Raw genomic sequence first — 288,358 nt, forward strand, 5'->3', positions numbered from 1 at the left:
CTGATAAGAAGAAGATGGCTGGCAGTAAATCCACCAACCATAGTAGAATGGGAAGGGGTGGTTAATAAGAATGGAAAGACCCATTTATAATAAAAGGGAATGCCAAAATGGTTAAGAAAATATGGGAAAGTTCGATGAGAAGATAAGGGAAAGAAATGTCACAGAATTAAGGGAAAAAGTGGTTCCCTCTCCCGCGAATACCAAGATTTGTTTTTTGTATTTTTTGTTTTCTTCCTTTCTTTTTTTACTGTCTGAAATGTGATACATGGATATACTATGCTAATTGTGAGATAAAAGTGAAGGGTGAACTGAAATGTATTATGTAAATTTAGGGGTTAGTGTTTGTTAAATGTTGGTGGGTTGGGTGCAAATTGTAAATGTGGAATGTATAAATGTATATTTGTTCTTTGTCTTTTTATATGAATAAAAATTACCTTAATTCAAAAAAAAGAATACATTTGGAAGACAAAACATTGATCCTTAGGACTTTTTACTGAAACTTTTTGTTTCAAATGTTGCAGCAAAGCTACTTTGAATACGTTACTATCTTAAATAAACACGACCAAGAAATCTCTGGTTATTCATTTCAAACATATCAAAAAGAAGGCAAGAGAGCTGGTGTTGACGTCAAGATTACAGCGTAGAAGGAAATATGTTTCACAGTATTCCGTTCAATTATTAAAATATCCAACATTTCCTGGGTGATTAGCATAGTAGCATCTTTATATGCTCCTGCATGAGTGTTCTTTGACTGTACTTGAGAAGTACTTGGAAGGAAGGTGATCCTGCAGGAAAAAATAGTAAGTGGTCAGTGACAGACTCCACAAGGTAAGGATATTTACTGCTTCCAATTCGCCACATCAGCAAACCTGGAAATAATTTATTGTTACATGCTATGAATATTAAAACATTTAATGAATTTTTGTAGTATTTGTAGTATAGCAATTTGATAGATTAGATAATAACTGGGGTTACAGTATATTTTATCATTATTTTACTATAGAAAGATTTTCTTTATCTTCACTATAATCCCTTGTACACACGGTCAGAACTTCCGACCACAAAATCCTTCGGATTTTTTCCAACCGGATTTTGTCCGAAACTGGTGTTGCATACACACGGTTGGGCAAAATTGTCGGAAAATCCGATCGTTCGGAACGTGATGACATTTGTTCATTACGACGGGACTACGTTCAGGCTAGTAGCCAATAGCTTTGGTCTCGTAATTTGATCTGAGCATGCTTGGCACTTTGTCCGATCGGAATTCTCTACAAATGATCGGACGAAGTCCAATCGGATCATGTTGTCGGAAAATTTTACATACAGCTCTTAAACTTTGTTGGTTGGACATTCCGACGGAAAAAGTCCAATGAAGCCCACACACACGATCGGATTATCCATCAACGCAGTCCGATCGGACATTTTCCGTCAGAATTTCCGACCGTGTGTACAAGGGCTAAGTGTGTTTTTTTTTTCTCTTTTTTTTCTATTTTTTGGGGGTGGGGGCAGAGAGGGGCTTATTTGTTTTTGTTTTTTTTGTTCTTGCTTTCTGTTTTTCTGTTTTGTGTGTATTTGTTCTGGAATTAATTTCATTGTTCCATACATGAGTTATACATTTTCATATTTGTATCATGTATTTGTTTGTTTGCAGTACAGCAATTAGCTAGTAGTTGGGGTTTTATTACATTTTATCAAAATAAATTTTCTACTAGAGTTTCTATTTTTCTTTATTAAAGCGGAAGTAAACCCATCCATAAAACAGTTTAATTTCAGGTACGTGCCAAAAATGTAACACCCCCATTGGTTGTGCTCTCAACCAAACTTTCAAACGATCCAATGGCTGGTGTCATAACTGTGCACTTGTAGATTAAATAGAGGCAAAGATGGCAGCTTCCTTGGCTAAAAACGATAGGGGTGTTATCTTTTCTTTTTTTAGGAACAGGGACTATTTAGGGCAGTGATGGCAAACCTTGGCACCCCAGATGTTTTGGAACTACATTTCCCATGATGCTTAGCTACACTGCAGAGTGCATGAGCATCATGGCAAATGTAGTTCCAAAACATCTGGGGTGCCAAGGTTCGCCATCACTGATTTAGGGTATTTATCTGCTCTTTGTATTTGTAAAAATATGTTTATAAAAATATAATATTTAAGGTATAGAAATATATGTCAAATATCATTGTATATTTATTTAACTAGCTAGATTCTCAGTATCTCAGTGGGGGGGTTAAGGTTTTATATTTGTTCCTTGTATTTGTTTCCTTTATTGTGTATTTAATCATTATTTGTGTCTTGCCACATTAAATATATTCACAGAAAAAGTACAGACAGATAAAAAGTTAATTAAAATAAAATAATGAGGCTAATTGGAGGCCATATTCATGTAGGATAGTTAAAGAAGCTTATATGATCCTTAGGCGCCATTAAAAGCTTATTGCATCCATTTTGCATTGCAAAATACCTTAATTTCACCTATTCTGTTGACTCCTATTTATTTTGCTAAATGGGAGAATTTCAATAAAACATTACTTTTCTTGGTCTGAAATTACATTTAATTGTCACTTGTCTCTTAATAAAAGTAACATATGTCTCTCTCAGAATTGATGACTATATAAACTGGAGCTCAACAGAGAAATCTTATCATGACTTTACAGAGTTTTTGAACTTGCTGAAAGGCTTATTTTGTGCAAGAAGTAAAGACTCCATGAGCTGTTAGGATATTTTAATTGGGGATTAAGGAAGCAGATTTTTTTTATTTCTGCAAAATGTGAGTAAAAATGAGAAACGTGCAGAGAAAATACATTGGAGGCAATGGAGAAGTCAGTGTGGAGGGGGAAATTGGCACCCAAGATGGACCAGATATGCTAGGTGCTATGTTGATGTTACAATATTTTAGGAAAAATATATCTTTCCACATTATAGATTTGCTTTTCTCTCTAGGGATACATTGACTTTTAGGGGTGCTTCTATCCCTCGCAATGACTACTGTAATGCCGCAAGTTCATCCAGCAAGTTTTAAGGAAGAATTTACCAAAGGGAAACCAAAAACACATGGGGTAAGAACCTGACCAATTAAAATGCACCTGCCAAAGGTTATAATTAATTTTGAGGCTAGGAATCATCTTAAAGGAAGCCCATTATGAATGATGTCTGTAAAGATTTTTACTGGGGCTATTCCAATGTGCAATGGGGCCCCACTGCTAAATACTTACAGCATATGTATAGCTAAAACAAGTTTATTACATTTTGTATAAAATAGGGGATGGTAAAACTCCTGTTAGTTTATTTTATGCTGTCTGTCCAATTGGGGAGATTTATTTACAGTCCTTGACCCTGGGGTGCAAAAGGAAGTGGGAAGAATATTCCAAAGGTTAGGGAAAGTGCCCTTGTGGACAGTTGGCACCTGAACAAACATTCTTAATGGAAGATTTACTCTCACCTGTTGTTCTGGTGACAATATCGATCACTTTCTGCCCCAGGTCACCAGGACAAAATGAGCAGTTAAATCTACTTTTGCTAACCAGCCCCCATCTCATCCAGAAATACAAAAAATGTTTGCCTTTACACCTTACAGGGCCCTCTGCCATTGTGATCTCCATGGCCATTAAACTATATATATATATATATATATATATATATATATATATATATATATATATATATATATATATATATATATATATATATATACACGTGCGCACACACACACACACACACACACACAGAGTATCACAGTGAGTACACCCCTTGCATTTTTGTAAATATTTTATTATATGTTTTCATGTGACAACACTAAAGAAAATATACTTTACTACAATGTAAAGTAGTGAGTGTACAGCTTGCATAATGGTGTCAATTTGCTTGCTGTCCCTTCAAAAAAACTCAACACACAGCCATTAATGTCTAAACCGCTGACAACAAAAATGAGTAAACGCCTAAGTCAAAATGTTCAAATTGGGCCCAAAGTGTCAATATTTTGTGTGGCCACCATTATATTCCAGCACTGCCTTAACCCTCTTGGGCATGGAGTTCAGTGGCAACCTGTGAAGCTCTGGTGGAGTCCTCTTTCTCTCCTCCATGACGACATCACAGAGCTCATGGATGTTAGAGACCTTGCACTCCTCTACCTTCAGTTTGAGGATTTAAATGAAGAAGTGGAGGCTCAAATGGTGGTAACTCCTAAAGCCCCATACACACTATCAGATTATCTGCTGAGTTTTTCCTTCAGATTTACCAAAACCATATAATATGAGGACAAACCTTAGGAGTTTCAATGTGTATGCAATCAGGCAGGCCCTTCTACTACATGGTTTTGGTAAATCTGAAGGAAAAACTCAGCAGATAATCTGATAGTGTGTATGGGGCTTAAGGGTACCTTTGAGCAACAGGGAAAAGGGGACTATTCCGGTACCAATAAATAGTAAATCAGCTTTGAAAAAAATATTAAAATATATATAATTATTTATTAAAGATATTAATGACAATGACATCAAAACAAAACGTCAGAAAAAAAAAATCACATACTGAAAGACATTACATTATCTTTACATAGGGTTTAGACATTACAATAATGTATAGTACCCCTCCATAGAGTCGGGGGTCGTAGGATAGAGGGTTTGGACGTTTTCTTTGACTAGTTTCGTGACAGAAAAGTCGTTTTCTCAAGAGGCGTCACCTGTGAAATCTAGCAAAATATAACAATTATTTATTAGGAAATCCATAAAATTAAATGTATACAAAAAAACAAAATAGCATTGTCACTAAACAGCATTAGAGAAATAATTTACATTATGATAACATAGGAGTATTATAGAGATCCAATGACTCACCCACATTCAGAAGTAATTCCAAAAAACAGAGAAGGCAATTGCTAAGGTGCCCTAACCCTAACCGTCTTCCCAGCTGATGCCGCTCTATCAAGACGCCGGATCAGCGCCATAAAAACCCCCAACCCGGAAGTCAGGGAGCATCATCATTGTGCTCCCTGACCATCGCATCATGGCTACAGTGCGCATGCGCCAAAGAAACTGTGCGCGCATACAACCGCCGGACAGTGCCGACAACATCAGCTGTCACTGAGAGGAGGAAGGGGATCAGCTGACGTTGTCGGCACTGTCCAGCAGTTGTATGCGCGCGCAGTTTCTTTGGCGCATGCGCACTGTAGCCACGATGCGACGGTCAGGGAGCACAGTGATGACGCTCCCTGACTTCCGGGTTGGGGGCTTTTATGGCGCCGATCCGGCGTCTTGATAGAGCGGCATCAGCTGGGAAGACGCCTCCACACATCTATGCTAGGTATGTTTTGGCATCATGATTATATATATCTCTGGCTTATACATCCCTCTCTAGTCGACCTCAATGTATTTTGCAGGCTCAGATCGTAAAAATGTTGGTATCAAACAGGCTGTACCTACATTGCCCATTTACAAGACAGCTTCCCTGTACATTTTATTCCCTTGAATATTATTCCATTCTTAGATTCTTGGTCAATCTTATTTTTACAAACTTTATCTTAGATCCAGTTTGGACAAATCTGAACCCCTGGTTTTGATACCTTGCACATATTTGGTCTCTGAGGATTTACTCTGCCCTGGCTGTAAGGTGTCCTTTGAATTTTGCGGGGTATGTAATTATACTCACAGACCACTTCTTAAGTTACACAAATCATCCAATCTATACCACTTTGGTGTCTCTAATCGGAAGGATCCGTCCTGGATTTGGGCTAATTTTCTAAACTTTTCTTATTTTCTTATCTGTCTTCCCCCTTTCTGCTTGTCTTTTTTCCCCTTTTTTTTCTTCCTTTCTTTTCTTTTTTTCTCTAGTGTGGTTATGAGATTTGGAAGTGACTTTAGATATCGCTACATTTTATTTCCAGCTGACTTTTGCCGTTGCCGCTTTTATCTAACCCCCCTTGTCCGCCCCCCAGGGGGGTGCCCCATTTGGTTAGGGCACCTTAGCAATTGCCTTCTCTGTTTTTTGGAATTACTTCTGTATGTGGGTGAGTCATTGGATCTCTATAATACTCCTTTGTTATCATAATGTAAATTATTTCTCTAATGCTTTTTAGTGACAATGCTATTTTGTTTTTTGTATACATTTAATTTTATGGATTTCCTAATAAATAATTGTTATATTTTGCTAGATTTCACGGGTGACGCCTCTTGAGAAAGTGACTTTTCTGTCATGAAACTAGTCGAGGAAAACGTCCAAACCCTCTATCCTACGACCCCCGACTCTATGGAGGGGCACTATACATTATTGTAATGTCTAAGCCAGGGAACCTCAAACTACGGCCCTCCAGCTGTTGCGAAACTACACATCCCATGAGGCATTGTACAACTCTGACATTCACAGACATAACCAGGCATGATGGGAATTGTAGTTCCTGAACAACTGGAGGGCCGTAGTTTGAGGACCCCTGGTCTAAACCCTATGTAAAGATAATGTAATGTCTTTCAGTATGTGATTTTTTTTGTGACGTTTTGTTTTGATGTCATTGTCATTAATATCTTTAATAAATAATTATATATATTTTAATATTTTTTCAAAGCTGATTTACTATTTATTGGTACCGGAATAGTCCCCTTTTCCCCTGTTGCTCAAAGGTACCCTTAGGAGTTACCACCATTTGAGCCTCCACTTCTTCATTTAAATCTTTATAGGATGATGGTACCCCTTATAATAATTTTCCTATAAGGCAATACCTTATTTGAATTCAGTTTGAGGATGCCCCACAGATGCTTAATAGGATTTTGGTCTGGAGACATGCTTGGTCAATCCATCACCTTGCCTTGGAAGTGTGTTTGGGGTCGTTATCATGTTTTAATACTGCCCAGCAGCCCAGTCTCTGAAGGGAGGGGATCATGCTCTGCTTCAGTATATGACAGTACATGTTGGCATTCATGGTTGCCTCAAAAAACTGTAGCTCCCCAGTGCTTGCAGCACTCTGCAGCCTCATACCATGACACTCCCACCACCATGCTTGACTGTAGGGAAGACACACTTGTCTTTGTACTCCTCTCCTGGTTGCCAGACCACAGGACATGGTTCCAGTAATCCATGCCCTTAGTCTGCTTGTCTTCAGAAAACTGTTTGCGGGCTTTCTCTTGTATCATCTTTAGAAGAAACTTTCTTCTGGGATGACAGCAATGCAGACCAATGTGATGCAGTGTGTGGCGTATGGTCTGAGCACTGACAGGATGACCCCCACCCCTCTGCAGCAATGCTGACAGAACTCATACGTCTATTTTCCAAAGACAACCTCTGCATATGACGCTGAACATGTGCACTCAACTTCTTTGTTCAACCATGGCAAGGCCTGCGAGTGCTAAACTGCTGTATGGTCTTGAACACCATGCTGCAGCTCAGTTTCAGGGTCTTGGCAATCTTCTTATAGCCTAGGCCATCTTTATGTAGAGCAACAATTCTTTTTTTCAGATCCTCAGAGAGTTCTTTGCCATGAGGTCCCATGTTAAAATTCCAGTAACCAGTATAAGAGAGTGAGAGCGATAACACCAAATTTAACACACTTAGAACCTTGTAACACTAACAAGTCTCATGACACCGTGGAGGGAAAATGGCTAATTGGGCCCAATTTGGACATTTTCACTTTTGGTGGTGGCCTCACTTTTGTTGCTAGCGGTTTAGACATTGATGGCTGTGTGTCGAGTTTTTTTGAGGGGAAGGCAAATTTACACTGTTATACAAGCTGTACACTCCTTGTACTAAAGTGTAATTTCTTCAGTGTTGTCACAAAAAAATATTTACAAAAAAGAGAGGTATACACACTTTTGTGAGATACTTGGAGGTTATCTATGAAAGGCAAATCCACTTTGCACTACAAGTGCACTGTAAGTGCACTTGGGAGTGCAGTTGCTCTAAATTTAAGGGGTAGATCTGAAATGAGGGGAAGCTCTGCTGATTTTATCATCCAATCATGTGCTAACTAAAAAGCTTTTTTTTTTTATTCTCCTTGCATGTCCCCCTTGGATCTACAGCAACTTTATTTGCAGGTGCACCTGCAGTGCAAAGTGGATTTGACCTTAGTAAATAACCCCCACTGTGTATATACACAGTATCTCACAAAAGTGATTACACATCTCACATTTTTGTATATATAAATCATGTGATTGAGCAAGTTTGAGGTGGAGGAACTTGACTGGCCTGCACAGAGTCCTGACTTCAACCTGATAGAACACCTTTGGGATGCATTAGAGCATTCCTTCAGCATTACTGATTTGCTCAGTGGTCCACATTACAGCTGACTTTGGCAGAAAGGTGGAGGCTTATTCACTTTCTTTTAAGGTAGGATTTGCTTAAGCTTCTAACTCTGGTAGCTAGTTATTGGTCTACCACATGTATGCTACCATGTTGGCGCCAGGAAAATGGAAAACTGTATTAAATACTTACCAAAGTTTTCTATTCCTGGCACCAACCCATGGCAGCATATTAAAACCATCCAGTTCGCTCCTAGCATTTTACAGGGAAAGGACTGTTTGGGGGGTCAAACCTTTATAGCTTTACACTGGTCCTATGCGCGAAAGTTGACGTGTCAGATGCGATGGAATGGTGCCAGGTAATGAAAATAATAATACAATTTTGTAACAATTCCTATTTTTTCTTATTTAGCATAGTTGTTAAAAGTTAGATGTTCAAACTGTTTTTTATTTATGAAAATTTGGGTCATTTTTGTAAGGATTAAATTTGTGATTCAGCAGAATAGATGAAAATACTTAATACTTTATAATCCTTTAAATCTATAGTTTTTTGTATTTTAATAGGATCTAATAAAGGATTAGGTGTAGTATCTCTTATTATTAACATGAAATGGCTAAAGCTGAACTCTAGTCTTACTTTCAGTCTTGCACAGTTGTACAGGCTCCTCTCCAGTACTGAGATTGCTTTTAAAGCACACTCAGAGTTTTTTATGGTGTGTCTTGTCCATGTCTTTGCTGTAAAGATTTCCACTGAGATGAATTAAGGGAAACCTGCACAACGAGGCCAAAGACAGGAATTAAAACCCACAGAGTCTCTAACCGTTATCTATAATAAAATGAAACGTTTTGACATAATTTGTACTTTAAAGAAGATTAGGAGTTGATACAAAAGTGCACATGAATGAATTAGGATGCTGTTTTTGTGGATAACTGATAAGAGTTTTATTTTTTTCTTTAGGTTGTGATAATACTTGCAGCCATCTTGCAGGTTGTTCTGGAAATTGTATTAATAGTTATTGAAAGCTATACATTGCAAATTTATATCTCATTTTGGGTACCAGCCTTTGTAAGTAGAAAAATAAAAATGTCCCAAATGTTTCCTGTGATTTTAGTGTCAGTGTGCTCAGTGACATACAGAAAAGCCCTGGGGCCATTCAAAAATGTATTAAACAAAATTCCGACTTTTAAAGTCAGAATTCTTAGTCTATACATGCAGTAACCTCTATTTAACTTTTAATTTAACCTATTTAACCTCTATTGTAACTTTTAATTTGTAAGATTTTAGGACCAATGAGCAACAATGTAGTACCACCTGCATTGTACATTGACCATCATTCTGTACACATGTAAAAACTTTGTAAAAGCTTTGACTTCTGACTTTGCAACTCATTATTCTGGCTTTGAAATCCAGAACTCTGACTTTAAAGATCAGAATTTTGTTAGAACCCCTTGCCAAAGCCTTCTATTATGATATTCATGGAGTATTTTTGCAACAGAGGGTATACCAAGTACCCCTCTTTACCAACAACATCCTCCTGACACTGACTAATCCACACATCTCCCTCCCCAACCTCCATGGTTTATTTGCATTTTTGGTTCACTTTAGGGTTATAAGGTCAATACAACCACAACAGAGGCCCTACCACTCCATAAATCCCCCTCCCTACTCGCAACCCTACCATTGGTGTCCCTACTCCCTTAAATACTTAGGTATACACATGACTTCCTCTTATTCCACCCTCTATCAAGCAAACTATCCCTCTGTGAGATAATTACTCCCTCTCACTCTTAGTGATGATCAGTGTTCTCCAGATGTCATTATTTCAAAAACTTTTGTACCTTTTTGAAACTCTGTCAGTCCCTATCCCATTAGCGTAGCTTAAAGGGGTTGTAAAGGTAAATTTTTTATTTTCTACATAGCTTGCTTTAAGCTAGTGCATTGTTGGTTCACTTATCTTTTCCTTCGATTTCCCTTCGAAATATTTTTTTTCTTTGTTTTCTTTGTCTGAATTTCTCACTTCCTGTTCCTCCTCAGTAAGCTGTTCAGTAAGCTGTTCTGGCTGACTAACCACCAGCTCGAATGATGGTGAGAAGTTTACTGAGGAGAAACAGGAAGTGAGATATTCAGACAAAGCAAAAAAACATTTAGAAGGGAAATCAAAGGAAAAGGTAAGTGAACCAACAATGCACTAGCTCAAAGGAACCTATGTAGAAAATAAAAAAATTACCTTTACAACCCCTTTAAATACCTCCAGAAATACTTTCTTAACTTTATTTGTCATAATCATTGCATTGCTAGTTCTGTGGTAGTTGCTCTACGATCCCAAGGAAGTTTGGGGTGTTTCAGATATGATCAAATATTATTATGCTACACACCTTAGGGCTGTTACCTCATGGTCATCCCAAATTAATATATCCCCAACCGATGGTCAGAAAAAAATGGTAATTACTTGCCCCGTACATTCTTGTTCTATGATATGGTCAAATCTCTGTACATATATTACTTAGCTTAAGGGTTTATGCTTTGCTCCGATATTGTTCACCCTTTCCATTTAGAATTTTTTTTTCAAGAAGTACTCTGTCTCTTACCCATGCCCGCTTCTACTAAATGTGCTTTTTAATCCAGATGTCCGTGAAATTTATCATATAGTCGAATGCATCCTTGGGCACAAGCAGGTGTTTTTTTGCTGACATACATAGAAAATTTCAGGCCCAAAAAGAATTATTCTTTTAATTTCTTCAAATTACATACTTTTTCTCCTCTAAGTTTCCTTTCTTACCTTTGAACAAACCTACTACATTTGAACTTAAAAGATATTCTATGTGACCAAGGCCAGCCACATCTATCTATAAAATTCTTCATGAAGCTACCCTACTTGCTGAATCTACCATTCCTACTGTATATGCGTAAGTGGGCATATATCCTCCAACACCCCTTTTCTCTTCCGCAATGGGAGAAAATATGGGACTTTATCTCTAAAGCTTTGAGATATGTGGTGCAGAGAGAAAATGTAACTTTTCTGGTACAAAACTCTGGAGGTTCCTCACAACCGGAACTCTTTAATGATCTCACAGCTGTGTTGGAGAGCTCTGAGCCTGCCCCTGCAGAGCTGACAGAATTGGTTCATACCATGCCAGCTTCAGTCAGGAATGGTTGTATGCGACAATGGCACCAACCTTCTCTCCGCCCTCCGACAGGGACACTTGACCCATGTTCCATGTTTGGCACACTTCCTGAATTTGGTGGTGCAGCAGATCTTGAGCAGGTACCCAGGCTTACAGATCTCCTGAGGCAGGCCAGAAAAGTCTGTGGTTATTTCTCCCAGTCTTACAATTCCAGTGCTCGGCTGGCTGACATTGAAAGGGAATGAAACCTGCCCAAAATTGTGACATGCCTACCAGGTCAAACTCAGTGTTTGCTGTGTGTGCAGTTGCTGCAGCTTTGCCGAGAGCCATCAATGAGTACCTGTGCAAGTATGACACAAGGACAGGGGAGCTTGACTTCTTTTCGCCACACCAGTGGCTACTGATCAAGGGTGCATGCACTGTCCTGTCACCATTTGAGGAGGCCACAAGGATGGTGAGCAGCTACAATGCTATGCTACGACTAAGGCTATTGCTGAAATGCGTCAGTTTATTGCTTTACTGTCACTCTGATGTACCAATAAACGACACTTCAAGGATTACAGTGTTGCCGGCTCGTCTTACTACTGTTGCATTTGAGTGCGTTGGGACACATTGAGCCTCGGCATCTGTGAGGGGACCTGGTGTATGGATTGAGTTGTCCGTGCAGAGAGCGCTGTTACTTTTCTTCTTTTCCAGCTACAATGCATGCATCAGTGACACTGTCCCTCTAGTCCTCCTGTTGGAGCACAAGCTTCATGGAATCATGGACAGGGAACTTGAGGCAGAACAGTGGGAGTAAAGGGGAGTATTTCCTTACCTATCAAGGGACCTATCAAGGCCCCCTTTATTCAGATAGCATTCCTGTGGGCCCGCCAAACACACAGCAAGAAGAGGAGGAGGATTGTTTCAGCATGGATGTAGAGAATAACATTCAGCAGCAGTCTTCAAGGGATAGTTTTCAGTCCCCAGGAACCCAAGAAGTTGTACATGGCTGGGAGAAGATAGTTACGAATAATGTGATCCTTAGTGACCCAGAGGACTCAGAATCAAATGCCTCTGCATGGCCTCCCTGATTCTGCATAGCCTGAGGAAGAACCCTAAGATTTGTGGTATCAAGGAGAAGGATCATTACTGGCTGGCCACCCTTCTTGATCCACGTTGCAAAGGTAAGGTTGCAGAACTTATCCTGCCTTTGCAGAGGATGAAACATCTTCAAGACCTTGAAGAAAGGTTTGTGCAATGCATTTCCAGACCCTGGGAGGTTACAATTTCTCGGTGCTGGACAACATGTTGCTGAGGCTTCGTTCAGTCAGAGGAAGAGCGGTGGAGAAGGTGGCCGGCTGACCTATGCCTTTAAACAAGTTTTCAGTCCTCAGCGCCAAGGCCAGATCGATTCAAGCAATTGTTGCCAGTGTCTGCATTACATAGTGCAGGAATATCTAGGGACAAGAGCAGACTTGGAGATCATTCCAAAAGAGCATCCACTGGTTAACTGGGTCTTGAGGATGGACCACTGGCTAGAGCTTGCTCAATGTGAAATGTGTCTAGCATCCAGCATTCTTTCTGAAAGCACATTCAGTGCTGCTGGAGAGTTTGTAATGGATCAAAGAGTGTGCCTGTCTGCAGACTCCGTTGATAGGCTCACATTCATAAAAATGAATCAGCCTTGGATCAGTATCTATCAAGCACCTGATGTTGATGTAACTGATTGAATTTGCTATGGATGTTGGGATCCCTTGAAGACGGCCTATGTTGATTATCCTATTCCTCCTCAATCTTGATGCTAGCTTCCAACAATATTTTTGATTTAGAGCACGACCACCACCACCCAAGGCCCAATTTTTCTGCCCCTGTTCAACAGGGACATGTAATTACAATTTTTTTAATTATTTTTCAAAGCAGAATATCTGTGAGGGCTTACAGTGGTCTGGTACCACCAACACCTAAGGCCCAATTAGTATATAGGGCAGGCTGTATTGTATATATACTGCTATTCAGAGTATATAGTGCCTGGGGGACCCCCACGGCATTTAAAAAAAAATTGGTGCAGGGTTCCCCTTAATATCCATACCAGACCTGAAGGGCCTGGTATGGATTTTGGGGGTGACATCCACCCCCTTTTTTGTGGTATTTTTTTTTTTTCTATCTGTATTGCCGGGTCCGACAATATATTACAGCCACAAGCAGTTTTGCATTAAATGTTTTCCTTTAGAAATGAAATTTTTTGTGGCACTGTTATAAACATGGGGATGATGCGCTACTTTATAGGCATGCTAAGGACACCCCACATTATTAAAATCACTGCTCTTGAAAAAAAAGCCATTTTTAAAACTTTTTTTTGCATTGATACATGTCCCCTCGGGCAAGACCCGGGTCCCCAAACACTTTTTATGGCAATAACGTGCATATAAGCCTTTAAAATTAGCACTTTTGATTTTTCTCATTCGTGTCCCATAGACTTTAACGGTGTTCGTGTGTTCGAACAAATTGTTTTGCCTGCTGTTCGGTTTGGTTTGCAGCAGAACATGCGATCGGTGTTCGGCTCATCCCTAGTTTTGGGATAAGTAATGGAATGAGACATATGAATACCTCCTAGTCAGGTCAATATGAAATAGTCCACATGGTTTACCAGCTATCCTTAAAGTATAACTAAAAGCAAAAATCTCCAATTTTCCCGATTACCAATGTCACTGGGAATGGTAAGAGATGGGTAAATCCAAAATTTTGATTTGCTACCAAAAGTATAAGTAGAGGTGAAATCTTCCAATGGGGACATTTGGTCCTTCGACAACTGTCTAAGCCCCTGTACACACGGTCGGAGATTTCCACAACCAAATCCGTCGGATTTTGTCCGTCAGATTTAGTCTGACGGATTGTGTCCGAAACTGTTGCATACACACGGACTAAGTTGTCGAAAAATCCGATCTTTCAGAACGTGATGACGTAATTTCGTTATGATGGGACTAGATTCAGGCTAGTATCCAATAGCTTTGATGTAGGAATTTGATCTCAGCATGCGTGGCACTTGGTCCGATCAAAATTCTCTACACATGATCGGATTACGTCTGACCGGCCCAGTTGGTCGGGAAATATTTTCCAATATGTTGGAAAATTGGGTCAGACGGAGATTCGGACGGAATCAGTCCGGTGCATATCTGACGACACGGTCCGATAAGACACATTCCGACGGATTCTCCGACCGTGTGTACGCGGCATAAGAGGGTCTTTCCCTCACATGTTATATGACTTCCTTTTCAATCTACAGTCTACTTTTTCTCCCAATAAAAAAATTCTAAATAAATTGCTGCAATTGCAAAGTCATGTTATTAGAAATACCGCATTCCCCTACTGTGCTGTCTTCTTAGATAATACATTGGGCTCTAATATCATTTGTGATTTGGTTTATAGCTTAGCCTTTCATTCTACTATAAATCATTTTTGTGATTGAGTAAATGTTGACTCTGCAGTGCTCCTTATTGTCCCTCATACATTTCCTAATAAACCTGCATAAAAAAATTAAAAGCAATAAAATGTATGCTGAGCAATGGGGAGGACTGCTGAGGCAACATTTTAGAGTTAGTTTATGGTTTAGTCTTTCATTCTGTTTTAACGTTTAAATGTAATGTTGTAATGCACAACAATATTTTTTTTTTGCAAATAAAAAAAAGGTATAAAACAGCAGTTTTGAAATGTAAAAAACAAAAAGCTGACCCAAAACCATTATGGCGTCCCTTTAGGCTGGCCTACGTACCAGACTATTCTGGCCAGAGAGCATCATTGTCATGGTTATGCAATAGAGTTTATCTGCTTACCTGTCTCCATGTGTTCATCTCTAGAGACCAGCCGACCCTCACCTGATTGCTTTTGTAATCCATCCTCTGGCATGGCTCCACCCTAGCTCCTATCAGAGAACCCTATATTAACCTGTGCACTGCAGGCCAACCCTGCTGATCAACCTTTGTGTGTTTGGCTTCCTGTTAACTGCAGTGTGCTCTTCTGTTGTTCTGTTACCGACTTTGGCGTGTCCTTGACTATCCCTGTTTGCCTGTGATCCTGACCTTTTGGCGTGTCCCTGACTATTCCTGTCTGCTTGTGGCCCCGACCTTGGCTTTATTCCTATCCTCCTGTTGCCTACTGTGGGTGTGAGCTGGGGGACCCTGGGGGTCGCGACCTGGAGCCAGTTACATCCCAGTCCATCCTCACCACTAGAGGCTCTAGTGAACACCTGCTGGCTCTTAGACTCCACGCCCCAGGGAATCTTACGCTCTAATCCTGGTGGGATCTGTCTTGGTGTTCTGGTGGCCCTGCCTTCCTTATCACCTTGACTCCCATCCGCAGCAGTAAGCCGTAGGGTCCACAACCTTGCGGGGCATTCCTGATCCCTACGGTGTGCATCTGTCACCTGGTCACCATGACCTGGCAATCATCTATGGAGTCTGTGGGTTTCTACGATTTGACGTAAAATATTAGCCACCTTTCAGTCTTTTGTTATGTGCTGTTGGGTAGCCATAGAAGTCCCTTGAAATGTATTTCTAAACCATTCCCGATAAACTATCTCCTTTGTGTATAAAATACTATTGACAATGTATAATAGAATAATTATCGTTTCTATTTTTAGTACATCATCGCAGGATCACTGTCAATTGCTGGCAGCAATAAACAAAATGTTGGTCTGGTAAGTAAGATCTTATTTTAAGTAGGTATGAGCAAAATTAAGAGTTTTCAATTCCTCCAAATTTTGGTGAAAATTGTGAGATTTGGGCCAAATACATTGGGGATAGTGAAGACAGCAATATTAGGGTAACCCTAAAGGGTGCATTGGGTTTAAATTTCTGTTGAGCATTACAGAAGCTCCTTCTACCTATCTTGGATATCTTCTTATGCCAAAAAATTGACCTTCATTTGCCTTACTACTTTGTTTTTTTTCTATTTGTATACCAAATATAGACAATAAAATAAAGTGCTAAAAAAAGTTTAAGTGGAAGATGTCAGTAACGCACGCAAAACTATATGGTGTTAAAATGGCAGTAACGCACACAGAACTATATGTCATTAAACTGGCAGTAACGCAATCAAATAGACAGTGTTCAACCGTCACTACACTGACGATATCTGAACTGTCCCTACTCTAGCTATACACTAATGTAAAGATTACTGACATGGTCTCACTACACTACAACTATCTGAGCTGTCCCTACTCTACATGAATGTATGTATGAATGACACGGTCTCACTACACTACAGTGAAACTATCTGTGCTGTCCCTATTCTAGCTGCACACTATGCAAAGCTGAATGATGATCCTCCGCACTACACTCACACTATCCCTAGACTGACACTAAACTAATATTCTACACTGACAATTGAAGCAAAATAGAACAGGGCTCCGTTCAGTGCTATTAGTTAGTGTGCTATACTGTGCTATCACACTGAAAATGGCTGCCATTGAAAGAATACTTTTATACTGTGGGGAGCGAATGAGCAATGATTGGATAAAGTCATGATGACAGTGTCCAATCATGACTCTGACCGTGCTCTGTGCCCTGGTTGGCTGAAGCTTTCACTGCTTCAGCCAATCAGGGCTTGCAATGCATTGTTCAGCACTGCAATGCATTGTGGTCAGTTTGGGGGAGAGGGGCACAGCATGCACAATCTCCTAACACTGACTGAAAGCTCTATTTAAAACGAGCAAGATATTTAGCTATATAGGTGGATATAGCGGTGTATACTGAGTTCAGAGCACGCAGACAGCATGCACAATCTCCTAACACTGACTGAAAGCTCTATTTAAAACGAGCAAGATATTTAGCTATATAGGTGGATATTGCGGTGTATACTGCGTTCAGAGCACGCAGACAGCACGCACAATCTCCTAACACTGACTGACAGCTCTATTATAAAAGATAGATATATCGTTAGATATATAGGTGAATATAGCGGTGTATACTGCGGTCAGGGCACGCAGACAACAACCACTACAGAAGAGCAAGAACGAAAAATCGGCCGATAACGATCGGTGTATACTGTGTTGAAGGTACACAGAACACTCACTAACTGCTACAGATGCCAACACACTACACAAGGCCGCCGCGTGGGGGGCGTGTACTACGCATCCTGCCTGTGGCCAATCATGGCTCTCCTCGCTGCCGGGCTGTGATTGGCCAAGCATGTGGGGTCACAGTGCATGCTTGGCCAATTATGAGCCAGCAATGCACTGCGCCATCGCAGTGGATTGTGGGCCGTGAGCGCCACACGAATTTGGTGCGAACGGTCCATAACGTTCAGAATTCGCCGAACAGGCGAACAGCCGATGTTCGAGTCGAACGTATGTTCGACTCGAACAGGAAGCTCATCCCTAATGGTAGAAATACATTTTTATAATACTGTATGGTGAATCCGTCGGGCCCTGGTGCCTTCCCTGGCTTAACCTTTTTTATCACCATATTTAATTATTCGATGGAGATGGGTGCTTCCAAGCTACGGCAGACCAAAGATGGCAGCCGGGGGAGATGTGCTGAAGAAAGATAGTCCTTCAGAGTGGATGGGGGTAAAGACGCTGGTGACAAATTATATAAGGAGCAATAATATTCCTTCCCCAGAGAGGGCTCCTGTGTCTGCTTATGTTGTGATTCTAGAACCTGAATGTCTTCTAACAATTTTGTTATCTGTGCTTCTTGCGCTTTCTTCAGTCGGGACCCATGTTTAATCAAGATCCCCCGTATTACCACCCATATGTGCCTCCCATACCATGCCGGTTCACTCTTCAGAGTGTCGTTTAACTGGAAGCATGCTGTAATTTCTTTAGCAGCGTCGTCCCAAATTTCAAGATTCTGTAGCAAACTCTCATTTAAGTGCCAGCACCACTCAGGAAAGCAAGCCGTGCTGGACAGGAATATACAGAGCATAACTCTCTAGGCTTCAAGGGAGGGACAGGGAGGGAGAGAGAGGGAAAAAAAAAGGACCAAATTCCCCTTTACTAAATAACCCCTAAGGGAGCTTTAAAGTATTGCACAAACACAATCAATTGCACTTTTCTACATCTGCTTTTTCTACTTCTAACATTACTTTTCGTCTTCTCAGGTGAAAGCTGCCATGGCCTTTAATATCATTACCTCCATCTTCAGTGGTATTGCTTTAATACTATCAATTGCAAGTATTGCAATAGTTTCGTTTGATATACAGCGTTTGTGCAACCTTGAAGAAAAATACTGCTGGATAGATGTAAGTGTTTTTTTTCTCTAGTAGAGCAGCTGTCTCAAAATATTTACAAGCATATATTGTATTTTGCAAGGGGGAACAAATTCACATATGTGTATACTTGTAAAAGCCTTCTTCTGACTGTAGCTCATTGACCACTGATTTCATAAGAAGAAGATGCTAGGTCATGGCTTCTTCCCATCAAGGTAACATTACCACTAGGGATGAGCAGGGTTTGGTTAGAGTAGGGTTCAACTGTCTTCATAACTTCAGGTGCCAAATCAGAACCATACTGAAATCAATGGGAGCCTAATCTGTCAAAGTACATATATCAATATGTTGGGCTAATAGGCAATGGGTTGTTAACAAATAGCATGGGGATGGGTACTGCCTTGAACAACATGTACCAATGCAATTATTATTTTTTTATTATTCTTAAAGGGAAACCATTAAAAATGCCCAAATCCCTTAAATAACATGCCTGGGGTTGTCCCAATTCTGCCTGTGAATTGTTGCATCTCTGTACAGAAAGTGCTGTAGCGGAACTCACATTTACAAAAGACATTTCATTGCCAGCTTCTTTTTTTCTTAAAGAGGAGCTGCACCTAAAAAAAAAAATATTAAAAGCCAGCAGCTACTAATATTGCAGCTGCTGGGTGGCCGGATGTGGAAGGTGTGGGAGGTGTGGAGACGGCGAGGTGATGTGAGGTGAATGGCGTGCCGACGGGTTCTCTCTCTGTGCTCCGACGTCTAGTGCACCCTGGCTGGGAAGGCAGAACGGCGAGGCGGCCGTATATACGAACGCTTGAGGAGCTTCGGAGAATTTACTGAGGTCGGAGATTTCCGAAGGCACCTGCATGCATCCGGAAAACAGCCGGAGATCGCCGAGGCACGCCGAAGATCGCCGAGAGAAGCCGAGGACTGTCGGAGAGCAGCGCAAAGACCGCGAGAACACAGCGAGAAGCGGCACAGACGAATATCGTTCTGAGAGACGCCCCAGCAGCTGAGCCCGGAGGAAACTAGAAGGCTCCCGAGGTATGTGAAGTGGAGGTGGGGGAGGCCTGACAGAACGCAGAAGCGCTGAGCAGCTGGGACCAGGACTGGAGTAAGCACTCACTCTCCCTCCTGGTAGGAAAACTTTTGCTTTTACTTGTGGAAATAAGCTGTCTATTTGAGGAGACTCTTAAAGGATATCCCAGGCTGGTTAATATCTTTGTAATTCTGACTGGGAGGTATAATGACTGTGTGAATATCAGCGCTTTGATACCTGGGCAAAAAGAATTCTGAAAGGACAGCTGCTTAAAGGTCAAATGTTATAAGCCCTCCGCAGGTGCGGTCCTATAAACAAGATACTTGACGCACGCTCTCGCTGAAGGGAAAAACTGACTGGTCTATATACATTTGGCTGACTCAGTACAGGGACTCACCCCTCCCCCCCCCCCCCTCTTGTTATATTTTTTAGCTGTTTTGAGCTGCTTTGAGCTATTGCTCTACTACTATTATTACCCCCCATTTTTTTTTTTTTTTTTTTTTTTTTTGTTATTTTGTTTTTTTTTTTTTTTTTTGCCTTTTTTCTGGGGTTAGGCCTAGATTCTTTGCACCATACCTGAATATTAAAGATGTCAAGGAGAAGAGGAGAGGATCAGGCACTGGAGGAGAACGAAGGGGCACAACACCTCCGCTCCTCAAAGGAAAAAAACGCCCAGGTTGCACGATCAGCTGCAGCAAAACTAGAGCGATATACCCGTACATCGGGTCAGTCTCCAATGAAGGGGGAGCAAACGGAACAACAAGCCCAGCCTATTCAAGTAAAAATTCAACAGGGGGGATCAGTGGATAGAAAAAGCCAAGGTCCTTCAGGCTCAAAAATTGTAGCAGCACCCAGCTCAAAGAATGCAAGCAAACATCAAGGGATAACCCATAATGAGACCGAATTAGGTACCAAAAGTAACCCCCCTATTGAAGAGGAACCAACATTAAGAGAGGTCCTTCAAGCTGTTAATGCATGCAAAAACTCGCTGGGAGATCTATGCGGCCAATTTAAAAATATGAAGGAAGAGCTACTATTGATTAGACAGGACATACATAACGCAGCGGAAAGAACGGCAGCACTAGAAATAAGGATAAGCCAAATGGAAGATGTTCTACACCCATTACATCAGGAGGTTAACAGTTTGAGAAAACAATTAACCAGCCAAACTGCCAGAATGGATGAAGTAGAAAATAGACTTCGAAGAGACAATATTAGGGTGCTAGGATTGCCTGAGAGATGTGAAGGCTCTGACCCTATAAAATTTTTAGAGACATGGTTCATAGAACTATTTGGCAGAGAAAAATTTTCACCTTTCTTTTCAATAGAAAGGGCCCATCGGGTCCCTTTTAAAGCCCCGCCTCCTGGAGGCCGTCCTAGACCAATGATTTTGAAATTTTTTAATTACAATGACAAAGTGACATTGATGCGTAAGGCTAGAGACATGGGGAGTGTTATGTATGATGGTGTAAAGATTTCTTTTTATTCAGATTATTCACCAGAACTGCAGAGGCGAAGGGCCGATTTCTTAGAGGTTAAACGTACCTTAAGAACCCATAAGATTACATATGCCCTCTTATACCCAGCACGCTTGCGAATAGCGACACTGGGGGGAATACGGGTGTTTGACGCCCCGGGAGATGTAACCTTATGGATCGAGGCTAACAAGGAGTCATTACAGACGCATTAAGGGGGTGGGGGAGGGGAATAGGGGTCTCTTCTTTTTGAACAATTCTTTTTTAGGAGTACAGGGAGAGAGCTGTGGGAGACTTAAATGAGGTATGAAACAATGATAATAGGGGAGATAGGGATTAAGGTTTTATTTCTTTTTTTTCTTTATATCTGTTTTACTTTTGTGGTGTCTGTCTCCCCTAGGGTGGAAGTAGAGTGTAATAAGTGTGGGGATGCAAAGGGAGGGAAGGATGGAAGGGAGGAGTGTGTAAGGGCCATGTATACCCCCTTAAGGGAGTACCTAGATAGGTGGTGGTGGGCTGGGGGGATGGGGAGGGAGGGGGCGGGTTGGAGGGATGGGGTGGGAGGGGGGGGAGCTGGGAGGGACTGCAAAAGGAGAAAGGGTAGAAGGGATCAAAAAAAAAATTTGAACACAGAAGATCACAGAAGGTTGAAAGCTATATATTGTATATTTTGTACACAAATAGTGGCTCAATTGGAAGCTACCATTATAAAGATGATACACCGGTATAGATTTTGTAAATTAGGTGGATATGGGGGGAATATGGGTAGAATGAGATACTATAGGATATTTTTCACAAAGTTTGAAGCTCCACCCCCTTTTTGCTTATTTATTTTAATTTTGTTTCGGTATATGTTGAATAATGTCGGATAAGGTACTTAATGTTGCCTCTTGGAATGTAAGAGGCTTGGGGAGCCCGATTAAACGAGCAGCAGTGTTTTCGATGCTGGATAGACATGCGATCGGCCTGGCCTGTCTGCAGGAGACACATTTAACAAAATTAACTATTCCCCAATTTAAAAATAGGAGGTATCAAAATCAATACCACTCCACCCACACATCCTACTCGAGGGGAGTGTGTGTGATGATAGGAACAGGGGTTAGATTCATCTGCAGACAGGCCAGTTTAGATGAACTGGGCCGTTATATTTTCTTATATTGTGTTTTGGAGGACAGGCCATGTGTTCTGGCGTGTGTCTATGTGCCACCCCCGTTTAAGATGGAGGTGGTGTATAGACTAATGGACTTTTTGGCAGATAAAGAGGAGGTACCGGTAATAGTTCTGGGGGACTTCAACGAAGTGCTTGATAGAGGGGCTGACAGGCTCCCCAGTAAACTTCAATCAGGAGAAACGGGGTTAACAAGATTAAGTCACTTCCTGAAGGAAGTAGGACTACTGGATATGTGGAGGGTGAGGAATATGAATGTAAGGCAATACTCCTGCTTTTCAAGTTCTCACTCAACACTATCCAGAATAGACCTAGCCCTGGGTAATGAGGAAGCGTTGCAAGATGTAAGAAATATAGAGTATCTACCTAGGGGAATATCTGACCACTCATTTTTGAAAATAGTACTGAGAACAGGGGAAAAAAGAAAAACACCGGGGGATTGGAGAATAAGCCCGTTCTGGCTTGAATTAATGAAAGATGTAGAAGAAATTCCAAAAAGATTAAAAGAGTTTATAGTATTCAATATAGACACTGCCCCAACTAACACAATATGGGATACATTAAAAGCATACACTAGAGGTATTCTGATTCACCAGGTGACTAAAATTTAACAAAAATCTAGGAGCTGGGAGGAAAAAATTAGGAAGGAAGTAATAGAGGCAGAGGAGAACTATGTCCAGGATCCCACCTATGAAAAACAAAGAATATGGTTAAACAAACAGCATGGGTATAGGTCGGTAATCATAAAAAGGGAAGAAAATAAGCGATTATTTCAGAAGCAACGCTATTTTGGGGAGGGAGAGAGCGTCGGGAGAACATTAGCCCAGCTAGTAAAAACTAATTCCCCCTCAGCTACAATCCCAGCGATTAAATCCATGAACGGGACAGTTCTTACAAGTGAAAAGGAGATAGTAGAGGCCTTCAGGGTCTTCTATGAGGAACTATACAGAACTCGAGGCCAGAGGAATGAAGAAGGCATGAGCGCATTTTTGGAAAAAGTGAAATTTCCAACCCTCACTCAAGAGGAGAGGGATGATCTGGAAGCCCCTATAACCCTTAGCGAGATACAGCAGGCAGTGACTGGTATGGCTAACCAAAAGTCCCCTGGGCCAGATGGCCTACCGGTGGAACTATACAAGAAATACAGTGAAATTTTACTTCCAGAACTACTTAGGACTTTGAAAGGGGCAAAGGTAGAGGGGAAGCTGCCAGTATCCATGTTGGAGGCGACCATTATTGTAATACCTAAAGAAGGGAAAGACCCTCAAGAGGTAGCCTCATATAGGCCGATATCACTTTTATGTTCTGATGCTAAAATTTTGGCGAAGGTATTGTCAAATAGGCTAAATAAAGTCATTAATAGACTGATACACATAGATCAGACAGGTTTTATTGCCGGACGATCAACCAGTATGAATATAAGAAGGGCATTTTTAAATATTCAGACCCCCCCGATGAACGCGGGCTCGAGGGCCATCCTATCTCTGGACATGACAAAGGCTTTTGACAGTCTAGAATGGGGATACCTGTGGCGTGTCCTGGAGGGGTGTGGGGTCGGCCCCGCGTTCATCGGATGGATTAAAATGATGTACAGTGACCCCAGTGCAAAAGTAAGAATAAATAAAGAACAATCTGAAAGAATAGAGATGAGCAGGGGGACAAGGCAGGGGTGCCCTCTCTCCCCTCTGCTCTTCGCTATTGCAATGGAGCCGTTGGCGATTGCTATTAGGTCAGACCCTGAGATATCTGGTTTTCAAAGGGAAGAGGATAGAGAGGAGAGGATTGCACTTTATGCAGATGATGTTCTTCTCTTTATAGGAGACACTGGTCATTCTCTGGTAAAGGCAATTAAACTTGTTGAGGACTTTGGAGGCTTCACAGGTTTGACAATAAATTGGGGGAAGTCAGAACTGCTCCAAGTGGATACCCCAGCCGCAGTGATTGCGACTGGGATACCGCAATTGAAAATGGTAGACTCAATGAAATATCTAGGTATATATTTAACAGTAAACTTAGAGCAATACGTTGATAAAAATATGCTTCCGCTATTGGGAAAATTCAAGCGAAGCTGTGACGTCTGGAGTCGACTTCCCTTGTCGGTGGCGGGTCGTTGCAGCTTGATAAAAATGATATGGCTGCCACAATTGTTGTATGTTCTGCACAACGCCCCGGTGTGGATAGGAAAAAAGTGGTTTAAAAAATTTGAAACTCTCTTTCGGGAGCTAATTTGGAAAAAGGGACAAGCGAGAATTCGACTCCAGGCGTTACAGCAGCCAATGGATAAGGGGGGACTAGCCGTGCCCAACCCTAGGAATTATTACTTAGCAGCGCAATTGCAACATCTGGTGGGATGTAATCAGGAGGGGGAGGGTAACCCAAATGGCAGAGCAATGCTGATTGGAGCTCCACATGAAAAATTGGTAGATGCACTGGAAGCAAGTTCCATTCAGCGTAAGGACCCCATAATAAATATGCTAAACAAAGTATGGAGAACAGTAAAAAAGATGCTGGGATGTACAGGCTGGTCAGAACATACGCCCCTGTGGGATAATAAGAACTTGCAGGAAATATTGTTAATGGGGAGAATTAATATATGGGAGAAGAAAGGAATAGTCAAGTTGGGTCAAATTTATGAGGGTACAATACTGAAAACATTTACGGATTTAAAAAAGGAATATGATTTACCGCAACAAACATTCTTTCAATATCTACAGCTCCGGCATGCTCTGAAAGCGCAGTTTGGACCACAGATCCCTGAGTGGGATAAGATATCCCTATCCCAGGAGATAATTAAGATAGATAAATCTAGGGGAGTTATATCCACCCTCTATGGGCTATTAGGTAGGGGACTAAAAATAGAACCTGGCTTAGCCAAGCAAAGAAAGAAGTGGGAAGAGGACATAGGAGAGATCACGGAGGAACAGTGGAAGAGAATATTAGAACTGGGGCCTCTATTATCAGTTTCTCCGTCACAGAAAGTGTCACACTTGATGCTACTATACAGGGCCTACTATACTCCTAAGAGATTGTTTCTGTTCGGAAGGAGGACGGACGCCAATTGTCCTAGATGCCGAGGCTGCGGGGACCTTCTACATATGATGTGGAAGTGCCCAAAGCTGTTTCGATACTGGGAAGGAATAGCAGAAACTATAAATAAAACATTCGGGATTAATCTGGATCTCGATCCTAAAACCTGTATACTAGGACATAGGAAAGCACCGGGCGAACAGAAAAGCACTACGCTCGCAGTTATACGCTGCTTATATCAAGCACGGAAACTGATAGCACAGAAATGGCAGTCCGAGAGCGCACCTCTTGTGAGTGAGTGGTCCCGAGTTATCAATGACCTAATCTGGAAGGAGAAAACTGTATATATACGTAGAGGAAACCTCATAGGGTTTGAGAAAATCTGGAGGCCGTGGCTGAATGAAATAGGGTACCCACCTAACCAACAATAGTGGTAGAAAGAAAAGAAGGAAGGAAGAAAAGGAAGGAAGGAAAAGAAGAAGGATAAGGGTAAATGAGGTACAAAGTAGCTTGAAAACCACGAAATACAGGCTTAAAAATAAGTACAGAGATAACAAGATAGATCTAGATAAGAGGGACACTGGGAGAGGGAGGGTGAGGGGGAGGATGGGGTAGGGAAGGCAGGACGGGAGGAAAAGAGGGGGGGGGGGGGGTAATAGAATGTGGGATAAATTGACACCAAAGGAAGTGTGAATACATATAGTGGATAAGCTTAATTGATGTGTATATAAGCTGTTTGTTATGATATTTTGTACAATGAGGAAAAAAAAAAAAAATAAATAAAGAAGTTAAAAAAAATATTGCAGCTGCTGACTTTTAATAAAATCACACTTACCTGTCCCAGGTTCCAGCGATGTCGGCGGCAGATGACGAGCGATCGCTCGTCTCGCTGCTGCCACCACCGCCATCCTCTGTCAGGGAATCGGGAAGTGAAGCATGACGGCTTCACTGCCCGGTTCCCTACTGCGCATGCGCGAGTCGCGCTGCGCGTCTCTTATGGTCCCCCGCTGTGTCTCTGGGAACTGTGTGTTTCCCAGAACACAACGGGGGGGGGGGGGGGGCGGGGCATCTGCGGGGGTTCTGCGGCGGTCTGGCCGGAAGTGTGTGCAGTTACCTGGATTATCCAGGTAACTGCACCCCCCTCCCCCCTGAAAGGTGGCGATTGTGGCACCGGAGGGGAGGAGGGATCAGAATAGCGGAACTTCCCCTTTAGTGTGAAGAACCGCTTTAAAAAGCAGTGCACAGACCTCTACATGGATCTGCTAGGTAATTTGGGGACCATTGGGGGGGTTCTGTTTTTTCTAACTCTGGTATGGATTTTAAGGGAAAAAATGTGTGTGGTCCCCCAGGAGATCAAAACAAAGCCCTCTCGGTCTGGTATGAATTTTAAGGGGGACGTCAATAATAAAAAAAAAAGTGTGAGGTCCCCTTAAAAATCTGTACCAGACACTTATTCTGAGAATGTAGCCTGGCTATCCAGAAAAGGCTGGGGATAAGTGTGTGGCCTTCCACCTGTACAATAAAAGCCACATGCCCTCAACATGAGGGGGGGATACCTTGTTAGGAGAGTCCCCTAAGCACATTGTTCAACAGAGCTAGTGGAAGACAGCTGTTATATACAGCACAAAGGTGCAGGGTATCCCATCCATATCATGTCCATATATGGTCAATAATGTTACTTGGGAAGACCCCGTCCCCTTGTATATGACAGCAGTCCCCTGCTCACCTTTTTAATTGGTTGATGGCCAGGTAAAAGACCAGCTGTGTCTCAGCAGCAGCCTTTTTTTATATTTCGTTTGGTCGGTGGACATTGTGATTGATGTGAATCTACGTTCCTTAATCTACAATGGATACTTAGTGGAATCTTCAAAAAAATATTAGTTTAGCCTTACCCCATCTTGCCTAAGGCCGCGTACACACGCGGGGACTGTTCGCCCAACTTTGTCCGCTGACAGCGAACAGTCCGCTGAACAAGGTTTTTCGGAAATTCCGAAAAACTGTCCGCTGAAACTTTGTTTCAGCGAACAGTCCCCTCGTGTGTAGGCTTGTTCGTCAAACTAAGTTCCGCGCATGCTCAGAAAGGATTTACACGCCGAAAGTTATAATGCAGTGTATAGGACGTCGTATTTTTCGTCCCGTCGTACGTGCCGTTCACGTCATCGCGCACGGTTTCAGCAAACTGTTCGTTCGTCGTGTGTGGCCATGTCCGTCCATGCTAATTTTGAGCGGACTGTTTGCTGAAACTGTTTGACGGACAAAGTTGGGCGAACAGTCCCCGCGTGTGTACGCGGCCTAACTGTTCATCCTCTAAGGCCAAAGTGACTAGTTTACCAGTTCTCTGTAAAGAACAATTGCCCATTTGTTTATACTCATCTTCAAGGCACGTATGTGGAGCATGTGACCTCTCTCCAAATACATTGCTTAGGCCTGAGCATTCAATTATCATGTCTTAGCACTGTCACAAATCAAAATAAAGCTTATATAGAGATTGGACTAATTAATGAAGTGGCAGATGAGTTAGAGGAAGGTATCAGCACATGAAGAGTTGCACTTTCAGCCTAGGTTCACACTGACAGCTGGATTTAAATCATTTGAGATTAGCTGAACTCGCATGATTTCATACCTGCATGTCAGTCCAACTTCGGGGGCGATTTCAGAGACATCTGTGTGGGTTGCTGCACAGATGTCTATACAAATGGCATTCCGAAGTCGCCAAAAGTAGTACAGAAACGACTTTTGGGAATTGGTGCAGCGCAGCAAAGTCGGCGTTGCACCGATTCAGTCGGTGCTGATGCCGGCAATGGCCCCCCCCCCCCCCCCCGACTTTGCATGTGACTTCACATGTCAAATTGCATGCCAAATCACATCAATGTGAACCTAGTCTCAAGAGAATCTTTTTTTTTTAAAGTTACATACTCTTTATTCATTTTCTTCATAAATACAGTCTTTATATCATATTATATCAGAATTTTAACCATATATAAAAAAGAAACAGCTAGATCACCAAAGGTACAATCAATCCTTCATAATTTTAACGGTTATCTGACTTCACAGCATTATTTCCCTTCAAAAAAAATAAAAAATGATTCCTTCCCTCCGTCCCCCTCTCTTCCCACCTCCCTCCCTCTACATTTAATATCCTATCCTGTCCATCCAGGGCTTCCATATTTTTTCAAAGTCCTTCAGATTTCCTCTTTTTATATATACAATCCTTTCCTTCCGTATTGTTTACGTTATTAACCTCGTCCAGTCTCTTACAGAGGGGGGGCTCTCTGCCTGCCACCTCTGTGCTATAAGCTTTCTTGCCTGAAACATACATCTCAGTATTGCTTTAGTTGTACAGGATGAGCCCCCTATTCCCTCAACCAGTCCCAGCACACATAGTCTGGGATCTCTCCCTACTCCCACTCCGAATGTTTCATTCAGAGTGTGGATCATTTCTGACCAGTATCGGAATAGTCTGGGACATCTCCAGAACATGTGCGCTAGGTCCCCAGTATCTTGACATCTTGGACACTTGTCATCCTCTCTTTTCCCGAAACCAAACAGTCTCTTGGGGGTATAGTATGATCTATGCAACAGCATCAAGTGAGAGACTTTCTGTGCAGGCGATATTGAAAGAAAATGTCCTGCCTCTAATAACTTCCTCCATTGCTCATCCGAGAATACCCCAAATTCCTCCTCCCATTTCCCTCTACATTTAAGTTTCTCTCTTAACTTTCTATATTCCCTTCAGATATGTATGGGTATATTTCTGCTATAGTTCCCCCTGCCTTTTCTTGCGCGTTCAGTCTGCCATAAAAAGCGGAGTTATTCCACACTGGCCCTTGTTTATTAAATTGTTTATCCAACGCATGTCGGATCTGCAAGTATTTATAAAATGAATGTTTTGGTATGTCAAACTCTGCCCTCAATGCATTAAATGTTTTCAATATACTTCTTTCATATAATTGGGCCAATTTATCAATCCCCTTTATCTCCCAGGATCTCTATCTACCAATCAATTCCATTTCTGGCTAATTTAAATTGTTCCATAGTGGGGTATGTTTAGTCAGGCCTCCCAGGCCTTTTATTGCCTTTACTGCCTTCCAGACTTTTAAAACCATTTTTATTGTGGGTATCCTATATTGAAATGAGTTTGCCTCCAGAGCTTCCACTATTGTATTATGAGGGGACTCTGCTATCATCAATGCCTCATTTGTTCCTCCAGCCCTACCTTTACTTATCCCCAGATGCTGTAATTGAGCTGCTAAAAAATAGCTCCGTGGATGAGGCACTGCCATTCCTCCTTTCCTAGTTGGTAATTGTAAGGTCTGGAGGCTAATCCTTGACACTCGGCCTTTCCATATGAGTTCTCTAAATAGTTCTTCTATTTTCTTAAACCATTTTTTGTCAACCCATCCCGGGGAATTATGCAGTAAGTACAGCATCTGGGGCAACCACACCATTTTGATCAGGTTACATCTTCCCGCAACTGATAGTGGGAGCTTCTTCCATATTTCAATCTTAGTTCTAAATTTAGTTATTAGTGGGAGTATATTATCACCAATATATTTATCAGGGTCTCTTTTAATAAGTATCCCTAAGTATTTTATTTGGTGAACCACTTCTATCTGTGGGGCTGCCAGCATATTTAGATTCAGTAGTGAATCTACTGGCATTAGGGCTGACTTTTCCCAATTTATAAACAATCCAGTAAAATTACCAAAATCGGCAAGTATATTCATCCCCTGTCTAAGGGTCTGCTCCGTGTCCCCCAAGAAGAGGAGGATATCGTCTGCGTATAGAGCTATTTTCTCCTCCCCCCTCTTTCTTTGGAAGCCTACCATATTTATATTTGATCGTATTGCGATGGCTAATGGCTCCATAGCGAGAGCGAAAATCAGGGGTGACAATGGGCACCCCTGTCTTGTTCCCCTCTCCAGAGAGAACCTATCTGAGTACTCATCATTAATCCTTATTCGTGCACTAGGACCATTGTATAGGGTCTGTACCCAAGCGACAAACATGGGGCCAAAACCAAATGCGCCCAGTGTTCGCCATATATATCCCCATTCTAGACTATCGAAGGCTTTACCCACATCTAAAGCCATAATTGCTCTTTACCCTCATTTTCCGTTGGTATGTGTAGATTTAGGTAAAGCCCCCTGACATTCATATTAGTGGATCTACCGGGGATAAATCCCATTTGATCGGGATGCACGAGTCTCTAAATAATTTTATTCAGTCTGGCTGCCAACACTTTAGCTAATATTTTAGCGTCAGAACAAAGAAGGGATATAGGTCGGTAAGATTTCGTATCCAATGGGTCTTTCCCCTCCTTATGCAAGACAACTATCGTTGTTTCGGTCATTGATTTGGGGAGCTTCCCTTCTTCTTTTGCCCAGTTTAGCACTTTAAGAAGCTTTGGAAGCAATATTTTCCCAAAATGTTTGTACGTTTCCACTGGCAAACTGTCTGGACCTGGGGATTTCTGGTTAGCCATTTCTGCCACCGCTGATTGAATTTCTTCTAGTGTTAGTGGGGCTTCCATTTCCCCCCTCTCCTCCTCAGTAAGGCCGCGTACACACGGGCGGATTGTCTGCCCAACTAAGTTCGTCAGACAATCCGACAGACAGTCCGTTCAAAATTTGCATGAACGGACTTGACCACACACGATGAGCAGACAGTCCGCTGAAAGCGTGCGCGATGACGTCTACAGCACGTACGACGGGACTAGAAAAACGACGTCCTATACACTGCAATGCAACCTTCGGCCGTGTAAATCCTTTCTGAGCATGCGCCATACTTAGTCCGTCCAACTTGCCTACACACGAGCGGACTGTCCTCTGAAACCAAGTTTGGACGGACAAAACCAAGTTTGAACAATTTTAATACTATCAAAAAATATATCCATTTCCCTGTCCTTCGCAGCCCCCTGAGTCATGTACAGTTTCTCATAGTATACTCTAAAAGTTCCTATAATCTCTAAACCCTGTGTTGTAATTTCTCCTTTTTCTGTTCTGATCGCAGGGACAGTGGAGGACAGGGAATTGGTGTTTACCAAGTGTGCCAACATTCTCCCAACTCTTTCCCCCAGGCCGGTTTAACATATCTTCTGGATCACCAATTATTTCCAACCATACTGGGTTCAGCTTCCATACCCTGGCAGTTCTTTTTCCTTCTATATTTATTGATACTGTCAGCAAACAGTGATCAGACACCCCCCTGGGATGGTATACTATATCCCTCACTGCTTGGTTTGCTTCCTCATTCCCCAGAACCAAATCTATTCTGGAGAGTGAGGAATAAGAGCTTGAAAAACATGAATATTGTAACAAGGTTGGATTTCGAACCCTCCACATATCAAACAACCTTCCCTCCTGCAAAAACCGAAACAACCAGGTCTCATCTGCCTTCTGGGTATATCTTCCTGGTGGGAACCTGTCCTGGTTTTTACTAACAACCTCATTGAAGTCCCCCACTGCTATAACCGGGGTCCCAGATTTATCCACTATGAACTCCAGTAAGCAGTAAAGGACCTCCAACCCAAATGGAGGGGGGAATATATATGTTTGCCAGGATATACTCCTGGTTCTCTATTACACAGTGCAAAAAAACATATCTCCCCTCTTTGTCGATGCTGATCTGCCGACACACAAACGCAACTTCTTTCCTTATCAACACAGCCACCCCCTTGAATAGGAGGTGTGGACTGAGTGGAGTTGGAATTGAAACTTCTTACTTCGGAGTTGCAACTTAGTTTCTTCAGTTAGGTGCGTCTCCTGAAGGCAGATCAGCTGAACATCACAGCTTTCCAGAACATCAAAAACTGCTGCTCGTTTGGCAGGTGTACCCATCCCTCTGACATTTCATGACCCAATTTTCAAAACTCTAGTCTGCATTGTTTTGAAAAAAAAAAGAAGAAAAGGAGAGGAAAATACTCATATATACCAAGAACTACCAGAAAAAATGTTGTTGCCAAAGGAAGGAGAAGACCGGTAGGTAGGCTCAAGAGAATCTTTAACTCTAAAGAGACACTGTCAGTTTTCTTCCTGCTCTGGGTTACTTTACAGTGAATAAGCAAATATGTGTATGTGCATTAATTCTACGAGTCACTTAATCATCACTCCTACCACCATATTGATAGCTTCATGCCTTTACTCTCAGAAATGTATAATTTCCAGGCATTTCCAAAATATTTCCCAAAATCCGTGTTTTATAACACCCTGTGACATAGTACACAGGATTATAAGATTTTTGTAGGACAGCTGCTGGAAACTCAGTTCCTACTAATCATGGCATGACCCCACAACTTTATCTCCCAAGAGCATTTTCTCTACACTTGGTAGGCAGGCTCTTGGGAATCAAGACATCAGCTTTGTTTTTCTGGCAAAGAGTCAGAACCACCTCTTCCTCTCATCATACTGGACTACACCAATGATTTTCTCATTACCATGCTGAACAACACCACCTCTTTCCCATTGCCATGCTGGAAACAGCCACCTCTTCCCCATCACCATGCTACTATACAGCCTTATTAACAGGCTGTCCCCTAGTTACAAGCATCCGACTTACAAACAACTTCTACTTACAAACAGAGGAAGACAACAGGAAGTGAGAGGAAATCTACCCCTAGGAAGGGAACTTCACTCCTGTAAGAGTTATTATGGGAAAAGGGTACCTCCACTGATGCTTTATCACCAATCCTTGTTTCCACAACAACCCAAAATTTCCAAAATCCAATTGTCATTGGGACAGAAAGTGAGGTGAAATCTTCTTAACAGGGGCACAGACAGCAAAACAAACCTTACTGGGGTGTTAAAGAGGAAGTAAACCCTGATGGATTTACTTCTTCGTCTCCCTGCAAAGGTAAAGCATAATGGGATACTATGCATCAGACAGCAGTGCCTGTCTTTTAGTAAATATCTCCTAAACCGTGTAAGTTTAGGAGATATTTCTTGGACTACAGGTAAGCCTTAATCTAGGCTTACCTGTAGGTCAAAGTGGTTTGTAAGGGTTTCACAACCACTTTAACACTTACCTATGCTATCTAAAAAGCTTAAACTTTTTTTTTGACTGGAGCTACACTTAAAAAATGTACCTGTTTCGGCTTCAACAGATTCAACTTAAAGTGGGGTACCCCCTAAAAAAAAAAAATTAAAAGTCAGCAGCTACAAATACTGCAGCTGCTGGCTTTTAATAATCGGACACTTACCTGTCCCAGGGTCCAGCGATGCGGGGGAACGAAGCCCCCCCCTCGCTCCCCGCTCCACTCGCGGCGCCGTCATGCATACTGTGGGCACCCGGCTGTGGCTTCACAGCCGGGCACCCACTGCGCATGAGCGAGCGGCGCAGGGCGCCGTGATACGCCGTACAGTCACCTGGGACACATGACAGGTCCCAGGTGAATGTGCGGCGCAAGGGGAAGTGATGTCACCAGCCTGGGCAATGAGGAAGGCAGATTACGAGGGACCCCCTAGCAACCGGTATTTAGAGGTGAGTAAAAATTTTTTTTTTTGCCAATTATTTTTTTTTATTTTTTTTTACGAATTTTAAGCACTTTTAATTTTTTGGTGGCAACACCACTTTAAGAACAAACCTACAGACCTTTTCTTGTTTGTAACTCGGGGACCGCCTGTATTAGTATTTTTATGTTTTATTGTTTTGCGTTGCTATTTATAATTATCACATACAGAAAAAATAATGACATCAACACATGATTACTCTGCACTCAATAGAAATTAATCAGGCCCCTTAGCAGCTAACACAAGTTTTGCTGATCTGCACTTCAGTGTACAGACATTTTCACTTGGAACACACAGCCTCTCATTTGTTTTCTATTCTACTTGCAGATTGTCGGACTTGTCTTTTTTGCCATATTTCTGTTTACTAATGCACTGTTATTTGGCTTATCCATTACCATCTCTGTGTTTGCTAACCGAGCTTTACATCAAGCAGCAACACAAAGTTCACACCAGGTAAGAAAAGATTGCTGAAATAACAGTTCCTGATTAACATTGTCTATTGTAAGAATACTGAACAAGAGAACAGTTAAAATTATGACAGAAATAAAGTTAAAATTCAGACAATAATGTTCATGCAATAGTTGACATATAGGTATGAGAACTATGAGTTATCACTCTGCTGTCTCCTGCCATCTGCATTTCATCTGTGGTTGTGTTCCTCAGGGGTCAAACAGGGTATAACCAATAGAGGAGGGTAGAGACCCAAGGAAACACCCAGTGTGTCCAGCAAAAAAGTAAGAGGAGAGCCCTTATAGTGTAATAAATATATAGACATTTAAAGGATATGTAAAGGTTCGTGTTTTGCACAGAGTGGCCCCTATCCTCCTCTTTTGGGGTCCCTCAGCCACGTTCCTGACTCCTCCTCTTCTCGAGTGCCCCTTTGGAGAGCCACTTTCCATGGGGGCACTCGTGCAGGCAAGCTTCCGTGTCCTGCTGCTGCATCAATTGACACAGACAGCAGGACTCCGCCCCGGCTCCCACATCATTGGATTTGATTGATAACAATGGGAGCCAATGGCTGCGCTGCTATCAATCTATCCAATCATGACCTGAGACACTGGTTGGAGCTGCTTTGCTCATCCCCGTTGCTGGAAAAATTGGGTTCAGGTAAGTAAAAGGAGGGCTCTGGAGGGCTGCTGCATCATAGGAGGTTTTTCGCCTTAATGGATAGAAGCAGTAAGGTGAAAAACCTTGAGGGTTTACAACCCCTTTAACGTTAAAAATAGTACTTTAGATAGAAATACTAAACATAGGCAGATATTTAGTCAAACTAGAGAGTATAAATTGGTGCAGCTCTACATAGTTTTTTGTCAAAGCTTAATTAAACAAGCTGAAATTAGAAGCTGGACAGCTCCTCCAAATGTTGCACTCTCCAGCTTTAGTTAATCAGCATTTCCATGACTTACATTTGGTAAGGTTGCTTTAACAATGGTTGCCACCTCATCCCTTTAAACTGAACACATTTATTACACAGGTTCTGTGGCTGATTAAGGTGGTAATTAAACTCACTTGGTGTCTTATCTGCATTTAATTAGCCTCAGAACCTGTGTAATTCAAAGGTGTTTGGGTTTAAAAGGGATGAGGGGGCAACTCTAGCTGTAACTCTACTGGTTTAGACCTTCTGATTGTGCAAGTCAAGAATACGCCTGTTTCCATGCAGCATAGACTTGGTTTCTATTTATGCTTCAGAGGTCGTGGTCCTAGGTCCTTGAATGGGCCATCAGTTGGCAAAGTTACCAATTTAGATGTGTTGTGTGGCGTGTCTAGAGATGGATCAAAAGCATCATATTTGACAAACATCAAATTTCAATAAAGCAACTTGATTTTCATCAAATAAGATGGTCCATAAAACAGCACACATCCCAATTAGATGTCTCTGCTGTTCAAACAACTGACACAGTTTAAAGTGAAAGTAAACCAATCGATTTAAACAGTTTGAAAAAAACGGCATGCTGGGAATGCTAACTGCACATTGGCTGTGCTCTCAACCAAACTGTCAAACCAACCAATGGCTGGTGTCATAACGGATCACATGTGCAGCACCGTGGCAGCTGAAGATTAAACAGGCAAAGATGGCAGCTTCAGTGGATGAAAACGATAGGGGAGTTTACTTCCACTTTAACTTTTTTCAAACAACTTCAATCTGCATGTTAATTATTGGCACAGCTTTTAAAGCTGTGCTAACTGCTGTTACAGGGAATTACAAAAAACTGGTACCAAGGCTGATATACTTTTCACAATCTTCACTTAATAATCCATAAATACATATGCACCAATTAGTATTTCGTTTATATACCTGGAGTTACGCTTTAATGCTCCTCGCAAAATTTTATCATAGCAAAATATTTGACAAGCTGGCTTACAACCCCCCCAATTTTTGAAGGTTATCTTTAAAGGTTGGTTCCCTCAGTCATTTTACAGAGCACTACCATTCCTATTCTGTGGTTTTATGGAGTCTGGCCACACAACTTGCCTTGACGAAGGTAGTTCACAGTGTCAGTCTTCCCCACAGGCATTTTCCTATGAACAGTAAATTAAGCTGTCAAGTCACAGTGTAGTCAGAGTTGAGAATATGTCAGTCCATGCACATGCTCAGCTTCTTGAAACCCTAACAGAGGCTGTAGTGTCAACCATCTAGGTTTGCTGTGGGTTTCTACCATAAGATTAGTAATGTCTATTTTAAAGGGCAAGCAGCACTGACCTCTGTCACCACTGTGCAGGCACTTCGGTGATACTCTTGTGACTACTTTCTCACATTACTTTTCCCACCATGTGTGCAATAGACTTAGACACCCTGACAATGACTAATGTCTACAGGAGCTCTCTAACCTCACCAGCCAACTGAAATCTAAAGAAATACCGTAGCTCTCCAAGCTGATTTGCCATGTGTGTGTGTGTATCAGCTACCTATGAACAGTTTTATCCCATGGTTGCAGGACTTCCACCTAGGGTTCTCAAGCGCTACTCTTCATATAGCTGACATATGACAGTTCTTTTTTACAAATTATCTTTTGGTTTGCATTTGTCGATAAAATGGTGGGCTCTCAAACACTGAACTTCCCACAATGATAGTTCAAGGAATCCCATTACAAATTCATCACTGGGCCCTTTATTTTCTCCATTATTCTTGAAAATAAACTTGATGGCGATGTGTTTTTATTTTTAACTTAACTATGGAAATATGATGTTGGGATTATTCTGATGGGTTAAAATGTATCTAAAACCAAAACCTTGTTTGTCATCTACCTTTTCCCAACTCTGATCCCCCCCAAAAAATAATGTTTTGGCTTTACAAACAATTTAAGAATAACAGTGGAATATAGTGAATAATAACACATCTACCGTAATAAACAAATAAAAGTAAACACAGTAAATAGTGGCATTATTAGCAATTAGCCTGTGTCATAGACATAAACATCACCTAGTGACTAAAGTTCTAAACATTATGTACTTTTTGGACTTTTAAAGTCCTCAATTAGATAAAAAAAAAAAAAATGTTCAATGAGGATAATTATGAAGTGTAATCCTGCTTAAAGCGGGAGTCCGCCGGGACTCCGCGTTTTTTTTTTTTTTTTAAAGCCAGCAGCTACAAATACTGCAGCTGCTGACTTTTAAAATAGTGACACTTACCTGTCCAGCGCGCCCGCGATGTCGGCACCCGAAGCCGATCTCTAGATCGTTTCTCGGGTACTGCCGCCGCCATCTTGGGTATGGGAATCAGGAAATGGAGCCTTTCGGCTTCATTTCCCGGTTCCCTACTGCGCATGCGCGAGTTGCGCTGCGCAATAAGGACAGTCCCCGCTGCCTCTGGGTTCTGTGTGTTTCCCAGCAGGCAGCGGGGCACTTGCGGAAAGGGGCGGGCATTTGCGGAAAGGGGCGTAATCTACGCCCCTTTCCGCAGAGAGCTATCCCGGAAGTGGGTGCAGATACCTGTACTGTACAGGTATCTGCACCCCCCTCCCCCCTGAAAGGTGCCAATTGTGGCGCCGGAGGGGGGGAGGGTTCCGATGAGCGGAAGGTCCACTTTAGGGTGGACCTCCGCTTTAAGAGCTTTTCCACCACATCACGGTCGTGACACCGCTCCCCTATAATAGTCACCTCAACAGAAATAATTTCCTCACACTCTCATGTTTGGCATATGAGGCATCAACTCATTCACATGGGTCTCCGATCTTCAGTGGTAATCTCACAGGCAATCCATATGTGCAAAAACAAAAATACTCCAATAGTGCAGTACCATTTGACCAAAAGTTTATTCAAAACAAATGAAAAAACTACAAATATTGCACTCATATTATGCATAGTATAAAATGCATGTAACTCGTGCAGCAGCACTTTACTGGCATATCGTGGTCATGGCGAACCCATCGTGTGATAAGCATTGTCTCACCCAAACCGTAATTGACTCAGCTGGAACATTACTTACCGAATATAGTGAATGGTGATAACCATATTGTTGATGAACATGGTTATTGATGGGGATGCATGATGCATTGTGATAATGGTAATGATGTATGATGAGGAGGATGAATATGGATTGTGATGTTTCATGGTGGAAGATAATTGGTAATGGTTTATTGATGATACCCAATGCATGATAGAAATGTAATCATCATGATTATTATTCTTTTTCACTATAGGTGTTTGTGATACACAATACGACAATGGTACCAGAAGCTCAAGGAGCAATTCCCATATATTATCCATCCTATACACAGCCACCATCAGCACCCCCAAGTTAAACTGTAAATTATGAAACAGAAAAATCTGCTGTGTGACATTATATTAACAGTGGAATTGCCTGATATGTTTTTGTGTGAATCTATTGGTGGGGATGATATGACAAGAAGTCACATGGGTGAATATATCTTCTGACTGTACCCTGAAGATGATGTCGCTTCTTTTATTGCACCAAGTTATATCGAGGAACTACCATATTCAGCAAACAGACAGCAAAAATGTTTTTTTCTATATTGAACACTAAGGGCCCCTTCACACCTTTGCCATGTACTGTAGTGCATCACCATATGCATGTTATGTTAAGGCATGCATGTATTTTGATTGGGCTGCCAATGCATACCAGCACTTCAATAATTGGACCTGACTTTTTTTAGAGAGGCAACACACACAAACGTACTGTAGTGTATTGTGTGCTGCAACTCAGGTCAGTTACCATAGTGCATGCAAATGAATGGCACTGCAATGCACTTACACATGCATACTTCAGTACTGCAAAGAAAAAGTGTAAAGCCAGCCTTAAAGTGGAAGTAAACCCATCGATTTAACAGTTTAAAAAAACAGTTACATTTCTGGCACGCGCTGAAAATGTAACTGTCACATCGGTTGTGCTCTCAACCAAACTGTAAACCATCCAATGACTGGTGTCATAACAGACCACATGTGCAGATTCATGGCAGTTGAAGATTAAACAGAAGCCAAGATGGTAGCTTCCTTGGCTGAAAACAATAGGAGGGTTTACTTCCACTTTAAAGGATATTATCTATATTTGTTTGTTGGATGCACCTTTGTATACTTATAAAGCTGTACCACAACATTGCTGTTTTTTACTGTATAGCATTAAAAATTAGAATAATAATAATAAAATAAGATGGTGAAATGAAGTCGACTACGCTTTTGATGCAAATAAATCACAGGGGAGGGAAATGATCCAATGCCTCTATCAGAATTCTTTCACTGGGACACTTGAAAGGCATTGCTTTTTGAGTTGTTGACTCTTACGTGAGTCAGAAAATAATTGTTGACTTTCCATTATTTGCTTATCTCACTTCTACAATACGGAATAAGGGTCACTTTGAACAAATGCTACAAATAGCCCCCGCACTGTTTAAACACCATGCAAAATAGCTAAAAAAGGATCACTGTTCAGTTTTGGACAGTTCAGTCCATACTTGAACTGTAGAATTAACATTGGGACCTGGGGTTTCTATAGTAAAAAAGAAAGAAACCCCAGATTCTAATCTTTATTGTAATATATTGCAACAGGGCTGTTTACACTGCTTGGGCTGCCGCTTTATAGAGGAGCCTACGTTTTTCAAAAATTTTACATCAGAAGCTTCCAATGCTGATGAAGTCACATGTCCAAGTGACGATACGCGTAGGATTGGACTAGGAGGATACTGGAAGTGACGTCCAGAGTACGAACGTGGAGTCCGTTCGTCTGATGCTGCTGTTTTGTTTATATTCTGCCTATATATTGCATTTTAAATGTGAGTACCCAAGACTACCGGTATGTCCCTTTTAGAATAAAGTTTGATTTTATTACATACTTTACTATTGGAGCTCCTTCTTTTTTCCTATGGATATGAGTAGGGATGACCTGAACACCCCCCGGCTCGGTTCGCACCAGAACTTTCGAACGGACCCCAAATTCGTACGAACGTTAGAACCCCATTGAAGTCTATGGGACTCGAACGTTCGAAATTAAAAGTGCTAATTTTAACGGCTAATATGCAAGATACTGTCCTAAAAAGGGTTTGGGGACCTGGCTCCTGCCCCAGGGGACATGGGTCAATGCCTAAAATGTTTTTAAAAATGGCCGTTTTGGCGGGAGCACTGATTTTAATGACGATTAAAGTGAAAAAAAAAGTAAAATATTCCTTTAAATATGGTGCCTGGGGGGTGTCTGTAGTATGTCAGTGAAGTGCCACGTGTTTCCCGTGTTTAGAACAGTCCCTGCACAAAATGACATTTAACGGAAATAACGTCATTTAACCACTTTCAGACCGGACCATTTTGCTGGTAAATGACCAGAGGTCTTTTTACACTTTGGCACTGCGCTGCTTTAACTGGTAATTGCGCGGTCATGCAATGTTGTACCCAAACAAAATTTGCGTCCTTTTCTTCCCACAAATAGAGCTTTCTTTTGATGGTATTTGATTGCCTCTGCGATTTTTATTTTTTGCGATATAAACGTAAAAAGACCGCAAATTTTGAAAAAAAATGAAATTTTCTACTTTTTGTTATTAGAAAAATCCAATAAACTCAATTTTAGTCATACATTTAGGCCAAAATGTATTCAGCCACATGTCTTTGGTAAAAAAAAAGTCAATAATTGTATATTTATTGGTTTGCGCAAAAGTTGTCACATCTACAAACTAAGGTACGTTTTCTGGAATTTACGCAGCTTTTAGTTTACGACTGCCTATCTCATTTCTTGAGGTGCTAAAATGGCAGGGCAGTACAAAACCCCCCCAAATGACCCCATTTTGGAAAGTAGACCCCCTAAGGAAATTGATAAGAGGCATGTTGAGCCCATTGAATATTTTATTTTTTTGCCTCAAGCGATTGAATAATGACAAAAAAAAAAATATTTTTTTTTTTTTTACACAAAGTTGTCACTAAATGATATATTGCTCACACATGCTATGGGCGTATGTGAAATGACACCCCAAAATAAATTCTGCTGCTTCTCCTGAGTACGGGGATACCACATATGTGGGACTTTTTGGGAGCCTAGCCGCGTACGGGGCCCCGAAAACCAAGCACCGCCTTCAGGCTTTCTAAGGGCGTAAATTTTTGAGTTCACTTCTCACTACCTATTACAGTTTTGAAGGCCATAAAATGCCAAGATGGCACAAAACCCCCACAAATGACCCCATTTTAGAAAGTAGACACTCCAAGCTATTTGCTGAGAGGCATGTTGAGTTCATGGAATATTTTATATTTTGCCACAAGTTGCGGGAAAATTACAAACTTTTTTTTTTTTTTTTCACAAAGTTGTCACTAAATGATATATTGCTCATGCATGCCATGGGCATATGTGAAATGACACCCCAAAATAAATTCTGCTGCTTCTCCTGAGTACGGGGATACCACATATGTGGGACTTTTTGGGAGCCTAGCCGCGTACGGGGCCCCGAAAACCAAGCACCGCCTTCAGGCTTTCTAAGGGCGTAAATTTTTGAGTTCACTTCTCACTACCTATTACAGTTTTGAAGGCCATAAAATGCCAAGATGGCACAAAACCCCCACAAATGACCCCATTTTAGAAAGTAGACACCCCAAGCTATTTGCTGAGAGGCATGTTGAGTCCATGGAATATTTTATATTTTGCCACAAGTTGCGGGAAAATTACAAACTTTTTTTTTTTTTTTCACAAAGTTGTCACTAAATGATATATTGCTCACGCATGCCATGGGCATATGTGAAATGACACCCCAAAATAAATTCTGCTGCTTCTCCTGAGTACGGGGATACCACATATGTGGGACTTTTTGGGAGCCTAGCCGCGTACGGGGCCCCGAAAACCAAGCACCGCCTTCAGGCTTTCTAAGGGCGTTACAGTTTTGAAGGCCATAAAATGCCAAGATGGCACAAACCCCCCCCAAATGACCCCATTTTGGAAAGTAGACACCCCTAAATTTAGGGGTACACTAGTGAGACTAGGTAATAAATGGCGGGTGCCCTGAAACTATAAAAAAATAACTAACCAACCAGCGTCACCTGTAACAGTTATATGGTGATCACTGGTGAAAGGGTTAACTAGGGGGCAATCAGGGGGCTTTATGCGGTAGTATATGGGGGTCCCTGGCGCTATAAAAAGCTGCGGCGAACCTAAATACCTACCTGCCTAACTAGCGTCACCTGTGACACTAATACAGCGATCAGAAAAACGATCGCTTATTAGGCTGGGTTCACACTGGAGCGATGCGGGAACGCCACGAATGCGCGGCAGGTTCCCGCATCGCATGCCTCCCGGCGGCAGTTCACACTGCCCTATGCGAACTGCTGGGAGTGTCAGTGAAATGTTACTGACACCCCCAGATCAGTTCGCATATCGCAGTGCGATCTGCAAACTCGGATCGCATGGTGTGAACACCCATGCGATCCGATTCTGCTGCGGGCCAAAAAAAGGGTCCCGTGCGAATTTGCGGCGGGTGCGGCGGGTGTGGCGGGTGCGGCGGGTGCGGCGAATGGCTGAACTCGAATCGCACAGAGATCGGATGTGATTTGCACTGCAGTGCGGTGCGAATCACATCCGTTCTCATAAACCGCTGCAATGTGAACCCAGCCTTAGTGACACTGGCGACGGGGGGTGATCACGGGGTTAAACCTTTATTGGGGGGGTTAGGGGGGTACCTTAGAACTAAAGGGGGCTAACCCTAACTGCCCTAACAGTTATTAGTCACAAATGACACCCGCCGGGTGATCAGGGGGTTAAACCTTTATTAGGTAATAAATGGCGGGTGCCCTGAAACTATAAAAAAATAACTAACCAACCAGCGTCACCTGTAACAGTTATATGGTGATCACAGGTGAAAGAGTTAACTAGGGGGCAATCAGGGGGCTTTATGCGGTAGTATATGGGGGTCCCTGGCGCTATAAAAAGCTGCGGCGAACCTAAATACCTACCTGCCTAACTAGCGTCACCTGTGACACTAATACGGCGATCAGAAAAATGATCGCTTATTAGGCTGGGTTCACACTGGAGCGATGCGGAAACGCCGCGAATCCGCGGCGGGTTCCCGCATCGCATGCCTCCCGGCGGCAGTTCACACTGCCCTATGCGAACTGCTGGGAGTGTCAGTGAAATGTTACTGACACCCCCAGATCAGTTCGCATATCGCAGTGCGATCTGCAAACTCGGATCGCATGGTGTGAACACCCATGCGATCCGATTCTGCTGCGGGCCAAAAAAAGGGTCCCGTGCGAATTTGCGGCGGGTGCGGCGGGTGTGGCGGGTGCGGCGAATGGCTGAACTCGAATCGCACAGAGATCGGATGTGATTTGCACTGCAGTGCGGTGCGAATCACATTAGTTCTCATAAACCGCTGCAATGTGAACCCAGCCTTAGTGACACTGGCGACGGGGGGTGATCACGGGGTTAAACCTTTATTGGGGGGGTTAGGGGGGTACATTAGAACTAAAGGGGGCTAACTCTAACTGCCCTAACAGTTATTACAGTCACAAATGACACCAATGCAAAAAAAAAAAAAAAAATGACATTGGTGTCACTGTGACTGGGGGGCAGGGGTAATTGGGGGGGTGATCGGGGGGTAAAGGGGGGGTGTGAGTGTGCCTGGCATGTTCTACTGTGTGTGTAGAGTGTTGGTGCAACTCACCGATCCGCTCTCCTCCGTGTCGGAACGAAAAATACCGACACGGAGGAGAGAATACATCACTTCCTCTCCTGTGTTTACATTACAGGAGAGGAAGTGATGTCACGGGGGATTTCTATTCGTCGGGAGCGATCGCGAGGGGGTGGCCATGAATGAATGGCCGCCCCCTCATCCCGGATCGCTCTCGAAGGAATGCCGACCGCCGCAGGCACCGGGGGGGGGCCCGATCGGGCCCCCCACCCGCGGGCAGGCAGGGACTTATATATACGCCCATATGCCTGCCCGTGCCATTCTGCCGACGTATATCGTCGTGCGGCGGTCGGCAAGTGGTTAAAGCTGCTTGCGGTTTTAATGTTATATCTGGTTCCTGCAATATGGTTGAAAATCATTGAGAAAAATGGCATGGGTAGCCCTCCCTGCCCATTACCAGCTCCTTTGGGTCTTGTACGCATATTAAGGGGAACCCCGTACCCATATTAAAAAAAGGAAATGCGTGTGGCCCCCAGGCCCTATATACTCAGAACAGCAGTATACAGGCGGTGCAAACAAGACAGGGACTGTGTAGGTTTGTTGTGTTAAGTTGAATCTGTTTGTAAGTGTAGCTCCAGTCAAAAAAACTATTTTTAAGCTTTTTGGAAAACATAGGGAAGGGTTATCACCCCTGTATAATTTGTTTTGTCGTACATCTTTTTTCATCTCACTTGCTGTTGTCTCCTTCCGTTTGCAAGTAGGAGATGTTTGTAAGTTGGATGTTTGAAAGTAGGGGCCTGCCTTATATGCTCTGCAGAAATAGCGGAACAAGGTGTTGGTTTTGCCACAACATTGTAAGCCCTGAAAGTGACTCTTGGTGGGCGCTGGAGCGCCCTGCTGTGAACGATTATATCAAGAATTGTAATTACATGCCATTGTTGAACAGTGGTAGAAAAATTGACCTTTGGTGGTTGTGGTGCTGGTGCCACAACACTATAAGTCCTCACAGTTACTCTGGGTGGGCACAGGAACGGGCCCTCCTGTGAAATATTATATCAAGAATTGTAATTGCATGTCCCTGTTAAACAGGGGCAGAAAAATTGGGCCTTAGGCACTGGTGCTGGTGCCACGACACCTCTCCCATACACTCTAGTTTTATTGCAGGAATTAGCCCTGCTGCAAAGCATTGCATCAAAAATTTTAATTAAACGCCCCTGTTAAACAGGGGCAGAAAAATTGGGCCTTAGGCACTGGTGCTGGTGCCACCACACTGCAACCTCTCCCATATACTCTAGTTTTATTGCAGGAATTAGCCCTGCTGCAAAGCATTGCATCAAAAATTGTAATTAAACGCCCCTGTAAAACAGGGGCAGAAAAATTGGGCTGATGGCATTACCCAGAACCAGAAATGTTCTTCCAACATATCAGCGGAGGAGGAAGAGGATAGATAATCAACATAACAGGACAGTCACTCAGCATCAGCATAGGCAGTCTTGAAGGGATGTGATATTTAAAAAAAAATTATTCGGTTACATCAGCTTCAGGTGCTTGGTAGCTGTGGGTGATCCAAGACTGGTTTCATCTTGATGAAGGTCAGTCGATCAACTGATTCGGTGGACAGGCGCACCCTGTGATCGGTAACAAAGCCACCAGCAGCACTGAAGGTGCGTTCCGAAAGAACGCTGGATGCAGGACAGGCCAGTAGCTCAATTGCATACTGTGCAAGTTCTGGCCAGTGATCCATCCTCAAGACCCAGTAAGCCAGAGGATTTTCGGTGGGAAAGGTGTCCAAGTATGACCTTGCCCCTAGGTATTCCTGCACCATGTAAATCAGACGCTGGCGATGGGTGCTGGAACCGATCATACCTTGGGGCTGCGGACTAAAAAATTGTCTGAAAGCATCAGTCAGACAGCCACCTTCTCCACCGCTCCTTCTGACCGATGCCTCAGCAACACGTTGTCCAGGACCAGGAGTTTGTAACCTCCCAGTCTCTGGGAACGCGTTGCACAGACCTTTCTGCAAGGCCTCCCAGAGATGTATCATCCTCTGCTCCCTCTGCGATGGCAAGATAAGGTCGGCAACCTTACCCTTGTACCGTGGATCAAGGAGAGTGGCCAGCCAGTAATGGTCCCTCTCCTTGATCCGAAGAATACGAGGATGCTTCCGCAGGCTTTGCAGGATCAGGGAGGCCATGCAGCATAGGTTAGCTGAGGCATTCGGTCCGGAGTCCTCTGGGTCACTAAGGACAACATGATCCGCAGCTACCTCCTCCCAGCCACGTACAAGTCCACAGGTTTCTTGGGACTGTAAATCATCCCTACAAGACTGCTGCTGCTGATGCTGAGTGCCAGCTTCCACCTCCATGCTGACACAATCATCATCCTACTCCTCTTCCTCCTCCTCATCCTCTTCCTGTGTGATGAGTGGCACAGCAGGAACACTGTCTGGATAAAGGGGGCCTTGAGAGGCAAGGAAGTCCTCCTCTTCCTGCCTCTGTTCTGCCTCAAGTGCCCTGTCCATTATTCCACGCAGCGTGTGCTCCAAGAGGTGGACAAGAGGTACAGTGTCACTGATGCATGCACTGTCACTGCTCACCATCCTTGTGGCCTCCTCAAACGGTGACAGGACAGTGCATGCCTCCCTGATCATGCCCCACTGGCGTGGTGAGAAAAAACCGAGCTCCCCTGACCCTGTCCTGGTGCCGTAGTCGCACAGGTACTCATTGATGGCCCTCTGCTGCGTGTGCAGCCGCTGCAGCATGGCCAATGTTGAGTTCCATCTGGTGGGCATGTCACATATAAGGCGGTTCTTGGGCAGGTTCAACTCCTTTTGGAGCTCAGCCAGCCGAGCACAGGCATTAAATGATCGGCAGAAATGCACACAGACTTTCCTGGCCTGCTTCAGGACATCCTGTAAGCCGGGGTACCTGCCCAAGAACCGCTGCACCACCAGGTTAAGGACGTGAGCTACACAGGGCACATGGGTCAGTTGTCCCTGTCGGAGGGCGGAGAGGAGGTTGGTGCCATTGTCGCAAACCACCATTCCTGGCTTAAGCTGGCGTGGTGTCAACCACCTCTCGGCCTGCCCCTGCAGAGCTGACAAAACATCCGCCCCAGTGTGGCTCCTGTCCCCCAAACAAACCAGTGCAAGCACGGCATGGCATCGTTTTGCCTGCGTACTTGCGTAGCCCCTGGAACGCCTACGGAGCACCGTTGGTTCTGAGGACAGAGCACTGGGCATGTGGATGGCTGGGAGTTAACTTCTTTTTCGCCGGTCCAGCAGCTGGGGCAGGGACATTTGCCTGCTATAATCGGAAGTGGGTGTACTGCTAGCAGAGTGCCCGGAAGCACTTGGCTGTGACACACCTAATTCTACACCTTCATTCCTCTCAGAGCAGGTTTCAGAGAGGACTGAAGGTCTAGTGGGGTTGGAGATGCCATCTGATGAGGAGCAAGGAGAGGTCCGCTTTGTTCTTTGGTGTGGGTCTTTGAGGTACGCTTGCCAACGAGCTGCATGGCAGGTCAACATATGTCTGGTCAAGCATGTGGCGCCCAAGCGGCTGATGTTTTGGCCACGCGAGATACGCTTGAGACATATGTTGCAAATAGCAGTGGTGCGATCTGATGCACTCGTCTCAAAAAAGGCCCACACCAAAGAACTTTTAGAATAACACGCAGAGGCAGCGCCCTGCACAGGCGGAGCTCTGCGGTTTGATTCAGTCAGTGTGCTGCCCCTAAGCTGGCCCCCAGAGGGCATCCTGCCTCGTTGGACATGTGCCTCCTCCTCCTCCTCCTCCTCTCTCCTACCAGGCACCCACGTGGAGTCAGTGACCTCATCATCCCCCCCTCTTCATCGCTGTAGCAAACCTGGCAATATGCTGCAGCTTGTGGAACATGACTGCCAGATTGCTGTCCTTCTTGAGCATCCCCTCTCTCTGCATTCACGCTACTGCCTTCCTCTAGCTGAGTGTCATCATCAGAGCCTACAAAACACTGGGCATCCTCCTGGAGCATGTACCCAACACTGTGCTCAAAGAGTTCAGGAGACTCCTCAGGAGGACGTGGTGGGTCTAGGGAAGGAGTCACTGATGATGACATTGAGAGGAGGGAAGACGATGCGTTGGCAGCTGCTTTGCTAGTACCCTGAGACTGGGTGAGAGAGGATGAGGAGGATGAAGAGGGCTTGGTCATCCACTCTACCAAGTCGTTGGCATGTTGCGGTTCAACATGTCCAGCTGCCGAAAAGAAGGACAAGCGTGTCCCATGGCCACGTGCTGATGACAATGCACCGCGTCCACGACCAGCACTGTTGTCTCTAGACACAGAGCCTGCTTGCCCTCTTTTATCGGCTCACGCCTGTCTGCCTCTCCTTGCTGGCCTTCCAGACATGGTAATGGCCTGAAGGGAGTTGGGTAAAACAGCAGTTGGGTAGTGTATATTGTGCTGGATGCACACAACACCCACTAACTCCTGCAGATGCCTTTATTATAGAACACCAGAGATAAAGGGGTATACTGTAATGGAGTCACACAACACCCACTAAGCCCTGCAGATGGCTCTATTAGAGAACAGCAATAAAGGGTAGATACAGGTGTATATTGTGCTGGAGGCACACAACACCCACTAACTCCTGCAGATGCCTTTATTATAGAACACCAGAGATAAAGGGGTATATACAGATGTATACTGTGCTGTGCTGGAGGCACACACAACTTCCAATAACTCCTGCAGATGGCAAGTGGGCTCAAATAGAGAACAGCTATGTAGGTGGATATAGCGGTGTGTACTGGGTACAGAGCACGCAGACAGCACGCACAAGCTCCTAACACTACTGACTGCAAGCTCTATTATAAAAGATAGATCACTAGCTAGGTGAGGTGAATATAGCGGTGTATACTGCGGTCAGGGCACGCAGACAACAACCACTACAGAAGAGCAAGATCGAAAATTGGCCGATAACAATCGGTGTATACTGTGTTGAAGGTACACAGAACACCCACTAACTGCTTCAGACACCAACACACTACACAAGGCCACCGCGCTGGTGGCCTTATATAGTGTGGGGCGTGTACTACACAGCCTGAGCTATGATTGGCCCAGGCATCCTGCCTGTGGCCAATCATGGCTCTCCTCGCTGCTGGCGCTGTGATTGGCCAAGCATGCGGGGTCTCAGTGCATGCTTGGCCAATCATGAGCCAGCAATGCACTGCGATGACGTAGTGCATTGTGGGCCGTGAGCGCCACACGAATTTGGCGCGAACGGCCCATAACGTTCGGAATTCGCCGAACGGGCGAAAAGCCAATGTTCGAGTCGAACGTATGTTCGACTCGAACATGAAGCTCATCCCTAGTCCCAAGAAACACATGGACTTATACGTGGCTGGGAGGAGGTAGCTGCGGATCATGTTGTCCTTAGTGACACAGAGGACTCCGGACCGAATGCCTCAGCTAACCTACGCTGCATGGCCTCCCTGATCCTGCAAAGCCTGCGGAAGGATCCTCGTATTCTTCGGATCAAGGAGAGGGACCATTACTGGCTGGCCACTCTCCTTGATCCACGGTACAAGGGTAAGGTTGCCGACCTTATCTTGCCATCGCAGAGGGAGCAGAGGATGAGACATCTCCGGGAGGCCTTGCAGAAAGCTCTGTGCAACGCGTTCCCAGAGACTGGGAGGTTAGAAACTCCTGGTCCTGAACAACGTGTTGCTGAGGTATCGGTCAGAAGGAGCGGTGGAGAAGGTGGCTGTCTGACTGATGCTTTCAGACAATTTTTTAGTCCACAGCCCCAAGGTATGATCGGTTCCAGCAACCATCGCCAGCGTCTGATTTACATGGTGCAGGAATACCTAGGGGCAAGGTCATACTTGGACACCTTTCCCACCGAAAATCCTCTGGCTTACTGGGTCTTGAGGATGGATCACTGGCCAGAACTTGCACAGTATGCAATTGAGCTACTGGCCTGTCCTGCATCCAGCGTTCTTTCGGAACGCACCTTCAGTGCTGCTGGTGGCTTTGTTACCGATCACAGGGTGCGCCTGTCCACCGAATCAGTTGATCGACTGACCTTCATCAAGATGAACCAGTCTTGGATCACCCACAGCTACCAAGCACTTGAAGCTGATGTAACCGAATAATTTTTTTTGAAATATCACATCCCTTCAAGACTGCCTATGCTGATGCTGAGTGACTGTCCTGTTATGTTGATTGTCTATCCTCTTCCTCCTCCGCTGATATGTTGGAAGAACATTTCTGGTTCTGGGTGATGCCTAAGGCCCAATTTTTCTGCCCCTGTTTAACAGGGGCGTTTAATTAAAATTTTTGATGCAATGCTTTGCAGCAGGGCTAATTCCTGCAATAAAACTAGAGTATATGGCACAGGTTGCAGTGTGGTGGCACCAGTGCCTAAGGCCCAATTTTTTTGCCCCTGTTTAACAGGGGCGTTTAATTACAATTTTTGATGCAATGCTTTGCAGCAGGGCTAATTCCTGCAATAAAACTAGAGTGTATGGGAGAGGTGTCGTGGCACCAGCACCAGTGCCTAAGGCCCAATTTTTCTGCCCCTGTTTAACAGGGACATGCAATTACAATTCTTGATATAATATTTCACAGGAGGGCCCGTTCCTGTGCCCACCCAGAGTAACTGTGAGGACTTATATTGTTGTGGCACCAGCACCACAACCACCAAAGGTCAATTTTTCTACCACTGTTCAACAATGGCATGTAATTACAATTCTTGATATAATCGTTCACAGCAGGGCGCTCCAGCGCCCACCAAGAGTCACTTTCAGGGCTTACAATGTTGTGTCAAAACCAACACCTTGTTCCGCCATTTCTGCAGAGCATATAGGGCAGGTCCCTACTTTCAAACATCCAACTTACAAACATCTCCTACTTGCAAACAGAAGGAGACAACAGCAAGTGAGATGAAAAAAGATGTAGGACAAAACAATTTATACAGGGGTGATAACCCTTCCCTATGTTTTCCAAAAAGCTTAAAAATAGTTTTTTTGACTGGAGCTACACTTTAAAAATGTACCAGGGGGCGTGGCTTGGCGCCGGACGTGAATGGCCGCCTGAGGAGAAAGCTCCCGCTCATCGAGGACAAACTCGAGCTCCACGGAGGACATACCCAAGCTAACCATGGGTAAGGGAGACCGGAACACCTCAGCGCCGAGGTCCCGGTCCCCGCGGGGGGGAGAGAGTCAGCATAACAGCGGGATTCCCGCGATCTTCCGGCCGCAACAGCGGGACACACCACCACTCACACAGGCCGCATCACAGACAGCGCGCTCTCGTACTGTCAGCCCAGAGCGCTCGTCTATAAGTCAGTCCTGCCCAGCACACGATACAGTGCACAACACAGCCAGCGCTGCCCAGCCACTGTTCCTACATGATATGCAGTCCATCGCCTCAGATATAAAGAGCACTCTGGCTGCAGCTATTGGTGACCTTAGGCTGGATGTGCAAGCTATGGCCACACGGCTGGACAGGATGGAACAGATCACCAACATGCAAGAAACCGCCATCACGCAAGTGACGCGAACCGCAGACCATCACTCCATACAAATAAGGGAGATGAGTAGGCATTTAGAGGACCTTGAGAACAGAGGACGAAGACACAATATAAGGATTAGAAACCTGCCTGAAAATGTCGACCCCGGCAACCTTCAACAATGCGTTCAAGCAATTTTTAATGGTTTGCTAGATAGACCTCCTGACTCGCCAATAGAATTTGAACGCTTGCACAGGGCTCTGCGTCCCAGGGGAAGAGAAACGGATCCACCACGCGACGTCATTTGCTGTCTTGTGAATTTTCCCCTGAAAGAAGAAATTCTCAGACGCGCAAGGGACAGAAGACAGGTGCTCCATGAAGGCTCTGAAATCAAGCTTTTTCAGGACTTGTCGCCAATTACCCTTCAACATCGGAAAGATCTCCGTCCCTTATTAGATGTTTTGAGAGCGAGAAATATCGCCTACAGGTGGAAGTTCCCCTTTTGCCTATCCGCATCAGCGATGGGTCGCACAGCCCTCCTCCGGGTCCCGGAGGACCTGCGACAATTTTGCAACATATTGAATGTGCCTATCCCACCTCTGCCTGATTGGCACAACGAACATCGCAGCTCAACCCCCCGGATCGCTGACCAGGGAGAGGATGCCATGGAATGGAACGCGCAGCGACATCGTCGCCAGAGGTCGCCTCCGTCCTCACCTCCACCTCAGGCGAGGCTTCCCCGGGCAAACGGTAGCCCTTCAGCATCGCCAGTTCACAGACGGCCTCGACAGGAGGCCTGAGGGGGCATACTCCTACTGATGACAGCTATGGATCCACAGACTGCCTTCGCCCCTTTATGTGTTGCCACAAACTGTAAGTTTACCACTCTATAGTAAAATAGCTATCGGTTAGAAGTGTTCCTTCCGTACTTCGTATCAGTTTCTGGCTACTTGAATATCTTCGGTTACCTCCGCTCTCTATGATTCTTTCACCTTACGGCCTGCACCCACGGGAGTATTTGTTTATCCAGGCTCTCATGTCCTTTACTGATATCACATCCAGCCAGCAAGGATACTGCCTGATGTTTGGGAATTATTCTCGAATCTATGTATTAGGCGCACAAGACTCTACGATTTGGCTTTTTAGTTTATTCATCTATTTACTTGTGATGGCAATTCCATAGCTCTCTTCCAAAAAGTACCTTGTCCACAAAGGGGGTATCATACTTCGTATTGGGCTGACTTAGAGATGGGGTGACTCCGCCCACATGTTCTCTTACTTTCGACCTCTTGGGTAAGCTACTCCATGTATGGAAACACTCATCCGTGCACCAGATCTCTGGAAACGGAGGAGTCTCATCTCTCCCCCATTCATACAGAAGGACATGTTTCCCTTAGGTCTAAGTACGTTTCAGCATCTCAACACACCCCACAGATATAAAGCAGCAGGACTTCCGCCAATCTGTCAACACTTCTGTATGGTACCGGATTCAACTGCACCGACATGGGGTATGGGACAATAACTGAGTTTGCCGCTAGAATATTTGATTAGCTTTGCTACATACCGCAAGTGGAGACATGTTCAGTTCACTAAATATATTTGTGCTTATACTTATTTGTGTATTTCCCTGATTGCGCAGGACAGGGGGGGTCCAGCATTGCATCGTATGCCCTTCCTAATACCCCCTGGGGGGGGTTGAGAGTCCTAGCGGAGGCTTTTCTGGTCCCCATCTGGGCCTTCCCACATCCCAACCAAGGAGGGGGGTTTCCCATCCGCACCCATGCCCAAGCACTAAGCAAGAGCCTCTTCTTGCCTCTGTAACAGTCACTGCAGATAGTCTTGGTTGCTGTACCCCCTCTTGTCCTGCAGATCTTTGTATACTCGCATATGTGTATTGGCGGACCGCTGAGAGACCACATGCATGCATATTCTATTCCCTTAGGGCACATATTTTCTTATATCGCAGAGAGTGGCTGTTCCAACCTTATTTTAGACTCACACCTTGGACGCGTCACTTAAGGTTTCTGACCTCTGCACGCATCCTCGCAGTTACCTGTGCATCACTTTTTCCAATTTCCGAGGAAGTGCACACTATTGGGATACTTCTGGGCCATGCTCCCACTTCCCCTATTGTGGCGACCCGTGTGGGATTTTACATCACCTGTGCAGATCCATAGCTTAATTTGTTTCATTTACATGTATGTGCTCTCTCTCTCTTGGTTCATTTGTTTATTTCTGGTTGAGATTTCCGTTACTTGTTGCGGCTGCTCTCATGATCAATAATTCCGGGCCGCCCTTTTTTTTTTTACTATCATCTTAGGTTTCCTTGGCACACGCATATGTTTTTGCACATAGATAGTCACGATAAAATGGTTCCTCACCTCGACAATGGTTCTGACATGCTCTGATACCCTATCAGGGTGCCCCGCTGATACACTGAATGACTCCCTTTCCACACACTTCACATCACACTTAGCCATCCTCTGACATACACACATTGGTCCTCTGAGACGGGTCGAGGCTTGACACGACCGATCCTAGCAACCCCCACACAGCAGACTCGGTATCTCTGCTGTATTCATCCGGTAACCCTAGACTGTTTCGGGAAGAATAGCAGGCCTATTTCTTCCACCGGTTTAACACTCCCTTCATCCCCACCTCCCCTCCCAGGGAGTTTCCCTCTTCTCCCCCCCCCCCCCTTTTTCTTTTTTTTTTTTTTTTGGCGCTCGGGCACGGTATTTACCAATAATCTATCCTATCTACATCTGACCGTACTCGACATCATGTCTCCCATCAACTCCCAGAATCCTCTCACGTTTAAAATAATATCCCTTAATGCAAAGGGGCTAAACACCCCAGAAAAACGATCGCAGGTTCTCACGATGATGAAAAGCAACAAGGCTGACGTAATTCTACTACAAGAAACGCACTTCAGATCGAATAACATACCAAAATTTGAGAATTATCAGTATCCTACGGCATTCCACGCAACGAACCCCCTGGCTAAGTCGAAAGGTGTATCGATATTGTTAGCGAAAAATTGCCCCTTGGAGGTTACGGACTCATTGTCAGACCCAGAAGGCCGATACCTCTTCGTCAAGGGTCATTTAAATAATAGGCCGGTTACCCTGGTAAACGTATACGCACCCAATGTGAAACACGTCCCTTTCTTTCGCAAACTTACCTCTCTTCTAGCCTCTTTTCAATCTGGTCTAACTATTCTAGGCGGGGACTTCAATGCTCCCCTTAATCCTGTACTCGATTCTTCAACGGGGACCTCTTCGATCCCTTATAGAGCCTTGCGTCAGATCCAATCACAAATACATAGTCTACTCCTACACGACTCTTGGCGTACTCTTAATCCTGATGGAAAAGATTACACATTTTTCTCTCCTCCTCACCAGAGGTATTCCAGAATCGACTACTTATTTATCTCCCAACAGGATCTCCACCTACTAACCAAAGCCACCATTGAACCTATGTATATCTCAGACCATCACCCCATTTCCATTTCACTGACACTACCGGCATCACTGGACAGGTCCAAAATCTGGCGCCTGGACCCTTCACTTCTGACAGACCAGGCCAATCTAGACCACATACAATCATTCCTAGAGTCATTCTTCAGCATAAATAACACACCAGACACACACCCCATCACGCAGTGGGAAGCTCACAAATGTTCAGTTAGGGGGGAATTCCTAAGGCTTTCAGCTAAACGTAAGCGTCTGCAACAGGCACGTATCCGAGAGTTGTTAGCGCAAATTAAATCGCTAGAGGTAGCACATAAAAAAACACAGGCTACATTGGCACTGCAAGATCTCACACACGCACGAGCTCTCCTGCTTGATGAATTGAATCTGAAAATAAGAAAAAAACTTACACTTTCCCGTAAGCTATTTTATGAACATGGTAACAAAAATGGAACACTCTTAGCCAGGGCGCTGCAGGGGAAGAGAGCTTCACAAACGATTCGAAAGATTAGGAACCCTGATGGGTCTCTAGCGACCAATAACAGAGATATAGCAGCGTGCTTCGAACGATATTACCGTACCCTTTACAACATAGCCCACCAGAACCCCCAACAGACTCCTCAGGAACAAAGGACATCTGCTATTAGGGACTTCCTATCTCAGTACGCACCCACTCCAATGTCCCAAGAAACAGCCACCTCTTTGGAAAAACCAATTTCCGGGGAGGAACTTATCCAAGCCCTTAAGCAAATGAAAAATGGCAAGAGCCCAGGCCCAGACGGGTTCACCACCATATATTATAAAACCTTCCTGAACAACCTCAGTGGCCCTCTATTAACCACACTAAATTCAATTACACTAGGAGAAACCCCCTCGCATCGTCTTTTAGAGGCACACATAACTGTGCTTCCGAAGGATGGGAAAGACCATACTTTAGTTACGAATTACCGCCCAATTTCGCTCCTTAATGTGGACACAAAGATTCTGGCCAAAATTCTATCCAATCGCCTTCTCCCGCTGGTCCCGCATCTCATCTCCCCTGATCAGGTAGGCTTCATTCCTGGCCGGGAAGCCAGAGATAACACTATCAAAGTCATTAATATCCATTCCTACCTACAATCTTCCGATCAGAAAGGCTTCTTCTTATCACTAGACGCGGAGAAGGCATTCGACAGAGTGGCCTGGGATTACATGTCTGAGACCCTTAGATCGATAGGTCTAGGGGAAAAGATGCTCAAAATGATTCTCACACTCTACGCTCATCCCACAGCACAAGTGAAAGCCAACGGCCACCTGTCGAATGCCTTCCCGGTCAGGAATGGGACGCGCCAAGGATGCCCCCTATCACCACTCATATATGTACTCACACTAGAGCCGTTTCTCAACCGTCTCCATAGCAACCCTGACATTAAAGGTATTGTTACCCCGAAAGGCGAATTCAAAGTGTCTGCTTTCGCGGACGACATCTTACTTTCCCTCTCGGAACCCCATATTTCCCTCCCCAACCTCTTGATGGATTTTAGGGACTTCCAAGCAATTTCCAATCTTAAAATAAACTTTGATAAATCACATGCCCTAAATGTATCTTTACCAACGGAGACAGTAGCCTTGTGCCAAGCTAACTTTCCCTTCTCATGGAAAGCCAAGGCCATATCATATCTTGGGATCCAACTCCCAACACAACTGACTGACCTGTATTCTCTAAATTTTTTGCCATTGATACGTACAATTAAGAGAGACTTACTTAATTGGGACAACCCTTCATTTTCCTGGTTCGGTAGGGCTGCAGTGCTTAAAATGAATATTTTGCCCAGACTTTTATACGTCATGCAGGCAGTTCCAATCCATATTCCTCCAGCCTTCTTTACTACATTGAAAACCCTGTGGTCCAAATTTCTCTGGCGCAACAAACGCCCCCGCATTAAATTTGAACTCCTGGCAACCCCCGTGTCTAGAGGGGGCATAGGTCTTCCCGACTTGCCAACTTACTACAGGGCATGCCTGCTCACTAGAATAGTGGATTGGAACATCCATGCATCTACTAAAAAATGGGTAGACTTAGAAGACCAGCTAGTGGGAATGCCCCTAGCGACAGCCCCATGGCTACCAGCCAATCATATCCCGCCCACAGCCTCCACACATATTCTTGTAGGCCCCGCTCTGCGTTGCTTCCACAAAGCATGCTCCACATCACACCTAGCCACAATACCAGGACCTATGACACCAATCCGAGCCAACCCGGATTTCCCCCCGGGAATGTCCCCGAAATTTCTGGCCTCTGGGTGGCCACACATTCACATGAGAGTTAAGCACTTTTTCCAGGGCAACTCCCTCATGTCTCGGGAAAGACTAGCTACACAAATGAAGGACAAGAAATTATCCCTATGGCCTTACTTACAAATTCAGCATTTCCTATCTAGCCCCCAACACAGATCACATTGGACCAGAGCGCTGACTCCATTTGAAGCACTATGCTCGGAGTCTGCACCACAAAGACACTTGGTATCATACATATATCAGATCCTCTTTAGTAATCACCCAAGGAAACATAAAAACTGTCACTATTGGGAGAAGGCGCTTGCAATCTCCATCTCAGAAGACCAATGGGAACAAATATTTGAATACACTCTCAAGGGCTCGATAAACGTATCCACACAAGAGAACGGTTACAAAATTCTCAATCGCTGGTATAGAGTCCCAACCCTTATCAACAAATACGCGCAGGCCACCTCAAACCTATGTTGGCGATGCAAAACCGAACCGGGCTCTCACGTCCACATATGGTGGTCGTGCCCCACACTCCAAAAATTCTGGCAGGAAGTTCACAAATTAACTTCGACAATAACTTCCTACTCTCTGGAATTCTCCCCAGCTCAACTATTACTTCATCATACCACTTTATCTAGACGCACTTATTTTAGGTCTTTAATAATGCACCTGCTAAATGCAGCAAAGTTGTGCATCCCTGTTCATTGGGGCACTTCTACGATTCCATCAATCAAGGAATGGTTTATGAGGATTAATAGAAATGCTGAAATGGAAGAACTCATAGCTATTTCCCAGGAGACCATTACGAAACATAATGCACGGTGGGCCTGCTGGTCCCATTTTAAGACGACTCCAGAGTACAAACGCACCATGCAACTTCATGCCAATTGAGCAAACGCATTCCTCATCCCCTATGATATGTGCACATATCTGTAACGTGGGGGGGGTGGGGGAGACTGGTCAAAGTCCGAGGCTAGACTGGCGGCTCGTGCCCCCCCCGGACGGACCCGGTCTCTTCCTCCCCTTCCCCTCCCTCATTTGCTTCCTCCCTCCAAGATTAAATTTTCTTACCCCCATTTTTTTTTTGTTTTTGTTTTTTTTCTGGGAATCCCATTACAAACTCATATGTTTACTGTTATAGACTCCCCCCACACACCACCCTCCTGTCCCTAATCCCCTCTCAACTCCCATTCTCATTTACGCCTCTAGCGGGTACACTTTAAGACACCAGCTGGTCTGGTTACCTAGTAGCCCTTACCGCACATAAGACTCAAAAGACACACATGACGATTGAATGATCTCCAGACAAATATCTACTCACCCTAACTCTCGAAACTCACATTGCTGACTTTCGTGATGCTTGCTTCTAAACAAGACTCTGTATTGGAACCTTGGTGTCACTCACGATTCCATATGTACGGAATTCGAAAATCTCCTTTTGCTATGTGTTTACACCCATTATCTAAGGTTGTTCAAGAAAAGCTTCTCCTGTAAACCTTGTCTTATATTTTCTGCAGCTCACAGTCATTCATGCTAAGGTACTCTTTTGTATTGACTTTCTTTTTGGAACCTGTTTGACTTGTTTGTACTTCCGTCGTTATACCCTTTTGTTTGTATGGTTGTACCCCAACGATATGTATATTCATTTATATCCAATAAAAATCTTGAATGGAAAAAAAAAAAAAAAAAAAAAAAAAAAATGTACCAGTCGAAAATCACAAACAGATTCAACTTAACACAACAAACCTACACAGTCCCTGTCTTGTTTGCACCGCCTGTATACTGCTGTTCTGAGTATATAGGGCCTGGGGGCCACACGCATTTCCTTTTTTTAATATGGGTACAGGGTTCCCCTTAATATGCGTACAAGACCCAAAGGTGCTGGTAATGGGCAGGGAGGGCTACCCATGCCATTTTTCTCAATGATTTTCAACCATATTGCAGGAACCAGATATAACATTAAAACCGCAAGCAGTTTTAAATTATGTTATTTCCGTTTAATGTCATTTTGTGCAGAGACTGTTCTAAACACGGGAAACACGTGGCACTTCACAGGCATACTACAGACACCCCCCAGGCACCATATTTAAAGGAATATTTCACTTTTTTTTTCACTTTAATCGTCATTAAAATCAGTGCTCCCGCCAAAACGGCCATTTTTAAAAACATTTTAGGCATTGACCCATGTCCCCTGGGGCAGGAGCCAGGTCCCCAAACCCTTTTTAGGACAGTATCTTGCATATTAGCCGTTAAAATTAGCACTTTTAATTTCGAACGTTCGAGTCCCATAGACTTCAATGGGGTTCTAAAGTTCGTACGAATTTGGGGTCCGTTCGAAAGTTCTGGTGCGAACCGAACCAGGGGGTGTTCGGCTCATCCCTAACCCCTGCTCTACAGGAAGAAGACAAGCCAGCAGAGGCAGTGATCTGCTACTCATGGCTTGGTGCCAGATACCACAGCATACCTTCAGAGGTCTAGTGAAGTTTATGCCTTGATTGGTCAGGGCTGTTTGAGCACTCACTCAATATTAGATGGGTGCTTGGTTTATATTTCCACCTGTGCAGCCATATTGGGATAATGGGGGTTATTTATGGAAGGCAAATCCACTTTGCACTACTAGTGCACTGCAAGTGCACTTGGAAGTGCAGTCGCTGTAAATCTGAGGGGTAGATCTGAAATGAGGGGTGGGGGAGGATTTTATCATCAATTTTATTTTCCTTGCATGTGCCCCTCAGATCTAGAGCGACTGCACTTCCAAGTGCACTTGTACTTGTACTTCATACAGTATTTGTTACATTCACATAGCAAAATATTTAGGGGCTGGGAATGTATGTTTGCCATAATTTGCTGGAGATGCAACAACTTTCAGCTTAGCCTATTGACTGCAGTTTACAAACAGGACACTAGATGTCGCTAATGCTCAGTGATATGCTATATATTTTCTATGATGCGTTGTATTTCCTGTACATAATGCTGTATTTGGTTGGTTTCTTTTTCCTGTCTGTGTTCCTCTTACCATGTGAGGTGACATATTTGCTAGTGTGGTTATGTTCCAATAAAGAAGCCAGTTCCTGTTACTCCACAATATCTATTCTGAATTAACTCCGCTGCACCTAGCAATATCTGCAACAGATTTCTACAGCATATTTGGCAAATACAGAAACACAGTATATATAAAATAATATGCAAATTGGTTGGAGGGAAGCTTTAGAATGGCAAAGATGTTTTTATTACAAATTATGTGAGCAGACTGCAGCTCCTCTTTAAACACATAAAATCATAATAATTTTTATCACACAAATAGAGTTTTCTTTTGGTGGTATTTGATCACCACTGAGCTTTTCATCTTTGCAATATGAAGAAAAGAACACAATTTTGAAGAAAGAAAAAAATTCTTCATAAAAAGTATTCTGCTGCATGTCTTTGGTAAAAAAATAAGTATATATGCATGCAGGAAGAATAAACAGCCAGATCGCTGTTCTCTGTACAGGGAGTTTCAGCTAAAATCATTGGATGAAATCAGCTGCCAAACTTATCCGGTGTCCAATCGCAGCACGGGTCAGCAGGGGACCGACATCTGCCAGCCTGCAGCTGCCACTAATATGGGCGGACAGCAAGCAGTTAAACACTAGGGATGAGCTTTGTGTTCGAGTGGAACATACGTTCGACTCGAACATCGGCTGTTTGCCCATTCGGCTAATTCCGAACGTTATGGGCCGTTCGCGCCAAATTCGTGTGGCGCTTACGGCCCACAATGCACTGCGTCATCGCAGTGCATTGCTGGCTCATGATTGGCCAAGCATGCACTGTGACCCCGCATGCTTGGCCAATCACAGCGCCAGCAGCAAGGAGAGCCACGATTGGCCACAGGCAGGATGCCTGGGCCAATCATAGCTCAGGCTGTGTAGTACACGCCCCACACTATATAAGGCCGCCAGCGCGGCGGCCTAGTGTAGTGTGTTGGCGTCTGAAGCAGTTAGTGGGTGTTCTGTGTACCTTCAACACAGTACACACCGATCGTTTTCGGCCGATTTTCGATCTTGCTGTTGTGTAGTGGTTGTTGTCTGTGTGCCCTGACCGCAGTATACACCGCTATATTCACCTCACCTATATAGCTAGTGATCTATCTTTTATAATAGAGATTGCAGTCAGTAGTGTTAGGAGCTTGTGCGTGCTGTCTGCGTGCTCTGTACCCAGTACACACCGCTATATCCACCTACATAGCTCTTCTCTATTTGAGCCCACTTGCCATCTGCAGGAGTTATTGGAAGTTGTGTGTGCCTCCAGCACAGCACAGTATACATCTGTATATACCCCTTTATCTCTGGTGTTCTATAAAAAAGGCATCTGCTGGAGTTAGTGGGTTTTTTGTGCCTCCAGCACAATATACACCTGTATCTACCCTTTATTGCTGTTCTCTAATAGAGCCATCTGCAGGGCTTAGTGGGTGTTGTGTGACTCAATTACAGTATACCCCTTTATCTCTGGTGTTCTATAATAAAGGCATCTGCAGGGGTTAGTGGGTGTTGTGTGACTCCAGCACAATATACACCTGTATCTACCGTTTATTGCTGTTCTCTAATAGAGCCATCTGCAGGGCTTAGTGGGTGTTGTGTGACTCCATTACACTGCTGTTTTACCCAACTCCCTTCAGGCCATTACCATGTCTGGAAAGCCAGCAAGGAGAGGCAGACAGGCGCGAGCCGATAAAAGAGGGCAAGCAGGCTCTATGTCTAGAGACAACAGTGCTGGTCGTGGACGTGATGCATTGTCATCAGCACGTGGCCATGGGACACGCTTGTCCTTCTTTTCGGCAGCTGGACATGTTGAAGCGCAACATGCCAACGACTTGGTAGAGTGGATGACCAAGCCCTCTTCATCCTCCTCATCCTCTCTCACCCAGTCTCAGGGTACTAGCAAAGCAGCTGCCAACGCATCGTCTTCCCTCCTCTCAATGTCATCATCAGTGACTCCTTCCCTAGACCCACCACGTCCTCCTGAGGAGTCTCCTGAACTCTTTGAGCACAGTGTTGGGTACATGCTCCAGGAGGATGCCCAGTGTTTTGTGGGCTCTGATGATGACACTCAGCTAGAGGAAGGCAGTAGCGTGAGCGCAGAGAGAGAGGATGCTCAAGAAGAACAGCAATCTGGCAGTCATGTTCCACAAGCTGCAGCATACTGCCAGGTTTGCTACAGCGATTAAGAGGGAGGGGATGATGAGGGCACTGACTCCACGTGGGTGCCTGGAAGGAGAGAGGAGGAAGAGGAGGAGGAGGAGGAGGCACATGTCCAACGAGGCATGATGCCCTCCGGGGGCCAGCTTAGGGGCAGCACACCGACTGAATCACACCGCAGAGCTCCGCCTGTGCAGGGCGCTGCCTCTGCACGTTATTCTAAAAGTTCTTTGGTGTGGGCCTTTTTTGAGACGAGTGCATCAGATCGCACTGCTGCTATTTGCAACATATGTCTCAAGCGTATCTCGCGTGGCCAAAACATCAGCCACTTGGGCACCACATGCTTGACCAGACATATGTTGACCTGCCATGCAGCTCGTTGGCAAGCGTACCTCAAAGACCCACACCAAAGAACAAAGCGGACCTCTCCTTGCTCCTCATCAGCTGGCATCTCCAACCCCACTAGACCTTCAGTCCTCTCTGAAACCTGCTCTGAGAGGAATGAAGGTGTAGAATTAGGTGTGTCACAGCCAAGTGCTTCCGGGAACTCTGCTAGCGGTACACCCACGTCCGATTATAGCAAGCAAAAGTCCCTGCCCCAGCTGCTGGACCGGCGAAAGAAGTTCACTCCCAGCCACCCACATGCCCAGCGGTTGAATGCTAGCTTGGCTAAATTGCTAGCACTTCAACTGCTGCCTTTTCAGTTGGTAGACTCGGCCCCCTTCCGTGAGTTTGTACAATGTGCGGTTCCTCAGTGGCAGGTCCCCAAACGCCACTTTTTCTCATGGAAGGCGATTCCGGCTCTCTACCGGCATGTGGAAGGCAATGTCCTTGCCTCGCTGGACACGGCGGTCAGCGGTAAGGTGCATATTACCGCTGACTCATGGTCCAGCAGGCATGGGCAGGGACGTTACCTGTCTTTCACGGCCCATTGGGTCACTCTTCTGGCAGCTGGGAAGGATGCAGGACAAAGGTGCAGTAGTGTTGGAGGTTGTTCCGCCACCACGCCTCCAAAATGCTACTATTGGTTGTGACACACCTCTCTCCTCCACCCCCTCCTCTTCTTCTTCCTCCATGGCCTCTTCCAGTGCTCTGTCCTCAGAACCAGCGGTGCTGCGTAGGCGTTCCATGGGCTACGCAAGTACGCAGGCAAAACAATGCCATGCCGTGCTTGCGCTGGTTTGTTTGGGGGACAGGAGCCACACTGGGGCGGATGTTTTGTCAGCTCTGCAGGGGCAGGCCGAGAGGTGGTTGACACCACGCCAGCTTAAGCCAGGAATGGTGGTTTGTGACAATGGCACCAACCTCCTCTCCGACCTCCGACAGGGACAACTGACCCATGTGCCCTGTCTAGCTCACGTCCTTAACCTGGTGGTGCAGCGGTTCTTGGGCAGGTACCCCGGCTTACAGGATGTCCTGAAGCAGGCCAGGAAAGTCTGTGTGCATTTCCGCCGATCATTTAATGCCTGTGCTCGGCTGGCTGAGCTCCAAAAGGAGTTGAACCTGCCCAAGAACCGCCTTATATGTGAGATGCCCACCAGGTGGAACTCAACGTTGGCCATGCTGCAGCGGCTGCACACGCAGCAGAGGGCCATCAATGAGTACCTGTGCGACTACGGCACCAGGACAGGGTCAGGGGAGCTCGGTTTTTTCTCACCACGCCAGTGGGGCATGATCAGGGATGCATGCACTGTCCTGTCACCGTTTGAGAAGGCCACAAGGATGGTGAGCAGTGACAGTGCATGCATCAGTGACACTGTACCTCTTGTCCACCTCTTGGAGCATACGCTGCGTGGAATAATGGACAGGGCACTTGAGGCAGAACAGAGGCAGGAAGAGGAGGACTTCCTTGCCTCTCAAGGCCCCCTTTATCCAGACAGTGCTCCTGCTGTGCCACCCATCACACAGGAAGAGGATGAGGAGGAGGAAGAGGAGGAGGAGGATGATTGTGTCAGCATGGAGGTGGAGGCTGGCACTCAGCATCAGCAGCAGCAGCAGCAGCAGTCTTGTAGGGATGATTTACAGTCCCAAGAAACACGTGGACTTGTACGTGGCTGGGAGGAGGTAGCTGCGGATCATGTTGTCCTTAGTGACCCAGAGGACTCCGGACCGAATGCCTCAGCTAACCTACGCTGCATGGCCTCCCTGATCCTGCAAAGCCTGCGGAAGGATCCTCGTATTCTTCGGATCAAGGAGAGGGACCATTACTGGCTGGCCACTCTCCTTGATCCACGGTACAAGGGTAAGGTTGCCGACCTTATCTTGCCATCGCAGAGGGAGCAGAGGATGAGACATCTCCGGGAGGCCTTGCAGAAAGGTCTGTGCAATGCGTTCCCAGAGACTGGGAGGTTACAAACTCCTGGTCCTGGACAACGTGTTGCTGAGGCATCGGTCAGAAGGAGCGGTGGAGAAGGTGGCCGTCTGACTGATGCTTTCAGACAATTTTTTAGTCCGCAGCCCCAAGGTATGATCGGTTCCAGCACCCATCGCCAGCGTCTGATTTACATGGTGCAGGAATACCTAGGGGCAAGGTCAGACTTGGACACCTTTCCCACCGAAAATCCTCTGGCTTACTGGGTCTTGAGGATGGACCACTGGCCAGAGCTTGCACAGTATGCAATTGAGCTACTGGCCTGTCCTGCATCCAGCGTTCTTTCGGAACGCACCTTCAGTGCTGCTGGTGGCTTTGTTACCGATCACAGGGTGCGCCTGTCCACCGAATCAGTTGATCGACTGACCTTCATCAAGATGAATCAGTCTTGGATCACCCAAGGCTACCAAGCACCTGACGCTGATGTAACAGAATAATTTTTTTTTGAAATATCACATCCCTTCAAGACTGCCTATGCTGATGCTCAGTGACTGTCCTGTTATGTTGATTGTCTATCCTCTTCCTCCTCCGCTGATATGTTGGAAGAACATTTCTGGTTCTGGGTGATGCCTAAGGCCCAATCTTTCTGCCCCTGTTTAACAGGGGCGTTTAATTACAATTTTTGATGCAATGCTTTGCAGCAGGGCTAATTCCTGCAATAAAACTAGAGTATATGGCAGAGGTTGCAGTGTGGTGGCACCAGTGCCTAAGGCCACATTTTTCTGCCCCTGTTTAACAGGGACATGTAATTACAATTCTTGATATAATATTTCACAGGAGGGCCCCTTCCTGTGCCCACCCAGAGTAACGGTGAGGACTTATAGTGTTGTGGCACCAGCACCACAACCACCAAAGGTCAATTTTTCTACCACTGTTCAACAATGGCATGTAATTACAATTCTTGATATAATCGTTCACAGCAGGGCGCTCCAGCGCCCACCAAGAGTCACTTTGAGGGCTTACAATGTTGTGTCAAAACCAACACCTTGTTCCGCCATTTCTGCAGAGCATATAGGGCAGGCCCCTACTTTCAAACATCCAACTTACAAACATCTCCTACTTGCAAACGGAGGGAGACAACAGCAAGTGAGATGAAAAAAGATGGACGACAAAACAAATTATACAGGGGTGATAACCCTTCCCTATGTTTTCCAAAAAGCTTAAAAATAGTTTTTTTGACTGGAGCTACACTTGAATCTGTTTGTAATTTTCAACTGGTACATTTTTAAACTTAACACAACAAACCTACACAGTCCCTGTCTTGTTTGCACCGCCTGTATACTGCTGTTCTGAGTATATAGGGCCTGGGGGCCACACACATTTCCTTTTTTTAATATGGGTACAGGGTTCCCCTTAATATGCGTACAAGACCCAAATAGGCTGGTAATGGGCAGGGAGGGCTACCCATGCCATTTTTCTCAATGATTTTCAACCATATTGCAGGAACCAGATATAACATTAAAACCGCAAGCAGTTTTAAATGGTGTTATTTCCGTTTAATGTCATTTTGTGCAGGGACTGTTCTAAACACGGGAAACATGTGCCACTTCACAGGCATACTACAGACACCCCCCAGGCACCATATTTAAAGGAATATTTCACTTTTTTTTTCACTTTAATCGTCATTAAAATCAGTGCTCCCGCCAAAACGGACGTTTTTAAAACTTTTTTTGCATTGACCCATGTCCCCTGGGGCAGGAGCCAGGTCCCCAAACCCTTTTTAGGACAGTATCTTGCATATTAGCCGTTAAAATTAGCACTGTTAATTTCGAACGTTCGAGTCCCATAGACTTCAATGGGGTTCTAAAGTTCGTACGAATTTGGGGTCCATTCGAAAGTTCTGGTGCGAACCGAACCGGGGGGTGTTCGGCTCATCCCTATTAAACACAGGGATCCACAATACATGCCATGCATTGCTCGTTAATGTAATAGTGCTGCTGAAAATGAATGACACCACACCACAGTTCATGATTAACATGCAGTGCAGTAAAACAAGAGATCAGATCAGACTATAGCAAATGCTCTTTGCAAGCAGGGACCATGGGCCCCTTTTGGTGTAGCAAAAGTAGAGGTCTTTAATGCTAGCTGTCCTTTCCTGTCGCTACTGCTCCCAGTACCACCTCTTCAGGTACTGCCAGCCCTGACTGGCTCCAGCTTCCCCTTTCACTAGCCCTCCTAGCTACTTCTCCACAGCATCCCCCCCCCCGACTGACTCTGCATCTATCTCAAATTGCTTTGCCCCCCCCTTCAGGCATGCCTCTTAGTCCTTTGATTGTAACACTCGCCAGCCCTAGTGGCTGTCTTCCTCCATGGAGACTTGCCCGGCAATGCTTACCTGCTGTCCTCTTCTTTCTCCCATGCCTCCTGGTCAGGATCCCTCTGTGTGTCATGAGAAGGGGTCCCTGGCCTGAGTTCACCCCCCCCCCAGACTAGGGAGCTACTCTCAAAGGCCTCCAACAGACTAACACTATCTCCATCTTCCACCCGAACTCTACGCTGCCCCAGCTCGACTGACCCTGAGTATTTGAGGGGCCCACCCCCTGCCATCCCTTCTGTTGGGGATTGGTCAGGGCCCTCAGAAATACTTCAGCTAGCTCCTCCTAGATGTCTCCTAACTACTTCTGGAACCTTCTCCAAGTTACCAGAGAAGCTGCTGCTAAGTCATCCAGCCTGCCAGTCACTGACCTGACCCAGAGAAAACACACAAAGGCTTGCCAGCATCTTTTCTTTTATACAGTGGGCCATGCCTGGTGGGGTAGAGAAGAGAGACATACTGAGAAGTGATCAGGGTTGCTGTTTTACCAAAACTGCATAGGGAATATGTACTGTTAAATCCTACCTCTGACCATCATGCTTCAGTTTTATGAGCAAGCTGTACAATAGGCAATAGCACAGAAGGGGCAGGATCTGTGTTTCATGGTTTTGTACAAAAATCTTTTTTTATCATCCATTGAGGGGCACAACAAGAATGTCTGGACGTTCAAAAGCAGTCCAACTGAGGGGTGGGCAATAGCCACAAAGACATATAATGCCGCGTACACACGATGGGAAAACCATCAGAGCTTTTTCCAACAAGAATTCCAGACGGAATTCCAACGGAATTCGGCTCAAGCTGTCTTGGCTACATGCGGTCACACCAAATTCCGATCGTTTATAACGCGGTGACGTACAGCACATACGACGCGACTAGAAAAAGGAAGTTCAATAGCCAGTAGCCAATAGCTTCTGTCTCTTATTTGAATCTGAGCATGCGTGATTTTTGACGTGTCAGAATTGCATACACACGATCGGAATTACCGATAGAAAGTTTTTTCCGTAGGGAAAATTGAGAACATGCTATCAATTTTTGGCTGGCGGGAATTCGGACAGCTAAATTGCGATGGAGCATACATGATCCGATGAAAAGCTCTCATCTGTCTTTTTCTGGCCGGAATTTCGATTGTGTGTTCGTGGCATAACAGATGTGGAGATCATACTACAAAAAGGATATAAAGGATTCAACGTTTATATGGCCCTTCTTTATATAGATTTCATTCAAATATGCAAAAACCAGAACCAAAGGGAGAGCACCAATGATCAACCTTAGGCTGAAGACCAGGAGAGATGATCACCAATATGGGGAAAACAAAATACCTGAAGGAGCTGATGGGTCTCTGTCAGCAAATTAGAGGTTCCGTCAACCATCCACCAAAATCAGTTAGGACAGCACATTACCTAGATTTCTCCTGCCCAGGTAAAGATGGGTATACACATTGAATGCAAAAAATAAAATAAAAAATCTACCAGGGAATAATGTTTTAAAAGGTTTAAGAGCATGGTTAGAGAATAATTGGCTTTTTAACCACTACAGATCCGCGCTATTGCCAAATGACGGCATCAGCGCGGACCTACATTTCCGGGACTACGTCTATTGACGTTGTCCCGGATACGAGCGGCCTGCGCGCCCCCTGAGGGGCGCGCGCGGCGCGCTCTGTGATCGGCGAGTCCGTGAGACTCGCCTGATCACCGATCCGTGCAAGGGGTCGATCCCGACCCCTTATCACGTGATCAGCTGTCAGCCAATGACAGCTGATCATGTGATAGAACGGAGCCGGTAATCGGCTATTATTCCTCCTCGCGCTGACAGCGCGAGGAGAGAAAAAAAAAGCCGATCACCGGCGGCCGTGATCGGGACATCAGTCCCGATCACGGCCAGCAATACAGCTGACCACCTGCCCCCTGCCAGTGCCCACCTGCCCACCGCCGTGCCATCCTGAATAAAAGTAAGTGCCCCCCATCAGTGCCCCCATCAGTGCCCCCATCAGTGCCCATAGTGCCCACAGTGCCACCTACAGTGCCACCCACAATGCCACCCACAGTGCCATCCAGCAGTGCCACCAACAGTGCCACCCACAGTGCCCACAATCTGCCTCAAAGGTGCTGCGACCCAGTGCCGCCCATCAGTGCCCAGCAGTGCCGCCCATCAGTGCCCAGCAGTGCCACCCTTCAGTGCCCAGCAGTGCCACCTATCAGAGCCACCTATCAGTGCCACCTATCAGTGCCCATCAGTCCCATCTATCAGTGGTACCTATCAGTGCCCATCCGTGCCACCCATCCATGCCACTTATCCGTGCCACCCATCCATGCCATCTTATCTGTGCCCATCTTTGCCCATCAGTGCCGCCTTATCTGTGCCCATCGGTGCCGCCTTATCTGTGCCTATTAGTGCCGCCTTAACTATGCCTATCAGTGCCCACCAGTGCAGCCTATCAGTGCCCACCAATGCAGCCCATCAGTGCCCACCAATGCAGCCCATCAGTGCCCACCAATGCAGCCATCAGTGCCGCCTAATCAGCGCACTTCAATGAAGGAGAAAAATGACCCGTTTGCAAAATTTTATAACAAACTATTAAAACATGATTTATTTATATATTTTTTTTTGCATCTTTTTTTGTTTGTTTAGCAAAAAATAAAACTCCGAGCTGTAACTAAATACCACCAAAAGAAAGCTCTATTTGTGGGGAAAAAATGATAAAAATTTCATTTGGGTACAGTGTTGTATGCCCGCGCAATTGTCATTCAAAGTGCATCAGCGCTGAAAGCTGAAAATTGGTCTGGGACTGAGGGGGGTTTAAGTGCCCAGTAAGCAAGTGGTTAAAGTAAGGCCTTTGGCATTCCAACAGTGAAGGTTTTGGTTAGAGATGAACTGATGTAATATATCAAAAGGGAGATTGCTCCTCTGTAGAGATAGGGAGATAATAAATTGTGACAATGTTTGGGACAAAACTTTATGTGATATAGTAATTACTGAGTTTTCCGATCTAGGGGGAGGTACCGGTAATCCTAGGTTAGTTGCCAGCATTGCGAGTTTGGGGTTTTTATCTATGAAGAAGGAAGACTCCATCCAGGGTCAAGTTTTATATGGTATTGGTTTCCACCAAAAGTGGAGTTGGTCTAAGATGGTACCTTTTATAAGGAATGTTTAGATCTACTGTATGCCCAGGAATGATATTAGGCGTACTTCTGGAAGGTTTATTACCCAATGCATACTCTGTTATGTTAGGAGATGTTGTATTGACATGAAGTATGACAGTAATGCATTTGAAAAGTAGAGCAAATTAGGGTGCTGTATCATTTTCAGAGCTGCTGTAAAACCCACTATAGAATGTTCATGGGATTGCAATTGTTTTAGTTCCTGGGGTAAAGAGGACAAGAATGGTTTGTAATTCAGATCTAGGTAAGAGGTGGAGGCCAAAATGCATATACCTAGAAAGTTAGTTGCGTTTTCTGTCTAGACATATGGGAATTTAGCCTGGTGGTAAAATTTGAGTGTGGGCGGTATGTGAAGACTTCATATTTAGGATTTAGTTTGGTTCCGTTTTTAGTAAGAGGCAGCACTAAACTGGGAGACAGTATATTGTATTTCTTGAAAGGAATTGTTAGGGTTGGACACCATGAGGATGATGGTATTCGCAAATAAGCTCATTTTACGTGCCATTTAATGTAAGGTTATACCAGAGATGCAAACGTTATTTCTTATATGTTCTGCTAAAGACTTCACAATCAAGGCAAATGAGCAGCCACGGCCCACCAGAAATGAACAAGCCCTAGTTGGGACAAGTGGGAAGTCATTACATCAGCACCCACGTGCCAAAACCATCAATATCAAGAGCTTTTGTGTCTGTGCAAAATACTAAGAAGGCACAAGAAGACCTAGGTACACTGAAAAAAAAAAGTTATATGCAGAATACCCACTAGGTGGCACAACCCGATAAGGTTAGAAAAATAATCAGCTAGAATTATGTAGCATTAGAGTCCGCTATCAAATACATAAAAAACTCTCTGCCTATATTGGATTTTTCTCTTTTTGAAGCTGAGGCCAAAGATGAAAGATAAATCAACCGGCCTCATGACGGCCTCTTCGCTTCTCTCTTCTGGGAGAGGGATTGTTCCATATGTGTGAAAAAACCCAAAGAGAGGATTAACGCTGCGCTCAGAATGACAGTAATTAATAATAAAAAGCAGCTAGCACTGGAGTCTAGATACAAAAACTCAAAATACTAAAGTGCAAAGAAGTGCAGCGCTGATAATGAAAATTATCAAACAAAATTAATTGAACTTGTATAAAAAAATAGGCTTAAATGAATAAATAAAAATCACACCAAAATGACAAATTAAAAAATAACACTAATAATAAGCAAAATTAATATGCATAATCAAAAAAATGATCCCACAGGGTGCGTGGCTAACGGCCGTGCAGGATGGACGCCTGAACCTCAGCTGCCGCACCGACCGGAACGAATATCGGAAACATTGCCACTCAAACTACTCCTACCAATTCCTAATTTCACAGAGATACTGCCTCAAGACCCAGCAATGTCTCAGCCGAGCCGCAAATGGAAATTATACACACCACCAGAGAAACTGACAGATTACTTCACCTCAGACACTAGGGTTGCCTCCTTTTGTTCAAGTCAAACCCGAACACTTTAGCGGAGCATGCCAATTTATTTTTTTATAGTATAAACAATACATATATTTTGCTATTAAATGACATTTCTTATCATATGAAGTTAATAACAAGAGTCCCCCTTTACATCAGAGCCCACAGAGTTCCCCTTTTTACATCTGAACTCGCAGAGTTCCCTTTCGCTGTAAGGGGGGACTCTGCAGACTCTGATGTAAGGGAGAACTCTAGGGACTCTAAAGACCCATACACACTATCAGATTATCTGCTGACTTTTTCCTTCAGATTTACCAAAACCATATAATATGAGGACAAACCTTAGGAGTTTTAATGTGTATCCAATCAGGCAGGCCCTTCTACTACATGGTTTTGGTAAATCTGAAGGAAAAATTCAGCAGATAATCTGATAGTGTGTATGGGGCTTAACATAAGGGATGCTCTGGTAAAACTGATGTAAGGGGGAACACTGAGAACTCTGATGTACGGAGAGGACCCTAATGTAAGGGGGAATACTGTGGCCTCTGCTTTAAAGGGGAAATCTGATGTAAGGGGTGCTCTGAGAACCCTGATTTACCTTAGTGTACTCACTCAGAAGCAGGAGAGAGAAGGGGGGAGACTTCAGTCACAGACAGGAATGGATGGTGAGCTTACTCACCCCCTGGCAGTCAGCACCTCTCATCCAGATGTATCTGAGGCTGCTGAATTCAAATTTTTCCAGCCCCAACTTTCCTTTTCTGAGGCACAGCGCCAGGGATTGGAGTGTGGGCAGACCCAGAGGGGTAGGGGTGGGGGGAAGAGGTGCTAATCGAGCCCTCTCTCCTCTCCCGTCTGTGTGTGTGTTTTGGGGGGGGGAAGTTAGTGCTGGCTTTGAGCAGTGTGAAAGAGTGTAACAGACACTTTCAGCTTAGACAACTTCAGCCAGCAACCCTGCTGAGAAGCCATAGTCCAGTCAGGTAGTCTGAAACCCGGAAGCATGATTCCAAACCCGAACTGTCCGGGTGAATCCTGGACAGGTGGCAACCCTATCAGACACAGGAATCCAAGATGATACCCGCAACCCTGATCGAGGGGCATCTGCTTACACAGATCTCCAGGACGATGATGATAATGAAATAACACCCCACCAGCATTCATCAGAGTCCTCCACACACTATACCTCCTCCTCAGCAAGTAACAGCCCGGCAAAAGCGAGTATGCGACTGGATTTAGCGGGATTCGGCGCTGAGGTAAGCCCTGCATCCCTCATTCCACCGCCCCAGCCATCTGCTATAGCAACCTTTCCCACATCAGAACAGCTTGTTCTGGACATTACTATGAAGGAGATGCTCATCTCTTTACAAAACTCCCTGCATACTGAGATAGCATCTATGTTTAACAAATTTTCATCGCATGTTCACTTTCTGGGTAATAAAATCCAGCACATTGAAAATCATATGGGTGACATGACTACAACTGTCAATGATCTCGTAGATGCACAAGACCACACTCGTGACGAACAACAGTGGATAAAAGCCAAAATGGCGGACCTCGAAGACAGGTCCAGACGTAATAACGTCAAAATCAGAGGTATACCCGAAACTATTCTACCACATGACCTCAACTCGTATGCCAGGAAGATAATATCCACTATACTGCCAGATTTGTCGCCAATGGAGACCATAATTGACCATATACACCGCATTCCTAAACTGTCACACCTAGCGGCGGCTATACCCAGGGACTTGTTAATGAGGGTCCATTTCTTCCACACAAAAGACCAACTCTTATTCAAAACCAGACACCTCAGTAAACTACCTGAACCGTTCACCAACCTGCAACTTTTTGCAGACCTGGCTCAGTTCACCAGACAACTACGCAGGCAGCTAAATACCATCACCAAGCCTCTAAATAATCACAAAATTCCTTACCAGTGGGGCTTCCCGACTAAACTCATTGTCACTAAAAATGGTACCAAACACATCATCACTACAATTCAGGAAGGCATAAAATTCCTAAAACAATTGGATATTATCCCAGATGCACCTGAAGCAGCGATCACTGCCCACAAGGGACCTCTGAACAACCTTCCTATCCTAAACATCCACCTACTGCACGCTGAACAGTCAGGTGGGCGATGTCAGTTTAACTATGTACGCAACACCATCGGGTTGGATGCCTTGCTCATTGAAGCTTTACCACAAACTCTTACCCCGCTCAGTTAACACAGCCTAGTGTCACCAGGCTGGTAGAAAACTTTCAAAAAATAGCTGAGCCCTACTGTGCCAATTGCCATTTTACCGACGTCTATAAATCTTCAGGCCCAACAAAGAAAAATGGGGTCATGATAGCAATTAGAAATACTACCACTTTCACCCTACACGATAGCATCACTGATGATGACGGAAGATAACTTGCACTGGACTGCACCCTAGATAACACCAGATAAACCATTGTTAATGTGTATACCCCCAACACTGGCTAAATCAAATTTCTATCCAAACTAATGAAAAAACGTGAAAATTTTTGCCATGGATGTTTTATCATCTGCGGGGACTTAAACATAGTACCTAATAATGAGGTGGACACTTCCTCCCACTCCTCCAGATTCGTATCTCCTATGATCTCCTTCATCAGGAACAACAATCTCTGAGACATCTGGAGATGTCATCATACCACAGAGCGTGACTACTCTTTTTTCCCACAGGCATAATTCATACACACAGATTGATTATTTCCTCGTTGACAAATGGGCACTAACTAAATTGACAAACTCTGACATCGGCACAATAACTTGGTCCGATCACGCCCCGGTCTCACTTAATGTATCTGACTGCCCACATCCCTCCACCCACAGGGTATGGACTCGGAGGGCAAATGCATCCATCATCCAATCCCCTGAACATTCTGCATACATTCGCAACCACCTTGAGGAGTTCTTTGAATTGAACAAAGGTTCAACCTCCAACAACACGGTCCTTTGGAATGCGCATAACGTGTTTGTTAGAGGAATCATAATTCAGCTTAGTGCTAGGGAGAAGAGGAGGAGATCACAGCATCTAGACATCGTAATAGCCACTATTCAGGACTTAGACACTAAAAACCAATCCAATCCTGATCCTAAAGATAAATTAGTTCTCCTCATACAAGAACTCAGAAACATACTTTTAGAATCACACTCCAAAACCCAAACAAAATGTAAGGCATATTACTACTCCACAGACAACAAAAGCAGGGAGAGCACTTGCACTTAGCATCAAACCACGCTAAATCCAGAATCCCACACCTTTCACTCGACCAAACAAAAGAAACTATTTGACCCTCAAGCTATTGCTGATGCCTTCAGCCACTATTATCAACCATTATACAACTTGAAAGATGACTCTAACACCACACAACCATCTATCACAGATATCAATTCATTCCTACAGGAAGTTAAACTACTAACATTATCGGAAACAGAACCTAACTGAACTAAACGCACCCTTTACCCATTTGGAGATCAAAAATATCATCTCTACTATGCCAACAAATAAATCCCCAGGACCGGATGGTCTAACCAGTGAAAATTACAAAAACTTCACACAACACTAGCCTTTCCCAAGTGTGCAATGACGCTGCCTCCTCCTCTTCTCTCCCAAATGAAATGCTTACTGCTTTGATAATTACCTTACCGAAGCCGGGGAAGGAGCCTACTACACCTCTAAATTTTAGACCGATCTCACTCCTCAATATAGACACAAAAATATTTGCCAAACTCATAGCAACTAGACTAGTCCAAATAACACCTACTCTGATACACCAGACCAATCTGGTTTCACAAAAGGAAGGCAGACTTATGACGCAACCAGGAGACTTGTAAACATAATTCATCATGCTGAGACCAATAGAATGCCTTCTCTACTCCTATCTTTGGATGCAGAGAATGCGTTTGACAGAGTCCACTGGGCCTACCTAAAAGCAGCACCCCGAAAATTTGGATTCAGAGGACATATACTTTCAGCAATACTGGCCCTGTACTCATCCCCCTCAGCCCAAGTGTACACTGATGGGATGATCTCACGACCATTCCTTATCACAAATGGAACCCACCAGGGGTGTCCCCTTTCCCCTCTTATCTTTAACCTAATAATGGAACCCCTGACGGAACACATCAGAATGAGAAAATACATCTCTGGCTTCAAAATTGGACTCTTCCCTGGCTTCGGTACAAAATGTCCTAATGAAATTTAGTTCTATTTCATATTATAAAGTCAACCAAACCAAGTCCTATATTTTAGACCTGGGTCTTGATGCAATTACCAGCAATATTCTACGCAACCAATATGTATATCCATGGGCAGATATTGGTATATCCTACTTAGGTATAACGATTACTAAATCGGTATCAGATTTGTTCAGACATAACTATTGGACACTAAGCAAATGCTAACTAAAGAAACTGCTAAGCGGGCTAAATTTGAACTGTCCTGGTAAGGAAGGCTAGCAGTTTTCAAAATGCTCACACTACATAGACTGCTCTACACTTTTCACGCACTTCCCATCCCGTTATCCAACTCTTACCTCAAATCGTTACAAACTATACTTAATCACTTTGTATGGCAAGGGAAAAAAACAAGAAGTAATCGCTCATTAGACATAGATTGGCAGGAGGAATGGGATACGCTGACATCAAAGACTACTTCCTTGCCACCATCCTATCCCAACTGCAAGAATGGACAAAAGCACATCACTCCACACTATGGGGTGACATTGAAAACGTCACCACACCGGGTCCTGATCTCAGGTGCTGGCTATTCAGCATCCCTATCTCAGTACCAAACATTAATTTATACTTAGAAAAAAAGGGGGAGCAACGGGCGGGAGTTTGTATGAGGCACACGGAAGCAGAAAAATACATTTAGGTAAAAAACAGGTTTTAATAAATTCGAATAGTCATATAGTTACATATTATTGCACATAACCATACATTAATATTTTCAATTTCATCAAACTATACATTCCAACAAGGGCTTAATAGTAAATAAATGAGAAACTTCACATTCAGTAAGCACCAGTTATATATGGGTGTGTGACACACTGAAGTGTCACTTAGGAAAAAATAAAAACAAAAAAAGGGATAAATTAAAACAGAACGTCCATTCTTTTTTAAAAATTGTGTACACAACACGGAAGTTGACAGCTCTACGTGTTTCGTGACCTTTTTATCACTCGTTAGGAGTAAGACCATGATGGTAACCTATGAATAGAGAGAACAACCATATTTGGGATGGTCTGGGAAAAAGTGGACAATACAATATGAAGAAACCCATATGTACACTTGACCCATAAATTTACATATATACCTGCGCAGAGGTGGTGCAGCACATTGGTTGTCAGGCCGGCCAAAAATGCCATAGACCGGGGTTGAGGGGACAAAACCCAAGAAACACACGAAAAGCACAAATGACACCCCAAGCAGGTCAAAATGTAGAATGTCGCACAAATTCAGTGTTGAAGATGGAGTGGCTCGTAATGAAGGGACATCTAAAAAATAAAACAGTCAAAAAATCTGAGTGTAACAAGTGAATGTGAAAGTGAAGTATAATACTGAGAAACGGAAAAAGGGAAAAAGGTGAAGAGTGCAAGAAAAAGTTAAAAAGCAATAAAAATTGGTGAAGGAAGTAAAAAATGGAAAGACTTGAGAAGTAAAGAATCAGAAAACAAAATCAAGTGGTGAAAAAAACTGCAAAAAAAAAAAAGGGGGGGGAATTCAATCTTAAACAAAAAATAGGAAAAGGAGATGCAAATGTGTGAGTACCTAAGAATACATGGATGGAGGTAAGGAAACCATTGTACATGTGATTGCAAAAAGAAGTGATTAAAAAAGACCTGGGTATGAGAACCTACAGAGTAATTTATACTCTCCAACCATACAAGCCTCAATTAAAGCCTGGAAGACCGTACACAACAGTAAGTGGCCATCGTGCACCACAAAACACTTAGTGCCACCCTTACAAATGCTCCAACTCCTATCTCCTGACCTAATCATCCCTAATTGGCTTATACCACATACATCATCAACTGCAGAACTCAGATCCCTAATCAAACAAAAGCCTTTCTTATTGATCCAGCCCATATACAAAGCACCCTTATCAGACTTCCTTATCTATCACAGGATTTAATCATGCCTATCTACACATACAAACATAGAAGGTTCACTACCTATCAAGCTGTGGAACTTCTATTTCCATCAAGAATCCTCCCCAAAATGTATTTTACTTATATACGCCACGCTGCAGGGCAAAAATATCTTCTACAAATCCAAATTCTTTAAAGATTTGGAAATAGACACTCAACTACAATATTCAGATGAACAATGGCAACAGGCTTTAAAAATGATATATAAAGCCACGTGTTGCACCTTCTTATGGGAGCTGACAAATAAAATTACACTCAGGTGGTACTTAACCCCACACAGACTAGCTAAATTCCAACCCAATACCACATCAATGTGCTGAAGAAACTGTAATCACACAGGCACTCTAATTTACATTATTTCGTACTGCCCAAAGGTAGCTACCCTATGGACAGCTGCTACAAGATATAGGCCACATCACTATCACCCTCACACCACAACTAGCTGTTCTCAACATAATCCCAGAAACCGTCCCACACACATTTAAAACCATCCTCACTCATGTCCTACTAGCAACCAGATTACTTATAACCAGAAACTGGAAACCACCAAACATTCCAACTGTTTTTGACATAATCACTCCATTCGCACTACCCTTATGAACTCATATGATCTAGAGGCTTAGCCTCACACTCCACTATCCAGTCTAGGTGGTTTCAATGGCATACCTGGTTACGAAAATAGGATTATATAACTTTCCTTCTAAAATATGTATTTACCTGACTTGGCATCACAATACAACCACAATCAGCATATGCTCTCGGGTCCCCCCTCCCCCCCCCATACCCCTACCCTCCATCCTCCTCATTAATACTCTGAGATACACACTACTGTTACACAAGTTTATTACCTGCTTTCTATAGGATATATCTGTACTACTGTCATCAGCTGACTATGTCATGATATAATGTACCTAGATATACTGGTAATGTATTCTACATTGTTGTTGAAATGTAAAACTCAATAAAAATCGATTTGGAAAAAAAAAAGAAATTATCCCATCAAAATGACGTGAAATAATAAATATACTGAAGTGTAAATAATTAAGATCAAAGAGTAATGGTGAAAAATACTTAAAATAAAAACTAAAGCAGACACCATCAAGAATTCATAACCAACCTAACAAGTGTTAAAAAACCCTTTTTAGTGGCAGACAACACTGCATAAACTATACAAATCATTTATATAAATAAATGCTAATAAAAAATAAAATAAATCAAAAAGTCCAATATAACGTGAAATGATATATTTATGTGGACTTTTTCTCTTTAGTGCACTTTAAGTGCTGAAACACACAATCCAATCTCAGGTAAGTGAAGACAGATTCCTTTATCCCAATTGGTGACTGTATCCAAACAGGTGGCACACCGTAAGTGAGTAATGATAACCCTTACCGACTCCAAATGACCACACTGCAATGGTCACTCCAAGCATGGGGAGAAATTCTCAGGTAGCTCTCACAGTGGATATGGCAATAGTGCCGTTTTGATCTCAGCAAGCTGGGCCTCTCTGGCTATCTCTTCCTCTCACAGGCCGTCTTCAGCTGAGCGCATGGTCTCTCCCGGAATCCAGATGTCTCTTAAAATTATAAGCTTGCTTGGGCAAAGCCCTCTTCTTCTCCCTCTGGCTGATTTTAGGTAGGCTTTCTAACGCTTCCCTCTACGTTGATCAGGCTACCAAAGCCGGTCCTCCTCACTTCCATCATCCCTTCCAATGCTTGACACCATGCTCCTCCCACTGCTCAGACAACGGGGTGCTCAAAAAAAATCACCCCTATTCCCAGCTCAGCAGGGGCAGGAGGTGCTGCCCCTGCTGAGCTGGGAATAGGGGTGATTTTTTTTTGAGCACCCCCCGGTTGTCTGAGCGGTCACCAGGAGAACTTTGGCATGGCTAAAGATGGCGCCTCAAACCCTCCTTCTCCACATCACCTCAGCCTTTACTATAGCCGAAGCCAGACCCTGCTTCTACTGCAGCTGATTGTGAGCACTCTGATCCCCTTACAAAAGATAATCTCATCAGCAGTCTGGATTCCATGGTCATTGGCCAAGTTTCAATCTGAGCTCCATAAGACAACTAACACCCTTTCCCAAGAGCTGGCTGCACTGGGTACACGCACAGACCAACTTGAATTGAAGCAGTTTCCATGGCTTTTGTATTGCTCCAAGCACAAGTGATTTAGAACAGTGATCTCCAAACTGCATCCCGGGGGCCAGATGCGGACCTTTTCTTGCTTTTATCCAGCCCTTCAGCACTATTTCATCCACTGATGCTAACAACGGGGCTTAATCCCCCCGTCCCCCCACTGACACCAATGAAGGGGTAATATGTTCTCCCACTGACACCAGAAATGGGGCCCAGTGACATCACTAATGAAGCACAATTTCTCCTAATGTCACCAATGATGGGGTACAATTCCTCCCACTTACATCAATAATGGGGTACAATTACTCTCACTGAAACAAACAATGGGGCATTATTCTTTCCTGCCAACATCAGGACCTTTTCTGCTCTCACTCACCACAGTCCAGCCCTCCTAAAGTCTGAAGTAAACTGGCCCTTTGCTTTGAAAGTCAATAGATCCCTGATTTACATAATTGGAACAGGCACAACAACTTGTGGATCAGATGGGTCCCGGAAAACATAATTGAATTGACCCCAGCCAAGCACAAGCTGTTTTCCTCTCTATTGCCTGACCATGACACTTCAGCCTTTACATGTGATTGAATTTATAGGGCCCTACACCACCTCCGGATAACCCCCAAGAGACATCATATTATATATGAAGGATTTTTTGGTGAAAGAAGAAATCCTGAGGGATGTCTCAATTCCCTTCAATCCCCCTGGAGGGTCTTGTTCTGCAGATTTTCCCTGATATCTCTCCAGACACACTGGACCACAGCCATAAAATGAAAGAAGCCACTTACGTGTTAGCAGCAGCATGTATTCAATAAGGCAAGGGGTTCCCTTTTAAGTTGGCGATTCCCCCACTAATTCAGCTACTACATTACAGGAGGGGAAATACATTCTTGTTAAACTGGGCCTTTTGGAAGCAGACGTGGCCCCTCACCCTCCTCCCTCTTCACGTTGTCTATCACCCATACGGAACAAAAGTGCAAAGAAGTGCAGTGCTGATAATGAAAATTATCAAACAAAATTAATTGAATTGTATAAAAAAATAGGCTTAAATGAATAAATAAAAATCACACCAAAATGACATAAATTAAAAAATAACTGCAATATCAAATAAAATTAAATAAATAATAAGCAAAATTAATATGCATAATCAAAGAAATTATCCCACCAAAATGACGTGAAATAATAAGTACACTGAAGTGTAAATAATTAAGTTCAAAGAGTAATGGTGAAAAATACTTAAAAAATAAAACTAAAGCAGACACCATCAAGAATTCATAACCAACCGAAGAATTCACCTTCTTGCAGGTGGAAAGCATATACAGGTTCTCTGCTGTGGGAGTGAGTAGAATTTTAGATGATAGTAGTGATTGCTGGCCTCACAATAGCGTGAGAAAGCCTGGGAAGGAACAGAGCTACTGAGAGAAGCGGCTGGTCTGAAGCATGCCACGCATGCGCCCCCCAAAATGACCTGGTTTCTTTGCCTGATTAGACCCTATTTTTGTTCAGTGCCATGACAAGCAGATCTATCTGTGTCTGCTTTAACCAGTCTAAAGTAGCATGTATGCAAACATTAGATTATGAGTTTAAACCCCAGTGCAACCATAAAGTCATGAATTCAAAACTATAATGCCTCGTACACACAATCGGACATTCCGACAACAAAATAGATTTTTTCCGACGAATGTTGGTTTAAACTTGTCTTGCATACACACGGTTACACAAATCTTGTCGGAAATTCCGAATGTCAAGAACACGGTGACGTACAACACGTGCGACAAGCCAAGAAAATTGAAGTTCAATAGCTAGTGCGGCTCGTCTTCTGCTTGATTCTGAGCATGCGTGGAATTATGTGCATCAGAATTGTGTACACACGATCAGATTTTGTTGTCGGAAAATTTGAGATCCAGATCTCAAATTTTATTTGTCGAAAATTCCGACAGAAAATGTCCGATGGAGCCTACACATGGTCGGAATTTCTGACAACAAGCTCCCATCGAACAATTACCGACCGTGTGTACGAGGCATAAAAAGAACAAGAAGTCTCTCTTTCTAGCGTTAGACTGACTTTTGTCGCAAAAAGTGATCATGATGGTCCCCATGGAAGAGCAGGGATTGGGGTTTTATTCAAACCTTTTCATGGTGCCAAAACCAAATGGAGATGTCAAACCCTAATGGCTCAGACGTAGTTAACATGTAGGGTAGGCAGGTGACACTTCCCTCACTTCTTCTCCTCATTCAGCGCTATGTGTGGGTCACATATGAGGCCTACCCCAGAGTGGGTTATTCTGGGCTACTGGGAACTTTTACTTGTGCCATGCACCATGTACAGTTGAGCAGTAAACTGACCCCCAGTTACCTCTCTAATCTCTGTGTCAATTTACACCTTACTGTCTGTTGTATATATGAGGGACATACTGAGCCTATGCCCTCTCCACATATCGAGTGCATCTCCACTACCTCACTACCAGTAATGGAATATTGTCCTGCAGAGCACCTAGTGCATACTCTATATGTGCTCTGCATTATTTCTTCCTCTTCCATACCCATGCACAAGCAGAGAATCTCAGCAGTGCTGATCTGCTCCCGTTGCTATGGAAGATGGACTGCTAAAAAAGAAAGTGTCAGCAACAACTCACTCCTTTAGTAACTTCAAACCAGGTAAGGACATAATTTCAAAAGCTTTACTGAAAACGCTAAGCAAAGTGCACAGTCCTTTCCTAACTTGCCTAATCCCAAACACAGGCTTGTGGCTGCCCCAGTGTTCCTGCACAGCAAAGCGTCTATAACTGGTTGAGTCCATCTTAATAGTATCCAGCAGCTGGTGTTCTTCAGGGTGGACTGTAGGACCCAGCAATGTCTCTCCTTGGGCCACAGCTGCCCATTAGGGGAATGTTTTATTTATAGAGTGTATTGGGAAAGTCTTGGAAAGGACTTTGCAGCTGTAAGAACCAAAAGTCCCAAAACCTAGAACAACAGGTGATCCTCCAAAAATGCAGGGTAGAACATACTGGTCAATCAGGTTAAAAACAACTTAGTAAATCTAAGCCATATACATTTTCGCAAATACAGTCTTTTTAGGACTACACTGTGAGGACTCTAAATCTGAATCCAAGGTGTCAAGAAATCTCAGGAACAATTAGTGATAGTAGCCCCAATAGGGTCAGAATTAGACTGTTGTAGACAGCATCTGAACATTCCTGTGTTCATATTGCTCCAATAAACCAGCAAATAAATTGTAATTTGTCACTAGGGGCCTTGCGAACACAGGGAATGACTCGGAAGAGCTATAGAAGACTCAAATGAGGGTGATCCTATAATAACAGGTGTCCCAGGATTGAGCTTACAGACATCATTTCCTTCTAGGGATACCAATAAATCTCCCCTAGAAGCAGTAGGGAGTATGAGCTGAGGTCACTCTATTCTGTGTGTCAAGTTGGACCACGTAGCAAAGAAAACAGCCAGGCCCAAAGTGAGGCAAGACCTCTTGTGTGCAGAAGCCCATGCAGCTGGTGCTGATGTGTGTTGATGTGGTACATCATTGAATAAATATTTGGTCAATGATGTTACCCAGGAGACCCAGATTCTTTGTTTACTTTAGCAGTCATTGATATGTAACTATGTACCTCTGAATTTTTCACATGGAGGGGGTGTGGGCTATTTGTTAAAGAGGGTTTCTAGATTTCACCCGCAGACATCAACAACCTCCAGGGCTTTGGCAGGGGGGTTATTCTAGAAAATACATATTTCGATATCTCAGTACAAGAGTAATAAAATAATTTTAGGAATAATAATAAACCAATAAGGAATGTGGCATGTTTAGTTTATTCAACAACCACCCCATAAAAAGAAATGAAATAATTTAAACAGTTTAGCCAAAATCAAACTAGACAGTGAAACTGTATTGTTTTCCTGGTAGCCAGTGAAAAAATGCCCCTACATTATTGATCAGTGGAAAAGTGTCCCTCTACATTGATGGTTATGGAATAAATATTTGGAAATTCTGGTCTCCGGCCAGAAACATCAAAAGAGAATGCGAGCAAGGGGACTTTTTTTCTCCCTTGTTTTTTCAATGTCTATAAATGTGTAATGTGCACCGCAATAGTCCCCTTGCTCGCATTCTCTTTTGATGTTTCTGGCCGGAGACCAGAATTTCCAAATATTATTTATTCCATATATAATTGGGATGATGGTGCATCATGAAAATTAATATTCCTAATTTACTACTTTATGAGGCCATATCTAATTTACATTGATGGTTAGTAAAGTGTCCCCTACATAGGTGGTTACTGAAGTATCGCCTAAGACCGGTGGTCTGTGAAGTATATTTTTACAGCAGTGGTCGTGAAGTGTCCTCTTTATTGGAGATATATTCCCTTATATTGGTGATCAGTGAAGTATCCCTTAAAATTGGTGGTCAGTGAAGAAACCTCTTACAGTGGCAGTCAGTGAAGTGTCCCATAACAATGCTGGTCAATGAAGTGTCCCCTAACATTATTGGTCAGTGAAGTATTTCCTAACATTATTGGACAGTGACATATCCCATAACATTATTGGTCAGCAAAGTGTTCTCTTTCATTGATGGTCAGTGAAGGAGGTCCCCTGTAGTTTGATAGCCAGTAGGATATGGATCACCTTACATTGCTGGTCATTGGGAGAAGGGTCCACGTTTGCATTGATGGTCAATGAAAAAAAACTCTCCTTGCTCTAGTGGTGAATGCGCTTTATATTGGTGGTAGTGGGAAGAATGCAGTGCCTATAGATAGCTGAAAAGAGCATCAATGTCAGTGGTAAGGCAAAAATTGTTAATTGCTCAAGGAACCCATAGAAACCTTGGGGCTCCACAGAACCCTGGTTAGGAAAGGCTGCTTTATCAAAGCACAAATGCAAAAGGCAGGAGTAATGGCTTGCTTCAATTCCAACCATCCCTTGCTGATGTTCCCTGAAGATCTAAAGGCTAAAGCTCTGGTGGATACAAAGCTGGAAGGCTGGGAAAGCACAGGAATTTATTGAGAGGCGGGGTAGTGATCATCAGAAGAAATAACCGTACCTTGAGCCTTCAATTATTCATAATTATGGATCTAATTTCCTGCTCGTCACTTGAAAAGGAACTGATCTGATATAATTCTTCCAATGGCAGAAAATGAAAGTTAAGTATGCAGGTTAAATAGTTATAGCTGAGAATAAAAATTCATAAGCTGAACGAAGTTCAGACTCAACAACCACTGACAGAAGCACTAAAGGTACAGTGATTAAGAACTATCTAATTTTCTTTTTGTTAAAATGATAAATGATCAGTTTCTTACTGATATTTCTAAAATATGAGTGTTTTTTATTTATTTATTTTTTTAATAGGTGCCCTTTTTAATCCTGCATTGTTACAATGACGTTCTTCTGTCTTATTAAACACGTAATGTACAATTAGATTTTTTGTGCATGGGCTATTAGCATTATGGTTGCTCAGGAGGGGGGAATAGAAAAAGGATCTTGTACATAAACACATAGGTAGATATAGGCAGTTGTGCAAAGTCTCAGTGTTTTTAGATCTTTTTTTCCGGTATTTTACTATGGTATACTGAAGTATAATTACAAGCATTTCATAAGTGTCAAAGGCTTTTATTGACAATTACATTAAGTTTATGCAAGGAGTCAATATTTGCAGTTTTGACCCTTCTTTTTCCAAGAAGTCTGCAGTTCACTCTGGTAAGCGGTCAATCAACTTCTGGGCCATAACCTGATTAAGGGCAGTCCATTCTGGCATAATCAATGCTTGGAGTTTGTCAAAATGTATGTTTTTTTTGTTGTTCACCCGCCTCTTGAGAATTGACCACAAGTTCTCAATGGTATTAAGGTCTGGGGTGTTTCCTGACCATGCACCCAAAATTTCAATGTTTTGTTCCCCAAGCCACTTAATCAACACTTTTGCCTTATGACAAGGTGCTCCATCAAAGGCATTGTTCATCACCAAACTGTTCTTGGATGGTTGAGAGAAGTTGCTCCCGGAGGATGTTTTTGTACCATTCTTTATTCATGGCTGAGTTCTTATGCCGTGTACACACAACCAGACTTTCCGTCAGAATAAACTCTGACAGTCTTTCCTATGGAGTTCCACTGAAACAGACTTGTCTACATACGATCACACCAAAGTCCATTCGTTTAGAACGCAATGACGTATGATGGGACTAGAAAAGGAAGTTCAATAGCCGGTAGCCAATAGCTGCCCTTGCATCATTTTTAGTCCATCGGAATAGCATACAGAAGAATGGTTTTCCCGATAGGAATTGATTCCGTCAGAAAGATTTAAAACATCTATTTCTAGGTCCGTCAGAATTTTTGAAAAAAAAAAGTCTGATGAAGCCCACACATGATTGGAATATCCAATGAAATGATTCCGTCTGACCTTTTCTGCCAGAAAGTCCAGTCGTGTGTACGCGGCATTATGGAAAACTGAGTGATCCCACTGCCTTGGCTGAGAAGCAACCCACCACAATGATTTACTGTTGGCATGACACAAGACTGATGGTAATGCTCACCTTTACTTCTCCGGACAAGGTTTTTTCCAGATGCTCCAAACAATCAGAAAGGGGATTCACCAGAGAAACCCTAGTCCTCAGCAGTCCAATCCCTGTACCTTTTGCAGAATATCAGTCTGTCCCTGATGTTTTCCTGGAGAGAAGTAGCTTCTTTTCTGCCCTTTTAGACACCAGGTCATCCTCTAAAAGTCTTCTCCTCACTGTGCATGCAGATGCACCTGCACCTGCCTGCTGCCATTCCTGAGTAAGCTCTGCACTGGTGGTGCCTCAATCCCACAGCTAAATCACCTGTAGAAGATGGTCCTGGTGCTTTTCTGGACTTTCTTGGGTGCCCCGAAGCCTTTTTCACAAATGCGGTGGAAATGTTTTTATGGGATTGGGATTAAGTTAATTTGCATGGCAAAGAGGGACTTTCATATACTCCAGAACGTTATGAAGAGTGATCAGATTGCAATTACCTGCAAATTGTCATCATAAAAACTGAGGCAACAAACTTTGTGTACATTTTTATTTGTGTCATTCTCAACACTTTTGGCCACGGCTGTATATTCTCTCTGTATTTGTGTGGGGTAGAATTCTGTTTTGTGATTGGTGGTAAGTGGGTTCCTCCAACCTGAAGGAAGAGTGGCCAGGGAACCCCGAGGCATTTTGCGATGGTATGGAAAGAGAAAAATACACTTGGTAGGTTGGAGAGTCAAAAGTTTTGTGGCAGCATTCCCTATTCCAGGGGGTGCCCAACACCAGATGACACTTCCACCGGAGCCCAGTAGGACCTCTATTGGATACGTGACTGCTAAAGGACAAAGCTGACTTTAACCCACAAGTCTGAGAGTCTGGTACCTTTCTGATCAAAATGAATACTAATCGTTTAGTGAACGTTCCCATACATCCAGTGGGCTGCAGTGGTGGCCTGCCCATAGGGGGCGCAGGGGCGCAGGGGTGCCCCCCCAAAGCTACTCATCAAAAAAAAAATACTGGCAGAATGCCAGATGCAGGATGCTAAAGACATGGGTGTTTGGGAAGCATGACATGCTGCAATCACCAAAAAATACTGGCCTTTTAAGTGTGTGCAGGGTGCTGAACATACAGAGTTTGCATCACGTGATTCTAAAGGAAGCTAATAGAGCTTCTTGTTTGCAAAGTCCTTGGGGCTATAAGCTCTGCTCCCTGAACACTCCCTCTATAGCATTGTTCCCCGCTGGGGTGTGTGATTGGCGGGTCCCACGCTGTTACTTCCGGTTTCTCAGACTCATCTCGGTTGGTCAGAAGGTGGATGGAAGGCAACTTGTGTGAGAGCTGTGAGTACGAGGGGGGGGGGGCATCTAATGTAAAGGGGGACTCTGATGGTGACATCTAATGTAAAGGAGGACTCTGATCTGATGGTGACATCTAATGTAAAGGAGGACTCTGATCTGATGGTGACATCTAATGTAAAGGAGGACTCTGATCTGATGGTGACATCTAATGTAAAGGCGGATTCTGATCTGATGGTGACATCTAATGTAAAGGGGGGCTCTGATGTTGACAGCTAATGTAAAGGGGGTTCTGATGGTGACATCTAATGTAAAAGAGGACTCTGATGGTGACATCTGATGTAAAGGGGGGCTCTCATGGTGGCATCTAATGTAAAGGAGGACTCTGATGCTGACATCTAATGTAAATGAGGACTCTGATGAGGACATCTAATGTAAAAGGAGGACTCTGATCTGATGGTGACATCTAATGTAAAGGGGGGCTCTGATGTTGACATCTAATGTAAATAAGGACTCTGATGGGGATATCTAATGTAAAGGAGAACTCTGATGGGGACATCTAATGTAAAGGAGAACTCTGATGGGGACACCTAATGTATAGGGGAATGCTAATAGGGGCACCTGATGTAAAAGGGGGCTCTCATGAGGACATCTTATGTTAAATGATTTTATTTTATTTTACTTGAAACGTGGATGTGATTGGCCTACTGTGATGGGCACAGTGAGGCTGCATATGATGGACACAGTGAGGCTGAAATTGATGGGCGCAGTTTTATATAGCAGTAATGATACATAATCACCTGATAACTGGCTATTGACAGTCCTACATTACTAATGCCGTGTACACACGGTCAGACTTTCCAGCAGAAAAGGTCAGACGGAATTCATTTCATCGGATATTCCGATCGTGTGTGGGCTTCATCTGACTTTTTTTTTTAAATTCTGACGGACCTAGAAATAGAACATGTTTTAAATCTTTCCGACGCTCTGCTCCCTGAACACTCCCTCTATAGCATTGTTCCCCGCTGGGGTGTGTGATTGGCGGGTCCCACGCTGTTACTTCCGGTTTCTCAGACTCATCTCGGTTGGTCAGAAGGTGGATGGAAGGCAACTTGTGTGAGAGCTGTGAGTACGAGGGGGGGGCATCTAATGTAAAGGGGGACTCTGATGGTGACATCTAATGTAAAGGAGGACTCTGATCTGATGGTGACATCTAATGTAAAGGAGGACTCTGATCTGATGGTGACATCTAATGTAAAGGCGGATTCTGATCTGATGGTGACATCTAATGTAAAGGGGGGCTCTGATGTTGACAGCTAATGTAAAGGGGGTTCTGATGGTGACATCTAATGTAAAAGAGGACTCTGATGGTGACATCTGATGTAAAGGGGGGCTCTCATGGTGACATCTAATGTAAAGGAGGACTCTGATGCTGACATCTAATGTAAATGAGGACTCTGATGGGGACATCTAATGTAAAAGGAGGACTCTGATCTGATGGTGACATCTAATGTAAAGGGGGGCTCTGATGTTGACATATAATGTAAATAAGGACTCTGATGGGGACATCTAATGTAAAGGAGAACTCTGATGGGGACATCTAATGTAAAGGAGAACTCTGATGGGGACACCTAATGTATAGGGGAATGCTAATAGGGGCACCTGATGTAAAAGGGGGCTCTCATGAGGACATCTTATGTTAAGTGATTTTATTTTATTTTACTTGAAACGTGGATGTGATTGGCCTACTGTGATGGGCACAGTGAGGCTGCATATGATGGGCACAGTGAAGCTGAAATTGATGGGCGCAGTTTTATATAGCAGTAATGATACATAATCACCTGATAACTGGCTATTGACAGTCCTACATTACTAATGCCGTGTACACACGGTCGGACTTTCCAGAGGAAAAGGTCAGACGGAATCATTTCATCGGATATTCCGATCGTGTGTGGGCTTCATCTGACTTTTTTTTTTTATTATTCTGACGGACCTAGAAATAGAACATGTTTTAAATCTTTCCGACGGAATCAATTCCTATCGGGAAAACCATTTGTCTGTATGCTATTCCGACGAACCAAAAACGACGCAAGGGCAGCTATTGGCTACTTGCTACTGGCTATTGAACTTTCTTTTTCTAGTCCCGTCATACGTCATTGCGTTCTAAACAAACTGACTTTGGTGTGATCGTGTGTATGCAAGTTCGTTTCAGTGGAACTCCGTCAAAAAAGCCGTTTATTCAGTTTATTCGAATGGAAAAAACGGTTGTGTGTACGCGGCATAACAGTTTAATTTTTCCGTTTGTTTGTGCCCCCCAAAAAAATTTGGGCAACAGCGGCCACTGGTGGGTTGTGTGTTTTCAGCTTCCTGGGGGCATTATCCCAAGAGAAGTGAAGCCTCAGGGTGGTAAGATGAGTAAGTTATGGAGCTATCACAGAACTGTGATCCAACCAAAATAGGTTAAAATATTTGTAAGATAAATAAATATAACATCATATAAGGTAAAACATTTTATTTTAATTTCAAAATAAAAAAAAAAAAATGTACAGCTTTCTTGAAACCACTTGACCCTCAAGTGTTTTCTAGCACTTTTTGTTTTCATGTAACAATCAGTATTTTTTGCTAAAAAATTTCTTAGAACCCTTAAGCATTATATATTTTTTAAAGCAGAGGCCCTAGAGAATAAATTTGTGGGTGTTGCAAGTTTTTTCTGTTGCACAGTATTTGCACAGCGTGTTTTTGGGGGAAAAAAAATAATTTTAATGCAAAACAACACAATACATAAACCAATTTTTGGTAAAATATAAAAGATGATATTATGCCGAGTAAATAAATACCAAACATGTCACGCTTTAAAATTGCGCATGCCCGTGCAACGATGACAAGCGACGTACATTTTACTATCCATAGGTAATGCTTTACAGGTTAGCACTTTAGATTTACACAGAAGATCTGTTGCTAGATTTACTGCTCATGAGCTGACGTTTGCGGTGAATCTTCACATTTGTAAGACGACCACTGTTTGCATGCATGTGGGACCAAACGCATGCGTTCGCATTTGCGCATGAGCATGGGGTGATGGGGGCATTTCAGTTTTTTTTTAATTATCTATTTTACACTGTTAGTGCTCATGCACACGGACGTTTTAAAAAACTGGCTGCAAAGCTAGCTCCGACGCCTGGAAAAATCGTCGTTAAAAACGTGATTTTTACTGCGTTTTGCATTGGCGTTTTTGCGTGTTTTCCCGCGATTCACGTTTTTACAGCTCTAGCTCCACGCCACGGAACGCACTGGTCCTGGGTTTTTTTTACAGCTTAAAAACGCCTATGCCATTTGCAGCTCAAAAACGCCTAGGTGGGCATGAAGCCATAGACTAACATGGACAGCCGTTTTTAAGCTGCAAAAAAAGCTCAAAAAAGCGTCTGTAAAAACGTCCGTGTGCATGAGGCCTTACTGTTGCTTTTTTTCTTTTATCACATTTATTGTGGTTACAAAGAATGTAAACATCCTTGTGACAACAATAAACATGTGACAGGTATTCTTTATAGAGAGATCTCTCCTCTGCACTTAAAAGCATTTGATCAAACCAAGATCAGTGAGATCAGAAGCTTTTCATTTTAAAAATGGGGCTGTTTACATCCGGGGAAACCAGAACTGATGGAAGGTCATCGTTTCCAGTTCCCTATATTATAGAGATGAACAAAGCAGTTCCAGTGTTTGTTCATCTCTATGATCAGCTAACAGAAGTGTTGGCTGGTTGAGTTGAGTTGCATTTTGATATAATGCGGTCCTTTAGCCAGCAGGGTCCCGACACACTTACAAACACATACACATATACACATACTAGGGCCAATTTATAGACAGGATCTGATTAACCTACCAGCATGTCTTTGGAGTGTGAGAGGAAACCCACGCAGGCACAAAGAAAACATGAAAACTCCAGGCAGATGGTGTCGTGGTCGCATTTTGAATCAACAACCCTATTGCTGCTAGGTGAGAGTGCTAACCACTACACCACTGTGCTGCCCCGGTTGATCGGGTGTCCCGATGCAATGGGACAGCCTGATAAACCCGCAGAAGGTGGCCAGAGGGGGGGGGTACGTCCCCTCCCACTGCTTGTAAAAGCAATCCTGCGGCTAGTTTGTTGCTAAGATTTATTTTACAAGAGAGTTAACCGTCTGCTCTAAAAAATGATACCAAGATGATGCCTGCAGGTGCAGGCATTATCCTATTATAAGCACTTGAGGTCTAGCGACGGGCAAGTGACTTCAAAATTGGGCCAATTCTGACTTTTCTCACATATATGTGTAATTTATTTTTTTTGCTAATTACTTAGAACCTCCAAGCATTATATATTTTTTTAAGCAGAGGCCCTAAAGACTAAAGCCCCATGTACCCGGGACGCTGCTAAACGGACATTCAGAGGCAGTTCGATGCTTTTTTCAACTGCCCCTGAACTCATTTGATGTTATCCTAGGTGACCATGTACACATTCTTGTTTATTGCCGTTTTAGGCAGTTGCGTTTAACAGCAGTTCTTTGAAAGCAAAAAATAGGTTTAGACGCCGAAGATTTCTATGTTTCAGACACTGAAGATTTCTATGTTTCAGATGCCAAACAAGACTAAATGCGGCTAAACACAGCTAAACACAGTAACCCATTTTTTTTTTTCTTAGAAACGCTTCTAACACAAACGTGGCAAAATGCAGTATGTAAACGTGGCAAAATGGAGATTTTAAACTTGGGTTACTATCTGTCAAGTTAAATCGTTCAGAAGAGGTTGTAAAAATTTCCAGTGTACATGCAGCCTAAATGGTGGCTGTTACAATTTTTTTACATCACACAAAATTTGCACAGCCACTTTTAATGCACACATTTTATTGAAAAAATACACCTGAAGTTCAGTGCACACAAACACAATATAATGCCCAATTATTTGGTAAAATACAAAAGATGATGTTACGCCGAGTAAATAGATATCAAGCATGTCACACTTTAAAATTGCATGCACCTGTGGAATGGGGGAAAAAAAACTATGATATAGCAGGTAAAATAAGTTTTTTGAATGTCACCATTTTTCTAGGTAAGCCCATTTCTAAAGGTGCTATTGACATGAAATGGTCACCACATGTCTGTAACAAACTGTGCAATCCATAGATACAAAGAAACCAAAGCAAATAAGTTCAGAAATAAAGTTATGTGTAATAAAATGGAATGACACAGGGAAAAAGTATCGAACACACTAACTGAAATTTATTTAATACTTCGTACAAATTCCTTTGTTAGTAATGACAGCTTCAAGACGCCTCCTGTATGGAGAAACTAGTCGCATGCATTGCTCAGGTGTGATTTTGGGGCCTCTTCTATAAACTCTGATCTTTAGTCCTTTCTATCCTCTATTGGATTCAAGTCAGGTGATTGGCTGGGCCATTCTAACAGCTATATTTTCTTTCTTTGAAACCAATTGAGAGTTCAACAAGAACATGATCCCAAACACAAAGCCAAGGGAAATGCCCACCCTTGTTTCAATCTACATCATCCTAGTAGATGGAAGCAGATTTTTATCAAGAATGTCTTGGTACATTTTTCCATTCATCCTTCCTTCAATGATATGAAGTTTGCGAGTACCATATGCTGAAAAACAGCACCACATCATGATGTTCCCACCTCCAAGCTTCACTTTTGGTATAAGGGTGTTATTAGGGTGATGTGCAGTGCCATTTGACCTCCAAACACGGTGTGTATTATGGCATCCAAAGAGTTCAATTTTAATCTCATCTGACCAGACTATATTCTCCCACTATTTCAAAGGCTTGTCTAAATGTTGTGCAGCAAACTTTAAATGAACTTCAACATGCATTTACTTCGGCAATGGAGTCTTGCTTTGTGTGCATGCACACAGGCCATGGTGGTTGAGTGCATTACTTACTGTATTGCTTTCTTTGAAACAATTGTACCTGCTAATTCTAGTTTTTTTTTAAGCTCTCCACAAGTGGACAACTCTTCTGATAATTATTTTCACTCCTCGGTCGAAAATCTTGGGAGGAGCACCTGGTCTAGGTCGGGTTATGGTGAAATTATGTTCTTTTCACTTCAGGATAATGGCCCCAACAATGCTCACTGGAAATTCAGAAGTTTAGAAATCCTTTTTTTAACCAATGCTATCAGTATTTATTGCAACAATAAGGTTGCAAAGGTCTTGAGAGAGCTCTTTGCTTTTACTTCCGTATTCAATACTTTTTCCCTTTGTCATTCCATTTTATTACACATAACTTCATTTCTGAACTTATTTGTTTTGGTTTCTTTGTATGTATGGATTGCATGGGTTGTTACCAACATGGTGAAAATTTCTTGTCAATAGCACCTTTACAAATATATTTACCTAGAAAAATGCTCACATGCTCAATATTTATTTTACTGTACAGTATATTAAATTATCTATAGGCAAAGCTTTATACGCCTTTACAGATTGTTTACAGATTCTTTACAGGGCCTATGTGCACATTCTCATTTGCATATGAGCACACTGGGGGTGGGCGGAGGAACTTTGAACAACATCCCTTGTGATAGCATGGGCTGTGAAAGGTCCTCTTTGTGTACAGATCTGGGGTCTATTAGAACCTAGATCTCTCTTCTGCCACCCAAAGCAGCCCATCAAACCGCTCTCGGTTTGATAGGGTTGATTTATTGGCCGGTAATGGCTAGTAAACAAACAGTCGAAACTGGAAGTGACTCCCTCGTCTCTATGGTTAGCCAGTGCAACCACAATCAGCAGCCCTGGGTTCCCCGCTGGGATGGTAGAGTCTGGAAACGGTGACAGGGGGGCCCTTCTACTGCATGTAAAAGTGATTGAGCGGCGATCTCGCTCATTCAGTGTTTTTTAATGGCAATTATTTAATACACAGGACTTAAGCAAATTTGAAATATAATAAAAGACTAGTGCTTCTCTTTAAGCACCTGTTTATTTTCTACATGCAGTTTTCAGTCAAGAAAGCAATGGTGTTAGGCTCAGTTCGGAATCAAAATAATTTGTATGCTTATTTTGTTAACTGTTCAGTTGTTCTTGTATGAAGATTTGTTTCACTGGCAGGTAAATGTCTCACATAAATAACATTAATACATAACTTAGTTGGAGCAATATATTTCTTTCCTTGTTTGCCTATGACACAAATTCTGTCATTATTTAACTTTTATTTCTATAGGGCCATTTAAAAAGTTTAAAAGATCACTATAGTAAAACATATTGTAGTCTAGAAACTGCATGGGGCTAATACCTGTAATAATACCATTCCAATTCCAAAAAACGTTGGAACGCTGTATAAAATCTACATAACAGAATGCAATGATTTGCAAATCTAATGAACACAAATTTTATTCACAACAGAAATAGAACACATATCAATTGTTTAAACTGAGAAAATGGACCAACTTAAGAAAAATAAGGTCATTTTTAAATAAAAATGTAACAGTAATATGTCAAAAACGTTGGAACAGGGCCATGTTTACCACGGTGTAGCTTCCCCTTTTCTTTTTAACCACTTCGCGCCCAGCCCAAATCTGACATTTCTCTCCTACAGGTAAAATTCATAATTTTTTTGATAGAGAATTACATAGAATCCCCAAACATTATATATGTTTTTTTAGCAAAGACCCTAGAGAATACAATGGTTATTGCAACTTTTTATCTCGCACGGTATTTGCGCAGCAATTTTTCGAACACGTTTTTTTCAGAAAATGCTTTAAAAAAAAAAACAGTAAATGTAGCCAAATTGTTTTGCATAATGTGAAAGATGAATATACGCCGAGTAAATAGATACCCAACATGTCACACTTCAAAATTGCATGCGCTCGTGGAATGGCGCCAAACTTTGGTATTTAAAAATCCCCATAGGCAACGTTTTACATTTTTTTTACTGGTTAAATGTTTTGCGTTACAGAGGAGGTCTAGGGCTAGAATTATTGCTCTCGCTCTAATGTTTGCAGCGATACCTCACATGTGTGGTTTGCACACAGTTTTCATATGTGGGCGGGACTTCGCTTCTGCATACGGGCTCACGGGGACAGGGGCGCTTAAATTTTTTTTTTTATTGTTAATTTTACTTTTATTTTTTTAGTTTCACACTTTAAAAAAAAAAAGATTACTTTTATTCCTATTACAAGGAATGTAAACATCCCTTGTAATGTGAATATGGCATGATTGGACCTATTTACAGTGAGATGTGGGGTCTTTAAGACCCCACATCTCACCTCTAGGCTGGGAAGCCTAAAATAAAAAAAAATAAAAAATAAAAAAAATGATCACGGCTTCCCAGCCGAGGCGGCGCCGTTATTTGAATGCAGAGGCCGAGCGTGACATCATAACATCGCGCTCGGCCTCCGAACGATCATAGAGACTCCGGCGACCATCTGGTCCACTGGAAATCTCTATGATCATTATCTGGGGGCCGGCGGATCCTGTGTCCAACTCACCGATGGAAGTGTTGAGTTGGTAGAAGCACCGGAGGGTTTCGGGAGGGGGGGGCGTAATAACAATCAAGAGACGGAACAGCCGCTATGATCATTCTTATGGTGCAGGGAATCGCTGGCTGAAAATGCCAATATCTGAATGATGTCTGTAACCTCAGGCATCATTCAGATATAACCCCAGAAATTCGAGGCCCTCCCAGGACGTCATCCTGGCGCAAAGTGGTTGAAGCGTAATTCCACTTTTGTTGACAAATAAACATTCCCCTCTGGGTGGTCTCTGTACATTACAAGGATTATAACAACCTTTGCTGCAGATTCCTACCTTTTGTTATTCTGAAGAAATCACTTTGTGTTCCTCTGTGGGTCTAATGGGAGTGGTTTCATAATTATCAATCAGCTGTGCAGCTGCAGATCACTAACGAGGGAAGCTGTTGGGCCTGTATCCCTTTAAATGTGTTCCTATTGTAAAAATCTCACCAAAAATGAAATTTTTGTTCCAGGGGATGCTTGAAATCTGACTTGTATCTTAGGCAGATTTCTGGGAAAACCAGTGAGGCAATCACAAAATCAGAAAATTATAGCGGCTGCAGATTGAAAAGGAAAGGTAATTTCTAATATCATTCAATTACAATATAACAACACTCTATAAACGTCTTGGGACAGAGGAGACCAGTTGGTGGAGTTTTGGGAGAGGAATGATGTCCCATTCTTGCCTGATATAGGATTTTAACTGCTCAACAGTCCAGAGTCTTCTTTGTCGTATTTTTCATTTCAAGATGCGCCAAATCATTTTTAAATTGGTAAAAGGTCTGGTCTCCAGGTAGGCCAGTTAAGTACCTGGCCTCTTCTACTACAAAGCCATGCTGTTATAGATGCAGTATGCAGTTTAGCATTGTCTTGCTGAAATATGCAAGGCCTTCAATGAAAAAAGTAATCGTCTGCATTGAAGCACATGCTGCTCCTGGATCTATCTTTCAAGACTGATGGTGCCTTTCCAGAAGCTGCCCATTCCATATGCATCAATGCATCCCCATGCCATCAATGATGCAGGCTTTTGAACAGAGAGTGCTAACAATAAGCCAAAAGGTCCCTTTCCTCTTTAGTCCATAGGACGCGGTGCCTATGGTTGCCAAAAAGAATGTAACATTTCCATTTGTCTGACCACAGAAGAGTTTTTCACTTTGCAGCAGACCATTTTAAATGGTCTTGTACCCAGAGAAAATGGCAATGTTTGTGGTTTATGTTCAGATATAGCTTCTTCTTTGTATGATAGAGCTTTATCTTTAATATTTGGATGGCACGACGAACTGCGTTCACAGAGAGGGATTTTTGGAAGTATTCCTGAGCCCATGCAGTGATGTCCATCACAGAATCATGCCTGTTTTTAATGCAGTGCCATCTGAGAGCCCAAAGATCATGGACATCCAATATTTAATTGCGGCCTTGTGTTTCAAGTCTTTGATGAATAATTGCCGAATAATGTTCCTAGATTAAAAATTTTAATTTTTAGAATACGATTTTCACAGATTGATGAATCTCTGCCCATCTTTACTTCTAAGACACTCTGGGGTTGATTTACTAAAACTGGAGCATGCAAAATCTGGTGCATCTCTGCATAGAAACCAATCAGCTTCCAGGTTTTTTTCTTGGTAAAGCTTAACCACTTGCCGACCGCCGCACGACGATGTATGTCCTATTTTTGAAGAGGGATATCTCGGTAACGGCAGCAGCTGCTGCCACAACCGAGATATCCATATCTTCAGGCGGCGGTCGGCTGTACGATAACGGTGGTCTCTGCGGCGGATTCGCCGCGAGATCACCGCTATCGGCGGCGGGAGAGGTGCCACCCCCCCTCCCGCCGCCCTCCCGCACCTTCCGCCGCTTACCGGAGCCGTCGGTAGCGGCGGAGGCGATCGGGTCCTTTCGTCTGCTGGGCATAGAGACAAGTGAGGCTAAGATGGCCCCCACTCGTCTCTATACCATAGGAGGGCGGAAGCGACGTCAAAACGTCACTTCCGTCCATACCTCTTAAAGGTATATTTTTTTTAGATGTCAGATTTTCTTTTTTTTTTTTTTTGCATTTTAGCCCAAATATGAGATCTGAGGACTTTTTGACCCCAAATCTCATATTTAAGAGGACCTGTCATGCTTTTTTCTATTACAAGGGATGTTTACATTCCTTGTAATAGGAATAAAAGTGATCCATTTTTTTTTTTTTTTAAACAGTGTAAAAATAAATTAAATCAATTAAAATAAATAAGAATTTTTTTTTTTTTTTTTAAAACACCCCGTCACGACGAGCTTGCGCACAGAAGCGAACGCATACGTGAGTAGCGCCCGCATATGAAAACGGTGGGGTATTGCCGCGATCGGTAGAGCGAGAGCAATAATTCTAGCCCTAGACCTCCTCTGTAATGCAAAAAATGCAACCTGTAGAATTTTTTAAATGTCGCTTATGGAGATTTTTGAGGCTAACAGTTTGTCGCCATTCCACGAGTGGGCGCAATTTTGAAGCGTGACATGTTGGGTATCAATTTACTCGGCATACCATTATCTTTCACAATATAAAAAAAAATTGGGCTAATTTTACTGTTGTCTTATTTTTTTTATTCAAAAAAGTGAATTTTTTCCCAAAAAAGTGCGCTTGTAAGACCGCTGCGCAAATACGGTGTGAAAAAAAGTATTTCAATGACCGCCATTTTATTCTCTAGGGTGTTAGAAAAAAAACAATATAAAATGTTTGGGGGCTCTAAGTAATTTTCTAGCAAAAAAAACTGTTTTAAACATGTAAACACCAAGTCTGAAAAAGAGGCCTGGTCCTTAAGTGGTTAATTGAACACACTGAAGTTAGAAGCTGATTGGCTGCCATGCACAGCTGCACCATATTTTGCACTCTTCTGTTTTGAAAATCAACCCCTCCGACTCTCTAATATGTTCTTTTTTACCCAATCATGTTACTAACCAGAGGCAAAAAGATAATAAAGACTTCTGCGCTACTGTGATTCTAGAAGAAAGGGGTTAGTCAAATGAATAGGCTAGCTTGAGGTTGCTGCTCAACACCAGCTGTGTTCCCACATATAGTAATCAAAAGTGCTATAATGAAAGTGAAGGGCTACCTCTCCAAATATCTAGCAAAAAATTTGGAGAGGTAGCGCTTCACTTTTATTATAGCACTCATGTTACGAACCTGTTGCCATTTGTAAGTATTGAAATCTCTCCATTGCCACAACTGTAATATTTGAGGATAAGATGAGAAGGGAGAGCATTGAAGAAGTGGACTTTAAAGGCAATTTGGACCATATGAAATATATAAGAAGTATAAACTTTATTTGTACAATACAATAAAAAAGGATTTGCAAAAAGCAAAAACATGGAGCTAAAAACATGTGTAAAATATAGGCTACATAGGCAAAACACTAGAAAAGTGAATTGTTACACCATATCAGATGAGTGAGCCCCTGTGTGTGAACATGTTTCGCTGGTTTGCTTCATCAGGACACACGTAGGGATAGTTTGAGGAAAACAGGCATCACTGTATTTTTTTTTTTTTAATAAACAATTTTTATTGCAAAATATAAGTAGAACATAAACAAGATAGCAAAAGACATATGTATCACAGGTTGTAAAAAAAAAATTGGACATATAATAAGTGCGGACGCAGCCGCTAGTCAATAGCAAAATACAGTAAATTTGACTCACTTTATTATATATAGTACAGTGAAATAGTATAAAGGTAAAAAGGAATGGGAAGGTTAGAGTAGCTTTGGGGAGAGCGAACTTATAACTCTAATAGAGTAATGTATAGTCGGGGGTAGGGGGAGGGTGTCTGGAAGGGAATAGGTACGTAGTTTCAGAAGAATATCTACACTCTCTGTCAAACGGTTCAGGGTTGTGGTGATACATTCTTGAATGCATCTGTGGATTTATAATGGATCCAGCACGACCAAGTGGTTGTAAATTTCGATGGGGTGTCTTTCGTTTGATGAATAAGGTCTTCCATCTGCATTATTGCATTGATGCGGTTGAACCACTCTGTGATAAGTGGAGGATTTGGGGAGCGCCATTTAGATGGAATACATAATCTAGCGGCATTGACCATATGCATGGCCAGGGATTTGAAGTAAGATTGGTCTGATGTAGTTGTATAGTGTAATAAAAATTGAGCAGGTGAAAAATCCAATCGGTAGGTTGTGACAGTCTCAATTATTTTATGGACGTCTAGCCAAAAAGGTTGGAGGAGTGGACATGTCCACCATATGTGGAGGAATGTCCCTATATCATTGTTGCATCTCCAGCATGTCTGGGGGTTGGAAGGGTGAATACGATGTAGTTTATGGGGTGTATGATACCATCTCGAGACTATTTTAAAAGCATTTTCCTGTGTTTGCACATTAACCGTTCCCTTATGGACATACCTATAAATATTTTCCCAGTCAGCATCAGAGAGGTCTAAGTGAAGTTCAGCAGCCCATTTTTGTCTCGTTTTGAGATCTGTTCGATCACAATCAGAGAATAACAGTGAATATGTAAATGATATCATATGGCGCTGATGTTCTCCGTTAGAGCATATAGTTTCAAACGTGGTTAAGGTTTTGGACCATTGAGTTTGGGGGTTCTGGGTGCGAAAAAAGTGGCGGAGTTGAAGGTATGTCCAGAAGGGGAAGGACGCATTAGGCATGAGTTCTCTTAGTTGTGAATGTGATAAAAGGGTATCATTGTGGAAAAAATGGAAAGCCCTCACTGTGTTGTGCGGCCAGTGTAATATCGGGAAGAATGGGTGCATACCCGGTAAGAAGTCAGGGTTTCCCCTAAGTGGGGTCATAGGTCCCTTTATGGATGAGATTCCGTGATTAGTGCAAGCCCAACGGAAAGAATGTAAGGTCGGGTCGATTAGTGGGTGGGTTTTGTGTAGTCGGTCATGAGATTGGCTCTTGATCCATGGGAGGGAGGTTAGTGGTATAGGAGAAAATAATTGTTCAAGACGAACCCAATCTTTGGATGTATCGTGAGTGTGCCAATCGATTATTCTGGTCAAATGGCAGGCAATGTTATATTTGCGAATGTCAGGGAGCCCGGTGCCTCCCTTAGGTTTTGGGGTGGACAAACGATGGAAACTTAAGCGCGGACCGCTTTTTTGCCATATAAATGTTGTGCAGAGTTTACGATATGTCTTATAAAAGGATGGAGGAAGCTTTATCGGAAGGGTTTGCATAACATATAATATGCGTGGAAGTATGTTCATTTTGATGATTGCAATTCTACCAAACCAAGAGAAACGTTCTGGGGACCAAATTTTCAAGTCGTCAGTAATTTTTTTTAGCAGAGGGGTGTAGTTTAGATAAAATGTAAATGTAAATGTAAATGTAGGTAAATGTCCGTGAGGGAAGCCGGGAGTTGAATACCTAGATAGGTGATAGATTTATCTTTCCACTGAAAAGGGAAGTTGGCGCGACAAAGGGAGCATTGGGAAGAGGGAAGAGTGATGTTCAGAGCATTAGATTTGTTAAAGTTAATTTGCAGGTTAGTAAGGGTTTTAAACGTGGCAAAATCTTGAAGTAGATTGGGAATGGATGTAAGGGGCATGGAGAGGAAAAGGAGAATGTCGGCTGCAAAGGCAGCTACTTTATATGTTTGTCCCTTTATCTCGATGCCCTTAATATCGGGGTTTTCTCTCAATCGTCTTAATAGAGGTTCAAGTGTTAAAATAAAAATTAAAGGGGATAGTGGGCAGCCTTGACGTGTGCCGTTGGATATGGAGAAGGCACCCGACAGGTGACCATTTACTCTAACTTTCGCAGTCGGGACGGAGTACAGTGCTTGAATGAGATTGAGCATCTTATCCGGTAAATTAATTGCTTTGAGAACTGCGGACATGTAGTCCCATGCCACCCTGTCGAACGCCTTCTCCGCATCCAACGACAGCAGGAATCCTGGATTTTGGGATATGGTCAGCCAGTGGGTTATATTTATGGCCTTAAGAGTGTTATCTCTTGCCTCTCTGCCGGGGACGAAACCTACTTGATCAGGGCTAAGGATTGTAGGCAGTAGCGGGAGTAATCTATTTGCTAGAGTTTTTGCATACCATTTCAAGTCCACGTTTAGTAAGGAAATGGGTCTATAATTTGTCACTACAGAAGCATCTTTGCCGGGTTTCGGTATAACCGTTATGTGAGCTTGATTAAGTTCTTCAGGAGGGCTAATGGGTGAGGTGAATGAATTAAAAGCATGTAGAAAGTGGGGTGTAAGGATTTCCGAAAAGGTTTTATAATAAGCCACCGTGAAGCCATCGGGGCCCGGACTCTTCCCAGATTTAAGTTGTTTTAATGCAGCTAGGACTTCTGACATCGTCAGGGGAGCATCCAGTTCCTGGACCGTGCTATCGGGTATAGGGTCGGGACTATATTTGTGCAGGAAGTCTTTAATTTTATTATTTCTAGAAGCTACATCATTCGGGGCGTCTGATTGAGGGAGGTTATACAGTTTGGTATAATATTCGACAAATTGAGTGGCAATGTCTGTGGATTTGTTTAATCGTCTACCGGCAGTATCTGTCACGAAGTGAATGGTGTTGCTAGCTTTTTTGGTCTGGAGAGCTCTGGCTAATAGTTTGCTCGCTTTGTTACCATATTCATAGAATGATTTTTTACGTAGTATGTATTTACATTGCGTTTGTTTGTCCAATAGTTCCAGGAGTTCCTTCCATGCGTTTGTAAGATCTTGTAGGGATAATGCGGCCTGGGTGTGTTTGTGAGCAGATTCTAATTTACTGATCCGTTCAATGAGATCTGTATATACTTTCTTTCGTGCACAATTTCGTTTTGCTGCCAGTGCTATTAGAGAACCTCTAATAACACATTTGTGGGCCGCCCAGTTGTTTAAATGTGAGGTATCTGACGGTGTGTTTTCCGCAAAGAAGTGTTGAAGGTGTGAGGTAATTTCAGTAACTGTTATGGGATCCGAGAGAAGTGAGGGGTCAAGTCTCCAAATGGGTTTAGGAGCCATGGTGTCGGGGAATTTTATAGTTATGGAGGTAGGATGATGGTCTGAAAGGATCATAGACTCAATATTAGCGTGTTGTAATAAAGGTAAATCGCGTTGTGACAGGAAGAGGAAATCTATACGGGAGTATCGGTTATGTGGGGCTGAATAGTGTGTGAAATCTTTACCATCTGGATTAAGGGTTCGCCAGGTGTCATGAAGAAGTAAGGTTTGTAGACAGGTTTTTATACTTTTCAGAGCTTTATAGGGTAAAGAAGATGTACCCGACGATGTGTCCAAAAGAGGGTTCATAGGGACGTTGAAGTCTCCTCCTAAGATGACTGTTCCCTCTTGAAAGGGGATCAGAGTGTTAGTTAAGGATTTAAAAAATTGAACCTGATGAGTGTTTGGGGCGTAAAGATTAACTAGGGTAATTTTCATGCCTGCGTATTGTCCTTTAAGGATAAGATATCTACCATTTTCGTCCACTAGTTGATCTGCAAGCTGGAAGGGGCAGTTTTTATGAAAGAGGATGGACACCCCCTTTGATTTAGAAAGGGGGGAGGTGGCATGGTAGGGTGTGGGGTATCGATAGTCATGTAATTTGGGGACTGAATTCGATCTAAAATGGGTCTCCTGAAGGAATATAATGTCAGCTTTAAGTCTGTGCATTGTGAGTAAGAGTTTGGAACGCTTCTCTGGTACATTTAAGCCCCTGATATTAAACGAAACTATTGTGGCCCTAATGGGCGCGGTCCTGCTGTGATGTGCAGGCATCCTGAACGTAATGTTTGAGTGGCGGTGAAATAGAAGTGAGGTGTAGATTCGATAAATGTGGGAACGTGGAACGTGGGGGGAGGGGGGGATAAAGCTGAGGTAAGGTTTAAATAGTTGCTCACTGGAAAACGAGGGAAAAGGGGATTAAGAAAGATATTTCCCCGGTAGGTCTTCTACTGGGGGGATTCGACCGTTACGTGTCGAATGTGAGATGTACTGGCACTGGGGAGTCCCTATCTTCTACTTCAGGTAGAGAGGGAATTCCTATGTAGAGAAGCCAGTATTGGTCAGTGGGATGAATGGAAAATGCTAATTAAACTATGAGATAGGTCCACTGTTGAGGGGTTGTCTCAGTCGAGGAAGGATCGTGAGCTAAGAGGAGGAAGAATTATAGTGTATAGATATAAGCCTCTCGGCAATATGCTAGATTCAGTTGTATTAGCTCGATCAGAAGAACTAATCAAGCACGGGGTAAGATAGGTTGGGACATGTAGTCTATCTTGCCCGCAGCCTTGTCAGTGTATTGATTGAAAAAGACAATTATGGGTGGAGGGAGGCATAAGAATCTGGTATAAGAGTAGGGCATGGAATCAAAGATCTGAATTAGTTGACAAAAATCTCAAAGATAAGGATAGGTTAAACTGCAATATCACATCTGTGAACTATAAAGTTCCTATTACCGGATTGGCGATATTAGGAATGTTAGTAGACCATGCTAAGAACAGTGAAAAATGCGACATACATTAAAAATAGCATAAAACAGCAAAGTTGTGCAACTGTGAAACCGTTAAACTATAAACTTATAGAACCTATAGAAAACCTGTAACCAGTGTTACCGTATGGGAGTATTGGCGAGTGTCCCCCCCCCTAGAAGAGGGGGGGCAACCGTCGACACAGCCCGCATTGGAAATATAGACATGTAATATTCTACAAGCTCGAGCTGAAAGCAGGAGCAGCGTTACTGCAATGAAACCTTTACAGGCAGATTCCTTTTCCTTTTCCACCCCTCTTTAACAAATAACCTATCCTTGAAGTCTAGAAGAGGGGGGAAGTGTAGGGTATATATTATTCAGGGAAGGGCAAAAAACTACGTCTAGCCCATATATCGGACCAATGTAAGGACAGGTAGGGTTAGCGGAGGATCATTGTATTGTAATAGAGGAATTCAATATGAGCATTAAGGGGTATATGAAGTACTTATAGACTCAGCAGGGATAATGGTGATCAAATAGGGAATATATGCATAGAGTCTAATGTCGCGTACACACGAGCAGACTTTTCAACATCCAAAGTCCGAAGGACCGAGTCCGTCAGACTATCCGATCGTGTGTGGGCTGCAACGGACTTTTGATTCACCAAAGTCTGACGGACTTTAGAATATGGAACATGCTTCAAATTTTCCCGAAGGAACTCCGCCGGACCCGGTCCCCTTCGAAAACTCCACTCGTGTGTATGCTACTCCGACGGACTAAAACCGACGCTAGGGCAGCTATTGGCTACTGGCTATGAACTTCCTTATTCGAGTCGGGTCGTACGTCATCTTGTTCGAATCCGTCGGAGTTTAGTGTGATTGTGTGTGGCCAAGTCCGTTCGGCCGAAAAGTCTGTCAGAACTCCGTCGGAATTCCAGCAGAACTCCGACGGAACTCCTTTGGAAGTCTGTCGGACTTAAGTCCGCTCGTGTGTACGGGGCATAAGCCCGTGAATCAACTGATCAACCCGGACACTGCAGAGTTATTCCTGTGATCTTAGTAAGCACAGGATAAGCAATCATACCTTCCCTGGTCTGAGATTTGGCAACACGTTCAGTGTGGGTAAGTGTAAACAGTACTTAGCTTTAACAATTCGTGTCATTGCGAAAGCTTGAAGTGGTGCCGGCTGAAAACAAATCTGATCGCACTATAGGTGATAAAGTTCGGCTAAGCGTTCTTATCCCGTTGTTCGGGAGACATGTACAGGTCTGTATATCTTCTGTGGAAAGCTGAGGTCATCGCTGCTATTCGGGAGCATTCGTTGTTCTGTAACAATGATGGTGTTCACAGTAACGAAGTAATGGTTCGCCTGTTTGGTAACTTAGGCTGTTCGGTAACGAAAACAAAAAGAGCATTCCGCAAAGGCAGGTAACGATTCGAAGCAAGTGTAACAATAGTGAGAGAGGAAATCACTGTATCCTAGGCTGTGTTAGCCTGTCTCACGACAAGGAAGCCTACCTCTTAGCGGGACCTTCGTGCTCTACGAGACATCGGAGCTGCAGTCGGGCTTGGAGGTGGGTGTCAGAAGTTAGGGTCATCCCTCGTTCTAGGCAGAGAAGGCGAACGGCGCCTACGGTAGCTGGCGGTCTGATATTCCATATAGTCATCGTCCCCACGGTCTCCGTAGTGGAGAGGGATTCGAAAGTCCGCGTACCATCCTGGCAGATCAACGAACGGTACATCTAGCGTTCGGCAGAACTGGTCGAGATCTTCCGGGACTCTCAGAGTAGCCATGCGGCCATGACGAGTTGCTTGGAGAGCGAACGGGAAGCGCCACCGATAGCGAATATCTCTGCTTTTCAGGACATCCAGCAAGGGGCGTAGGTCTCTTCTATGGCGGAGTGTGATTGCTGACAGATCCTGGTAGATATGAACGGTGCACTCCTCGTATTGTAAGTTCGATTTATCTCTCGCCTTTTTGAGGATATCTTCTTTAACGGCGAAATCGTTAACATAGCATATTACATCCCTAGGGGGATCCAATTCCTTGCCTTTCAGACGGAGTGCCCTGTGGATACGTTCCATCGCTATAGGCGATTGTGGGGGTTTGTCAAGTAGTTGGTTGAAGAGAGCTGTAACAGTTGGTATTAGTTGGTCCTGGTCGACCGATTCCGGAAGGCCTCTCACTCTGAGGTTATGTCTGCGGCCTCTATTATCGATGTCCTTGACATGTCGGTTTAGGTCTCGGAGCTGTAAGGTGTGAGTATCCAGCCTTCGATTATGGTTACGGATCAGTTGTTGTTGCTGGTTCGACCGTACTTCCACCTCTTGTAATCGGCCGGTGATGGCCTGTAGTTCTCGACGGAGATCCGTAATGGCGGTTGTGAGAGTGTCTTTTATGTCGGTCGCTACTGCCCGTAGGTCCTGTAGAGTCAGGTGTTGATGGGAGGTTTGTACTCCATCCGCTGATGTCGGAATTTGATCCGTTGGTGTGAGGGTAATACCGAGGTGGCCTCGGGCGGGAGAATTGGCGGCCATATTAGGGCCTTGGCTTCGGAAGAGCTCCGGGATAGTTTGCGAATTACGGGTTCCCTGATCTCTCGGGGAACGCGAGCGAGTTGCAGATTGTCCACGGGAAGACGTTCCCATAGTTTTGAAACGAATCGGCTCGATATCTCCCGGTCCACCGGAGTTGAAAGCTGCGGGCAAGACGGAGCTGAGGAGTTAAGCAGCCATTTCCTTCCACGGCCAGCCACGCCCCCATCACTGTATTTAAACAAAGACATACATCATATTTCTATACGTCTTGTCATCATTTATGAAATGTATAAACTGTTGCCAATTAACCTAATTAGTTACAAAATATTCTTCCAGCTCCTCCCTGTTAGTCCAGCTTACTTTTTCAGGTTTTTGTTGCCCTGTTTTAACTTTGAGACGTGTTGCTGCCATCAACTTCAAAATGATCTTATTTTTTTCTTAAAATTATGCATTTTTTTCAGTTGGAACGTTTTTTTTTGTTTTCTATTGTGAATAAAATAGGGGTTTATGCGATTTACAAATCGTATACTGTTCTTATGTAGATTTTACACATCATTCCAACTTTTTGGGAAGTGGGGTTGTAATATTCAGTATATAAATTATTATTTAATATACTGTATCTTTATTAATATTTTCCCCACCTTTACATGCAGACCAAGTTGTCCAGCGACAGTGACAGTTGGACCAAGATATTATATACAAAAGGAGGACAAACTATAAGCCCTTGTACACACGGTCGGAGATTCCGACGGAATGTGTCCGATCGGACCGTTTTGTCGGATATTCCAACTGTGTGTGGTCTCTATCAGACTGTTTCCGTCTGAGTATCCGACAGACCAAGTTTTCCAACTTGCCTGTAAAATTTTCCAACAAAATGCTCCGATCGGACATACTCCGATCATGTGTAGAGCATTCCGATCGGACAAAGTGCCACGCATGCTCAGATCAAATTCCTACATCAAAGCTATTGGCTACTAGCCTGAACGTAGTCCAGTCATAACAAAATAATGTCCTCACGTTCTGAAAGATCGTATTTTCCGTCAACTTTGTCCGACCGTGTGTATGCAACAGTTTCGGACAAAATCCGTTGAATTTGGTTGTCGAACTGTCTGACCGTGTGTACAAGGGCTTAGACTTACAGGGGTAAGTATAAATGGTCAACGACCCTTATTCCTATGGTTTAACCCTTTTTTCAATAGTAGAAAAAAATGCTGCTTTAACTGTTTAAAAATTCTTAGCTGGAGTTGCCTTTTAATTTGTTTGTTTTACTTTTCTTTTCAAAAATGTTATTGGTAACAATCAAAAAAGAACAGTTGCTGTTACATACAGTTTTATATAGGAATAGCATATTGAGCAGAGTATATGTAAAATAGGTAGTTTAACGATAACATACAGATGCGCGGAATGCATATTTGAAGATAGCAAACATTTATGTACATAGAGATTGGCATTGATGTGTGGGGTGGTATTGTGAACAAGGGCCCAGTAACAACAGATCAGTATGCTTAGGTCGATACTCTGCATATGACAAAGAGGGTAACAGCAAAAGCTACAAAATATGTAGAACCAACTTCGTTACCGATGGTGTATAATGGGTTGAGAGAAGAAGCAAGGGGAGGAAGGAGAGGTAGAGAGTGAGAGAGAAAGGGAGAGGTGGAGGAAAATCAGGTGCAGTGTAGGGTAGGAGATGGGGGGGATGTGTATTGGTGGTCAGGTGGCTCGCATGGACCGGAGACATTCAGAGTCGATCTCGCAAGTGTTAGGTGAAAAGGCAAGGTTCTAGGAGATGTTTAACAAAATCAGGGGGGAGAAACTGTTCAATCCATGGGTGCCAGATTTTAAGATGCTGGGGAATTTTGTCCAGTATTGTAGCTTCAATTTTACTATGTATCATGGTCTGGGTGACTCTATTCTTCACTTCAGTGATATTCAATGTTGGAGTCTTCCAAGCTCTCGCTATCATCTTCTTGGCAGCCGTAGTGACTTGTAGGAAAAGGCGTAATTGTGTCCTAGTATAGTCCTGCGGGGAGTAATTTAATAAAGCGAGAGAAGGGTCGGGATCGAGGGTTTCTCGAAGCAAGGTTGAGACCATTTGGAATATTGTCGCCCAGAAGCGCTGCACTATTGGGCACGTCTACCATATGTGCGCATGGGTGCCTTTTTCGCCACATCCCCTGAAACAGTCAGGAGAGTAGGCTGGTAAGATTTTGGCAATCCTTACTGGGACCAGGTACCACCGCATAAGGACTTTATAATTTGCTTCTGATGCGACAGCATTCTGGGACGAGATCTTGATGTTCGCCCATATGCTCGACCAGTCCTCTGCATCCAAGTCAATGACTAGGTCCTTGGACCACAGTGAAGTGTATGTTGGGAGCAAAGCTGGGGGAGATGTGAGGTGTGTGACTGGATATTATACCCGGGGCATGTGGATCCGAGTCGCACACACCTTCAAATACAGACAGGTTGTCCAATTCCTTATTTGGCCCAATAACAGTTTGGGCAAAGTGAGAGATCTGGAGAAATCTGAAACACTCCTGTGGAGGGAGTTGAGTTTGTGCCTGCAAGGCTGGAAATGTTTTTAAGGTGTCATTAGAGACCAAATCACGTATGCGGCTCAATCCAACCTGGACCCAGATTTGGAAGGAGATTCAGTATAGGCTGGATAGAAAAGCGGATGGCCAAGGAAATAAAGTAATGGTGAATGCGGGGAGATTCATTTGAATGGTTTACTTAGATTATCCCAATTTTTTAGGGAGTGTTGCGTTATCGGGTTTGTAATAAGTCCCCGTGCTGGAGTGGGCAGCCAAAGCAAATTGGTTACAGTTATAGGGTGAAGGTTTATTGCCTCCAGGGCAACCCATTAGGGTGTTTTTGACATTGCATGGTATAGAGTCATTTGGGCTAACTGTGCTGCTTGATAATAACGCAGAAAATTGGGTACTCCTAAGCCTCCATTGAGTTTGCTACGAAGCAAAAAGGGTCTTGAGACTCTGGGGATCGTAGAGCCCCATATATAATTGTACACTCGACTCAGAACTGCTCTATGCAAATAAGGAGGGATCATGACTGGGAGAACTCTGTAAAGATATAGGAGCCTGGGCAGCAAGGACATCTTTACAGCTGCAATTTGTCCCAGCCAAGAGACACATAGGGGTTTCCAGGACTTTAGCATGGAGGATAGATGGTTCAGCATGGGGAGATAGTTAGTTTAGAATAGGGGAGCAGGGACGCTAGTGAATTTTATCCCCAAATAAGGTATTGATGAGGTGGACCATAGAAATGGGAAATTTGTTTGTAGAAGATTGTATAACGTTTGTGATAGAGACACATTGAGGGCTCTAGATTTTGTTTGGTTAACCTCTAGACCTGAGACCAACGCAAACTTGTCTAAGCCCTTGTACACACGGTCGGAAATTCAGATGGAAAACGTCCGATCGGACTATGTTGGCAGATAATCCGACCGTGTGTGGGCTCCATCTGACTTTTTCCTTGGGAATGTCCGACCAACAAAGTTTGAGAGCTGGATATAAAATTTTCCGACAACATGATCCGATCGGACTTTATCCAATCGTTTGTAGAGAATTCCGATCGGACAAAGTGCTCAGATCAAATTACGAGACCAAAGCTATTGGTTACTAGCCTGAACGTAGTCCCGTCGTAATGACCGAACGTCATCATGTTCTGTACGATCGGATTTTCCGGCAACTTTGTCTGACCGTGTGTATGCAACACCAGTTTCGGCCAAAATCCGTCAGAAAAAATCTTAGAGGAGAATGATATTCGCTCATACATTATAATTATGAGTATGTGGGACGCCACCCAAATAAAGGGTTAATGTGTCCCCCGGCTTGAATAACTAATATGGTATTTTATACTGACTTGTAAATTTATGTCCTTATGTTCTACGTATAGGGTGGTGGTTGTGCTCCTTTCCGGCCATCAAAGATGTCTGGAAAGGAGCTCCACCACTAGAGTTATTTGATCAGAATGTGTTGACCCATATTGTTTAATGCCTTCTGTACCCTTTGTGATTTTGCTATGTACAAAACTTATTTATGCATATTTATTATATTTCTTCTTTAAATCAATCAATTTGTTTATACAATTTTGTTCTTTTGTAGAATATTATACGCTGCAATTGTCCTGAGGAAGCTCTATCTGAGCGAAACATGTAGAAAGAAACAATGCAGTTTGAATTATACACTAATGTGGTAACTTATGTAGTCTTCAAGGCTCATATACCTATTTCTGTATATCCGCATTTTGTACTGTATATGTAAAACAGACGAAAGTCACTTGTTTCAAATAATGTTTTTTGTACATTGAATAAAATTTACAATTGATTTTAAATATTGATTGATCATACTTAGTGCCGTTGATAAAGTCCCGGGGGTTGGTTACCCTCCAGTCCCCTTTGTTCACAATTTTTCCCCTCTCTTCTGTAATGATTCTCAACAGGGATGTGGCACTTTTTTCACCATTTAGATTAATATGAACCCGAGCCTTGTCATATATATATCTTCTTGTCTATGTTAACCAGGGTGGTATCCACCTAGTCACCAATTATAGACAAGGCTAACTTTGAAAGGTCTCAATTCTTTACTACAATAAACGTATTCTAATTTAAGAATACCTATTGATGACACTTCAATTGACAGGATTGAAACTTTAGATTTTAGTTAAACTTTTTTTTTTTTTTTTTTTTTCTCCTTCTTTCTTTAAAAATGGCTAAATTTTGTGGCAGTGAATTTGATGGACTCATGAATACTTTTCATCACTCCCAAGGGCAGGCAACGGGGGGACTAAGCATGGACCGTTTCTTTTTAAGACTCCAGCGAATGCTTGAGAAAAAATCACGAATATTTTGGAATAAACAGTATTTCCTAAAATATATTGAAGATGAGATGTCCCCTTGGGGCCTAAGAATACAGATTTTTCCCACCATCTATAAAATAGAACCCTCCTTCAAACACCAATGGGAGGCTAATCTTCAGCAATGTTCCACCACTATGATGCAGATACTTTGTTCTCATTATACTAATGAGTTGAACATTGCTGACAATGAAATCCAGAAATTATATGACGAGAATACATCAGTAATCTCGCATGAATCCTTTTTGGACCGGGAACACAATTTAAAATCCAATCTAGAACAATATGTGGCTACATTGATTTCCAACAAGGAAAAAAAGTACATGCGAGACAAACTGGCCTATGATAATAATCAGGCCTATAACTGGACTTCTAGTCGAAACTACAAAACAAAATTTTTGCCCAAACAAGGCAAAACACGAAGTCATAACGTAGAACAAACAGATTCAGATATGTCTTCTAATTCTTCTGTTTCCTCCTCCTCTCTTTCCTCCTCACAGGTCACAGCAAATATCACATCGAGTAAGAAAACACGTCACGTCAAACGTACTAATGAGAAGGAAGGTATTTCTCAAACTAAACCGATTCCTCACATATCAAATACCTCTATTCACACAAGAGCCTCAGCAGCCAAAGTGGCTTCTGCGACCAAAACAAACACTTCACCCCTTTCACACCCGAGCTTGATGCCCGACCCACAGGCACCCATGGCCTCGCCCCAAATGGATGGGGGGCGGACCATGGGCGCCTCTGATTCGGGTTTTCGCACAGCCCCAATTTTCAACCAACCTGTTCCCAAAGCACTAGACCAAATTCACCTGAGACACAACAAAATCCCTTTGAAATGATCAATCTTTCCTCGAGCTCACTCACAGAAGCCCAAATTTCTCTGTTGAAATTGGGTCTTTCTTTTTGTCCTACACAACCTATTGACACTTTTGAATTGGTCAAGGACACATATCTTTTTGCACGGAAACTTTTTTACAAGGTAATTTTTGATAAATCATCAAATCCAAAACAGGATTCACCATTTTCTAGCACATCACTTGATGCCCTTAGTCTCTCAGAAATTAAGGCCATAGAGGATCTTATGGAATTATGGGAGGAGGGAGGCATTGATTCCACTGATTTGGAGGAAGCATCTGTATTGCTCGCTGATCAGGATACAGATACGGAGTGTCCGGTTGCAACCTCAAAATCGCACTTCTCGCATGCATTAAAAGAATACAAACCACGATCCAATAGGTTCCCTACCTTACAAAACAATCCCAACATATGGGCATTTGTACAACAAGTGACCCAAGAAATAATAAAGACCAAGTGGGAAAGCACACAACAACCTAACCTTACAGAGCAACAAGAAGAGGCCCTCTTAATGTTGAAATCAAACACAGACATTGTAATAAAACCGGCCGACAAAGGGGGAAACCTTGTAATAATGGATTCGATTCAATACGAGAATATGGTATTGGACCTTTTGCGAAACAAACAATGGTATCGCAAAGTTCCAGCAAGCCACGTTGGTTACATCAATACCCAATTTGGTAAATTAATTGCCAAAGCTTACAGAGAAGGTACTATTACGAAGAAAACGTGGGAATATTTAAATGTCCCCAATCCCAAAACTCCGACAATGTATGCCCTTCCTAAGGTGCATAAGGATCCTTTGAAACCTCCTGGCCGCCCTATTGTATCAGGAAGAGGCTGTTTGACTGAGCATGCGAGTGCCATGGTCGATGATTTTCTACGTCCCTTTGTGGAGGACCTAACATCATACTTACGAGACACCTCGGACTTGCTGCGAGCTCTGGATGGGATCTCGCTATCAGAGGGGACCTGGCTAGTGACCCTAGATGTAGAGGCCTTGTATAATTCAATCCCCCATGAACTGGGGGTACGGACAGTGGAAAGTTTTATAGTGGAGGATATACGTATTCCTCCCAACTATAGAAACTTCATCCTTGATCTTCTACACTTCATCCTCACCAATAACATATTTATGTTCGGGCGCTCCCACTACCTCCAGGTGCAGGGGGTTGCTATGGGGACTAAATGTGCTCCCTCATATGCCAACCTGTACCTGGGGGGCTGGGAGCGCCAGATCTTTCGCCAGGAGAATTTACAGCGATTCTTTGACTTTATACCGATGTGGCGAAGGTTTATTGATGACATCTTTTTTGTGTGGACAGGGAGTGAGGATGAATTGAGGATGTTTGTGGATTTGTTGGGAACAAATTCCTTTAACCTCAATTTCACTATGGAAATGAGTCTTTCCAGGATAACCTTCCTGGACGTGCAAATCTTTACGGATGTAGATGGGGCTGTTCAGTCCACTCTCCACCGAAAAATAACTGCGGCAAATTCACTCTTACATGCATCTAGCTCACACCCGTCCCCTCTGGTGGCGAGTATCCCATACGGACAATATCTTCGTCTAAGACGAAATTGCAGCAGTCATGAGGATTTTGTCCTAGAGGCAAGGCAGCTGAGGTTGCGCCTCCGTCAAAGAGGCTACAGCAACAAATGCCTCAAAAGGGCCTATGCACAAGCCAAGAAACAGAATAGGGCCTCTTTAATACATAACCATAGACCACCAAAGACTAATCAAGAGGTCAGATTCATCACTACATATAATGAACAACATATGCAAGTCAAAGGAGTTCTTCAGAGATATTGGTACCTTTTGAAGGGTGACCCCCTTTTAGCCAAACATCTCCCGGATCATCCGGGTGTCACATATAGAAGGTCGCGATCTCTGAGGGACTCTTTAGTACAAAGTCATTTTTCTTCCTCTGTAAGGTCGGGTTCTAGACAATCAGGCTGTACCCCTTGCCATAAATGTGGCTTTTGCAGATACTTATATGCATCTAAATCCATACGTTTACCCAACGGCCATTTATTCAAGCCCAAATTTGCTGTGACCTGCCAGTCAGTAGGGGTTGTGTACATTATGGTTTGCCAGTGCAATGCTTTCTATGTTGGAAAGACGAAACGCCCCTTCTTCCACCGCATCAGGGACCATGTGTCCCTGGTGCATGGGAAGAAAATGGAGACCCCAATCAGCCGACATTTTGGCTTATATCATCAATTCAATGATAATTTCATGCATTTCTTTCCTTTAGAACATATCCCCCCAGGAGAAAGAGGGGGTGATTACAATCAAATTCTCCTACAACGAGAAACTAGATGGATATTTAATTTGAAAGCTACTCGATCTCCGGGACTCAATGATGCTTATAGTTTCAAACCTTTTCTGTAATAAAGGTTAGCAAGGGTTTTTTTTTATTTTTTTTATTTATTTATTTTTTTTTGTGCGGATTACGGTGATGGATGTCATATCTGAAAGGGACTTCTCCCAAGGGACTTCCCTTGTGGGGTCTGTACGGGCACCCCGGGGTGGGCTTTGACTCTTCACCCTTCCTAACTGGTTAGGGGTACAGTCAGCCCGCCCCATTTCTAATTGGGAGTTCTTTCCCCCTCCTCTTTTTCGGCCGTTGGGCTGCGAGTATCCTTCACTTTTCCATCTTGTTGAAATCAGGATTATATGGTGATTGACCTATAATGTCGATTCACTTTTACCCCTGGTTACTCGCTATTTTGATGTATCCAATTACAAGATCTTGGCATTTGGCCTTCAGCCATCATGGCTGCATGTCTCTGACTTTATATTAGGTCATCGTCAGAGTACATGGGTTGATATATCATTTCCTGGCAAAATCGTTTTCTTGCCAGAATCCAAAATGGCCGCCAGCGCGATATGGACGCGACCTACGTCCTTCGCGCATGCGCAATTGACATCGTTATGCGCGGGACGGCGATCCTCTCAACAGGTGTGCCCGCAGCCCGGCGGTGACGTCAGACGCCGCCGGGCTGGAAGCACGAGGTATTAATGCGGGTCCCTATCACTACCATCTCAACTAGTGATGGAAGCTGACGTGGGGAGCTGCTGAACGAGTGGAGGAGCATCTCAACCTTTAGGACTACACACTACTTAATTGAATAGGTAAGAAAGGAAAGGCTTTGAGGAGATCACATTGATGATCGCTTGGGGATATTCTTGCAACCGTAATGGGAACATGTGTGTTCTCTCTCTTTCTACTGTTTCTTTAGAGATCAGCACTGTGAAAACTTCTGTGCCTGAATTACACTCTATCTAATCCATGTCTGACAATACAGGGTGATTGCTGATATTGGGCTTGTTGAACTGGTTCTACTCTATTTATAAATACCATCAGGTTTCCACCAGGTATGTTTGGAGCATTGATTGGGCCAATTTGATGTTTTATTCGAACTGGCCCATTACATATTTATTTCTTGTGCTTCTGCAGATCCCTAGAGGGGTTGATTGGGAGATCCCTAATGATGCCCTCACCGTGATCCGCTCATTTGATGACAGAATAAAATAAGACAACTGGTCTGTATTTTAATAATCAGACAAACTGCCACGACTCCAAAGCACTTTAATTTATCAGACCTATGGGGTAAGAGGCTGTGTTTTGCCTTGTTTTTCTATTTTACATTATTATATACAAAATTTTTTTGGATATTTCTCTTTTATAACCTTTTTCATGCACAATATCTGTATGTTTAGAATGTCATCCCCTTTTTTTTTTTTTTTTTTTTTCTCAATGGTTCACAGTTCAATTCTGTTATCATTCTCTTTAGAGGAGAATGATATTCGCTCATACATTATAATTATGAGTATGTGGGACGCCACCCAAATAAAGGGTTAATGTGTCCCCCGGCTTGAATAACTAATATGGTATTTTATACTGACTTGTAAATTTATGTCCTTATGTTCTACGTATAGGGTGGTGGTTGTGCTCCTTTCCGGCCATCAAAGATGTCTGGAAAGGAGCTCCACCACTAGAGTTATTTGATCAGAATGTGTTGACCCATATTGTTTAATGCCTTCTGTACCCTTTGTGATTTTGCTATGTACAAAACTTATTTATGCATATTTATTATATTTCTTCTTTAAATCAATCAATTTGTTTATACAATTTTGTTCTTTTGTAGAATATTATACGCTGCAATTGTCCTGAGGAAGCTCTATCTGAGCGAAACATGTAGAAAGAAACAATGCAGTTTGAATTATACACTAATGTGGTAACTTATGTAGTCTTCAAGGCTCATATATACCTATTTCTGTATATCCACATTTTGTACTGTATATGTAAAACAGACGAAAGTCACTTGTTTCAAATAATGTTTTTTGTACATTGAATAAAATTTACAATTGATTTTAAATATTGATTGATCATACTTAGTGCCGTTGATAAAGTCCCGGGGGTTGGTTACCCTCCAGTCCCCTTTGTTCACAATTTTTCCCCTCTCTTCTGTAATGATTCTCAACAGGGATGTGGCACTTTTTTCACCATTTAGATTAATATGAACCCGAGCCTTGTCATATATATATCTTCTTGTCTATGCCGGATTTTGTTGTCGCAATGTCCGACCGTGTGTACAAGGGCTAAGAGTTGGATGAGATTCGGCAAAGTAATATGTGGGGTGGTAACAAATAGTAATGCATCATCAGCGAAAAGGCATAATTTGTGGGATGTAGAAGCTATTTCCAAACCATGGATACACGGATTAGCTCTAATTAGGGCTGCAAGGGGTTCAATTGCAAGAGCAAATACTAACGGGGACAAGGGGCAGCCCTGTCTTGTCCCTCTTTGTATCGGGAAGGATTCCGAGCAAAACCCTGAGTACTTCATGAAGGCTTGGGGTTTAGTGTATAAGACATTTACCCATTGTAGAAAGTGCGGGCCAAAACCCCAACGCTGCAGGATATAGTGTAGGTAGGGCCACAAAACCGTGTCAAATTATTTTTTGATGTCCAGTGACAAAAGATGCATAGGTATTCTACGGGATTTGGCTATATGTTGTAGTAAAATGACTCGGCGGATGTTATCACTAGCAGGGGCAGACTGACCATTCAGCCATGAGGGCCCCGGGCCACTAGGGGACCCCATCAGGGTTGCCAGCCTCAATAAAACCAGGCACAGTATCTAAAAATCTGTGTTTTTTTTATATCTGCCTCTGAAATGTCCCTTACCGGCATCCTTTTGGTTTATCTGTGTGTACATGTATGTGTAACCTGTGTGATTGTATACTGTGTGGCCCCATAATCCCTGATTGCCTGAGGGCCCCATAATCTCTTATTGCCTGGGGGCCCCATGAGTTGTCAGTCCACCCCTGATCACTAGCTTGTCTTCTGGATATAAATCCCACCTGATCTTTATGAATTAATCTTCCAATCATTGGGTTGAGTCGCAGAGCTAGGATTTTGGCTAAGATTTTTAAATCCACATTTAGTAGTGATATAGGTCTATAGTTAGTCCAGAGGGTTTGATCTGTGTTAGGTTTGGGAATCATAGAAATTATGGCAGTCAATGTGTCTCGACCAAAGGAGTGTTGTTGTAGTAAAGCATTAAAAGAGTTGACAAGGAGAGGGGCTAACGTATCAGCAAATTTTTTATAGTATGCACTAGGGAGACCATCCGTTCCAGGGCGTTTATGGGGTTTGAGAGCCTTTATAGCAATGAGAATTTCTTCGACTGAGACCGGGTTATGTAATGACTCACGACTGGCTTCTGACAGTTTAGGCAGTGATAGATTTTGAAATAGTGACTCTGCTTGGTTAGAAGAGAAGGTGTCCTTTGCTTCATAGAGTTTAGCAAGTCGCTTTCGGAATTCAGAGAGCACTCCAATTGGGTTTCTTATATGAAGGTCTTTAGCCAGCTTGAGTCTAATGGGATTATAAGACTGGTTTGGTCGGTGAAGGCGCAAAGCTAGAAAAGTTAGCTTTGTTAGCTTTAGTGTATAATTGCGTGGCCGGTTCTGCAAATGGCTTTGTCCGCAGATTCAGCTAAAAGGAGGTCTAACTCTAACTTGGTCTTTTCAAGGGTTAATTTGTGGGCTTTGGTGGGAGACGCCTGGAATTGAAGGAAATGGTGATGGAAGTCCGACTCTAGTTGCTGTAGTCTAATTTTCGTGTCTCTTTTGAGGTGGGTGGCAACTGAGATACATTTACCCCTAATCACTGGTTTGTGTGCTTCCCAAAGGAGGATCGGCAAGATTTCTGGTGTGGAATTATGTGAGAGGTAGTCCTTAAGGGCTATTTGAATATCAGAACAATACGACTGGTTGGTGAGATGTGTTTCATTCATACACCAGGTTTTGTCTCTGGATCGGGGGATTAGAGATGAAACTGTGGCAATCACTACACAGTGGTCTGACCAGGTGATAGGGTTTATACTGGATTGGAGTAGGATCAGAGAGGATGCTATTGGTATGAGTATATGATCGATCCTAGAGAAGGATTTATGCGGGTAGGAGTAAAGGGTGTAGTTTTTCTTCAGTGGGTTGCATTCCCTCCATGTGTCAATAAGAGAAGCCTGTTGAAGTTGCTTGCGAAACTGGGTGGCAAGAGAGTATTGTTCAGGAGTATAAGGGGATTTGTCTAAGTGTGGATGGAGCACCATGTTAGAGTCACTACACATGAAAAGTGTACCTTTACAGTGTGTTTTTATGACCTGCAAGAGATGTGAGATAAAAGGGTTCGGGTTGTTATTGGGGGCGTAATAGGAGACAAATGTTGTCTCAACATCCTGTAGTAAGGCCTACTAGCACAATATATCGGCCTTCTGGGTCCTTGATCTCTATTATTGGGTAAATGGTAGGGTATGATGGAAGGCTAGCAGGACCCCCTCTCTGTTTTGTCTCAGCAGAAGCGGTATATAGCTTGAACTGAAAAATTTGGGGGTATTACGGGTGGTGAAGTGGGTCTCTTGAAGGGCAACAATGTCGGCCTTTAACAATGTGAAAGTTTGGAAGGTCTTAACCCTCTTTTTGGGGGAATTAAGTCCCTTAACATTAAGGGAAAGTATATTTAGGGGGGCCATTGATGTGGACAGTGAGAGCTATTATTAAATGGTATGAGAACCGGGTGAGCCACCCAAACAGAGGAAAAACAGAAAAGTAGGAGAAAGAGAAGGGGAAGGAGGAGGATAGGGAAGTATAATTGGTGTAGCGTAGGGCAAACCATTGAGGATTAAGTGACAAAGGAGTTAAACTGTATTGCCTGACCAAATAGCGCACAGACTCTACGACCAGTGAACTAGCCGGAGAGAGAGAGCACCGTAGGGTGGAGGAGCAGTGACAGTTGCCCGCTGCAGATGGGAAAAACAAGAGAACAATTCAACAGTTAATGTATTATTGTTCTAACCAGTCATAACAATTATAAACAATTGTAATAGCATGTAACACATAAACTCTGACAGTAGGTGTTTAGTAACTAACACTTAGGCATGGGATGAAACAAAGGGGGATCTAAGGGAAGGGAAGAAGGGAGGGAGGATGGATTTGGCTAAGGGTACACTGGAGGAAGGGGGGTTAAGGAGAAGGGGAAGGAAGGAGGGGAAAGGGGGTAAGGGGTGAGAAGGGAAGGAAGGTGGTGGGAAGGAGAGTGGGGAGTGAGGGGAAAGGGGAAGAAGAGGAGGGGGAGGGAATAGGAAGGGAGAGGTTTGTGCTGATCCAGTCAGAGTAATGAGGTTTTATATAGCACATCCCAGGAGGACTATTTGTAAGGCACTGCTTAATGCAAGAGTTCTATGACAAGTGAAGATCTAGTGAAACTGACACTTGGGGCTTCTATCCTGAGAATTGGGTGCAATACCAAAATACACAGAAACATACAAAAAAAAAAAAAATACTAGATAAAGTGTTGTAGAATCAAATAATCTGGGGTAAAATAAAAAGGGTGACTGAACCTTTTTGGAGCTTCTAGGGAGGCAGGGAGTGAAAAGTACTTATCCAGGCATGGTCCCTTAGGTCTCGGTGGAAAGAGCAAAGGATAAAACGGGAAAACAAAACGATCTATTGTTTTGTAAATGGTCCGTTTCTTCTGATAACCAAGAATCTAGTTACAAAAGGGAAGATGTGGAACACAGTGGAACAAGGAAGAGTTGTACCAGGGTCAGTGTGGGGTGCGGGATTTCGGGCTGAGAAAATTATCTTCCGAAAACTGTGAAGGAATTCTCTTGCGGATGGATGACGGACCTGGGGGATTGCGCTTCGGTGTAGCTGTCTATGGATGGACCACTGACCGGGCTGGTGCGCGCGGCAACAATCTCAGAAAGTTGAGCTGGGGGGGTCAAATGAAGTGTTTCCAGGAGGTGTTGCAGAGCTTCTGGTGTTGTACAGGAGTGTTGTTGCCCCTGGCAGGAGAATTGCAGAGCAAAAGGAAACCGCCAGGTATATTTGAGCTGGTGCTGTAGCAGAAGTTACGGCTTCATATCGCAGCATTTAGCTATAGTGAGGGGGGCCAGGTCAGAAAAGAGCTGGTATGCGTGCCCCTGAAATATGAGTGCTTCCTTTTTGCGGACAGCAGTGAGCAACTGTTCCTTAGTGCAAAAGAAATGTAACTTCACAATAATGTCCCGGGGGGGGGGGGGGGCATCTGTTTGGTGGCGTGTGAGGGCTCTGTGTATTCTGTCAAACTCAAGCCATTCAATAGGTATGAATGGCGAGAGTTCCTGGAACAGCGCAGTTGTGAATGATTGCACATCATCAATTGTTTCAGGTATGCCATGTAGGCGCAAATTAGACCTGCGGGAGCGATTCTCAGCATCTTCCAAATGAGAGAGCAATGTGGAATTTTCTACCCTGAGTGCTGCTTGGGCATGTTCTTGGGGGGTGAGTTCCATGTCATCCACCCTTGCCTCAAGGTCTGCTGTGCGCTGGCCTATTTTGCGGATTTCCCGCGATAGCCTGTTGGTTATTTGTTCTGATGTGGCTTTAAGGGCTCTCTGCATCACTGTCTCCATATGTTTTAAAAAGGCATTTTGTGACATACCTAAAGAGGGTGGAGATGAGGAGCCTCCGAGATTAAAGTCTGTATCATCTTCTTCTCCACTTTCTGCTAGCTCCGGTCTAGCTGGTGATGCAGCGTGTTCTTTGGCCAGGGCCTTCGCCGCCATTTTAGATGAAGCACAGGCTAATGCTTCCTTGATGGGTTTGGGCTTGTTCTTGCCTCTGTGTCCCGTGAGTACCATACCGGGGAGTGCTGGGGTGTGCCGTGCAGAAGAAGTAGAGAGGTAAATGAGCGGCTCAGTCACCTATTCAGATCCCGATAATGCGGCGGGGAGTGCGGAGCTCTAATGGAAAGCGTCTGCCATATCGAGCCTCGTGCATGTGCCCCTCTAATTTGTTTGTTTTTACTTAAAATTCTGTCTAAAACTACGTGTGAATCTAAAGCTGGCTATACACAGGATGAATGGATAATATACTGGAATTCTCCATCCACCACCAGCCGTCCAAATACCACAGCAATGCATGCATCTAATTGTAAGTAGATGCATATTGGGCAACAATTTTCCAACTGGCTTCTTTGATTTTTCAATTGAGAGAGGTCAGGCGAGATTGGGCTAAAAGGGCCACCCCTTGCATGTTCAGGTTATGACAAGCTTAAAGTAGTTATAAGGGCAGAATGTTTTTTACCTTAATGCATTCTATGCATTAATGTAAAACACCTTCTCGGTGCAGCTTCCCCTAGCTCCCACTTAAACATACCTGTGCCCCATCTTGATCCAACGATAGGCATTAGAGCAGAAGCTCTGCTAGGTCTCTTGCTCCTCATTGCCTCACACAGCAGCGGAAGCCATTGTCTCTTGCTGATGTCAATTACAGCCAGTGAGCCAATGAGGAGAGAGTGGGAGGTATGACCTAGCTGTGCTCTGTGTGAATAGACAATGCCTACTCACAGGAGTGCGGTTTGGGAGCGAGCCTGCTCAAGTGCCCCCATAGAAGAAGCTTGGTCCTGGCTCCTCCATCCTACTGAGTGCCCCCAATAGCACCTTTGGGGTACCCAAAAAGAAGAGGATCAGGGCTGCTCTGGGCAAATCCATTCCACAGAGCAGGTAAGTATAACACGTTGTTTTTTTTTTTGTTTTTTTTATTACAACCCTAAGAATCAATTTAAGGCTCAGCTTCCGTATGAGCTATAACTCTACAAACAGCAGTCACCCTAATACAAGAAGTGGAACAATAATGGATTTACTGGCAGGTTTAAAGGCCAATTGAACATCACTTTTAGGTGGCTAGGTTTGACCCCACATATGCAAACCTATTTATGGGATGGTGGGAGGAGGCTTACATCTTTGAACGTATTGATCCCCAAGGACATCAGATAAGACTTTATTATCACTATATAGACGATCCAATAAATCTCTGAGGGATAAACAATTTGATCATAAAGTTTATCCTATAATCTTCAGAAGAAGATATAGTTCAGAATTTGAGGACGGGGTATTCCTGTTCTAACAAAGTCGACTTGGAGTGTTCTCTCCCCTATAAAGATATAGCACACTGATGTTTAGGCAGGGTTGCTCTTAAATGTATTTGCCAAGTGATAGTTGCTTTTTGCCAATTGCTAGGGGGTCAACTGACTTCACCCTAATTCTGGAATTGACAGCGCTATAATTAAAGTTGTAGCTAGCCCAATACTGTCGTGTATGTTACTCAAAAGCTAGATACAGAAAAAATATACCAATCAAATGATCTAAAATCACTACAAACAAATAAAATCAATAAAATGTAAATATAACTCCACTTAAAAGTCCAATGTAGAGGATGACATTTTGGACAAAATGTCATGTGCATGTCAATTTAGTTTTTGCTTCAGAACAGTAGGGGTTCTGAGGGTTAATTACGTAGGTTGGCCTTGACATCAATCTGGCCAGGCTGTGTTGGAAGTTCTGCCTGGTCATGTGAGAAGTGAGGTTCACATGACAGGCCAGAACCAGGCCTGGTTGGACATTTTGAGTATCAACCTTCTTGGAACCAATCAGTGGGCGTGCCGGGCCCCGCTGGGGAGTCTGGGAAGGGGTACTTAAGATGTGTGGGTCACGTGGTTCAGGGAGAGGAGTTTGTGAGGCCCGTGTGGTCTGTTCTGGTTCGACATCCTGCAACATTTTCCTGTTAGAGTCCCCTAATAGACCTGCCTGGTCTGGAGTAGGGATCCGTCTGTTCCAGAGTCTCGGAACCTGCTGGTCCGAGGCGCAGTAACTGAGGGAGGATTCAAGGTGTCCGGGTTTGCTCTCGGCATGAAGAGGCACCACAGCTCATGGAAGTGACCGGGGGAGGACTCTTCAGAGGAGGGCTGGAAAGTGACATCCTGAGAAGTGCCTGGCTACTGAGTTGGGAAGGACATTGATAAATTCATGTTTTTCCAGTACCATTGAGGAGACAGACAACGTTACAGGTACTGAGGACTTGAGTACTTAGTTACAACTTGTGCACATTCATAGGATTGCTTCAAGTTTTGAGTCTGAGTCTCTGGCTAAAGATCTGTTCAGCCTTGATGTACCCAGCTGCATGTGGCTACTCTCTGGGTGGAATTAGAGACTTTGCTAGACTTGCAGTTCTTCACCCGTGCGCTCTGTTCCCATGAGAGACTGTGTCATTGGATGTTACTACTGCAAAATAAAACCTTTTAAAAAGGACTTTATCTGTGTCAGTGTTCAAGTCCTTGGGTATCAACCGTGGGAACCCCTAGACTTGGAAGAGCAGGCCAAGAGGAGGTAACTGGTTAGCCCAATAAGTTTTGAGCTTTTTTCCTTTGTTCCTCCACCATTGCACCAAGTGATTCCCCTTTTGTGTGTAAGCTTACGATAAAGATATATCAATTGAGGCTGAGTCTGAAGTTCAACCACTAGAGGTCACTTACACTCCTCGCTCATCCTCTTGGACAGATCAGTGTGTTCAAAGCATATGGATCATATAGAGCAGCCTTTCTCAACCTTTTCAACACAGAGGAACCCTTGAAATAGTTCTCCGGTCTTGAGGAACCCCTGCTAAAAATCTACAACTCATGATACATTAGTGTGATGGTCAGTGAGAGGAAAGAGAGGCCTGGAATGGCTGGACTGCAGGGGAAGTAAAGAAGGGCAGGGCATGACAGTGCTGGCTAAGGTGGGGAAACAAGGGATTAACTTTTGTGAGGAGGGCTAGGAGGACGGAGGAAGAGGGGAGCTGGAAAGGAAGGAGGAGGAGCTGTATAAAGGGGTGGAGGGGCAGAGCAAGAGAGCAGAGCGGGAAGAAGACGAGCGAGGAGGCAGTTTTTTACCACTCCTCCTCAGCTATGGCAGCCATCGAAGCAATTTTGGCGGTGCTGCGGCGGAAGGCAGAAGTCAGAGGACTGGTGAGCGGTCACAGTGCACAGAGGTCTCGGCCTATGGCGTGTTTTTCTCCTGGGCCTGCTGCTCAGCCACCTCATATCATTAGGAGTCCAGGGGAGGGCCAATCAATCCCCCCGGCGAAGAGGACACAGCGGGACAATACAGGCCTGGGGTGGTCCACACACCGCCGGCCTGTGTCGGGAGGCGGGGCCACAGGCACACATGGCGCTGGCTCCTCACCTGTGAGGAGAGACAGAGAGGAAGGGGGACAGCTATAGTAGGGCCCAGCAGCATGAGATGGACAAGAGGGATGGAGCTTCGGTGGATAAGCTGACAGGAGGAAGGAAAGGAGCCATGCAGCCTGTGAGAGGACGGGGACCACCTGCAGGTAGTTCAGCAGTGAAGGCCGGAAGGGGCACCCGGACATCCGCTCCTCCAGGGGCTGGCAGGTCTGGTGCGTACCGCCAGTCTGTGGTGGAGTTTTCAGCCGGAGGGGTCTCTTCCCCGGGGGGACTCACACCCCCGCCTACCTGGGACCAGGAGGAGAGGTCGGAAGGGGAGATCTCAGATGCTGAAGAACCACAGGTGCCAGCGAGGGAGAACATCGGTCCGGCTGTGGTGAGAGTTCCTGGACAGCCTGGTGAGTCACATGATTCAATTTCTTTGACTAATGCGTTACAGGGTTTGTTGGGGGTAGTCCAGGGGGGCGCGGAGGCGGTGACCCCTGCCACGCAGGGTAATGGGGTGGCAGGGGACCGACCAATGGCGGGGAATGCCCCTGCCATGACGGAGCCCGCTGCGCAGATGCAGGATTTACTTGAGGGGCTTCAGGTGTTAGTGGGGAAATTCGTGCGGGGGGCAAGGGCAGCCGAGTCAGGTTGCCCCGTGGTTGTCTCCTGTGGTCCGGCTTCACGGGGGGGGGGGGGTTCCTGGGGCCGCAGGGGGAGCGACACCCCTGGTGCCTTCCGCGCCCGTGCAGGCGGGAGAGGGAGGTTGCGGAGACGGTAGTGGACAAGGGGGCCAAGGAAGCGGCCGTAATGTCGGACATAGTTAGGCTGGCTGACGCAGCACGGTGTGAGGTCTACGTGTACTTCAAGGGCCCGCTGGGGGCGCACTTGAAGCAAGAGGTGCGTGACAAGATTGCCAAGGGTGAGTATGTTGAGATTTTCTCGCTGCTCCCATTGGGGAAGTTTAACTTTGGTAGGGTGAAGCCCGATGATTCCAAGAAGGAGTACGAGGAAAAGCAGCAGTATCGGTTGATACTGCAAACTTTTTCAAATTGTTTGCAGGCATTCACCATTTTGGCGTGTGTCATAGTAGAGAAGAACCCCGAGTGCTGCTCAGTGTTATTCTGTTATATAGACGCCATTGGGGAGGCCCATAGAGTGTACGGGGGGGTGTAGCTTGGCTCTGGTACGATGAGTAATTCAGGCAGTGCAAGGTGGTGTGACCTGAATTTGCGGCGCTTGGATCACAAGGACATCATCCTCTGGATGAGGCTAAAGTCCTCAGTTTCTTTAGGGGGGGCGGGAGTGCGCCTGCCTCAGGACTGCCGGCCGGAAAAAAATGGGGGGTATGCTGGCAATTTAATGAAGGCGCCTGCAAGTTTGGGGGAGCATACAAGTTTAAGCATGAGTGCTCCGGGTGTAGGGGAGTGCATATGCTGTTCAGATGTTTCCGGAAGGGGAAGCGGGCTGGAGACTCTGCTCAAAAAAGGAAGACACCGGTGATACTGGAAAGGATGATTCCTTTTCTAAGTAAATATCCGGAGAGGAAAGCGGCTCGTTTGCTAGCGGCGGGGTTTCAGGACGGCTTTAGGATACCCTGTTCGCTGGCGGCGGTGCCACCGGTAATGGATAACTTGAAGTCGGCTCTACAACATCCGGGGGTGGTGGATGACAAGATGGGGAAGGAGGTGGCCCTCGGACGGATGGGGGGGGGCAATCGTGGGAAAGCTTTGGCTCGACTTGGTGGTGTCCCCTTTGGGAGTCGTCCCCAAGAAGGAGGTGACGAAGTTTCGGCTTATCCATCAACTGTCCTTTCCTAAAGGGGGCTCGGTCAATGACTTTATTGACCCAGAGGCATGCTCAGTGTCATACACGTCGTTCGATGCGGCGGTTAGGTGGGCGAGGCGATATGGACAAGGGGGGCTTATGGCCAAGGCTGATATCGAATCGGCGTTCCGGCTGCTCCTGGTCCATCTGGATAGCTTTCGGCTATTGTGGTGCCACTGGCGCAAGCTGAGGTATAGTGATTGACTCAGGGACGATGGCATGCCGGTTGCCTAGGAACAAATTGGAGGAGTTGCAGCAGGAGATCAGGGAGATCCAGGGTCGGCATAAGGTGCAATTGAGGACTTTACAGTTGCTCCTGGGTAAGCTGAACTTCGCTTGTAGGATCATCTCCATGGGGAGGATTTTCTGCCGGCGGCTGTCAGCTGCCACAGTGGGGGTCAAAGTCCCAACTCATTTTGTGCGGCTGCGGCATGAACATATGGGGGGACTTACGGGTGTGGCATGAGTTCTTGGCCTCTTATAACGGTAGGGCAATGTGGATGCAAGCAATTTTGATGTAAACTTGGTCACGGATGCGGCAGGCTCTACAGGTTACGCAGCATTCTTTAGGGGCAGATGGAGTGCGGGGCCTTGGACGCAGTCTTGGGGGCGGCGGGTTTGCTGAGGAACTTGGTTCTGCTGGAACTTTTCCCAGTGGTGCTGGCTTTAGAGCTCTGGGGGGAAGAGTGCAGGAATTTGAAACATAAATTTGCGACAACATGGGTGTTGTACAGGTTGTTTACCGCATGTCAGCTTCTTCACCTCCAGTCATACAGCTGATGTGGAAGTTAGTGTTTCAGTGTTTACAATTAAACGTTTTCATTTATGCAGTTCACATCCCGGGGTTTGACAATTACCTGGCTGACTTCCTGTCTCGTTTTCAGTGAGACAAGTTTAGGGAGCTGGCCCCGGGCACAGAGGCAACGAGGGTTCCTTGCCCGGACTGGATTTGGAAGCTGCCATTGGAATCGCCGCGGGAGGGATCCAGCAGTCGGTAAGTGCGTCCACTTGGTCGGCTTACTCCAAGGAGTGGACGGAGTGGTCGAGACTGGTTCGTGAAGCAGGAGTAAGTGATCGGGATCCGATAGGCATCTGCTGGTACTCTAATTCGTGGCCAGGAATATTGAAAAAGGGCTGTCGGTTACCGCCATTAACGGAAAACTGGTGGGTTTGACTATCTCATTTAAGTTTTTGAGGGTGGAGGATTGGACCCAGGATTTTTGGGTACATCAGGCTTTGAAGGGGTATCAGAAGCAGAACAGAAAGAAGGATGCGAGGCGGCCGGTCTTCGCGAATCTCCAGGCAATGTGTGCCCGGTTGAGCTCAATCTGTAAATCGGGTTACGAGGCGTGGCTGTTCACGACAGCGTTTTTGTTGGCGTTTTATGGGGCTTTCAGGATTGGGGAATTGGTAAACCTATCAAAAAGCGCAGCCAGGGGGTTGTTAGACAAGGATGTACGGTTGGGGGTAGACCGGTTGGGGGTCTGGTTGCGCAGGTCGAAAATGGACGAGCAGGGCAAGGGGACATTGGTGTTCCTGTTTGCACTGCCTGGATCCAGGGTGTGCCCGGTGGCGGCGGTATGGGACTTCAGGAGGGTAAGGCGGGGGGAGGGGCCTTTCCTGCGGCATGAGGACGGGTCCTTCCTGTCCAAGTACCAGTCTGTGTCGGTTTTCAGGAAGTGTTTACGGGAAGTGGGCTTGGATAGCAAGGACTATGTGTCGCACTCCTTCCGCATTGGGGCAGCCACGGAGGCTGCCAGGCGTGGGCTGGATGAGGCGGTCGTCGGATCGGCTAATTGGGAATTTCGCCGATTCCATACTTATGTGAGGCCACATTTGGCAGTGGATTAGCTTTGGTTACTTAAAAAAAAAAAAAGAAGAAAAATGGGGGGGGGGTTTCTTCTTCTGGGAACTGTAACTTTAAAAAAAAAGAAAAGAGAAGTAGTGTGGTGTGCGTTGCCTGGTTGAGTTATTCTGTTTTGGTCTTTTTCTTTTCAGATGGAGGTGCGACATGCCTCGTCTGGATCGTAGGGCACTCCTACGTGTGTTGGGGGGCCAGGAGAGGAGACCAATGACCAGATGGCAGGCAACTGGGTATTTCTAGGAGGGAAGCTTGTTTAAGGTGGTTGGGGATAAAGTGGGAGAGTGTTTTGGGAGAGGTGGAAAGATACTCAGGAAAGGACAGGCCCGCGGACATTCTAGTGGTTCATGTGGGTGGGAACGACCTCGGATTCCGTAAGGTAAGGGACCTGATCGGACATAAAATCTGATTTCATGAGACTGAGGTACCTGTTCCTGGGTACTATTTTGGTACGGTCAGACATTGCAGCCAGGAACGGTGTGGAGGTGGGCTAGTTCCATTGAGAGCATTAATAAGACTCGTATTAGGGTCAATAAAGTGGTGGGGAGGTTTGTGGTGCAGAATGGCGGGATCGTCATTCGGCATTGGGAACTGGAGTGTAATATGGGACTGTACCTGAGGAAGGATGAGATGCATCTCTCGGATGTTGGGATTGACCTGTGGTCCCTGGGGTTGCAGGATGGTATCCAGAAGGCCCTGCAGGTGTTGGGTTGCCCTCAAAGTTGAGGGAATTCATCCTTTCGGGCTGTGGTGGTGTTTGTCTGGTGGTCTTTGATGATTGGCGGTATATTAGGGGTCATCTGAAAGGGGTGGGGGGCTCATAGATTGTATGGGTCCCTCCGGTGTATTCCAGAACGTTGGATGGAATACTGTTATGGTTATCACTGCCGGAAGTTGTCTCTGAGTGGTCACAGCTGGAGGCCTGGTCAAGTTAAAACGGGTACCGCAGTGAGTTGGTTGTTTGGTAAAGTTATGGGTCACCGTCAGAGATCACCAGACTGGGCATGTTAATTATATGCTTATTATTTGTTATACTTGATGGTTGTATGTGGTTATTTATATATATATATCTTGATTGGAGTGTTTTGAGTTGTGTTAATAAAGGCTGTTATGACCATTTTACTCCAAAGTAAGATGGGGTCTCATCTTTCAGGTATGAGATAAAGGGTTGGAGTAGAATGGGTAACAGGGTGAGAGTAAGGGGACCTTTAGACTACACTGGTCATGGTCCTTACACATGTAGTCATTGGGAAGAATTACCCCCTTACAGATAGCTAAAAAGATCAATGGTGTCAGTGAGAACTTATCTCAGAGGCAGAAATTGCCCATTGCTGAAGGAACCCCTAGCAACCTCTGGAGGAACCCTCACTGATATAGAGAAAAATGCAAGGGAAAAACTGCATAGTGTAACACTATATAATATAGTAACAAGGGGCGGGCTAATCACCGAACGTCATTGCTGTCAACAGGAAAAGCTCCGCCCCTCTTATGACGCTCTCTGACGTCCCCTATAGCTTCTATTGGAGGAGGCGGGCTCGCTCTTATATGCCATTGAGGACAACAGTGCCGAAGAGGAAGAGCCAGCCTCCTTCACGATGCAGTGAGACTTGTTCCATCTTCCCGGGAGTCAGTGCGGACAGCCACGTCCCTCCTTCAAAAGGTGGTGTGCAGCTATTAGCATGTTTACTATTACTGCCCTTCTGATTCTGCGCTTAATACAATAAAAAGCTCATATGGGAAAATTGTCTAACGTAAAACTCATGGAACTAGTTCCCCTGCAATTACATCATATACATCAATGCATTAAAACATAATGTAATGTCTAAAACACAATTAAATACATTATCCAACACATTATTTGCTATATACCAAAATTATACATTACCGTATATACTCGAGTATAGGCCGACCCGAATATAAGCCGAGGCCCCCAATTTACCCCCAAAAAAACTGGCAAACTTATTGACTCGTGTATAAGCCGAGGGTGAGACATGCCTGTCCATCCCTGTGTGTGTGTCCGTCCATCCCTGTGTGTCCGTCCATCCCTGTGTGTCCGTCCATCCCTGTGTGTCCGTCCATCCCTGTGTGTGTGTGTGTCCATCCATCCATCCATCCCTGTGTGTGTGTGTCTCCATCCATCCATCCATCCATCCCTGTGTGTGTGTGTCTCCATCCATCCATCCATCCATCCCTGTGTGTGTGTGTGTCTCCATCCATCCATCCATCCATCCCTGTGTGTGTGTGTGTGTCTCCATCCATCCATCCATCCGTGTGTGTGTGTCTCCATCCGTGTGTGTGTGTGTGTGTGTGTGTGTGTGTGTGTGTGTGTGTGTGTGTGTGTGTGTGTGTGTGTGTGTGTCCAGCCTACCTGTGTCCCGAGCCTTTGTCCGAGCCTCCGTCCCGTGTCGTGCCTTGCCTTGCCTTCGTCCCGTCCCGTCCCGTCCCGTGCCGTGCCTTGCCTTGCCTCCGTCCCGTGCCCTCTTCGTCGGCGGCCATTGTAAAATTCAAAAGCCGCGCCTCCTCCTTCGCCTGTGATAGGCGGAACACTGAATTTCCCAGCAGCCTGTGTTCCGCCTATCACGGACGTCGTATCATCCTCGTCCGTAGTACGAGGATGAGCGGATGCCCGTGATAGGCGGAACACAGGCTGCTGGGAAATTCAGTGTTCCGCCTATCACAGGCGAAGGCGGAGCCGGAGGCGCGGCTTTTGAATCAGAATGGCCGCTGTCTGTCTGCTCGACACGCTGATCGAGCGGGCAGACAGCGATGACTCGAGTATAAGCCGAGGGGGGCACTTTCAGCCTCAAAAAAGAGGCTGAAAATCTCGGCTTATACTCGAGTATATACGGTAATTGCTCCAATTAATCATACACAAATGTGCTAAACCAAGAAGTACAATTAAATAAAAAAAACTTTCCTGTACTTCTACAGATTTAACCTCATTTCTACATCAGTGGTGAAAAAACAATGACTCTACTCGTTTTAAAACAAAGCTGTGCCTCTAAATCTGCGATTATTCATAATTGTAAAAAAATCGCATCATGTGTCATTCCTACTAAAAACATATAAATTGTCATTAAAAACTAGGGCAAACTAAAAACTAATAATCACTGATAAAACAATTCAGATCTAGCTCTATGTTGCAGGCATTGGGACTATATACTGTATACCGTATAAGTAAAATATATCCACTGTGATTCGCGTTTTGAAATTTCGCGTACCAAATTCACACCTCTCCAGTTGGGGTGGATCTTATGTATCCCCCAGAATTTGAGCCCTGTTGGGTCCTTATTGTGTTTCTCCCTGAAATGGAGGGACACGCTATGTTCCTTGAACCCTATACTTATATTATATATGTGCTCCGATACTTGCTTGGCTAATGTTCTTTTGGTCCGTCCGATATACATTAGCCCGCATGGACATTGTAATGCATATACCACATGGGTTGACACACATGTAATAAATTATTTTATTTGAAAGTGTTTGTCATTCGCGGTTGAGGTGAAATTGGTCAGACCTCTCAAGTGAGTATGCAGTTGTCTACAGGATATACACTTTCTGCACACAAATAAAAACTGTTTTATCCTAGAACATTTTAATTTTATTGTTCGGGGGGTCAAGTACTTTTTTTACTACATGTTCTCCAAAGGAAGTACACACAAAAGGGCAATCACTTGGTGCAGTGGTAGAGGAACAAAGCTCAAATCAGCATGCTGAATAATGTTCTGATGTCTGATTGACTGTATCTGTAACTGAAAGGACTTAACCAGTTGATCTTGGGACTTTCTCTATTGGTGGATGGCTGTTTAAAAGCACTTATTGATACAGACACTGCTACTGCACTTTAAATGTATTCTTAAAATAGGACTTTCAAGTGGAGTTATATTTACATTTTATTGATTTTATTTAGTTTGTTTCTAGTGATATTAGACAATTTGATTTTTATATTTTTCTGTATCTAGCTTTTGAGTAACATACATGACAGTATCGGGCTAGCTACAACTTTAATTAAAGTGCTGTCAATGCTTATCATGTTTACTGTATATGTTAGAGCATCTATTTTATTATATTTTACATGTACGACGTCATGATAGCAGATGAAGGGATAGATATATATCCGTAACATTTTTACTGTAAGTTCTGTCCATTCTTAGAAGCGCTGGGTTCAGTAATACGTAGTATTTCTGATTTATTTTTATCTAATTCTGGAATTGCTGCACTTTTCTCTTCTGTCGTAAAGTGGCCTGGTACCTGGCAACATTAAATAAGAAAAGGGCAGATTAGGAGTATATGGGGTATCTCAGTCAATGGGCAGGGGTTTTCTTGAATCCCATTTGCCTGCTGGGAGAACCTATTTATTTGTGTGGAGTCAGATGATCGAGGTTCTGTGCCACCTTGGCGGCTGTCTGGGTGGACATGTGTTAGGCTCTGGCCTAGCAGCCGGGGGCAGCACGAGGCCTATCCCTGGGACATATGGCCAGGGCCACTGATAGGCCAGTACAACTGGCCCTGCTGTGCAACTTGAACTGCAAAATTTTATGTATAAAAAAAAAAAGTTCCTCCTCCACCGATCAGTGGCCAACTCCTAATGCTCCGCACACCGCACAAGTCCCGGCCAGCATATCATGTTATGGTGTATAGTGATATTCCCAATCCTCTCTCTCTCTCTCCGCGTGACAAGAACTTAGTAGCAGAGTGAGAGGCGACTCAGGCGAGCAGAGAGAGCAGGGGCCAGGCGATCGAGATCTTGTGGACAATTACAGGTGAGGTGTATGCTTGCTTGGGGGGGGGGGGGCAGGGGGGGGGCTTGAAGTTCAACATCTGCAATACATACCCTGCCACTACCCTGCCAATACCCAATACTCTGCAATACATACCCTGCCAATACCCTGCCAATACTCTGCAATACTTACCCTGCCAATACCCTGCCAATACTCTGCAATACTTACCCTACCAATACCCTGCCAATACTCTGCAATACTTATCCTGCCAATACCCTGCCAATACTCTGCCATACATACCCCGCCAATACTCTGCAATACATATCCCGCCAATACTCTGCAATACATACCCCGCCAATACTCTGCAATACATAGCCCGCCAATACTCTGCAATACTTACCCTGCCAATACCCTGCAATACTTACCCTGCCAATACTCTGCAATAAATACCCTGCCAATACTCTGCAATAGTTACCCTGCCAATACCCTGCCAATACTCTGCAATACATACCCCACCAATACTCTGCAATACTTACCCTGCAAATACCCTGCCAATACTCTGCAATACATACCCTGCCAATACTCTGCAATACTTATCCTGTCAATACCCTGCCAATACTCTGCAATAAATACCCTGCCAATACTCTGCAATACTTACCCCTCCAATACTCTGCAATACATACCCCGCCATTACTCTGCAATAAATACCCCGCCAATACTCTGCAATACATACCCCGCCAATACTCTGCGATACATACCCCGCCATTACTCTGCAATACATACCCTGCCAATACACTGCAATACATACCCCGCCAATACTCTGCAATACTTACCCTGCCAATACTCTGCAATAAATACCCTGCCAATACTCTGCAATAAATAACCTGCCAATACCCTGCAATACTTACCCCGCCAATACTCTGCAATACTTACCCCGCCAATACTCTGCAATACTTACCCCGCCAATACTCTGCAATACTTACCCCGCCAATACTCTGCAATACTTACCCTGCCAATACTCTGCAATACTTACCCTGCTAATACTCTGCAATACTTACCCTGCCAATACTCTGCAATAAATACCCTGCCAATACTCTGCAATAAATACCCTGCCAATACAATAAGTCCCGGCCAGCGCATCCTATTATGGTGTTGCGGAGGGATATTCCTCTCTCTCTCCGCATGAGAAGAAGTAGCAGAGTGAGAGGCGAGCAGAGAGAGCAGGGGCCAGGCAATCAAGATATTGTGGACACTCAAGAAGAGGGAGGAAGTGATCTCTGCTGGGGCCAAGGCAGCTGAGCTAACAATTACACAGGTGAGGTGTATGCTTGCTTGGGGGGGGGGGGCTTGAAGTTCAACATCTACTACTACTCTGCAATAAATATCCTGCCAATACTCTGCAATACATACACTGCCAATACTCTGCAATACTTACCCTGCAATACTCTGCAAAATCCAGCAATACTCTGCAATACCCTGCCAATATTTATCCTGCCAATATTCTGCAATACCCTGCCAATACTTATCCTGACAATATTCTGCAATACCCTGCCAATACCCATCCATGCTCAGCCAATATTACATTGGGGGAGATGATGTGTATATTACAGTGGGGGAGATGTATATTGCAGTGGGGACTATATGGTGGTCACATTTTCACAGGTTTTTGCAAATTAAATTATTATTTGCTGATCCGAAAAATGATCTGATCCGTGACTTTGATCCGAGGAACCATCCGATCCGTGAGTTTTTTGATCCGTTGCACCCCTACTGAGTGGAGTGGGCAGATGACAGGTCCATGTCCACTCAGCTTATGCAGAGTGGACACGGACATAGCCTACTGTGCTCTCAGGTTGGTGTAAACAAACCGGCTATCCGTTTACACTGGATTACCCTCCAATCCACTGGATGGAGGTGAACATATCCCTTTCCGTTTTTTTTTTCTGTGGATCAGAGTGAAGGTAGGTGGGTGTAAATGGACACAAGATCTATCCCTCTATAGTAGTGAATGAAGGATCAAATCAGGTCTGCCTGAAAAATAGACAGGCAGACATGATCATACCAGTCGTTTGACCCCACCCCCAACCTTTTCCCTTTAACCGCAGTACATTTACTGCGGCAGGGTGACACACTCAGGCTGGATCACATGTACGTCATCCATCCTGTTCTGGGTTTGGGGGCGCAAATGCATGCTCCTGCTGCTAACCCACTCTGTCACTGGCTAGTGTATGAGGCCTGAGTTCCCACCACCACTGTTTTAAATTTTGGTAGGGCTAGCACTGTCAGCAGTTTATTCCAGAGCCACCCCAGTGCCATTTATAAACAGATAGCTTAGCCTCCGCATTTCCTTTGTGTTCCCATTTGGATTTAGTGCTAGAATCACCTGCTTTCTGTGGAAGCCAGGATCTAACACTAAGCCCAGAAGCTGGAAAAACCTTTTCCTGTGCCTCAAATTGTGCTACACAGCATTCCATAGGAGTGCCAGTAGCAGACCACTGTTTGTCCCAGCTTCTGTAGCCTCCTGGGATCTGTGAAGGTTTTACATGAATAAATAAAAGCTCATCAAAAGCTGATCATTATAAGCACCCTCTCAGTGGTAAATGGTTTGTCATCTCTGTAAACTGATATGTCTGCATCAGAGCTTGTTCTTTTGAAAGACAAAAGACTTACTAGCTAGATCACCATATGAAAATAAAGGAAAGAGGCTTAAAAAGAAAACTAATGCAGATACCACACCTAAGAATTGGTAAGCTGCAAAATAATAAAGGTTTGTTTTTGAGTTTAATACTGCTTTAAATATATTTGCTGATTTATAGGAAATTAAATGGTTTACTTTACTTACAAAGGATGCATCATTGCACTACAGCAGTATTACACCTTGTTCATACTAGTGGCTTGGGGAAGGCGGTAAAACCACATTGTTAAACCATGCTTTATAATGCCCTCTAACCCCTCCCCCTTTAGATGTAGAAGCAGTGGTCAGCGTCTACATGTGTAGCAGCCATGGCAGGAATTATACCTCGTTTTGCTTCTAACGAGCACAACCACTGGTAAAACACTCTCCATTCAATTGAATTTGAATGCTGTTCAACCATCCTGCAGTGCACCCGGTTGCGGCAAGGCATAGTGGTGGAGGTTGAGGGGGCACTATGCGTGCCACATTACTATTCTACCCAAAGGTGTCCCAGGTCTGTTATCCTATATAGTGTATAATAATAAAACAATTTTCTGTGCGCCACTAAAGTGTTTGGGTTTGGCTTGAAGAAAAAGTGGCAACCCTAGTGGTGTGGTATTTAGGGGATTACAATTAAAAATTTCTGTGACTTGCCTCAGAAAAGTAATCTGAGTAATGATCTATTTTCAAAGGAGCTGCTGCTGGTGTGAACAAGCCCATAGAGTGTTGTCACAAAGTTAAAGTGACACTAAACTCTAGTTCTATTCAAGTATGTATTCTTAACTTAAAGTCCTGTCTTCCTCTTACAGCAAAAGTGGATAGGAGAGCTTTGGGAGCTCACAGAGGATGTTACAAGGAGGCAGAAAACCACAGTAAGAAATAATTTCAGGAAAAATAGATTACAGGTTCATTAAGTAGTGGATGTGTATGCTTTTGATTTTGAATGACCGTGAGTGTTTTTGAGCTGATAGTATCTTAAGACACTGAGCGCCATTCTTGAAACAATATCTACCACTTTAAGAGCAGTGGTAAAAAAGCTCATAGCATTTTTCAATTGTATTTTTTTGGAGTGGAGTGAGTGATAAGCTCCCTTGGGAATTCTTACTTAGATATGACCAAAATTTGGGATTCTGGCTGCGTTTATGTCGAACAAGAATCCTATCTCCCTGCTTCAGGTCAATCCAAAAATGTATCCACACAAGTCTGGATTTCTGAAGCGCAAAGAGAGGAAGAACAAGAAAAAATAAAGAAGAAAAATCGAATATTTCACTATTTTAAGAAGCCAGAAACTACCCAGGAACATAATGTTGAACAGGAAGCATCCTCAGAACGAGATATAAACGTTAGGTCAGACACAGTTGAGGGCCATTCTCAACACTGTGAGCTGCTCACTATATCTGAAGATTTGCAAGAAGAGGGTATGGCTGCCTTTGAAATTCTAAACTGCTCCACTGAGAGTGTTTTACCTGAGGAAAGTGTGTCCTCATGCACCCAGTCTGCTGCAAGTATAGAAGATACCGCCTCCATTGCATATCCCTTTGAAATTTTGAGCGATTTAGAAACTTCATGCAGCTCCTCTTTTGCCTCAAGTACTACAGGTCCTATTCCTATGGATTTGTGTTAAGTAGATTGGAAAGATCCAGCACTGTGGCCAGAAAATCTTCAAGACAAAGAAAGAGAGCAAATTGTGCTTTCTGGATTAATGACTGAAGAGGAGCTGAAAAAAATGGCATGTCGTATGAATTTGGACAGCAATGGACGTTCATTTACAGAGTATCTTTTATATGCAAAATCCTCAAATGGACGTGAGAAGATTTTGAGAGACTGGCTTCGTTGGATTGATTCCAAACATGTTTTATACTGCATCACTTGCAGAGATTTTTCTTCAAATTATTACCATAGGAAGACTAAGGAATGGTATCAACTTCTCTGGTCTCCAATCAGAGATGTCGAAGGGGGGTATGTGAGCAAGGGGACTATCACGGGGCACATACAATCATTAAGTCGCTATAACGAGAGAGATATTTTTCATAAAAACAATTTATTAAAGTTACAAAATGTACCCTAACCAAAAAAGACCTAGGGCAGAAACAACCAAAGTTATTACACAGTATTCAGCCCACCATAGTTCTTTCAGAGCTATACTTACCAAACACTGGCACTTACTCACAGAAAATCATGTGCTTACTCAATACATTAGGGAAACACCCGAGATCGTTTTTCGTAAGGCTAGATCACTTAGAGATCAATTAACTAGTAGTCATTATCGGACTGAATCCACTCACCGATCTACCCAGAGGAGTACCTTCCCCTGTGGCCAATGCTCTATGTGCCCCTGGATCTATTCTGGTACAACAGTCACTCTCCCAAATGGAGAAAACTATTTATTACAGTCCCTAGCAGATTGTGGCACCATGGGCATAGTATACCTAATGCTATGCCACTGTGGTGCCTTCTATATCGGTAAGACCATCCGTGAATTCAGGCAGAGAGTGGGAGATCACATATATTATACAACAAATTGAAAATTTACCACTATTGGCTGACATATTGGGTTACATCACCGTTTTGAATTAGGGGCAATGAAATTCTTGGCACTTGAGGTGGTTCCGGTTGATACCAGGGGAGGCAATAGAGATAAAATTTTATTACAAAAAGAAGCGTTATGGATTGAAAAACTAAACGCACTTGTGCCTCCAGGTCTCAAGGAAACCAACTCTTTTAAGGCCTTTTTATAATTTTCATAATCATTATTGGCTATTTCCAGCCGCATTTTCCAGTGGTTACCTTGTGTGATTTTCCTGCGACTGGCCCTGAGCATTCTGATGCATAGCCTGCTTGTCATCCCTCTCCCTGTAAACTGGATAGAACACGACTCTATGGTTCTATTAGCATCAGTATTAATAGTTCTTATATACGATAAGCTTTTGTTATATGCAGACCTTGTTTATAGAAGTATTGTGTGCTTCAGATTTATTTATTTATTTTCTATGTATTGTGAAGTGATAGCGTTTTTTTGACATCCTTTTAGGTCCATCTCTTGCTTTAGTAGCTGGCCAGGGGATCCCTGGTGTGTGGGGGGACTTCTTCCCGGCGATTGGTGTGGCTTGGAGGGGGGAGTGGGCAGCGGTCCACCTGCCAGCTGGGCGGTCTGGTCACTGTTCTTCCCCCCTTGTGGACGGTCAGAGAGGCAATAAGTCCTCTCGGCAGTCAGTGCAGGCACGCGCATTTGTACTCCGCGCAGGCGCCGTGGACCTAGGATACGTCAGGGCCGATGCACGGCTTGTCCGTGCGTGGCCATGTTTTTGGTGTCCGGGTCTTTAGTGCGCGTGCGCAGGACGTTTGTAGCGCGCGCATTGTTCAGGCCACTGACGTCATGCGTCGGCGAAACGGCACAGAGGTTATGATGGGGTTGAGGGGCATAAAATGGCGGTTGATCCGCCGTCCCCATATGCCGACCAGACCTGGAGGTGACACAGGGCTATTGAACCATCGGTGAGTAACGAAATCCATTGGACACTTGACCATATGGTATTTACTTACTTTTAATATGTTGTTTAATTTGTATATTTTTGACAGTGGCGTCTTGCTGCTCCATCTCAGTATATAGCGGTCTGTACTAATCAACCTACCTTAACTGGTGTCCATCCGTTACCAACTGATATCCCCTGCATTCACCATCATTGGTGCACATATTTTTCACAGATTACCCACGTATACTCTGGGATCCATTTCCCTCCTAATACCCAAATAAATGGGTAATTATAATATTTGATTTTCTTCCCTTTTCTTTTTTCTGGTCCCTTTGGCCTTCACCCTGGTTTTGATACAGTAATAGCACTATCTTTTACATTCACTGTGGGTTTTAACAGTATTTTGATTAGGACGGCTATGTCTTTGGACTTGGTGACTGGTTACACACTTTGTCTACACTGGATGACTTACCCTGAAGGTTGTGACTCTCACAAATAATGATGAATAAGGATTATCAGTAGTCTCTCATTCACTTTAGGGCTATATATATTAATACTCACCATCTTTTCACACTCTGGGAATTGTCCTTCTTTCCCTTTTTAATCTCATATTTTCTTTCATGAGCTTTGTTTGCTCTCTTCCGGTTTCTTTTCTGCCCAATGAATGGTATCTATACTTGGATCTAGGTTGGCATTTGGGGTGAATCCCCCTCCCAGTCGCCGGGTAAGACTTTTCTTCCTCCCCCAGCCGGATTCAGGCTGGTGTAGGGACAAGGGTGGATAGGTAAGAACACGCTCTCACTATATATATTGTAATATTGTCTCCATTATCAATTGGCTGTATGTAATATGATGTGATTACAATTTTTATGATTATATTAAACTAATGTATTTTTAGATGTAGGTAATATCCTGAAGAAGCTGTGAAGCGAAACTAGTCGAATTACCTCACACTTCCCTACGGAGTTGTGATCTATACCTGAAGATGTAACATTTTGTAACTTTAATAAATTGTTTTTATGAAAAAAATCTATCTCTCGTTATAGCGACTTAATGATTGTATGTGCCCCGTGATAGTCCCCTTGCTCACATACCCCCCTTCGACATCTCTGATTGGAGACCAGAGACGTTGATACCATTCCTTAGTCTATCTGATTGGGATGAGGATGCACACTACCAGCTCAAGACTTGTTTGTTTATACATGAAGCCATTTACTAATTACCATAGGAAGGATGGAAGTATACTATGTAGGAGAGAAGGCTTTGACCCTTCCAAAAGCACATGGCATCAACTTTATACAAGATTGCCAGAGCATGAACGTTCTACTCAACACCGAAAGCACTACTTAAGTTGGCGAACTTTACAGAGGTCCATAGGTGGACAAGGTGTGGACTTTGAGATGCAAAGAAGTTTGGCAAGAGAAGCATAAAAATTTGCAGCTCTGTTGGAAAGGCTTCTTCATGTTACCTTATTTTTTGGCCTCACGGAATCTGGCTTTTAGAGGATGTTCTCAAAGAATTGGAGACATTCAAAATGGTAATTTCCCTGGAATTCTTGAACTTGTTGCCAAATATGATAGTGTACTTAGGGAGCACTTGGAAAAAGTGAAAGAATGCCAGGAAAAAGGAAAGCGTCTACCTGCACATTATCTGTCATCGGCCACACAAAATGAATTATCGATGTATGTGGAAGACGTGTTTTGAATGTCATTCTTTCTGAAAGGCAACAATCAATTTATTTCTCAGTGATTTGTGATGCAACACCATATATCACAAATGGAACAGAATGTTATTATTCTGCGATACGTGCACAGAGATCTTGTGAAAAGAAAATCGGGCATTCAAGAAAGGTTCCTGGAATTCTATGATTTCTTTGAGAAGACAGGTGAAGAAGTTGCTGAAATGTTGCTATCAAGATTGCGTGAACATGGCATTGATGTGAAAGACTGTAGAGGTCAATGGTATGACAACAGAGCCAACATGTCAGGAAAAATTAAAGGTGTAAGATCCAGAATCCAACAAAAGTATCCAGCAGCCTTATTTAGTCCATGTGCAGCACACTCATTAAATCTGGTTGGTGTACATGCAGCTTCAAGTTCCCCTGAAATGAAGACCTTCTTTGGGAGTGTAAATAGGCTATATGTTCTATTCAACAGCAGTCCTGAGAGATGGAGCTCTTTGTTAGATAAAGTTGGTGGTTCTTTACATGGCCTTAGTGACACCAGATGGAGTTCCAGGATTGAAGCAGTAAGGCCAATCACACAAAAGCTTCCAAGTATTCTGAAAGCTTTGGAAAGCGTGCTGGAAAGTAATAAACTGACAAGTGCTGCACACTCTGAAGCAGAAGGGCTGCTAGATTATTTCTCCTCTTTCTGTGCAATTGTTCTGGCTACATTCTGGGTCAAGGTCCTGCAAAGTTTTGAGGAACGGAATAAAATCCTTCAGTCAAGGTCTGTATCTTTTGACATAGGTGCAGCCAACATCAGGGCTTTGTCTGAAGAAATTAAGATTCTACGGAATAAGTGGCCAGCTCTACTCTAAAGTTGTTGCTGATTCCATGGAGATTCCCAAGGAGCTACTAAATGCTCACCAGCTTCGTAAAAAGAAGGCTGATAAAAATGTTAAAGATCTGGATGTCGAAAAAAAATTCAAAGTCAATATGTTCTTCCCAGCAATGGATGTCATAATTTCAGACCTGGATCAAAGATTTAGATCAATGGAAGAAGTCTGCAAGCTCTTTGCTCCCATCTTGAATCTGAGGACTCTTTCAGAAGAAGAACTAAAAACTTCAACAGAAATGCTGATTTCCACATACCATGATGACTTTACTGAATCCCTACTAACAGAGCTACAACACCTGCGGAAAATCTATGCAGAAACATTTGCCAATCAGCTGGGTCCCTTGGAATAATTAAATTCAATTTATGAGCTGCAGCTTGAAGGGATTTTTGGAGAGGTTTGTATTGCCCTTAGAATTTTTGCTACCCTTCCACTCTCAGTTGCAGAAGGAGAAAGAGCATTCAGCAAGTTAGCCCTGATAAAAAACTATCTCCGTTCAACAATGAGTGAGCAGCGTCTGAACAGTCTGGCTCTTCTGTCCATTGAGCATGAATTTGCAAGACAGCTGAACTTTCGAGACCTTATAAATGAATTTGCTGAAGCAAAGGTACGAAGAATGTCTGCTACAAATCTGTAACATCTTTGGCAAAGTGGGAAAGGACTAGTGAAACTGGTCAGCGTTTCTTTTTGACCCTGCTGCAATGTATTTCAGAGAGGAATTTTTCTGTGTCTGGACAGTGTTAACATTATGCAGTTTGGACACTTCCTTATAACATTCACATTGTTTTTGGGTAAAGCCATAAATATATGTACATATGCAGGCTGTGAACTTGTACATTTATGGCCACATGAGAGGACGACATTAACACCTTTGCTTGGAAGTGATTGGTCAAACTTTCTTTCAGTTTTAACATGTGGATGTTCAATTTTTTGCTGATGCAGCTTTTGGTTCAAGAGTATTGCAGCAGCACTCTGAACTTGGGTCGCTTATGTTTACCCAGTTGTTGCCTATTTTAAAAACACCTGAAAACTATCTACAGTAAACTATCTTTAATGAGACCTGGCTTGTTGTTTTTTTCAACCTTTGTCATTTGTTTAATCTCCCTAATTTTTTCAAAATACCATTTTATTTATTCATTAATGGTTTGTATTACATATAGATATTAACGAGGTCTGTTCTCATCTGAAAACAGTATTTCTTTTGGATAATCAAACCTATAACTGGCTGGAGAAAAACAAATATCACTTGTAGACAAACCTACACTTTGTTTCAAGGCAGGGTCTGGGGAGGGGCAATGGGTGGGGCCAGGGGTGGGGCTGAAGAAGGGACCAGGGGCGGGGCCAGGGTGGAGCTGAAGGGGGTCCCATCAGGTAGGCTGTACTGGGCCCCATGATTTCTATCAGTGGCCCTGCATCTGGCAGCTAGGCTGTCTGAGGGCCTATCCAGAAGCAAAAGTGACAGTTGTGCTGGCCGGAGAACCTGTCGTGGTCGAAGGTAGAGGGAAAGCTGTCACCACTAAGGGACCATCCACCTTGTTACCAGGGACCACTGTGAGTAGTTGATGCAAGTACCAGAGCAGTATTCCCACCAGCCAGGGATGGTAAAGCATTGAAAAACTTCAGCAGGAGCCAAGCTAAGGACCCAGCCAGCGGAGGTGACGCTTGCAGAGCAGTCTTGTGTGCCAGGCCAGGGACTGAGCAGGCCAGTGGGTTGATGCTTGTGGAGTATCTGTGTCAATCTAGGGACCCAGCAGAGAAGCGGGGGATGATGCTTGAGGAAGATACTGTGTGAGAAGATTGGAAGAGCTCAGGGGATCCAGTGGCAGTTGTTTGGGAAAAATCTAAGCTTCTCCCTATAAAAATATAATTTCTTTGAGCTTAAAAGCGCAAAAAGCCCTCTTATTTAATGCCGGGAAAGCGTGCCCTTCTTTCTCTCCAAGTAACACAAACAGTTGTTGGCATCATCTCAAGCTCAGTATAAAATCCTGAGCAAAATAGCCAAATGGCCTTTATTTATACTAAACACATTGATAACAAAAGAGGCTGTTGACTTCAGAATCAGACAATCAGACACTTGTATTCATTCAAAAGAACCAATGACACACATGCATATATTCAAACAGAAATACAGTAGTTACGTGTGCAGACGGTAGTGTGCAAAAGCATGTGGCAAGCACATGGCTTTGAACACAACTGTGTGCACATTCCCACTGCTACCAGTGCTGTGAGCCATACCAAACTATGGCCCACTGGGCCATAATTTTGTATAGTTATACTATGGTTCCCAAATACACTGATCTGCTTACTTAGGAGTTTAACTGCGGTCGCTATGGAGTGGGCAGTTCCTTGGTGAGGCATACACAAACAACCTTAAAAGAGCAAACAGATCTGCTGTGTCCAAGGGAAGGTTTCCACATCCAATGGTCTTCCACCAATGTCTATATGTGCGAATACCCTCCTATGAGTGTATTGCAGCAAAACTGACACTGGGGGGGCATCTAACAACATACATTAATAAAATTTTCCACAACACAGTGGATTAGCAAGTCTAGTGGTAGAGACTGGGAGCTCAGTTGAGTGAAGATCTACAAGAGGAGATTGTAGAGGACGTAAAGGAGTTCATTACAACGTGTCTTAGAAACTGTTATAAGACTGTTGCCATAGGAGACATTGATCCTACTTGTGCAGATGTGGTGTCTTGCTGTACTCGCGTCTATAATGAATTGTTGGTCCCGGCAATACACATAAAAGTTCATTGATAAAAACGGCATGGGATTCCCCACAGGGGAACCCAGAACCAAAATTGAAAAAAAAAAATGTGTGGGGGTCCCCCCAAATTCCATACCAGGCCTTTCAGGTCTGGAATGGATATTAAGGGGAACCCCACGCCAAAATTTAAGAAACAAATGGTGTGGGGGTCCCCCTCAAAATCCAGACCAGACCTTTCAGGTCTGGTGGGAATTTTAAGGGGAACCCGTGCCAAAAAAAAAAATGGCATGGTGTCCCCCCAAAAATCCATACCAGACCCTTATTTGAGCATGCAGCTTGGCAGGCCGCAGGAAAAGAGGGGGGTGAGAGAGTACCCCCCCTCCTGAACCATACCAGGCCACATGTCCTCAACATTAGGAGAGTGCTTTGGGGTAGCGGCCTGCCAGGAATTGTCCCAAGGCATGTATTATCTTTTTTTTTTTTTTACCATCTTCACACATTTTTTGTGAAATGGTAGTGAAAATGTCCAAATTGGGCCCAATTAGCCATTTTCCCTTTAAAGTGTTATGTGATTCATTGGTGTTACAAGGTTTCAGGTGTGAATGGGGAGCAGGTGTGTTAAATTTGGTTTTATCGCTCTCACTCTCTCATACTGGTCACTGAAAGTTCAACATGGCACCTCACGGCAAAGAACTCTCTGAGGATCTGAAGAAAAGAAATGTTGCTCTAAATAAACATGGCCTAGGCTATAAGAAAATTGCTAAGACCCTGAAAATTAGCTGCAGGACAGTGGCCAAAACCATACAGTGGTTTAACAACACAGGTTCCACTCAGGTCTCGCCATGGTCAACCAAGGAAGTTGAGTGCACATGTTCAGAGTCATATCCAGAGATTGTCTTTGAGAAGTAGACGTATGAGTGCTCCCAGAATTGCTGCAGAGGTTGAAGGGGTGGGGGGTCAGACTGCCAGTGCTTAGACCAAATGCTGCACACTGCATTGAATTTGTCTTCATGGCTGTCACCCCAGAAGGAAGTCTCTTTTAAAGATGATGCACAAAAAAGCCTGAAAACAGTTTGCTGAAGACACGCAGACTAAGGACATGGATTACTGGAACTATGTCCTGTGGTCTAATGAGACCAAGATAAACGTATTGGGTTCAGATGGTGTCAAACGTGTGTGGCAGCAACCAGGTGAGTACAAAGACAAGTGTGTCTTGCCCACAGGTAATCATGGTGGTTGGAGTGTCATGGTCTGGGGCTGCATGAGTTCTGCCGACACTAGAAAGCTATAGTTTATTGAGGGAACCATGGATGCCAACATGTACTGTGACGTACTGAAGCAGAGCATGATCCTCTCCCTTCGGAGATTGGGCTGCAGGGCAGTATTCCAACATAACGACCCCAAACACACCTCCAAGACGACCACTGCCTTGCAAAAGAAGTTGAGGGTAAAGGTGATGGACTGGCCAAGCATGTCTCCAGACCCAAACCCTATTGAGCATCTCTGGGGCATCCTAAAAATGGAAGGTGGGGGAGCACAAGGATTCTAACTTCCACCAGCTCCATGATGGCATCATGGTGGAGTAGACGAGGACTCCAGTGGCAACCTGTGAAGCTCTGGTGAACTCCATTCCCAATAGGGTAAGGAAGTGCTGGAAAATAATGGTGGCCACACAAAATATTGACACTTTGGACTCAATTTGGACATACTCACTTTTGTTGCAAAGTGTAAATTCTTCAGTGTTGTCACATGAAAAGAATATAAGAAAATATTTACAAAAATGTGAGGGGTGTACTCACTTTTGTGAGCTACTGTATTTAGAGATAGGCCTAAAGAGACTGGAGGAGTTCAACAGCGGAGTTCAACAGCATTGAGAAGCGAAACATAAAAAAATTGCACGTATTTTACCTTTTTTTTTTCTAATTCACAGCCCTTTAGCAAATTAAATGTCATCCGTTTAGATTTTATATCTTATTTAAACCTAAATAATGACATTTTCTAAGCTTCCCTTGTGATCAATGCACTACCTTCTAACATACAATTGAGCATCTAAGCTACCTTAAAGTGGAGTTCTGGCCAAAATATGACTTTTAAGATAAAAATACCCCTAGAATATTCATGCCTTGTGCAATGTAACAAAGGTATGCTGTAAACTATGGTCAGTTTTTTATCTGTGCAGCATTGTTTTCTTACTTTGGGAAGTTTCTGCACAGCGCGGCAGTGTGGGCATCTGAAGCCACAGTGTCCTTCTTCCTGGATTCTTTGAATGCTGTCTACCCAGCATGCACCTGCCTATCTCACGCATGTGCAATTTTGGTCAGCTTGGCATGGCACAGCCAATGTTAACTGTTACTGGAGCCGTGCGATGCCAAGCTGGCCAATAATTTCCATAGGCGACAAAGTTAAATGTTACTGGAGCCATGTGATGCCAAGCTGGTCAGGAATTTCCATAGGTATCATGCCAAGCTGACCAAGAACTTCTAGGAGCCAATGCAAAATGAAAATAATGCACAGCACCGCAGCCCCCTAAAGGAGGAAGTGAAATTAGATATAGGAATAAATCAGGTAAGTGAACGGAAAGAAATGAATAAATTGTCAGTTAATTTTAAGAATGCACAAATGTGGGTAGAACTCCGCTTTAATGTGTTTCATTTAATTATACATGCACAATTTGTTTTGTTCCGAGACACATTTTTCGGTATTCAGACATTCAGATGTATTCGAATCACAATAGTAATGAGCGTAAATAAATCCTCTGAAATAACAAAACAAAATTAATTTGAAATAATGAAATTTTAATTCCATTTGGATTTGAAAACTAATATGACATGTACACATATTCCAATTCTTAGATGAAGAATTCAATAGCTGCCTTTGAATTAAAAAAAAAAAAAATGTAATTCAAATTTTCTGAATTTAGTTGAATTAAATTACATTTTGGAATTTTGGAAAATTCTAATCAAATAAAAAAAAAAAAAACGAAACACATTTTAAAAACAAATTTAACTGAACAAAATTAGTTCATTAACAAACTGAAACAAAACATTTTTTTTTTTAGTTCAGCACATGGGCTTAGAAAAAAAAGGTTGGAGAGGTGGCTGGACACAAAAAGAAAAGAGGGTTAAAAAAAGAGGGCCCAGAAAAGAGGAGAACTAGGGTAGGGGTAAAGTTGTTGTAGCACTTTCACATCTATGGCAAAATAATGTTCACAGACTGTTATATCATGGTAACAAAGCTCTAAAAGACAGTGGGATGGCCTATTGCACCACCATTATAGCTGCTTGTAAAACAGAAACACTAAATAGGTAGCCTATTTAGTCTATAAACATTTTTGGTAGACCCAGTAAATGTCACAGGTACAGAAAATCCACCATTTGTAGCCTAGACCTGTAGATAAAAGATTGGCCTTTAAATATACTGATTCTTTACTGAGATCTAAAAAGATGCATAGAGTTTGGATGTTGGGAGGTTAAAGCTCAAGAAGATAAAGTAAAAGTTACTTTGCTTATGTCCCATGGGAGACAGCAAATGTTTCTTAAACTTGTGGAGAACATTTTTGTCTCCAAGCAGACCTTTGTATTTTGGTGGTCACATTTAAAGCTGGTAAGGGATATCCGTGGACTTCTGAAAAAAGTGAAGTCCTGGCAGTTCTTAGTAGGTAGAGCAAAGAATATGAATCCCAAGAGATCTCTGCTGTAGTTGTACACCTACATGTACAATCATTTGTTTTGCTAATAACAGGCCTTTTAACCTGAAAACTTATCATCGGTGTTCCACCAACAGGCACCTCTACAAGTTTCCTTGGGGGTTTTATTCCATGTTCCACCAACTCAACTCTGAAATGCATATTTATTTTCATAGTTTTCTTATGTTTTATTTAATTCTCATACTGTTTTTTTTTTCACTTTACCAAGGCCGCACCATGGCCACTCCATCAGATACACAGAGCCCTGACTTTGTGGAATACAAAGTCAATCCAGTAGGTTCAAACAAGAATTCTGCCTTTGACGCTTCAATCTCTGATGTACTTCCTTCTGCTGAACCCTACCAGGCTACAGCTGCAATTCCACAGTTTAACCATTCAACACTATATCAACAAACATTCATGAAGGGAAGACCTAAACTTCTGGGGGTAAATGTGAATTATTTTATTAACCCTCATAAAAATCAGTGTACAACAATGTTGTGACCAACAATTATTAATAATTTCATTTTAATAGGAGGGCTAAAAATCATCAGTTGCCCAAACTACTTCTGGTTCTTTTTACATACAGTGTGCATGTATAGACCTGAGGCTGGTCAATATGGAACTTATAATTAATTCTATAGTTTTTATTTTTTCAAATTTTCTCCTTTTTTATTCACTGGAATTTGTTAATGCATTTAAAACAAGGTAAAAATGTGATGCGCTAATTTGTAATCGTGCATATAAAACAATAGTAAATGGATAAGCTGAACCTTCAAAATAGGTAAAAAATGGTGGGGTGCAAATATAAAATGAAAAAAATATAAACAATATTTTTAAAAGTGCAAACGTGCATTAATGCATAAAGTGGTCCAGTGCATAATATTTATAAAGTATATGAAAAATAGTTCAAACAGTGACTAAGTGCATATAATATGCTACAAACCCCAAAATGCATATATCATGCTACAAAACATCAAAATGAGGGTATGATGTGCAGGTGATTAATTAAGTGGAAAAAATGTTTATAACAGAAAGTGACAGACAATGATATAAGTACAGAGCCAAATCTACGTGGTTGCAGTGAAGCACATTAGACTGTCCCATGCATAATCAGATAGTGTGACTAAATAAACACACTCAATTAAAGTGCGACGTGCTGAGCCAGCGATCCTTCTGTGATGGTCCGTGCAAGTGATGCTAATATAGTGCAATTACCTCAGCGCTGTGAGGTAAACAGCGGAATTAGTACAGGGCAACCAGGTAACCAGGGACGATCACGGGGATGGCTATGCAGCAGCTTCTTAGAGACTCCTCCGACTTCCTCGTGTGTATTAAAGGGTATACTCAAAGGGATAGATCAGAGAGGACTGCCATAGTGTAGTATTTAAACATATAATATTTATTTAAAAAGGATAAATACTACTCACAAACGAAATTTGAAAATGCACAACAACACAGCATCAGACCGGATATGAACGTCACTTCCGGGTTCCGTTCCTACGCGTTACGTCGTGTAGACTTCAACTGGGATCCCTATATGTATTATTTTTTTCATTTTATATTTGCACCCCACCATTTTTTACCTATTTTGAAGGTTCAGCTTATCTATTTACTATTGTTTTATATGCACAATTACAAATTAGCGCATCACATTTTTACCTTGTTTTAAATCCACACTAGTGAGAGCCAACTCATATAGTGATTGCTGCTTTTTTTTCTGCGATTTGTTGCTTGCTTCTATTTCCCATAGAGCGCAGAAGTCTCTAGATATACATACTATATGTTAATGCATTTATTTATCTTCACAATTAATTTGGATATATAAAATGCTTTTTCTGCACATCTATTATACACCAGTTGGGATGAACTGTTTAGGATGAAATGTGGTTGTAATTACTGATCTGATCAGAGTATTCACTACTACAGTAAGCACAGTTATTTTAATATTATAGGTTGGCACACGTTTACAATCAGCACAACCAATAGAGCAATATTAGGCCCACAGTGAGAATGCCCTTTATGGCATTTACATCACATTGTGACTAATCACATTACTTATCACTCATTTATAAAAGAGTGATTGGCTTTGGAGGATTACCCTTCAGGGTTTACCACCTACCTGTGCACACTCACCTGGGAAGAGTGACTCACTGTGAAGGGTCACTCTTCAGGTGATGGGCAGCGCCACCTACCCCTATATTTACATAATCTTTTTTAAACACTGGTGCTCCAGTTGGAGCCCCCAATAATAATACCTGCACCGTGTGCAAAACAAAATATGTATCCTACCCACGCCTCTAGATAAAGGTGGGTCTGCAAATAGTATCCCTGTAAATAAAGTGCTAGTGCATAGTAATGATAAAGTGCATCAAACACATAAAAAGTGCAAAAAGGCAAATAAAGTGCAAAAAAAATCCATGCCAGTGGTATGCAAATAACAATGAATGTAAAAAAAGCGATAAATTAATACTCTATAAGTTGATACGTATATATCTTCCTAAAGTGCAAAAATAATTCATTAATTAAATATTTAAAAATTGATAAACTGCATCAAAAATACTGTAAATATATATATCTCATAAAGTGCAAATAGTGATGATTGAAAAATGTAAAAATAAAAATCTTTAAAACACAGCCCCCACAGTCCACAGGTGAATGAATGTGTGAATACAGCAGGGAAAAAAGGTGACATTTCAGGGCTTCCCCCTCTTCCATATGCACTCACCAGAGCGCCTCACCCCAAATGGGGTAACAGGCGTATACAATCCTTATCCCGTAGCCGGTATCCCCTTGATCTGGATATCTCTAGGGTCCAGGTGTTTATGAGACCTTCAATGGCTATTTCTCTCCACAAAAATGTATCAGCAGCAAGTGATCCTTCCATACATTGCAATGTCAGCAGCGGGCAATCCACATGCCCAGGCAAGCCAAAATAACGTACACAGGGTGCTATCGCTGTGGTTGAGCCTGCATATAGAGAGTGTGTGGCTGATGGTTGAAGCCAAAAATGAAGCAGACAGACAGGCTTGGGGATTAATGAACACTGCAAGAACTTCCACTGATTGGAGAGTCAACTCCTTTCAGTATGCAGTTGGCTGAAGTACACAAGCTTGCATATAGTTTCAAGTCCAAACAGCATGCACCACATTGCTGCGTATATGCAGGCTCAACCACAGCAATAGCCCCCCGATGTACGTTATGTTGGCATGCCTGGGCATGTGGATTGCCCGCTGCTGACATTGCAATGTATGGAAGGATCACTTGCTGCTGATACATTTTTGTGGAGAGAAATAGCCATTGAAGGTCTCATAAACACCTGGACCCTAGAGATATCCAGATCAAGGGGATACCAGCTATGCGATAAGGATTGTATACGCCTGTTACCCCATTTGGGATGAGGCGCTCTGGTGAGTGCATATGGAAGAGGGGGAAGCCAAAGAAGGAGGGGAGCACTGAAAAGTCACCTTTTTTCCTGCTGTATTCACACATTCTTTCACCTGGGGGCTGTGGTTTAACAAATTTTATTTTATTTTTATATTTTCTTTTTTCCAATCATCACTATTTGGAGATTCGCATTTTGGACACTTTATTCATTTTGGACACTTTATTCATTATCTTTTTGCACTTTATGATTATATATATGTGTATGTGTGTGTGTGTGTGTGTGTGTGTGTGTGTGTGTGTGTGTGTGTGTGTGTGTGTGTGTATGTGTATGTGTAAAATAAATATATATATATATTTTTTTTTTTACAGTATTTATGACGCACTTTATAAATTTTTAGATATTTAATTAATGAATTATTTTTGCACTTTAGGTAGATATATACATATCAACTTATAGAGTATTAATTTATCAAATTTTTTGCATTCATTTTTATTTGCATAGCACTAGCACAGATTTGTTTGCACTTTATTTGCCTTTTGAACTTTTTATGTGTTTGATGCACTTTATCATTACTATGCACTAGCACTTTATTTACAGAGATACTATTTGTAGACATACCTTTATCTAGAGGTATGGGTATATATTTTGTTCTGCACACGGTGCACTTATTATTATTATTTTTGGGAACAGCGACATTATCCCTTTGTTTACGTATATATACTTCCAGTAAAAATGACCCACAGGCTTTTTTCCCCACTAGATGACTTATTCAATGAAGCTGCTATTCTTTACTGGTTGGATGGTTGAACCCTCACTGATGTCATTACATTCAGGGCAAGACCAGATGTCCTGCATTGTATGTGGTTATATTTAATATGGCTACTAAATTGAAGACATAAACATAATGTACCATCGACCTATCAACTAGAAAATCGGGGCAGACATTTGGAGGCAACTATGGACTCTTGTGGTATGGCAAAGACTCACATACACAAGTATTAAAAAGGTATACGGTACATTTATTATGACATGAACATCATTTTAAAAAAATCCCATAAGGAGAAAATATACAATACATAGTATTAGATCTCTGAAGAGGAACTATACAGTTGGACGTGTATCCATCAATGGACCATGGATCTTGTCCCATGTCAGTTCAACCTCGACATGTTTCGCAGTGTAACCTCTTCTTCAGGAGTAAGCTTCAGAAGATAATATATGTAGATATCTCTACAAAAAATAGACAGTATATAATCAAACATCAAGGACAAAAAACAAACATATACATAGTACAGATAGCATGGATTAGAACATGAGAACGTTCTTCATGTGGTATTGCATCCAATAGAAGACAATGTGGAACAAATTATCTTTGTTTCCATTGACTTTTATAGGGAAACTCGCTTTGGTTTACAAGCATGTTCCTGGAACAGATAATGCTCGTAATCCAAGTTTCCACTGTAAAACAATGGATAGATTAAGGGCAGGTTTGCCTGGAGGAAGCATTTCCCTCCTTAAAACACAGAGATGCATGGGACACACATGACGCCCAGCAAAAGGCACAATGCCACAATGGCAGCGAAGGCATCCAGGGCATCCCTATGCCTAATTCATCCAACTGTACAAAAAAAAAAAAAATAGCAAGGTGCACATGGAAGGGCAATGCACACTGCAGACAAGCAAAAAATTCCCCAGCACACTTACCTGCCAGCCTGCAAAACAACCAAATTGACCCTGTTTGTGCCTTTAAGGAGGGGTGAGCTCCCTCCAGGCGCACATGTCCTTAACTTATTCATTGTTATATGTGTTCTACTATAAAAACTCTGTAAATTTAGAGTTAGGACTACAGTATATACAGAGGTCAGGGGCACTGCCGCTTATGCATATATTTGCAAATGTGTGCACACAAAACCCTTTTTTAACGTAAACTGTTAGGGTCAATTTTGTTGTTTTGCAGGCTTGCTGGTAAGTATGCTGGGAAAATGTTTTGTTTGTTTTCGATGTATGTTGCACTTCCATGTCTAGGCTAGCTACCGGTTGGGGTGGTTTCCATTTTTTTGTACAGATAAGGGCCCACCCACATTTCAGGCTAGAAGAGAAGAAGACTGGAGCTTGGGGAGGCCCAAGGTGTAAGGGAAATATTCATCTTTATTACAACCCCTAGACTAAAAAAAATGATATCATGTATATGCAAGTGGGCTATCATTAATTATTTTTGCAGCAAGCCCAGTTAGGCTTTAAGAGCCTTTACCACAAAAATGCAGCAAAATAATGGTATTTTTAAGGTTTGATGAACTATGGTGCTGTCAGTGGACTTAAACTCTAAACCTAAGAAAAAATTTAATCTATTGTCGCTTACCAGTCCTTAGATGGGGTGGCTGCATTTGTTTATTTTCAACCCTTTTTCTCTAACTTTCATCTGGTGATCCTACCACCTAGGCTTTGTTTACAATAGCAGTTGGGGGCAGTAACGTCACAAGGTTGAGCCATGCCCTACTGCATACCTCCCAACTTTTTGAGATGAGAATGAGGGACACCTATCAGCAAAAGTATGCAGGCATAGGACACACCCCTTGCCACGCCCCCTTAAAGGAGAATTTTACAAAAAAACAAGATTTATTTAACCCACAAATGATTTTTTACTGCTACTATTCCTTTATATTGACTTTTGGAATTTACAAACGCAGCAATTTAGAAATCAGGTGAAAAGTTTAGTGCTGCAAAACACTTTTTGAAATCTAAAAAGTAAATTTTATATACAACTACATAGATCAGACCAAAATGCAGGACAAATGTGGAGGAATGAGGGACAGAGGGTCAGTCATGGTCCAGATCATGGTCAGTCCTTCCAAATCAGGGACAGTTGGGAGCTATGCTACTGACCCCCAACCGCTCCCCCTTAGAGGCAATGTGTACGTATGGAAATGTGTAAATATGCCACGCTCGTGACAGGATTCAATGCCTCTTCACTGCATGCCAAATGCTCTCGGAAGAGTTATCAGAACAAGAATTGCTCTTTGGGAAACAACGCTAGTATTAACAAGCCCTGACACATTTTCTTTTCTAGGGTGATCACGCTCATTCTCTCTTCTCCTTTCCATTACATTGGGGGTGGGTTTTCAGTAGTTTGGGTAGATCTGTTCAATTAATGCAAAAATAAAAAAATAAAAACAGCACAACAAACACTTTGGTAATATGTTTAACAAATCAACAGGGAGCAAAGAGGGTCATTGTTAGTGTTTACATATATTTTATTATATTTTTATTCCAATACTATAATCATTGTCAATCTTTTGTTTTTGTTTTATCCTTTAGATTGTGTTGATTGCTACTTCCAGCCTGCAGATTGTTCTGGGCATTGCATCAATATTTACAACAGTTGCCATTTCCTTGACCAGTGGAATTGATTTCTGGGGACCAGTGCTTGTAAGTTTGTAAGCACACTGGACGTTTTTGGAGGTTTTTAAAGCAGCTGTCTTTGGCTTCAGACTTTTTTTTTTTTCTACTATAAATAAACTCCCTATGATGTTATCCTATGTGTCCATGCACACATAGGCTGTTATCAGCAGTTTTTGCCTGGGGCGTTTCTTGGCTTTGAAAAACCCCCAAAACTAGTGGGTTTTGAGAAGAGTTTTTCAGCTGTTTTCAGTTGTAAAAACGCTCTAACTTCAAAAAACGCTAATAAAAGCAGATAAACACTCAAAAATGGTGTTCACCTGCGTTTTTTGTCATTTTTGATCCATTGAAAAAAAAAACGCTAGCGCTGAAAAATGCAAAAGAAGCTAATAAACGCTAAAAAAAGCACTATTGCAAAAACGTTGAAAAACTCACTGCAAAGCTACTGCCGTTTTTATAACTTTCTTTTAATGTACAGTGTGTATGAGGCCTAAATGAAAATACAATTGTTCTAGTGTTGCTGTAAATAGCAATGATAATCTGTTTAAAAAAAAGTTTTTTAGGCTTTCTTGTACAGTACTGTGTAAAATGGCATGTAGAGAGCAAGAAAGCCTGTGCTTTCCCTGCAACCAATCTTTTCCAGTTACTGACTTACAATGCCTTGCTCTGTACTGTGTCTCTGTGTGGAGGCAGCCATCTTGGTAGAGGCAGGGCTTTGCTTTCTCATGTCAGCGCCTCCAGTAAGGAGAACAGGGAGAAGCACATCACCAAATCTCTTGAGACAAATTTTGCAGAGCACATAGGAGTCAGCACTGTGAGGCTGAGAGAACATATAGGCAGGTGTAGGTTGACCTCCCTACATGAGTGGCGCTGTTGCGTCTACTGAGGACAACAGAAATATTTATTCCTCTTAGGGCTCCACATGGTAATCAGGAGGGCTGCTGTCCAATTGGATGTTGCCACCCGAGTGACCCCGCATCCATCTTTGGCGAGGACAAAACTCACTGTAGTTGCACACATTCTGCATGTGGTGAATTTAGGGACAGAAACCTGCTTGACAGAGTGAACCTAGCATAAGGAAAGGTTCCAGAGCAGAAGGGACAGCGTAAGGACTGTCACAGACTTCTTGGGAAATGTTTTTGTTACTGTGCTTGCTACATCTGCCTACCTACTGTCCCTGCAACAGATGTTGCCAGCCACGGTGTACCACTCTCCTGCTTCCATTCACTATTATGAGTGTGGTTGCTTGGTTATTACTGTTAAAGAGACTCTGTTGTTGCATCTGGAATGACTAATAATATACAGTATTACACTGTGGCAGCCCATAATGCAGGGGTGTCGCCATCCCATCCATGCATCCGATCCCTTAATCTACATGCTGGGGGGGGTCAGATGCATGGATTACAATTGTTTTTTTAAGCACGTGATTAGAGCCTAAAACTCGAATAGGCTTCAAAAAAGGGTGGGCTCGGAGCGCAGAGCACTATGTCCTGAGAACACCCATGTATGTGACAACAGCGAATGAATATTCCCTAAAGTCTTCCTGATTCTACTCCAAGCCAATGAGGAAGCGTGTCCTGGCAAAAAGGAAAGGCGATCGGATTGGCCACCTAGGAGGAGGAGGGAGGAGATGCATGGCACAGAGAGGAGAGGAGGGAGGAAATACACAACTTGTTGTAGGGGAGGAGGTTATGTATATGGGGTAAGTGCGGGGCCGGTGACTGACCGGGGGGGTTGGTCAGTAGGTGCAGTTGACCTCCGATCGGGGGGGTGGCTGTGGGTGATTGTTCGCCACCCCCCCCCCCCCCAAAAAAAATATACCATCAGCCATCACGAGTACTACGCCAGTCAAACATATGGGGCGCTCGTGGCAAGTTCGCCCACCGTGGAGTGCCCTATAATGCACTGTGACATCGCAGTACATTGATGGCTGCTGATTGGAAAAAGCATGAGCCTGACCTGTATACTTTAGCCATTCACAGCGCGATGTGCTGTGAGAGCCATGATTGGACAAAGGCAGGGTAGGGGCAGGTAGTTAGTATAGTGTGCAGTCAGTCAGTGTAGACTATATAATACAGTTCAGAGTATATAGTGCAGTCTGAACTGTATTATATATACTACACTGACTGACTGCACTATATGCTGTGAACTGTATTATATATACTACATATGCAATATATACTCAAATACAGTTCAGAGTATATAATGCAGTCAGTCTGGTATATATAATACAGTTCAAAATATATAGTGTAGTTTATATAATATGGTGCAGAGTATATAGTGCCATCAGTATAGTATATATAATACATTGCAGAGTATATAGTGCAGTCATTTTAGTATATATAATACAGTGGAGAATATATATCATGCAGTCAGTGTAGTATATATGATACAGTGCAGGGTATATAGTGCAATGCAGAGTATATAATACAGTGTATTGAAGTAGTTAAGGGGAATCCTATGACAGACATAAGAAAGAAACGGCGTGGGGTCCCTCCAAAATCTATACCAGACCTTTGGGATGAACGCACGCCCCTCCCTCCTGAACCATACCAGGCCCCTTGCCCTCAACATGGAGAGGGTCCTTTGGGGTCCACCCCCAAAGCACCTTGTCCCCATGTTGATGGGGACAAGGGCCTCTTCCCGTCAACAATGGCTGGTGGTTGTTGGGGTCCGTGGGTATCTAGCATGTTCGCTAGAGCTTTTTGCCTGTTCGAGGTGTTCTGGTGCCAACCGAACTGGAGGGGGAGGGTGTTCAGCCCATCCCTACTTTCAACCTACAAACATATGGGTCAGTGCTGTGAGATTAGGAGAACATCATGACATGTTGTAAAGTGATTTGCAAACTGTTGGTGCAATATATGCAAAAACTGCGAAATTGAGAGATCGAATGAATCATCACTGTGAGAATGAGAGAACCAATGGGTCAGTACCGAGGAGAATGAGAGAACATATGGATCAGTACTTGTGAAATTTAGATAACATGTGTCATGTGAAACTGAGTAAGAGCATACAGGTTAGCACTGTGAGAATGAGAGTGCATGTAGGTCAGCACTGAGAATGAGAGAGCATATAGGTCAGCACTGAGAATGAGAGACCATATAGGTCAGCACTGTGAGAACGAGAAAGCATATAGGTCAGCACTGTGAGAACAAAAGAGCATATAGGTCAGCACTGTGAGAATGAGAGAGCATATATGTCAGCACTGTGAGAACGAGAGAGCATATAGGTCAGCACTATGAGAACAAAAGAGCATATAGGTCAGCACTGTGAGAATGAGAGAGCATATAGGTCAGCACTGTGAGAATGAGAGAGCATATAGGTCAGCACTGTGAGAATGAGAGAGCATATAGGTCAGCACTGTGAGAATAGGGTTGCCACCTTTTCGTCAAACCAAAACCGAGCGCTTAAGCAGCGCACGCCAATTTTTTTTTTTTGTAGTACATTAAATTCATTACCTCTGTACAAAGCAATTCTCAACAATTTTGTTATGTAGTATACACTATACATATATAACATTTCTAATCATATGGAATTAATCACAAGAGTTTCCCTTTACATCAGAGCTTCCCTTTACATCTTATTTTATTCCCTAGATCTGAATCAGCAGAGTTCCCTCTTAGATCTGAATGCACAGGCTTTGTACCCCTTTACATCTGATTCTGCAGGAGAGGAGTTGATGGGAGCGGTATGTACAGGATAGAAGTGTGGAGGGAATGATGGGGGCAGTATGTACAGGAGAGGAGTGCGGAGGGGATGATGGGGGCAGAATGTACAGGAGAGGAGTGTGGAAGGGATGATGGGGGCAGAATGTACAGGAGAGGAGTGTGGAGGGGATGATGGGGGCAGAATGTACAGGAGGGGGGTGCGGAGGGAATGATGGGGGCAGAATGTACAGGAGAGGAGTGTGGAGGGGATGATGAGGGCAGTATGTACAGGAGAGGAGTGCGGAGGAGACGATGGGGGCAGTATGTACAGGAGAGCAGTGTGGAGGGGATAATGGGGGCAGAATGAGGAGGGATTTCCTTCAGTGTCTGTGGGGTGACCAGGGAGTGATGTTGGGAAGATAAGGAAAGGAAAGTGACTATGGAATGATGCCCCTCAGCTGGATGTATAAAGTGGTCTGGGGGTAATACAATCTGGGGGGAGTTGGGGGTTGAGAAGTGGTCAGATAGTAATGTCTAATCAAAAAAAAAGATCTTCTACTCATATGATATAAACTGTACATATAAGCACACACACATATATATATATATATATATATATGGTAATGTATGACAATATGTATATTATAACCCTGTTATCCAAGCTCTCTAGAATCAGAAGTGTAGACTCATCATATATACAGGGTTACATGAATGGTCACACATTACATTCACATGATCCAGTCTGGCAGTGATTGGTGTATGTTTGTATAGACGTGTGCTGATCAGGAGGTATCTGTCAACTGTGATTGGGCTTCCCACTCCCCCTACCCCATACACTCACTATCTCCTCTGATTATCCTGTCACCTTAACACTTCACTGCATCACCTGCCATACAAATACTCCTAAACTTTGCAGCTTTGCTTCCTATGAGACTTTTCCCAGGAAAAAAATAAAATAAAATTCAGCTCACCCCCTCTCTTCCTCTGGCCAGCCAGTCAGGAGCTTCAGTGAGCTCCGCCTCCCGTTTCTCTCAGCAATCCACACTGGTGATTGCAGGGGGAAGGTTGAGTCAGAGATACCAGAGACTGTGCAGAAGACATTGCTACTGCTGCCTCAGAGTGACAGGTGTGCCAAAGGTCCCCCCCCCCCACCACCTGAATTGTCTCTTCCTGTTCTAGGCTGAATTGTGTGCCCGGGTTACAGGCAGTACAAAACCAGGGCACATGATTCAAGACCGGTACTGTCCGGGTGAATCCCGGGCAGGTGGCAACCCTATGTGAGAATGAGAGAGTATATAGGTCAGCACTGCGAAAATTAGAGTCTACACAACAGCTCTGCCTATTTTGAGGGGTTCCCACTTGCGCAAAGTCTGTGAAAGTGTCATACACTCAATTTGCATTTGGTTGCTCCACTGTGGTAAGGAAATAATTTATTGTTGGTTGTTTTACATTTTTACATATTGAATACAAGCTATTGATGTTTATACTACATAATCTTTTTTATTATTATTTTTGTTTTTATAGTACATCACTGCTGGTGTTCTAACCATTAAAGCTCAGGCAAAGTTTAACATCTGCATGGTGAGTTTTTACTGAATAAAGACCTCCCAAGGCCTCCTGCTTTAGCTCCCGTTTCTCCTCCTCCCATACTAGTCTCCAAGACTTCTCCAGAGCCTCTCCCATCCTCTGGAACTCACTACCCCAATCTGTCCAGCTATCTCCTACTCTGTCCACTTTTAGGCGATCCCTGAAAACTCTTCAGGGAAGCCTATCCTACCTTCCACTAATAAATAAATTCTTCTATTTCTCCCATCTGTTCATCCCTAATGCCTCGTACACACGATCAAACAATCCGGTGGAAAAGTCCCTCCGTGTGTGGGCTCAGGCGGACTTTTTTTCCCGCCCAGAGAAAAGTCCACTCATTTTGAGTGCATCTCCAGGTATTCGGGGCCAGCGAAGGAGGCGTCGCTGGCCCCGTCACCTGGTATGGACTTAAAGGGGAACCCCTACGCCGAAAAATCGGCATGGGGGTCCCCCCAGGACCATATCAGACCCTTATCCGAGCACGCTACCCGGCCGGCTAGGAAAGGGGGTGGGGAGGAGCGAGTGCACCCCTCCTCCTGAGCCGTACCAGGCCGCATGCCCTCCCACCTCAAAGCACCTTGTCCCCATGTTGATGAGGACAAGGGCCTCTTCCTGACAACCCTGGCCGTTGGTTGTCGGGGTCTGCGGGCGGGGGGATTATTGGAATCCGGGAGCCACCTGATCCCAGCCCCCCCTATGTGAATGAGTATGGGGTACCCCTACCCATTCACCTGTGGAAAAAAAGTAAAAAAAAATATTATTTTATTGCACAGCTCCGCGGGTCTTCCGTCTTCGGGGGTCTTCTTGCCGGACTCCTCCACTATCTTCTGCTTGCCTGGTACGGCTCAGGAGGGGGGGGGGCTCGCTCGTCCCCACCCCCTTTCCTGGCCAGCCGGGTAGCGTGCTCGGATAAGGGTCTGATATGGACCTAGTGGGGACCCCCACGCTGATTTTTCGGCGTAGGGGTTCCCCTTTAAGTCCATACCAGGTGACGGGGCCAGCTACGCCTCCTTCGCTGGCCCCGGCTACCTAGAGACGCGCTTAACATGAGCGGACTTCCCTCCACGCGTGTGGGCGAGTCCGTTCATTTCAAAAGTACGGCGGATAGTCCGACAGACTTAGTACGCCGTATTAGTCCACTGAAAAAGTGCCGTGTGTGGGCAAGTAGCTTGTTCGGAAAGTCCGGTGGAAAGTCCGCCAGACTAAGTCTGCCGGATAGTCTGCTACGTGTGTACGCTGCATTACAGTTACAACCATTTGTTCCACCAGCCTCTCCCTATTAGATTGTAAGCTCACAGGAGCAGGGCCCTCCTAACCCTTTTGGATTGAATTGTATTGTTGCTGTATTATCTCCCTTTAATAAACAAGTAGAGAGGCGCCTCTGGGTGCAGTAGTTAAAATACCAAATTTATTAAGCAGCAAAATGTGCACTCAAATGTAAAAGGAAAATAGCAGGCATTGTATAAAAGTTTCATAGACGTTTTCCCCAAAAATGGAATCTGGCTATCTGATCGAGCTGTTCGTTAGTTGTTATGCTTCCGAATGTTGGAAATGCCGGCTCACGGAAGGATGCCCTCAAAACAAGGCTTGGGACACAGCGTTCAGTCAGCTCCAGGGGATGTCGTCATCAGTGAAGGGCGCGTTTCGTGAGCATGCACACTTGGGTGATGTTTTAAGTTGCGCTCATTTGTCAACAACTCAACATACAAGCCTCACGATCATAATATATACAGAAAAGGGGAGGGGACACGAACAGATTGGGAACACGTTATGTATCAAAAACGATGAGTTGATCCAGAACTAAAAACAACTTGTTAAAATTGGCATATGTAAAAAGATACATGGGGATATATATAAAAAGAAAAAGAAAAATATAATAAAAGTACAAAAAGTATGTATATATATATATAATGAATAGGGATGAGCCTAACCCCCCCCCCCCCCCCCCCGGTTCGGTTCGCACCAGAAATTTCGAACGGACCACAAATTCGTACGAACGTTAGAACCAGGGCCGTCTTTAATATTGATTGGGCCCTGGGCAAAAATTTTCTTAGGGCCCCCCTCACCCCATGCAATTTCACTCTCCACGTTCTCTGAGACATACAATGAATAGCAGCTAGACTTAAAATCAGTTTAGTGTATCAGATCAGGCGGCGATTGCGATTGGTTGCCAGAGGTTACAGCATATCATTACTGCTTACTGACTGGTTGCTAGAGGTTACAGACCTTCTTAAGGCTCACTGATTAGTTGCTAGAGTTTACAGCACAGGATTTTTGCTTGTTGATTGGCTGCTAGAGATTACTGTACAGTAATACTGCTCACTGGATGCTATTGGTTACAGCACATCATCTCCTCACTGCAGTGGGGTATGACATACATATGAATGCTGCCTTTATTTACATATCAATGCCGTTGGCCTCAGCTATTTACATATGCATTTCACTGCTATTTACATATGAATGCCGGTTATTTACATGTAAACACAGGGTCTGCAGGTGCGTGATCTGTACACAACAATAGGGCAGAGCTGGGCAGCATTAGTTACAGCACTTCACACTGAGATATTGGGACGCAGCACAGGACTAAAACTTCAAGGGACAAGGGAATGTAAACTGGGATAGTTGGCAAGTATGATGCAGCTACTTTGGGCCCCACAACAATGACAGGGCCCAGGGCAGCTGCCCCTTTTTCCCTGCCTTAAAGACGGCCCTGGTTAGAACCCCATTGAAGTCTATGGGACTCCAACGTTCGAAATAAAAAAATGCTAATTTTAATGGCTAATATGCAAGATACTGTCCTAAAAAAGAGTTTGGGGACCTGGCTCCTGCCCCAGGGGACATGGGTCAATGCCTAAAATGTTTTTAAAAATGGCCGTTTTGGCGGGAGCACTGATTATAATGACAATTAAAGTGAAAATAAAGTGAAATATTCCTTTAACCACTTACAGACCGGACCCCTTTTTGCGATTTGGCACTGCGTCGCTTTAACTGACAATTGCGCGGTCGTGTGACGTGGCTCCCAAACAAAATTGATGTCCTTTTTTTCCCACAAAAAGAGCTTTCTTTTGGTGGTATTTGATCACCTCTGCGGTTTTTATTGTTTGCGCTATAAACAAAAATAGAGCTACAATTTTGAAAAAAACGCATTATTTTTTACTTTTTGTTATAATAAATATCCCCCAAAAATATATAAAAAAAACATTTTTTTCCCTCAGTTTAGGCCGATGCGTATTCTTCTACATATTTTTGGTTAAAAAAATCGCAATAAGCTATTATTGATTGGTTTGCGCAAAAGTTATAGCGTTTACAAAATAGGGATAGTTTTATGGCATTTTTATTAATAATTTTTTATTAGTAATGGCGGTGATCAGCGATTTTTATTGTGACTGCGACATTGTGGCGGACACATCGGACATTTTTGGGACCATTGTCATTTCTACAGTAATCACTGCTATATAAATGCAGTGATTCCTGTGTAAATGACACTGGCAGTGAAGGGGTTAACCAGTGGGTGGCAGTGTAGGGGTTAAGTGTTCCTAGGGGTGTGTTGCTAACTGTGAGGGGGTTGGGCTTTCATTTAGTGAACACTGATCTCTGCTTCAATCACATGGAGCAGAGATCAGTGTCACTAGTTGCTAGGCAGAATAGAGAAATACTGTTTACACAGCATTTCTTCCATTCAGCCGTCCTGTGAGACGATCGCGGGTATGCCCGCGGCGATCGAGTCCTCGGGACCCACAACCGGACTCACGGGGGTCCCGACCGGCGGCGCGCTCGCGATGTCAGTGCGGCATTGAAGATTGGACGTACCTGTACGCCAATATGCCTGCCCGTGCCATTCTGCCGACGTACATCGGCGTGCGCTGGTCGGGAACCGGTTAAATATCGGGCCTGGCGGGTGTCTATAGTATGCTTGTCAAGTGCCACATGTTTCCTGTGTTTAGAACAGTCCCTGCACAAAATGACATCTAACGGGAAAAAAGTCAATTAAAACTGCTTGCGGTTTTAATGTAATATCTGGTCCCGGCAATATGGATGAAAATCATTGAGAAAATGGCATAGGTAGCCCCCCCCCCCCCCTGCCCATTACCAGCCCCTTTGGGTCTTGTACGGATATTAAGGGGAACCCCGTACCCATATTAAAAAAAGGAAAGACGTGGGGCCCCCAGGCCCTATATACTCAGAACAGCAGTATACAGGCGGTGCAAACAAGACAGGGACTGTGTAGATTTGTTGTGTTAAGTAGAATCTGTGTAATTTTGAACTGGTACATTTTTAAAGTGTCTGCAAAGTGTCTTCAAGACTGCAAGCTCTATTAAAAAAGAGCAATATAGCTAGCTATATAGGTGGATATAACGGTGTATACAGCGTTCAGGGCACGCAGACAGCACGCACAATCTCCTACAGCTGACTGCAAGCTCTATTAAAAAAGAGCAATATAACTAGCTATATAGGTGGATATAACGGTGTATACTGCGGTCAGGGCACGCAGACAGCACGCACAATCTCCTACAACTGACTGCAATCTCTATTAAAAAAGAGCAATATAGCTAGCTATATAGGTGCATATAATGGTGTATACTGCGGTCAGGGCACGCAGACAACAACCACTACAGAAGAGCAAGAACGCAAAATCGGCCGATAACGAACGGTGTATACTGTGTTGAAGGTACACAGACGCCAACACACTACACAAGGCAACCGCGCTGGCGGCCTTATATAGTGTGGGGTGTGTACTACACAGCCTGTGCTATGATTGGCCACAGGCATCCTGCCTGTGGCCAATCATGGCTCTCCTCGCTGCCGGCGCTGTGATTGGCCAAGCATGCGGGGTCACAGTGCATGCTTGGCCAATCATGAGCCAGCAATGCACTGCGATGGTGCAGTGCAATGTGGGCCGTGAGCACCACACGAATTTGGGGCGAACGGTCCATAACGTTCGGTATTCGCCGAACGGGCGAACAGCCGATGTTTGAGTTGAACGTATGTTCGACTCGAACAAGAAGCTCATCCCTAATAATGAATACAAATAGAAAATAATTAAAAATAAAAATAAATTCAAAGTAAAAGAATGAATTAGTCATTATTGGTGGATAATTAATTATATATATATATATATATATATATATATATATATATATATATATATATATATATATATATATATGAAGTAATATTAATCAATAAACTGTTATATGGACAGAAAAAAACTAATATAAAAAAGATTACTTTGTATATAAACATATTAACCCATGTGATGGGTATTATCGTTGACTCAATATATTTCCCATGTAGAGGGTATTTTTATTGGCTTAAGTGTATTTAGTTTATGGTAATATTAAAAGTATGGTACTTGGGCCTTTATTCTATGGATTATATTCCATCTAGTGGATAATAAGCAAAAATTAATCTCTTTTTCCAGCATAAAATATACGTATGTATAAATATATATACCGAAAAATGAAATAAAATTAATAATTGCATTAAAAATAAATCAATTATTATACTAGGAAATGATAGAAAAAGGAGTTTTCCTGTAAAGAGACGACTCCTGAAAAGACATATTTATACTATTCGATTTTTTGTGCGATTTTTAAGATGCGATTTTCCAAATCGCACCAGGAGTAATAATAAATATATATAAAAAGATATATATAAATAAAGTCATATTAATAAAATAATATTAAAAAATGTAAAAAGCCGATAATAACCGATGAAAACCCAAACAATATATAATCGTAATTCAAAGAATGGTTGAGACTTCTAATCCTTCATTCATACCTCTGGGTGCTAGAACATCTAAGGTATAAATCCAAAATGTTTCTCTGGAACAAAGCTTTTTGAAATGTTCTGCTGCTGGGAGTGACTTGGAAATTTGTTCAATAACCCAAACTTGTAGTTTATCAGTGGACTGCTGGTGGGCTTCCAAAAAGTGTCTCGGTACACTGTGTCTGGGCCCACTAGGTGGATCCTTGAGACTAGGGATGAGCCGAACACCCCCCGGTTCGGTTTTGCACCAGAACTTGCGAACGACCCCCGCGTTCGGTACGAACGTTAGAACCCCATTGAAGTCTATGGGACTCGAACGTTCGAATTGGAAAGTGCTAATTTTAACGGCTAATATGCAAGATAGTGTCCTAAAAAGGGTTTGGGGACCTGCCTCCTGCCTCAGGGGACATGGGTCACTGCAAAAAAAAGTTTTAAAAACTGCCGTTTTGTCGGGAGCACTGATTTTAATGACGATTAAAGTGAAAAAAAAAAAGTGAAATATTCCTTTAAATATGGTGCCTGGGGGGTGTCTGTAGTATGCCTGTGAAGTGCCACGTGTTTCCCGTGTTTAGAACAGTCCCTGCACAAAATGACATTAAACGGAAATAACACCATTTAAAACTGCTTGCGGTTTTAATGTTATATCTGGTTCCTGCAATATGGTTGAAAATCATTGAGAAACATGGCATGGGTAGCTCTCCCTGCCCATTACCAGCCTATTTGGGTCTTGTACGCATATTAAGGGGAACCCCGTACCCATATTAAAAAAAGGAAATGCGTGTGGCCCCCAGGCCCTATATACTCAGAACAGCAGTATACAGGCGGTGCAAACAAGACAGGGACTGTGTAGGTTTGTTGTGTTAAGTTGAATCTGTTTGTAATTTTCAACTTGTACATTTTTAAAGTGTAGCTCCAGTCAAAAAAACTATCTTTAAGCTTTTTGGAAAACATAGGGAAGGGTTATCACCCCTGTATAATTTGTTTTGTCGTCCATCTTTTTTCATCTCACTTGCTGCTGTCTCCTTGCGTTTGCAAGTAGGAGAAGTTTGTAAGTTGGATGTTTGAAAGTAGGGGCCTGCCCTATATTATAGTGGTATGTACTGGGTACAGAGCACGCAGACAGCACGCACTATCTCCTAACACTACTGACTGCAAGCTCTATTATTAACCACTTGTTAGCCCAATGTTTGCATAAAGTGAAAGATGAAGTTATGCTGAGTAAATAGATATCAAACATGTCACTCTTCAAAATTGCACATGCCCGTGGAATGGCGCCAAACGTCGCTACTTAAAAAATCCCCATAGGCGACGCTTTAATTTTTTTTTTACTGGTTACATGTTTTGAGTTGCAGAGGAGGTCTAGGACTAGAATTATTGCTCTCACTCTAACATTCTCGGCGATACCTCACGTGTGTGGCACATGCGAGCACATGGGGACATGGGTGCTTTCATTTTTATTTTATTTTTTTATTGTTCATTTTACTTTATTTATTTTAGTTTGACATTTTTCTCCCCAAAAATATATTTTTGATCACTTTTATTCCTATTACAAGAAATGTAAACATCCCTTGTAATAGGAATATGGGGTGACAGGTCCTCTTTACAGTGAAATCTGGGGGGTGAATATGACCCCACATCTCACCTCTAGGCTGGGAAGCCTGAAATAAAAAATAAAAAAAAGATTCTGGCTTTGATCGTACTGGCGAGTTGGTAGAAGCACCGGAGGGCGGTGAGGGGTGGGGGGCGTCTATGGCTGGGTATTTCAGGGTATCACCGAGTATGGCTGGGTATCTCTGAGTATGGCTGGGTATGGCAATTTATGGCAGGGTATTACAGAGTATTGGCGGGGTACTACAGAGTAATAGCAGGGTACTGCAGAGTATTGGGGGGTACTACAGAGTAATGGCAGGGTACTGCAGAGTATTGGGGGTACTGCAGAGTAATGGCGGGTACTGCAAAGTAATGGCGGGTACTGCAGAGTAATGGCAGGGTACTGCAGAGTATTGGGGGTACTGCAGAGTAATGGTGGGCACTGCAGAGTAATGGCGGGTACTGCAGAGTATTGGGGGGTACTGCAGAGTAATGGGGGTTACTGCAGAGTAATGGGGGGTACTGCAGAGTAATGGCAGGGTACTGCACTGCAGAGTAATGGCAGGGTACTGCACTGCAGAGTAATGGCGGGGTACTGCAGAGTAATGGCAGGGTACTGCAGAGTATGCACTGGTATTGCAGAGTATTGGCAGGGAATTGAGGGGTTAAATTCGGTGAGCAGCGATGTGGGCACTGTAGATGCAGCCCACATCGCTGCTGACACCGATCTCTTTCCCCTCCGCTGTACCGATCGGTACAGAGAGGGGAGGGAGGAACAGGCGTCATAACATGACGCCGGTTTGTTTCCAAGTGATCACTCCGTCATTTGACGGAGCAATCACGTGGTAAACGGCCGCTATGAGCGGCCGTTTACCGTGATCCATGATGCGACCCGGCGGTCACGGATGCTCTCGAGTGCGCACACCTCGGGGCACGCGAGAGCAGAATTCTGGGAGGCCGTTAATTAACGGCCTCTCAGAGTTAAACAACCCCCCTGAAGCTGTTAATCGGCAATGGGCAGTTGTTAAGTGGTTAAAGCTAGATCACTAGCTATATAGGTGAGGTGAATATAGTGGTGTATACTGCAGTCAGGGCACAGACAACAACCACTACACAGCAGCAAGATAGGAAATCAGCCAAAAACGATTGGTGTGTACTGTGTTGAAGGTACACAGAACACCCACTGCTTCAGATGCTAAGTAACACACTACACGAGGCCGCCTCAAAGGCGGCCTTATATAGTGTGGGGCGTGCACTACACAGCCTGAGCTATGATTGGCCACAGGCAGGATGCCTTTGGCCAATCATGGCTCTCCTCGCTGCCAGCGCTGCGATTGGCCAAGCATGCGGGGTCACAGTGCATGCTTGGCCAATCATGGGGCAGCAATGCACTGCGCCACCGCAGTGCATTGTGGTCCGCGCGCGCGTCACTCGAATTTTGACGCGAACGGCCCAAACGTTCGGAATTCGCCGAACGGCTGAACAGCCAATGTTGGAGTCGAACGTACGTTCGACTCGAACACGAAGCTCATCCCTACTTGAGACTATCAATGGATCTCCTATGTTCACTGAATCTAGTTTGGAGTGTTCTAATGGTGCGTCCCACATAAATCAGGCCACAGGGGCATGTCAGTCCATAAACAACATAATCCGAAGAGCAATTATAAAAGTCTCTCAGGGTATAAGTAGTTCCTTTGTTGAAAAATACTTTTTTTCCATGTTCCACATATTTACAGGTTTTACACTGCAATTTCTGACACCGAAACATCCCTACTAATGGTATTAGTATAGGTTTTTTGGGTGGAGTGCAGCTAGATCTAATTTTGCTTGGCTCCGTTTTAGACATCAAATTGGGTGCTCTATGGAATGTGACTCTGGGGCGTTCAAAGGTTTTAACAAGGGATCCTGTAATAGGAGGCCCCAGTGATTATTAAGAATTTTTTCAATTTTTTTAAAATCAGTATTGAAAGTAGTGGTAAATCGTAATTTGCGATTGGTGGGTTGTTCATTCAAAATTTTTTTTAGATTTCCCTTTTAAAAAAAGATTACATGCATGATCCACAGAGGCAGTGGGGTAGCCTTTGTCTTTGAATTTTTCCTTTTAACAGGGCACTTTGTTCCAAATAATCGCTTTCCCTTGTACAATTCTGAGAAGTCTAAAAAATTGACCTTTTGGAATATTGTCAATAGGGATGGCCGAACTGTCCGCCCGGCGGTCGGTTTGCGGCGAATTTTGCGCGTTTGCGATTCGCCCGATCGAGCAGACTGTTCACCGGTTCACCGCTGCTGTTCACCCCATGGACATATGTGTTTACAGTGTGAAAGAACTTTGACCCATGATGACACATCCATCATGGGGTACAGTACAGCCAATTGAGACATTTCAGCACATGGACAATTGGACATTCCCCCTACCTTATAAATAGACCTGATCTGGCGGCCATTTTCCATTCTGTCTTATGCCAGTTTAGGGACAGGACGCTGTGTGGAGCAGGGGGAGACTGTAGTGACGCAAATCGCTAGCTATTAGGTCCACAAAAGTCCTTTTAAGGACTGGTATAGGTGTAGTACAGTATATAGCGTTCAGTGCACTGCTGTGCTGGTGATTGCAGCAGCCTGTCTTTTGTCAGTGTAGGGACAGGACGCTGTGTGCAGCAGGGACAGTCAGTTTAATCACTAGCTAGCTATTACTATTAGGTCCACAAAGGTCCTTTTAAGGACTGGTATAGGTGTACAATATATAGGGTGCTGGTGCAGGGCTGTGCTGCAGATTAATGCCCTATTCTGCAGCAGTCCTTTATCAGTGTAAGGACTGAGGGACAGTCTGCAAAACACTAGCTACTTGGTCCACAAAGGTCCTTGTAAGGACTGGTATAGGTGTACAATATATAGGGTTGTGGTGCACTGCTGCTGACTGCTGCCCTATTCTGTAGCAGTCTTTTATCAGTGTAGGGACTGAGGTACAGTCTGCAAATAACTAGCTACTAGGCCCACAAAGGTCCTTTTAAGGACTAGTATAGGTGTACTATTTGGTGTGCAGTATATAGGGTGTAATACACGTATAAAATACTTGCACATATAGAAAGCACAGTATAGTGCATTTCCACTGTGCAGCATTGTGACTGCTGAGCGGTTCTGCAGCGATACTACAAAGAGTGACAAACGCAATCAAAAAAAATAATTATTATAACTGGTGTGATAGACCAGTGGCCACCAAAAACGACAGATTGAAGTGGGGTGTTATATACCTTCTTCCACATACATACTGCACTTCTCTAGAGACTTTTGTCACAGGGTCATTTAAAAAATGACAGGCAGAGGAAGAGGCAGGCCCTTCCGCAGGGGTGTTAGGGGTAGGGCAGGAGCAACAGGCTTGAGCCAAAGTGGCAAATTGCAGAAGGTGCGTGCGATTACGTCAAAGGACGCACAAGACTTGGTTGAGTGGCTCACTCAGCCTTACTCTTCTGCACCCTCTTCTTCACTCTCTGCTATGTGCACCCCCAAAGACACTACCACCAACACCACCACCACCATATACCTTCCGCTTGAGTCACAGGAATTATTTTCCGATCCATATCAAGACATTTCCGATGCGCAGCCACTCTTGGCATCAGATCAGGAAGAGGAGGTAGTAGCAACAACCGCCACTCAGGAGTCTGACGAGAGTACCCAGATCAGCCCAAGGAGGAGGTTGGTCCCCGCTGTTGCTGCCTACTCCGACATCTCTAATTATAGCGGTGGGGAAGGTGACGGCGATGATGACTTGTCTAGTGATTTCACGTGGGTGCCCACAAGAGAGGAAGAGGAGGGGAGTTCAGAGGGACATATGGACCAGCAGATAGGGAGGAGAAGCAGTAAGAACTTAGATTGCACAGGAGGGACAAAGCAGACTGCGAATGTATCAGGAGCGAGGCATCAACCATGTACAGTTACATCTGGTGCTCCCAGGAAGTCGGCACATGGCTCCGCAGTGTGGGCTTTTTTTAACGTGTCTGCTAAGGACAATAGTGTTACCATCTGCAATCTTTGCAGTCAACTCATAAGTCGCGGTAAACCCAACACTCAGCTAGGGACGACCGTCTTAAGTAGGCACATGAGCTGCCATGACCGAGCCTAATGGGAGCAATGGATCCCACAAAGCCACACTCCAGGCTCTCACCATCCAGCCTCGTCTTCTTCTTCTCCTTCTCCTGACAATTGTCCTCCACTCCACCTTCCATCACGCCATCCTCACATTTTTCTGCAAAAAGACAGGCTTCCGTGGGCCAAATGTTCTAGCGTAAAAAAATGACACCGGATAACCCTCTTGCCCAATGGTTGACGGCTGGCTTGTCAGAACTGATAGCCCACCAACTACTGCCATATAAACTGGTGGACTTGGAGGCCTTTCGAAAATTTGTGGCCATTGAAACACCACAATGAAAGGTCCCAGTAAGGAAGTATTTCTCACAGAACGGCATCCCAGAGCTGTATGGCCATGTTCAGCGACAAGTGAATGTATCTCTGGCACACAGTGTCGGTGCCAAGATACATCTGACAATAGACACGTGGTCTAGCAAACACGGGCAGGGAAGGTATATCACTTTTACTGCCCATTGGGTGAACCTTCTGACGGCCATCAAGCATGTAACCCGTGGCACCCGTGTAGATTTGGTTTTACCGCCACGGATTGCATACAGGCTTGCCTCTTCTTCTCCTCCTCCTCCTACTCCATCCTCCTCCCTCTCCTCCTTGGCTGACTCCTCTTCCGCTGCTAGCGTCTCTTCCGCTGCGCCGCCCGAGCTCCCCAGAACCTATTCAACATGCCAGGTGAGACGTTGCCATGCTGTGCTGCGTCTGTTGTGCCTGGAAGCCAAGAGCCACACTGGCCCTGCACTCCTTTCAGCTTTGCGTTCATAGGCAGATCAGTGGCTAACACCGCTCAATTTGAAAGTTGGTAAAGTGGTGTGTGACAATGGTGCCAATCTGCTTAGCGCATTGAAACAGGGCAAAATTATGCACGTGCCAAACATGGCACACATCTTAAACTTGGTCGTGCAGCGATTCATTGTCAAATACCCTAGGGTCCAGGACATCTTGTGGCAGGCATGGAAAATCTCGGCCCATTTCAGAAGATCTTACACGGCCATGGCTCGCCTTGCTGACATTCAGCGGCAGCACAATCTGCCGGTCAGACGTCTTATTTGTGATTTCCCGACACGATGGAACTCAACCTTTTATATGCTTGATAGGCTGCTCGAGCAGAAACGTGCAGTTAACGTCTACCTGTACGAACTCTGCGGCAGAACAGGTTCTGGGGAGCTGTTTTTTTTTTTTTTTCACCGCACCAGTGGCTGCTCATGCACGACACATGCATACTTTTGCGGCCATTTGATGAGATCACCCAACTGGTCATTCGCAGCCATGGCGCCATCAGTGACATGGTACCTTATGCCTTCTTTAAGGAGCGTGCATTGCGTCGTGTCATTGATCAAGCCGTGGAGGAGCAGGAGCGGGAAGATGAGGAAGTTGCAATGCTGGATGAATTCCCAGGGGGGCTACTCTATCTGAGACAAGTCAACAACAGGAGTCTGAAGAGGAGTCAGAGGAGGATGGTGCCGGGGAGGATGAGGAGGAGCAAGAAGAGCATGCTTTAAGCATTTCTGGGATCCCTGTTGTTCTGCGTCGATGGGGAGAAGAGAACGAGGAGGACGACATTATCCTGGATGATGAGCAGGAGCCAGGCCACCACACCGCTTCCAGTTTAGTGTAAATGGGGGCCCAGTGTTTTAACAGGGACCCCCGTATAAAAAGCATAAGGGTCAAGGACCAGTATTGGGTGGCAACGGAAATGTTACCACCGTCACAGAGGGCTGTCAGAACGGAGCACTTCCAGGCCTTGCTTCGAGAAATGCTGCATTCTGCTTTTGCGTGCGCTGGCAGAGGAGGAATTCCCACTCCCAGAGAGAATTGCGGGTACCAATCCAACAGCGCCTGCAAGAAGAGGGCGGTTTGAATATGTGTTGGTGACTTCTGATATGAGGTCATTCTTTCAGCCGACCCATTGACAGGTCTCACCCGGATCCAGCATCAGAGAACGCCTATACCGACAGGTGTCCGACTACATCGGGTTAACGGCCGATGTGGATGCACTGAGGAGTGATGAACCCCTGGACTACTGGGTGGGCAGGCTTGACCTCTGGCCAGAGCTTGCCCAATTTGCAATGGAATTCTTGGCTTGCCCCTCGTCCAGTGTCCTGTCCGAAAGAACGTTCAGCGCAGCAGGGGGAATCGTGACCGATAAGCGCACTCGCCTAGCTCACAACAGTGTTGACTACCTCACATTTATAAAATGAATGAGGCATGGATCTCGGAGGAATTCAACCCATGTGACCAGTAGACCATGTATATCTCTATAAAGCGATTTATTTAATCGAGCACACAGACCTTTTTTCTACCTTTGGCTCACTTGCTTGTACAAAAAAAGCACACCATACTATATGCCCATACCCTCCTGTTTGAAGAGGTTGAGCGGTGTCATATTTTTGGGGCCCAGCAGCGAGTTGCCGGTATCAGTGCTGCTGTCAGTGCTCTCTATCTTGGTGCTGGTGTCAGTGCACTCTATCACGGTGCTGGTGTCAGTGCTCTATATCACGGTGTTGGTGTCAGTGCTCTATATCACGGTGCTGGTGTCAGTGCGCTATACCACGGTGCTGGTGTCAGTGCGCTCTATCACGATGCTGGTGTCAGTGCGCTCTATCACGGTGCTGGTCTCAGTGCGCTCTATCATGGTGCTGGTGTCAGTGCGCTCTATCACGGAGCTGGTGTCAGTGCGCTCTATCACGGTGCTGGTGTCAGTGCGCTCTATCACGGTGCTGGTGTCAGTGCACTCTATCACGGTGCTGGTGTCAGTGCACTCTATCACGGTGCTGGTGTCAGTGCACTCTATCACGGTGCTGGTGTCAGTGCACTCTATCACGGTGCTGGTGTCAGTGCTCTATATCATGGTGCTGGTGATCATCTCCTGCACCCTCTTCATAGCCTACCCTGACCTTTCCTCTCCTCCATTGCCTTCATGCGCTCCTGAGTCCTGAATTGTCAAAAATTCACAGATAAAAAAAGAATGCTTATAGTTGTCGATCCCAGATTCACTTCATGCATGTGTTATGTCAGTGGCCATGTGGTGGGACTATGTGTGCACAGCTAGTAAGTATTTTGTGGCTGAAAATATGACCTGTAGGTTTTTAAAGTTCGTCTGCCATTGAAGTCAATGGGGTCCGCTGCGAACTTTGCGGTTCGTGAACTTTTGGCCGCGTTCGCGAAACATCCCGTCGGAAGTTCGTCCATCTCTAATTGTCAATCCACCTAGGGAGATGGCAACTCTTGTGATGGAGGTATGAGTTGCCTGCAGTTGGTTTAATATAATTTTTAGAAATAATTTCTGCTGAGGCTCCAAAAGGTCAATTTTGTAGACTCCGTCAGAATTGTACAAGGGAAAGCGATTATTTGTAACAAAGTGCCCTGTTAAAGGAAAAATTCAAAGACAAAGGCTACCCAACTGCCTCTGTGGATCATGCATGTAATCTTTTTTTAAAAGGGAAACCTAAAAAAATTTTGAATCAACAACCCACCAATCACGAATTACGGTTTACCACTACTTTCAATACTGATTTTAAAAAAAATGGAAAAAATTCTTAATAATCACTGGGGCACCCTATTACAGGATCCCTTGTTAAAACTTTTGATTCCACAACGCCCCAGAGTCACATTCCGTAGAGCACCCAATTTGAAGTCTAAAACTGGGCCAATCAAAATTTGATCTAGCTGCACTCCACCCAAAAAACCTATACTAATACCATTAGTAGGGGTGTTTCAGTGTCAGAAATCGCAGTGTAAAACCTGTAAATATGTGGAACACGGAAAAAAGTATTTTTCAACAAAAGGAACTACTTATACCCTGAGAGACTTTTATAATTGCTCTTCGGATTATGTTGTTTATGGACTGACATGCCCCTGTGGCCTGATTTATGTGGGACGCACCATTAGGACACTCCAAACTAGGTTCAGTGAACATAGGAGATCCATTGAAAGTCTCAAGGATCCACCTAGTGGGCCCAGACACAGTGTACCGAGACACTTTTTGGAAGCCCACCAGCAGTCCACTGATAAACTACAAGTTTGGGTTATTGAACAAATTTCCAAGTCACTCCCAGCAGCAGAACATTTCAAAAAGCTTTGTTCCAGAGAAACATTTTGGATTTATACCTTAGATGTTCTAGCACCCAGAGGTATGAATGAAGGATTAGAAGTCTCAACCATTCTTTGAATTACGATTATATATTGTTTGGGTTTTCATCAGTTATTATCGGCTTTTTACATTTTTTAATATTATTTTATTAATATGACAATTTTTTATATATATCTTTTTATATATATTTATTATTACTCCTGGTGTGATTTGGAAAATTGCATCTTAAAAATCACACAAAAAATCGAATAGTATAAACATGTCTTTTCAGGAGTCCTCGCTTTACAGAAAAACTCCTTTTTCTATCATTTCCTAGTATAATAATAGATTTATTTTTAATGTAATTATTTCTATTTCAATTTTCAGTATATATTTATACATACGTATATTTTATGCTGGAAAAAAAAGATATACATTTTTGCTTATTATCCACTAGATAGAATATCATCCATAGAATAAAGGCCCAAGTACCATACTTTTAATATTACCATAAACTAAATTCACTTAAGCCAATAAAAATACCCTTTACATGGGAAATATATTGAGTTAACGATAATACCCATTACATGGGATATATATGTTTATATACAAAATAATCTTTTTTTTTTTTTTTTTTTTATTACACGGCAACTTAATTTCAATAGTTTTTATTGAATTTATATAAAGAAGAACACACAAACACAGCAAACGAACATAGTCATAGAACTAGCATCCGCCATACATTTAACAACCGACATGAAATATTTGAGTATCATGGCATAGCATAGCAATAACAATAAGAAGGCGAATGTTGGATAGGCTGAGTTCATGAAATAATCAGGAAGAAGGAATCCCTCACTCACTTACTGGCACCCCCATGGGATCACACTGTGCCAGCAAGGGTGGAGACCCCTTCCCCTTTCAAAAACAGTATGGAAAATATAACAGGGAAGGGGGTAGACATACAAAAAGAGAAGGGTACAGCTGGGGGGGGGGGGAAGACAGGAGAGGTCATATATAGAAACGATGATAGCAAATAACTAGGGGAACCTGTCAATAAGGGAATCAATACATCTACTGCAACAGTGCACAGTTACACAATAAGTATCTTCCCAATCTCTTCCAGAGGTAACTGTTGAAGAGAGGTGCCCTAGCAGAGGATTAAGAAGGAGAGGAAAGAAGAAAATGGGGGGGGGGGGGAGGTCACCTTATGCAAGCATGAAGGACATGTATAGAAGAAATATACAAACAAGTGCATGAATTAGATTGCATTTGTAAATCAAGTCATCAATCTTCAATCTTTAACCGTACAGCTTGGGTGTGTTAGCCAGCCACTCCATTTAATCCTAAATGGCGTGGCTTTGAGATTCATAAAAGCCAAGAGTCTCTCCATCTCACACTGATGGTTGAGGGTGACAACAGCATCAGGGGGAGATGGAGAATCCTCTGAGTTCCATAATCGTGTGATAGTGAGTTTGGCCGCCAGTAATAGTTGTGTAAGCACCACTCTGATCTTAGAGGGAAATTTATGTATTGTTAGGTGTAATAAGGCTAGTTCAGGAGTGGGATCCACACGTTGATCACATATGTCAGATATCACTGTGAAAACCTTATTCCAAAAGGATTGTACTGATTTGCACGTCCACAAGATATGGTACAATGTACCTACATCTCCGCACCCCCTCCAGCATAAGGCCGTACGATCCGGGCAAAATTTATTAAGTTTATAAGGTGTGAGATACCAGAAGTGAACTACTTTTTGAAAGTTTTCCCAATGCATGGTGCATCTGGAAGAAGTATACGTGGTAAAAACACAGACTTTCAATAGTTATCAGGAAAGGTCTTACCTAGGATTTTTTCCCATTTAGTAATAGTAGTAAAATTATCTTTTTTATATTAGTTTATAAAACCTTTAACTTATGATACTTTTTTCCAGTCCATATAACAGTTTATTGATTAATATAACTTCATATATATATATATATATATATATATATTAATTATCCACCAATAATGACTAATTAATCTTCTTTTATTTTAAATTATTTTCTATTTTTATTCATTATATATATATATATATATACATATATATATACACACACACATACATACATACACACACACATACTTTTTGTACTTTTGTTATATTTTTCTTTTTATATATATCCCCATGTATCTTTTTACATATGCCAATTTTAACAAGTTGTTTTTAGTTCTGGATCAACTCATCGTTTTTCATACATAATGTGTTCCCAATCCGTTCGTGTCCCCTCCCCTGTTCTGTATATATTACGATCGTGGGGCTTGTATGTTGACAAAGGAGCGTGACTTGAAGCGTCACCCAAGTGCGCATGCTCACGAAACGCGTCCTTCACTGATGACGACATCCCCTGGAGCTGACTGAACGCTGTGTCCCAAGCCTCGTTTTGAGGACCGACTTCCGCAAGCCGGCATTTCCAACGTTCGGAAGCATAACTACTAACGAACAGCTCGATCAGATAGCCAGATTCCATTTTCGGGGAAAACGTCCATCAAACTTTTATACAATGCCTGCTATTCTCCTTTTACATGCGAGTGCACATTTTGTTGCTTAATAAATTTGGTATTTTAACTACTGCACACAGAGGCGCCTCTCTACTTGTTCATTTTTGCAGTTTCTTTGGAAACATGGTTTCATTCCTAAATTGATGACTGCCCTGTCTGCATTTCTCTGGATTCTAGTTCTGATTGGACTAAATCATTACTATCAGAGACTATCAGAGACTTTTTATCTATACTCTATATTGTTAGGTTTATATATTGGAAGATTCTGCCTACAGTGTCATATCAGAATTGTGCGCCTATACTTGCCATATTATCTCCCTTTATACTGTAAAGCACTGTGCAAACTGTTGACGCTATATAATTCCTGTATGATAACAAATATTTATCTACACCAGTGGACCCTTGCTAGTGTTTTGCTGTATGCAAGAAATTTGCAACAATGGCAAAAATAATATTGGGACTTTATATGAAGCACAGCTAAGAACAAAAAAAATTAAAATCACGTGATCGTGGGCTCCAAAAAATATAAACATTAAATCAGAAAAATAACATGATAATATGATTCAATAAGATCTGAGCAATTTATTGTTACATGATAATGACATATTTCATAACAAGAAATAAAAATAATAATAAAACATATAATAATCTTAATACAAAATAATAAAGTAATAATAATTCATGAACAACATGATTAAGTTGATAATAGTAAAATATAAAACCAATCTATGGGTAATAGAGAGATTGGTACATGGTAATGTAACTATACTAATTCATAAACAAAAATCATGTAATCAATAGAAAAAAAATCTAAAATTAAATAAATAAAATAAAGATAAATAAATAAGAACAACAATTATAAATTAATATCACTAATTACGGAGTCTCTGATTCCCTTATGGCATCCTCCACCTTGAACAATATTATCTTTATACTTTTAGAGCCTTAGCCTTATGCTACATCTTTAACATCATGTGATCTTGAGACTCAGTAGTTAGTGATATTAATTTATCATTTTTATTCTTATTTATCTTTAGTTTATTTATTTATTTACTTTTCTATATATTTTTTTATTGATTACATAATTGTTGTTTATGAATTAGTATAATTACATTACCGTGTACCAATGTCTCTATTACCCATAGATTGGTTTTATATTTTACTATTATCAACTTAATCATGTTGTTCATGAATTATTATTACTTTATTATTTTGTATTAAGATAATTATTATATTTTTTTATTATTTTTATTTTTGTTATGAAATATGTCATTATCATGTAACAATAAATTGCTCAGATCTTATTGAAGGGTCCTGATTAGCCAAAAATGACAAGCAATCCTATTGGACAATGATGAGGAGAGAGAAGATGTGGAGGCCACCGGAGGAGATGCAGGGGATGAAGCCGCTGCCCGGAGGGAAGCGTTGCCTTCGGGTAAGGGTGGGGCTCATCGATCGGCCGATGGTTGTGGTGGTTGTGTGCAGACCTGATTGACTTAGTGACCCACAGGGTGGGGGTGGATGTTGGTGCATTGTTTGCTGTCCCCCGAAATGTACTACCAGCTACCACTGCCCATAGCATTACCCTGAGACCACCCCTACAGCTCGATCAAAACTTTTTAACCATTTTCTGCTAAGGAGGTCCTCATCAATTGCTTACCACATGGCCAATTCTTCCTCCTAATAATATAGCAACAAAAAAAAGGAACAATTACAGAGATAAACAAACAGATAAAGAAACAGAGCTAAGGTAGGGTATACCTCCCAACTTGAAAACTTGAGAATAAGTGTCACTACAGCGGTGGCCAGAATATATGCATGTGGCCAAATGGTTAACAGTGGGGCGAAGGGGCATAAGGAGCATGGTTCTAAAAAAAAACAAAAATGGACTTCCTTGTAATAATAAAATATGCTTGGATGGCTGTGCCACGATTATGAGCCTTACAGACACATAGAAACCTCAACACAATCATTAAAAAAAAAATTCCGAGCCTACCTTAAAGAAATACTTCATTAAAATAGTCAGCGACTGCTGTCTTGTGTCCCATTTGGGAGATTTTCCTTTAGGGCTCTTTCAGCCAGGCAGCTAGGGAGAGGTAAAAACAGGAGGCCAAGCAACAGTTTTATGGTCCGCCCCCCAGCAATCCACTCGAATTGTAACAGTACAGCTGGACATGGCTGTACACATGCTTTTCTTTGTGGCCGTGGCATTTTTAATGTGAGGTGCAGAAACTGACAGGTGGCACCATGTGTCAAACTCTCCCCCCGGAGCTCAAAGGGGCCATACTGCAACCAAATGCAATAAAAGTGATTTTGGAATGATAGTGCAGCATTACTGATTTAAAACAGGTGGTGTGGTGGCAATATAACACCTTGTTGCCTGTCAAATGCCCTCTGAAAAGTGATCTGACCATGGATCGCTTTTCAGAGGGCACCACAAGAGTAAAGGAGCCCCTATTCCTATTTTCAAGCACGGCAGAACATGAAAAGGGATTCCTCCAAAAGTGAGCGACCTTTCTGCCTTGATAGTGTGTCCCTATTCATAGATTTAAGTGGTGGAAAAGTTAAAAAAAATTGTAATCATCACTTTCAGGTCCAGCAACAATAGAGATAATAAATTTCACTGACTGGGACACAGACAGAAGTATAAGGGTTAGACAGAGGTGACAGTGGTGGTAATACTTCCCCCCCTAAAATGAAAAAAAAGGTGCTTGGGTACATGTTAAAGTTTAGACTACTACATAAGGTTTTTTTTTGTTTTGTTTTTTATTTTCCTTTTTGAATAAAGTTTCAATTTTTTTCTGATGTTTTTCCAGATAAAAAGCTCTTTTGGCTTAAATGTTGCTTCCACCTTCATCAGTTTTCTCGCACTAGTTATGGTCTGTGTGGATCTGATCGTAATAAGTCATGGCAATTACCACCACTACATGAAAGGATCAGTTGTAAGTTCTTTAAAAAAAAATGCATAATTGTATTGTATATATACATATATGTTTTTTACTATGTTAAAATGTTTTCTTTTTTAGTCAGCCATATATGAAAATGTTTAAATAAATAGTATTCTCTTATTTAACCAGAAGGTGGCAGCCTAAGCTTCCTTTCTAATGTTCTCCAGGGTATCCTTATTTTACTAAAAACTGATTTCCTGACAGACTCCATGACAGTCTACGTATGGATTAATCCCACCCCCTCACACCTCATAGGACCCCTCTCACATAAATCTTTGCTCCGAGACAGAGGCCGTGTTCCTTTTTTGTCCTCCTCCTAGGACCAAGGTTAAAGTATTACCTTTTGTGAGAATTTCTGCAATCCAGTCCTAGAGGTTTGGATTCAGGCAGTGATTTCTCTGGAGTCCAGCAATCCTAGCTATTAGCAGGGTGGACACGGACATTCAATGCAATGCCATGAATAGCTTACTAGCCTGGCCTTTTGGCAGGCAAGAGGCAATATGGCCAAATGTCCCAGCTATTAGCGGGATGCCCTTTCTGAATGCCCCGGTCATGCAGTCAGTGCAGCACAGCTCCCGGTTCCAAGTCGGATCGAAGTCGTGCCGTGGTGGTAAAGTATAAATGCTCACATATGGCAGCAGTGTTTTTTTATGTTTTTTTATGTTGTTTGTTATAGGCTCCAATCTTAGGCCATGGTGGCTGGAGCGCATCTGCATCCCAGTCCCCCACTTCTGGGGTCCCCAAGGCTCGTCTGCGCAGCTGTAAGCCTTGATTAAGAGTGAGGCTTGCTTCACACATGCACAGTTCCAGCAAGATGGCTGGGTGGCGTCGGTCCCAGGGCAGGTGCGCTGCAGGGTTCAGTGACATCATCAATGGCAGCAGATTTAAATAGCTGTCAAAACAGCTATTCCTTGGGATGTCTGCCGGCTTATGCGGTGGCTTCCTCCGGCACTTTTTTCCTGTTCCAAGGTAAGCGTTCATGCTGCAGGCTCCCTGGCTGCTGGCTCATGTCTTTTGTCACTCCTTATATCTTTTGGCCATTACTGGTTGCTTTTCCGTTATCAAGCTGACTTGTCATGGATCTGTCACCACCCCCTGTGGCCAACCCTTACGCAGGGCTGGTGCTAGACTATTTTACACCCTAGGCAAGACCAGGTACTTGCGCCCCATTTTAAAAACAGTAGAAAATATTAAAACAACTAAATATAAAACTGCTACATTTCTTTTCATTCAGACAGCCCAATCCAGCAAAAAAATAAGAAAACAGCCCAATCCAGGTGTGGTGCTGGGGGGGCCATGTGACAGTTGGTGCTGGGGGGCCGTGTGACAGGTGCAAGAACTTCACTCACTGTGTTGGCCATTAGTGCCAGCTTCTCAAGAGGCAGGCACGTTGCATGGAATCCTATGTCAGCAATAAAGAGTCCGTCAGAGCAGCCATTCATGGAGTCGTGTGCTTGTGGATCCACGGCCAATCAATAGCAGGGGTGGGCGTTCCGTGTGGTGGGCATGGCCAATGGCTACCAGTGTGTTGTTCTGTCCAAGGGCTCAAGTGAGTGTCGAGTAGAGGCAGGAGGGTAGCGTACGTATGGTCACCTGTTAAGTGTTCCTGCCCCAGGGTGGGACGGCCTCCCCCGTTATTGGGAAGGGATCCTCACACTTCCTTCTCTCCTCCGTTTCAGTAAACAGTGAGAAATGGCCCGGGAAGTGAAGGCAGAGTCAGACTGGGGGCGGAACACCCACGAACATGCCGCTCTCTGTGTGTGAGTGGAGATGAGGCGGCTGGCCATGCTAATGTGCTGTCACTATGCGTGCCCTCCACATGTTGGACTACAGAGAACGAGGCACTGACAAACTCCTGGCGGAAAGTAAGGAAACCAGCGGTCCTGGCTGTGCCCTAGGCAGTTCCCTAGTCCGCCTAGTGGTAGCACCGGCCCTGCCCTTATGCTACATGTAGGATTGAGTTTCCTTCTGCCTGTTTGTTTGGGTTATTCAGGAGCGTGTTAGCTCGTCCTTTCCTCTCAGCCTTTCTAGGTCTGAACACCAGCATATGGCACACGAAGATAAAGACCATCCTAGGTCACAACACTATCATTCCTCATCAAGTTCCAGGTGCCTAGATCATCCTTTAGGTCTAGACATCACAGGGAAGAGCCCAAATCCACGTCTGGGCACTGCTCTCACCCTTCTGACCAGTGGAAGCTCTCGTCAGAAGGGTGGATCATAATTCCCTAAGTTGAATGGACTGTACCCATAACCCTTCTGTCGACACAGCATCAAACACTATGGGGGACAATGTTGAGGCTCCGGGTCCCTCTCATCTTAGCCACTCCTTAACCACTTATAGACCACCCGCCACAGTTTTACATTGCTACTTTGAAGAGGAATGCCGTTGTTATGGCAGCAGCTAGATGCCATTACCCCAGTATCCTCTTCTTCAGCGGGCGGTCTGCTTTCCGATAAAAGTGGTCTCTGTCGCGGATACGGCGTGAGATCACTTATCAGTGGCAGGAGAAGGCCCCCTTCCGCTTACTGGAGCCGTTGGTAGCAGCGGAGGCGATCGGATCCTTCTCGTGGCTTGGTATGGAGATGAGTGAGGGGAAGATGGCTCCCACTCGTCTCCAGAAATATGTATAGATCGGCATTACTGTGCAATTTTGTTGTGCCACATCCTATAAGAAACCTATACAAGGAAAAACCCCTGGTGTTGGACTTAGGAGGCTGTAAGTGCCTTCAAAGTCCACCACCAGGGGTTTTTCCATGTATAACCCACTCATTTCCATATCATTGCAGGGTGAAAGTGACATCAAAATGCCACTTCCGCTCATTAAAGGGACGCTCTTAAAGGGACATTTTTCTTTGAATTGCAATTTAGTTTAAATATGAGATCTGAGGTCTTTTTAACCCCAGATCTCATATTTAAGAGGTCCTGTCATGCTTTTATTTTATTACAGAGGACATTTACATTTCTTGTAATAGGAATAAAAGTGATACCATTTTTTTTTTAAAAAGAGCAGTGTAAAAATGTAAAATAAAAGGTAAAATAAATAAGAAAACATTTTTTTAACCACCTCGCGCCCGCCCTATAGCCAAATGACGGCCGTAGAGCAGGCGCGTTCGTCCGGGTGGCCGTCCCTGGACGTCCTAATGTTTACTTCCGCAATGCACGCCACCGCGGGCGCGCATCGCGGAAGTTCTGTGTTCGCCGCGTCCCCCGGGGACAGGCAAACACAGATCGCTGTAAACGGCCAATCACAGCGGCCGTTTACAGCGTGATCGGCGTGTCCAATGGGAGATGATCTCATATGTAAACATATGAGATCATCTCTCAGCGCCGCTCTCCCTCCTCACACAGACAGTGTGAGAGGGGAGAGATGAACGGCTGCAGCGGCAGCCGTTCTGCCTCGAGTAAAAAAAAAAAGAAAAAGTAAAAAAAAAAAAAAAAAAAGTGCCATCCTCCCCCAGCAGTGCCATTCTCCCCCAGCAGTGCCATCCGCCCCCAGCAGTGCCATTTGCCCCAGTGCCATCCACCCCAGTGCTACCTGCCCCCAGTGCCATCCACCCCAGTGCCATCCACCCCAGTGCTACCTGCCACAGTGCCACCTGCCCCCAGTGCCACCTGTTGTCAGTGCCATTTGTCCCCAGTGCCATCTGTCATCAGTGCCACGTATAAGTGCCATCTGTCATCAGTGCCACGTGTCATCAGTGCCACATAGTGCCATCTGTCATCAGTGCCACGTATTAGTGCCATCTGTCATCAGTGCCACGTATCAGTGCCATTTGTCATCAGTGCCACGTATCAGTGTCACGTGCCATCTGTTGTCAGTGTCACGTATCATCAATGCCACTTATCAATGCCATCTGTCATCAGTGTCACGCGTCATCAGTGCCATCTGTCATCGGTGGCACGTATTAGTGTCACGTATTAGTGCCATCTGTCATCAGTGCCACGTATTAGTGCCACGTGTCTTCAGTGCCACGTGTCTTCAGTGCCACGTATAAGTGCCACGTGTCATCAGTGCCACATATTAGTGCCATCTGTCATCAGTGCCACATATTAGTGCCATCTGTCATCAGTGCCACGTGTCATCAGTGCCACGTATAAGTGTCATCATTGCCACATATCAGTGCCATCTGTCATCAGTGTCACGTGTCATTGTCCTGGTGCTTCAAAAGTGTAATAAATAGTCAACAAGTTAGATGTGTAATTTATGTTCCTAGAACACATGATGGCGCTACCTGCATGTTGGGCCTCTCTATGTGGCCAGGCTGTGAAAAAGTCCCACACATGTGGTATTGTAATACTCAGGAGGAGTAGCATAATTTTTTGGGGGGTGTCATTTGTGGTATACACATGCCACATGAGAGAAATAACCTATTACAATGACAATTTTGTGGAGAAAAAAAAAATGAAAAATCTTAATTTTGCAAAGAATTGTGGGAAAAAAATGACAACATCAAAAAGCTCACCATGCCTCTTACTAAATACCTTGGAATGTCTACTTTCCAAAAAGGGGTCATTTGGGGGGTATTTGTACTTTCCTGACTTGTTCGGGTCACAAGAAGCGAGATAGGCCACCAGTACATCAGATGTGATCAATTTTGTGCGATTCGCACCACAGCTTGTAGACTCTCTACCTTTCACAAAGACCAAATAATATCCACTAATTTGGGTTATTTTTACTAAAGATATGTAGCAGTATAAATTGTGGCCAAAATTTATGAAGAAAAATTTATAATTTGCATAATTCTGTCACAGAAACAAAGAAATATGCGTTTTTTTTCAAAATTTTCGGTCTTTTTTAATTTATAGCGCAAAAAATAAAAACCCCAGAGGTGATCAAATACCACCAAAAGAAAGCTCTATTTGTGGGAAAAAAAGGACAAAAAATTCATTTGGGTACAGTGTTGCATGACTGAGTAATTGTCATTCAAATTGTGAGAGCACCGAAAGCTGAAAATTGGTCTGGGCAGGAAGGGTGTTTAAGTGCCCAGTAAGCAAGTGGTTAAACACGCCCCATCCCGCCGAGCTTGCATGCAAAAGTGAACGCATACGCGAGTAGCGCCCGCATATGAAAACGGAGTTCAAAATACACGTGAGGTATCGCCGCAGTTGGTAGAGTGAGAACAATAATTATAACCCTAGACCTCCTCTGTAACTCAAAACATGCAACCTGTAGAATTTTTTAAACGTCGCCTATGGAGATTTTTAAGGGTAAAAGTTTGTCGCCATTCTACAAGCAGGCGCAATTTTTAAGTGTGATATGTTGGGTATCAATTTACTCGGCATAACATTATCTTTCAAAATAAAAAAAAAATTGGGCTAACTTTACTGATGTCTTATTTTTTTATTAAAAAAGTGTATTTCTTCCAAAAGAATTATGCTTGTAAGACAGCTTCGCAAATACGGTGTGACAAAGTATTGCAACGACCGCCATTTTACTCTATGGGTGTTAGAAAAAATATATATAATTTTTGGGGGTTCTAATCAATTTTCTAGCAAAAAAAAATGTTTTTTAACTTGTGGTTAAGTGAAGCTTCAGACAGTAAAGTGAAGGTGGCTGACCCTGGTGCGAGTTTTGATTTTTCCCTAGTACCACAGTTGGTCAAAGCAGTCAAAGCAGCTTTGAGATGGGAAGACCCAGTGGAAGCACCCTCCAAACAGAGGAAGTATTTCAAACACCTCAAGATAAAGCGCAAAAACTTCCCTTCTTGGGGGAACTTGGCAAAATTAATACAGACAAATGGAGTGGCATTGAGAGGAAGAATTCCCTGCCAACTAAAATAGCAAAGTTGTATCCGTTCAAGAGTGAGGATGTGAAACATCAAGGAGTCCACTCGACTCATTGATGCAGCATTAATGAGTTTGGTAAGGCACATTACGCTGCTTTTGACTAAGAAATTAGTCTTCTTGATAGCCATAATCCTCTGCTAGGAGAGTATCAGAGTTGGCAGCTCTTTCTTGCAAAGAGCCGTATTTGATTATTCACAAGGACAGAGTAGTGATGCATCTGCATTGGTCCTTCTTACTAAAGGTGGTTTCAGGATTCCATTTGAATCAAGATGTGATCCTACCATCCTTTTTTCTAGATCCGCAGTACTCGGAAGAAGAATTTTTGCACACGCTTAATGTGGTAAGAGCAATCAGTATCTATCTGCAGGCAACAGCTCAAATACCGAAAACTGATTGTTTATTCATCCTGCCAGAAGGCCCTAGTAAAGGCCAGGCAGCGTCGAAATCCACTCTTTCTAGATGAATTAGGCTGGGTTCACACCGCTGCGGGGGGAGAACCGGATGTGATTCACACAGCAAATCACATCCGATCTCCGTAGCGCTGCGAGTTCAGCCATACAGATAGTATGGCTGAACTCGCAGCGGTCCCGCAGCAAACTCGCACGGGACCCTTTTTTGGGTCCGCAACGGAATCGGATCGCATGGGGGTTCACACCATGCGATACGATTCCTGTGCGAGTCGGCAGATCGCACTGCGATATGCCGACGGATCTGGGGGTGTCATTAACATAACATTGACACCCCCAGCCGTCCGCATAGGGCAGTGTGAACTGCCGGCGGGAGGTATGCGATGCGGGAAAACGGAGCGGATTCGCGGCGTTCCCGCATCGCAGCAATGTGAACCTAGCCTTAGACAGGTTATTTTTCAGGCTTATGATATAAAGAGGAAGACTCTTCCTTTTCACGTGAAAGCGCACTCAACTAGGGCTGTAAGTGCTTCTTGCGCAGTGCATCACCAGGTCTCCATGGCTCAGATCTGCAAGGCTGCGACTTGGTCTTCAGTCCATACATTCACCAGGTTCTATCAGGTGGATGTAAGGGCGCAAGAGGATGACGCCTTCGAGCGCAGTGTACAGCAGGCTGCAGTTTAGTTCCTCTGGTCCATTTGCGGTCTATAATTCTGATCTGTGTCTCCTCCTCTCAAATTGAGCATTGCTTTGGGACATCCCACTATGTAATGATTTTACAGGTAAGCTGTATTCAAAAATTCTATTTTGCCTTAGCACAGCACAGCAAAGCAAAATACTGATGCCAAGTGTATCAGCAGAAGAGGGACGTAGGTACTCTCCCAGCAGCCAGCATAAGATAGAGGCTGATTACTGGGATCTTCTGGCGGGGAAACACCTGCTAGTTTTCACTGGAACTACAACTTTCCGCTCTGGAAAGTACAGTGCCACCAGCAGGTGACCCAAGTCCTGACACTAATGTAATAAATAGACATGTGCATTCGTTTTCGTTCGAATGCATTTTCGTCCGAATTTCAGCTATTTTCGTTTTTTGTTTTGACAAACGATAACGAAAGCACAAAATCCGAAAAACGAAACATCCGACATAAATAAATGCTTTATTTTCATTTTCATTGTTACAACAGTTCGATATAGAATAGGAGATTCGACATGACTCTGACACTAACAATCTGTCTATAGAACCTGTGGTCGAATGTGCCTAACCTTACCTCTATTAGTCCAAGAGTATATAGAAAATATTCGACAGAGAAAAAAGATTTGACAGAGAGAAAAGATTCTGCAAGTTACTGTTCTAAAAAGTGTTTGGGGACCCGGGTCCTGCCCCAGGGGACATGGATCAATGCAAAAAAAAGTTTTAAAAACTGACGTTTTTTTGGGAGCAGTGATTTTAATAATGATTAAAGTGAAACAATAAAAGTGTAATATTCCTTTAAATTTCATAGGGGGGGGGGGGGGTTGTCTATAGTATGCCTGTGAAGGGGCTCATGTTTCTGGTGCTTAGAACTGTCCCTGCACAAAGTGTCATTTATGCAGGAAAAAAAGTCCTTTAAAATCACTCGCAGCTATTATGAATTGTCGGCTCCCGTAATACAGAGAACACTCATTGAAAGTCATTGATAAAAAAATAAATAAATACATTTAAAAAAAAGCGTGGGGGTCCCCCAAAATTCAATTAACAGGCCCTTCAGGTCTGGTATGGATATTAAGGGGAACCCTGCCTCAAATTTAAGAAAAAATTTGACGTGGGGTTCCCCCTAAATATCCATAACCAGACCCTTCAGGTCTGGTATGGATATTAAGGGGAACCCCGCGTCAAATTAAAAAAAAAAATTGACGTGGGGGTCCCCCTAAAAATCCATACCAGACCCTTTATCCGAGCACGCAACCTGGCAGGCCGCAGGAAAAGAGGGGGGGACGAGAGAGCGGCCCCCCTCCCTCCTGAACCATACCAGGCCACATGCCCTCAACATTGGGAGGATGCTTTGGGGGTCTGTGACCCCTCAAAGCACCTTGTCCCCATGTTGATGAGGACAAGGGCCTCATCCCCACAACCCTGGCCGATGGTTGTGGAGGTCTGCGGGTGGGGGGCTTATCAGAATCTGGAAGCCCCCTTTAACAAGGGGACCCCCAGATCCCGCCCCCCCCCTGTTTGAAATGGTAAGGGGGTACAAAAGTACCCCTACCATTTCACAAAGAAAGTGTAAAAAATAGTTAAATAAGACAAACACACTTTTGAAAAATATCTTTATTAAAAATAAAAAAAAATAAAAAAAAAGATTCCAGCGGTGGTAATCCACTCTTGCTATCCAGCGACGGACGATCATCTCTCCAGCGATGGCTCATCTCATCCAGCGCAGCGGATACATCCTTCTTCTGTCTCCGCTGTGGAGACACTTAAGAGATTCCGGCGGCCTGACGTTTCTTATATACGGAGGGCGGGGCCACCCGTCACCTGACCCCGCCCCCCTCTGACGCAAGGGGAAACCCGGGGTTCCCTGTGACGTATGGGTGACCCCGCACCCCTCTGATGTAACACAGGCAGGTTTCCATTACATCAGAGAGGGGCGGGGTCACCCATACGTCACGGGGAACCCCGGGTTTCCCCTTGCGTCAGGGGGGGCGGGGTCAGGTGACGGGTGGCCCCGCCCTCTGTATATAAGAAACGTCAGGCCGCCGGAATCTCTGAAGTGTCTCCACAGCGGAGACAGAAGAAGGATGTATCCGCTGCGCTGGATGAGATGAGCCATCGCTGGAGAGATGACCGTCCGTCGCTGGATAGCAAGAGTGGATTACCACCGCTGGAATCTTTTTTTTTATTTTTTTTATTTTTAATAAAGATATTTTTCAAAAGTGTGTTTGTCTTATTTAACTATTTTTTACACTTTCTTTGTGAAATGGTAGGGGTACTTTTGTACCCCCTTACCATTTCAAACGGGGGGGGGCGGGATCTGGGGGTCCCCTTGTTAAAGGGGGCTTCCAGATTCTGATAAGCCCCCCGCCCGCAGACCTCCACAACCACCGGCCAGGGTTGTGGGGATGAGGCCCTTGTCCTCATCAACATGGGGACAAGGTGCTTTGAGGGGTCACAGACCCCCAAAGCATCCTCCCAATGTTGAAGGTATGTGGCCTGGTACGTTTCAGGAGGGAGGGGGGCTGCTCTCTCGTCACCCCCTCTTTTCCTGCGGCCTGCCAGGTTGCGTGCTCGGATAAAGGGTCTGGTATGGATTTTTAGGGGGACCCCCACGTCAATTTTTTTTTTAATTTGACGCGGAGTTCCCCTTAATATCCATACCAGACCTGAAGGGTCTGGTTATGGATATTTAGGGGGAACCCCACGTCAAATTTTTTCTTAAATTTGAGGCAGGGTTCCCCTTAATATCCATACCAGACCTGAAGGGCCTGTTAATTGAATTTGGGGGACCCCCACGCTTTTTTTTTAATTTTTTTTTTTTTTTTTTTTATCAATGACTTTCAATGAGTGTTCTCTGCATTACGGGAGCCGACAATTCATAATAGCTGCGAGTGATTTTAAAGGACTTTTTTTCCTGCATAAATGACACTTTGTGCAGGGACAGTTCTATGCACCAGAAACATGCGCCCCTTCACAGGCATACTATAGACAACCCCCCCCCCCCCTACGAAATTTAAAGGAATATTACACTTTTATTGTTTCACTTTAATCATTATTAAAATCACTGCTCCTGAAAAAACGGCCGTTTTTAAAACTTTTTTTTGCATTGATACATGTCCCCTGGGGCAGGACCCGGGTCCCCAAACACTTTTTAGGACAGTAACTTGCAAATTAGTCTTTAAAATTAGCACTTTAGATTTTGAATGTTGGAGTCCCATAGACTTTAACAGGGGTTCTAAAGTATGCTATATACTAGCTCCGTCGAATCTTCTTTATACATTCGACAGACACCATAAGCCTTCAAAGACAGATTCGACCATAATTCATGTGGATTTTCGGACGAATGTAATTTTTGAACGAAAAACGAAATAAATAAAAACGAATTTCGGGAGTAACTAAATAAATTAAGTTTTCGGACGAAAACGAAATTCCGAAACGAAATATTTTACTCTGCACATGTCTAGTAATAAATAATTACTTTTTTTTTTCTTTTTCCACAATTATGTGCATAAACCTTTGAGCCTAGTTATATTTCTTACTTAACCTAATGCAATCCCAGCTTTCATATTTGATGGCTTTTTTGGAGACTATATAGTGATGTACCTTAAAATAATGTTGGTGTTTATTTGGTGTTTTGATTAACATTTTCAATCTTCTGGTGTGCAAACTCCAGTACTACTCTTTTTCTCTTAGGGCAGGGATTATTATGTGAAGTTGATAATGTACATTTCAGTGAAAATGGGAAAAAAATGGTCATGAAGAGAAGCTTTAGACAGGTTTAGGTTCTTAAGATAGCTGTATGTAAGAAAAGAAATGTCAATCATTTTAGTAATTAGTAATTTTTCTATATCTGCTAGAGTTCATAGAAACTTCATTAAAACCCATACCTCCATAATTCCTAACCAGTATGGGTAATTTTCTGTGAATTTTGGGGTTACAGACCAAAGCTGGTTTCTATACATCAGCAAAGCCAGACTTTGAGAATTTTTCTCACCACAGTTTTTTCAGCTTGTCAATAATGTTAGCATGCTAAATTACTAACGTTCATTTTTGTTTTTACAGGCTGGTGGATATTTTGTTCTGGTAACACTTCTGTTAAGCAATCTTTTGCTCTTCTCAGTATCCATTTTCTTATCTGTGTTTGGATGCCAGGCGATGGTTCTTGCACCACATAACGTACCCCAGGTGAGGCACAGTTGTACATCTTGTCCATCCATACTTAGCTCCTGTAGGGAAGTTTTGGTGAGTCTTGTTGCAGTTTTAACAGCAGTAGGTTACTTTTTGGATACCAGAAACCAAGACATTTAAATTTGAAGCTTTTGGCACCAGGGTCAAAATCAGCCATGCTCGACTAACTCTCACCTATCGCTAGCATATATCATCAGATTTATTCTTACTCTGTCCTTCCCTCTAACCTAAACACTAAACCCTCCTCCCAAAATGAATCCTATTGCTCAGGCTTGGTTCACACTGCAAAGTCGTGCAACTTCCAGTGCATTACGATTTGATGCAACTTCAATGAGGCTTTCTTGCGACTTTGGCCAATCATCACAAAACAGAGTGTGACATGTATTATATTTTTTGGACCATTCTGAGGCCAAAAAGCTTTCCCAATCCTCATGGTAGAGTCTTGTTACCTCTAACCATGATCAGCATTACTTCGCTTGGTCTTTATAGGTCAGGTCCCTTGTATCTAAAATTGCAGGATGCTTACATACAAGTCAGATGATTTGTTCATTGTCAAGAGCAGCCCTCAGTCTCTTGGAGGTTATCCTTCATGCACTGTGAACACAGCTATGCAATGTGCTTGCTAGGTGGACAATGTGCTTTGGGAGGTAACAATACTTTGGAAGGGATTTTGAGCAGCAAGGATGGGTTGAGCCACAGGTACATAGCAGAAAATAAGAGGGGAGTGGAGTATAGGGTTAACAAAATAAACATTTGAATACGCAGCCAAAGTCGCACAGATAAGACATTGAAATTAGGACGTTTGTGATTTTAACATTGTAGTCTGTGGCACTTGAGTTGCAAGAAAGATGCGTAAAAGAACTGCAAAAACTATTGTCGCTGCAACAAACTGAGTTTTACAGTGTATTTTCTTTAGAACGCAATCTTCGTAGAAAAGTAAATCCTTTACCAGCATGCTACAGATAAGTATTCATTGCTCTTATTGAGGTATGGACTCCGTCCCGACGCTTCGGTCAGCGAATGTATCGTTGTGACTGCTTTTTTTTTTTTTGTAGTGCTCTGGCAAGTCCTTTACTGGCTTTGTTGCCATATTCATAATTTTTTTTTTTTGAGAAAGGATATATTTACGCCAAATTTGTTTGCCTAATATGTCAAGCATTTCATTTCTGGCTTGAATCAAAGCATTCAAGGTGTTTATCGCTTGTGTGTGTTTGTGCGATTTTTCAAGACTATTAATCCAATCTGCAAGGTTGGTACAATATTTCTGTCTTTCTCTTTTTCATGTAGCCATTGCTGCTATGAGGGTGCCTCATATTACACATTTGTGTGCCTCCCAATTAAGTAGTGGAGAAGTATCTGCGGGGTTGGTTCTCTTCAAAATACTGCTTGATGCATAGTTGTACTGTTTAAAAAATGGTTTGGTCTGTGAGTAAGGAGGGATCTAGTCTCCAGATCTGTGTACGTTTAATTGTGTCCAGGCATGAGATAGTCATAGAGATGGGGTGGTGGACTGATAGAAACATAGGATCAATAGAAGTGTGGTGAAGAAAGGGAAGATATTTTTGTGAGATAAAGAAATAATCTATTCTGAAGTATTTGTTGTGGGGATTCAAGAACAAAATGAAGTCTTTGCCGTTTGAAGTTGAGTTTTGATGGATTAGAGTGCAGCATAAGGAAGGGAAGATTTACCATTGGAAGTGTTGAGAATTGGATTGAGGGGTACGTTGAGGTTTCCCACTAAAATCAGCGTGCCTTCTGTAAAAGTGGTTAATGATTTGAAGATGTCACGAAAGAAGTTTACCTGTCGAGAGTTTGGGGCGTACATGTTCGCCATTGTGAGTTTTATGCCCATATAGGATCCTTTGAGAAAGATAAATCTGCCTTTGTCATCAGATATTGTGTCAAGTAATTGGAATGGGCAGTGTTTAGCTATTATTATGGAGACTCCTTTATATTTAGACATTATGTTCGCGGAGTGATAAGCGGTGGTGAAGTAGTGATTATGCATGTTCAGTATTGCATCCATGCGGAAATGCGTTTCTTGTAAAAATGTTATGTCCGCTTTATTTCTTTGCATAGATAGGAGTACTTGAGATCGCTTTTCAGGCGTGTTGAGCCCCTTCGCATTTCTCAAAATGAGCTTAATCTGAGGTGTATCACTGTTGGAGGTAGAAGCGGCCATTGTCAATGTTAAAACAAGGGTCTAATAATTTGTAGACTGTTAAAGGTTTCGAGAGCCATGGCAGCAGGTGGACGAGGTAGTACGATAAGGTGTAAGAAGTGCGTCCCGCACACGAATTAGGTTAGCAAGAATTTTGTAATGTCGACAAGGTAGGAAAGTATTATAGAGATGGGAGAGTACTGTTCCGACCACAGGGGAGAGCCCGCTCGCCTGACCTAGGAGGGAGTAGACAAAGTCGGAAGACATCAGTGGCATTAGGTTGTTAAAGTTTTGTGGACAGGAATGTACCCAGGATATACCACTGTGTGGGAGGTGGGTTGTATAGAAAGAAGTAAAAACATAACTGGACAATCAAACCATGAGCCAGATGTTGGTATAAGGATGAAGCAGTGGGGAGACATGTGAATCTGTGATCTTAGTAACCTCTATTGTTTAGACGAGTGTATATTTGCATAGTGTAAGGTATGGTAAAAATTCCATGTCCTGAGCATAGGTAAGGATTCTTATAGAAGGATACCATCACAGACTTTACTGCTGTGGTTGCTTTGTTTGGAATGTTATCTATATCCAAATCATCATATTATATAACTGTATTAATATGTATCTATATACATATAAGTATGTACATGTATAGAATAGTCTATCCATTCAAATGCATTAGTGTGTTCTTACAGCTATCAACTTGTAAATATCCACCATCATAACAAAAAATCGTCAGCAGGGCATCGGATGTATAAGGAGATGTCAGAAGACTATGTTTATCTCAGAAGGAGATGGGAGAGATCTCATGGGAGTTGTTACCTTAATAAGATCATGTATATAGTGCAGTGTTGACAGTAACTTAAGTATTATTGCCCTTATCTAGTTTAAGAGTATGACCCTTCAAGGGTGAGAAACAGGCAGTATGGGGTGCAGATGGTACCTGACAGAATATACAAAATGGAGGGGCGTGGGAGATAGTAGTAGGTCATAAGAAGTATGTCAAGCGACACGTCTGCTCCTTATTTCCTATAAGTTCATATCATACACATCAAATGTTATCAGCGCTAATAAACCTAAGATATCTACAGTATTTCTGAAAACAATTAAAACGTATAAAGCAGAGGAAAGAATTCTGTTAGAGTCAGGTTTAGTGGAAACAAAGCAGATTCCTGTATAACCCGATCTGTAATGAGTCTAATGGGAAGCCGCTTCTAGCAGTCTGTGCGTCGTAAGGCTCCCGCTAAATGGAGTCAGGATGTAACAGACAGGTTCAGGGTTATTCCACAGCAAGGGTATTCATGTCAATCAGCTATAAAGTCTTGGACAGTGGCGTATGGTAGTTATTGATCTTTAGCGGAGGGTTTCACGGTTAAAGATGTGATGACAGTACAAGATTGTGGAACTATCGTGCAGACTTGGAGGCATGGGGTTTGTCCAAATGGGTGAATGCACCAAGCTTCAAGCAATTGCAGGGGTCTCTATGTCGTCTAGTAACAAGACTGAGGGTAGTTGGAGGTGATCCAGGGTCCACAAAAATTCTGCTAGGTTTAAATGAAGGGAGGTCTGCCTGCGTAATTAAAGCTCTATTTACTTTTATAGAGCTTTCTGAAAATGAAGGTGTATTCAGTAGAAGAAACCCTCGGTTGAGTTATATCTAGAGTGCGGCAGAAGTTTTCCAGTTCTTTTGGTATTCTTAAAAGTACGGGAGTGATTTGTAGCCGAGAGTCGAAAGGGGAATTTCCAGCGATATGGAATTCCTTTGTTCTTGAGGACATCAAGAAGAGGATGTAGGTCTTTTCTGTTTTTGAGGGTGATAGCTGTCAGGTCTTGGTAAATGTGGATGACATGACCTTCATGTTCTATTTCCCACTTGAGCCGAGCATTCCTGAGTATTTCTTCCTTTAATTTATAATCTGATAGGCAGCAAACTATATCTCTCAGTGGATCCGCTTCTCTGCCTTGCCTGCCTCATGGGATAATGATAGGGGTTAGAAATTTACCCTTGGCAAAGAAATGTTCTGCTTGGATTGGTTGAATGGGGCCAAATGTCAGAGAGAAAAGAATCTGGTAAAATCTGGGTTATGGCGTATTGGTGTTAGTGGGCCTGGCAAGGAGGAAATCTTACATTTTTTACATGCCGGTTTGTAGGTGTGCAATGTGAAGCCTATTAGGGGGTGTAATTTACAGTTTGATGGAATATGACAAGGAGCTTTCTAGGGGAGTTGGTGTAATGGTAATGGGGATATAGCGTGTTCAAGTTGGACCCATGCTTTAACGTGGGAGTGGATATTCCAGTCTAAGACCCATGTTAGTTGACATTTTGGTTAAATCTGGAAGCCAATGCCTCCCTTCAGTTTGGGTATTGTTAGCCTTTCAAAGTGTAATCTAGGGCATGATTTGCCCCATATAAAATTCTTTGTAGGCTCTTTGATAAGATTAAAAGAAGGTTGGAGGTAGTCTAATAGGCACTGTTTGCATTATGTATAACAGTCTTGGCAGGATATTCATCTTGACAATCGATGATCGGCCGAACCAAGAAAAAAGGCCCACAGCCCATGACCTTAGATTGCGTTGGATATTACGAAGAATTTAGAGGGTTTTTTTTGCGTAGATGTTGGAAAGTTTGGAAGATAGTTGGATTCCAAGGTAGGTCATGCAATTGTGATTCCAGTTAAATGGGAAGTTCAATTGGCATTGTCTCAGTGTTTCCTCATTGAGGGATATGTTCAGTGTGAGTGATTTCTTAAAATGTATCTGCAAGGTTTTAAATGTGTTGAAATCTTTGAGTAAATTAGGGATCATGGTGAGGGGCTCGGCAAGGAAGAATGTCGTCCGCAAAGGCCGCTAACTTGAAAGAGTACTGGGAGATGGAGATACCCTTGATGTCATGGTTTGATCTGAGGTGGCACAGTAGGGGTTCTAAAGTAAGGACAACAATTAATAGAGAAAGGGAGCATCCCTGTCTTGTCCCATTGGAATCGATCAGGTGTGGCTGGGAGGAGTCAGTGGTAATGATGTAGGTTAGGGATTAATCGCAAGAAGAAAGGGAGTTACCATTGAGAAGGCATTTGATAGGTGGCCGTTGACGTAAACTTTGGCAGTGGGAGTGAAGTACAGTGCCAGTATAAAATACAACATGCGGTCTTGAATACCAATAACTTGGAGTACTTCTGACATATCGTCCCAGGCCACCCTATCAAATGCCTTCTCCAAATACAGGGAAAGAAAAAATCCAGGTTGTCATACTGAAATCAGCCAATGATGTATATTAATCGCTTTAATGGTGTTGTCCCTAGCCTCTCTTCCGGGTATGAATTCTACCTGGTCTAGAGAGATTAATTTAGGTAGTAATGATAGTAAGCGGTTGGCTAAAATTTAGGGAATTTAGTTTAGGGATAGAATCCGTTTTGAAGTGTGTCTCCTGTAGGAAAATGTCAGCTTTGTTTTTATGCATACCGTGAAGTAGCTGGGAGCATTTCTCTGGTATATTGAGACTCAAGCATTTAGGGATATGAGTTTTAGGAGCAGCTTATTACTTCTATGGAGACAGGGTGTCATTCTATGGACTGAGCCATCCGCTGGTAAACAAGATGCTAAATTTGTTATTTGGCTCTGAATAATTCAGAGTCGAATGAGGAGGATAAAAAGGAATGGGGAGAGGAAAGATTGAGAGAGAGAGAGAGCTAAAGAAAACAAAAAGGGGGATGAGATAAGTGAAAGCATGCAAGCGTGGTTGCACAAAACAGGGGAATGTGACCAGTGACTTGCAAGGGCCTGCTCGCTTGTCTCAATGACAAGTACACCTTCAGTGGGGTGCGGCTGGGAGGAGTCAGTGGTATTGATGTAGATCAGGGGTTAATGGCAAGAAGGAAGGGGGTTACCACTGTGTGGGGGAAGTTTAAAGAGGAGGGCTGTTTAAAAAAAATAAAAAATTAAGTCAGCAGCTGCAAACACTGCAGTTGCTGACTTAATAAGCCGACTTACCTGTCCAGGGCGCCCGCGATGTCGGCCGCCCGAGGCCGACCCGTCCCTCGGCTCTCGGTTCCCGGCGCCGCCATTCTTTCTAAGGGAAACAGGCAGTGGAGCCTTGCGGCTTCACTGCCCATTTCCTACTGCGCATGCGCGAGTCGTGCAGCGCTTTGTGAATGGGACGCGTTGTGTTCTGGGACACACAGTTCCCAGAACACAGCGCGACCCATTACCTAGAAGACAACGCGACGAGGAGGGAAGAAAGAAGATCTCCGCGGAGGAGGAAGAGGCAGATTAGGATTATGTGCCTAGCAACAGGAATTTCTGGTAAGTAAAAAAAAATAATTTTTTTCATTTTTTTTTTTAGATTTTTTTCAAATTTTTAATGTATTTTTTTTTTTTCAGGGTGGCCCTCCACTTTAAGTAAAGTGGAGAGATTAAGACACTGAGTTGACAAACCCATCAGACAGAGGTGTAATTAATTGAATTGGCAGAGGTAGTAGCAGGTTCAGAATGTGGTATAATCAACTGGCGGGATTCTAAGGAGTCTAAATGTTGGGGGTAAGATATGGTAAGAGGATCTAAAAGGGATATGGGCATCGTTATTGTGGTGTCTCGTAAAGCTGTATCGAACCATAAAGAGATATTATGAAGAAAACTGAAAAGAAAACTGTGTAAAAACATAGTAATCCAACATAATGTATATTATAATTCTGTTATTGAGTAGAAGCAGTGTAAAGACCTTGCAACAGTGAGATGACATGGGGGGGACCCAAGACCTTTTCATAAGGAGGTGGTAAAAAATATGACCAATTTGTAGGTTGTGGTAGTTGACCCTCTGGGTAAGGTAATAGACTGTAGGACAGGGGATGGGAGAGGGGTTAGATAGGGGAAGACACGAAAACGGACAGCTCAGTGGGTTGACTGTAGAGTCAGCGTTATTAAGGCAGGAGTGTAGGCTTCCGTTGAAGGGTACGGGGTAAAGGGTTTACCGCTTTTCATGTCTCTCCCCCCTCCGCCCTAGTCCGCACCCATCCAGCCTGGAGATTAAACCTAGACATATGAGCTCATATGTGTGCATAAGTCAAGGGGCTATGCCTAGGAAAATATAAATGTGTTCAGGTATGCACATCAGCTAAGTTAAAAGAAACAAGTTAAAAAATTAAGGGGTGGGTGGATATGTAAGGAAGGATTTATCACTTTAGAAATCTGGCAGTAACCCCCATGGCTACTTCTGTCAATGGACGTCAAAAAGCCTTTGACAGGGTAGACTGGGGATTCATGTTCCAGACACTGGAAATAATGGGAGTCGGACCAAGAATGGTTCAGTGGATTAAAACTTTATACCAGCATCCCATAGCAACTATAAACATAAATGGCACACCGTCCCCTCCTTTTGAGATGAAAAATGGGACGAGACAAGGGTGCCCATTATCTACCCTTCTGTTTGTATTATCTCTGGAGCCACTCCTTGCCACGATCTAAAATGACCCAGAGATAACGGGATTTAAGGCTGGAAATGATGAGCATAAATTGACCGCATTCGCGGATGATGTGCTGTTTTATATAAGTAAACCTAGGACCACATTACCCAACTTAATAAAGGTCATAGAAAGTTACGGAGAACTGTCAAATTTTAAAATCAATCAAGCAAAATCTAAGATCCTAAATATAAACAAAGTAAAATTGAAGAACAGCAGCTTCAAAAGGATTGTAAACTCCCTTGGAGGAAAGAATTAAAATAATTGGGTGTCAAGTTAGCGAACTCACTGAAGAAGATATTTAAATTAAATTACATTTTATTATTAGACGAAATTAAAACCGAAATGAAAAGATTGGTAAATAAATAACTCTCTTGGATAGGATGTATAAATACGTTGAGGATGCTCCTGCTTCCCAAGATTCTTTATAAATTCCAGATGATGCCCATCGTAATACCTAAATACTACTTTGTAAAGCTTAAAGCTATGATAATGAACTTTGTTTGGAAATATAAAAAAACAAGAGTCTCCTTTTCAATATTGAAACAGAAAAAATGCGAGGAGGACTGGCAGTCCCTGATATTCAAAAATATTATAAGGGAGAAAAGAAAAAGGAAAAAAGGTGGGTTGATTTAGATTACACGTTTAGTAATGCGCAACTTAGTGAGATCGTTTGGAATCCTTTAACATTTAGGACACTTGATCCAAATACAAATGAACTGACACGAAATGCACTTAAAGTGCCCGTTTAATTGTTTATACACCCCATCCCAAACCTTAACACTGTTAATAGCACTGAAGGAGAATTAATATTTCGCACCAGGAAGAAAGACAATAGGAGGAAACTGGCTGAAAAAGATGGAGCACAAGTAAGAGATATTATTAAAGAGGGGAAAATACTAACTTTTCAGGACTTAGTATATAAAAGGGATTTAATGAAGATTGACGAGATGCGGTACCTCTAGCTGTCCCATTTTGTGAAAAATCAACCCCAACCATTAAGATCGGAAGATGAGCTGACCCCGTTGGAGTGACTGTGTACAACAGACAACAATAAAGGGATTATATCAAGGCCATATAAGCTGCTATTGATGGTGGATGAGCTGGAGATCCTGCCATTCGTCAAAAAAATGGGAATGGGAATTGAGAACACTGAGAGATAAAGTAACAATAAGTAAAATATTGAAATTAACCCATAGTTTGGCAATCGACAGCAAAACTGCAGAAACTAATTATAAATGTTTAACCAGATGGTACGCCACCCCAGACAAGATTAGTAAATTCCAATAGGGCAGATCGGCAGAATGTTGGCGAGGCTGCAAAGAGAGAGGAACAATGGCACATCTATGGTGGAGTTGGCCCAAAATAAAAAAATACTGGAGAAAGATTCTACAATATGTTAAAGAAATCACTAAAATAGCAGTGGAAGAAGATGGTCTTGTTCCATTGCATAGAAGGAGGGGTAAAACAATTCTAAGCGTCATTAATCCCAACCTCTTAAATGCAGCAAAAAATTGATCCCCAAAAAATGGTTGGAGGTGGAACGGCCAACTATAAGGGAATGGATAGATGCAGTGGAAGAAAAATATACTATGGAAAACCTAAGTATGGGCAATGGAGACATAAGAGAGGGAACAACAGATAAATGGAAAGTGTGGAAGGATTTAAAAAAAACATGGAGTTACGCAGAATATATAAGAGCTTAAAGCGGTAGTAAACCCGCAAATTTTTTATTTATTTTTTTACCACCTGCAAAGCAAAAGGCATAATAAGCTAGTATGCACCGCATACTAGCTCATTATGAAATACTTACCTTAGAACGAGGCCCTGACATCTGGCCCGATCCACGCCGAGGGAGCTGACATGCTCCCTCAGCGTTTCTTACGGGTATCGCGGCTCCGGCGCTGTGAGTGGCCGCTATATCGTCACTCCCGCGCTTGCGCACGGGAGATCTCATCCCGGCCGGCCATTGCTGGACTTTTAGCGAAGAAAATCCCCTTGTGCGCATGCGCCACTGCAGTCAGCGGCGCATACCGAGGGGAATATCTCCTAAACCGTACAGGTTTAGGAGATATTTTTTTACCTACAGGTAAGCCTTATTATAGGCTTTCCTGTAGGTAAAAGTTAAAAAAATGAGTATACAACCACTTTAAGACCTGTACGAGAAATAGGAAAATAGTTAGACACGGAAATAATATGGTTTGTAAGGTATTATGGGTAAGCGAGGGAGGGGGGGGGGGTGGGATGGGAGGAGGGTGAGGGGATGTTCCAGGCTGAAGCTGGGTTAATTAATGCTTTGTAAAAACTTATTATTTAAGACAATATTGCACATAAAAGGAATGTACTGTATAAGAATAATTGATATTAGCTATGATGATGTGAAGAAGAGAAGGCACAGAAATGAATGGACAGTTGATTCAAGTCTCTCTTGAGATTTCACTGAAGTGGCAAAAAAAAAAAAAGAAATCTGGTAGGGATCTTTGGTCTCAAGATAGTGATATAAATTTTCTTGCTGACCCCTGCTGGATTAGGAGATATCAAGAGCCTTCTTGTGGGTTCTCTGATAAGCCTTTGATACCTTTTGTGTGGTTCCCCATATGTTACATTAGTGTTGTAGGGAGAACTATGAGATTATGCTTTATTGGTATGTTTTGTGTGAGCTGTTTCTGGGATGACTTGCAGGGAGGATTTTTAATCAATACAAATCAGCAGACGTGATTAAGCCATAATTAAGGGTTGTGCATCTGAGGATAATTAGATATACAGTGATTGTTAGAATAGTGTATCTGAAAGTTTCTGATAGCTGGGTTAGGTTTGGCAGACCCTATAGCATTCCTGGAGGTGTGGTGATGTTTGCGCTGTGTGAAAGGAAATATGTCCACTGGACACAGGAAAGTGATACTACTAATGTGTGGAAAGTGGTTAATATAAATGATATCAAACAAAATCTCATAAACATGAGACAATCCTAGTGCATCAATCAACATAATCAAGTGAATAAAATTAACAGGAACTTAATGTACATAAAACTTGGTAAGTCCTGATATGAATATGGCACAACAAAAACAAATCAAAGTAAAATAAGTGTCAGGTGTAACAAATCAATACAGTCCCGTTAAAGAAAAAATCCATATATAGAATGATACTGTGATGGGTGAAAACTGAAAAAACATCTGTATGACATTGTGCCTTCTGGTGATGGGACTCATTGATTACAAGTGCAGAAAGTAAAATCTTCAGTGATGACACCTGTGTGTCTGCAAGCAGCTCACCTTACTGCCATCAGATATACAGCATGGGTTGGTCACAGATGCAGATAAAAATGGCAGATGCAAAATATGATAGTCCCCTCTTGGCTGTGTTAGGTTGCTTGAATGGTCTCAATGGCAGATTTTTAAAGCATATGGAGAAATATGAAAAATAAAATACATAGCATAACTCTGTGAGATGGATGCAATGGGACAAGAGCAGATCAAAAAGTGACGCACTCACTTTTTAAATAGGAAGCATAGGCGTCAATCCACGAACGCCAAGTTTGTAAGCCCCTTGTATGTAGTCTTTAGTCTGCTCTTGCTCCAAAGCACTTCAAATAGGAACCCGATGTATGGTATTTAGGATATGAAAAGAGAGATGCTCTTAGCATATGTCACGTACCTAGTGGACGAGCCTGACCTGCAGGGAGAGACCTCTCTTGCAGCTCCAACTCGAAGGCCCTGGTAGGATGAACAGGAAGCAGAAGAGTCAGGAGTGGCATGAGTGCCTGGCAGGATCAACAGCAGAAGATGTATCAGGAACCCAGGAAGCACGGTGTATCAGGACTTCGGACAGGATCAGAAGATAGGCAGGAGCCTGGAAGGAGCTGGATCAGCAGGCAGGTGCGGCAGACAGGAACTGGGCAGCAGGTGGGTACCAGGAACCAGCATGCTGGAGCAGGACCTCAGACTGGAACTGGACTGCAGGCAGGAGCTGGACCACAAACTGGGAGCAGAACAGCAGGCAGATGTCAGGAACCAGGATACAGAGAGCGGAGAGTCAGACAAGCCGGGTCAGTTATCAGGCGGGCAGCGGAGGTACCAGAGGATCAGGCAGAAGAGTAGTCAGACAAGCCATGGTCAGATGCAGGCGGAAGACAGAGATGGTCAGAGACAAGCCGGGTAAGGTTCAGGTACAGGAAACGGGTTTTCAGGTTCCAGGAGCACACGCTGTAGATCAGACAGCAAGATCCCAGAGTGACAGTCAGGTTTAAATAGCCTGTCTGGCACCAACAGGCGTGGCCGCAAACATGCATACTCTTGCGCACAGGCAAATGTGAAAATGCAGAGGCAAGCCCTGGACACCTGTTACTGGCAGGATCTTCCTGACAGCATAATCCCGCATATATAACAATCTATTGTGATAAAAATCATAAGGAACAAAGATTTGTAATATTGCCACATACAGTCAGAATGTGAATATACCTAGTGCTCCTATCCCGACGCGAATCGTCACATTACGTGACTTCATCAGGGATGTCACTAGGTAGAAAACATGTCTTTAAATAGTCTGCTTAATTAAGCGCTCGGCGGCCATTTTTTTGTAGCTTGCCATTAAAATGAATGGCGCTGGCATCAAAACAGTCCGACAGCCATTTTACATTAGTCTCTTAGATAGAGACAGGCTTGCAAGTGATGTCTATTCATGGGATGATCAAAAAACACGGCCGGCAACCATTTTTTAGTGGCCCATCATAACAATGGATAATAACAACCTGCCAGCAAAGGGACAGTACAGGGGCCATTTTTCATTAGTCCGTGACACGCAAACAGTGCTGACAGGGAGTTTGTTCAACAAAACCACTCATATGAGCGGTCATAGAAAAACGTGACTTTAATAATAACAGTGTAAATGACACAAATACTAAAATACTCAGTACCATGGTGAATACTTTATTAAAAATATGAAAAATATATATAAATATGTTAAAAAAAGTCTTTTTTTTAAATAAACTTAATAACAATAACAAGAATATCGTATTATCATGGCAGATAGAAGAATATACCATTCTGTTTCTCGATTTGGAAATATCACGAGTTAACGATAAATTTGCCACCAAGACTTTTTTCAAAAATGTAAATCGCAACATTTACCAATCAACTGTTGTCACCATAAGAATTGGTTGTTTAACATTTCCAAAAGACAGATCATGTGACTCAGACGTAATTGCAGCAATGAAGGCAACTTTCTTTTACAGGCCAACATGATTGGTGAAAGATTTATACAGAAGGGATATGACAAGGATTTTATTAAATAAAAAAATAGAAGATGTGACATGTGCAAAGAGAAGTTTTATTTGGAGACAAGCAGTCCGACTGCCAACAAGATCTGGTCCCTGTTATATTAGAGTATAACATTCATCATAAGAAAATAGAAAAAAATGATATCACAACATTGGCATATTCTAAAATCTGATAGAAGCCTAAGCCCTTGTGCACACGGTCAGACATTCCGACAACAAAATCCGTCGGATTTTGTCTGACGGATTTTGTCCGAAACTTGTGTTGCATACACACAGTCAGACAAAGTTGTCAGAAAATCCAATCATTAGGAACGCGATGACGTAATTTCATTACGATGGGACTACGTTCAGGCTAGTAGCCAGTAGCTTTGGTCTAGGAATTTGATCTGAGCATGCATGGCACTTTGACAGATGGGAATTCTCTACAAATGATCGGACCATGTCAGAAAATTTTATAGCCCAGCTCTAAAACTTTGTCGGTCGGATATTCAGACGGAAACAGTCCGATGGAGTCCACACACATGGTCAGATTATCCGACAACTCAGTCGGATCGGACATTTTCCATCGGAATGTCCAACCGTGTGTACAAGGGCTTAAAGATGTGCTACCTGCGAGCCCAAAATTTATAAATAGAAGAGACCCCACCCTCCGTGACCAACTGGTCAAAAGTGTGATCGATCCTCCAAAAAAGAGCTTTTTTTACTAGCAAGGGCTTTTACCCTTGCAAAAGATGCTATGCCTGTACTTGTACAAAATGTCAGAATGAAAAGAAACTTTCCATTCAATCTAATAGTAATGGCACCAATATGATATTAAAGATTTTATCGGGTGCCACACTGAAGGAGCAGTATATGCCCTTGAGTGCAGCTGTGGCCTTCAATACATTGGCAGCATCAAAAGGCTGTTAAAAATTCGTATCAAAGAGCATGTCCGAAATATTCATAATGGCTTTTTTAAACACAGCGTGTCTAGGCACTTTGCTAAATAACACAATAAAAATCCCACTCACCTCAAATTTTGAGGGATTGTGCCATATAGCAGACCTTGGCAAGGAGATCATAAGGTGAGGACCCTCAGCCAGCTTGAGTCCAAATGGATATTCTCTATGGACACCTTTGCCCCCAAAGGGCTCAACATTGAGTTTGACCTGAACTGCTTTCTTGGTGATTTTTAAGTCACATCTATATACATACTTTTTAGAGGTCCTCTCCCCTGTTAAGAGAGTCTCTTACTACACTATTCTCCACCATCATGTCATTCTCTTACGCTTATTTTATCTATTTTGTATTAAATGCATTCTATTTATTCTATGTGTTTATATTGCGATTTCTGCTAATAGAGGTAGTTATCTGCATCTCTGTATCCTTCCAGTCATTGTGATGTTCCTGGGGCTCCTCTTTATATTTTATAATATTTTTTTAATTTATATATATTATATATATATATATATATATATATATATATATATATATATATATATCTACAGATATATTGTGTATATTTTTTCAAGTACATGCGGATCAGAGGTTTATACTTTAGGCTGGGTTCACACTGCTGCGGTGACGAGATCGGATGTGATTCGCACCGCACTGCAGTGCAAATCACATCTGATCTCTGTGCGATGCGAGTTCAGCCATACAGATAGTATGGCTAAATTTGCATCGCATCCGTGCCAAAATCGCACAGGACCCTTTTTTTGGGCCGCGGCAGAAACGGATCGCATGGGTGTTCACACCATGCGATCCGATTCCTGTCCGAGTTTGCAGATCACACTGCGATATTCAAACTGATCTGGGGGTGTCATTAACTTTTCACTGACACTCCCAGCAGTTCGCATAGGGCAGTGTGAACTGCTGCCGGGAGGCATGCGATGCGGGAACCCGCAGCCGATTCGCAGCGTTCCCACATCGCAGCAGTGTGAACCCAGCCTTAGTTGGAAAACTTACCAATCTAATTTAACAGGCACATTTGTTTACCATAACCTGATAAAAGGGTATAGGGTCTCCTTCACATTACATTGTCTGATTCTGTTTTTAATGTCAAATAATGAATGTTTTTTTCTTTTGTATGTTTTCACAGACCTTTCTGATCCGGAATGAAGTTGTGATTGCAATGCCTGAACCATCAGAATATTCAAATCCAGAAGGCAGCATAAATATCTCTTCAGCCTAGGTTCACACTTGCGCAATGCGGGAACCAGCGCGATTACAGCGCCGGATCCCACATCACATCTCTCCCACAGGCAGTTCACACTGCCCTCTGCGAACTGCTGCGAGTGTCAATACATTGTTAATGACCCCCCCAGATCGGCTCACAGATCAGTGTGAACTCAGGAATCAGATTATATTGGTGAGAACACCCATGCGATCGGATTTCAGGTTGGGGGGAAAAAAAAAATTCCTGCACTTTTTTCCTGTGGATCTAATGCGAGTTCAGCCATACAACTGTATGTCTGAACTCTCACTGCACAGTAGGCACAGGCACCTTCAAAAAATGTGTTTCGTTTCGCCCCGAAAAAAATTGAATTTCGTACACTAATTACGAAATACAAATTCAGATTTGAACAAAATATGAATTTTCGTTAGATTCGTTAACTTTTCATAAAAATAACGAATGTTCATGACATAAAAGTTTGTGACATAAAAATTTGTATTTTGGATTCGTACGAATGTGCAAATTTCTGGAAATTCGCACAAATTTTTATTTCGTACGAAACTAATCGCACATGTCTACTGCACAGACATCGCATTTGATCGGCACCTGTAGTGCGATGTCTTAGATAGCATATGTGTGAACCTGGGCTCACAGTAGCCAGTTCATGAAATGCATGCTTCCGTTTAATAGTTTTGTAAATTGATTGAAAATAATTTATGTCTACAATAGAACATGTTCTATAAAGTTAGGGGCCACCTTCTTTTTAGTAGTATTGGAACTAGTACCGCCATAGAAGAGGGCTCTACCAAAAGTAATGCAAAAGTGAGCATACCTTTATTACCTTACATAGGCTCTTCTTCATTTTCATTGCAGGTAAATAATGGATTCCAAGCAGAAACAACATTTCCTTAATGAGTTCTTGATGAAGAAAGAGTGCAGGTTGTCCAATGGCTACACAATGTTTACAGAGATGACACCATTGAAAGGTGCAATGTATTGCCATTGGTGACTTTTGTCAACAGTGCCATCCTTTGTAAATATGTGGATGTCGGACAGTCTGAACCCCTCCTTGGTGTCAGTTCTTGACAATGTTGATTCTTCTCGGAATCCATTATACACCAGCAATGAAGAAAAAAAAAGTTACTAAAGGGGAATAGTTGCTCTACCAACATTTAAAATTTGAACAACTAATTAAAAGTTATGTGCACTTTTGCATGACTTTTGGTACAGCCCTTGTATTTTTTCCAGGGTTGAATGGTCTGTACATTGAAAAATATTACTTCAGTTGTCAGTCACTGTTGGTGGATTTTATCACCCACCATGTCCTTAAACAGTATGTATCAGATATATTTTTCAGTTTATACATTTCCTGTATGTAGTCCTTTGTTGTATTTATAGCGCTTTTTGTCTGATCTATGGAATAAATATATATTTAGGTGATTAAGGCTAGGTTTCCACTAGTGCGACTTTTCATATGATTTGGGACTGAAAAGTCGCATGACAAGTCGTACCCCATGATTTCCAATGAGTACCGTTCATATCTGAAGTTGCTGCGTCTTGAAGTCACACAAAGTAATCTCTGTCCCACTTTGAAGCGACTTGAGGTCAATAGGCCTCAAGAATACACAGGCATTGCTTCAAGTCATGCCAAAGTTGCGTGACTTTGGGGACGCAATAGTGGAAACATAGCCTAACTCTTGCTGTGGCACTTCAGTCTCAGATCTGTTTAGTTACAAACCAAGGAAACTGTAGAAATCCTTTGACCTGGACAAGCTGCTTACCCAGAATTCAGATACCCTGTCCAAATTTCATTACCACTACAATAAGATAATCCTAGGGTGTCAGTACTACCCTTCCATTTTTCTCAGTTGACCAAAAGGGTCAACTCCATATTAGGAGAGGAATAGTTGAACGATACTATGTAGTATAATGTACAAACTGCCAAAAATGCTGCAGCTGTCACTAAAAAGTGCTCACAAATAAAGTAATCATATTAAAATGTAAATGTGACAGCACTGCATCAATAATTAACAAATGCAAACAATAGTGATCCTGTGCAAAATGTGAAAAATTAAAAATAAATGTCCAGTAATAATAATGTGCACAACTTAATATGCAAAAAACAAAATCCAATAAAGTGAAAATCTCCTCTGTTGACACACGAAGAGATGCAAAGTATTTCTTTACTCCACACAACCTCTAAGTGTAAAGTGCTCCTGCACCACCACATGCAGTAGTCGCTCACCTCCTTGCAAGCCCCTGAGGGGGTCAAACACACCTTGCACTATTTGAAATATTCCTTTCAAAGACAACTCCACTGCCCTTGCTGGTTTCTAATTTAGATCCCTTTCAGACTGGGACGTTTTTCATGCGCTTTAGCGTTAAAAAAAGCGCCTGTAAAGCGCTTGAAAGAAACCTCATCTGCAATCCAAATGTGAAAGCCCAAGTACTTTCACACTGAGAACTGAGATCCCTTTCACACTGGGGCGTTTTTCAGGCGCTTTAGCTTAAAAAAAAAAGCACCTATAAAGCACCTGAAAGAAGCCGCAACTGCAATCCCAATGTGAAAGCCCAAGTGCTTTCACACTGAGGCGCTGCGCTGGCAGAGCGTCAAAAAAAGTCCTGCAAGCAGCTTCTTTACAGTGCCCCTTCCCATTGAAATCAATGGGAAGCACCTGAAAAGCGTCTGCAAATCGCATTTGGCAGCAGCGCTTTGTGAGCGCTTTTAACCCTTTATTTGGCCACTAGCAGGGGTTAAAATCGCCCCCCCCCCTAGTTTAAGCGGCACTTTACAAGCGTTTTTCGGGCGCTGACATTGTGAAGGGGCTCTTAAAGCACTTGGGCTTTCACATTGGGATTGCAGATGAGGCTTCTTTTGAGCACTTTACAGGCGCTTTTTTTTTAACGCTAAAGCGCCTGAAAAACGCCCCAGTGTGAAAGGGTCCTTAGTGTTAAAAAAACGCCTGTAAAGCGCTCGAAAGAAGCCTCATCTGCAAACCCAATGTGAAAGTCCAAATGCTTTAAGAGCCCCTTCACAATGTCAATGGCCGAAAAACGCTCGTAAAATGCCTCTTAAACTAGCAGCGTTTTACCAGCATTTTTCAAGCGCTATTGGGGCTAAAATAAAGGATTAAAAGCGCCCACAAAGTGCTGCTGCCAAAAGCGCTTTGCAGGCGCTTCCCATTGGTTTCAATGGGAAGGGGTGCTTTAGGAGCAATGTATTCACCGCTCTAAAAGCGCTGCAAAGAAGCTGCTTACAGGAATTTTTTTGACGCCCTGCCAGCGCAGCGCCTCAGTGTGAAAGCAATCAGGCTTTCACATTGGGATTCCAGTTGAGGCTTCTTTCAGGCACTTTACAGGCGCTTATTTTAGCGGTAACACTCCTGAAAAATGCCCCAGTGTGAAAGGGGTCTTAGACCTTCACGAACCTAGAGAATGATACAGGACTAATAGAGATTCCTCCCACCGTGTTAGTTCCAATTCAGAGGCAAATATAATCCACAGTGGCCATTGATGGCATCAACAGTAAATAAAAAGAGAAAAAAAAGTGCCTCCAATAGTGCAATATCATCGGGGTTATAAATGATCCTCTCCGCCCCAGCTAGTATACAATAAGCCTATATTGTTTGGTTTGCAAAAAAGTTATAGCGTCTACAAAATAAGGGATATTTTTATGGCATTTTTATCTATTTAATTTTTTTACTGTCGGTAATCAGCGATATTTAGCAAAACTGCGACCGACAAATCTAACACCTGACACTTTTGACACTTTTTTGGGGATCAGTGACTAGGGATGAGCTTCGAGTTCGAGTCGAACTCATGTTCGACTCGAACATTGCCTGTTCGCCTGTTCAGCGAACAGTGAACAATTTGGGCTGTTCGCAGCAAATTCGAAAAGCCGGAACACCCTATACAAGTCTATGGGAGAAATCTAAAGTGCTAATTTTAAAGGGTAATATGCAGGTTACTGTCCTAAAAAGTGTTTGGGGACCCGGGTCCTGCCCCAGGGGACATGGATCAATGCAAAAAAAAGTTTTAAAAACTGCAGTTTTTTCAGGAGCAGTGATTTTAATAATGATTAAAGTGAAACAATAAAAGTGTAATATTCCTTTAAATTTCGTAGCTGGGGGGTATCTATAGTATGCCTGTGAAGGGGCGCATGTTTCTGGTGCTTAGAACTGTCCCTGCACAAAGTGTCATTTGTGCAGGAAAAAAAGTCTTTTAAAATCACTTGCGGCTATTGTCGGGTCCCGTAATACAGAGAACACTCAATGAGTGTTCTCTGCATTAGCCGACAATTCATTCATTCATTGATAAAAAAAAAAAAAAAGCGTGGGGGTTCCCCTAAATTCAATTACCAGGCCCTTCAGGTCTGACATGGATATTAAGGGGAACCCTGTGTCAAATTAAAAAAAAATTGACGTGGGGGTCCCCCTAAATATCCATAACCAGACCCTTCAGGTCTGATATGGATATTAAGGGGAACCCCGCATCAGATTAAAAAAAAAATTGACGTGGGGGTCCCCCTAAAAATCCATATCAGACCCTTTATCCGAGCACGCAACCTGGCAGGCCGCAGGAAAAGAGGGGGGGACGAGAGAGCGGCCCCCCTCCCTCCTGAACCGTACCAGGCCACATACCCTCAACATTGGGAGGATGCTTTGGGGGTCTGTGACCCCTCAAAGCACCTTGTCCCCATGTTGATGAGGACAAGGGCCTCATCCTCACAACCCTGGCCGTTGGTTGTGAGGGTCTGCGGGCGGGGGGCTTATCAGAATCTGGAAGCCCCCTTTAACAAGGTGACCCCCAGATCCCAGCCCCCCCCTGTTTGAAATGGTAAGGGGGTACAAAAGTACCCCTACCATTTCACAAAGAAAGTGTCAAAATGGTTAAATAAGACAAACACACTTTTGAAAAATTCCTTTATTAAAAATAAAAAAAACAAAAAAAAGATTCCAGCGGTGCTAATCCACTCTTGCTATCCAGCGACGGGTCTCCGGGGTCCAGCGATGGATGATCATATCCAGCGACGGGGGATCTCTCAGTCCAGCGCTGTCCATACATCCTTCTTCTGTCTCCACTCCGGAGACACTGCAGAGATCCCAGCGCTGACGTTTCTTATATTAGGAGGGCGGGGCCACCCGTCACCTGACCCCGCCCCTCTGACGCTGGAGAGGGAAGCCAGGGGTTCCCCAGTGACGTGTGGGTGACCCCGCCCCCTCTGATGTAATGCAGGATGAGGGTGGGTACCGTAGTGGACGTAGGAGCAGTTTTCAATTTGCTAGGGGCAATTTTGCTCTTTAAGTTGGGAGCTCTTATTTTAGGCCGAGAGGGAAGAATGGATTTCAAGTGGGGGGGTCTTGTTGTAGTATATCCCAGTGTTCCCTTTCCATGATTTTCTCAATTTTTTTGTGTTTGCAGTGAAAAATGGTAACGAAGTTGCTAGAGTGGTCTCTATGAGTTGGATGGACTCTTTCAGGTTTACCATGTAGATATAGCTGGTATGCATCCTCCACGAGACTCTCGAGGGTTTGTTTTTCCTTGAATTTTGTTTTCAAGGAAGAACTAGATTGAATGTAATCCACGTCTCGTGTACAGTTCTATCTCAAATGACAGAACTGTCCCTTAGGTATATTTTTAATCCATTTTGGAAAATGACAGCTTTTGAAGTGCAGATATGAATTCCCAGCAGTTGGCTTTACATTTTTTTTGTTTATTTTGTTTTTAGCGTATATTAAGGGGCCATCATGACCAAGTTCCAGATCTATAAAGGCTAGGGATACCTGGTTACTCTCATGGGTGAAAGAGAGGCCGTATGTATTTTTATTGCAATACTCAATGAATGAATTGATACTATCTGGAGTTCCGTCCCAGATGATTATCAAATCATCTATATATCTTCCGAAGAAGATAATATTTGGGGCGAAAGGATTGTTGTGATGAATGTAATGGTGTTCCCAGTAACCCATTGCTAGGTTGGCATTGGAGGGAGCAAAATTTGCTCCCATTGCCGTGCCCTGTTGTTGTAGGTAAAAATTCAAGTAAAATAATTGCGGGTCAGACAAAATTTGGTGGCCTCAATGATGAAAGAAGCCTGACGAGCATTCATTAGAGGGTCAGTAGTCAGAAAATGTTTGAGAGCCGTGATGCCAAAGGAGTGTGGGATGGATGTGTATAGTTTACTGACATCTAGAGATACCCACATATATGTGGGTTCCCAGGTATATGAAGACAAAAGTTCCAGGTGGTATGTTCCATCTCTGATGTATGACGGAAGAGATTGAACTAAAGGCTGTAAAAATTGGTCAATATAGAGGCTGAAACCAGAAGTGACACTATCCATGGACACCACAATGGGTCTGCCAGGGGGATGTTGCTGATCTTTGTGGATTTTAGGAAGATGATAAAAATACGGTATGGAATAAAAATCTTTATGTAAAAAGGAACTTTCAATTTTAGTAATGATACCATCTGATAGAACAATTTTAATCAGTTGGTTGGCTTCTTGTGCAAAATTATTAGTAGGATCAGTTTTTAGTTTTGTAGGTGGATTGGTCAGAAAGTAATTTTAGAGCTTCTGCAATGTAGTCATCCTTATCCTGGAGAACAATTGCTCCGCCCTTGTCTGCAGATCTTATAACAGTATCACTGGCCTGAGTGAAATGCCTCAGGGCCTTAGTTTCTAAAGCCGTCAGATTGTGTGAGTTGTTAGAGGAAGAACTGCAAGGTTTTATCATGTCAGAAAAGACAACTCGGTAAAAACTTTCTAGGTATGGGCCTTTTGAATGAGAGGGAAAAAATATTGATTTTGGCTTAAGACTGGTGTGTACAATGGGGGGCGAGGTTGTTATCAAAAAAGTTTTATTAAAGCGATAAACAGAAATACAGAGTCAGAAAAAAGGAACACATGACATAAATAGCATAAGTAGTTGGATGACAAGATTACAAGGAGGTGATAAACAGATGACAGAACTCCACAGATCAAACAACCGATTATAAATTTCAGTATGGGTCTTACATCCAACGACTGGTCGCAAAAAAGAGAGAAGATAAAACGTTCAATGTGCTGACCTACATAACCAGAATACATAGGAAAAGATCATATCAAGAGAGAGAGGGGAAAGAGAACAGAGAGAAACAAAACAAACCAAAAAACGAAAAAAAGAAAAAGAGGAAGAATTGCAGACAAAAAAGAAAAAGAAAAACCCAAGGTGCGATCACTTTAGCAAGCGAAATAGGAACCATGGGTTCCACTTCAGGTCATATATGCGAGTCGTGTCTTGCAGAGTGTGGAAGATCTTTTCAGACAGCATCACTTGGTCAATGCGTGAGAGAACTTGTGCCAAAGGGATCGACGGGGATTTCCAGTGAAGTGCTATAGTCCATAGCACCGCGACACATATAGAGTGCACTAGCCGTACAAAGTGTTTTGGAGTGTCAGGAGGGGTCTGGAAGAGAAGACAGTGGTGATAAGAGAGGGACAATGCTCGGCCCGCGAACCCGTCCATCAGCCTTAAAACCTCCTGCCAGACTGGGCGAATTAAACTACAATCCCAAAAGATGTGAACAAAGGTGCCTGGGTGATTGCAGCCTCTAAAACAGTTAGGGAATGTATGGGGATAGATCTGGTGCAAACGTACCGGGGTGTAGTACCATCTGGTGAGAACTTTGATGGCTGTCTCTCTAATTGTCAAGGATCTGGTGCATTTGCGCATATTATTCCATCCTTCCTCCCAATCCACCACTCCGGTCTCCAGAGCCAACTCCTCCTCCCACCGAGATCTATATCGTAGAGTCTGACCCACAGTATGTCCTTCCAGAGCCCTGTAGATCAGGGAGATCAGGCCTTTTTGGCGTGGGAAGTTAAAACATAAGTCCTCAAAGATAGTGAGTTGGGCCTGGGACCGGAGCCCATAGCGGGAGAGAAAGAAGTGGCGGATTTGTAGGTATCTAAAACGTTCAGCATCCGGGAGTTGGTGCTGGGTCTGCAGTGTCGAAAAAGGAACAAAGCCAGAGCCCATCACAAAGTCCTTCAATTGAGTAAGCTTACATTGAACCCACACACCAAAAGATTCAGAATGGAGATAGGCTGGGGGGAACCTAGGATCACCCAGGAAAGAGGCGCCCATAGAGTCCCCCAGGGTGAGGTCGTATTTGTGTTTGTAGCGGTACCACAGTAGGAGACTGTCCGCCACTATAGTATTAAGAGTAGATAAAGTCGAGTGAGGTCGATGAGTCGACCACATAAGGCCAGAGAGATAAAATGGAGTTATCGAGTCACTCTCAAACCTCACCCAAGGGACTCTAGAATTAGGGATCGACCACTGTGCCTGTTGTGTAAATCTGCAGGTAAGATAATACAACCAAATTTGAGGAACCCCCAGACCTCCATTTTTCATAGATCTGTACAGGACCCCCCTAGCAAACCTGGGAGATCTATTATTCCAAATAAATCTGTTGAAATGGGATTGAAGGTTGAGGAGAAAAAATTTGGAGAGCTTAACCGGTAGAGAGCGAAATAGATACAACAGCCTGGGGAGGATGACCATTTTGAGCGCTGTGATTCTTCCTATAAAGGGGATACGTAAAGAGAGCCAGCCTTTTAAGGTGTTTTTAAGTTTGCTAATCAGTGGGGGATAATTGACCCCAAAGAGGTCACGGAAATTCCCGGGCAGTCCCACTCCCAAGTAGGGAATGTGGGAGGTAGCCCAAGTAAAGGAGTAATTTTGTTTAATAAGGGCCAAATCATTGGGAGCAAAGCCTATAGGGAGGGCTACAGATTTGGAGACATTAATGGAAAGACCAGAGACCTTCGCAAAGTGAGACAGTTGCAGAAAAAGGTTGGGAAGGGAGACATGAGGGTTTGTTATAAACATCAAAACATCGTCAGCATACATGCAAAATTTGTACATTTCGTTACCCTTAGTGTAACCAGTAATGTCAGGATGTCTCAGGAGGGCAATCGCGAGGGGCTATAGGGCTAAAGCAAAGATTAAAGGGGAAAGGGGACACCCCTGTCTAGTGCCTCTACCGATTGGGAAGAATTCGGAGCTACAGCCAGGCAACTTAATGCGGGTCATAGGATTATTGTAGAGGGCCTGGAAACCCACCAGAAAACTGCCATGAAAGCCCATGAGTGGCAGGAGTGCATCTAGGTAGTTCCATGTAACACTGTCAAACGCCTTCTGTATGTCTAGGCTCAACAGGAGGAGCTTACGGGAGAACAGGTTGGCATCTTGAATAACGTTTGTGGCTAGGCGGATGTTGTCTGTGATAAAGCGATGTGGGATAAATCCAGATTGGAAAGGGGAGATCAGGGAGGGGATACATTTTGCCAGTCTATCAGCTAAAATTCTACTACATATTTTGATATCGTTATTTATAACCGAGATAGGCCTACAATTTTGAGGTAAATTATGATTCTTGTTGGGTTTAGGGATCAGTGACATGTTAGCTAACAGCATTTCCTCCGGGAAGCTATCGCCCAGCAAAATTTTAGTTGAAAAGGTGTGGGCGAGGTTGTTAAATGTTGTGAGAGTGATATTAGTAAATCATCTTCCATATTGGACAGATCCAAATTGGAGCATTCCAGGTTTTCAGAAGTGGTTTCAGACTCATTGGATAATACGGTGGGTAAGGAAGAAGTGGTTTGTGTATCCAAAGTCTTTAATTGGTCTTTTTTTTATTTTTAATATGAAAATGTCTCTTTAGTGTTTTCTAATATAGCTATTGAGGTCTTTAAACAAAAGAAAAGGGTTGGGTCGGTTGGTGGGAGCAAAAGATAGGCCACGACTCAATAATGAAATATCTGCAGGGGATAGGGTTTGTTTGGAAAGATTGAAAATCTTTATCGTTTTATTATTTTCTGAAAGTTTAGCTGTTCTGTTATGTCCTCCTCTGCAACCTCTTCTGTGAGTTTTCTTTTTTGTGATATGGTTGTCAGAGGAGGACTGGGCACTAAAAAAGTAACCGTATTATCGATGGTGTGTGGTGTGGGTTGACAGGGAACCTCAATTCCATCAAGATTTGAGGAAAGATTATGCTGACCTGTGGGCAGAATGGCCGGAGTGTTGTCATTGGTACTACCAGAATTTGATAATAAAGGAAAATCAGTATTGGATGTACCAAAAGTTATATTAGTGATGCATACGGTTGAAGGAATATATGCTTCAGTAAGATAATTCTCGGGCCCAGAGGTACTAGGAACAGAAGTCGCCATTGTACTCGGTCTATTGTAAAAGCGGTTGAGGGAGGTAATCAAACCCTCTTTGGTATTCCTCACATGTTTACCTTTACTATATTGTTTCCTGAGTTCATTGTTTGCATTTACAGAGATATGTTAAGACAAAGGTAAGGGGGGATGGTTGGCATTAGGGCGTTTTTTATGAAGTCTGAATCCTACAGGGGTATGTAGTCTCAGACTCATAAGGGGAACCGAGGAGGGAAGAGCTAAGGCAGAATCCTGCTGGCCCATAGAAGACTTGATTGGGTGGATCGGGACAACTATTTCTAGCTTGGGAATGGCATAAAATGGAAGTTTTCTTATTCCAACTAAATATCCTCTTAAAGTTATAATCATCCAGATCTCTTTTGAATTTACCCATTTTGATATCAACCAAACGATCCTCATCTCTCCTATTGTTGGCCTTAAGAGTATCCAACCATGTGAGGGGGATGATGGTGGACTGGTTGTTAACATCCTGAATGATCGAGTGAATATGATTACTTAATTTTTAAACCTATTTTTTCTGTGAGTAAAAAGAACAGCCACCCATTTGGCAGTACAAAATTCGGCCAGATCTGCCCATTCTTTGGAGTTGACAACATCCAAGGAGGGGCATTCTTTCATAATTCTTAGACCTCTAGGTGAAGTGTGGGTTCTTATATACTGCTCCAGAAAAAATTGGTCCCACCATTGATTGGTGGTATGTACTTATCTTTCTAGCTGTTTGAACTTCCCGCATAAGGTTTGTCGGGTTTTACCCGTAAGTTTGGCTTCCCTAGAAAAAATATTTAATTTAAACAGGGAATAAAACTTATCAAGGGTCAGATACTTCTGACAATCTATAGTGGTGGGGAGATCCATAAAAAAATAAAAATAAAAAGTATACAAGAGAAAAGAGTGAAAAAGAAAAGAAAAAGGGGACTCCCCAGCACAAGGGATGCAGATGACCACACATTGAGGTTCTTCTCCCTCCGTTTATGGAATCTATACATTGCCTGATAATTTATTATATAATGTGAGTGTTTTTAATCGCATGTTAATTAAATAGGATTTTTACAGTCTACATCCAGAGGCGCCTCTTTCTCTTGTCTTTCCGCTGATTGGATCCCCATCCCTGAGTGGGCCACCAGCTGTGCGTGTGCCCCAGACCTCATGTACAAAATCATGTATGTGATTTTGAGCAGCCGGGCCGCTCTTCCACAGTATATATGCGGTAGGCAGTCCGGAAGTGGTTAATACACATGATTTCAGAATGAGGTGTCCAACAGGCTTATGTAGATGTGATGACAGGTGTCCACAATTTTTTGGCCTCATAATGTATGTATATATAAAAACAGTTATAGTCATGCCAATAATAAAAAAAAAAGAAAAATATAAAAACACAATATGTTGCATCTCATTTGAGAACTAATCCAAAGTCTGTAGGTACATCCTAAATCTCTAAACATATCTTTAAAAGGAACCCCAAAGATAGGGTTGCCATCTCATCCCTTTAAACCCGAACACATTAATTACACAGGTTCTGTGGCTAATTAAATGCAGATAAGGCAACAAGTGAGTTTAACCGCTTCCTGCCCGCCCTATAGCCGAATGCCGGCCTTGGGGCGGGCGGCTTCCCGTGCCTGGCCGTCCCTGGACGGCCTGGTGTTTACTTCCGCAATGCGCGCCGCCGCGGGCGCGCATCGCGGAAGTTCTGTGTTTGCCGTGTCCCCCGGGGACAGGCAAACACAGATCGCTGTAAACGGCCAATCACAGCGGCCGTTTACAGCGTGATCGGCGTGTCCAATGGGAGATGATCTCATATGTAAACATATGAGATCATCTCTCAGCGCCGCTCTCCCTCCTCACACAGACAGCGTGTGAGAGGGGAGAGAAGAACGGCTGCAGCAGCCGTCAGTGTAAAAAAAAAAAAAAAAAAAAAAAAAGTAAAAAAAAAAGTTTAATAAAAAGTGCCATCCTCCCCCAGAGCCATCCTCCCCCAGTGCCACCCCCCCCAGTGCCATGCCCCCCCCCCAGTGCCATCCTGCCCCAGTGCCATCCTGCCCCAGTGCCATCCGCCCCAGTGCCATCCGCCCCAGTGCCATCCTGCCCCAGTGCCATCCGCCCCAGTGCCATCCGCCCCAGTGCCATCCACCCCAGTGCAATCCACCCCACCCCAGTGCCACCTGCCCGCAGTGCTATCTGTCCCCAGTGCCACCTGTTGTCAGTGCCATTTGTCCCCAGTGCCATCTGTCATCAGTGCCACGTATAAGTGGCATCTGTCATCAGTGCCACGTGTTATTAGTGCCACATAGTGCCATCTGTCATCAGTGCCACGTATTAGTGCCATCTGTCATCAGTGCCACGTATCAGTGCCATTTGTCATCAGTGCCACCTGTCAGTGTCACGTGCCATCTGTTGTCAGTGTCACGTGTCATCAATGCCACTTATCAGTGCCATCTGTCATCAGTGTCACGTGTCATTGGTGCCACGTATTAGTGCCATCTGTCACCGGTGGCACGTATTAGTGCCACGTATTAGTGCCACATGTCATCAGTGCCACGTATTAGTGCCACGTGTCATCAGTGCCACATATTAGTGCCACGTGTCATCAGTGCCACGTATTAGTGCCACGTGTCATCAGTGCCACGTATTAGTGCCACGTGTCATCAGTGCCACATATTAGTGTCATCTGTCATCAGTGCCACGTGTCATCAGTGCCACGTATAAGTGTCATCATTGCCACGTATCAGTGCCATCTGTCATCAGTGTCACGTGTCATTGTCCTGGTATTTCAAAAGTGTAATAAGTAGTCAACAAGTTAGATGTGTAATTTATGCTCCTAGAACACGTGATGGCGCTCCCTGCATGTTGGGCCTCTCTATGTGGCCAGGCTGCGAAAAAGTCCCACACATGTGGTATTGTAATACTCAGGAGGAGTAGCAGAATTTTTTGGGGGGTGTCATTTGTGGTATACACATGCCACGTGAGAGAAATAACCTATTACAATGACAATTTTGTGGAGAAAAATAAAGAAAATGAAAAATCTTCATTTTGCAAAGAATTGTGGGAAAAAAATGACAACATCAAAAAGCTCACCATGCCTCTTACTAAATACCTTGGAATGTCTACTTTCCAAAAAGGGGTCATTTGGGGGGTATTTGTACTTTCCTGACTTGTTTGGGTCACAAGAAGCGAGATAGGCCACCAGTACATCAGATGTGATCAATTTTGTGCGATTCGCACCACAGCTTGTAGACTCTCTAACTTTCACAAAGACCAAATAATATCCACTAGTTTGGGTTATTTTTACCAAAGATATGTAGCAGTATAAATTGTGGCCAAAATTTATGAAGAAAAATTAATAATTTGCATAATTCTGTCACAGAAACAAAGAAATATGCGTTTTTTTTCAAAATTTTCGGTCTTTTTTCATTTATAGCGCAAAAAATAAAAACCCCAGAGGTGATCAAATACCACCAAAAGAAAGCTCTATTTGTGGGAAAAAAAGGACACAAAATTCATTTGGGTACAGTGTTGCATGACTGAGTAATTGTCATTCAAAGTGTGAGAGCACCGAAAGCTGAAAATTGGTCTGGGCAGGAAGGGTGTTTAAGTGCCCAGTAAGCAAGTGGTTAATTACCACCTTAACCACTTGCTTACTGGGCACTTAAACACCCTTCCTGCCCAGACCAATTTTCAGCTTTCGGTGCTCTCACAATTTGAATGACAATTACTCAGTCATGCAACACTGTACCCAAATGAATTTTTTGTACTTTTTTTTCCCACAAATAGTGCTTTCTTTTGGTGGTATTTGATCACCTCTGGGGTTTTTATTTTTTGCGCTATAAATTAAAAAAGACCGAAAATGTTGAAAAAAAAAATGTATATTTCTTTGTTTCTGTGACAAAATTATGCAAATTATTATTTTTTCTTCATAAATTTTGGCCACTATTTATACTGCTACATATCTTTGGTAAAAAATAACCCAAATTAGTGGATATTATTTGGTCTTTGTGAAAGTTAGAGAGTCTACAAGCTGTGGTGCGAATCGCACAAAATTGATCACATCTGATGTACTGGTGGCCTATCTCGCTTCTTGTGACCCGAACAAGCCAGGAAAGTACAAATACCCCCCAAATGACCCCTTTTTGGAAAGTAGACATTCCAAGGTATTTAGTAAGAGGCATGGTGAGCTTTTTGATGTTGTCATTTTTTTCCCACAATTCTTTGCAAAATTAAGATTTTTCATTTTTTTTTTTTTTTTCCACAAAATTGTCATTGTAATAGGTTATTTCTCTCACTTGGCATATATATATATATATATATATATATATATATATATATATATATATATATATATTTAGGAAAAGAAAAATTAAGATAGAAAGAGACTAGACACATTTATCTCAGTGTAGTATTTTGGAGGTTAGGACCCAATCTACAAAATTATATACTCTGATTTTGTAAATGTTATATGTCATTGGTTATACTACTTATTTTTTACTAACTCATTTCATATTTTTTTATGAAGAAACATGTGATTATTAGGAAAGACACATTTTAACGTATTATGATCTGTTCTGGTGCACCGTTTTTTAAATCCTCTTTTATAATAATATTTCCAATAAAGCAGATTTTTTTAATATATATTTTCCTATTGTTATTGTTTTACTATATACTATATTTTATGGCTTATAAAACCTTTTTATACAGTTCTAATACTACAGTTAATAAAAAGTATGCATTTTTTGCATAATTTCTAGCACCATTTTGAGCTGGTTGTTTGCTATTTCATCCAATATACTATCCAAACTTAATTCTATTTACTATTATACCGTTTACAATTGTATGATAAGGTTTTTAACAATTTTATAGCATTTTTTTACATATACATTTGTGCAAAGCTGGTAGAGACATCCCCAAAAGACTTGCAGATGTAATTGGAGTGACAGGTGATTTTACAAAGTATTGACTCAGGGGGGCTAAAGACACACTTTGGCCTCTTTCACATGGGGCGGATCAGTAAAGATCCGCCCCGTGATGATCCGCTCGCTCAGCGGGGATCGCTCCGTTGTCCCCGCTGAGCCGGCTGCGGACAGGGCGGTCTCCGCACACTGTGCGGGGACCGCCCTGTCAGCTCTCCGCTCTCCTCTATGGGGATCGGATGAGCACGGACCGTGTGTCCATGTTCATCCGATCCGCTCTGCAGACGGACAGAAAAATAGGATTTTCCTCCGTCTGCAGAATCGGACAATTGCGGAGGCAGACAATAGTGGGTGTCTGCGGATGCTCATCCGCAGACACCCGCTATCCCATAGGGATGAATGTATGGCCCGTATTTCATCCGCAAACGGATGGATGAAATACGGACATACCATCCGCATGTGTGAAAGGGGCCTTTTCACATATATATTTGTAAACATTTTTGAAAATCGTTTAGCATTTTTATTTCACAATTTGGCACTTTGTGTTGGTCTAACACATAAAATCCTAATAAAATACATTTACGTTTTTGGCAGAAAGGATTCCCACGCAGGGATAGAAAACACAGTCCCCACAACAAAAGTCCAGCAAAAACAAATGTAAGCCTATTGCCTAATAAATAGACCTCATTGGGTCTGCTCCAGTCCTGCAGACAAGTTCCCTCAGAGCCTACTTATATCCTTTCATAGCACTAACTACAGATTAACTCAGAGAGTATAAATTATACCCCAGGTGGGGAGCAAGGTGTGGCCAGTGCTTAACCCCTTGCTGCCTATAGACCTCTCACTGCCACTCATATATTTCAAGATTCTATGTGGCAGATACACTCCACCGCCGCCTGCTTGCCCACGGAGCCGTTGCAAGTGCTCGGCGGTCGCGATCACCTCCGGGCTCTAGCGATCGCTCAGGGCACACGGAGAACTGGGATCTGTGTTTCCGGTTCTCTGGGGGGGGGGGGGGGAGAACAGACAGATTGTCTGTTCATACAAAATTGTCGCTCTTTTTTTGTTTATAGAGCAAAAAATAAAAAACTGCAGAGGCAATCAAATACCACCAAAAGAAAGAAAATTTGTGGGGGGAAAAAAGGATGTCAATTTTGTTTGGGTGCAAAGTCGCACGACCGTGAAATTTTTAGTGAAAGCGACGCAGTGCTGAATTGCAAAAAGTGCTCTGGTTAGGAAGGGGGTAAAATCTTCTGGAGCTGAAGTGGTTAATGGCTGTGTGTTGAGTAATTTTGAGTGGACAGGAAATGTACACTATTATACAAGCTGTACACTCACTACATTGTAGCAAAGTGTAATTTCTTCAGTGTTGTCACATGAAAAGATATAATAAAATATTTACAAAAATGTGAGGGGTGTACTCACTGTGTGTGTTATATATTTTGTCAGCTCGTAGGGGTTTGGGGTTTTAAGGCAGGGTATGGACATGATGTTAGGTTTTTAGGTTCAGGTACGGTTGCCCTTTCACATATTCTCCTTGACATCCCCAAATACTCCACACACCCTCCCTGACATTTTACCTGATAATAGGGTTGCACCTTATCCCTTTAAACCCAAACATATATGAATTACACAAGTTCTGAGGCTAATTTAATGCAAATAAGGCGCCAAGGGAGTTTGTTTACCACCTTAAAGAGGAAGTAAACCCTGATGAGTTTACTTCCTCTTTCATTCCCTGCAAAGGCAAAGCATAATGGACTACTATGCATCGCATAGTAGCCCATTATGTGTCACTTACCTGACACAGGAGCCAGCGAAGTCGCCGCTGTCCCCTGTAGTCCGCCACATCCATCTTGTTGGTGGGGTCTCGCAGCTCCGCCGCTGTCATTCGGCAAAGCCGCGATGACGTCACTCCCGCACATGCGCACGGGCGCCGACACGCGCGGCAGCTCCGTCGATGAGAATGCCGCGCTCAGTGTGCCTGCGCGCCGCTGACAGCGGTGCCCGTTTTCGGGCAAATATCTCCTAAACCATATAGGTTTAGGAAATATTGCTTGGACCTACAGGTAAGCCTTAATCTAGGCTTACCTGTAGGTCAAAGTGGTTTGTAAGGGTTTACAACCACTTTAATCAGTCACAGAACCTGTGTAATTCATACGTGTTTGGTTTTAAGACTGGGATCACACCTATGCGAATTGGATCCTGGTTTCCCCATGTAATATGTGAACTTGCAAGATGCAGAAGCAAACAGTGACATGTATATCATGGTTACAGAGCAATGCACTGTTTACGTTGTGTACAGTGGACATAGGGTTGCCACCTCATCCATTTAAAACCGAAAGGCATATTTATTACACGGATTCTGTAGCTGATTAAGGTGGGAAATAAACTCACTTGGTGCCTTATCTGTATTAAATTAGCCTCAGAACCTGTGTAATTAATAGGGTTGCCACCTCATCCCTTTAAAACCAAACACATATTAATTACACAGGTTCTGAGGCTAATTTAATGCAGATAAGGCACCAAGTGAGTTTATTTACCACCTTAATCAGCCACAGAATCCGTGTAATTAATAGGGTTGCCACCTCATCCCTTTAAAACTAAACACATATTAACCACTTGCTTGCTGTGCACTTAACCCCCCTTCCTAACCAGACCAATTTTCAGCTTTCAGTGCTCTCACATTTTGAATGACAACTAGAGCCCTTTCACACTGCGCCACCTAGGGCGTCAGCGGTAAAGAAACGCTAGTTTTAGTGACGCTTTACCGTCACTTTAGCAGCGCTGTTCGGCCATTAGCGGGCAGTTTTGACCCCCCGCTAGCTGCCAAAAAGGGGTTAAATCTGCCCCCCCACGAAAAACGCAGCTGGATCAGCGTTTTGCCGGCGGTATCGCAGCGCTGCCACCTCAATTTCAATAGGGAGCAGCGGTGGAGGAGCGGCGAGTTCACCGCTCCCAAGAAGCTGCTGGCAAGACTTTTTCTGACGCCCTGCCATCGCACCGCTCCAGTGTGAAAGCCCTCCGGCTTTCACACTGGAGACAATGGAGCAGCTGTTTTAGGGCATTTTGCAGGTGCTCTTTTTAACACTATAGCACCTGCAAAACTCCCTCAGTGTGAAAGGGGTCTTACTCAGTTATGCAACACTGTACCTGTATGAAATGTTTCTTTTTCCCCCTCCTTTTGTCCCCCCTCCCAAATATAAACAGCGCCATTGGGAAAGCATTTTATCACACCAAACGGTGTGGTCAGATGCTTTGAGACCTCCTCTGTAAATCTAATGTGGTAACCCGGCTTTTAAAAATGTATGTAGTTTGTCGCCACTGCTCATTTGTACGCAATTTTAAAGCATTCATGTTTGGTATCCATGTACTCAGCCTAAGATCGTCTTTTTTATTTCATAAAAAATTGGGCAATATAGTGTGTTTTAGTGCATTAAAATAAAAAAAAAGGGTATTTTTTCACAAAAAAAATAGAAAAATTTCTGTGCACATACTGTGTGGGGAAAAAAATGCAATACCCACCATTTTAATCTGTAGGGCATTTATATATATAGTTTTTAAAAGCAATGTTTGGGGGTTAAAAGTAATTTTCTTGAAAAAAAAAAAAAATGTTTTCATGTAAACAAAAATTGTCAGAAAGGGCTTTGTCTTCAAGTGGTTAGAAGAGTTGGTGATGTGTGACATAAGCTTCTAAATGTTGTGTATAAAATACCAGGACAGTTCAAACCCCCCCACCTGACCCCATTTTGCTGAGAGGCATGTCGAGTCCATGGAATATTTTATATTTTGCGGGAAGAATATATATATATATATATATATATATATATATATTTTTTTTTATTTTTTTTATTTTTTTTTGCACAAAATTGTCATTAAATTATATATTGCTCAAACATACCATGGGCATATGTGGAATTACACCCCAAAATACATTCTGTTTCTCCTGAGTATGGGGATACCACATGTGTGAGACTTTTTGGGAGCCTAGCCACGTACAGGACCCCAAAAACCAAGGTTATCTAAAGCCTCATACACACGGTCGGACTTTGTACAAACTTTTCCGTGGACTTTTGTACAAAGGGCGTGGTCCACAAGTTTGTATTGCATACACACGGTCGGACTTTTTGACAACAAACACGAACGTAATGACGTCACAACGTACTGACGCCGGTTCAAAAGAGGACGTTCAATGACTCCAGCGCCACCTTTGGTCAACTTCTGTATTGTAGTCTGATCTTTTGCATTGGTTCTGAGCATGCGTGTTTGTACCTTGTACAAAAGTCCGATGCTTTTGCGTACACACGGTCGGACTTTGCTCCATCAGACTTTTGTTGCCAGAAAGTTTGTCTGTTCGCACAGCCAACAAAAGTCAGATGAAAACAGAAAAAGTTTGTCCGATGGAGCGTACACACAGTCGGATGTTGCTCCAAAACAGCTAATTTGCATGTTTGTTGTCAAAAAGTCCGACCGTGTGTACGGGCCTTAAGGGTGTCAATTTTTTATTTCACTCCTCACTGCCAAACAGTTTCGGGTGCCATGGAATGCCCAGGCACCCCCCCCCCCCCAAATGACCCAATTTTGGAAAGTAGACACCCCAAGCAGATCTCATTTTGTCACAAAGTTTTGAAATTTGAAAAAATAAAAAATAAAAAGTTTTTTTTCTTTACTTTCTTCACTTTCAAAAACAAATACGAGCTGTAAAATACACACCATGACTCTCAGCAAATAGCTTTGGGTGTCTACTTTCCATAATGATGTCATTTGGGGGAGTTTCGTGCCATTTTGGCATTTTATTGCTTTTGAAACTGTGATAGGTAGTGAGGAGCAGTGGCGGCTTATCCATAGGGGGCGCCCGGGCGCCGCCCCCCTCCATGCAGTAAGTCACAAAAAAAAAAAAAATTGAAAAAAATAAAATATTTTTTCTTCAAAAAGGCCCTTTAAAGAAAAAAGAAATGAAAAATAGTGCTTAAGTGCACTGTGTTCGAGCGCCGGACACACCGCACTATGTGAAGCGCCACATCAATGCAATCACAAGATTGCAGACGCGAAGCTTCATTTGCGGGGTTTTAACCCGCCTTGTGGCGCAATGAAAAGTGCCGATCTGCATCCGCCCGGCGCCCATAGGTTTACTATACTATGTGCTTTGAGTGACAGACTAGTTAGTATATCACTTCCGGTTTTCCCTGTGTCAGACCAGTGCGCCGAGCGGAGGAGCGAACTCCTGCACTTGCCGCTATGAAACTCAACAACAACAAGGTAGATGGTAGATGGTGGAAATCCGCAGGAGGGGGGCAGAGCTGACTCTGCCAAACGAGGCACAGCAACACCAGTGGAGATATTAGAATCACTGACGATCAACACAAGGCTGGTCTTATTTCTACAGGATGGATGGAGGGGGAGGTTTCACACGGGCTGTGTGTTTAACAAGTGCTGATCGTCAGTGCTTCCATTATCTTCACTGGTGTTGCTGTGTCTCGGGTTCGCAGTGTCAGTGGAGCACTTGCTAAACACACAGCCCATCCTGTAGCTATAAGGAGACTGTGTGACTGACTGACTACACACCGAGATAAGACCACAGCCAGCGTATGGGGCAGAGGAGGAGCCACAGCTGCCTGTCACTAGCCATGGATCCCTGCTCAGGACAGAGCCTCATTAACAGACATGTAAGTCCTCATCACTGATCTGTGTGTGTCCATCCATCCATCCCACTCACTCACTGTCCATATATCTCACTCACTGGCCATCCATCCATCCATCCATCCATCCCACTCACTCACTGTCCATCCATCCATCCCACTCACTCACTGTCCATCCATCCCACTCACTCACTGTCCATCCATCCCACTTACTCACTGTCCACCCATCCCACTCACTCATTGTCCATCCATCCATCCCACTCACTGTCCATCCATCCATCCCACTCACTGTCCATCCATCCCACTCACTCAATCACTGTCCATCCATCCCACTCACTCACTGTCCATCCATCCCACTCACTCACTGTCCATCCATCCCACTCACTGTCCATCCCACTCACTGTCCATCTGTCCATCCGTCCCACTCACTCACTGTCCATCCATACCACCCACTCACTCACTGTCCATCCATCCCACTCACTCACTGTCCATCCATCCCACTCACTCACTGTCTATCCATCCCACTCACTCACTGTCTATCCATCCCACTCACTCACTGTCTATCCATCCCACTCACTCACTGTCTATCCATCCCACTCACTCACTGTCCATCCATCCCTCCCACTCACTCACTGTCCACCCATCTATCCCACTCACTCACTGTCCATCCATCCATCCCACTCACTCACTGTCCATTCATCCCACTCACTCACTGTAGATCCATCCCGCTCACTCATTGTCCATCCATCCATCCCACTCACTGTCCATCCATCCCACTCACTCACTGTCCATCCATCCCACTCACTCACTGTAGATCCATCCCGCTCACTCATTGTCCATCCATCCATCCCACTCACTGTCCATCCATCCCACTCACTCACTGTCCATCCATCCCACTCACTGTCCATCCATCCATCCATCCCACTCACTGTCCATCTGTCCATCCATCCCACTCACTCACTGTCCATCTATCCCACCCACTCACTCACTGTCCATCCATCCCACTCAATCACTCACTGTCCATCCATCCCACTCACTCACTCACTGTCCATCCATCCCACTCACTCACTGTCCATCCATCCCACTCACTCACTGTCCATCCATCCCACTCACTCACTGTTCATCCATCCCACTCACTCACTGTTCATCCATCCCACTCACTCACTGTTCATCCATCCCACTCACTCACTCACTGTCCATCCATCCCACTCACTGTCCATCCATCCATCCCACTCACTCACTGTCCATCCATCCATCCATCCCACTGTCCATCCATCCATCCCACTCACTCACTGTCCATCCATCCATCCCACTCACTGTCCATCCATCCATCCCACTCACTCACTCACTGTCCATCCATCCCACTCACTCACTGTCCATCCATCCCACTCACTCATTGTCCATCCATCCATCCCACCCACTCACTGTCCATCCATCCATCCCACCCACTCACTGTCCATCCATCCATCCCACTCACTCACTGTCCATCCATCCATCCCACTCACTCACTGTCCATCCATTCCACTCACTCACTCACTGTCCATCCATCCCACTCACTCACTGTCCATCCATCCATCTATCCATCCATCCCACTCACTCAGTGTCCATCCATCCATCCCACTCAGTTTCCATCCATCCCTCCCTCCAGTATCTATTTATCTATCCATCCATCCCTCCCACCCAGTGTCTATCCATCCAGCCCTCCCTCCCACCCAGTATCTATCCATCCATCCCTCCCTCCCACCCAGTATCTATCTATCCATCCATCCATCCATCTTTCCACCCCCCCACCCAGTGTCTATCTATCCATGTGTCCATTTATCAAATTTCTCTGTCTATTTATCAAAATATCTGTAGGCCCTATTGCAGGCGAGTGACCAGCAGGGGGGTGGGCTGGTTCTTTGCACCCCCCCAAAAAAATGGAGCACCAGCCGCCACTGGTGAGGAGTGAAATCAAAAATGTGCGCCCTTAGAAATCCTGAAGGTGGTGCTTGGTTTTTTGGGGCCCTGTATGCAGCTAGGCTCCCAAAAAGTCCCACACACGTGGTATACCCATACTCAGGAGAAGCAGCAAAACGTATTTTGGAGTGCAATTCCACATATAACCATGGCATGTGTGAGCAATATATCATTTAGTGTCAACTTTTTTTTTTTGACATTATTCAATCACTTGGGACAAAAAAAAAAAATCAATGGGCTCAACATGCCCCTCAGCAAATAGCTTGGGGTGTCTATTTTCCAAAAATTTGGGGGGGTTTTGTGTTATTTTGGCATTTTATGGCCTTCGAAACTGTGATAGGTAGTGAGGAGTGAAATCAAAAATTTTCACCCTTAGAAATCCTGAAGACGGTGATTGGTTTTCGGGGTGCTGTACACGGCTAGGCTCCCAAAAAGTCCCACATATGTGGTATCCCCGTACTCAGGAGAAGCAGCAGAATATATTTTGGGGTGCAATTCCACATATAACTATGGCATGTGTGAGCAATATATCATTTAGAGACAACTTTTTGTAAAAAATAATTTTAGATTTTTTTTGTTGTCATTATATCCAATCACTTGGGACAACAAAAAATATTCAATGGGCTCAACATGCCTCTCAGCAATTTCCTTGGGGTGTCTACTTTCCAAAATGGGGTCATTTGGGGGGGGGGGTTGTACTTTGTACGTTGTATAATTGGGGGTTGTATAATTTGTAGACGCTATAACTTTTGTGCAAACCAATAAATATACGCTAATTTACATTTTTTTAACTAAAGACATGTGGCTGAATAAAATTTTGCCTAAATGTATGACTAAAATTTAGTTTATTCGATTTTTCTTATAACAAAAAGTAGAAAATATCTTTTTTTTTTCAAAAATTTCGGTCTTTTTCCATTTATATCGCAAAAAATTTAAATCACAGAGGCAATCAAATACCATCAAAAGAAAGCTCTATTTGTGGGGAAAAAAGGGCGCAAATTTAGTTTGGGTACAATATTACATGACCGCGCAATTACCAGTTAAAGCAGTGCAGTGCAAAATTGTAAAAAGACCTCTGGTCCTTAGGCTGACAATTGGTCCGGGGCTTAAGTGTTTAAAGTGAAAAAAAAAAGTGAAATATTCCTTTAAATATTGTGCCTGAGAGGTGTCTATAGTCAGGGCCGTTTTTAAGGCAGGGCAAAATGGGCAGCTGCCCTGGGCCCTGTCATTGTTGTGGGGCCCAAAGCAGCTGCCACATATTTGCCAACTATCTTGGTTTAAATTTCCTTGTTCCTTGAAGTTTTAGTCATGTGAAGTGCTGCTACTAATGCTGCCCAGCTCTGCCCTATTGTGTACAGATTACTCACCTGCAGACCCTGTGTTTACATGTAAATAGTGGCGGCATTCATATGTACGTCATGCCCTCCCCCCCAGGTTGAATCCACCATCACCTATACTGAATGCTGCCCACTGGGGAAGTAAAGGGGCATGCTTGAAAGTCCTGCCTACAACTGTGGTCATTAAGCCAAACATCTGCCTGTTCTGCAAAGGCAAGCGAATAGGTGGGTCCAAAGATGAGCAGAGTAGGCAGTTAGAGTTAAAGGGGGTGGAGGGTTGGTGTGGAGAGGATGGGGGAGGTTTGGGGTGCAGAGGTTAGCAGGGGTTTTATGATGCAAAGGTGTACTGACAGGGTGGATAAAGATGTAGGTCGCGTGTGGGGCAGCCCATTCATTTCAATGGGCTGCTCTATGTGCTAGAAATGCGGAAGAAGGTCCCTAACCCTTTTTCAAAATCACACGGGCCCGAGGCACATGTCAGCAGATGTGTGAGGGTGTCATTAACAATTTATGGCATTACTGTGTATGTGCTAAAGGGCAGCTGCAGATTTTGTAAGCGTTCCTGACACACAAATGTGAACGCAAGCTAAATGTCTCAGTTACATTGGTAGTCAGTGTAAATCTTCTCATTACATTGGGGCTTGGTGTAGAATCCTTTCATTCATGCCTGATCTGATACAGTAAACCGATTTTGAGTCTAGCTGCTATTTATTGTATATCTCAGAGCAGGCGGAGAGCGAAATTGCATGGGGGGGGGTTGGGCTTTGGCGTTGGGGGCCCCATGAGAATTTTTGCCCAGGGCCCAATCAATATTAAAGACGGCCCTGTCTATAGTATGCCTGTGAAGTGGCACACGTGTCCTGTGTTTAGAACAGTCCCTGCACAAAATGAAATTTAACGGAAAAAAGTTATTAAAAACTGCTTGCGGTTTCAATGTAATGTCTGGTTCCAGCAATATTGATGAAAATCATTGAGAAAAATAGCATGGGTAGCCCCCCTGCCCATTACCAGCCCCTTTGGGTCTTGTATGGATATTAAGGGGAACCCCCGTACCCAAATTAAAAAAAGGAAAGGTGTGGTGCCCCCAGGCCCTATATACTCAGAACAGCAGTATACAGGCAGTGAAAACAAGACAGGGACTGTGTAGGTTTGTTGTATTAAGTAGAATATGTTTGTAATTTTGAAGCTGTGCATTTTTAAAGTGTACCTCCAGTCAAAAAATCAATTTTTACGATTTTTGGAAAACATAAGGAAGGGATCCAAGACTGATTCATCTTTATGAAGCTCAGTTGATCAATCGAGTTGGTGGACAGGCCCACCCTGTGAACGGTTACAAAGCCTCCAGCAGAACCCTGGATGCAAGACAAGCCAGTAGCTCAATTGCATACTGTGCAAGCTCTGGCCAGTGATTCATCCTCAAGACCCAGTAAGCCAGAGGATTTTCGGTGGGAAAGGTGTCCAAGTCTGACCTTGCCGCTAGATATTCCTCCACCATCTAAATCAGACGCTGACGATGGTTGCTGGATACGATCATATCTTGGGGCTGCGGACTAAAAAATTGTCTGAAAGTATCAGTCAGACGGCCACCTTCTTCACCACTCCTTCTGTGACTGACCGAAGCCTAGGCAACACGTTGTTCAGGACCAGGAATTTGTAACCTCCCAGGCTCTGGGAACACATTGCACAGACCTTTCTGCAAGGCCTCCCGGAGATGTCTCATACTCTGCTCCCTCTGCGACAGCAAGATAAGGTCCGCAACCTTACCTTTGTACCGTGGATCAAGGTTGCCAGCCAGTAATGATCCCTCTCCTTGATCCGCTGAATATGAGGATCCTTTGCAGGATCAGGGAGGCATTCGGTCCAGAGTCCTCTGGGTCACTAAGGACGACATGATCCGCAGCCACCTCCTCCCAGCCACATACAAGTCCACGGGTTTCTTGGGACTGTAAATCATCCCTAAAAAACTGCTGATGCTGAGTGCCAGGCCCCACCTCCAATGCTGACACAATCCTCCTCCTCCTCCTCTTCCTGTGTGATCGGCGGGACAGCAGGAACACTGTCTTCCTGCCTCTGTTCTGCCTCAAGTGCCCTGTCCATTATTCCAAGCAGCATGTGCTCCAACAGGTGGACAAGAGGTACAGTGTCACTGCTGCATGCACTGTCACTGCTCACCATCCTTGTGGCCTCTTCAAATATTGACAGGACAGTGCATGCATCCCTGATCATGGCCAACTGGTGTGGGGAAAAAAAACAAGCTCCCCTGACCCTGTCCTGGTGCCATAGTCACACAGGTACTAATTGATGGCCCTTTGCTGCATGTGCAGCCACTGCAGCATGGCCAACGTTGAGTTCCACCTGGTGGGCATGTCACAGATAAGGCAGTTCTTGGGCAGGCTCAACTCCTTTTGGAGCTCAGACAGCCGAGCACTGGCATTATATGACCGGCAGAAATTAACACAGACTTTCCTGGCCTGCCTCATGATATCCTGTAAGCCCGGGTACCTGCCCAAGAACCGCTGCACAACTAAGTTAAGCACGTGAGCCAAACGGGTTAGTTGTCCCTGTCGGAGGGCAGAGAGGAGGTTGGTGCCATTGTCGCAAACCACCATTCCTGGCTTAAGCTGGTGTGGCGTCAACCACCTCACAGCCTGCCCCTGCAGAGCTGACAGAATATCTGTCCCAGTGTGGCTCCTGTCCCCCAAGCACACCAGCGCAAGCACGGCATGGCATCTTTTTGCCTGCGTACTTGCGTAGACCCTAGATCGCCTACGGAGCACCGCTGGTTCCGAGGACAAAGCACAGGAAGAGGCCATGGAGGAAGAAGAGGAGGAAGGGGTGGAGGAGAGAGGTGTGTCACAACCAGTAGTAGCATTTTGGAGGCGTGGTGGCGGAACAACCTCCAACACTACTGCACCTTGTCCTGCATCCTTCCCAGCTGCCAGAAGAGTGACCCAATGTGCCGTGAAAGATAGGTAACGTCCCTGTCCATGCCTGCTGGACCATGAGTCAGTGGTAATATGCACCTTACCGCTGACCGCTCTGTCCAGCGAGGCATGGACATTGCCTCCCACATGCCGGTAGAGAGCCGGAATTGCCTTCCATGAGAAAAAGTGGCGTTTGTGCAATGTGCAGTTCCTCAGTGGCAGGTTCCCAAACTCACGGAAGGGGCAGAGTCTACCAACTGAAAAGGCAGCAGTTGAAGTGCTAGCAATTTAGCCAAGCTAGCATTCAACCACTGGGCATGTGGATGGCTGGGAGTGAAATTCTTTCGACGGTCCTGCAGCTGGGGCAGGGAAATTTGCCTGGTACAATCGGACGTCGGTGTACTGCTAGCAAGTACTTGGCTGTGACACACCTAATTCTACACATTCATTCCTCTCAGTGCAGGTTTCAGAGAGGACTTAAGGTATATTGGGGTTGGAGATCCCAGCTGATGAGGAGTAAGGAGAGGTCTGCTTTGTTCTTTGGTGTGCTTGCCAATAAGCTGCATGGTAGGTCAACATATGTCTGGTCAAGCATGTGGTGCCCAAGCAGCTGAAGTTTTGGCCACGCAAGATATGCTTGAGACATATGCTTGAGCAGCAGTGCGATCTGATGCACTGGTCTCAAAAAAGGCCCACACCGAAGAACTTTTGGAATAACGCGCAGAGGCAGCGCCCTGCACAGGCGGAGCTCTGCGGTGTGATTCAGTCGGTGTGCTGCCCTTAAGTTGGCCTCTGGAGGGCATGCTTCCTCGTTGGAGATGTGCCTCCTCCTCCTCCTCCTCTCTCCTATCAGGCACCCACGTGGAGTCAGTGACCTCATCATCCCCTCCCTTGTCATCACTGCAAAAAACCTGGCAGCTGGTGGAACATGACTGTGAGATTGCTGTCCTTCTTGAGCATCCCCTCTCTCTGGGCTCACGCTACTGCCTTTCTCTAGCTGGCTATTATCATCAGAGCCTTCAAAATGCTGGGCATCCTCCTGGAGCATGTATCCAACACTGTGCTAAAACAGTTCGGTGGACTCCTCAGGAGGACATGGTGGGTCTAGGGAAGGAGTGACTGATGCCATTGAGACGAGGGAAGAGGAAGCGTTGGCAGCTGCTTTGCCAGTACCCTGAGCCTGGGTGAGAGAAGATGAGGAGGGCTTGGTCATCCACTCTACCAAGTCTTCAGCATGTTGCAGCTCAACATGTCCAGCTTCCGAAAATAAGGAGAAGTGTGTCCCATGGCCACATGCTGATGACGATGCACCGCGTCCACGTCCAGCACTGTTGCCTCTAGACACAGAGCCTGCTTGCACTCTTTTATTGTTGGCCTTCCAGACATACTAATGGCCTGCAGGCAGATGAGAACACCAGCAATTGGGGTAGCGTTAGGTGCATACTGAGCAGATGACACAGTACACCGACTATTTACTGCAGCTGCCTGCCTGTGGTATGGGATCTGAATAACACGAGCAATTGGGGTAGCTTCAGGTGTATACTGTGCAGGTGGCACAATACACCGACTGTAACTGCTGCAGATGCCTGTGGTATAGGAATAGAACAACACCAGCAATTGGGGGTAGCTCAGGTGTATACTGTGCAGGTGGCACAATACACCGACTGTTACTGCTGCAGATGCCTGAGGTATAGGAACAGAACAGCTACAGGGCCCGTAGGATCCTCTCCCAACGAAAGCCCACCATTCCTCCCATACCTTACCATATGCTCTCCATGTGGGCTCACTCACCAACTTCCTGATCCATCCTGCCATTCCCCCAATGCAATCATTCACAACCAGTCAGAACAGGGCACTCCATGTTGCTCCACAGTCGATGCCAACTCCCGGAACCTGTCCCACTGAAAGCGAGACAATGCATCAGCAATCACGTTCTCGACACCGGCAAATGCACCACATAAACAAAGATATTCAGCTGCAAGCAACGCAAGATCAGGTGTTGCAGCAGCTTTATGACCAGAGGCGACAATGCAGATACTCTGTTGATCACCTGCACCACCCCCAGGTTATCACCATGGAACCACACTTTCCTGTCCTGGAACGATGCCCCCCACAGCTCCACTGCCAGCACCACTGGAAACAATTCCAGTAGCACCAGAGTTTTGGTGAACTCCACGTCAACCCACGACTTTGGCCATGGGCCCGCCCTTCAGCGACCCTGGAAAAAGGCTCCAAAACCAGATGCCCCAGCCGCACCAGTGAACAACTCCATATCTAAATTACTCACCGGGCCAGTCATCCACAAAGCCCTCCCATTAAAGGCCTCCAGGAAACGGTGCCAAATCCGAAGATCATCCCTATGCACTTTCAGCAGCCGTACATAGTGCATGGGCAATCTCACCCCAGCCGTGCTAGCCGACAGTTGTCGGCAAGAATTCTACAAGCAAAATTGAGTTTCCCCAACAGTGATTGCAGAACCTTAAATTGCACCTTGCGCTTGTCCAGTAGTCCTTGAATCCCGGTCTTAAGGTCCACGAGCTTGTCCTCTGGCAACCTGCATTCCATCGCTTCAGAATCCAACACAATACCAAGAAAGGTGATGACCTTCCTGGGCCCCTCCATTTTTTCTGGTGCCAATGGGATCCCGAACCGTTCCACTATCTGTTCCAGCATTGCCAGCAACACCCTGCACACCCTGGAATCCGGCGGACCCACGCAGAGGAAATCATCCAAATAATAGCTAATAAAATTCACCCCTGCGACGTCCCGCACCACCCATTCCACGAACAAGCTAAATGTTTCGAACAATGCCCACAAAATGGAGCACCCCATGGGGAGATACTGATCAACATAAATCATGTTGTCCCAATAACACCCCAAGAGCCGAAAACTCTCGGGATGGATGGGTAGCAACCGAAAAGCCGACTCAATGTCTGTTTTTGCCATCAGCTCACCCTGCCCATAACGGCGGACCCAGCCCACCGGCGCATCAAAGAACATGTAGCTAACTGTACACTCCTCCGGGTCAATAGCATCATTGACTGATCCCCCTTTCAGAAAAGACAGTTGGGTTAATTAGCCTAAATTTTTTCGGTTCCTTCTTCAGGAAAACACTTAAAGGAGAAACCACGAGATCGGGGAATGGTGCCACCAGAAAAGGGCCTCCAATCCGCCCCAATTCTACCTCATTACGCAGTTTCACGGAAACTATGACTGAATGCAGCAGGGCAGACTTCAGGTTATGTGGCACCGGAGGGACCACTTCCAACATACCCGGTATCTGAAACCCCTCTGTGAAGCCCTCCTTCAACAGGTGTGCCGCTTTTCTACCCGGATACCTACCGAGAAAGGGTTGCATCCTTTCCACCATCACTGGCTTCTCTTCCCTCTTGTACACAGCATCTCCAGTCCTGTCACTGCCCTGTTTTAAATAGCGTGACAGAGGGTGCATTCCCCCACAGCCGAAACACTCGGTCTGTACCAACAAGATCCACTGAACTTACAGATCCCTCGTTGTACTGCCAACACGTTCCCTTTTTTCTACTGGGCAAATTGTCCAGGAGTGGAAGATCCACCGACCCCCCCCCCCCCCCTTCTGAAAAAACTGTCTCGCTGCCCTCGCTGTCGTCATCAGGCGTATCCACAGACTAATGTCTTTGTGGTCCCATCTCAGAGATGGCCGCACCGCTCTCCACTGGTGAAACTGTTCATCATATCTCAGCTAAGCAGTGCCCCCGTACACTTGGTATGCTTCCCCCACCGAATCCATATAACAGAAAAGAGCCGAGCAATGCTCGGCGTTCTTTTCTCCAATCACACTCACCATGATGGCGAATGCCTGTCCACGGACGTCTACGCCGGCTTCCCCACTAAAGACCCCAAAGTCTGCATGAGCCAATCCTCCCCCCTGGGTGCCTGTCTTCTCCTTCAAATTAAGTCCTCCATGGCCGCCATAATGTACCTGCTCTGCCCAAACTTTCTTCCCGACTGCTGCTTCGTGGAGGGGGTGGGATCACCTTCCCTGCTCTGTAACTCCTCCTACCCTTTCAACCAATCCCGCACCCTCTAACATGCAGGGCTGATGTGCACTGTTCACACAGTCATGCCAGCCCTCTGCCTAAGGGGTTTTGTTAACCCCTGCAGGGCCAGGCTTCTCTAAACAACACCAGCAATTAGGGGTAGCTTCAGGTGTATACTGTGCAGGTGGCACAATACACCGACTGTAACTGCTGCAGCTGCCTGTGGTATAGGAACAGAATAACACCAGCAATTGGGGGTAGCATCAGGTGTATACCGTACAGGGGCACAATACACCCACTGTAACAGCGCTAGGTTCAATTACAAGAAATGTAGACAGTGTCCCTGCCTATCCTTCTCTCTATGAACGCCGCAACACACCACACAAGGCCGCCGCACAGGCGGCCTTATATAGTGTGGGAGGTGTACTAAACCCCCTGAGCTATAATTGGCCACAGGCATCCTCCCTGTGGCCAATTATGGCTCTCCTCCCGGCCGGCGCTATGATTGGCCAAGCATGCGGGTCGCAGTGCATGCTTTACCAATCATCAGCCAGCAATGCACTGCAATGGCACAGTGCATTGTGGGCCGTTAGCGCCACATGAATTGGACGCGAATGGCCCACAAAGTTCTGGCTTCGCCGAACGAGGGAACATGCGTTCAACTCGAACAACCGGCTCATCCCTATTTGTGACATATGAGCAACAACATAAACCAAACCATCATTCTTGTTGTTGCATTTATGTTGTTGCACAATACTCATATGTCACAAACCAGAGCTCATATTTTAGATCCAGTGTATTAAATTGACTTTTTAACCTTATTTCATCAAACATTCTTATTATTATACTTTGCATTCTTTGCCATTATTTAAACAGTTATCTACACTAAATCTACTAAAGAGGCTAATCCAGCACCATGAAATGTATTTGTGTCCTACATATCTGTCGTAAATAACATAAAACACATTCTATGAAATTAAATTAATCTTTGACTTTATGGGCAACTCACAGCTTTACATCCTTTTTAGACTAAAATATACCTACTTCTGAACCTCAAGGCAAAGCCACTGATAACACCATGGCCAAAATGTAATGCAAAAATATGTCCTAAGATACCAGCTGTTGATCTGAGCCCTAATACATCAAAACATTTGAAAACGTTAACTGTACCATACACCAAATTAGCACTTGAAAACGTGCGCTGAGATGACGATGAAGGCTACTGATGCACTAACCTGACAATCAGTTGGTGAGTTTGCAGATGGATAAACCAGAGGACTACTGTTAGGTAGAAGTTGACATGCAATTATATCTAACAATGGCCTTCCAATAGTCCTGTGGATCATGGCGGAATTCATGCCGGACACACAGTTTCTGCAGATCACGCAAGTTCATCAGTTATATGTCAAAAGATCTTTAGTGAATTTTTAAACAAGATTACAGTAAGAAAATCTAGACTTGTGTAGCCATGTCCCTGTAGGGGTTGCTGTGTGCGGTGGTTCACCCGTCACCCTGCCCAGCCAGACATCCATCCCAGTCACTCAGAGACATGAAACCAGTCCATTGCTAAGAACCCCTATATTTTTTATTGCTGTCTGTGCCCCTATTAAGGAGTCTCACCCTATCAATTTGTCCTGTTTAACTTTCACTTTCAATGATACTGATAAAGAAAATACAAAATTAGAAGTAATTAAGAGGAAATCTTCCATTGGTGACGCTAGTTCTAGTCAAGCAATTAATTTAATTTGAAAGGATTTCCTCTCACTTCCTGTTTTGACTAAGGACAGAAAGTGCTTTTACAAATCTTGGTGTAAAAATGGACTCCCGACTCACTTTTGAAGCCCATATGAATCACCTATGTAAGACCTCTTTCTACCATCTCTGTAATATTTCTAAACTCCATCCGAATCTTTCTCTCCCAGATGCTGAAAAGTTGGTTCATGCTTTTGTCTCCTCCAGACTTGATTACTGTAACGCACTTCTCATTGGGATTCCTAGGAGTCTGCAGAGGCTTCAGTACATCCAAAACTCTGCAGCAAGGATCCTGATGAGTGCGGAAACATGAGCACATTACCCCTATTCTTCACTCACTCCATCACTCCATTGGCATCCTGTCTCTGCCAGGATTGAGTACAAGGTATCTCTCCTTACACACCAATGCATACATGGACATGCCCCCCTTTATCTTAAAGAACTTCTCAAATTACAAAACACATCACTTTCCCTCTGCTCTACTCACTTAAACCTTCTTCAAATACCTAGAACTAGACTGAAGACAATGGGAGACAGGGCTTTTTGTGCAGCTGCCCCGCGCCTGTGGAATGCCCTACCTGACACCTTGAGGGCTCCTCAATCCACTGACTGTTTTTAAAAAAAGGTCTTAAAACATTTATTTTTAGTAAAGCTTTTTGTCTTTTTTGATGTTCGCTTTGTTGTATAAATTGCTTATTTTTCTTTTTGTTCCTAACCTGTAGCACTTTGAGATCTTTTGATGAAAATGGCATTATAAATAAAATTTATTATTTATTATTATTATGAACGGAAATTACTGCAATGGGACAAAGATGGCAAAAGAACAAATCTGACAGGGGTTATAACCCTCCCTTGCTCTATCCAAAATAAAAAATTAAAATTAAAAATTGTCTATAGTTCTTCTTTAACCACTTTTGGGAGGGCAACTATTGACGTAGTCCCAGAACCGCACACATGGTGCACTCTATGGCTGATGTGTGCTTCAGACACAGCTGATCACAGATCAGGATAAAGGGCCAATCGTAGTGGCCCTTTACCTGTCCAATCACAGCTGATTACAAAGTAAACACACTTGCCGATTATTGGCATTTCTTTTTCTTACGCTGTCACAACGTGAGGAGCAGAGAGTCGTTGAACGGCAAGTGTGAAAGGGACATCTACACTCATAATCAATGCACTGATAATTAGTGTCTTGATTATCAGTCCATCCCCAACAGTGCCCATCAGTGCTGCATATCAGTGCAGCCTCATTAGCACACATCAGAGAAAAATTACCCATTTACAAAATTTTATAACAGAAACTAAGAAAAACAGTTTTTTTTTTCAAATTTGTTTAGAAAAAAAACCCAGCGGTGATTAAAAACCACCAAAAGGAAACTCTATTTGTGTGAAAAAAAAGAAAACTTTCATATGGGTACAATGCTGCATGACCGCATGATTGTCATTCAAAATGCAACGGCGTTGAAAGGGGAAAATTGGCCTGGACAGGAAGGAGGCAAAAGTGCCCTGTCAGGGACCAGTGCAACCAGAAATGTGCGGACTGCGATAGATTGAACTAAACGCGTGTAAAGAATAAATGATTTATTAAAGGATAAGCAATAAACAAAAATAAACGCACTTTCAATATGGCAAACAGTAAAATAAACCAGCAACCAACCACGGTGACATAAAATAACTATCCAAACCAAACATATATACAGGTGTAAGATACAATCATAATCGTTAAAAAGCCACGGTCATACATGGGAGATCAAGCAAATAGGGCTTGGAGCAAGACAGGACATGGAGAGAGTAACAGGAGATCGGAGGAGCAGGTGGAAGGGACCAGGCTGCAGGGAAGGGGTCCAAGAACGGATACAGGCTAATGAATACATGTCAGGGCACAAGGAAATATACCCGGCAGATGCTTGCACACATTTCCTTGGTATTAAGTACACCTCCTGCAATCAGTCTCAGGTGATGCCTGATAGCAGGAGATGATCTCACCTCCAAACTACCCGGAGACACCTGCTGGTAGACACCGGAACTGCGGGCCACATATCTGGGAGTGACAGCACCACGAGCAGGTGAAACCTTTCCTGGTATGCCCAGTAGGCAAGTAGTTAACCACTTGCCGACCGTGCTATAGCCGAATGATGGCTACAGCGTGGCCGGCAAGTTCTAGCCAAAATTTGGGATTTTCTCTTACTTTTCAATAGTCATGTAAACGGTACAGATAGAGAGGATGAATCTCCTTAACGGGGGTTCAGACAGCAATAAAAACTGACTGGTGTTTTAATTCTTTTGCACTTTATCCAAAACGAAAAAAAAAAGTTTTGCCTTTAGTTATACTTTCAGCTGAATTTTTTGAATTGGAACACCAGGGAGGAACTTTGTCTGCTGGAGAGTGTTCTGAAGAGCAAGTTCAAATACTATGGACCAGTTTGGACCAACTATGGCACCATCACAACCCTTACTTTGCCCTAACACCATTCATAATCAGAGTATGAGGCTGCATTCACCTAGGTAATTATGATTTTAAAAAAGTTTATTTTTTTTATTTTTTTTAACAAAAACCCCATACTTCTCTTTTAACCACTTCAATGCCGGGCACTTTTACCTCCTTCCTGTCCAGGCCAAATTTGAATGAAAGTTGCGTGGTCCTGCAACACTGTACCTAAACTAAATTTGTATAATTTTGTTCACACAACTAGAGCTTTCTTTTGGTGGTATTTAATCACCCCTGGGGTTTTTATTTTTTGCTAAATGAATAAAAAAATACTTATTTTTTTCAAAATGTTCAAACATGTTTTTCTTCGTTTCTGTTATAAAGGTTTGCAATATAGAATTGTTCTTGATAAATTTAGCCCAAAATGTATTTTGCTACATTTCTTTGGTGAAAATAACCCAAATCAGTGTTAATAACCTTCTTACAGACTAAACAATAGAGTCCACAAACTATGGTGTATATGTGAAAATCGATCAATCCTGATGTCAGTATACAGCCAATCTAATTTCTTGAGCTCTAAAATACCAGGACAGTACAAATACCCCCAAATTGCCCATTTTTGGAAAGTAGACAGTCCAAGGTATTTAGTAAGAGGCATAGCAAGTTTTTTGAAGTTGTAATTTTTTGTTATGTTTTGGACATGGAGAAATGAAAAAAAAAAAAAACAATGTTGACAGTACAAAAAAAGAAAAAAAAATCTTACTTTTTTTTCCCTTTGTTTTACACTTTTTCATTATTATTTTCCTTTGTTTTTAACACACTGAGGTAGATTTACTAAAACTGGTGCACTCAAAATCTAGTGCAATTGTGCATGGTAGCCAATCAGCTTTTAACCTCAGCTTGTTCAATTAAGCTTTGACAATAAAACTTGGAAGCTGATTGGTTTCTATGCAGAAGCCTGATTTTGCACTCTCCAGATTTAGAAATAAACCTCACTGTGATCAGAGCAATTTAATGTTACCTCAGTAACATTGTACTGGAAGTGATCAGGATTTTTTTTTACACATTATAGCCTCATACACACGATTGGACTTTAACCACTTCAGCCCCGGACCATTTTGCTGGTCAAAGACCAGACCACTTTTTGCAATTCGGCACTGCGTCGCTTTAACTGACAATTGCGCGGTCATGCGACATGGCTCCCAAACAAAATTGACGTCCTTTTTTTCCCACAAATAGAGCTTTCTTTTGGTGGTATTTGATCGCCCCTGCGGTTTTTATTTTTTGCACTATAAACAAAAATATAGCGTCAATTTTGAAAAGAACGCATTATTTTTTACTTTTTGTTATAATAAATATCCCCCAAAAATATATATATATATATATAAAAAAAAATTTCCCTCAGTTTAGGCCGTTACGTATTCTACATATTTTTGGTAAAAAAAAATCGCAATAAGCGATTATTGATTGGTTTGTGCAAAAGTTATAGCGTTTACAAAATAGGGGATAGTTTTATGGCATTTTTATTAATAATTTTTTTTTACTAGTAATGGCGGCAATCAGCAATTTTTATTGTGACTGCAACATTATGGCAGACACATCGGACATTTTTGACACATTTTTGGGACCATTGTCATTTATATAGCAATCACTGCTACCGTATTTGCCGGCGTATAAGACGACTGGGCGTATAAGACGACCCCCTATTTTTCCAGTGAAAACTTAGGTTTTGAGCTATACTCACCGTATAAGACTACCCCCTTCCGAGGCAACACCATTAAAAAAAAAATTCAGACTTAACATCAGATTTGATTTAAACACGATCATTTTAATGAACCATCAGAAACATGAAAAAAAACAGACTTAACATCAGATTTCAATTTAACACGGCCATTTTAATGGACCATCAGAAACATAAAAAAAAAAAAACATCAGACTTAACATCAGATTTGATTTAAACACGGTAATTTTAATGAAAATGGTTGACTTTCTGGTACTTAAAATCCTTCAAAATCCTCTTCATGTTCATCCTCTGACATCATAAGTTCATCAATGACATCTTGTGGTACATTCGTAAGACAATCATCATATGGATCCATTTCCACATCAGATGGTGTGGCTTCAGCTTCGGCTTCCTCTTCATCATGCCACAAGTCATCGTCCTCCATACCATCCAATGAATTTGATATGCCACACTTCTTGAAAGACTTGATGACTTTTTCTGCATCAATATCATTCCAGGCTTTTATGACAAAGGTGCACAAAACATCCAACTGTGGAGCACGCATGTTTCCTCCTTTTGTGAATGACTTTTCGCCGCTAACCATCCACTCATTCCACTGTTCTCGAATTCGATCTTTAAATGGCTTGTTTAGGCACACATCCAGTGGCTGTACCAACGATGTCAATCCTCCAGGAATAACCGCTGCATCTGTGTTTATTCTTTTCAGCCTTTCCTTTGTGCTGGGAGTTAAATGAGCCCTGAACATATCCCACACCAGTAGGCTACGTTCTCGACGAAGTCCACCTGGTCATCTACTCCATACATTTTCAAGCCATAGCTTTATCCCTTCTTCATCCATCCAGCCTTTTTCATTTACATGTACAAATACTCCAACGGGGAACTTTATTTTCGGCATTGTTTTTCTTTTGAAAATAATCATGGGTCTTAGTTTGGCACCATCAGCTGTACATGCTAGTACCACTGTAAAACTGGACTTCTCATGTCCTGTTGTTTTAATTAACACAGTTTTGGCACCTTTTGAATTCACGGTTTTATTTCCAACCATATCAAAATTCATAGGAGTTTCATCCATATTTCCAATCTGACTTAACGCATAGCCATGTTTCTTGCGCTGCTCTATTACATATCGATGGAAATTGCTTACTTTGCCATCGAGATCTGCAGGTAATTTTTGTGCAATTTTGGTCTTTTGTCTCAGTACCAAATCATGCCTTTCCAAGAACCTAGAACACCAGGATATAGTGGCCTTAAATCCTTTGCTGTGATCTGGGTTAGATTTGGCCCACTGAAGTGCAAAGATCCGTATGCTGCTTCGTGTCACTACAAAACCATTGTGACGATGCTCATGCACCATGTCTGCTAGATGCTTCTCGAGTTCTGGCCAATGTGGGGTGCCTCTTCTTAATGCATGACTAGTGTAGCCCAGATATGACTCACTCTGTTGTAACCGACCCCTTTTACTCCGAGTCCTAGCCCTTAAACCCTTACCATTAAGAGACCACACCATGCTTTTGGAGTAAAATGGCCACAACAGCCTTTATTAAAACAAAACAAATAAAACTCCAAATTTTAATTTTAATATTTTAATATCCTAAAACATTTTCCACAACATGTGGAAACCACATATGATAAACAACATATGATAAACAACATGTTTTACCCAAATTTTTGTTGGTCAGTGACGAAGCTACTTTTTCCAAGTATACATATCTGTATACACACCAGGGGGCACTGCGGGACCTTTACCACCACCTTACCGGCCTCCAGCTGTGCCGCTCAGAGACAACCACTTTTCCCGCAGTGCAACAAAACCATTAACATCAAAAATTTGATGTACACACCGGAGGGGCCATCTCCCGATGAGCCCCCCACCTACTTAACCACCTCTTTTTATGCTACCGTCACTGACCAACAATAAATACCGCCAACCCCACCGCTGTCGTGACGACCCACAATGATCCAACCTGAAATGACAAACAAACCATTAGAACATCCAAAACTAAAACACAACCAACTAGGGAGGGTGGGTGGGTGGGTGGGTGGGAAAAACTGCCTCCTCGTGCGTCCTCCCTTCCGACTGCCCGTTCGTGACTCCGCCCTCTTTTTATATGGCCGCTCCCCTTCCTTTTTCCTCCGCCTACCTGCTCTAAACCCCACCCCTTAGTGTGTCACTTGACACACTGTCATGCCCGGCCCTCCTCTACATTCCTCCCAGCTTCATTTTCGCTCCGGTCCTCTCTTGACTAGTGTAGCCCAGATATGACTCACTCTGTTGTAACCGACCCCTTTTACTCCGAGTCCTAGCCCTTAAACCCTTACCATTAAGAGACCACACCATGCTTTTGGAGTAAAATGGCCACAACAGCCTTTATTAAAACAAAACAAATAAAACTCCAAATTTTTATTTTAATATTTTAATATCCTAAAGCATTTTCCACAACATGTGGAAACCACGTATGATAAACAACATATGATAAACAACATGTTTTACCCAAATTTTTGTTGGTCAGTGACGGAGCTACTTTTTTCCAAGTATACATATCTGTATACACACCAGGGGGCACTGCGGGACCTTTACCACCACCTTACCGGCCTCCAGCTGTGGCGCTCGGAGACAACCACTTTTCCCGCAGTGCAACAAAACCATTAACATCAAAAATTTGATGTACACACCGGAGGGGCCATCTCCCGATGAGCCCCCCACCTACTTAACCACCTCTTTTTATGCTACCGTCACTGACCAACAATAAATACCGCCACAGCCTGAAGGGGTGAAACCTCACCCATGATGGCACCTCCACACCCGCAGGGCCGCCCTAATACCCTCCTGCAGCCCCAGAGACCAAAGGTCGATACCCACGTCAGTGAGGTGGACCCCATCCCTCCGTAAATAGAGATCCACATTAATCTCCAGCTCTCTATGGCGAATCACCAACCCCCCATCCCGGGCCAGAAAGCGCCCGACCACTTTATTCACCCGAATTCGCGCCTTATTCAGCCTATACACCGACCGAGCCATGCGCCAAGCAGTCCGCGCCACCATGTCTGACCAGAGTATCAATGTATCCGGGAAGGCCGCGTGCAAGTACACTAGATCAGACTTGATGTCCGCTATCAGGTCCCTGACAGTCCGCACTCCCAAGTCATTGCCCCCTGCATGGATCACCAATACGTCCGGTGGCCTGTCTATCCTCGCATAACGCTCCACTTCCGGGACCACCCCGCCCCACAACATACCCGGCTTGCCCAGCCACCGTATCACCGCCTCCCTCCTAGAGATACCCAACTGTCTCCCACCTGGTCTTGCGTCCCCCCTCCGGGCACCCCAACAAACATAAGAATGCCCCAGGATCCAGATGAGGCATGGAGGCCCTCCATCTGAAAAGACAAAACAGAACCCAACTGTCAGCGAACCAATAACATCCCCGTATCCCCAACAGCACCAACACACACAAAACCCCCGGTACCCGTAACCGTGTGCAACACCCTTTTTCTTTTTTTTTTTTTTTTTTAATCACAGATCAACTGAGGCCGAATGTAAGAGCGGAATCGCTTAGATTCCCATCTACCCAACCTGCGCACTGCCGCCTCATCCAACCCACACCTGGCAGCCTCAGTGGCCGCCCCAATGCGGAAGGAGTGTGAGGCGTATGCGGAACTGTCCATGCCCATCCTCCCCAAACATTTGCGCAACACTGCCACAAACTGGAACTTCGACAGGTGTGACCCGTCCTCATGTACCAAGAAAGGCCCCTCTCCTGCGGGTCTCACCCGTGCAAACTTCCCCACCGTCCGCACAGGGCATACCGCACACCCCGGGATAGCGTACAAACCCAACTGCACTCCCACTCCCCTTTGATCGGTTTTCGACCTCCGCAGCCGCACCGACACCTTATCCGCAAACACCTCGGCATCCTGGCTACCCAATCCACCCACCATCCGCCGGGAAGGGCTCACCAATTCGCTAATGCGAAATGCCCCAAAAAAGGCCAACGAAAAAGCGGCCAAAAACAAAACAACCTCATAAATCGAGGAACACACCGACTCCAGTTGCTCCCCCAGCATCAAAAAATTCGCAAACGTAATAGGCCGCCTCCCATCCTGCCTCCTGTGCCCCTTCCTGTACCCCTTCAGGGCTTGCCGCACCCAAAAATCCTTAGTCAAATCCGACATACCCCGCAGCTTAAACCAAAACGCTATGCCCGCCATCTTCTTGTCAACTGCCGAAGCGGACTTCCCCGCCTCCATATTCCTGGACACAAAGTACAAAACCAGCAGCCGAAAATCGGTCCCGCCCCCACAACCCTCCGACTCCAAAATGAACTCCGACCACTCCTGCCATACCTTCAGGTACGCCGACCATGTGGACATACTCACTGATCGTTGTATCCACCGTGCGACGATTCCAACGCCAATTCCCAGATCCAATCCGGGCACGGCACTCCCTCCTTGTCTGCCTCCGGCGCCAGGGCCCTGAACTTGTCCCACTGGAAGCGAGACAAAGAATCAGCAAGGGTGTTATCCACTCCCGGAATATGTACAGCGTAGATAAAAACATTTAATTGCAAGCAGCGCAACACCAACTGTCGCATCAAACGTATGACAGGCGGCGAAGACGCCGACATGCTATTGATAACCTGCACTACACCCATGTTGTCGCAATTCAAACGCAGTTTCAGGTTCCGGCACGCCTGCCCCCACAATTCCAAAGCCAGCACCACTGGAAACAGTTCCAACAGCACCAAATTCCCTAAGAAACCTCAACTTGCCCAACAGAGATTGCAAAGCACGTAACTGAACCTTCTTACAATCATGAACCGCCCTAATCTCCGACTGCAAATCCCTGAGCTTCCCTTCTGGCAACCTGCACTCCATAGCCACGGAGTCGATCACAATGCCCAGGAAACTCAACTCCGTCCGCGGGCCCTCCATTTTGTCGGCCGCCAACGGCACACCAAACTTTGCCGCAATGTGTTGCAACGTGGACAACAAAATCGCACACACATTGGACGACGGAGGGCCCACGCAGAGAAAATCATCCAAGTAATGGATGACGGAATCCAAGCCAGCCACGTCCCGCACAACCCACTCCAAAAAGGAACTAAATGCTTCAAACACAGCACAAGAAACCGAACAGCCCATGGGCAAACACCTATCTACGTAAAAGCATCCCTGCCAACAACAACCCAGCAAATGAAAACTATCGGGGTGCACCGGCAACAGCCGAAACGCCGACTCCACGTCAGCCTTAGTCATCAGCGCCCCCTGGCCATAACGGCGAACCCATCGGACCGCCGCGTCGAACGAGGTGTAAGAAACCGTGCAGGCCTCGGGGGTCGATGAAATCGTTCACCGAACCCCCTTTTGGGAACGACAAGTGGTGTATCAATCTAAACTTGTTTGGCTCCTTCTTGGGAACCACCCCCAGCGGGGACACCACCAAATTGTCGAAAGGAACCTGAGCGAACAGCCCAGCCATCCTCCCCAACGCCACCTCCTTTGCCAACTTCTCAGGGACCACCGTCGGGTGCTGCATAGCCGACTTCAAATTACTCGCAATCGGGGGAATCACAGTCAATGTACACGGGATCCTAAAACCGTCCTGAAATCCAGCGTTGATCAACCTCGCCGCCGCTCTATCCGGGTATCTATTTAGAAAAAGCAGCATCCTTACCCGCATCACCGGAGTCGTCCCTCTTGTACGCAGGCTCACCGGCACGCTTTCCCTTCTTGAAGCACTTAGCGAGGGCATGTGTCCCCCCGCATCCCGAACATTCGTGCTTAAATCTGCAGCCACCGCCAAACTTGCAAGAGCCCTCGTTGAACTGCCAGCACACTCCCCACTTTTTTCCGGCCGGCGATCCCGAGGAGTTGCTACCCCCGGCCTCCCCTTGAAAAGACTGAGGCGGGGCCCTAGCCGACGCCATTAGCCGCATCCAGAGGCTAATATCCTTATGATCCCAGCGCAAGGCCGGGCGTACCGCCCTGCGCTGTCGAAACTGCTCGTCATAGCGCAGCCATGCGGAGCCCCCGTAAACACGATACGCCTCCCCGATGGCGTCCATGTAACAAAATAATGCCGAACAGTGTTCGGGGTTCTTCTCACCGACTACACTTGCAAAGATAGCGAAGGCTTGGAGCCAATTGGCAAATGTCCGCGGAATCAGGCGGTAACGCCTTTTTTCTTCGTCCTCCTTCTTCGTGTCGTCCGGTTTCACCCTGTCCAGATTAAACTTCTCAAGAGGCAGCAAGGAGAAAATCTCCACATACGCCCCTTTCCAAATTTTGTCCCGGACATCCTGCTTTAAGTGGGCTCCTAACGGTCCCTCAAAGCACACATACACCTCGCAGTGTGCCGCATCCGCGATCCGCACGATGTCGGCTCTCCCAGCGGTCTCCGTGGTCCCTGACACTGCCGCACTCACCTTCTCCGCTGCTTGCACCGCTGCCTGGACCGGCTGCGTCTCCGCGGTAGAGGGGCCCAGCACACCGCCGGCGGCCGGCACCACGCCCGTCGTGGACCCGCCCGGGGTGGACTCAGTCGGCAAGGCCCCCTGACCACCCTCGAACTGGCCCACCAAAGCCCGCAGACCCTCCAGCAACGCCAGTAACGGACCCCCGGCACCCGGGACCGCAGCCCCACTCCCCACCCGCGGTTGGACAGGACCCGCCAACAGCGTAGCGGGAAACACCGCCGCCCCCCCCGCACAGCAGCCCCACCCAATAAACCCCGCAACACATTATCAAAATCAACATTGTCATGTGACTTACCGGGCTGACTGGGCGCCGCTCCAACAGCCACTGTGCTGACCTCCCCCGCCGCTTGCTCCTCCGCTTCATCCGATAATTCACCCTCAGACCGACTCCCAGCATCTTGACTCTCAAGGAGCGGCAGCCCCTCCGGGGAGGGGCTCCTGGACGCCAGGTGCCTCCGCGCCCCGGCCCGATCTTCCGCCGGCGCCGAGCCGGGCAAGCGACGGCACAGTCCTCCCTCCGAGCACGCAGGTGGGCCGGCCCTGGCACCACTCCTGCCCCGAAAGTCCTGTCCCCTTGCACACGGCGGCGTCCGCCCACCCACTGTCCCATCCAGAGACCCACAAGCATGATCCACAGAGGCAGGAGCTGACGCTTCCCAGGTGACCCCTCCCGCGGCTCGTGCAAAACCGCCAGGGGTGCCTGACGCGGCCTGCCCGGTGGCCGCCGGCTGCTTCCTCTTCTGCGCGCTGCGTGACATCCCGCCACGGACTCCCTTTGGCTCGTGCAGAGCTGCAGGGGTGACTGGTCCAGCTACCACCGGGCCCGGCTCCCTCCCCTTCCTAGCAGAGTCCCGTGCGGACCTCCCACCCCTCCCCCTCAGCTTGTGCAGAGCTGCTGGGGGCGACACCAATGCAGAGTCCCGATCCCCCCCCCCACCCACAAGTCCCCATCCCCAGCAGGGCTCCTGGCTGTGTGGCTGCTTCTTCCCCTTGGCTCGTGCAGAGCCACCGGGGACGACAAGGTCGGTGATCTTCTCCTCCTCACCCCCGGGGAAGCGGCGCCATGTAGGCCCGTGGCCCCGCCCCCCGCCACGGGGCCGCGGCGTGCAGGCCGCCCAGGCCCCGCCGGGAAAGCAGTCTGGCTCCTCTTTGCTGGCGGCACCGATTGATCCCCCCTCGGACTCCTGGCCCCCCGGGAAGGCCCCGCTATAGCCCCGGGAGAGTACCTGGATAGCGGCCTTGAGATCCTGCCGCGTGTTGCCGCGCCGTCCTCTCCAGCCCGTCCGCCATCGTCCCGCCGTCCGTCCGTGTCCGCCAGCACCGCCGCGACCTGCCGCTGCAACCAATCGGGCCCTCTGGATGCCGCCGCCGCTCGGAGCTGCTCCAGCAATGCCGCCGTGTCCGCCATCTTCAAGTTGAAAAAACGAGGAGCAGTGAAAAAACTGCCTCCTCGCGCGTCCTCCTTTCCGACTGCCCATTCGTGACTCCGCCCTCTTTTTATATGGCCGCTCCCCTTCCTTTTTCCTCCGCCTACCTGCTCTAAACCCCACCCCTTAGTGTGTCACTTGACACACTGTCATGCCCGGCCCTCCTCTACATTCCTCCCAGCTCCATTTTCGCTCCGGTCCTCTCTCACTTAGCCCTTGGCATATTCTTTAATGCATCTTCCTTTGCTTTCCAGTCTCGGACCATCTTTTCCGTTACTCCATATTGTCTTGCAGCAGCGCAGTTATTATTTTCCTTGGCAAATTTAACAACTTTGAGCTTGAAACTGGCTTCATGTTTCCTTCTCCTTGCTGGAGCCGTGCAGGGGCCCTGTCTATCAGCCATTTCCCACTACAGGAAATCTAAAATCTGTCAGGTATTGTAATCTGTCAGGTATTACGCTATCACTTTTATGTAATCAAAAAGGAAACTGGTGAACTGCAAGTCCCAGAGATCCCACAATTGGTAACGTACCGGTAGGTAGCAACAATGACTCCTCTCCTCCAAAGCACCATAAATCATACCAGTATTTTATATCAAGGGGAGATCTGGAGCTGGATGTGCCAGTACTGTATATGATGCTTTGTTACGATATGTACAGTAGAGCCAGGTACTCACAGTATATATGGTAATGCTTTGTAATATACCGTAACAGTAGCGCCAGGAAGACACAGTATATGATGCTTTGTTGCTAGGTACAGCACAGTATACGGTATATAATGCTTTGTTAGTAAGTACAGTACGGTACGGTATATATGATGCTTTGTTGCTTTGTTAGTAGGTACAGTACGGTATGGTATGTATGATGCTTTGTTGGTTTGTTAGGTACAGTACGGTACGGTATATATGATGCTTGTTGCTTTGTTAGTAGGTACAGTACGGTATGTATGATGCTTTGTTGCCTTGTTAGTAGGTACAGTACAGTACGGTATATATGATGCTTTGTTGCTTTGTTAGTAGGTACAGTATGGTATATATGATGCTTTGTTAGTAGGTACAGTATCGTATACTGTACCATATACTGTATATGATGCTTTGTTGATAGGTACAGTATTATGATGGTTACTGCAAGCTGGCCAAGTTGTCACTTCCTCACTGGTAAAAGGTTAGGTTACTGATAGGGCTTTTAAATCACAGGAAGAAGTGTACCATACAGTATACCGGTATTATATTGTATATCCGAATACAGTGTGAATACTGAGCCAATCACAGCAGGCAATGCATTTTACTATCTCTTGGATGGATGCAAAGCCTGCTCGGATTGGCAGAGGCTGTGACATCATCAGCCCGCGCCGCTCCGACTCATGCCTGCTCGGATTGGAGAAACAACCTGCCAATCCGAGCAGGCTTAACAGGCTCTGCATCAGCAAAACAGTGCATCGCCCGCCAGGATTGACTCAGCGGCGCACAGTGTATGGATACAGCGCACTCGGCGGCCTCTTCACCCGGTCCCGAAAACCGGACTGTTTATACTTCACTCTGGCGGCCTCTACCCCATTTACGGAGCAGGTACACATGCCTTGCAGCCTCTGCACCCGGCGTATAAGACGACCCCCGGTTTTTGGCTGTGTAATTCGGGTGTAAAAGGTCGTCTTATACGCCGGCAAATACGGTATATAAATGCAGTGATTCCTGTGTAAATGACACTGGCAGTTAAGGGGTTAACCAGTGGGTGGCAGTGTAGGGGTTAAGTGTTCCTAGGGGTGTGTTACTAACTGTTGGGGGCTGGGCTTTCATTTAGTGAACACTGATTTCTGCTCCAATCACATGGAGCAGAGATCAGCGTCACTAGTTGATAGGCAGAACGGTGAGATGCTGTTTACAATGGCATCTCTCCGTTCAGTCGCTCCCCGTGAGACGATTGCGGGTATGCCCGCGGCGATCGAGTCCACAGAACCCGCGACCGGACTCACGGCGGTCCCGACCAGCACGCAAGCACGCCGCCGGCGGAGCGCTTGCGATGGCAGGGCGGCATTAGAGATTGGACATACCTGTACGCCAATATGCCTGCCCGCGCCATTCTGCCGACGTAGATCGGCGTGCGCTGGTCGGGAACCGGTTAAAAAACCTTTTCCGTGGATTTCTGCCCATAGGGCGTTGGCCATGAACTTGTATTGCATACACACGGCAGGACTTTTTCAGGCAACTTTCACCAGATCATGTGGTTTTTCTGCTCTTTACTGCCACCCTTTGGCCAACTTCTGTATTGGCTGATCTTTTGCATTGATTCTGAGCATGCGTGTTTGTACTTAAGTCCAATGGTTTTCTGGACTTTGCTCCATCTGACTTTTGTTGCTGAAAAGTTTGTCTGTTTGCAAAGCGAACTTTTTTTCACATGGTACAGATGGGCTGTGATTGGCCCTGTCTGTACCATGTGATCACATTAACCAATCACAGCTAGCAACACAATTATACACAATGAATGGTATGAAAGGAAGCCATAATTTACAACTGTCTTGTGATCTGCTGTGATTGATCACAGAGGTCACATGGTACAGGTAGCAAGTTGGCACACGGTGGACACAGCCGGTGACAGATCTTGGTGCTGCGTAGCACCTTCTGAGAGAATATCATGTGACATACGCTCAGAAGGATAAAGCACCCGCCCAGCCATCAATCTGCTGTAGACTGGGAAGGTTTTAAGTAGCTGGATTCCGCCCTCCTGCATCAGGCAGCCATTTGCAGATTGGACTCTCCAGACTGATCCCTGGATGAGATTTCCCCTTCTTTAGCCTCAGAGATTTCTTTGAATGGATAGGCCACTCAAGATTTATGTCTGCTGGGACCTTGGCAGGTATTAGCTAAGTAGTCTGGGAGAGCAATAGTCCCCCAGGCTGGATGCCTCTGCTCCTGGAACAGGAACCATTACTGATCCAGCCCTATGCTATTTATGTTCTCTTCAGCCACCTTCTGAGCATGCCTTCTAGATATTGGCTGGGAACCTCATAACTATTCAGACTGCTCACCTTGCCTGCTCCACTCCCATGTTCTAAAGCATTCCAGAAAGCAGGGAAAAGCAATCGAGTGTGCAGTCTGTGGGACCCTAATCAGCCCAAAACAATCAACAGCTGTTCCACTGATTACAGAAGATCATAAATAGAACTACATTTATCTGACAGCCTGTTACATAACTAGGAAATACACTTGAAAATATTTCTGTTTTGTCAAATTAAAGTGAAAACTCCAAAAAATGTTTGTAATTTTGGATGAGATGGAGACGGAAAAAAAAAATCTTGAGGCTTTTTTTTTTATTGCCGATTTCACTAGGTAAATTCATTACAAATGATGTGCCATTTTTGAGAGCTGTCACTAGAACAGGTCTCTCCATTGGTAGATTTCCCCATTATTCCTCCTATTAGCACCTGTAATATTTTAGTTTTGCCTTTTCTTGTTGTTCTGGTGATAATAGTTACCGGTACAGATGGTGAGACAGACTATCCGACACTGACAAGGATACCAATATAAACCTGACAAAAAGTTCACCACTCTATCCAAAACTATAAAAATAAAATTGGCTTGAGTTCTCCAATGACGAGAAGATAGGCATAAAAAAGAGAAATGGAATAAAAACAGAAAAAAGGTGGTAACAGAAAATCTTCTACTCAACCATGACCACAAACAATTCCCCATTGTCGGGTTCCTGTTACCTACAACCACAAGCTTTTTCCTGTTGTCGTTTCTTGTCTAGAACATCAGACATACTGTATCTGGATATGATTAATGACTTCCTTGTATATGTGCCTGAGACAGTCTGACGTAAAATACATTTTTCGTAAAGATATTCTTGCTTCCCAAAGTGATTTACATTTATAAAAAAAAATGATATATTTTCTCTTTAAATTTATATGAGATCAGTTAAGTGTATTTCACCTTTGTAAAAAAAAAACTTTTATGAGCACTTTCTATAATATACAGTATTGTACACTTTTTTTTATATGATATGAGTGCAGCCATATTCAGACATTGCATATGCAGTGCCTGTTTCTACATCAGCAACACATTCACTGCAATATTGTCCACCACTATGCTGTGGCAGCCATATTTCAGCATTACAAGCGGAGTCTGCTTCCTATTTTTTTGCAGCATCCATCCTTTTAATGTTATACTGTTGGCCACTGCGTTATTCATCCTAAGATCAGAAGCTGAGAAAGAGACACAACCTGGAAAGGAGAAGACAAGCTATGAAAAGTGGGTGTGGTTATGGTGAAAAGTGAATGGGGCTAAATTGTACTGGATACTGCAGTGCCCTGGACCTGTAGCGATATTCTGATGGACACTGAAGGCCGCTTTGTGTTCATCAAGGGCTCTATTTGGAGCACAAATGTGACGCTAGCCACTTTATATATGCCTAATGACCAACAGGCAGCGGCGGCTCGTCCATAGGGGGCGCCCAGGCGCCGCCCCCCTCCATGCAGTCAGTTACAAAAAAAAAAATTGAAAAAAAAAAATTTGAAAAAAAAGATTATTTTTTCTTCAAATGGCTCTTTGAAAAAAAGAAAAAAGAAATGAAAAAAAGTGCTTAAGTGCATTGTGTTCGAGCGCTGGACAAACCGCACCATGTGAAGCGCCACGTCAATGCAATCACAAGATTGCAGACGCGGCGCTTCATTTGCAGGGCTTTAACCCGCCTTGTGGCGCAATGAAAAGTGCCGATCTGCATCCGCCCGGCGCCCATAGGTTTACTATACTATGTGCTTTGAGTGACAGACTAGTTAGTATGTCACTTCCGGTTTTCCCTGTGTCAGACCAGTGCACCGAGCGGAGGAGTGAACTCCTGCACTTGCCGCTATGAAACTCCAGACAACAACAAGGTAGATGCTGAAAATCCGCAGGAGGGGGGCAGAGCTGAATGATTCCACTGACACTGCCAAACGAGGCACAGCAACACCAGTGGAGATATTAGAATCACTGACGATCAACACAAGGCTGGTCTCCTTATTTCTACAGGATGGATGGAGGGGGAGGTTTCACACGGGCTGTGTGTTTAACAAGTGCTGATCGTCAGTGCTTCCATTATCTCCACTGGTGTTGCTGTGTCTCGGGTTGGCAGTGTCAGTGGAGGCTCTTGTTAAACACACAGCCCATCCTGTAGCTATAAGGAGACCAGCCTTGTGTGACTGACTACACACCGAGATAAGACCACAGCCAGCGTATGGGGCAGAGGAGGAGCCACAGCTGCCTGTCACTAGCCATGGACTCCTGCTCAGGACAGAGCCTCATTAACAGACATGTAAGTCCTCATCACTGATCTGTGTGTGTCCATCCGTCCTTCCCACTCACTCACTGTCCATCCATCCATCCATTCATCCCACTCACTCACTGTCCATCCATCCCACTCACTGTCCATCCATCCATCCCACTCACTCACTGTCCATCCATCCCACTCACTGTCCATCCATCCATCCCACTCACTCACTGTCCATCCATCCATCCCACTCACTCACTGTCCATCCATCCATCCCACTCACTCATTGTCCATCCATCTCTCTCACTCAGTGTCCATCCATCCATCCCACTCACTGTCCATCCATCCATCCCACTCACTGTCCATCCATCCATCCCACTCACTGTCCATCCATCCCACTCACTGTCCATCCATCCCACTCACTCACTGTCCATCCGTCCATCCATCCCACTCACTCACTGTCCATCCATCCCACTCACTCACTCTCTGTCCATCCATCCCACTCACTCACTCACTGTCCATCCATCCCACTTACTCACTGTCCATCCATCCCACTCACTCACTGTCCATCCATCCCACTCACTGTCCATCCACCCCACTCACTGTCCATCCATCCATCCATCCATCCATCCCCCTCACTCATTGTCTATCCATCCCCCTCACTCACTGTCTGTCCATCCCACTCACTGTCTATCCATCCCACTCACTCACTGTCTATCCATCCCACTCACTCACTGTCTATCCATCCCACTCGCTCACTGTCTATCCATCCCACTCACTCACTGTCTATCCATCCCACTCACTCACTGTCTATCCATCCCACTCACTCACTGTCCATCCATCCATCCCACTCACTCACTCACTGTCCATCCATCCCACTCACTCATTGTCCATCCATCCATCCATCCTACTCACTCACTGTCTATCCATCCCACTCACTGTCCACCCATCCCACTCACTCAGTGTCCATCCATCCATCCCACTCACTCACTGTCTATCCATCCCACTCACTCACTGTCTATCCATCCCACCCACTCACTGTCTATCCATCCCACTCACTGTTCATCCATCCATCCCACTCACTCACTGTCCATCCATCCATCCCACTCACTCACGCACTGTACATCCATCCCACTCACTCATTGTCCATCCATCCATCCATCCCACTCACTCACTGTCTATCCATCCATCCCACTCACTGTCCATCCATCCCACTCACTCAGTGTCCATCCATCCATCCCACCCACTCACTGTCCATCCATCCCACTCACTCATTGTCCATCCATCCATCCATCCATCCATCCATCCCACTCACTCACTGTCTATCCATACATCCCACTCACTGTCCATCCATCCCACTCACTCAGTGTCCATCCATCCATCCATCCCTCCCTCCAGTATCTATTTATCTATCCATCCATCCCTCCCACCCAGTGTCTATCCATCCATCCCTCCCTCCCACCCAGTATCTATCCATCCATCCCTCCCTCCCACCCAGTATCTATCCATCCATCCCTCCCTCCCACCCAGTATCTATCTATCCATCCATCCATCCCCCCACCCAGTGTCTATCCATGTGTCCATTTATCTAATTTCTCTGTCTATTTATCAAACTATCTGTAGGCCCTATTGCGGGCGAGTGACCAGCGGCCACTGCCAACAGGATGCCTTTCTCCACCACATACTGAACTTATGGAATTTAAGAAAGGACAGTTGATATTAGGTGGTGATTTCAATATGGCTTTAGCTCCTTTGATCGACACTTCATCAGGTAAATCCTAAACTCTCTCGGGCATTCAAAAACGCATAATGATGGACCTGCACAACGCGCAACTGATTAATGTTAGGAGACTGCATCACTCTGGGGAAAGGGACTACACCTTTTATTCGACACCACACAAAGTGTTTTTGAGAATTATTTCTTGGTCCCACATGGTCAGTTGGAGGTGGTACGCAAACCCGAGATAGGAAATATCACATGGTCTGACCATGAGCCTACCACTATGCGCTATGATCTCTCATATCATTTGACTACCAGAACTAAGTTCTGGAGGCTAAATGAAAGCCTACTGCAAACACTGGCAGTCATGGATGACATTGCAAAGCAGACTTCCAATCTAACGATACAGGTGAATGCGGTCCAGGTATTTTTTGGGAAGCCCATAAAACTGTAATCAGGGGGGTGCTAATTAAATATGACGAAGGAAAGAGAGCAACAACTGCTCCACCTTTTGGATAAGATCCGCAATGTGGAATTGAAGCATAAACGCACTCCAGTAGCCTCCGTGTAAGTTGGACTGCTATCTCTCAGAAAGCAAATTGTGGATTTACTACACTACAAGGCTAAAGTGGCACTGCAATTCTGATGAAAAAAACTCACCTACAAAATCGGGAAATAAATGTGGGAAACTACTAGCTAAAGCAGTTAGGAAACACAGAAATACACTGCATACAGTATATCCCCCATTTTATAGCACCCTTGGGACAAAAGGGTTAGGTAGCAGCTTTTAAAATGTCACCTATGGAAAATTTAGGGTACTAAATGTTGTTGTTGTTTTGCAATTTTAATGCTTGACATGAGTCTTATATTGTGTGCAGCAAAGTTATTATTGCACTTTTGCATTATTTTCACTTGAAGATATTAAACCAGAGATTTAAAATCATTTTCACCTGAGAGGAAGGAGGAGATCTTTAGGCTGAAGATCTATGCACAGATGGAAAGGACATGTGATTCCTTCAGCCTCAGATTGGGAGGGCCAAGATTTTTTGACCGAAGGCAACATGAGCTTCGAGTTGCAGAGGAGTTTGGCTACGTGCCCAAGTAAAAACACACACTGGTCAACATACATAGACTGGCATGTACTGACCTACACTAACAGAGGACTTCCAGATGTACATAAACTGACTAGGGATGAGCCGAAACACCCCCTCCCCCCCCCCCGGTTTGCGGCAGAAGATGCGAACAGGCAAACAATGTTAAAGTCTATGGGATTCGAATGTGAAACATCAAAAAACCAAGTTAGACTTACCGGTAACTTGTTTTCCAGAAGTCTTTCAGGACAGCACCTGAGAGATAGTGACTCCTCCCTCCTCGTTAGGAAACACCTTCTTCCTCCAGACTTTAAAGGGAGGCGCCTCCCTACCACACTTCAGTTGTAGAAGAGAACCTCCGGCCCCGGCTGGAACACATAAACATATACGTTAGTCACAGCGTAGCATAATATAATACCATAGGGCGGGATGTTGCTGTCCTGAAAGACTTCTGGAAAACAAGTTACCGGTAAGTCTAACTTGGTTTTTCCCAAGGCGTCTTTCAGGACAGCACCTGAGAGGATAACAGAGACTTACCCCTTAGGGCGGGACAACAGCTTGCAGGACCTTTCTGCCAAACGCCTGATCGCTGGCAGAAGTGAGGTCCAGTCTATAATGTTTCACAAATGTGTGAAAACTCGACCATGTCGCCACCTTGCAGATCTGCTCAGGGGTGGCACCAGCTCTCTCTGCCCACGTAGACGCCAGAGCCCTGGTTGAGTGTGCACAAATTCCTGCTGGAAGGGATAATCCTGCCTGGGAATATGCCTCAGAGATAGCTAATTTCAGCCATCTAGCTAAAGTAACTTTAGAAGCTTGGAAACCCTTTTTTCTTCCTGAGAAAAGTACAAACAGTGAATCTGAACGTCTGAAGGACTCCGTCCTTTCTAGATAACTCAGCAGAGTCCTCCTGATGTCCAATGTATGGAAAAGAGTCTCCTTATTTCTTTTGGGGTTAACACAAAAGGTTGGCAGTACTATGTCCTGTATACGGTTCTGAACTGAAGCTACCGTCGGTAAGAATTTTGCATCTGTTCTAAGAATAACTCTGTCAGGAAAAATTGAAAGATATGGTTCTTTAACTGACAGAGCATTTAGCTCACTGATCCTGCGCGTAGAGACAATGGCAATCAGAAAAACGGTCTTTAATGTGAGAAACCTAAGGGAAGCCTCCACCAGAGGCTCAAAAGGACCCTTTGTTAGAGACTGTAGGACTACCGACAAATCCCATCTAGGAAAAACCTTAATGGGAGCTGGCCTAGATCTTTTAAGGGCTCTAAAGAATCTGATCACCAGCGGATCTGAGGCCACAGATCTTTCTAAGAACACTGTCAGAGCTGCTACCTGCACCTTCAGGGTACTAGCTGCTAGTCCCTTGTCTGCTCCATCTTGTAAAAACTCCAAGATGGAGACAAGGCTCCCTGGCACCTGGGCGGCTAAAAAACACCAAGTTTTATAACGCTTCCAAACCTTAGAATAAATGGCCCCTGTAACCCTTTTCCTACTTGCCAAAAGGGTAGAGATCAAACGGCTGGAAAACCCCTTGCTCCTAAGGAGCTGCCTTTCAGAAACCAGGCCGTGAGGGCCAGGCTGGCCACTCCTGGATAGTTTACTGGGCCCTGCAACAACAGATCGTGCCTGAGGGGCAGATGCCAACAAGGCTTGATTGCCAGACCTAGAACTGTCGAAAACCAGGCCCTTTTTGGCCAAAAGGGCGTGAATAGAATAACTGGCACCTTCTCCTTCTGAATTTTTCTTAAAATTAACGGGATTAACTGAAATGGGGGGAAAGCGTAGCAAAGACGAAATTCCCACGGATAAGCTAGCGCATCTGTGCCCAGCGAGCCATCGTGACTGTCCAGGGAAAAGAACTGGGGAACCTGGGCGTTCACCCTTGAGGCGAACAGGTCCACCTCTGGTAAACCCCATTTCCCGGCAATCATTGCAAATACCTCCGGGTTTAGAGACCATTCCGCTTCCTGAATAGCGTTTCTGCTTAGGAAGTCCGCTAACCTGTTTAGATCCCTTTTAGGTGGACTGCTGATAGGGATAACAAACGTTTTTCCGCCCACCGAAGAATCTCCATGGCCAGTACCTGAAGCGACCTGCTTCTTGTACCCCCCTGTCTGTTTAAATAAGCCACCGCCGTGGCATTGTCTATTACGACCTGGACGTGATGGGACTGAAGCTCCTGAACAAACAACTCCAGAGCCAAGGCAATCACCTTGAGCTCCCTCCAGTTCGAGGACCTTATTGCCTCCTCTTTGGCCCAGGACCCCTGAGTGAAACGTGTTCCTAGATGGGCTCCCCACCCCCAGGAACTGGCGTCGGTTGTTAGTCTTTTCTCGACTGGAAAAGCCCAGACTAACCCTTCCGATAAGACATCCTGTCTTTTCCACCACCATAGGGACCTTTTTACCTGGGTTGACACTCTTACCTCTGCCTCTAGGGTTGCCACTGTGTGATCCCAAGATTTTAGAAGGAAAGCCTGCAGACACCTGAAATGCATTCTTGCCCACTGGACTGCTGGCATTGTTGAAGTTAGAACCCCCAAAGCTGACATAACCTGTCTTACTGTCAGATTTTGGCTGGTCTGTAGTAAAGACACTGCACCGGAAATCCTGTCCTTTTTGTCTAAGGGAAGGAAGATTTTTTGATCCACCGAATTTATTAGATACCCTAAAAACCGAATCTCCTGAGATGGGTTTAGGGACGACTTTTGGAGGTTCAAAATCCACCCCAGCGCCTCCAGATGGCTGCGAGCCTTGCCTAGATTGATCTGCAATTCCTCGCTGGATGGGGCGAAAAACAGCAGATCGTCTAAATAAGGAATAACTGCGATTCCCTGAAGTCGCAGCGGCGCTAAAGCTTCTGCCATTACTTTGGTAAAAATTCGGGGAGATCATGACAGGCCGAAGGGTAAGGCCCTGAACTGGAGATGATGAACCACACCCCCCCAACCTCACCGCCAGCCTGAGGAACTTCTGAGACTGGGGAGAGATCGGAACATGTAGGTATCCATCTTTTAAATCCACTGACGCCATAAAACATCCTGGCGTCTTCCGGTTCCGGCGCCGCATGGAGTAGCTGTCTCTCCTCACAGCTCCCGCAGACCGCCCTACAAAACGGCATATAAAGTCGGCGTTTTTCGCTCAAAACGCTCCCTGCGACCCTCTCCACGAATCCGACCGCGTGATGGACCAGTTCGTGGAAAAAACCGGGCCGCGATCCTATGCGGCCGCAACCGCGCGGTCGGCCCTGCCGCAAATCGAGGCCCCGGCTTCGGCCTACACGGAACCGGCCTGCGCGGCCTATCCAGCGGAGACGGCCCCGGCCATGGAGGTAGGCGATCAGTCAGCTACGCACTCTACTCAGAGGGACTCCTTGTCTCCACAACCCCATGCACCGCCGCAAATCTCTGGCCCTGCAATACCTCAGCATGTGCAGCAGCCTCACATACCTCAGCCATTGCAGGACCACCACACTGAGGTTCTGGCTCAAGCTGTGGCTGCTCTTCTCTCCCCTATGATTGCAGCATCAGTAGAAAAGGCTGTCAGCGCAGGCATGCAAAAGATCCAAGCCCAGCTAGGGGAACATGCTTCCAGATTAAATGAAGCAGAACACCGTATATCAAATCTTGAAGATGAACTCTACCAGACGCAATCCTTTGAACATGCCCAAGACAGAACGAACAAGTTCATTCTGGAAAAACTCGACGACCTCGAAAATAGGTCCAGGAGGAGCAACCTGCGGTTTGTAGGACTCCCCGAATTGCTTCCCTCATCTGCTTTGTCTGACTTCTGTGCCCGCCGCATTCCTGAGGCATTGGGTCTGGGAGGCCCTTACACAGTGGAACGCGCACACCGAGTGGGAGCCTTTAATTCAGAACGCAGATCACCGCGTCCGAAAATCGCCAAATACCTCAATTACTCCGACAAGGCCGCCATACTGCAAAAGTACCGTCAATCCAGATCTGTACAGATTGATGGCATCAAAATTCTAATCTTTGCTGACTACTCGGCGGACGTTTCTAAGAAACGTAAGGCTTTTCAGCACATCTGCGCAGAACTACATAAACGCCAACTCCAGTTCACCCTGGCATTCCCGGCCGTTCTGCGGATCAAAACACCCGCCGGTGAACAACTCTCTTTTCATGATCCTGAGGAGGCGGCATCCTTCTTGAAATCTTCCTGCTCGGGCTCGCATCTTAGTCCCGCACCCAAAGCCCCACCTATCAACCGAGCCTTGGATCAACGGAGCCCACGGAAAGACTCTCCCAAGCGGTTTAGGGCTTCCGGCCCAACACAACATGGCCTAACTACCCGCTGAGGGGCGAAGCACTTGACGGTGCCCCCCCCCTGGCACACTCTCGTTTCTCTCCCGGAAGGCCTTTCCTGGCCCCCACCCGACCTGCTCCAGGTGAACTGTTTTTGGACTCTCCTTACTGGACTGTCCACACCTCTCAGGTACTGTTCGACAAAAGTTCTATGGTTATGGGTTTATCCCCAGCGACATCCAGGTTCGTTATGGCCTGATACCTCTGCTGTTCTCAGGTGCTATTCCTTTGCTACAGTTTATGATACGGTTTAGTTTGTCTTTATTGATACCTTAGATGTTGTTTCTACTATTTGTGTGCTCATGTCTTCCTCCCCTGGGCGCCATTGTGCGGACCTACACAATTCTCTGCGGCCGCTGTCACTATCCTATACTTATCATTTGAAGGGCGGAAACCCTCACTTCAGACACAGGGCTGGTTATGGGAGCTGGTCCTCACGGTGACCCCCATGCGGAAAAAAGCGAAGTTGGTTAATGCATATGTTCATTTTTGTTCCATTTACTGTTGGTACACATACCCGTCCTCCCCCTCCCCCCTTTTGTCTCTCCTTCTCCCCTTAAGGCCCGCTGATGTTTTGAGCCCATGCACTGCTCCCCTCCATAGGCCTGGGGAAGCTAGGTCCTCAGCAGTTTTTAGCTATCTTCCTCACCCAGGCCTCGATGTCTTAGTACCTACAATACCTTTACAACATCTCCCTAATATATCCTCGCAATGCTACGGATAATCTCGTGGAACGTGAAGGGCCTTCGTTCTCCTTCTAAAAGGATGAAGGTCCTTCGCCATCTCAAAAGACTGAACACATACATAGCGCTACTTCAGGAAACCCATCTTTCCTCACCCGACTTTGCTCGGATGAGGAAACTCTGGGTGGGCACAGTTGTGGGCTCTGAGGCTCTAGGCCGCAAAGCAGGAGTCCTTGTTCTCATTCACAAACGTCTCCCCTTTAAACTCTTATCCACAGACTCGGACGACCAGGGCAGACTTCTCACTATCCACGTCCTCATTGGGACAAGGGAACTGACAATATCCAACGTGTATGCCCCTAATAGTCCTACGAAGGACTTTTTCAATATGCTGACCACTTGGCTTCTACGCCACCCACACCTCCCTCAGATTATTGGGGGCGACTTTAACTCTGTCGTCCACCAGATTGATGACAAATCCACGCGACTACGCCCCACCTCGATCCCTACTTCTTTAAACCCCACGGTACTTGCAGCAACAATGGAAATCCTCCACCTTCGGGACATATGGCGATTTCACCACCCGACTGATAGAGAATTTTCCTTTTACTCACACCCACACCATGTCTTTATCAGGATAGATTATTTTTTCTGCTCTGATGATCTACTTCCTCTAATCCCAGAAGCAGAGATACATGATATAGCCATTTCTGATCACGCCCCCATATCCATATTCCTAGAGACCCCAGACATACATCCTAACCCTAGAATTTGGCGTTTCCCCTCCTTCCTCCAACACAACGCGGATTTCCAAACTTACATCACTAAAGAATGGCAGTTTTACACGCAAACTAATGCACCACACGCTGACGACCCTAACTTATTCTGGGATGCAGGGAAAGCTTTTCTCAGAGGCCGCATCATTTCGTATGCGTCGTCCTTTAAGACTTCACATGGCTCAACGTGCATTGTATGCCCATGACTCCCCCGAAAACCGGGCTGCTTGGCAACTAGCCAAACAATCCTTTGACACCTGGGCAGACACCGTGGAATCGACCAAGAAAGCATACCTAGACGCCACTCTCCACAAATTTGGAAATAAGGCGGGTAAGCTCCTAGCCCGCCTTAGCAAGGGAACCTATCGCCCGACTATTATCCCCTCCATCCGTGAGCCGGATGGTTCTGTCACGAACACGCAAAAAGGCATAAACGCTGCCATGCTGCGCTATTACTCGACGCTATATGCCGCCAATCCCATTGACAAACCCACGGCGTGCAACTTCCTAGATAAAGTGACTCTGACACCAATATCTCCCTCCCAATTAGAAACCCTCAATGCCCCTATCTCTCTTTTAGAAATCACTGCCACGATACGACAGTTAGCCTCCTCTAAAGCGCCAGGCCCAGACGGTCTGACAGGCGAATTCTACAAATCACTGCATCCTCTCCTGGCACCTACTCTTCATAGTGTCTATCAACGTATGTGGTCTGGTGGCTCTTACCTTCCCACGGGCAATCAGGCCATAATTAAACTATTAGAAAAGAAAGGGAAAGACCCCCAGGAACCAGGTTCATACAGACCTATTTCACTGCTAAATCTTGATGTTAAGATTCTCTCTAAAATTGTAGCCACAAGACTGGCTGACATCGTCCCTTTTCTGATCCATCCTGCCCAATCCGGCTTTGTGAAAGGCAGAACAGCAACGATGAATATTAGAAAGGTGATGATGGCGCTAGAACACGCCAGATGCCATCCAAGTGGGATTATGCCATTATCACTCTTGATGCCGAAAAGGCTTTTGACAATGTAAACTTTGATTGGCTCGCCATGGTCTTACGTAAAATGGGATTCTCTGGCCCTTTCCTTCATCTAATAAATTCCATGTACACCTCACCTGGCCTCCTCTCCAATGAATTTTGCCTTCACAAAGGCACGAGACAAGGTTGCCCCCTATCCCCACTCCTCTTTAACTTAGCTCTGGAACCACTCTCTAGATATCTCTTAACAGTTGCCCCGCTACATGGCATTCAAATAGGGAACCAAGAGTTGAGGACGTCCCTCTTTGTGGATGATGTCCTCATCTTCTCTGCTGACCCTTCCGCAGACATGCCCACAATAAAATACACTTTTGATTTATTCAGAAAATGCTCAGGGTTGCGCATAAACTACTCCAAAAGCGAGATTATGCCCTTAGGATCCCTCCCCCCACCTGCCTGGGTTCAAAAATCCATCTTTACTACGGCCAAGTCACATATCACTTACTTGGGAATCAAAATAGGGAAACTCCCGTCCTCTCTCTACCACCTGAATTACCCCCCACTTTTTGCTAAAATCACTAAGGAATTAGACAACTGGATGGATCTGCCCCTGGGAAGATGTCATTTGGTGAAAATGGTCAGTTTCGCTCGCCTGTTATATCCTCTCCAGACAATACCTCTACTGTTAAGACACAAAGACTCCAAATCACTGAATTCTGCGATCTCAAAATTTATATGGCGAAACAAACGACCACGCATAGCTCTCTCAAAACTCCATCTTCCCAGGACCGAAGGCGGTATTAGTCTCCCGAGCCTTAGAATGTATAACCTTGCTTGTCTTTTAAGGGTAGGTCTGGACTGGATAACCCAAAAATCCAAATGCTCTAACTACCAATAGGAGGCCGCGATGGTCCACCCCTACTCTCCAACAGCCCTTCTCCACTGTAAGTGGAAATCTCTACCAACACCATATCAACATAACCTTCTGTTGAGAGACACTGCTATAGCATGGAGGGAGGTAAGGAAAAGCCTCCGACTCTCTCCTTTCATCTCAAAATTTCTCCCAATACAAGGCAACCCGAGCTTCTCTCCAGGTCTGGAACATAAACCCTATGACTCCTGGCGGCAAAAGGGTCTTTCCACCTTCTTCTCCCTTTGTGATCCTGCTACTGGCCAAGCTCTACCTTTTCATACTCTAGCTACTCGATTCTCCCTCACCGCAACCTCCTCTTTTCATCATGGCCAATGTCTCAGCTTTCTCCGCAACACCTGCAGAGTCGCATCCACGAGATTCACATCGTCATTCCTCGAGACCCTTATACAGAAGGACTCATACAAAATCTCGGATATCTATAAGCCTCTACTCATCCAAATGATGCCTCCCTTGGATTCCTCATCAGTGTCAAATTGGGCAAAAGACTTCCCGAACGACGACATGGTGGACAAGATCCTTCAAGGTCTTCGCACAGTCTACAACTTGGTTCCAAATGAATCCTGGAGGGAAACACAACTCAAAATCGCCCACCGGGCACACATCCCCTTTCTTCATGCCAAACAACCCCACTCCACTCCGTCTTCACTATGCCCTCTATGCCAACAACCTAAGCCCTCTCTCGCGCATTGTTACTGGACTTGCTCCTTTATCTCGGCGTTCTGGGACCAAATCCTGGCTTTCATCTTTAAGATCACACTGCTGAAGCTATCCAAAGACCCTTTACTTCTTATTTTCGGATATTGGGATACCACACTACTTCCCTGGTCAAAAGTCTCTGGCCCACGAGACAAAGAATGGGCCTTGATATGCCTCCTGATGGCAAGACGGGCCATACTAGCCAATTGGACATCTACTGCTCCACCCTCAGTCGCGCAGGTTAACAGAGATCTCCTGCATCTCCTATTTCGTGACAAAATTAATGCTAATCTAGCCCACAAAAAGGCCGTTCAGTGCTTCCACAGCAGATGGGACTCTTTTGTGAAATCGCAACTTACTCCTCAGGAACAAGCTCACCTTGCTGAACACTCTTTTATCTACAATGGCCAATGGCTCACCGCAACCCCCTCCACTACTGGGTAGCTACCCACGACAAGACTGCAATTATGGGCGTACTGTTTACCCATCTGTAATGTACCCTTTTCTTTTCTCAATAAAATTTTATGAAAAAAAAAAAAAAAAAAAAAAAAAACATCCTGGCGTCAACAGATTTCTAACTGAAAAAATTGAGTCCATTTTGAACTTCCTGTACCTTATGGACTCGTTTAACGGTTTCAGGTTGAGAATCAACCAAAATTTTCCTGTCGGTTTCTTTACTAGGAAAACATGGGAGTAAAACCCCTCCTGCTGTTCTTGCAGGGGCACCTGTACTACTACACCCTGTTGCATCAGTTCCTCTAGAGAGGACTTCATGGCCAGTGCCCTTACCGGGTCCCGCGGGGTGTTGGTAATCAGGAACCTTTTTGGGGGGTTGTTGGCAAACTCGAGTGAGTAACCCTGCGCGAGAGTGGTGAGGATAAACTAATTTGAAGTTATCCCTGACCACTGCGGAAGAAATTCTTGTTGTCTTCCGCCCACCCGCAGAGGTGAGTCATTGCGATTTTTCGGCCTGTGTAGGAGGACGGAAGAGAATTCCGCCTCTACCCTTCGGCTTCGGGGCGGACCAATTTTTCCTTCTCCCCTGCAACTTGCTGTCCTGATCCTGAGTTTTTTGAGGTCGAAAAAGACGTTTTGGTACCTGCTTTTTCTTTTTGACCGGGAAGGATCTCTTTTTATCGGCTGTCCTGTCAAGAATATTATCGAGGTCAGAGCCGAAGAGCAGGTCCCCTGAAAAGGGTAACCCACACAGCTTATTCTTTGATGCCGAGTCACCGGGCCAGGTTTTAAGCCATAAGGCTCTCCTTGCAGCATTAGTTAGAGCTGCTGACCTGGCTGATATCTTAATTGCCTCAGCTGAGGCATCTGCAACATAAGCCACTGCCGTAATCAGGGTAGGAAAAGAATCTAAGATTTCCTGTTTGGGGGAATCTGCAGCTATATGCGACTTTAACTGGTTAATCCAGTATTCTAAATTTCTGGCTACACACGTTGTGGCCATTGCTGGTTTTAAATTGCTCATAACTGATTGCCATGATCTCTTGAGCAAAAGATCATGTGTTTGTCCATCGGATCTTTCAAAACTCCCATGTCCTCAAAGGACAGATCCGTGGACCTTGAAACCTGGGAGAAGGCGACATCCAGTCTGGGCACCTTGTTCCACACTGCTGCAGGGTCCTCCTCAAAAGGAAAATGCCTTTTGTGGGCTTTGGAGAAAAAGGGCTTTTTCTCTGGATCCTGCCATTCTTTCCTAATGGCCTCAGAGATGACCGGATGAACTGTGAACGTTCGGCCCTTAGGCTCATCCAACCCAGCATACATGCGGTCATGGAGTGATAATTCCTTTCTCTCCTCACTTAAACCAAGCGTAGCATGAATGGCTTTAAGGAGCCCATCAACCTCTTCAAGGGACAGTTTGAATTTAGAGGGGGCTACCTCAGAATCCTCCAACTCCTCTTCCGAATCTTTAACGGAAAGAGCAGTGGACTGCTTTTCCCTATCTGAAGGGTCTTCAGGCAGAGATTCCAATACCGGGATTGAGAGAGACCCCTGGGAAGACTCTGAAGTGGAAGGCTGACTAGCAGCCGGGTTTGCTAGTGAGTCACGAAAATTCTGAATCGTGGCGTATAGCTCCTTCTTTACAGAGGCCACCAGATCCTCACATACAGAGGCTGATTCCTCCTTAACTAAAGAAGTAATGCAGGGACTGCATAGGGTTTTCTTCCAATTTTCTCCCAGCTTGGCCCTGCAAGAAGGACATCTTTTCTTTGGGTCAGAGCTCTTAGCCTATGAAGAAAAAGACAAAAAAGGGAAAAAAAACAGGGAACCCTTAGTGAGACCCAGTCTCAGCCTTGATAGGGATCACCACACAGGTGCACTGAGAAGAAACAAGTCAGCTTCTAGTGCCCAGACAGGCCCCTTGCCACCAGGGGGGAAAGAAAAAAAAGAGAGAGCTAGACCAAACGCCAGGAAATAGGAGAAAGAAGGCAGACTTTAACCGCTGCCTCTTACCTGGGCTTTGCTGATGCCTGTGCCTGTCCCCACTGCTGCAGATGCTGAATCTTCCATAACAGGTGTGCAGAAATCCACTTGTGGCTACACGCCGCCTCCGGACTCCCATAATGCAGCTGCACCGGACCGGAAGCGGAAATAGGCACCAGCTCCTGTCCTCCCTCCCCCCCCCTGCGTCCACGCCGGAAACAACGTTTCAGCCAACCCGATGACCCGCTCTGTCACTTCCGGCGCGACCGCCGAAAAAAACATGGTGGCGGCACATGTGCGCCGCCGCGCCTACGAACGTGCGGGCCACCGAACCTTCGGCTCTCTCCGAGCACAAGAGGGGAAGAGGAGCCCGCTTGCTACCGCTGCCGAGGCGTGGGTAGGTCGGGAGGACAGCGGGTCTCTAAAGGAGGAAAAAAAGGGAAAGAAGCCTAGTCCCTCAGGAACACCTAAGAGAAACTGACTCCCTCCCAAAAGATGTTCCCTCCGGGCCGGAGGAAACACAATAACTGAAGTGTGGTAGGGAGGCGCCTCCCTTTAAAGTCTGGAGGAAGAAGGTGTTTCCTAACGAGGAGGGAGGAGTCGCTATCTCTCAGGTGCTGTCCTGAAAGACGCCTTGGGAAAGTGCTAATTTTAAAGGCTAATATGCAAGTTATTGTCATAAAAAGTTTGGGGACCCAGGGGACAAGAATCAAAGCAAAAAAAAAGTTTCAAAAAATGCAATTTTTGGGAGCAGTGAGTCTAATAATGCTTAAAGTGAAACAATAGAAGTGAAATATTCCTTTAAATATCATGCCTGGAGGGGGGGGGGGGGGGTGACTATAGCATGCCCGTAAAGTGGCACATTTTTCCTGTGTTTAGAACAGTCCCTGCAGCAAAATGACATTTCTAAAGGAATAAAAGTAATTCAAAACTTCTTGTGGCTGTAATGTATTGTCGGGTCCCGGCAATATAGATGAAAATCATTGAGAAAAACGGCATGGGTCCCCCCCCCCACCCATTACCAGGCCCTTTGGGTCTGGTATGGATATTAAGAGGAACCCCACACCCAAATAAAAAAAGGCGCGTGGCCCCTAGGCCCTGTATACTCTGAACAGCAGTATACAGGCAGTTCCCGGGTTACAAACAAGATAGGGACTATGTAGGTTTGTTCTTAAGTTGAATCTGTTTGTAATTTGGAACAGGTACACCCCTGTAACATTTGTTTTGCTGTCTGTGCCCCTGTTCAGAAGATTTCACCTCACTTTCTGTCCCAATGACAATTGAATTTGGAAAATTTGGGGTTATTAGGGAAACAAGGATTGGTGATAAAGCACCAGCGGAGACACCTTTTTTCCATAATAACTCTTACAGGAGAGAAATTCTCTTCCTAAGGGTAGATGTCCTCTCACTTCCTGTTGTTTCCCTCCATTTGTAAGTAGGAGTCATTTGTAAGTCGGATGTTTGAAAATAGGGGACCGCCTGTATATACTATATGGCCTGCCCTATATACTCTGTGGAAAATTGGTGTCATGGATCTGCCACCTAGGGGTTAAAATAGTGCAGACTAATTTCAGTGATTGGTAACAGGCTGCCTTATTTAAACACCTCAGCAGCACTGTGTCTTTGCTGTCTGGTCTGCAGCTCATACCTGTGTTTGACCCGGCTTGTTTGACCCGGCTTGTTTGACTACGATTTGATCTCTGCTATCCTGACCTTGGCCTGCCTTGTAACCACGCTCTGCTCTACACTGCTTGATATCCTGTTGCCAAACTTTTCCTGTATCCTGACCATTCTCTGCCTGTCTATATCTACATCTGATCACCTGTTACCAAACCCGGCTTGTCTGACTACGTATTCAGTGTCTCCCCAGCTTACCAACCTGCTTTCTGTTTCCTGCTGCACCAGTTGAACTGACAAGACCAAAGATGAACCAGGCACCCATACACCGCCAGGCTCTTGTGACCACTGTTGCAACATCGGTGGCCCTTGAGCCGGGGTTGTACGAGACAGCCTTCCCACTGCACGTCAGGCTCATCCGGCAGGTACGTAACAATTGGGCCTTAGCTGTTGGTGGTACCAGAACATGGTAAGCCCTCACTGGAACGGGCCTTGCTGGGAAACATTATATCAATAATTGGAATTACATGCCCCTGTTAAACAAGGGCATAAAAACTGGGTCTTAGGCAATGGTGGTGCCACAGCACTGTAACCCCTCACAGATTCTCTTGTTGCACAGGAACGAGCCCTTCTGTGAAATATTTGATCAGAAATTGTAATTACACGCCCCTGTTAAACAGGGGCAGAAAAATGTGGTTTGAGGCTGGATTCACACCTATGCACTTTTAGTGCATTTTGCAGATTTGCACTACAGTCCATTCAACCTGGTTTCCTAGGGAACACATTCTATAGTGTAAACCTGCAAAAAGCACTAAAAATGCATAGGTGTGAATCCATTCTTAGGAAGTGGTGGTGGTGCCCTGAACCAAAAATATTCTTAGAAGCTATCATCATGAAGATTGAGGAGGAATAGGATAGTCACTCAGCATAGGCAGTCTTCAAGGGATCCCACATCCATAGAAAAATCAATTGGTTGCATCAGGTGTTCGGTAGCTGGTGATCCAAGACTGATTCATTTTTATGAATGTGAGCCGATCAACAGAGTCTGTGGACAGACGCACCCTGTGGTGGGTTACAAAGCCTCCAGCAGCACTGGATGTGCGTTCAGAAGGAACACTGGATGCAGGACAGGCCAGTAGCTCAATTGCATATTGAGCAAGCTCTGGCCAGTGGTCCATCCTCAAGACCCAGTAACCCAGTGGATGTTCTGTTGGAAAGGTCTCCAAGTCTGATCTTGCCCCTAGATATTCCTGCACCATGTAATTCAGACACTGGCGATGGTTGCTGGAACCGATCAGACCTTGGCACTGAGGACTAAACAATTGTCTGAAGGCATCAGTCAGCTGGCCACCTTATCCACCACTCTTTTTGTGATTGAACAAAGCCTCGGCAACACGTTGTCCAGCACCAGGAAATTGTAACCTCCCAGGCTCTGGAAACGCCTTCCACAAACCTTTCTGCAAGGCCGCTTGAAGATGTTACATCCTCTGCGAAGGCTGGATAAGTTCTACAACCTTACCCTTGTAACGTGGATCAAGAAGGGTTGCCAGCCTCTCCTTGATACAACAGATCCTAGGGTCCTTTCGCAGGCTTTGCAGAATCAGGGAGGCCATGCAGCGTAAATTTGCAGAGGCATTAGATCCTGAGTCCTCTGGGTCACTAAGGATCACATGATCCGCAACCAACACCTCCCAGCTACGTACAACCCCATGAGTTTCTGGGGACTAAAAATGATCCCTTGAAGACTACTGCTGGTGCTGAGTGTTATCCTCCACCTCCATGCTGACACAATCCTCCTCCTCCTCTTCTTCCTGTGTGATCGGTGGGCCCACAGGAATACTATCTGGGTAATGGGGGACTTGAGAGGTAAGGAAGTCCCCCTCTTCCTCCCGCTGTTCTGCCTCAAGTGCCCTTTTCATTATTCCATGAAGTGTGTGCTCCAACAAGAAGACAAGAGGAACAGTATCACTGATGCATGCACTGTCACTGCTCACCATCCTCGTGGCCTCCTCAAAAGGTGACATGACAGTGAAGGGATATTTAGCTCAACTGCATCTATTTTATTATAATCAGCTTCCATTTTGATTGTCTTTCTTGTACTCCATTTTACATATTATTAGGTGCAAATTGGTAATCTAGTTTAGTTTCTCATGTTGCGGTTATCTTCTTTACTGTTTAGTTTCTCATAAGTTACTTCACATTTCTTGTAAAGCGCATGATTTTTTAGAAGTGACGTTGTATGATTAGTTTCACTTTTGTCATAAACTGTCACTGCATTTGATTGAACAATCTGTATGACCCGTTCAAAGGGTGGTACCTTCTGAAAGCCCCCTTTAAATATTCACACCAAAGAATAAAGATTTTGATTGTGCTCGGAAAGACATTGTCATTGTCTTTTGTGTCTCAAAGGGTTAAATCTCCAGGCCTATGGGGATTGGAAGTTACACCTTATACAGAGGTATCGAGGGTTAACCTACCCCTAGGCTATCAACATCGTTACAGACAGTGCATGTATCCTTGATCAGTAGCCACTGGCATGGCACAAAAAGCCAAGCTCCCCTGACCCTGTCCTGGTGCCATACTCACACAGGTACTCAATGACGACCCTCTGCTTCATGTGCAGCTGCTGCAGCATTGCCAACGTTGAGTTCCACCTGGTGGGCATGTCACAAATGAGGCGATTCTTGGGCAGGTTGCATTCCTTTTGAAGGTCAGCCAGCCAAGCACTGGCGGAAATGACCACAGACTTTCCTGGCCTTTCTCATGATATACTGTAAGCCCAGGTACCTGCTCAAGAACCGCTGCACCACCAAATTCAGGATGTGAGCCAAACAGGGAACATGGGTCAAGTGTCCCTGTTGGAGGCCTGAGAGGAGGTTGGTGCTATTGTCGCATACAACCATTCCTGGCTGAAACAGGCGTAGCGTCAACCACCTCTAAGCCTGCCCCTGCAGAGCTGACAGAATCGCTGCCCCAGTGTAGCTCCTGTACCCTAAGTAGACCAACTCAAGCATTGCATGGCATCTTTTTGCCTGAGTGCTTGCGTAGCCCCTTGGATATCTAAGGAGCACCGCTGGTTCAGAAGACAAATCTGCAGAGGAAGAGGCCATAAAAGAAGAAGAGGAGGGGGTGGAGGAAAGAGCTGTGGCAGAATCACCACTAGCATTTTGGAGGTTTGGTGACGGAACAAGCTCCAACTATACTGAACCCTGTCCTGCATCCTTCCCAGCTGCCAGCAGAGTTACCCAGTGCGCAGTGAAAGAAGGGTAACGTCCCTGTCCATGCCTGCTGGACCATGAGTCACCGGTTATATGCACCTTACTGCTGACCGCCCTGTCCAACAAGGCCAAGAAATTGTCTTTCTAGCACAGATCAGCTGTGGAGCTGATCTGTGTCTCACCTTTACTGCAGTGGGTCGGCTGACATCTGTAAGGAGATTCCATAATACATTGCGTTATTGATTGTTGATTCTGATTATTGCTTTTACCCTGGAGATATATTGCTTATATCAATACAATACAAATCAATACAGGATTGCTTATCTGCTTAAGTAATTTAGAGAAACTTTAACTTGATACAATTTAGAAAATCTATCTCATGATAGTATTGCTTAATACTGAATTATCTCATGATCATGTCTATCTATTTCTGTTAAAATGTCTTTGTTTCAGGAAGCATCTGTTTGTGGTTTTCCTCTCTGTACACTGTTACTGGGTATGGAAAGGCTAGACTTGGTTTTTAGGAAGTTGTGGCTGGCACGTCATGGTCAGCAGACGGTAACAGAAAGTAAGGAATTATTGAACTTAAGCTTTGAAATACAGAGGTTAAGGTCACAAGACATTACAGAATAATGAGCTAATGAACAATGTAAGCTAATGTGTATAATTTTGATTGGTCCCCAAAATTGGGGCAGAGTCTTGTAAAAATAGTATAAAACGGCAAAACCAGAATTAAAGATTGTAACCATTTCAGCATCACAATTGTGTATGAGTCATTGGTTATCTCGCCGGCGAGGACTTCCACTGAGCCATCTCCAAGAGCCTAGGCCACAAGGAGAAGTCGGGCGACCTAACAGTTTTGGTACCAGGAAAGTGAGGTCTGGCGTTTGTTTGAACAGGTAAGACACATTCTGCTCCTTTTTACCTATTTTTGGTGAACTGGTGTTGGTGCTTGCCTTGTTCAAATAACCTTGTATATCCACCCACTTACATAACTGTGCCTTCGCAACGGGCTAGGCTGGCCCCTTGGAAGGTTAGAGGGGCTCGCAGGTATTTTGGTTTTTTTTTAGAGTAGTCTGACTAGGCTGGTCTGACTGTATTGAGTATGTTAGATAGAGGTAGAGGTATATATAATAAGTGTGTTTAAAACTCGGGAAGTATAGGATACGCCCGCAGTATAAGGAGTGGCTGAGTGGACGCCCAATCTTTTTGGGGGAAATATAGTGCACTTATAATAACATGTTGATATAATGTAAATTTGTTTGGCCATTGTATATATATATATGATTTTGCTTGTTTTTCTTTTAGGTACCACCGTAAGTATTTAGGGTGTATAGAGAATTAGAGATAAGTGTATGGTATATATATGTATGACAACTGAATGTAAAGTATTGTATTGATTTGAAGGGTTTTATTAAGGCATTACACATATATGCACTAAATGAACAACATAAATCAGGAACCCGATTGTAGTGAGATAGCGCCCGCCTGCCCACGTTGCACCTTTGGTTTACTGTTCCTTAGTGTTGACAGGACGTGGATCCTGCTAACTACTAGACCAACTGGGTTCTCATACCGACTTGGTGCAAGGGGAGTATATCCTACCACGAGGAGGGGTTTCCTATACCGAGTACTGAGGGTTAACCTTCATAGCTATATCAGCCCCACAGCAATAACAGACGAGGGGACATATTCACAAGTCAGGGAACAGATTATAGCACAAACAGGTTGCTTTCATCTCTGTCCCTGTACTAGACACACCCTACCAAGGTTATTAGATGGGGAATTCTGCAGCAACCCAGACCACGGCCAACCCATCCCCCTATGAGTATGTTAAAAACACACTACCGGGGCCACAGGTAGAACCTTTTTGGACACAAGTCAGAGAACGGTGCCAACAGCTGGGAATACATGACCCAGGACCACTAGGTCCCTGTTCAGAGGATGAATGGAAAGAGGTGGGCAAGGTGTGTCAGGTGCACAAGCACTCTTATCCACCTGGGAAATGGGAAGACACCCAGTACATGAAAGATTGTTACAAAACATGGAATAAATGCTTAGCCAAGTACAAAACAAAGTATGTAACTAAAGTCCCCACAGTAAAGCCTGTAAACTCACCCGCCCTATCTCAGCAACCTGAGGCACCACCACCCCCCCCTTATGTGATGGTTAAACAGGAAGATGGAACATTGGGTCCATGTCTTCAGCTGTATCCATCCTTAGACCCAGCAGTGTTGGCCACCATAGTGTATGGGGCAGCTGATCAGGCACAAGTTACACGATGGGAAAACGAAAGTAGAAGCAGGAAAGAGGAAGTCCGGACAGAAGGTATACAAAGTAGGGAAGAAGAGAGGATTAGGAAAATGGAAAGGGAATTAGAAGAGAAGTTAAAAGAGCTTAGAGAAAGAAAGGAGGAAATAGAGCGGAAAATGTCTAGAAGGGAGGAAGAGCTGGAAGAGTACAAAAGAGAGCTGGATAAGAGGGAAGGTGAGATGAGAGAATATTCTGCGATAACTAAGGAAGAAAGGGATCCTTAGTATAATTGACCCTGACAGTCCAGAAGGGCATCCCGTAGAGGCCTTATGGACAGCCCACATAAAGGAAGATAAAGATTGGGTATCTTTTTGGAAAGGCATGGGGAATCACTGGTCTACTATATACAAGGGTTCATCCGCACTCCAGGAACTTATCCTAGCAAAACAGGGACCAAAGGAAAAATTCTATGAATTTTGTACCCGGGTATATGGCTTGTGGAAAGCAATAGATAACGCCACCCCCCAATTGTTCACCTCCACCATTATGGCTGGTGGCGATACGAAGGTGACACAGCTGCTTAAATGCACTAATCCAAAGTGGGCAGAACAAGCCCCAGATGAATTTATGAAGGATACTAGATCACGAGAAACATCAGGGGTATTTGAGCAGAAGGGTGGCATTTTTCCCTCCCTGACACCAACCCAGACTCCGCCCACCCACATAATGACAATGCAACCTTATCCACCAATGCAATCTTATCCCCCAGATCAGGCTTACCCACCAGACCAGGGATGTTTTAACTGTGGGGAACTGGGACACTGGAAGTCCCAATGTCCCTACAGAATTGGAACAAACGCTCAGAGAGGAAGAGGTAGGAATCCAAACACCACCCCACATCGCCTTCAGGATATCAGGTATCCTCACCCACCACAACCCCAATACCAGCCTCAGCCTCATAGACCACCCCCACGCATCCCGATGCAGTGGCCATCCGCTCGGCGGACCCCACAATAGGGATGCCAAGAGAATGTCCCGTCCCTCGGCCTTGTGTGTTATAATCCATCGTGGAAAAGTCTTCCGCAGGTACTATTGCGGGTAGACAATCACCTGATATGTCTATTATTAGATTCAGGGGCTACATTCAGTAGTTTGAATGATGCCATATATGACACACCGCACTGTACTGAGGGAAACTCTATTGGTATAAATGGGACATCAATTACCCACCCCATCACTCCACCATTGCCCGTGGCTACTCCAGAAGGGCAGGAACTATGTACCCAGAGTTTTGCTGTCCTTGTGGATTGTCCAGTATCTTTAATGGGGAGGGACCTACTCTCAAAACTGAATATCACCATTAAATTTGACAGAGGGGGCTCCCTCACTGCCAGCTCACCATTTTGCGATTTACATGCTCCAAAGAGACACACTTACAGGGGACTCTTTGCATCATTACCACCCACTCTAGAAACACATGCCATATGGGCAGAAAACAAAGGGAGTGTGGGTTTTATTAACTGTACACCTTACACACCACAAATGCGTCCAGACGCCAAAGTACAATATCATAAGCAATACCCCCTGCCACTCGAAAAAATTGAAGGCATCACACCATTAATTGATGATTACATAGCAAAAGGGATTCTGAAACACATTATAAGCCCCTGGAATACACCAATCTACCCTGTGAAAAAGGCGAATGGGGAGTGGAGGCTTGTACAGGACCTAAGGGCCGTCAACAAGCAGGTTATACCTCTGCCACCTTTGGTGGCAGATATTTCTTTCATTTTTTTGAAAATACCTGCTGATTCCCTTTGCTACACAGTAGTGGACCTGGCAAATGCATTTTTTAGCATCCCGATCGATGAAGGGGTATTGCCCATGTTCTCGTTCTCATGGGGGTGGGGAAAAAAGGCTCAGCAGTTGACCTGGTCAAGATTACCGCAGGGGTATGTGGACAGTCCGGCAGCCTTCTCCATGGTCCTTAATGAGACAGTTAAGTCATGGACTGCTGAGCGCGGGTCGGTACTAATACAGTATGTGGACGACTTGCTCCTGTGCAGTCGATCTGCTGAAGATTGTGCGGTCGATTCCACATCTCTGTTACATCACCTGGCCAGGTCTGGCCACCTAGCATCGCGGAAGAAGATACAATGGTGTCAAAGTCAGGTAGAATACCTGGGATGCATTTTGAAGGAGGGAACCAGGCTAGTATCCCCCAAACGTGCCGCAGCCCTGCAGGCTCTCAGTCCTCCGAGAGACAAAGCAACCTTGCTGTCATTCTTGGGCGCAATCGTATATTGCCGCCAATGGATCCCAGATTGTTCATATTATGATGGCATTCTGAGGGAGGCTACCTTGTCCACCGCCCCAAAGACAGTAGATTGGACAACAGAAAGGCTCCATGCTTTTCAGGCCTTGTTAAAAAGTCTGACTCAGGCCCCCGCCCTGGGATTGGTAGAATATGGCAAACCTTTTCAATTATACTGTGTGGTGTCGAGAAATTCTTTTGCTGCGGTTTTGACACAGCAACATGGAACCGGGTACCGGCCAGTCTCCTATCTCTCAAAAAAGTTGCCTACCCAAGTACAAGGGATGCCATCTTGTTTACAAAACCTTGCTGCTTGTGCAATGGCAGTTCAAGAAGCTAACAAATCAGTATTAGGCCATGAGCTGACTCTCTACACTACTCATTCAGTGACTCACCTCCTGCAAAACATGAACACGCAGCATATGACAGCACAAAGGCTTAGTGGGTATGAGATCACACTTCTGAATACTGATAACCTCACCCTCAAACACGCACCACCAAGTAATCCCACTGTCCGCCTTTTGCATTCTTTGCTCAGGCTGCCACGAGACCCTGATCAGAAACACAATTGTGTTGAACAGGTTGCAGCAATAACCAGCCCTCGCCCAGATCTCACTGATATTCCCCTGCCAGGAGTACAGGACGTCTTCATAGATGGCAGCTGCTCCCGCCCCTCTGATGCAACATTCCTGACAGGGTACGCCATTGTCCAACTCCCTGATGTGGTGTTGGAAGCAAAAGCTTTACCACCCTCCTCGGCACAGGTAGCAGAATTGGAGGCGCTCACAAGAGCTTGCATACTTTTCTCAGATCAGGAGGTAAACATCTACACAGATAGTAGGTACGCTTTTGGGGTCACGCATGACTATGGCGTAATATGGGCAAATAGAGGATTTAAAACTGCTGACAACAAGCCAATTGCTAACTCTACGCAAATTAAAGCACTCTTGCAAGCGATCCTTCTCCCAAAGCGGATAGCGGTCATCAAGGTAAAGGCACATTCATCAAATAACAGCAGAATTTCCAAAGGAAACGCGCTGGCAGACAGAGAAGCAAAAAAGGCCGCTGCCCTATACATTGGTCAGCCAGCCCCCACAACAATGTTCTTCAAAGAACATTTTACATCACCCAACTTTAAAACCATTGTGGCACAAATACAGGGATTAGCTACAAAGGAGGATGTTTCTTTTTGGGTCAAGGATGGCTTGACCAAGGACCAAGAAGGTCTTTGGTCAAAAGAGGGGAAGATATTGGGCATACCAGAAGCAAGCAGTGTTCTCATACTTCCCTGCAAACATAGAGCTGCCCCTCTTAGATCAAAACACTGACATTAACATCTATTCCCAACAGGAAATGTACGTGAAAAATCTGGTAAGTATGCTACAGGAAATGAACGAACATGACTCTGTCACCTTTTCTCCTCTTTCCACAGAGCCGACACACCCCTTCATCCCAGGAGATCAAGTGCTAGTCAAGCAACTGGCCCACAAAAAGAGGATCGGACCAATCTACTCTGGACCTTGGAAGATAGAGAAGGTTTCCAGAACTGCTGTACTGACCGATCTAGGAAACACCTGGATCCACGCCAGCCGGCTAAAGAAGTGTCCACAGCAACCCCAGACCCCAGACCCGCCTCCAGCACCCCAGGACTCCTCTGACCAGGAACAGCAACCAGACTTGAAGGACGTTCAAGAAGGCATAAAGCAAATCTCTCTGAACGACGAGACAAATCCCTCACCCACAGGAAGAAACGAGTAGCAGAACTTTGTACACAGTACCTGACAAAAATGATTTCCACTTTTGTGTCAGGAAAAACATTATGCTTCTGGACATGTCTGATTCTGATAGTATTCATACCTGTTTGGTTAATAGCAAATTGTGTGTACCATCCAGAAGATTCAGGGCTACTAGAAGGCATATGTGGGAAAGCACAGACAGCCAATGCCCCCCCTAGTTTAAAATATAAAAGAAGTATACACCCCACTGAACCCCCTTCAGGTTTCACCGACAGAATGTTGTTGTTGAAGTTTAAATACAGTTATGCACAAAAGTCTGGTTTTGAGAAATGTTGGATATGCAGCAAACTCCACCCTAATACAGCCAGAATCCCATTAATGGCCATTCCCTTAAACATCACTCCTTTCCTGAATGGAACACCCCCTATTGTTCTTGCCAATGTCATAAGAAAAAGTCCCAACAAGCCCCTCAGTTTTCAAATCGTGGGTAGAAGCCATGCTCCAGAAGCTGACTTCCATTTCCAGAGATCCCACTGTATGGTACGAGAGTCAGGAACATGAGGCCGGAGGATATGAATCCATGAGGCCTAACGAAATGGGTAGAGAATGACCATTTCGATAATATCGAATGGTCAAAGGGAGGATTGTAAGGAGATTCCATAATACATTGCGTTATTGATTGTTGATTCTGATTATTGCTTTTACCCTGGAGATATATTGCTTATATCAATACAATACAAATCAATACAGGATTGCTTATCTGCTTAAGTAATTTAGAGAAACTTTAACTTGATACAATTTAGAAAATCTATCTCATGATAGTATTGCTTAATACTGAATTATCTCATGATCATGTCTATCTATTTCTGTTAAAATGTCTTTGTTTCAGGAAGCATCTGTTTGTGGTTTTCCTCTCTGTACACTGTTACTGGGTATGGAAAGGCTAGACTTGGTTTTTAGGAAGTTGTGGCTGGCACGTCATGGTCAGCAGACGGTAACAGAAAGTAAGGAATTATTGAACTTAAGCTTTGAAATACAGAGGTTAAGGTCACAAGACATTACAGAATAATGAGCTAATGAACAATGTAAGCTAATGTGTATAATTTTGATTGGTCCCCAAAATTGGGGCAGAGTCTTGTAAAAATAGTATAAAACGGCAAAACCAGAATTAAAGATTGTAACCATTTCAGCATCACAATTGTGTATGAGTCATTGGTTATCTCGCCGGCGAGGACTTCCACTGAGCCATCTCCAAGAGCCTAGGCCACAAGGAGAAGTCGGGCGACCTAACAACATCTGTTGTCCACTGTCTGGTGTTCAGCTCTGTGCACTCTCCAGCTATGGGTGTTGACGCCCTTCACCTGTTGCTTAATATATGTTTCCTTCCTGCTACTTCCTGTCCAGCCCCTCCATGTGCTTCTCTATTTAAATCCCTTCCTAACTACCATTGCTTAAGCAACATTTGTTTCTGAAGCTCCCCTGTGTAACCTGTTTTACCTGACTTCTCGTGAACTGATCTTCTGTGTACCGACCCAGCTTGTTCTGATTATGTTGTCTGCAGCCGGCCCTGACCTTGGCTCACTACCTGGCTTTCCTTGCTTCATCCATCCATCCATCCTTGTCTACAGTTTCCTCTGGTACTTCCCTAGTGAGCAGGGTGAACCTGGGGGTCGTGACCTGGGGTCAGCACGCAGCTAAGTCCAAACTTTTGTGAGAGGGTCCCTGGCGGAACACCGGCTGACTCTTAGATTCCACGCCCTGGGGGATCCCGTATCACCTGCTTGCCTGTGGGTTCACTGTAAGTAGTACCGTGACAGTTTGCTCAAGCACTGAATGTCTCTGAGAATCGGCCATTAACCGAGGATCCAATGCAACATCTAGTTCAGAGACTTAACTCCCAGCAAGCTAATCAAGAGCAAATCATTCTGGTTCTCCAGGATCTTGCCTCTCGTCTGGATCGTCTGCAACTTCAGCTCCTCCCGTTCCTGCTCCTGCTTCAGTTGCTCCGGTCTTACCTGCTGCACCTGGCAATCCCTGCCTGCATCTGCCGTCGCCACCTCGGTTCTCCGGTGATCCTAAGGCTTGTCGGGGCTTCATTAATCAGTGTTCCATCCACTTCGAACTTTCCAGCCACCATTTTCCTACTGATCGCACCAAAGTCGCATACATCGTCTCTCTCCTCTCCGATGATGCTTTAGCTTGGGCCTCTCCACTCTGGGAATCACACGCTCCTATCACCTCTGACCTCCAGCCAGGCCTGTACTGGCCGTCGGGACTACTGGGAGATTCCCGGTGGGCCGATTGGCTCAGTGGGCCGGTTGTCAGTTTGAGCTTTATTACTTTTTTTTTTTATTTTCACCGCCTGCCGCGGCTCCGCCACAGCACCTGGGCCGGCGCACAAGTACAACCCCCCTGGTGACGCTGCCACTCACTCCCCTTATCTTACTTGTCCCAGCGCCATGACATCATGACGAGGAACCAGAACATTGCTCCACAGCTGCAGCCTGCAGGATTCCACTCCAGACAGCAGCACAGACTGGATCAGTGTCCAGGGACAAAGTGATCCATAACCTAACCAGTATCATCAAGTAAGCACTAAATAAGAAAATCAACTGCAGGCTGCATGGCATGTCTGATATCTAATATGCAGCATGGCGGGGGGGGGGGGGAGGGAGGGGGTAGGAGTAAATGTACTGCCACTGTCCACGGTAACTGATTAACCTCTTCCCGCCCGCCCTATTGCCCAATGATGGCTATAGAGCAGGCGCTTTTCGTCCGGGAGGCCGTCCCTGGATGTCCTGGTGTTTACTTCCGCAATGCGCACCGCCGCTGGCACGCATTGGGGAAGTTTTGTGTTTGCCGTGTCCCCCGGAGACACAGATTGCTGTAAACGGCCAATCACGGCGGCCGTTTACAGCGCGATCGGCGTGTCCAATGTGAGATAATCTCATATGTAAACATGAGATCATCTCTCAGCGCCGCTCTCCCTCCTCACACAGAACAGCGTGTGAGAGGGGAGAGATGAACGGCTGCAGCGGCCGTAAGTGGGGAAAATAAAAAAATAAATTAAAAAAAGCGCCGTCCTGCCCCAGTGCCATCTGTCATCAGTGCCATCTGTTATCAGTGTCACATATTAGTGCCATGTGTCATCAGTGCCACGTGTAAGTGTCATCATTGCCATGTATCAGTGCCATCTGTCATCAGTGTCACGTGTCATTGTCCTGGTGCTCCAGGGCCTTCAAAAGTGTAATAGGTAGTCAACAAGTTAGATGTGTAATTTATGCTCCTAGAACACATGATGGCGCTCCCTGCATGTTGGGCCTCTCTATATGGCCAGGCTGTGAAAGTCCCACACATATGGTATTGTAATACTCAGGAGGAGTAGCAGGATTTTTTTGGGGTGTCATTTGTGGTATACACATGCCACATGAGAGAAATAACCTATTACAATGACAATTTTGTGGAAAAAAAAAAAAAAAAAGAAAAATCTTAATGTTGCAAAGAATTGTGGGAAAAAATGACAACATCAAAAAGCTCACCATGCCTCTTACTAAATACCTTGGAATGTCTACTTTCCAAAAAGGGGTCATTTGGGGGGTATTTGTACTTTCCTGACTTGTTCGGGTCACAAGAAGCGAGATAGGCCACCAGTACATCAGATGTGATCAATTTTGTGCAATTCGCACCACAGCTTGTAGACTCTCTAACTTTCACAAAGACCAAATAATATCCACTAATTTGGGTTATTTTTACCAAAGATATGTAGCAGTATAAATTGTGGCCAAAATTTATGAAGAAAATTAATAATTTGCATAATTCTGTCACAGAAACAAAGAAATATGTTTTTTTTTTTTTTCAAAATTTTCGGTCTTTTTCATTTATAGTGCAAAAAATAAAAACCCCAGAGGTGATCAAATACCACCAAAAGACAGCTCTATTTGTGGGAAAAAAAAGTACAAAAAATTAATTTGGGTACAGTGTTGCATGACTGAGTAATTGTCATTCAAATGGTGAGAGCACCGAAAGCTGGAAATTGGTCTGGTCAGGAAGGGGGTTTAAGTGCCCAGTAAGGAAGTGGTTAATTATTTATTGTCACTGCCCACGGTAATTGATCAATAATTTATTGTCACTGTCCATGGTAATTGATAATTTATTGTCACTGGTGATGGTAATTGATAATTGTCACTGGTGATGGTAATTGATGATTTATTGTCACTGTTCACGGTAATTGATAATTTATTGTCATGGTAATTGATTGTCACTATCCACGGTAATTGATAATTTAATGTCAATGGTCACGATAACTGATAATTTATTGTCACTGGTCATGGTAATTGATTAATAATTTAATGTCATTGTTCATAGTAAATGATGGATTAATTTACTGCCACTGGTGAATTAAGTTACTGCTACTGGTCACGGTAATTGATGAATAATTGACTGCCACTGGTCATGGTCACTGATGAATGAATGAATGTACTTCCACTTGTAGTCATGGTCACTAATTAATGAATGTACTGCCACTTGTAGTCATGGTCACTGATGAATGAATGTACTAACACTGCTGGTCATGATCACTGATGATGAATGAATGTACTGCCACTGGTCACTGATGCATTAATGGCTGACCACTGGTCAGTCATTAATGCATCAGTGACCAGTGGCAGTGCATTCATTCTTCAGTGTTCAGTGGCAGTATATTCATTCATCAGTGACCCGTGGCAGTACTGGCAGTCTTGGCAGCAGCACTGCTTGGGGAATAACTGCTGGGTTCGCTGAGAGCACTGAGCTGATATCTCCCTGGAAATAGGTAAACAGGGAACTTCTGGAGGACTCTCCTCTTCTGGGTTGCAGTCCTCTTCTTTAATATTGGCTGAGATATGGCTGGAAAAGGAGCTGCCACTGCTACCATTGCTGTTGCTGCCACTCTTTGGAGCTTCCTGCATCATGGAGTAAAAGGCTACTTTCTGTGTAACATAAACTAACAACCATCAGCTACGTTTTTAATTAATCAAAAGAGAAGTATGTGTTTTTTTTTTTTTTTTTCACTGTTTTATACTTACCTAGGTGGATGCAGCATCTATCCCCCGTCGCCTCTGCACTGAGAACCAAACCATCAAACACCGCTGATGGCTCAGGTTCTCTTAGCTGCCTGAGCAGAGAGCTGCTGCTTGTAAATATGCAGCTCTCTGCTCTGCCCCCCCCCCCCCCCCATGCTCACTGGAGTGCTGAACTGTGGAGGAGTGGGGAGCGGCTGTCTCAGGCTCTCAGCGGCTCCCTGAGAGGCTGAGGCGGCGGGTATCAGTCCAAGCACCTGGCAGGTCCAGACTTTATTGTCATGATGACACGGTGCCTGGACTGATTTCTGTGACATTAGTAGAGAGCGGACTTCAGCCCACTCTCTGCTGAAAATGGGTCTCAGGAAAACTTTGCAGATGGTACATTTCTGTATTTGG

At 44.2% G+C, this 288,358-nt stretch overlaps 2 protein-coding genes across 5 annotated transcripts; both read left to right on the plus strand.

The window, feature by feature from the left end:
• Positions 1-695: 695 nt before the first annotated feature.
• Positions 696-39,368, plus strand: LOC143930365 (membrane-spanning 4-domains subfamily A member 4A-like). 4 transcript variants are annotated; one of them, XM_077454635.1, is made up of 7 exons: positions 696-828; positions 2,942-3,057; positions 9,176-9,283; positions 15,962-16,018; positions 18,424-18,564; positions 34,075-34,200; positions 38,388-39,368. In XM_077454635.1, the coding sequence occupies exons 2-7, from the start codon at positions 2,980-2,982 to the stop codon at positions 38,487-38,489; spliced, it is 612 nt and encodes a 203-aa protein (XP_077310761.1). In that variant the 5' UTR covers positions 696-828; positions 2,942-2,979; the 3' UTR covers positions 38,490-39,368. The 4 variants fall into 4 exon arrangements, with proteins under 4 accessions (XP_077310761.1, XP_077310765.1, XP_077310763.1 ...); XM_077454637.1 differs by having other exon boundaries at positions 725-800; XM_077454638.1 differs by lacking the exon at positions 696-828 and adding an exon at positions 1,729-1,773.
• Positions 39,369-84,918: 45,550 nt separating this feature from the next.
• LOC143930366 (membrane-spanning 4-domains subfamily A member 4D-like) lies at positions 84,919-210,195 on the plus strand. Its single transcript, XM_077454640.1, has 7 exons — positions 84,919-85,050; positions 149,067-149,284; positions 155,541-155,651; positions 160,793-160,849; positions 181,778-181,903; positions 192,861-192,983; positions 207,956-210,195. The coding sequence occupies exons 2-7, from the start codon at positions 149,075-149,077 to the stop codon at positions 208,046-208,048; spliced, it is 720 nt and encodes a 239-aa protein (XP_077310766.1). The 5' UTR covers positions 84,919-85,050; positions 149,067-149,074; the 3' UTR covers positions 208,049-210,195.
• The last annotated feature ends 78,163 nt before the right edge of the window (positions 210,196-288,358 follow it).

This window comes from Lithobates pipiens, unplaced genomic scaffold (genome assembly GCF_037356315.1).
Source record: "Lithobates pipiens isolate NorthernLeopardFrog02 unplaced genomic scaffold, aLitPip1_a1.2 Scaffold_25, whole genome shotgun sequence".
Taxonomy (NCBI): Eukaryota; Metazoa; Chordata; class Amphibia; order Anura; family Ranidae; genus Lithobates; species Lithobates pipiens.

What these genes read in the sequence shown, in the direction of transcription:
- LOC143930365 (XM_077454635.1), top strand. Translation starts at nt 2,980, where the DNA reads ATGACTACTGTAATGCCGCAAGTTCATCCAGCAAGTTTTAAGGAAGAA. An exon ending in GGAAACCAAAAACACATGGG is followed by an intron (nt 3,058 to 9,175) that starts GTAAGAACCTGA and finishes TTTTTTCTTTAG; the next exon opens with GTTGTGATAATACTTGCAGC. An exon ending in ATAAACAAAATGTTGGTCTG is followed by an intron (nt 16,019 to 18,423) that starts GTAAGTAAGATC and finishes TCGTCTTCTCAG; the next exon opens with GTGAAAGCTGCCATGGCCTT.
- LOC143930366 (XM_077454640.1), top strand. Translation starts at nt 149,075, where the DNA reads ATGGCCACTCCATCAGATACACAGAGCCCTGACTTTGTGGAATACAAA. An exon ending in ATTTCTGGGGACCAGTGCTT is followed by an intron (nt 155,652 to 160,792) that starts GTAAGTTTGTAA and finishes TTGTTTTTATAG; the next exon opens with TACATCACTGCTGGTGTTCT. An exon ending in CACCACATAACGTACCCCAG is followed by an intron (nt 192,984 to 207,955) that starts GTGAGGCACAGT and finishes ATGTTTTCACAG; the next exon opens with ACCTTTCTGATCCGGAATGA.